Raw genomic sequence first — 227296 nt, 5'->3', positions numbered from 1 at the left:
CCATGCATAAAGTTCAAGTTCTATTTGTACAACTTTCAAAAAGCAATACATTTAAATAAAGTTATGGCTTAATAAGCTTTTAAAGTCTTAATTGGCAAGTTTCTTATTCAATAGAACTTTCTCTTTTTTTTAAATAAATCTAATAATATTGCTTGAAAAACAAGTATTACTACAACACTAGGTGTAATGTAACCTGTAACAGTTCTTTCTTTATATATTATAATGCATTTCCAACTGTTAAAAATAAATCTTAAACTTCACATTGTATCATAGCTGTTCATAAGGATACAAACTCTGCTATATTCTGTACTGCCTGTTCAATCTGCATGTTTATTAGTTTATCAAAGTTTTCTAACTTTGTTTGAAAAACGAAAGTTTCAAAAAATAATTGGTTATTGATGTGGTTGAAGAGTATTTAAGATGTAATACCTTTCACATTCAAGTATACAACTTTCATCTTTATGCTCGTATATTTTATTTTGAAGAATGAAAAAATATGTTTAGGGTTTCATAGGGTTTTTGCTTAAAATCAAAATTCTTCAGTTTTATGTGATTTTTCATTTTGTTGTTCTTGTTTAAATAAAATGTCTCATGCAACATGCATAATTTTGCTTATGTTTCTACTGTGTTTTCTGATAATCTTTATGTAGGAAAATCTATAACCTCTTTCTTTAAATCACTATTTTTTTAGAATTCTTTTTCAGATATTCAGCATGTGATGATCCATTCTCATTCTGAAATTGTGTTGTTATAATTTCCTGAAACTTGGAAGTAACAAGTTTTTCACAATTAATTATACTTTGTTTCTCAATTATTTTCATTACACACCTGGTAACTGTAAACCACTGTTTGACATGCCCTTGATGGTCCTTTTTTATACTTACCAAAACTTTTGCTCACATTTTCAACATAGGTTGTTTTTCCTGCTGTTTCCTATAGTTTTATGATTTATTTTGTAAGTTCACTCCCCATTCAAGACCTTTTATATCTTTGTTGAACTTTGATTCTCTTAAAATACCTTCACAGATCAGATTAAATTGCCATCAAAACTTCTTGCTTCCTTTGGACTTCACTTATTTTAATCTAGTTGCTTTTCAGGTTTTACTTCTGAGAAATGCTTTAGTTTCTGTGGCAATCATCACACGTCATGTTCACGTGTTTGTGAATTTTTCTTCTGATTTGGCTATCTCAATCTCATTATGAGAATGTTATCCCTCAGTTTTTTTTTAGTTTTTTTCTTCCTGGATATTATATTGTTTATATCCCATGTTTGGTGTGTTTTTCATGGCTTGCAACTTACTCTTTTGGTTGCTGAATTCAGTCAGAATCAGTCAAAATTATTTTTGTATGTTTGTTTCATCTTGCCTCCAATACTTTGGAAGTTATTTACTCACCTCTATGTGTATTATTTTATGATGGCCTTCTTATTGTGATTCTCTTCTACATTTATATGGTAATAGGCACTCACATCAGTTCTTCATCTCTCACCTTGATCTTCATGACTCTGTTTTCAGGTTCTGTGCTGTATGAATAGATATTTTTGTATGAGTAATTTACATTTCATCCTGACCCATTCTCCTTTGGTTTGTTGCTGGTTCATCACAGTCATGTTCAAACAAATTCTTTTTCTTTTTTTTACTTTTTTTTAATCCAATTCAGATTCATTAGAGACTTAACTAGTATATGGGCAACTCTTCCCCAAACAAAAAATTAAGTATTCATTGATTTATTATAAACCATCAGCATGTTATGTACACTTTATCAAAGGAAACTGAGTAATTAACTCGTAAACTGTGATAATGATTGAAGAGCTTGATCTCCTTCTTCCTTGCTGGAATGTTATAATGTGACAGTTAATTCCATTATTCATTGTTAAAGAGTTGGTGGTGGATGGTGATTGCTGGTTCCCTCTTCTCTAATCTAGTACTTCAAACTTAGGAATGAGCTAGATAACCCTTACATAGCTTTACACAAGGTATGACAAACAAGTGATTTTAATGAAACTAAGCTACATGTTGACTATCTTCTTCAAGTACGCTAGATATTTTCAATCAAGGCCATATATCAAACTGTTTGATTATAACATTACTTGACAGTTATATTGGTTTGCCCCAAACAATTAGTGTTACCAAAGTGACTGGTCATTCTCATCCAAATTAAAGAGAGAATGCAATCTTGAGACATCACCTGACATTACATTGGAGGATATACTTGTCTACATTCTTGTACAATTTGCACCATTGCAGTCAAAGCTTCATAGGCAGACCAGAGAATGACAAAGGCAGTGAGAACAAAATAAACTTTTTTGACCAAATGCTATGTGAAATATGCACTTACAGGGAATAACTGATAAATTTAAGAAGCTATTATTAATTTAAAATAAGGAGGTAGAGCATTGTGACAAATTAGATTAAGAAAATATGAACATTAACAAATTGATATCTGTGTTTTATATCATCTGTATTAAAACTTTTTCATGGCCACATTGCATATAAGTAAGAGTGTTTAATTAATACATCAAATTTTTTTTTTTTTTTTATTATACAGGGTATTTCAAAAGTCTGGATTCATAAGGGAAAATATGCAATATATATATTTATTTATTCAAATTACATGGCATTAACAACCATACATATATCAATTCTTGGTATTCTAGACCATCAGTGTATTTTCTTTTCTGAAATATGTATAACTGTATTAGAAATGTGTTTAACTTCAAGAATATTTTCCTTGGGAGTCCAAGACTTTTGAAACACCCTATATAAATGAAACTGATATGTGACTTGTATGCAAAAACGGCTCGTTTGGGTTGATAAAATATTTTGCGTAGAAGAGCAAACAACGTTTTGTCATGACCGAAGAAGGTCGAAACGTTGTTTGCTCTTCTACGCAAAATATTTTATCAACCCAAACAAGCCGTTTTTGCATATATATTTCTTTACAAGTGGGTTTTCTCGACATCACTGATTGATATGTGACTGCATGACTGGAATACATTTTTTGAAGTTGTAATTTGTGAATGACATAAATAGTTTGCTGTTTATTTAATGTATATAAAAAACTCAATTTTTTCAGTCATAGCTCCTAAGTGTGCCCACTAATTAATTAAGGGTGCAAAAATACATTATGCACTTCTATATGGGACAGTTATATCACAGTAGAGTATAAGTCAATTATGCAAGTTTTTTTTATGAGTTGGCAATTGTTGGGTAGTAAAATGCAAACCATTTAATGGAAGTGGGTATACTTGCAATGGACTTTTATCTATTTCAAGAAGATTTGATCACCATTTTCATCTGCTTGTGTATTTGATATAGATGTTAAGCACCAACTTATAGCTATAACATAATTTTGGCTCTAAGTTTGTAGTACTCAGCTTTCATAGGCAGAGATAACCATTTCTGGTTGTTATGCTTGTTCTATTCTATCCACCATCTTTCTGCACCTGTATGGCAGGTAGCTGTTCCTGTTCTTTAGGAATGTAATTCCAAATAATAGAGCTTTTGTACTTTATCATTCCCTGATTGCTTTCTTAACAGTTGTATACATTGTATCTTAAAATTCATCAAATCAAAAATACTGTGTACTGCTATGAATTTGTGGTGGATCTGGGCTGCCAGATAGTTGCACTGTAAAAGGCCAGATTGATCATGAGAAGAAGCCCAAATCATAGCATGTCAATTGACTTAAGTGTTATTGCCTTATTAAGTTGTTGATTTATATTATAAATAGTTATTCTTATGTGACATCATATGTAGTAAGCAAAAGAAAACTACTTATAAAATACATTTACTGCAGGCAACTCAATGCAATTACCATTTTTATTTTACTAATTATTACAATTAAACAAATTTAATGTAAACACTTTTCTGTACATGAAAATATAAATAAATTATCAGTCAATCTAAAAATTTTTAAAAATAAAAGCATCATTAGTAGACCTTGACTGGTAATGAATGACCTAAAATGTATGCAGTATTACAAAAACGTCCTTGCAGCACTGGTCACCAACATGCCATTTGGCATGAATTTTGACAATTGTTTTAAGAAATTGAGCTGCTTATGCAATTACAAAGTTTTGTTTTTGATAGAATTGATTTTAGAAAAGATGCATTCTACAACACCACAGGAATAACCAGAGAGGAAAGATCTTTGAATCTTTGCCTTAACATATTTTCATGACTTAGGTTACCTGACTAGAATTGTACAGAGTAATTACCTCAAAAGCAGTTTCTGACCAGTTCAGGTGGAGTAGGTGCTTGTTGCCTTGGGCTGAGAAACATTGTCTCTTCTTAAAAGAAATCCATTTATTCTGTAGTGAATTGTATTCTAAAATCAATTCTTGATAAAGAGAGCATTTTCAATAGCTCACACAATTCTCATATAAGTATAGTCCTTGAGTTAAATCAGTTCTTTCATAATATTTTTCTCAATCATCATTTGTTTACAGAAATAATGCATTTACATGCTTAAATTTTAAGACAATGGATGATGCAATCTCTAAGGCAACTTATCAAATATTCTTGTCTTTTTAGCCATAGGGGCATTATAATGTTATGAATCAATCTCACTATTCATTGATAGAAGTAGCTCAAGAGTTGGTGATGAATGATGTTGACTAACAGCCTTTGTCACTTCAAAATTAAGGATAACTAGTGCAGATAGCCCTTGGATATCTTTCAGTGATATTAAACAAACATTTGTAAAAGATTATTTGAGCATTTTACTGCAAGTCCAGAACACTGACTTACTCTTCACATATCGGGTTAGTCTTCAGTTCTTCTTAGTTAACACAGTGGTGTTGATGGCTTTGTTTCTCACCATTCAATGTACTGCAATAATTTTTTAAAATGGAAAAAGGTGCCATTATACTTAACATTGGAATACATGGTACAGAACAGTTATTTGAAACTCACATCTTATATTGCTTTCGGAGAACCATTTGGATGTTTAAGACAATAATAATCTAAGATGTAACAGCAAATACATGCTACTTGCACAAGACTAGTGAGTAACATACATTTCATTTGGATACAGTTTGGTGATTCAGTGAGAATGCATGATCACACATTGCTCTATTCACCCATCATTAAAGATGTGTCATTGTTGTCAAACCGTAAGTACATAATCTGACAATTTCAAATCTATACCATTGAGTCTGGTTCCTCAGCATATTCAAAAGAACCTTTCTGGTAGCATCTACCACAGACACAAGTTAAACAAATATTGTGACAATTTGTGTTCTTGCTATTGAATGAAGTACCACAAAAAATTGATTCATTGACCAACACAAATTTATTTCATATAATGTCACTGCCTAAGCTTTCCTAGAAACTAGCAAGTTATCAATTTACTGCATTTTGTTTGGTAATTTTGGGTTTTGTAAGATTTCTTCCATTTCTATGTTGGGAAATTTTTGAAGTGATGAATTCTGTTAATTAAATAGTTACTAGCAATTCCAACTGCTGATTAAAAGCCATTTTTCTTTAGTTTATCATTCAACTCTAACTCCCTTTTTTGTGTTTATCAACTTGTCATGAGACCGGAAAATAAATGCTTTTAGTTCTAACGTTGCATGGAACAATTTATTAAATGCACTTTTTGAGCTATCTGCTCTGAGCTTTTACCACTCACACATACCTTTCTTTTCCAGGCTTGTATGCTGCATATATTTTGTTTCCATTTCTAAAGATAATTGACTTTAGAGTGAACAACTTGTAAATAAGCCTCATATTTAACTACTTCTTGTCAATGTAAAAATTCAACAGAAACACGAAACCAATACTTTTCATATATTTATCAATGCTGCAGTACGAAATAGAAAACTCATATTGTTAATGCTAAGCAACAGCATATGCTAACAGTTCACAAGTGTGATGCTTTTATAATAATACAAAAGTGTTCGTTCAAAGATAATGTATTTTGCATTTAGCAAATAAATGCATAAACCCTGCCATTGATTGGAATCGGAAAGAAATCCAAATCTGTCTTTACCTTGTATTCTGCTATTGCACTACATAGGATGGATGAAGGGAAAAAAAGATCAAATAAGCAAAAACAAAAATATCTTTACCAAAAACTTCTGAAAGGGCCAAACCTGTATACCTGGGGAGTATGACAGTTCTACAAAAACGGTTAATTTTTATATGTGTGTGTAACAGTACACTTGGTATTTTCATTGATAGTAGCAAGAAAGTGTCTTGACTTTGATGCTGAAATGTTTGGCGTATAGTAAATTTTAATGGAAGATATAAAAATAACATTAAGACTCAAATAACACATGAGAGAAAAAATTATCTGATGTTTTTCAATAAATAATAGTGCAAAATATATATATATGTAGAAACGGCTCGTTTAGTTTGAGATTTTTTTATGTAGAGGAGAGAACAACGTTTCGACCTTCTTTGGTCATCGTCAGGTTCACAAAGAAAGAAAGATGTAACTCACCGATTGCTGACCACATGTTTGTAGGGGGCTGTTTAACTGAGCGTAAGAATGTAGAGGGCGTGCTTAGATGCTTGAAGAAGGTCGAAACGTTATTCGTTGTTCGCTCCTTTACATAAAAATTCTCAATCCAAACGAGCCGTTTTTACATATATATTTTTCTCTACAAGTGAGTTTTCAAGTGAAAAATACACTTCAATTGTTTCAATTTGAGTTGGTGAAATTATTAATAGCAAATGAAATTCATGGGCTAGCTTAGTTATCATAGTAACTACACATTTAGTGCCCCAGTATTTTATTCAGTTGTAATAAAAAATATTTTAATCATCTAGATTGAAATATTTTAAATAAACACACATTTTACAAAATATTTTTTCAACATTGTTTCATTACAAGAGGCAGCATTAAGCATGAAAGTGTAGGTTATAAATATACTAGGATGAGAGAAAGAATGCCTATGTGCTGAAAATTTTAATTGAGATAAATACTCTTTTTCTTTTTTTTTTAAGTAAAAAGAAGCTCCAAAGATGTTCAATTTATCCAGCAAGTACAAAGAAAGGATAACATGGCTATTGATAGTTAATTTTAGTTCTGCAAAAGTCTTGAGATTTGGAAATTCTTGAGGTCCTGAGAGTCGTTCTATGGGCGATGTAGTGGGTGAATATGTGTGAAGGCCATAGAAAAGTGATTTTTCTGCATGATATGACCATCATTAACCTACATATTCAATTAAACTTTTGATCAGTTGAAATTTGCCCAACCCTGAATTTGAATCTCGCTTACAGTATTTAAATGCAACTTTTAACCACAGGCAATCTTTTTTTTTTCATTTCGTAATTGTTTCTGCTGTAATGTTCCTGTGTTAAAATGTTACCAAAGTCTTTGGTGTTTGTACAACAGACCCCTCGTCATCTTATGATACTCCTGATTTCCTCCAGAATATTCAAGACCACATACACTGAGGACTCATTTAAGTCATTGAATTTTGGAATCCTATGACTAGTCTGATTTGTCATGACTGCGCTTATCAGAGATGAAGATGTGTTGAGCATGGGAAAACTCACACTCACTATATCTATTGTTAGATAGTCCCTGAGGTCTCCAGAAGCAGAACATCCTTCTTGGATGGCAAAGTTTTCTTTTCTTAACAATTTCGAGGATATTCTGGTTATAGAGGGCCCAACTTTAGGGACGTTGGAGAGAAGTACCGTGCAAGCAGGTCAACAGCTCTACAAATTGCTACTGTTTCTGTTGCTTTAGAAAAGAGGTTGGAGCAAAAAAGAAGAAATGGGACCTGCCAATTAGGTGTCAAATTGGAGGATGTATCAACTACTCAGTGATAGTCCCAGGTGTGTTTTTACTTCTAATGGGAGCATTATTTTTCTAAGCTGAAAAATTTTTTTTCCCAAAACTGGTCCTTTTGAGGATCGGCCAAGTTTTGAAAAGATAGAAGTGATACAGGTTACTGATCGACACCATCTATGAAGGATGTAATGACTGCCTGGCCCATTATTTCCACCATTGTTATGGCTACACAGATGAGTCAGTCTGTTCATTAATCATTCCTTCATCACCAAAACCTCGCCAGACACTGGGGGTAAATGAGGAAGTCTCCACCTTAGTGGCAGAACAGACTATTGTTTAGACCCAGAAAGGAACCTATTCTGAACTGACAGAGCGACATGGAAATAGGCCTAAAAGACCCTGAAAGTAAAACTCCTGACTAAGCCACTTAAATTGATCATTAACTGTAATCCGTGATTATATATATAATGATCATTAACTGGCTCACGTTAGAGCACATTTCAATGCTTAAAAGGTATTGTCAAGGTTTGGCCACCAAGTGAACCAAGGCTGGAGTTTTTGTAATTTACTTATCAATATTTCTCTTTTGTGCATTTTTTTTCATATTGATCCTTTTTTTTAATGTGCAGATATCTGCAAAGATGTAGATGAATATAAGTTGTGTTTTTATGCATTAAATGAAGGTTATTTTACCAAGATATGTTTTAATTAAAAAGTTTTATTTGCATATATTTAATTAGTTTTAAAGATTTATAATGTATTTTACGTTGCATATATTACTTGTTCAATCATAATTAGAAGGTTTATTCAGTTTTGTGTTTTTTTTCTTATCATAACATTAGTATATCAATTTTCATTGATTGTTTAAAAAATGCCTTGTTTTAATTATTCGTTAATTCTGGCATACCTATTTTGTATGTATTAAATCACTGTATGTAAAAATATTACTATATAGTATTTTTAACCGTAAGAGATTTTATCTTATTTATTAGTAGTATCGTATTTTTCAGCCGTAATTTTGAAGGTTTGATACCTACTGTGAGCAGAGTAAAGATGGTCCATTGTGTAGCTTTGTTTTTAAGAGCAACAAATCAGTATTAAGGGTTTCATACTATGATGAAGCCTGGTATGGCCAGGTGGTTAAGGCTCTTGCCTTGTAATCTGATGATCGCGGATTCGAATCCCCGTTACACCAAACATGCTTGTCTTTTCAGCTATAAGGACGTTATAATGTGATGGGTCAATCCAACTATTTTTTGGTAAAAGAGTATCCCAAGAGTTGGCGATGGGTGGTGATGACAAACTGTTTTCCATCTAGTCTTATTAGGGACAGCTAGCGCAGATAGCCCTCGTGTAGCTTTGCGCGAAATTCAACAAAACAAACATACTATGATATTATAATGAATAATCTATTGAATTGCCCCCTTACGAAGGGGGCAGGAATTCTCTATTTGAGGGGCTCGATTCATTAGTCCTTTTTAATATGCCCTTTTAGAAACTTTTTGGCAGACTTTGTTCGGTGGTAGTTGATCGTCTGTATTTGTTTTTGTTTCTGGCGTCATTAATATAATACAGTGGAACCCTTCTAAAGCAGCCACCTTCAGGACTGAGACAAACTGGCCTGATTAGAGGAGTTCCACTGTACATAATTAGGGATTATGTAAACAAAAAAAGGGACTGTGATTGAATGACCGCTTTCAAGGGGTGGCCGCTTAGAGGGGTTCCATTGAATTTGATTTCAGTGTTAATTAGTTCATTCTTAGCAAAATTAGCTTTGAGAAGGCTTCTTCTGGGAAATGTTTATAATCTGCTGTTATGGTATATTCATCAGAAACATGGCGTTTGAGTACGAAATTAAGCTGTTCACATAACACATTTTGTACATGATGTGTGGGTAGAATATCTTCAGGAATTGTCACAATGCACTGACCTTGGGTGGTTAATACATGACGTAAATCGAGTTTATTTAGTTTGACAGGTTTCGTAGAACATTGTTTTATCTTTATAATGATAGTTGTTTAATTGGTGTGTCTTTTAATGAATATCACACGGTCAAGTGTATATAGTTTATAACGGTGATCTTTCATTTTGTCGACCTGGATACCGCGTTCTTTATAAAACAATTGAGAGTTAATTTTGTTAAAAATACTCAGTTTGTTTTTTATAAGTATATCATGTCATTTCATAAGTAAGGTCCGAAAATTTAGTATAAAAAGTGCATCACCATATTTGTCTTTGTAGAAGGCTTTAATGACTAAAATATGTAGTGAAACATGTATACAAATGTTCAGACAAATAAAAGAAACTAACCCAACTCCACTTTTACAGATCATTAAACAAATAAACCCTTATGAAGATGGATGTGTCTGAGGAGCACATTAGGCATATAATTCTTTATGAGTTTTAAAAAGGCAATAGTGCAGCAAAAACTACACGAAGTAATCAAGGCATTTATTTCATTGAGAGACTCCGCACCATAAAATGTCGAAGGTGGTTTCAAAAGTTCAGATCAGGTGACTACAGCTTAAGTGATGCCTTGACTACGTTCAAGTCGTCCTGTTGAGTTTAATGATGACTTGCTGCTGGCTGCACTTGATGAAAATTTTGCTGTAGCAGTTGAAGAACTAGTACAGAAGCTTACTTCAACTCATTCAACAGTTCACCGTTATCTGCAACAGCTTGGAAAGGTATCAAAACTTGGAAAATGGGTCCTCCATGATTTGACTGAAGCCAATCTTAGATCAGGAATGAACATTTGCACTCTCGTGAACGTAACTCACCTTTTTTACTCCTTAGTAGCTGGAGATGAAAAATTGATGGATATCTTATAAAAATGTTAAGCGCCGCAGATAATGGCTCAGTGCAGGTAAACTGGCTAAAGCACAGCCAAAAATGGACCTCTACCCGAAGAAAGTCTTGTTAAGCGTTTGGTGGGATATTGTTGATGTGATCCACTTTGAGTAGCTGCTACTATTGTTTACTATTGTAAACAGTTAGAGCGCTTGAATGTTGCTGAAAAAAAAAAAAGAGGCTTGCTTTGATCAATCGTAAAGGTGTTGTGTTACACCAGGATAATGCACGGCCCCATACAGCAAGAATCACATCTGCAAAGATTGAAGAGCTAAACTGGGAAAAACTTCCATATCCTCCTTTTTCTACAGACCTTGCCCTATCTGATTATCATCTATTCTGAAGTTTGCAGAACTATCTTGATGGGAAAGAGCTTGGAACACATGAAGATGTCAAAACTACCCTCTGTACATTCTTTTCCTCCAAACCCCAAGAATTTTATAGAAGTGGCATTTAGAAGTTTGTGAATCATTGGCAGAAAGTAATCAATAATAATGGAACATACATTATTGATTAAATAATACTAAAAGCGTTTGAAATCCTTTCTCTCTTTCTGAACCTAAAACCGGATATTACTGAAGGGCTGATCTGATAGTTTTCATCATGAAGATGTGGGGAGTTAAAGTTAAGTGTGAAATCAATTTTAATCCCTTGTATAAATGATCTCAGCTGGTTTTCGATTTAACTCCACTGTACTAAATGTGGGTTTTCATGGTTTGAAAAGACGTTAAGAGGATTGGGTGATAAGTTTTACGAACATCCGTGTCTTGTTCGTGACAATAACGCAGACGACTCTGTCTCAAAAACTTTCCAACTCTAAAACCCACACCAGTGTTCAAGATATGGCAGTTTTAGCACTAACCCACATTTCACAATACAGATTACAAAACAAAAACCTAAAAAAACCGTTTTATTTTCAGTTTATATACCACACTTCCTCGCAATCTGAATGATTCTTTTTTCAAATGACTGACTACTTTGTTACTCCTTAATTGGCGCAACAGTTGTATATATAAGTAATCTTTGTGTTTTTCTAATGGTTTATAGTGTTAATTAGTCATAAAAGACAATATACATATTGTATATTAAAAACATATGTATGTATACAGAAGGTAAATGAATCATATTAAAATAACTTTGGAACCTTAGCATGTCGCCACATCAAATCATGTTCTATCTGATGAATGTACATCTCTACAGGAGCCTTATATCTTATTTTCCATTACAAAAGGCTACGTCGTAAAACTGACATATTCAAAGCATACCTCTCCTTTCTGTGTGTTTTCCATAATTCATACAATATATGAGGGCGACAGTTTCCCATGCCCTCTTCAAGTCCATTCACATAATAGTACATAAGAATTGGATCCGTCAATCGGACTGGTGTGTCTTCTTATTAATAATTCCTACAGAATAACATGAATATAAGTTTTATTCTCCAGCCACTTAGGATTTGCGACGGTTAATCTGAGTTTTCTAGAAATGATTTTTGTTGCTTTTTCAGTAGATATCCTTCAGGATCACGTTGTTGACTGTTGTCTGGATAAAACGGACTGCTTTCGCCACTGATCTTTGTGTTCATAGATTCTCTTTCTGAATGGTTCTGCTGCTATAATGCCATTAATTACAAGATATATCCTTGTAAATTCCCGACCTGAGCACATATTTATGATCTGAATGAATGTATATTTTGCACCGGAAGGGACTGTTATATACCATACTAAAAAGCGATCAGTTTTCAGTGGTATCACACTAACAACAAAAGGCCAAACAACGTCAAAATATGACTCTGGTGCATTACGTTCCACTGAAACTTTATATTGGCTGTATTTGTCATAAAATGTTTTGAATATGCATATGACCTTAGGATTTGCATACTCAAAATATTTTAATATTACTTATTTAATCCTATATGATGTGTGTCTGTGTGTGTTTGTATGGGTATTATCTTGCAGTATATCTTAATTGATTTAACTTTACTACATTGTTCATATTGGATCGTATGCCTTGGTTTTATTAGAAACAGAAACGTGTCCACTAGGGTTGCGGCATACCCCAACCTCGTTGGAGAGCTCTGCCCCACCAGCAGACTCCATCTGAAATCGTTTTTTAAGATTTTTTTTTCTGACTTCACTGACATGAAGGTATTAATTTGTTTATACTTCTAAACTAATTATTTTATGTCCCTCCCCAAATTAGAAACCCTTGACACAGCACTGAGTTGAAAGCAAACAAGATGAAACTCTTTCGAAATTAAAATATGTTTATTGACGAATTTAGAAAAGAAAACAAACGTTTCATTGAGTTTGTATTGAGAACAAAATAGCTTATAGTACAGAAATAGGGTGTAATAACCAGTTAAAATTATTAATAAAAAAGGGAACTAAAGTACAACAAATAAAGTTATTAAAAGTAACACGAAATATTTATTAAATGACAAATAATGTGTGACAAAAAATGTTATAAGAACAGTCAATTAGAGTACTGACATATTAAACTATGAGTCTGTTTTTCGTGGTTAAGCTACTAAGGCAGTCAGATGTTGCGCACTAATTCTCACCCACACTGAAAGATTAGATGTTATACTTATTACACACCCACAGTTTGTCGGGTATCTTAGAGATTCGAACCTCAGTCACCCGCTCCAAAATCTAGAACTTTACCTCAGCTAAATAACTGAGTAAAACATTAATAATGGTAACAAACTGGTTATACATAAAAACAATAAAAGATCAAACGAAAAAACGAAAGTGTGCATTGAATGATAACTGTAATACAAATCACAAATAAGGTGATTATAAAATTATTTAAAAAGCTAGTAAATATGAGAAGTGACTCATTAAGTAAGCAAACATAAAGATCTCAATTTGTTTATGCTTAACAATCACTTCTCACATAACATTACTCAAGTAAATAATGCCCTTCAGCTATAAAGTATGGAATAAATAAGTAGGAAAAGCAATAAATTGGAGATCAATAGAACAGAACATAGCCAGGCGCAATCCTACTACCCCTTAGCGCTTAGTTCAACTGAACATTCTTCAATACTATTTTTGTTTGTTTACACAGCAAGCGTTTCACTAGTGTTATTTTACGAATGGAAAAATAAAACAACCAACAACATAAACGAGCCATGAAATAACAGAATTTTGATTGGCAGGTAAACGTTTCGTCGCTTACAATAAAAACTTACTTTAAAAAATTATTTCCCACATGAATTTACAATTAGTTTAATTCTGATTAAAAGTTTGAACTGTATTGACAGTTCATAGTTTGGAATATTTCTTTACACTCTTAAGAAAAGCTGTTCGCAATTTCTGAATATATTATTTGTAGCGGAAGAGACAATGCGAAACGTCATAAGGTGCATAGGATCAAGGTTCTATGGAACACGCCCCGTTAACGTGGAGAAAAAAAAATTGCGCTCTGTACTTTGAGTGCATTATAAGAGAGGCAGTCGAATCCCACCGTTTGATTACATCTATCTTTGATGGTCTGTACTGTTGATGAGCTTTGTTCCATTTAGTCTATCGTTTTACAATTTGGATATATACTCCTAATTTTATCTTTTATAAAAATTTAATAAACAACATTTAGTGTAAATTAAGGTCTAGTGAGTCTGTTTTTAGTCTTATTCCTCTAAAAACAGAAATCTGATTATTGTTCTAGTAATTCGATAGAGTTTTCAAAAATATTTACACACCTTTTTAGCGAGGTATGCATGTTCAGCATATTAATGAGAAAATATTTTATACCCAAAAAGGATCTGCCAAATATTTCATTCATTGCTGATAAAAAGAACGTATAATAAAGGAAAATTTAATACTCTGTTGTTTTTCGCACAAAGCTACTTGAGGGCTATCTGTGCTAGCCGTCCATAATTTAGCAGTATAAGACTAGAGGGAAGGCAGCTAGTCATCACCACCCACCGCCAACTCTTGGGCTACTCTTTTACCAACTAATAGTGGGATTGACCGTCACATTATAACGCCCCCACGGCTGAAAGGGCGAGCATGTTTGGCGCGACGGGGATGCGAACCCGCGACCCTCAGATTACAAGTCGCACGCCTTAACGCGCTTGGCCATGCCGGGCCATATTTAATACTCACCTACCTTATACGTTTATATTTTAGCCTCATAGCGACTGAATCTGAAATTAATATTCATAAAGTAAAAATATTTTAACAAGTTCTCATTTATAAGTGTATCCAGCTGGTACAGCGGTAAGTCTACGGATTTACAACGCTCAAATCAGGGGTTCGATGTCTCTCGGTGGACTCAGCAGATAGCCCGATGTGGTTTTGCTACAAGAAAACACATACACACACACGCACATTTATAAGTTTATTAGTCGTCTGAATCTGTCTTATGCATTTCACCTATATGAATATACAAGAATTTAGCAGAATAAAACACAAGACACCTAGATTGTGAAGTTATAAGATCATTTAGCAATGTAAAGCTAGAGGGAAGGCAACTACTCATTACCACCTCCCGCCAACTCTTGAGCTACTCTTTTTACCAACGAATAGTGAGATTGATCGTTACATATAACACCATGATGGCTGAAAGGGCGAGCCTATTTGGTGTGACGGGGATTCGAACCCGCGATCCTCGCATTACGAGGCGAGTGCCTTAACCACCTGGCCATGCCGGGCCTCTATTAAAACGAATACAAATCTTGGTATCAGAAATCAGTATCTGCACATTAACTATACCACGATTATTTAGACTCACTGATATTCATTTTAAACACAAAAATACGATAATATTTTAACATATATTAATAAAGAGATGTGGAATTCGGAACTTTGCACTTTTTTTCCACACGTCGTTCATAAAATACATTATGTCAAAGGCATTATGTATCGTATTTGTCAGCCCTTTGAGAAAGTGTTTTACAAATGTTATAAGATGAAATTATGAAATTATATCAGTAAAGGAACTGATTAAAATTCAGGATATCTCAATCTCGAGAAAAACTATCAGCAACAAATAATAAGCTAGTGATAATAAATATTTTTTATATCTAATCTCCTTATCTATTTGTTGATTCAACTGTTACGTTTAACACTCTTACGAAAAGTGGGGCCTAATAGGCCCCAGAGCAAGTTGAAAGGTTATTAATATTAGGCTAATAATTTTGTATTTAAATGAAATTGCCATTTAAATCCATTAATGAATGGATTAACGAGATTCCCACTGTCCCTATCTACTATCTAGCGGGGAACGGGCTTGGAGAAATCAGGACTAGAAACGTCTTTTCGTAGGAGTGTTAAAATATGTTTATATCGAATTTAGAATTATACTTCCAGCAAATGGATAAATACATGAAATTCAAGCTAGAACACATTACATATATAATTTTTTTAATTGCAACTTTATAATACTGGTGGGTGCTGATATATATTTTATCCCACATAAATTTGACTAAGTTCTGATGGAAAATAAGTTGATGTGTTAACACAGAAAAAATAGATATATGAATAGCATGCGTTATGTTTTTTTGTATTATAATTTGGCACATTATACGACAATTTACAGTTTTACAGGTATGAAATTTGTTGTAATGAGGAAAGGATGCAAATGAAAGATTAACAGTTTTATAGGTTAAATAAAGTAAAACATGCTTCAATACAAATATCATTTTGGGTGTTAGGTTATATAATAAATTTATCAGTAACTCTGACGATAATTATGTCGATATCTTCCAGATACATCTCGAATCTATGTTCTTTACGTTTGCTTGTTTTTTTTAGTGGAGAATGGATAAATCATTTCCTATCAAAGAAGGGCACTGGCAGTTACTAAAATGTCCAAGAAATGAACTCAGTAAGAGTATCAGATTTTATTGACTAGTTTAAACACATTTGTTTCGGAATATTTTCAAGATTTCAAGTGAAACTCCACAAGTTTAGTTCATTGACGTAATTAAAACAACATTTTATATATTTCTAAGATAATAAAATGTTTTAGGTTTAAATCACAAAGTTGAAGGGTGTTGATGAAATGAAAATAAAAATGTTTGAGTTCTGTTAAACATGTAGATCTCCGTTTAATAGCATTTAAACTGTAATTTAAAATTAAAAGTCGCTAGTTCATAAATTACAAAAATAAGTACACAACGCTTAGCCTGGACTATTTAATTAAGTAGTACAACACATTACAAGCTTAAAGTGTAGTAGATTACATTCTAAATACTTTACATACGTTACTTAAGATGGTATATAATTTAACTAACTATAGACTCAATAAATAAATTAAAACGGCAAGTGTGAATATAATTGAAAGGAGTACAGCGTTTAAATAATTGCACAATAGTTTGAGTAAGTAACTAACGCTACAAATACATGTATGATATAAAAATAGTTCAAAAAGTGAAATTGTTAACTATAATTTCGAACAAAACTACTCATACGGGTTATTTAAATTCAAAATTAATAACTAGTGTTAGTTTTTTACTAAATAGTTCTATTGTAAAAAGTTATTTAAACGGCCGAGCCCCATATCTAGCTGTATCCATTGTTTGTTTGTTTTGGAATTTCGCACAAAGCTACTCGAGGGCTATCTGTGCTAGCCGTCCCTAATTTAGCAGTGTAAGACTAGAGGGAAGGCAGCTAGTCATCACCACCCACCGCCAACTCTTGGGCTGCTCTTTTACCAACGAATAGTGAGCTGTATCCATACGCTAGATCAGTGATTTTAAAACGTTTTTTTTTTTGGAACAGTTCATTTTTTATTTTTTTGTTTTTCATCCCACGATTAAAAATAAACATTATCCTGTTGTATCCTTTCAATAATTATAGAACCTTTCTGGAAGGGAATCCCGGGATCACCAGTGGACCCGAATCACAAATTGAGAACCGCTTGTTATATTCGTACAAAGGTATGATAGAAATTAGTTAGATGAACTGTTACATACAAACAAAATGTAGTGAACATTAAATGACAGGTGCAAGGTCAGAAAACTAAGTATTTTAAATATGTTGTTCTTGGTTATTCATACAATTTAAACATTGAGAATTTGTGTTTTGAAACTGATATTCAAAAGATAAATAAATTTGCGCATATACTTCATGGAATACATTTCTGTATCTACGTGTTTTCAAGAATTAAGGTAGGATATTCTTTCAAAATATTTCCACATTTAGATATACTATTTTGGAAATAAAAGGAACTTGCATGACGACTAAAGTGAGTTACATTGGGATGTACACGCACAATGGAAGAACAGATAGCTTAAAAATATTGAATGTTTGATTATATTTAAGCATGCATAAATAATTGATGTGTTTGAGTAAGGGTGGAGATAGAGTTAAAGGAACTGGATTCAGTGTTAGTTACGTTTCTTAATCCCAAGTTAAAATGCCAGGTGTTAAATTATATAGTATTAAAACAACGATAAAAAGAGTTAAAAGTTAATTGTGCTACATATTTGATTATGATTACACATTCAAGTAAAGTCAACCATTCCTTATATTGTGTGGAATTTAAGAATTAAATAACGTTTAGGTATGCAGTTTGAGATATTAGATAAGAGAGATATTTAACTAATTACGTTATACATGTTGAACAAACTCTGGATTAAGAAAGGAGAAGCCAAAAAATTCTGTCTGATCCAGATTCATCATAAATAGCTTATCAGTCGGTGTAAGATCTGTTTTGTCGGAAGTAAACTGCTTGTCAAAGTTGCTAACATCCTTGCGATGTCTCTGAAATCACAACGAAAAAATAACAATTACAAATAATATTTTGCCTGATCTAAGTTGATAACATTCACTATTTTGGGATCAGGAATTATTGCTTCTTAAATGACTCAGTTTCCAGTCTAAATTATTCGTCTAGAATTAGATCAAATACAAGTCTAGTAAAAAAGTTGAAGGTACTTGACAAAACATAAAACATTTTTATTTACACAAGGTTGGAACGTTTCGGAATACGCTTACCTCATCTTCACCGAAATCTGAAAATAATGTTACAATAGTATTTATTAACAGGTGCCAATCACTATTTTACTTAGAGATTCAGTAAAGTGATAAACGAAAATCTAACACACATTTTTTGCGAGTTTCTAAACAACAAATTTCAGTCACGTTTTACTGAAACACCATCCCCAAATTTCCCCTCATTAATCTGCCTTCTTTTTTATGCACTCGCAAACTTTGGTAATTAAAAACAACACTGCTCCTTGATAAACACTTCCTACCCTGTTTAGCTCAGGCTAATATATAGATCAAGCCTCCACATTAAACATTTATTTCTATAAATATTAAGCACCTACACTTCTACGTTTATGATTCGTGTATAAGTACACTTGTAGTGACTGTACGTTGGCAAAAATATACGCCACATATAGAGGTATTAAATAGAACCGGCCTTACTTAAAGTAGACTTAAACCCAACTTTTCATCTATTCAGTGACATATAAAAAAAAACACTTGTTACAATATTTCATAGAACGATTTTTCTATCATTATTACAGGATTATTAGACCCTGAACTCTACATTAAAGAAAGTTTATTCATAGCTAAGGACCGTCCTACTCTTAACAACTTACAAACCTCCTTAAATCTAACATTTTTCTAGATCACCACATGTAATACTCATCTGTTTATTAAGTGTAATTATAATTGTCTCATGCAACTTGTAATTCATGATGTATTCGTAAGTATTCTATAATCTGGTTTTCTTTCGCTTACCACTTTACTGAAACCTAAATTAGTGATTGATAATACTATGGCATTAGGTAATAAATATCATTGTGATGATCTTTTCTGATTTCGCTGAAGATGGAATAATTATATTCCGAAACGTTCGAACCTTCTGTAAATAAAATGGTTTTGTGTTTTATCAACCGTCATCTTTACTTTTAAATCAAAACCAACTAAAACAATATTCATATAAATTTAGACATTGTCTACAATACTAATTATCAAAATACTTTTTAAAAGTTTTCGTATGTTTCATTAGACACATACTTCTGTCTACCATGACATCATAGTTTTACAAAAGCATAAAATTATAGTAAAGAGTAGGATAGATGTCTAACTACGTAAGGAAGTTTATTCTTCGTAGTGTTACCAAAAAAGCCACTAAGGTACACTCAAATGACAAATTTCACACACTCTGTTCAAGATAAAACAAAACAAAAATAAACCGATATGAATAATTAAAGTGGTCATATTTTCAAATTAAAATTTTATTAACAACTAAAAACGTGTATATACATGTAAACAGTTGGTGGCAAAACCGTGGCAAAGAAACTATATAAATAATGAAATTACGAGATATGGAATATAACACTCGTTTGGAATTGTTAGATTTGCATAGCGACAAACCTATTCTTCTCCAAATTAATGACTGCGTCATCAGAATATTTACACTTGTGTGACACAACGTAATCCAAAACTTCAATCTTTAGGTGGTCATGATATAAAAACATTAACTATCTAGCGAGGTTTCTGATTTAAAGTTAAAAAATCGAACTAACTAGAACAATGTACAAATTAAATAATGAAACTTTCAAATGTAGGTGTAAAACAATGTGCTAGACACATTTGTAAGATATATTCAACTCTTTTAATGCTTTTCCTTAGTCTTTGAAAGAGAATTTTTAAAATTTCAAAATATAAGCGTTGTTCAGAACTTCTAAATACACAAAAATGTAAATTTTATCTGGTAAAAGTAACCAGACAATAGATATAAATTTTTTCTAAACATTCAGTAATAAGATAACTTATAACAGTCTTAAACTGTCAAAATAGACTAAACATATAGGTGCAAAACATGGAGACCATGGCGCCGTGATACACATTTAATTATAAGCCACCACATTAGCTCTGTATTTATGGCAGGAAGTTCAAACAAAATCATAGATGTCCAATGCCGTCATTGGTTAAAGATCGAAGTATACGTCGTTGGATATGTAAAAGTCCGAATGTTACATGTTAGCTTACAACTTAATTTCAAAATTAAGTTGATATTTTGGTTTATCTTGAAGTTTTATAATAAAATGAAAATGTGAATACTTCATTGAAAAATAAAGGCAATATACATATTTTTCGTTTAAAAAAAATTCGGAAGGATAGCTAAATGCTTAATCATTCTGAATTACTACATACTGGCATTTTATGTAAAACGCTTATTAAATCAGTGTTTTTTTATAATTTTGTTTGTTTTTGTTTTTTGAATTTCGCCCAAAGCTACACGAGGGCTATCTACGCTAGCCGTCCCTAATTCAACAGTGTAAGATTAGAGGGAAGGCAACTAGTCATCACCACCCACCGCTAACTCTTTTACCAACTAATAGTGGTATTGACAGTAACATTATAACGCCCCAACGGCTGAAAGGGGCGAGCATGTTTGGTGGGACGGAGGTTCGAATCCACGACCCCTTTTTTTTTTTTTATAATACTCAGTAGTTGCACACAGTATACAACAGAGTATGATTTTCGCTTTAAGAATTTTTTTTTTTTTAAATATGCTAACTTTTATGAAAGTTGTATTGAACAATCTTATTTTCAAAATTCGCATAAAAGTCTCCTGGAAATATTTTATATTTCTTATAAAAATTGGATACCGCCAAAATGTCTCTGAAGCAGCCACTAATTTTACATATAGGTCTTAAAAGTTTTGTGGGAGGAAGGCAGGCAGTCAATACCACCTACTACACACTTTCAGGCTACTCTTTAACAACGAATAGTGGAGTTGCCTGTCGCATTAGAATACTTCCATGGTTTAAGAGGCATGCTCAGTAACAAGTTTTGATCTTGCGAATTCAGTGCCCTAACCACCAGTCATATCGACTCTGTACGTAGCAATTAAGTCTTCGTTTTAACACATATAGAATTGTTCATTTAAAAGGTAAAATCAAAAGCAGACTGCTTTGCTTTGTAACAGGAAATAATACCTAACTGTACAACAGTTATTTAAAATTTTCAATATACAGATTCACAAAGCTCGAAAAATATATGTACAATCATTACCTATAAAAACACTACGCATAATACGAGAAATAACATTTATTTTCTTCACACATAATGTTGTAAAACTTACAGAATTTCTGAAACAGTGCTCATAGTGTATCGTACATGACTTGCACGTCTTTTAAGACAATTAATAGAACACATATTGAAACAAGTGTTATACTTAATCCCATTCTGCTAAAGCTAATACAAAAAAATTCGTAGTGCACATATACGATTGTGAATTCTTACTGAACTTATTGCAAATTGTGTTTAAAAGTTAAAGCATACTTATAAATTTAAGTATTGACGAAAAAAAATAATTTAAGGACATATAACTCCAGTTTGTTAGTAAATATTTTGGAAGCAGATTTAAGGCGTTTGTTCAGATCATATGTAAATAAATTACCAAACCTCAAGTAATGTTCAAGTTTCCTCTCTTCAGTGCTCTTAACAACGTACCATGACATCTTTAACATCAGTATCAATTATAACAATTTTAATGAAATATATAATAAATTATTGGTACATTAAATATAATGCTTAGCATTCACACTTTGGCATGACATTCAATATTCAAATTACAATGGTTTCCTTATACATGTACACCCCTGCCAGCTGCCTGTGTATAGACGATGTAAATACACAGAAAGGGGATAAAAAATATGTTAGAGAAAGGTTGTTCATACATACAGACATCACAGTAAATCATTCTGAAAATGTAACTATTATCAAGAACCACTTGTGTGAACAAAGTAAAATTTACATAATATACAAGTTTTAAAGTAAACGTTGAATATATATCAGATGTTCACAGATTTTATTATATATAATATATATATTATGAAATATTAAATAAATTCATCTTTGCATGAATGATGGAAGACAAATTACCCTGGTGTACCTTAACAGATTTTTAATACAAATAGTTAGGAGCAACTGTCTAAACAGATGCGAGATCTGTTAAAAATAAATGATACACTGCATTTAACATACTTTCCCACACTACATTATGAAACAAGCAATCAAACACATTTTTTCAAAATTTTAATGAAGTTCTTCATATAATTCACAAGAAAGAAAGGTTTTGAGGTTATATTTATTTTAATAAATATAATCTTATGGCCAAGCAATAGCATACTATGCTGTGGAATGGAAAGACCAAGATGAGAACTACATTATGTTACTGAATACATTTTGCTCTTTCAGTCTTGGGGGCACTATAATCAATACACTGTTGATTAGATGCCCTAAATCTAGAGAACTGTGTCTGAACTTACTTGTTAGCCCACATTTTGGATAAGGTGATGTTCACATTGTAATTGCCCAATAGACATAAAAATGTTTGTAACGTTTTTAAAACTCCATATCTCATTGCTTCCACATACACTGAATGTCAGAATATCATTACTTTTTTTTTTTTTGGAAAAGTATCATAACATTTAAACAATTTTTTTCAAATTTGATGTAGGCTCAGAGTTCACAAAATTCTATACTGGTCATGGGTAATACTAAAAACAGTGTGTAACCTATTACAAAGTTTACTTATATTAAGTTTTCAACTGTTTCCCCAACACTTACTCTTTATGATAAATAAAACTGTATTAAATAATTACTAATAAGATAAATGTTTGTGTCACAAACATCAAATTTGTTTTATTAATAACAATTCATCTTTCTTTTGTATATATTTCTTCACATAGTTTTGTAATATTACCACTAAAGAACTGAGCTTAAGGCTTCCAGTTCTTAATTTTTAAAATTTTACTTTCTTTGATCTTTACAGTGTGCAAATGATGTGTATGCAACTCCTCATCAAATTCTTAAGAGAGAAAATTTCTATGAAATACTAGAAATTCTCTTATTAAGTGAACAATTTTCTGAACCTTTTTAAATATTTGTGTCTTAGATAGTTATCACTAGCATACTGTAGCTGCTTTAGCATTGACTTCTAGTAGCTCCAATAATTTCAGAGTACTAGTGGGAGTTGGGGTTCACTATTTATTAACAACATGCTTATCAGTATGCAGATACTCATTATAGTAGTTAAAGTAGAGAGTTAATCTAACTAATTGTGTAAAGTAGCTGGCATAGTATTCTCTGTGTGGATGTGTGATTGTACTGCAAACTGTAAATATACATATAGAGACATTATAACAATCTCAATGGCTAGATGTATGATTGGAAGTTGAGCACTGGTCTTAAAAGATTAGTGTGAGCTCAGGATCTAGCTTTATTTAAAGCGGATTTATTAACATCATTACTTAGTGCAGTAAACACCATAGTATGAAAGATGTTTTCCTAACTAATTCCAAACAATAAAATGCATAAAATAAGATGTAAAAGCTCAGTTCAAGCACGTCAATACTTCTATAACTATATGTGTGTTTCATACAGAAAACTGTCATTATAACAATTAACTTGATGAAAGATCAATTTGTTCTTCCAATAACGTGCACGTAAGAAATCAAAATATTCTCCCTACAATGTTATATTTAATATAGTGAACAATTCTTTTGGTTATTTTAACAACACTGAGCTCACTTCACAACTAAGTTCCTTTTTTTTTTCTTCTATGAATAATGCTCACCACATGTTAAAAATTTCTAAGTAGTTCTAAATGGTGACACCAACTCATGACACTGATTTCAGTCACACTGAATGCCCTTTTAATACTAAATGTTAAAGATATCATAGCATTTCTTTATATTTTCTAACAATGTTGACATTTTTGAAACTATGGAATCCAGTTACAATCTTTCATTAATAGGTGAAAAAAGTAATTCAGTTTAACATCAATTTACTATATTTACTATGATTTTCATAGTAACAAGATTAACTTGTAACCAATATTTAGAAATAACACTCACTATCAACCATCCAGTTAACCTGGATACTCCATTGTGTATATATATACACACATTTTAAATTCACATAACATACATCTAATAAAAATTGTACAAAAGTGTTCAACAAAACAGTACAATAGTATTTTACAGAAAAAAATTTTGTGATAAAGGATATCCACTTTTTAGTCTGAGGCTTCCCCAAGACATTAAGACACCCTTTACTGAGTACCTCACCTAATTTAATAGAAAGTTTAAATAGTCATTCTGAGGTATTCTTACTTTCATTGTAATTTGTTCTTCAAAAAAAAAACAACAACATAATGTTGCATTTTTATATTTATTGCAATAAACAAACTTCTCACTCAAAACTGGCTTGTCAGGTACCAGGGAAGTTTTACACAATTTTTATACATGGGGTTATGGCTCCCCTGAATCTATCATGCATACTCCAGTTTGGGAACCACTGTACTAGAATATTCCAACCTAACTTTTCATTGAACTTATAATGAATTCATAAACAATAACCTCTACTGGAAAAAAAAACAAAAAAACATTTATTTACATGACTGGTTTTCTATATGAAAATCAGTACAAATGGATTCAATTCTAACACTCTGAAGCCATATATTCTCTAACAGCACACCAGGGGTCCACAGTATATTTTTTAAACACTCAGCATCTTGTTTACCTTAGCCTTCACAAGAATGGACATAACTCAAATAACATAATCAACCTTCAAGTGTGCTGTTGAAAGTAAACAACTCCCATGATTACTAAATTAAAACATTTATGCATGACAGATAAAATTTGACAGTCCAAAGATATTGCTATATATAAACAAAGAATATCAAAACTGGAATTTTTTGCAAAAAACAAATCAACAATTAATTGCAGTTTTTATTTTAAGAGATAAGAAACTTTCAGATCAGTTTTTTTGAGACTAGAATAAAACTACTTTTTAGTAACATGAAATGACAGACATTAAATAATCAACATCTCATAATAGCTTTTCAGAAATAAGAAAGTGTAAAGGTAATAAATTTACATATTGCATCTAAGAAACATTTAAATATGTATTAAAATGTAAATAATTTTATCAATCACAAATACATTACAGAACTCACATCAAGGAAGATAATTGTTTTCTCAATTATCAAAACATAACATAATTATCAATTATATTTGAGCAAGCTCAAAACTTTAGAGAATAAAGAATGAGATACGTACTAGATATAAAGTAGAAAAGTAAAATTTATTCATTTTTCACTTGCAGAGAAAAATGATTATCAAATGCAAATTATCTTAGTTTTGTGTAAACATTTTTACAACATTAAATATTTTAACAAGTGATTAATACACAAATATAATAAATACTCTGTAGTTAATAAAAATGGAGCTTCTGAAGTTGAAACAGATCAGAGCAACACTATATCTAAAAATAACTACACATTCATCACTGGTCACGTTACACAACATCAAACTTACTAAGTAAAGAACAAAATAAGAATTCATTTGAAAATAACAGTATTTTATCTAACTAGAAAAAAGACATGCATAATAAAACATTCATTTCAGGAAAATATAACAAGTTATATAAAACCTCAAACTAATAACTTTTCCAATGGTGCTGTGCTGTATCACATTTTCAATAAAGCAACATACAACAGGAGTTCCAAAAGTCATTTCCACTCTTCAGGCGACTACATTCAGATAATTAACAAATACAATGATGTGAAACTTTATGCAGAGACCAGTTTGACCATACAGAAGATAATGCATGTTACATCAAATTGTTCAAAACTGCTTGAATATAATTTTGGACTATGGCTTTATATCCTTAGGTAGCATGGAGTGCAACCTTAATGTCATTTTAAAACACACACAAGATAATCATGTGGATGTCTTCCATATGGAAAAAAGTTAGTGTACATACTGAGTTTTACAATGCTATCTCCATCTCTTTGTTGATGCAGTCACCTGAACAGTGAAAGCCATTTTTGAAATGCCATCTAATAGAATATGTTTATTCATATTTATTGTGCATAGTGGACTGTGTGGTTTGGCAATAAATAAATCCTATAATCAAGTTTAGTATAATATTATGTGTAATACAAGGCAAATGAGGAATGTTTTGAAAATTCTACTGATATTAAATTGTGGTCTTACAAGAAGAAATCAAGTTACACTTGTGCAATTTAATGAGGAATGTGTTTTAGTTTTTAATTCCAAAAAATCCTAAACTGTACCTGCACACCGTTTAATGTGAACTACATGTATTTATTACTTTTCACAGGTGTGTTTTCCATTTATATTTTGCTTGTTTTTGATGTATCATATCAAAAACATTTACAGAATATTATAATATTTAAAGTTTAAGCCAATCAACTTTAACATCACTCACTTAAGAATATTTCATAAAATTTCTCCAGTTACCTAGAATACGATGACTGAACAGTTAAAAAAAAAAATTGAATCAATACACATCAAAGCATAAGAAATTGAGCTTGGAACATTCTGCTATAATACACGTGTGCTCATTGATATGTTCTTCACTTGTTTGTTAGGTTTTAATCTTATATGACACCTGTTAAAACAGTATCAACAAAGTATTTCCTAATAATAAAATTTCTTTTTATAGACTTTAAATCTAAAATCTAAGTCTAAATTCATCTTAAAAGATTTTGATTAATGTGTCAATAAATTCCTTAGCATTTGAATCTGATGAAGCAATTTGTTAAGTCATTAATAGTGTATTAACTTGTTTGGTCTCTAAGTGAAAATAAATGACATTTTTAGACAGATATAATAGTATGAACAATGTGACAAAAAACACTATCACTGACTAAATAGCATAATTGCATAGATATCACACACAGTGAACTTTAAGATTAAGCATGTTACTATCGTTATTACAGTATACGAAAGTTAAAATTATTACAATTGATGGTTAGGTAATGCAGTAAGTGAACACTGAGATAAACAGTTAGGTACAAGACAGTTTTTTTACATTAACAGATATGTGTTACAATGTATGAGGACTAAGAAAAAGTATGATAACACCAACTTATTAGGTTTTAAACACTTAAATGACATGTTACAATTATCTAGGTAGATAATGTGTGAACATCAAGATAAAACACTAATACTGACCAGTCAGGTATGAGAGTGTGAACATCACAACAAAACACTAATATTTACTGGTTAGATATTAGAGTGGGAACATCACAACAAAACACTAATATTTACTGGTTAGATACCAAAGTGTGAACATCACAACCAAACACTACGTTTACTGGTTAGGTATTAGTGTGCAAACATCTACAAAAACCACACTCACTTGCTGGGTATTAGTGTTTAGAAACAAAAATAAAATATTAACACTGACTAGTTATGGATTAGTGTGTGAATATAATGATAAAACACATTGACTGATTACGAATTAGTGTTTCAGAACCATGATAAAACACTAAGCTGACTGGTTAGGCATTAGTGTGTGAAAAGCTATTATTTTACATTAAAAGTTTCCTTCAGTTGGTTAATATTAATGTTTTAGGCTCTATAGGAATAAACAGTTAGTGGGATTTTTTTCTGCTAAGTGATTGATTAGGTATTTATTAGACTGTGTGAACACTAAGATGAATCATGTTAATAATGATTTAGCTAAGATTGAAAGCAATGAACCTGTAACAATAAGATCACATTCAGAAAGAGCAAAAAATTCTGAAGAACAGTAGAAACTAGTGATACAAGAAACTTCATTCTGAAATCAGAAAAAAAATTCTTTAATATTTCTTCTGTGTAAAATCAAACTGAAACAACTGTGATTATCAAGTCTTAATATTACAGTGAAAAAGATGACACAGCAACACACTAATTATCATATACGTAAAAGTTGCACATAGTTTACGGAAGTCTAATAGAATTCTCTCCGCCATGGATGTTGTAGGACTATGATGTTATATTGGAAAATAACGTTTCATTCCACAGCATAACTAGCAAGCCACACCCAACCACCCACCTAAAAAAAATAAAATAAAAACAGCTTCTACTGCTTATCTTTTTTTCATGTTGAACAGGTACAGGGTATCTGATTTTTGTTATTAACATTTCCCAATTCCAATAATTCAACCTGGAGATCATTTGAAAATTTTCTATCTTTGTTTTTCATGTTTAATTACTGGCTGTATCATCATATGTAAGTTTGCTTTCATCTGCAGTTGTTCTCATTCAAGCTATTGATGTTATATCATTAAACAAATCCAAGGTACCTTATTTCTTTTGTAATAGTTGATATCATATTAAAGGCTGTAGCAGAGATTTTTTTAAAAAAGTATAACAAGTCACTGTAAAAGAAAATTAAACCCAATATATTAGTTTTATTTGTATGATAAGACTCTCAATGTAACTGATTGGACATAAAGTCATTAAATTAGACATAATAAGCCACTCAACTTTCATAGCTTCTCAAAACAATAATTAAACAAAAAAACAACAACAATGAATTTACTCCTTATTTATAAAGTGGAACTGTTTTGTACATAATGAATAACTTTAAATACTTATTTCATTACTTAGTTCCAAGGAAACATATATCTAAAGTCCACATGGAAAATAAATGTTAATTTCACATGCAAAGTACAGAAGTATGATGGGTAGAAAAACTGTTTCCATGGTTTCTGAAATGTAGCATTAGCCCAACAGCTAACACCTGATTTAGAGAACTTAGTACTGAAGTCAGACACTAGTGGGTTTAAGAAAAAATAAAAATTTAACATGAAGCTACATGCAGTAATACTAGGCATTTGTTGTTAGAAGACCAAAGCAAGGGTTGGCAAAAGTGAAACCTTCAAACTCGCTTCCTGTCAAGTTATTAATCACCACGCTATCAGCGGGTGTCAGGTTCAATATGGAGCTGGTGAAGATGGGGTCAAAATTTTCACCTGCCTTTGGATTTTTCTGTGCAGAAAAAAAAAGGAAAAGTAAACTTAAACAAAACATAGCAAACTCTACAATGAAGGTTGTTCCTGTTTAAAAACAACACAAAGAAATATAATGGCAACTATAAAAGAAAAATATAGCAATGACTCAAAACAAAAAAATGTCACTGAAGTTATTCTTCATTAAGAAGCAGCATGCAGCTACATAAAAGCAGAAGGCTCTAACATAACATTCAGTTACATGTTATTTCTGATATCTGTTTGTCTTTCATTCATTCAATTCTTGGAAGGTGACGTTGAATATAATTCATAACCATATTTGTTTATGTGCACCACTGTAAAAGATGACAGATAAATGGTGTGTTTGTGTCTTTATATATAGACACACACACACATTTATTTTAGTTTACATCACTTTTCTACTTTCTAAGCATGTCAATTTGAGCAAGTTTTCCACTTCCTGGGAGTGCAAGTTGTTAAAAAGTCAAATTTGGACAATGTAAGTCTGACAGATTTATGGCTGCTTTCAGTTATTAAACAACAGAAGCAACTACATGCATATTCTATTTTTATCAATCATTTGACTACAATGTTTCATAATGTGTTTAATATGTAGCAGTAACTTCAGCTTTCTGTAAACAGTATCATGAAAATAATTAATTATAAAAAGTTTGGAGGGCAATCTTAAAACCAAAAACTTTGTTCTCTGAAAAATCGTTTTTTTTGTAGTTTAATTGCTGTTTTTGCTATTCATTATGTAAGACTTCTCTTTTTATACATACACGTGTAAACTTATAGATCTATTCTTTATTTTTCCCGATAAGAAATGAAATCGAGTATTTAAAATAGCACTGAACTTGATTTTTGTTAAATTAGGTCATTTTATGGATATATCAGGATATAATACTTACAATTTTTGGTTTAAAAGGAGGCTGCACTTCTTTGTTTTCAATTTTGTCCCAATCAATTCTTCTAAAAAAAGGATGGCTTCTGACATCTTCTTCACCAGTACTGCCACAGCCAAGTCTTTTGGATGGGTTCTTCGTTAAAAACTGTGTACAAGAAACATGTGATAGCTAATACCAAATATTTACAGGATCATCAAGATAATTGTTTAGATAAAAAATTATCAATACAGATCAAATTATGTGAATAATAGACTTTCACCAGTCGATAAATACAAAAAGGTAAACTTACCGCTTTACATGCTTCCTTAGCTTCCTTTGAGAGAGATTTGGGGTACGAGACATTGTGGTCAGTGATGGAAGCAAACAGTTCCTCTTCATCTTCTCCATCAAATGGTGGCTGTAGCAGTAAATTAATATATGACATACAAGTAATTTTTATTGCAAAAGTCATGTAATATCCCATTACTACTGCCTTATATAAAAGCATACTTATACTGTCATTCACTGTTAATTCTCTGATCCTTGATTTTGTTAATCTAAACATTATTTAACAGATTGTAAAAAAAATCATAAATATGACATATAATAGATTTTGCTCACCACTTAAGTATGGTTAGTGATTGTGAACAATTCTGAAATGTCAAATTGTATACACTCCCAATATGCATGCACAAATGGTGACACAGACTCTGAAAGTGCATCACATCACAACAAAACACTAAACATTTAGCGTTTTCGGGTTGACTTTCATCAGAAAACTATAGATAACACCTGCATGTTTATTTCACCTAGAAAATTATATACAATAAAATGTCAGCTTTTTCTATAGCATTGCCCACTCTGTTGTCACAAAGGAGTGAAGGTGGTGGAACCTGTTACCAACTCTACTGGTTGTTCTTCAGCATGTGGACTAAAAAGCAAAACTTTAGTAATCAGTATACAATGTAAGAAAGTTAATTTGTTGATTATATATTGCTTTTCAAATTTTTGAGTACCCGTGTCCTGCTTATGTGCTTACATCTGATAGATTAAATATGTTAATGAAGAAAGTGTGTAAATGTTAGTGTGCATCCCCAAGTAGGTGAACAATAACACTATGTAACAAAATTTTTACTTTTTCTTGTTCCTAGGCAGAAACTGTTATATCCCAATTGCTTATGCCTAAAGTAAATGGGAAAAAAAAACTATTTTTCTCTTCAAGCTTACATTTTCTCCAAAAGAGAACAAAAATCAAATATTTATTTTTAATCATTTACATTCCATATAATAATATTCTTTATAATGACATTATACAAAAATGTTCTTTATTTAAAAAGGTTTGGTCATGCATATCATGCTAAATATTTCACTTGTTTTTATGTACACGTGTGTACAAAGATTTAGTTTTAATTTCACACACACATTTATTATCTGATAAAATCCTTAAATAATGAGCTTTTAATTCATAGGTTATTTCCAGTGTAGTTTGTTTGGCATGACACGATTACATTTTGGCAAGGCTGTTTCTTCCTGAACATGCTTCACTTCTCATTTATCAAACATCTATTCAGCAAATGTCTGAGCAACATTTGTTTCTCTCCTTTAAACTGTTGTAAGACAGACAAATCAAGGATTTATTTTGTTTATTAATATTTAATTGCATTTTAATGGATTTTTTTTTTTATTATGACTGCAGAAGGATCTGATACAAGTTAAATACAGAACTTTTGTTGTAAGAAAGAACTAACATATACAAATGAAACAAACTATTTGTAAGGTATGATACTTAAACATTATACAAATGAATTAGACCTTTCTTTGTAAGATATAAATTTTAAAGAAACTTACAGGAATTAATATGCTACAAATTACACAGAACTTTCCAACAGGCCACCCTTAAAAAAATATCAATACTATAGAAATATACCTAGCTTATATTATTATTACTCATCTAAAACCTCAACTTAGTGTAAATGTAACATTTTCTATATTAACCTATTTTAACTTTTTTGTTGCAAATATATGACAAGTTTTGTATTTTTATTGAACAACAAATATCTGATAAATCAATTTACACTTTAGTTTATCAGTTATAAAATGAAACAAATTCAATAATGCATACCTGCCCTACCAGCATTTCATACAAGAGAACGCCATAGGCCCACCAGTCCACAGACTTTCCATATGGCTGATAAAGGATAATCTATGAAAATATTTGTAGAGTTTCAGCTGTGAAGCAAATACAACATTAAAACTTAATGGATACTTTTATCTTCAACACTTTTTCTTGGAACACCTGGGCACAATGATTGCAGAAAGAAACACAAGCTAAAGTCAAAGGGATTGTGTTTTAATATTTACTAACACAAATATGTGGTTAGCCTCAACTAGCAATTTTTAGATTTTATATTTTAAATATTAAGACATTTCTAAATATGTATCATCCTTAAAAAATTTATTACAGTTAACAAAATAAATTGTATTAAACCAAATAATGTTTCTAGGACAATTTTCAAAGAGTGATCATAAAAGAAATATGATATAAATCATTTGATCTATGTACATATTTCTCAAAGTACTTGAAAAGTTATAATTTTTCTGCACTGTAAGATACATTTTCAATAAGTACTTACCTCCAGTTACAAGATTAGCTATTCTCGTTCACTATTGCCCTCTGAATGCAAACTTTTCTTTGTGAATGTTACAACTGACTCAACCTGTGAAACAGGATCATCTTACCAAGGACCAGAAAAAAGCCTGCAGAATGTGAAGTTTGGGATGTAAGACTTGTGGGGTCAAGGTTGATTAAGAAAGTAGAGAGAAGTGCATGAGAGATAAAAGCAGTTGTTATAACCTTGGAAACCAAAGATGATCTGGCCAAAAGGAAGCAATCAAAATGACCTGAGAGGTAGTGGAGTGAATAAGAGAAATCACCCTATGGATGGATGGGTACAAATAAAGATACTTGTATGACCAATACAGGCTGAAGGCATCAACTGCCAAAGCCTGTGGAAGAGATACAAGCAACCAAAAGAGAGGTAACTTGGCAATGAGACCCAAAGTAAGGTATTCACGAGGGTAGAGGCCTCACCAATAGCAAAGATTGCTGAAAACAACAGTATCTAATGCCCACTCCATTGGATACATCATGTCTGGGTGTGAAAGATGGTCCATGATGAGCTTGAAAGCACTCAGCACATGACGTGCAATAAGGTGAATGTAATGTAAATGGCCCCACAATAAGAGATCCAATATCCAAACACAAAGATCTCTGGACTTGTGGGTGATATATGCTACTACTATAGAATTATCCAAAGGAAACATCTCCAGGCAATGTCAGGCAAAAAGAAGGAAATTATGTAATGTCTGATGTGTGAACAGAAGTTCAATAACAGTGATAAGCAAAGTGCTTTCATCCATAGACCTCTGGCCTGAAGACTCCTGCTGAATGACCCATACTCCCCATCCCTGAAGGGAAGCATTGATGAAAAAAAAAAGTAGATCCAGATGCAGAAAAGAAAGAGAAACTCTTGCCAACATGAAAGTTTTGTTCAGCTACCAATGCTTATCATCTTAGAGCAGGAAGGGAATTGGAGGTAGAAAGGGGATCCTGATCAAAGTTCCATTGTTTGTAAAGTGCCCACTGAAGGAAACTCATATAGGCACAACAGAGAGGGGCCAGTGATATCATAGAAGACCACAAATCGAAAAGTAATAAAACTTATGAGCAGTAACTGATTAAACCTAGAGGGCATGGTGAACCAAAATTTCCATTTAACTAAGTTGTCAAAGAAAAGGCAGTGCTCAACAGACAGTCATATCAAAAAAAGGCTCCTAAATGGACAAGATATTGAGTGGGTCTGAAGAAGGATTTCTTCAATTTGACAAACCAGCCCATCTGAGCCACAACTGATGTAGCTGCTGAGTAATGGATACTTTTATCCATTTGGCCACTTGTTTGGAAGAAACCAGCTGCCCATGTAAAAATGAAATATCAGTCCCTGAGCATTGAAATGACATACAAAAACCTGGACAATTCAATAAAATGCATAACATGCTGAGGTAAATCTGAATGAAAGGGCCAAAAATTGTTAAACCATCATGAGATGGATAAACCAAAGATAAGAATGAAACTAAATTTATATCAGTACATGCAGGTAAGCTTCAGAGACATCCACTTAAGTCATCCACAACCCAAGAAAAAAATGCCCATTTCAGGGTTAAAAAAGACTATGCTGAACTTGGATAGTGATATGAAATGGTTGAGGTGAAATAAATCTATTATCACCTGTCACTCTCCAGATTTTTTAGAGAACCAACAAAAAGGTGAGAATAAAAATCCCTAAAAGTATGGGGGAACAGGTTCTATTGCCTGCTCCAATAGCAATTACCAAAATGCTTCTAATTAATGCTGGTTTATCACTTGATCCCAAGAAGAAGGAAAAGAAATGGGAAAAGGTGAAACCAGAGGTGAGGAAAGAAATGGAAATTGCAGACATATGAGGCTTCAATGGAAACAAATGGACTACAATATTTGTATGAATGGAATGTTGGTGGACCACTGTCACCCAAGGTTTGATAATATCCAGGACTGTATTAACTACATAATTTCTCAGAAATGGGGCTATACATAATTCATAAGAGAAGTTGAGAGTAAATGAACCACAGCCTATAAGGCATAACAAACTACAATGTCCCAAGAACAAAGAAACCATGTAATTAACACCAAGGCTAAAGACAACATGCAGACAAAAGTGAAGGAGAGAGGGACAGGTCCAGAAACCCCCACAGAATTTCTGTGGAGAGCCTGAGAAAAGAGGTATATGAAAAAAGGATACTACAAGAAGTTATTAAGGGTAAGAAGTAAGCAAGGATATTAGGCATGTGTTAAACAGGCATATGATTCAGGAGCTGGCATGACATACTAATCTCCTCAAGAAACTGTGAGACCAATAGATCAGTAATAACCTGAATATCAGAGGAAAAAACCCCAAATTTTGGGAAAATGGCTGATGTAACTAGGAAGGAAGGACAAGGTGAGTAAGAAATAGGTGACGGAGATAAAACACCACAAACATGAGACATAAAATCCATGAAGACTGAATTAGGCTAGGAGACTTCCCATTTTGGGAACAGGAATGATCAGAAACTCTGAAGGCAGAAAAAGATGATCAAAGTTCCCTTCAACCAGCAAAGGCTTGGCACTTTCTGTAGGAATCTTATTGATGTCTGGAGAAAGTTTGGATCATGTAATGTTCAATCTCCTGATAATTACTGATGTAACCCCTGGAAATGGTAAAGTTAACTTTGGAATTCATTGCACAGAAAAGTTTTACCAAACTCAGGTGCAGAAATAAAGTGACTTGAATTAACTGACAAATACAAATATAAGAATCAGGTTGAATAAATAAAATTACAGTGTAAAATAATCTGTTCGTTGTTGCATGTTTAACTTGTTTTTCATCACAAACTAAGAAAAGAGCACACCTGAATTCAAATGCTGTCAAACAAAAAGCAATAGTTTAATAGAAAAGTCTAAAGGTAACTACATGCATCACATAAGTTTGTCATGCTACTATTGGTTAGGAAGTGGCACATGATGATTTGCATAAGAAACAAGTTAGAATCTTCCAGTTCCAACAGGGGTGGGGTGCAGAAGGCTTGTGGCATGCATAAATAAAAAGTTCTCATATAGAGGGCAGCAATGAATGAGAATAGCTTAAACTTGCGAGGGAGGCAAGTATAATATCGGAATTATGAAACAAATACTTTCTCATCAAGAACTTTCTACCATTACTTACAATAGGAACACATAATTTAGATCAAACAAGAAGCTTGTTGATCCATCTAGTTTATTTTCATCCACTAAACTAAACTGAAAATAAAACACTAGTAAACAGTTCTTATCATACAAATATTTATCAATCCTTCCATTAACTTCCCTTAAATTTACTGCATGCACCATATATGAAGGTAACTCACTGTAATGACTAGAAGACTCCATACCTAAAGTATGTTTATTTGCAAAATTACATTTAAATAATTACTATTTAATGCTAACCTCAGGAGCAATATAGTCTGGTGTACCACAAAATGTCTTAGTCAGGCTGTCTCCTTTGATTCCTTCTTTACACATACCAAAATCTGCAATCTTAATGTGCCCATCCTGGTCCAGAAGCACATTATCTAACTTCAGGTCTCTGAAAAAGAAGGAAATAATATTGATTTACTCATCCTAGATGTTCAAGTGATGAATGTTAATACTGTCATATAACGATATGAAAAGAAAAAGAAAATAATACTGTACAATTTGGTCTAGTTGTTTTCCAGTAAAATGTCAACACTGAAATGTTGCAGTTTTAAGAAAGAAATTTAAAAATATTGAAAGGTTAATCCCAGTTGTTACGTGTCAAAGACAGATGTGAAAGTCTGAGTAAAGAACAATGATTCATTTTAAATGTTTATGTATCAAACTGTAGCATTACAATCAGGGAGGAAAAGAAAGAAATACGGAACAATTCATCCTAATTGTTTATGTATAAAATTATGACACTATGACATGACAAATGGAATTAAACATAACATCATAGTGTCATTGTTTGATGCATAAATGTGTATTTACTATCAAAGTAAAAATAAAAACTGAACAATTCATCCTCATTTTTGTAGTTATAAAACAGACAAACTGTAATATCCCATTTTTAACACACAACATTTAAGAGAACAACTTTAATACCAGTTTTGTTTAGAATCATTTTGATTAGTTACTGTGTAAGATTAGTCATACCTGTATATGATTCCTCGGCTATGAAGGAAGTACAACCCTATAGCAATTTCGGCTGCATAAAAGCTGAAAGGAACATGAATATTTATAATAAAATGTTCCTACAGGAAGGATATCAGGAAATGTATTGGGAATTTTTTAACTGCTTCTCTACGTCTGCTAAATAGAAAACAAATATCAACAGAGATCAGCTCTATACAAAACTTTTTGTTTTCTTAAATCATCCAAAGAAACAATCTGAAATCATGAACTTACAAGTGTAACATTCAACTGCTTTCAAAATTAACAGTAACAATGTGAATAAATTCAACACTTAATTTTCATTATTAACAGTTACCTACATTTGTTACCTCAAACTCAAAAAGGGTGAAAAAAATTTTTAAAACTGTACTTTGTAATTTGAATAAGATACAAACACTTAAAAATACAAGTCTCTGACTCTTGTTGTTCTAGTTATTAACATTTTTCTTTATAAACTAATAATATTTTATACTGCTGTTCTTGTTTTACATCTCTAAACATTGTTTAATTTTTTTAATGTTGCTTTGAAGCTGCCTTTTTAAACATTGGTTTGGATTTGAGATTTTCATTATTACTAGTTTTCTGCAATGAACTTGATATTTTTCTTATTCTATCTGTGCCACCTTTCTAAGTATTAAGTCATAAGGATAGACACTTACACTGCTACAGGTTCTTTAAATTTTCCACATTGTTGAATTTGAAACATGAGGTCACCCCCATTGACATACTCCATGACAAAATAAAGTCGGTCCTAGAAAGTAGGAAACTCTATTAGGACCAAATAAGTATTATGCAAACTAGTTATCTTGTCTAAGTGTCTGTTTTAAAAGCTAGATTGTCTTTGTTTCTGGAGTCTGTTTGCCAGAGCTGCTTCACAAGGACTATTGACAGAACACCACTCACTAATACCGGGTGCATTCTCTTTCGTTTTTTTTTTTTTATGGTTCAGCATTTGAAATAACTTTTCTGAAGCAGTTACTGTGTATGGCATTATAGTGCATAACATGATAATGGTGCATAGAATCTTGCTTTTATTTGCTTGTCAGATCTTGTGAAAAGCTACAAGAAGACAGTCTGTGCCAGCCATCCCTAATTTTGAAACAGACTAGAGGGAAAGCAACTAATCAACAACATACATCATAAACCCTTGGGTTACTCATGCTAGATGGAATATAATCCACCCACAGTCCAAAAGTGTGGAGCTCAAACTTTTTTGTGGTAACAGAATATGAAACAAAAAGGCTTGGCTGCACAGCCTGGCATGCTAATAAATAGGCTACACTCATCCTTTTTATTTGAAGATGGAATCTACTATCCAAATTATAATTATCCACAATCCATATTTAATCTATATTTTTTTATCATAAAAGTTGTTATTTCATATATGACAACTGTTTTCCTGAAGATTCATTATCGGGTGACAGTTTCTCACTCTTAATATGTCAGTGGAATATTAAACTAGTTAATAATCATATAATATTCATTACAGGACATACATAAGGTAGTTTTGCTCTTGACTATGACAAGTTTTATGATTTTGAACACAAGTCTCAGTTTAGATACACTAATTTGCATCTTGTTTTGAAATCATGGTAATAAAATACCATTTCAAGTATTAAGAACTGATAAGTGTGTTCTGTTTAATAATAATTCTTAGAAGTTTTTGAATATTAAGTTTGTCAATTGTCTTCAAGGTAACTACAGTATACTTTATAGAGGTATATATTATAATACTGTAAGTGGTTTAGTTAACCAATTATGAAGGTTGGATATTTCTTTTAACAGGTTCTATTCAACCAATAAAATTCAACAAGATTCAAAATTGAACTTAACAAGACCAAAATGTATTTTTCAGTTAAAAGTTATGACTGACTGATAACTTAAAGTTAAATGTTGTGTCGCCCATCATGTAACATAATGGTATATTAAATGAAATATTATCAGTCAGTGGAAATATAAATGAAAAAACATTTGCAATGTATACGATTCATAATACTGAAATTAATATGTATAATAATAAATCATAAATACTAGAAAATAAACTGAAGCTTTAGAACTACTGTTCCAAATTCCAAATATTTGATTTTTTTTTTTTAAACTCTTCTAGCCAACCCCCCACAGTAGTAAGCCTGCAGACTTATAATGCTATAAATCAGCTCTTGATACCCATTATTTGTTTGTTTGGTTTTGAATTTCATGCAAAGCTACTTGAGGGCTATCTGTGCTAGCCATCCCTAATTTAGCAGTGTAAGACTAGAGGCTACTCTTTTATCAACAAATAGTAGGATTGACCATCATATTTTAATGCCCCCAAGGCTAAAAGGGCAAGCTTGTTTGGTGTGACGGGGATTTAAACCCACAACCCTCAGATTACGAGTCAAACACCTTAACCCACCTGGCCATGCTGAGCCTTCTTGATACCCATCAAGAGGCAGAGCACAGATAGCCCATTATGTAGTTTTGTGCTTAAACTACTATAAAGCATATACATAAAATCTACTAGCCAATTCTATGAATTTGATGTACTTCAGATTTTTCTTTTAAGCAATTTTAATGCAATACTGAGCAAAAAAATATGCAATTTATGCTTTTAAGTAAAACTATTTAAATGCTGATGTGGCAGCTTTACTATCTTTTTATTGTTTATATATATGTTTGGCTAATATTTTTTTTCCCCTCAATGGTATGTAGCTATGGTAAGACCTTGAAAAAAATTATTATTTACTATTAGCTTAATTTATTTTTGTAGGGTTTATTCTCAGTAAGATGCACAAATTGCATCAAATTGGGAAATTTCATTATTTTTTTGTCTGTTACATAATAATCAGTGTAAAGAATTGACTAATAAAACTGGGTGAAATCACTCACTTTCTACGTGAAATACATAGGGGATTCCAGTAAGAATTAGTGGGATTAATGGTAATATTGATGGTATTTTTGTTTAATTGCTTTTTCTATGACTTGTATGTTATTAAGGACTCGCAAGTAATCTGAAACAAACTATTTAGAAAAAACAAACAAACAAAGAGCCAATAAGTTCCACATGGTACCTCCCCCTCTCCCATCAGTAATTCTAGTGTTAACTAAAAACAATAACTATTTTCACTCTCTTTTCTCCACACTTTAACACCTGCCACACTAGTCAATCCAGCATCTTGATGTGGACCCAAAAATTTAGTCATTCTGGTAAGGTTTAGGTTAGATGAGGGAAGAACTCATTTAAAAATATCCAAAATGATTTGACATACCAGCTGAACTAAAGATTCATCAACTAGTCATTACAGTGACAGCAAAACTTAAAAAACAAAAAACAGGCAAAATAGAATTATCTTCAAAAAGTGAAATGGAATCACATAAGGAAATATCAGTTTCAATATTTGTTAAAACTAATGTCACAGTGAAGCCCATAATGAAGTGTTGAAGTTAAATCAGTTGCATGATGCACTACAAGATGATTTCCTTTGAGATTCTCAAATTAAAAATGCCATTTCAGCAATTCAAAGAACTATAAGGAATGGTATAATGTCCAGTGCGGTATAATAATAATAATATAATCCATATAGATTTCTTCATGTCATATTTTCATTAATATCCAGTTTGTCTGTTTTTTCATTTCAGAAATTATACCAGAACAACTTTGTGTCAATTTTTAATGTCATTGAGTTATTTTATTTTACATTTAAGTTTCTTTTTAGAACAGCTTAAAGTGTGACTCACAGTGAACTGATGAGAAACATCTATTCAAAGTTTATCCACACCTTTCATACTAACTCAACACATCCACTATATACACTTGTTTTATCTTGTGTTTGTAACATTGATTCTTGTTTGCCAATAAAAATGGTTTTATTTTTTTTTCTGTAATGACTCTTTATCAATGATGAACTCATGCAAAGTTCACAGAGAAGTATAATTACATACTCCGTAGTGTGATATTCTCCAAAATTTCAGTTAGCAGGTCCTAATTAAATGATCTGCAAGAATTACATTTTACTTTCAGAATACACTGAGCATCATTAACTGCTTTATATTCTAATGATTACTTCTACTACTAGTAAAGATTAATATGAAACTAATGAATATTTCAGCACTCTTATATACATTCTTATTAACTTACCATAGTCTAGCAGCAAGAATGCAGCTTAACAAGAAAATATGGTTCATTGGTCAATGCAAGGATTCATTTCTCTACTAACTTACCATAGTCTGGAAGCAAGAATGCAGCTGAACAAGAAAAGATGGCTTGCCAGCCAATGCAAGGATTCGTTTCTCTACCATGGCACATTCAACATCATCATCTTGAATAATGATGTCTTTCTTGAGTATCTTAATGGCATACAGTTCATCTGTTCCCTTTCTCTCAGCAAGCATAACCTATTAATAAAGACTCATATCACCAACTAAGCATGGCCAGCTTAAGAATATGCAATTTAATAGAAAACTCCTGGAAAATAACTATTCAAATAAAATAAGTAAGTGTAACCAAGGTATTAATCTTACCTTCCCAAAGCTTCCTTTTCCAAGAACCATAATAAAGTTGAAGTCAGAAGCACGGATAACATCCTGTTTCCCCATGTTGTGTGGAATGTTTGTCATATCTGATAACCGATCTGATTTTTTGGTGGCTAAGGATAACCGGCTCTAATAGCATGAGTAAAATAACAGGAATATGTATATATGTATGTCACACTTAGCACAACAAAAACCTTATAAAGAATTAATATATCAAATCAAAGGAAGAGAGATCTTGAAAGTAAATCTAAAACAGTAACAAATGTCAGTACAAGTAGTCCACACACACTCAAAACTGAAAATATTAATATTTCAAACATTGTTCCAGAAACTACCTAACTATACAAATATTCATGCGTATACTTAGGAAAACAACAAAACAGTAAAAAGTTTAAAACAAACTTTGGTTTTACAAAAGTAAAAATAAATTTCAAAATATTATAGCAGCTCCTACAAAACTGTAGCAGAGACAGTAAGCTGTTATACACGACATGCTGAAAATAACAAGCAATAATGTTTTGTTTAAATTTTATTCAGGTTTTTATATTGATAAGTATCTAGGAAAATCCATAAGAAAAAAAAAAAAAAAAGACTTCACATTACAGTTATGGAGGGTTAGGATGATATGATATATATGCAGTATGGCTACATTAGCACACAAGTATTTGCTTTTTTTGTTAAATAATATGTAAAGTTAAGTTACATCAGTCAGTGTTTCCCAACTAGTGTGCTATCAGACATGAACAGGTGTGCTGCAGAATTTTGGTAATGTTGCACGTGCAAAAAATAAATGAACAAATGAAATTATTGTTTACACAAATTAATTTAGTGGATGAAATCAAAGTGTATGCTGTTTTGTTGCTTTCTTGGCATACAGGAGATTTTTCATTACATAACACTATGCACTGACGACTTTGTACTCCATGTGATAATAAGAATAATGTGTTCAACCACGCTTTCATAATGTAAGAGGGTCTACGTGTGTCATACAACACTTTTATTGAGTCAGTGTGCTTCTAGCAAGAAATTGTGGAAAAAAACACTGGGCTACATTATGCACATTGTAAAAAGAGTAAGAAAAATATACAACAAACTGCAAACCACATACTATTAATTTTTCTCATTTTACTCAAATAGTTTTAACAACATAGGTGAGAAGTTTCAACTGGTTAATATGGAAAAGATAAAAATAAGTATAAAAAATTTACATTAGATAGTAGGTTCGTATTTACTTACACTGATCAGTAGTTAACATCAGATGCATAGATACAGATGTAGGTTGGTACATAATTATGTTAATATTATACTGACCAGTAGTTAATATCAGATGCATAGATACAAATGTAGGTTGGTACATAATTATGTTAATATTATACTGACCAGTAGTTAACATCAGATGCGTAGATACAGATGTAGATTGGTACGTTATTATGTTAATATTACACTGACCAAGTAGTTAAAATCAGATGCATAGGTACAGATGTAAATTGGTACATTATTATGTTAATATTACACTGACCAGTAGTTAAAATCAGATGCATAGGTACAGATGTAAATTGGTACATTATTATGTTAATATTATACTGACCAGTAGTTAACATCAGATGCGTAGATACATATGAAGTTTGATATATAATGTACACAATGTACATAATATATAATGTATATAAGTAGTAAAGTAAATTCTAATAGGAATGTGTAGGTATGTGACTATATTTGTATTTCAAAGGTAATAGGTACGTAGTTAAGTATATATAAACTTTTGGTTTTTAGTTTAAGAAAGTATATAAATTAATGAAAACCATAGAAAATGGAGCAAACTGCATCAGGTTATACAAGAAGGTAGGTAAGAGTAGGAAGACAAGGAGTGTATAAATGTTTTAGTAAGCAAGTGTATAATAATTTAAATTAGGTTATGTAAGTAAGGTATATATATAAGTTAGGTTAAGAAGGCTTTTTAATTGAATGTGAAAAGACTAAAATGTTTAATATGTCTATAATTTAAAAACATTTTAAGCATAAAAATTGTCCTGAATTGTTAATTGATTATATGGATTATATGGATTTAGGACTAACCTAAACTTCCAGCTAAAAGTTTTTTTGAGATATTATTAAAATTAAAGACAAAAATATATAGTGCCAACGGCAAGAGTACCTAGCTAAAGATTGTAACAACAATATATTCAATTAGTTGTACTTAGTACTGGGTTTATGTTTGGTTTTGACTCATATAGGAGCTTGTTTTTATCAGAAGTTAATATTAATTATGTATGCACATATTTAAGTTAGATTATATAATTGGGTATTTCACTTTGGTAGATAATGTTAGGAAGGTTAGTACAAATGTACATATTAACAATTAAGTACGAACTACATATACATATGGATGAATTAAATCCACAATAAGATGATTATTTTAAACTTAAAAGTTCATGTGCTAGTTTGATTCACAGCTGGTTTTATTTGTATAAAACCAACCAATGGTAGGAAAATAGCTGTTTCATTGTGTAAAATGGTAGTCTTTTATCGATAAAAATCTAATAAAAAATTTTAGTTATCTTAAAACCATAATTTCCTCCTAAACATATTGTACCTTATGACATTTGATACTAATTCAGTAGTTGTGCTTAATATTTTTATTCTAGACTCCTGCTTGGATCAAAGACATTAAATATTGAAGTTTTAAGACAAAGTATTACAGTTTACAAAATACCCATTTTTACTAATTTCAATAATTAGGTTTAAATATTTATACAGAAACTTTGTACTTATATAAAACAAAAGTAAACTGTTCTATCAGTCATTTATTTAACAAATATCATATTAACACACTGCCTTATATATTCTGTTTCTTTTTCATAATTCATCTCCTCTGTTACAAAACTTTTAGCCCACTTATGAAACTTCATAGATTTTTGTGATAAATTCATATTCATGAAACAATTAGTAATTTACATCAGGTCAAAGTCAACATCTTTATCAGAATGACATTTCAATATCACCTGGAACAATAACTGTTCAATTTTGTGGCTATTAAGGACTATTTGTAAAATGTCAAACATCTTTGATGGTTCTAAACTTTCTTACTTTGTTAATACACCCTAAAGATACCATAGGGAGACGTGTGTACTTAAAAATAGGGAAGTAGAAAATAAAGAAAGACACGATAAAAAAAAGTTTGCAAAGAAACCACGTGGGAAAACACATATTGAAATAAGTTTTGTTATGTTACTAAAGAATAAGTATACAGTCAAGGTTTTTTGCTTCCATGCAATACTCCTATGAAAATGCAAACAAAAACAGACTTCTTTATTCCAGCTAGCACAGAAACAGAACTCCTGTCTATCTGATAATTTGTAAAGATTACATTTTCTTAAGGTTGAGCATTTGGTGTAGGTTTTGTTTTGACTGACCCTAATTTGTAGATGTCTATCTCCTTCTCCAGTGAAAGTTTCCACTATGGTTTTTCCTACACTGTATCCTTGGATTGTCCAAGACAGTTGGGTCACTGTCTTGTGTTTGAATCTGATTTAACATGAACCTGGTGGGGTAGCTAGTAATATTTTAAACATTTTCTTAACTCCTGTTACTGTTTAAGAAATTTAATTTAAAGTCATGTAACTGCACAAATACAACAGGAATTATTTGACCTCAATTTATTTATTTATTATTTTATGCTTGGGAAGTTTGGTGCTGACTCTCTTTCCTTCAATAATCTCCTTAAGATTATTCTAGTTATAATGTCGAGAACCATTTTTATTTAGATAGTACTTACCCATCTATATACCTCTCCATTTCCATACTTCCAAGTTACCAGCTAGGTGGTCCACTTTTCTCATTGAATATGTAAGTGTAGCTTTGAATGTAGATCATCATTAGACAAGCATTTAAGTATCCAATTTTGTAATGAGATTTAAGGAATCTGTCAGGTGTATGACTTTACTGTTAATAACCCAGCCAAGTGCTTCTTCATATACTTCATATTTTGTTTTGAAGAAACTGGATCACTCAGCATTTGCCACTAAACATTCAAACACTAGATGCCCATCAATCCACATGGCTTCTGTCTTGAGCCATCCACAGCAGGAATGTTAAAAGACACCAGTTTGGCTGCTGCATTTTGCAACTTTTGTAGCCTGGTCATTGCTAACTTTGTCCTTGATGTATTCAAGTGAATTCCACATGCCATCATTCTGATCGTGACTGTTGCTCTCAAACTGCTGAGGTTCTTTTGGTGCAATTTCTGTGCTGTAGGATATTTAAATAATACTCTTCATTGATTTCTCATGCAGTCACTGTCAATTTGTGATCCATAAGAAGAGACAGAGTTTTTATTTTTGAATTCTTCTGTGCTCATATATCAGCAAGAAAGACAGGTGTCTGTACAAGATTTGATAATCACATACAAAATGTTTCATGTGGTTGAATGGACATTATCTATAGGTCACTGACAGAGGCTTTTGCTGGCTTCATGCAAACTGTTCATTTCTTCCGTTAGTTTGTGATGTTTGCAACAGTTATGTAATCAACACATAAATATGATGTCATTCCAGCATGCTAATTAGGGCCAGTTTAAAAAAATTTATATTTCAATGTTTTACAAATTTCAATTCAATGCAGCCATTATCTATTGCATAAGAATATTAATACTTCTATAGCCTTTAACTCGATTGTCAAAATACCAATATCCACTGAATTAAGCTTCTTCAAGACTGAATTCAGCAGTGTAGGGCTTTGATGTCTGCATACAGTGTTTGAGGTTGTGGATAATTTTAGTATTGTTCCTCCAACCCATTGAAGCAGATAATCCATCTCCTTCGGGTCTTTTTGATGGCATCTTTCCACGAGTTTTACCCATACATTTTGCACTGTTATTAGTCCATATACCTACAGTGTGCAAGTATTTGAGAGGTTTAAACAACACTGCCATTGAACAGTCTCCTAGGTCTTTCTCTACTTTCCATCGTTAAGAAATTGATTATTTCAGCCAGTTTTGCTTTCTCTTCTGTAGAGAGAGTTCTGATCATAGAGTATCTCATACCATCTGGGCCTGATAGATAATCCCTTTTTTCCTCTCAGAGAAATCTCTCCAATTCATCCAGTGTCAAAGGCCTTTCTTACTTCCTGTGGCCCTACCACTCATCTACCTAATACTCTTCTCACAATTTTTGCTACTAGTTTCCAAAACAGGTTTTGTATACTTGGGTCTGCTGATCACACAACAGCCAGAAATTGTCCCATGCTGTTCTTCTCTGCTTGATCTTACTTTCTTCTTTCTCACACCTAGTCTCAAGCTTCATTTTCTTCTATCTTCCATCTAAGCTTATTCAATTACCACATTTACTTTTCTGATTCATTTGTTCTTTCATAATCACTCACCTACATTTACTCATGATGGTCTTGAATCCTGTTCTATATTGAAATCCTAAATGGTTTATAGAGATGGTTCTTTCCTGCCTACATCCATGAACAAAGGTTTGTTTATTAAATTATAAATGACTTCAAGTTAAAATTTAAAAAATACAGGCTATATAACAAGAGGCTGACCTATGGCTGAGTCAGTTTCCCTTTCTCTGCTATTCTTGTGGAGATATCACTTTTGGTCAGAATATAAATGATATTTTGCAGTGCTTTCTTCAACAATCTTCCATTCACACTGTGGTCAGTGTTCAGCCAGATAGGGTGCTAAGCACTGAAGTCATCTGTAACAATGAATATTCTGCCCTTATATACAAAAGGATTACATAACTAGTCCTCTCATTTTCCTCTGTTCTAATGTCACTAGTAATATGCAATTTCACTAGGGTGTATTCCTTTTCGGTGATCTTCATGCTGACTGCCCAAACCTCTGATCTAACCGTGTTTCTAGGAATGGGTGCACGGGAGCATTCAATTTGTGTTTGCAAGTGTGAGAAACACTCTTTATACAGAGGTACAGATGATAATTTGAAAACTACTATAATGTATTCTGCTACATTTCTCAATAAAAAAGTACAAAACAAAGGAACAAAAATTTAACACCTAGTTATTATACCTTCATCTGATTTTTCAAACCAGCAACATCATCATTTTCTGCTGGCACAGGCACATTATAGAACTCTCCTTCCTCTGCAGTCAGTAGCTTATACCACCCTTCAGTAGGGTTCTTGATAATCTCAGAGATGCCAAATGAGAGAGAGCCCATAAAGTCATTCCTTGAAGTCCTGTCCCAATCCCACACCTCTATCAAAAGGCGTCTGTCTTTATCATCAGCCTTGAGATCACTACAATTAAAGCAGTATTTTAGAAAAACGGATTTTTTTATTTATTTATTTTTTTTAAATCAGTGATGACAAGAAAACCCACTTGCAGAGAAAAATATATATGTATAAACGGCTGGTTTGGGTTGAGAAAACTTTTTATGCAGATAGTAGGTCTAAACTGTGCAAAAACTACACTGGCAAACACCACACCAACATTATTTATAAAATACAATGTGATAACTGTCACGACTTCTATATTGGAGAAACAAGAAGAAAAATGGAAACCAGATTTAAAGACCACAAAAAGTCACCTTCACATATTTTCAAACACTGCAAATCAAATAAACACAACATAACCATAGAAAACATCCAAATACTAAATAAAGAAACAAACATAAACAAATGCAAAATTAAAGAATCCTTACTTATAAAACAACTCAAGCCCAAAATAAACCAATACAAAGAAACACCTTTATACCTATATTAATAAATATAATCAAACATCTAAGCACGCCCTCTGCATTCCTACATTCAGTTACACAACCCCCTTCAAACATGTGGTCAGCTATCGGTCAGTTACCTCTTTCTTTCTTTGTGAACCTGACGATGACCGAAGAAGGTCGAAACGTTGTTCGCTCCTCTGCATAAAAATTTTTCTCAACCCAAACCAGCCGTTTTTAAATAATTTGTTTTACATAATCATTTTGAATATAAAATACAATAAAGAAAACCACATACATATTTCTTGACACAAGTTTAAAAGTACAGCATGCATGAATAATACATTTTTGAGCATCTTTCTACACATACGCTTCTCTAGCAAGAAAAACTATATCAGTTTACAGATATTTTACAATATTCTGTCACAGTATTAATACTAATTATTTTTTATGAAATAATTTCTATGCTAATTGAGTAAGTACAATTTATAATATTCCTTCATAATTAGGTCATCACTTGTTTACATATAAGTTAATAAGTATAAGTATAAATTATTTTCATCTCAGTTAGTTACTTTTCGGATTTTAAAAATAACAAGTATAGCAACTATTTAGTTCAGATGTTATACTGTTCTGCCATCTAGTGAAAATACTGGAAAATAGAGAGTCGCTACGACGTTCGCACACGTCAAATAACTCACTTTACAGATTCTTAGATACATGGTTTTAGTACTATAAAAATTAGTTCATGTGGATTACGTGGTTTGGTTAACGAAAGATGTAGCATTTTTACTTGAAAAATATATACACGGATTTATAATAAGTAGCATGTGCTATTATTCTCTGAACATCTAGACGGAATATGCCACACAGTTAACAAGAAACAAATTTATGTGTTCATTTAACTTAGAGTATTATATTTCATTAAATGAATACATATTTTGAATATCTAGAGTACTAGTTAGATTTAATAAAAATATTTAAATAGTTATAAATGTACTAACCAAATGTAATAAGCATGATACATATAGCTTTACATGTGACAATCCTGCTTCGGCACTTAGTAATCCGCTATGCAGGTGTTTTTGGGATAAGGACCGAAAACACCGCCAACAGCAAGACTATCTAAATGATAACCCAAGACAGAGTGGTCATACAAGCTTTAAATTACTTGCCTGTAACTCGTAATTAAGACCACTTATTATTAATCGTAATTGTTAATGAAAACATATAGCAACTCTTTTGATCGAAGCTATTAGGTGATTAGTACTTGTTTACTTACAAAGAGAGAGTTTCCATCCACTGAGGGTTAAGATTAGCCCGAATTGTTTTGGTTTTCCTCTTCATAGATTCTCCTGTATCAGGTATAAGCTTTAGCTTCACGTACGGATCTGATAAACCATTCGGATCCATGGGAATGAGATTTTTAGCTTGTCGGACTAAAAATAAAAACAACAAATTTGTATACAATTACCAAAAGTGTTATTGTTAAGTCAGATAATAATAATAAGCACATAATGTGGATAATAACAAAAACAACCAAGTAAACCACATGGTCAATGTTGAATTTGATGAAGATGTGGTACTTGTGTAGGATTAGCATGTTCGCCCGGTTTGTGCACAAAAATGTTACACAAACATCCAGAGTTTAAAATTACAGTTGTAAGTAACTTTCAGTTTTCTGCTGAGTTTCGAAACTAATAGACGCAAGAACGTTCCTATGATCTCGTGACACAACATACCCTCGCTTGTCTTAAAACATCTGCCTCTTTTACACTCTAGTTAACATCTTTAAGGGGTAATGTACAAGAAAGTATATTCTAGAACACTTGAATATTTTTGTTTTTTATTATCTTCTTGAATTTTCTTGCAATTGTTTTTTCGAACCCTAAAGCGCAGTTCGTTTTTGTAGTTTAACAGGTAAGACGTACGTTGTCGTACGTCTTGAACGTGCCAGAGTGAGAGGGTTATAAGACCAAATAAAAATATGATTACCGAGCTTGGCATATAAACCGGTTTTTAAAGCTTTAGAAGTAAGATAATGATAGAAAAAAATCACAAAGTGTTACAGTGAAAATCGTTCAAATATCAAAGTTTTCCTTTCAGAATTAAATTTGTCATCCATCCATCCAGAGAGACAGAGGCGGAGAAAAAAAAACCAAAAACACCTGGAAACTATTCAACAGATAACGACTATAGATACTAGGTATTAAGTCTGTTTTTCAATTATTTGCTACATTCCTCACGTCAGAACGTAATCGGTTACCATGGTTGCACTTGTATCAGTCTGTCACAGCGTCAGATGTACACAACAAAGCTAATGTCAACAGCCTGGAGCATACACCAGGAGGAAAGATGGGGTGGTCATTGTATAAGAGACACCTACCTGCAAATTATTGATTGGGCTGATTTTAGTAACCAAACACTAACCTTCCACTGTCAACTTGTTGTTATTGAAAGCTACCTTCAGCTCAATTCTTCCTCGTCTCTCTGTGTGATCACAACCACACAGGTTCGGGACACTTTCTTGGCAGCGTTTGTGGACGTTCATGTCACAAGCTGGAAAAAAACAACAACAAAAAGAAACAAGGCAATTTTTAAAAAGATCAGGTGTCTTCTATCACATTTTTCTCTCACTAACCAATAAATGGAAGTTTTATATGCACAGCTTTAGGGTGAGTTTTAAATTAACCGCGAAACTTTTATACAACCTTTACAGTGAACATTCAGAATACCAGATGAGTTAATAAAACTGTTGAGAAACACTAGTATTAAATTTTCTCAAAAATATCAGAACTTGTAAATACTCTGAACATCAATTGTGAGTTAATAAAACTGTTGAGAAACACTAATATGGTGTAATATTTTATATTCTCAAGTAGGTTCATGCTCTAATAAGTATTTAAATAATGCTGGTGTAGTCAGAATGTAAAGTCCTTCTTAACACTTATACACAAATTACCACAAAGTAGTCTGAGAACTCCCTACGTTATTCGGGTTTTAAAATATTACATATCGTATTTATTTATAATTTACCATATGTTTAAATACAACTGTCGAAAAATGTCTGTTAACAATGAGAGTAATCATGTTTTATCAGTTATAAAGCAACAATACAAGAGATTTCAGTGGGCTGAAGAAATCCTGAAAACTTGATAAAGTCTGAAGATAAAAATTGACTCAGGAAGGAACTTCTTTTTGTAACCAACATTCTTTCATGCTGTTCCAAGTTTTGTCGAGAAAATTAAGTTAATCGAACCTTACGCCAATTTTATACACTCTGTAAAACTATTATTTCAAGTAACTAAGTTAGAAAATAATTCATTTGAAAGACTCAACTGATGATCATCATATGTTGTGTATGAGTGCGCATGTGTGAAAAGTATAAAAATTGAAACAAAACCTTGAAGGCGTTTGACATCCACTACGTACTCAATATAATCATGACAATCTAATAAGGCACGTTACTGGAAGTATCATAGAAAACTGAAATAAGCTTTTTTTGGCTTTTCGTCGTCGAGATGTTTGGTTTGGTTTGTTTTGAATGTCGCGCAAAGCTACAAGAGGGCTCTCTGCGTTAACCGTCCCTAATTTAGCAATTTAAGACTACAGGGAAGGCAGCTAGTCATCACCACTCACCGCCAACTCTTGGGTTACTCTTTTACCAACTAACAGTGAGATTAACCGTTACATTATAACGCCCCCACGGCTAAAAGGGGCGAGCATGTTTCGTGTGACGGGGATTCCAACCCGCGACCCACGGATTACGAGATGTGAAATATCGAAATCAGAAATATGCTAATCACCTTACAGCAACGACCCATATATTAATACTGAATTATAAATAAATGCAAAAAAAACAACAACAACATCAAATAGAAAAATATACATATCTAATTTAGTATTTATTTTGTATTTGAATTAAATAAAAGTTCATTCAGCAACTGCTATTAATTCAGGAAGATATGATTCAAACTTCAACGTATTCAATTTTTCTACTCAAAAATATAAATATCCACGTGCACTTGCAGCCTGTAATAAAAATCTCCATCTAACACTTAACAAATTTTTAAACATATTTTAATTAAAATTTGTATTTTAATTTTTTTCTTCTTTTGGAAGTCATTAGATTAATAGTTACACTTTATTAAATTAATTTAGGACCAAAACCAAACTTTTCCTTCTTTGACTAGGCTTAGTGTGCCGGTGAAACTTCAAAACTTTTGGATTAATTTGTTAATTGTTTTTATTTCAAATTAATCAGAAGTTAATTGTTATTATGGAGATGTACGTATCTGATGTAGAGAAATATATATGCAAAAACGGCTCGTTTGGGTTGAGAAAATATTTTACATAGAAGAGCGAACAACGTTTCGACCTTCTTCGGTCTATGTAAAATATTTTCTCAACCCAAACGAGCCGTTTTTGCATATATATTTCTCTACAAGTGGATTTTCTCGACATCACTGATGTAGAGAAGCCTTGAAAAATTCAAAGGTCGTTAATTTTAGATGGTTTTCTGCTTTTCCATGTTACAAATTAATATATAGTGCAGCTGCGTCAGAAGTTGTAATAACTTTCAAGTTTAAATGCCTATTAAAATTAATTAAATAAATAGTTGGGTTCGTGTTAGTTCTGAATTTAAATAGATGTAAGAGAAGTTAGAGAAAGGTCTGGAATGTATGTTTAAAAAATCGCCACAACTGCATAAGTGAATGAACAGAAAGTTCTAACGTAAACAGATTAATTCGAATATTGTTTCGTAAAAATCCTATGTTACAAACCATCAGATCAATAAACATGTAAAGAGCTCCTAAAAAATGTAATAACCTCAGACCATCTTACGATTTAGGAAATTGAGAAATGAAATATATAATAACGTTATATATAATATATATGTTATACTTAAAACAATTTTTCAGTCACTCCGTATGTGTTATTAAATATTCATGAGATTATTAATATTAAATTTAACACTTCGTGCATTTGTACTTCCACCCATTACTTTGACGATGATAATGGTAATTACACTGCTTAGTTGTGCGTGAAGTTAAAAGCTGATTTCCTAAATTAATACACACATACGAAAAAAAAAAGCAAATACTAATCAACGTGGAAAAGGATTAATTTCCTGTTTTCATCCTCCAAACACGTAACGAGTTTGGTAATTTTCATTATTTCCGAAAGATCGGGTAGATATGGTGAGAAGAAAATTGCGTCTGGATTACCATATCAATATGTAGCAGAGCGTCTTTTAACAGGGAAACATCTTATAGAGACACGTGTGATAACTAGCGCTGCTTCCGAGTTTTGGCTGTAGGTTTCACACACCGAGTCCTGCGAATTGTTTCACTTTTAATATTCTTTTAGTGATGAGGTAAACTTACTCGTTCATGGTGGTCGATAAACCACCAGGTAGAAAGGTAAACCACGAAAGAACAACGGGTCTAGTTTCCGAATGATGTAAACTTTTTAAGGACCACGGTTACTAGAGCATACTAAAATTATCAATATTGCTGACATAAATACTTCTCGAGTTGAAAATTACCACCACCGCCTTTAACCACCTTTTGGTAAGTTTGAGAGTAAATTAAACAGCAAAACGTATATTTCCGAGAACGTGCGGCCCAGAATTTTCAGTTTTTTGGTTTTTACAAAACAAACCTGTTTGGTCTCTAGCCCCACTTGGAGTTTGACTGAGCACTTTAATCACTTTCCTATCTGTATACATAAGATTCTATGCTCTGAATCGTTAGCCTTAATTTACATTGAACCTTTTCTGTTTGAGAGAAAAGAGCCAGGAAAACAATATAAATGTCGAATTTCTGTGACAGAAAAAACACCTTAACCACCCGGCCATATCGGTACACAGAGCGTCTTATATGTTGAGTTTCGCGGTGAGTTAGTTCAATTCCCCGCAATGAATAGACCGCAGAGAGCTAATTGTATAGTTTTGCGCCAACAAAAAACAAAGCCTTATTTGTCGGAACAACTATAAATAACAGTATAAAATCATCAGTTATTCAGTGTAGTGAATCTTGGATGAATATCGTTACTACTAAAACATATTAAACAAACTGTTGCCGTGAATGTGCTTCCAAGTTTCGAAATACTAAGTTTACTTATCATACACACATATTAATCAGAAGATTTATACATCGCCATTGTCAAAATAATAAGCACATTTTATTAATTAATACACAATTCTAAAGTAAAATCAGACAGATCTGTAGACAGAAAATGTAAGCTTTTAATTCATTTTATTCACGTAAGGCCTAAATGTGCCACGGAATTTTAACTATTAAAACGCGTTACATATAACTTCAATCTGTGAAAAAAAAAAAAGTCTTAGCAATTTGCAAGTTTACTAATGTGTTTTTTTCCTTTCAAATCACCAACAGTACATGAGAAAAATGAAAAACACAACTGCTAACAGTTTCTTTTTTTAGTCAGCTTTACACCGTATTCCCTGTTTCCTATACCTCACTTACAGAACAGGCTTGTCGTTAATGGAAACTACATGGATTAAACTAGGTCCCACAATCTGTCACCGACACGTTTTTCAGTTTCAGGAAGCAAACAATATTACCAATTTATTATAATAATACTTAGTTTTTGTCTGTCCTGAAAACGTGCGTATGTAAACAAGAGGTGGGTTAAAATAGTTGATATCTGTACTACAAATCTTTTAAAAGGTTTAACATTAGGTTTTAGAACATTATTATAAGTTTATTTTTGACAGCCTTAAGTACAGTAAAGTTTAGATACAACTACAATAAAGCAATAAAGGCACACAAATTACGCTCTCATCTCTTTATCAAATATAGGATGTACGTAATATAGGCTTAAATAACGTTAGGACTAAGACAAGTGGTCTTGTATATTTCAGTGTTTGCGATTAGAATAATTTTGTATTATTCTAGAGATCTGTATTTAAAGGATTACTGTTGCAATAAAGATACTTATCTGATTATACTTACTATTGGTAATTACTATAAATCAGTTTTTTAATCCGTTCTACTGGACAGCCACTGTTAAAAAATCCAGTGGCTGAAGAAACGAATTACAAAAAACCACAAAACCTGTTTTGTTTTCTTCATGAGAGTTAAAGGTTTTTAAGTGCAAATCTACACAATGGGATATCTGCGTTCTGGGCCACGGCAAGGAATCAAACCTGAAGTTTAGCTTTGCAAGTTCGTAAGTTTACCTCTGACCCACAGGGGGGATACTTTTACATAAAACTTAAACTCACATGACACAGAAACGCTATTAAAGTACTATTGTTTTTTCGTCAACCGACATTGAGATAAACAAAACTATTAGACACGTTTTGTTCTGCATTACATACAAGAAAACTCAAACCTATTCTTTCTTTGACAAACTGTTCTCTATTTTACAAGTTTTATATTAAAGAGTAAGTAGCCTGTAATGTTATAAAACTTAACTAAAAAGGATTTGAGTTTTAGCTGCCATACATCACCACCTTGATGTGAAACTATCTTGAATTACAGTTACAACTGCGTTCTCGAGAGAAGAGTAGAAAAAGAGTGTTCAAACATAGTTCATAAATACTATAAACCCTTCAGAACTGCGGGCGGATTATCAGAAGATCAAACACAACAAACGTTCTTTTGCCCCTATCCTGCAGAAATCTAAAATCTGTCATACAGTTCTCAAATTCGACTTTATCTTAATTCAGAAATCAACGAACAATTTAGTTTTTAGAACCTTTAAGGAAGTAAACACCGAAACCGAATATATGCGTTACTTGTCGTGACTTTTATTTACACAAAGTATTTTGTAACTGGCTCCCAAAAACCATAAGCCGACGCAATCTTTCATCTCTGAATGAGTCTTTTTTTCTTTCTTTCTTTCTGGGAGTTCCATATTTAATAAGCGTCATTAGAAAGACTTCCGTAGGTCGAATCTATGATTAATCCAGACACGCGCGCACACACATACAAACTGAGTATTATTTTCTAGGTCTTTAAGCACTTTCCCGACTCATAATTCTCTGTATATTAAATTGAAATACACAACAGTAAAGAAACTATGAAACAATAATAATTTTTACTTTTTTCAGTCGTAGGGGGCATTATGAAGTACGGTCAATCCTACTTTTCACTAGTAGATGGTTACCCCAAAAGTTGCATTCTATCATTTCTAAATTAAAAAGGGTTAGCACCGATATCCCTCGAATACAGCTTTACGCGAAATTCAATAAAGTATTTTCTGTTTAAACGTTTCAACAAATTCCAAAATTGAAACAAGAACTAAAATCCTTTAAACTCTCGAGCAAAAGTTACATTTATGAAGTTAATTATCTTATACTACATGAAATTAATTCAAACAATATAGGATAATACATTACAGGAGATTCTAATCCACTCGAAGAAAGTGTACGTGTGCATTTTGTTATAAGAATGTCACATTTGGCTATGCGCTGTGTACACCGAGGTGAATCGAACCCCCTGATTTTAGCGTTGTAAATCGGAAGATTTGCCACTCTCCCATTGGAGGGCGAAGTAAATAAAGTAAGAAAGAAATGTGACTGAAGCAAGGGCCTGGCATGGCCTAGCGCGTTAAGGCGTGCGCTTCGTAATCTGAGGGTCGCGGGTTCGCGCCCGAGTCGCGCCAAACATGCTCGCCCTCCCAGCCGTGGGGGCGTTATAATGTGACGGTCAATCCCACTTTTCGTTGGTAAAAGAGTAGCCCAAGAGTTGGCGGTGGGTGGTGATGACTAGCTGCCTTCCCTCTAGTCTTACACTGCTAAATTAGGGACGGCTAGCACAGATAGCCCTCGAGTAGCTTTGTGCGAAATTCCAAAACAAACAAGACTGAAGCAACAAACACCCTTCTTCCCTTGTTATTGGTACGAATGTAAGGATATGAATTTGTAAACATATTTTTATATATAATTATGTAAGTGGTTTGAAAACTAAAACTAAAAAGTGTATATTTATATATTTGTAATTAAGCTTTCTTGTACGATGTGTGGCTTCTTTAAAATGTTAGTTTAAATTTTCATAATTCTGTTGTTTGTGTTAAACCACTTTTTCTGACGAAAGGTGCTTCGACTTTAACGAAACCCGGTCTCATATCTGTAAACACAGTGTAGCCATTTTTGCAGTTAAGACTTAGCACACTTTATAACCCAAAGCGTCTTAATATGTCTTTTAAGTAGATTTTAATGTTTGTATGGTTTGAATGTGTTAGCATTTTGTTCAATAGCCCCTTTTTTTTTCTCTAATAATTAATAATTTTACCTATTATTTTGATATTTTTTCAGGTAAATGCTCAATGATTATTACTCGCTCAAAATAAATCAGTAAATAATTAACGTATTAATTAAGTGAATCATATTTACAAACTCAATTTTGTAACAGTTCTTTAATAAATGTGATCAAGGATAAAATACTCGCAAAGCGCTCCTAACTTGGAGCTTCTTTCGTGTATCAATCTTAAGTATTAATTAATATACTGTGTATTTTAAAACTCCATTTACAGATTCAACTTCATTTATTATCAGCAAGTGTAGATTTTTTTTTTAATTTCCTGTAACATGTTAAATTTTTCTAGGCCTGGTTTTAAATGCTTTTTTTTAATTTTTTAACATCAAATTTGTCATCTAGCCATAAAAATCCCTATGTTTGGGGAATAAGACGAAGAAAATCGTTCTATTATTTTGATTACACCACACATTACATTCAGATTAAAGTTTAAATTATTTGAAGAAACATATTTAAAGTCTCTCGGTGGATTAGCAGCGAGAAAGTTTAATGAATTACAAAATTAAAGTCCGGATTCGACTCCCTGCAGTAGATAGAGTGCAAATAACTTATTGTGCAGCTTTGCGCTAAGAAAAAAAAATACACTATTTAAGCCGTTCTTTTAACTCCAAAAATAGAAAAAATTGCTGTTAGCACAAACGCGAGGAATTCATTGTTGACACAAAAAGGGACAAAAACAAATGAAAAATACTAGTGTTAACCACACGTTCATCTGTGAAAACATGTCTTTTTCTGTTCTTAATTAAGAACAAGTCATTGACTAGATATATGCTGGAAAATCAAGTCATCTGGAAGATAAAGCGCGCGTATTAATACTTTACTATATACATACGTATAGTAGCCCAGTACGTTATCTTCTATATTCCCTTTTATAGTGAAACAAGCAAATAAGCGATATTTTTTCTCTAATTTCAAACTTTCTACACAATGTTGGCTATTATACATCAAACCAGTGTTCTGCAAAACGTACAAAAAACATCAAAACCCAAGAACAAAATGTTATCCAGAACCCAGCCTTTTGGGTTTTCCATTGAGAAAGCTTCTGTTCTATGCTTTAAACTACAGAGCTCAAACTCGAGATAATGCATAACTAGATATGACAAAGAATCAGACTTGATAAGAAAGTTAAGCTTACCGTGCTATTGGAAGAATATCGTGAGAAAAAAAAATCGTTTGAAATATGTGTATTTACAAAGAAGAACATTACTTCAGGTTATCGTTATTATTTAAAAAGTTGTTATGAACTTTTTATTCAGTCTTTATTTTGGTATAGTGTCATGATAAGATGTCTTTGAGGCTTCATTAAAGGTAGTAAGCAAGCACAGACAAAGAAAAAAGCAACTAAAAATGAGTTTACTTTTTGTATGTTAAAAAAGGCTAATTCAACGTTTATTATTTGACTGAAAAAATATACATTATCAAGTTTCTATTCCATTTGTAAAACAAATATTTCACCAGTAGCCAATAAAAAGGTAAATATTTTGTTTACCTCTCATGAAACGAAACAACAAAAAACACTTACCTTTGCATTTCAGTCCCTGGTGAATTATTCCATATAGAAGTGAGCCACAGTGGTCACAAAAAGTAGGACTAGTATAAGTTTGGACAGCAAACTGGTGTTTGGTCCGAGCGTCCTGTAACAGAATCCTTACTACATACATATACCGCGACTTTCCCAGATTCTTAAGTTCAGCAGTTTGGACTCCACAAAGTAAACTTAAGTAATCCTTTAACAACTAAACACAACACTGGCATTACAGTTAGTATAGGAAAAGAATTACTCAATAACTAAACACACAATCTCGCATTATTGTTAGAAAACAATTACTCTACGACTAAACACAACTCGCATATTACACGTAAAGGTAATGAATTACTTGACAACTAAATAGAACCCTCACATTAAAATTAGTAAATGTAAGTAATTATTAAACGACTAAACACAACTCTCGTATTACAAGTAAACGTAAGGGATTACTCGACAACTAAATAGAACCCTCACATTAAAATTAGTATATGTAAGTAATTATTAAATGACTAAACACAATCCCCACATTATAATTAATAAATGTAAAAGATTACTTGAAATGAAACATAACCCCTGCATAACACGTAAACGTAAAGGATTACCCGACAGCTAAATATAACCATCACATTATAATTGGTAAACGTAAAAGATTACTTGACGACTAAACACAACTCTCGCATTACAATTAGTAAACATAAATAACTGCTCAGTAAAATGATACAATAAATTTAACTTAGTTTACATACATTTTCTCAGCATTCTATTAGAAGCGCATACTAAAGCTAAACATGTTATAAAATACAATGGCCACCAAGAAACAATATCAAAATGACTTAGGTCGAACGCCATAAAAGATCCAAAGATCCGTAAGACGTACGGTACTTTTTTACTGACAGGGAATATGACGTCAATGAAAAGATGTGGATAAGTCTACGTTCTGTTGGAAAGACGACTTAAAATGGTCTTATTTTAGGATCAAACGTAAAATTTGGTAATCAATATAAATTTACATTTATTTCGCAACGCTTTCTGCGAGATACTAAACATCACAGAAAAAGAGGTTCAAATAAAAAGATTTTTACACACAGTAAATGTAAGTAGATTCATTAAGCCATGTTCTAAAATAAGTTTTAAATACTTCACCAAAAAGTAACGAAGAATAAATAAAGATATGAATACATACATACAAATATGTTGTAACAGAATAAAGAAAGGCATCTTCTCTGACACGAATTCGATATTTAAAGAATCATTAACGGATCAGATGGTACGCAAGGGAGAGTACAGTTTATCAATACGCTCGAGGTAAGATTACACATACGAAATTTTTCTGACTCTTAAAACTTACATATACAGTCAGATCGAACGTTCTAGATCATATAGATGGATATATAAAGAGATTACACAGAAAGACGTGAAAGTTTTGATGTTCAGAGAATAATCCATCAGTTGCATGATAGCGTAACGTGTACGTCGCTGATGGAAAAGTCAACAGAAGCAAAATCAAGTGTAAACAGTCACACGAATATAAAAAAATATGAAACAATCTTCGTTCATAAAATAACAAAATGTTTTGTATAGAGTTCAGTAGATTTAGGCTTATAGAAGACTTGTTGTACTTACAGGCTTAACTACTATACAATCATACCACAAAATAGTCAAAGACGGATTTTTTTTTCGCAGTGTGTTTCAATTTTTAAGCAGCTCTTGATAAAATCTAACTTTAATGACCTATTTCTGTTACAAACAGTAGTTCAAAATAAAATTGGGTATTTAAATTACGTTTGCGCCTTTCTTAAACGCGTGGATAAAATAAAGAACTCTTACATTTTCGTGGTAAATTATTTTAATATATATATCTAATAGATGGTTGTTCCTTTTATCAGATCGCGCAAAGATATACAATTAACTATTTGTGCTAGTCGTCCCCAATTTTGAGATGACGTTCGTTGAGCCAGTAGGTGGCAAACACAAAAGGCTGACGTTTTCAGAGAGTCAAAACTTTGACAACGGTTTAAACACGCCAGTAATTTCAGTGTTAGTATGTGGTCTGTGTAATCACAATTTATTGCAGTTATCATTATATTTGACAGTTGGTGTCAAAAAGCAAAAAACTTTGGAGATTTTGCAGTCCTTAAATTATTTCTATCTAATGCAACTTTATGTCCTAACTTTCGGCAGTTTCACGTACAGCTCTTTGTAAACGCTGTGACCACTGATATAAAACTTCATGAAATTTCCAATTTAAGAGCCGGAACTTATTTTCACGCTTTAAGGTATCTATTATTGTGACAAAGTCAACAAAATAATTCAAGTCAAATATTCCCACAAGGGAAAATTCAACGTCTCCTGTTTACCAAACAGTCTGCACTTTCTCTTTTGGAAGAGACTGTATCCTTTGTGATGCCCTAATTGGCTTAGTTGAACAATTTGGTTGAACACCGAATGATGAAATTCAACGTGGGATTAGTTGTTGATATCTAATAATGATTCGAAATCAACAATAAAGGGTTCTCCATACGTGAACAAGTTAATATTAATATTCACAACTTTCAATACAAGATAAAACTGTATAGAGATTGATTAACCTAAGGAATTTTTCCCAAACTTTCTGCTCAAGAAAAGTAACAGAGAAAAAAAATATCTGATCAAAGTGGCATTGACTTTTATTAGTTTCATATAAAAACTGAAAAATGTCTAAAAATCTATCTACAGCGTATCGCAAGTTAAGATCTTGAAATTTTAGTATTAACACTCTAGAATTCTAGAATAAGGGTAACAGCATGCAACTAAGAAATACGTAAACACATAATACCGTATAATGTATAATAAAGACCCCCACTGGCGTAACGGTATGTATGAGGACATAAACGCTAGAAACTAGGTTTCGATACCCGTGGTGAGCATAGCACAGCTAGCTCACTGTGTACCTTTTTGTTTAATTACAAATAAGGATGTATAATAAATTTTAAATCCACACTTAACGGAAAATTTAACATGCAACTAGGCCTGGCATGGCTAGGTGGTTAAGGCACTCGACTCGTAATCCGAGGCTCACGGGTTCGAATTCTCGTCACACCAAACATGCTCACCCTTTCAGCCGTGGGGACGTTATAATGCGACGGTCAATTCCACTATTCCTTGGTAAAAAGAGTAGCCCAAGAGTTGGCGGTGGGTGGTGTTGACTAGCTGCCTTCCCTCTAGTCTTACATTGCTAAATTAAAAACGTCTTGCGCAGGTAGCCCTCACGTAGTTTTGCGCGAAATTCAAAATCAAAACAAACATGCAACTAATTTCATAATAAATTTTAATATTTATGTACACAAGTTCTGCCCGGCCTGGTCAAAAAAGTAGAAACCCTGTATCAATAAAGTGTTGTACCACTGCATGCTTTAATCGCAGCCTGAATGTGGCGTAAAAATTCCCTAGTTTAAGGTGTACATTATAGTTGTTTTTCACATCAAACAAATTGTCTCCAAATCCTTTAGAGCTGTAGGCAAAGGAGTACGGTACTGTGACACTGCATTCTGATCATCTCACAGATTCTCATTTGGTATCAGAGAAGTTGATTGAACTCCTCTTTTTAAAACCAACCATAAACAAAACCAGTATAATGGTTGGTGACATTGTCTTTAAAAAAATCTAATAATCTTTGAGACCAACAAAGGGAACATTAAAAGGTACACTAGATTCCCCAATATAGTCCTATTTTCGCGGAAATGTAATACGGCCACCCGCTGAGATCAACTGACCCAGTGTATACCATGTAAATACATTACCTCCAACGGATCGTACAGCGAGGAATCAGACTGTACAGCATAGCATGTATCAAGATTCAATTGACTTCAGATACGGTTCTGATAATAGTGTCTCTCTTTAAACCTCATACAACCTAAACCTTCCTCATCAGGCAGTGTACCAGTCCCAAGAACAAAACAGATAAGGATGTTGTTTGATTTTTTGTGGTCAAGCTGTGTACCAATCATATGCAGATTTATACATTTGGTGTGTGTGTTTTTTTTTGTTATAGCAAAGCCACATCGGACTATCTGTTGAGTCCACCAAGAGGAATCGAACCCTTGATTTTAGTGTTGTAAATCCGAAGACTTACCGCTGTCCCAGCGGGAGACTTTCCCATTAGGCTAACCAACCAGCTATAAGAGAATTAACTTAATAGAATCTACACAGCGTAAACCTGAACTAACAATGCATCTATAAAACAAACATCCTATTTTTATATTATGTTTATCACAACACCTAAAGTAATGAAACCAGTATAGTGGTTTACAGTTACGTCTAGTAACAAAAAAAACAACAAAAAGTGAACTTAAAATCCAATATACGTGATTTATCGCATACTTAACATTTTTATTTTACTTACAAAATATGTATAATACACATTGGTTTACCTGTTAAAATTAAAGCATCATATAGCTGATTATAAAACTGTTTTCTACACGTAATATCATGAAAAGTCTAATTACTTGAAACTGAAATCTTGTTTAGCACGTTTTCTAATACTCATGCCCTTTAATAATGATAGTATATACACATTATAAAAACATGATTCATCACCTATTAGTGTAGTTTCACAAATTTCTTGAAGTATAATAGATATTTTATAATGTTGTATAGAACATGTTACAAAGTCCTCTAGTTTCTACTCTAGAAAGAATCTACATTTACTAAGTAAGGGTGCTGTAAATGGTATTTTTAGGCAGGTAGTTTAGCGTGTACTAACTGTGATCGTATTGTGTTGTAGTTTCTGAATAATGCTCTGATGTTAATAAAATTCTACAGGTTTCACAGGGAATACGGCTATATATCTGTTACGTTCTTCATCCTTATTCTTGACGTTTATCTTCGTCATTTTCTTCTTTATCAAGTTTTCCTGGTCAAGGATGGTTGTGATGTGTTTTTTTCTTTCTTCTTCATAAAAGTTTGATACAAATCATGTCCATTCTGACTACTACGGTTTATGACACCCTCTTTACACTGTTGGGGTGATTTTGGTCTAGTGTCGAGCTATTTGCCAGTATTTGTGGGTTTCCTGTTAACTCTTGTAGCTTATGAGTACGTATCTTGGCGACCATTGTGAAGGAATGGAAGTTTACTTTATTGCTTCCCTTATAAATCGTATTGCACAATGGTCTGTTCGTGTTGTTCAAGAAGGCTAGATATTCGTCTGTAGAGTGTAGCAATATATAGAACGTATCGCCAATATATTCGAGCTAAATAATTTGACTTAAAGTGCCTGTTTGTAGAACGTATCTTCGAAATGTTCTATGTAGAGGTTACCAAGTAATGATGATATGGGTAAAAAAGTTCATGACTAGGCCATCTTGTTGTCAGGGGTGTGTATATTCGTTAGAAGTAGGTTGTGTTGATACAGATCGTTGTAAGTGTTATCGTGAAGATTGTGAGCTGGGTAGATTCCTTGAGAGTTACAAATTGTTGGCGGAATTATCTTAGTGTTACAAGAGTTGATATCGACAGAACTTACATTTACAAATACTCACTGTCATATATACATATAGAAATTGCTTGATAAGTAAATATATTTTCTAGTGGCTGAATTAAATAATACAAAGCTCATTCTTTGGTAAAACTTTCGTTAGACATCACTATTAACAATGACTTTAATTGTACATATTTTTAACGAAAACACACACACACACACACACACACGTCAGTTGATCATTAATTAATTACACATAACCTTTACAATCAACTACTTTCTCAAAAGTCATCTTTTTACAAAAGTGTGTCTTAACATATTTTGTTCATAAGAATTGACTAGCCAATTTTTTGTATGGTAATCAATCGGAAACTGTCCAACGCTGCACGTGGGCAATTTTGCTTTAAGATTTTGAACCGAGAAAAAGCTCCTGAAATACATACATTTATACTTTCCACTTGCATCACCTAAAGTTGTTTGGCCCTGGCATGGGCAGGTGGTTAAGGCACTCGACTCGTAGTCTGAGGGTCACGGGTTCGAATCCCCGTCGTACCAAACATGCTCGCCCTTTCAGCCGTGTGGTCGTTACAAAGTTACGGTCGATCCCACTAATCGTTGGTAATAAAAGAGTAGCTCAAGAGTTGATGGTGGGTGGCGATAACTAGCTACTCTAGTCTTACACTGCTAAATTAGGGACGGCTAGCGCAGATAGCCCTCGTATAGCTTTGCGCGAAATTCAAAACCAAACCAAACCAAACTAATCGTAATTTGTTTTATAACTGATAACTGTCCTATGGTGTACACAGCCTATTTTATGATTTTGTCCGTAAATTGAGTTTAAAGAATCCCCTTGAATATGCAAATTTCCACTTTTTATACAGAATTTTGGCTTTGAATTTAAAAACTCAAGTGCTTAATCAGTTAAATGGATCAATTATTAATTTCCGCAAATCAGGACATGTAATTAACATTTAATGAAGTCATTAGATATGTTAACAAAAGAAAATGTTAGATAATATACCCTTTCAGTCTTTTATGTAATATTTTCTTCCTAAACGGCACTTTCCGCTTCTATAACTAATATCTTACCGAATGCAACGATAAATACTAATATTCGTTACGTTTTCCAGATAAGTCTGAGACTAGCTTGTTTGTGAAACTTAATCGTATGTATGTCTTTACAAACACTTCACAAAGCAGTTACAATATAATCCTGATCTGTATTATAGCTAACATAAGACAAAACCATATTAGAAATAATGTCAAATCCTTCTGAGTTTACTGTTATGCAAATCGGACATCCGATGATTATTCATGCGATATATGTAAATAACTGCCCACTCAGCATATGCTTTACGTAGTAGTACTAAGCTTATAGTATATACTTAAGAATGAGAGGTACTAAAGTTCATTTTCCTCATTATGACACATCGATCAATGCGTATATTTCGTTTTTGGTTCGGTTTGTTTGGTGTTACAGGGATTAGAACCCGCAACCCTCAGATTACGAATCGAGTGCCTTAACCGATTACCTAGCCACGCAGTGCCTGTTAGGTGTGACATTGATCCAGACTGAACAAGTATATTCTGTAACTTGTCATATGTATTGTTTGTACATTTTTAACATGTTAGTTGTTCTTGTTCTGTATTACTTACTGGCAGACTTCTAATTTATCCTTTGCCAGATTTTGTTTCAAATTTCATTTATATGTTTTTGCCAGATTAATTCTGGGTCAAGGTAAGAAAAAAATTCCAATAACTTTTCCTGATGTAGCTGTATGGAGAAGTGTTCCATTAAGATTTAGTTTGGGGTTGATTTTGATTAGTTTCTTTAGTTTTGTCAGTACTAAAACTTGCATTTGTGTATATCAATTTTTATCCATTTCTTACAACAGTATTCAGACATATTATTTAATGAGGGTTGTAATTTGTGGCCGTTCGATGTCATTTGTGCGAGCTTAGTTTGGTTTAGTTTTATTTGTTCGAAATTCGCGCAAAACTACACGAGAACTATTTCCGGTAGTACACTAGAGATATACATAATGATCATGTTTAAAAATAAACAAGTGTAATATAATTCAACAATAACTACCTACCTCTATTTTGTTTGATATATTGAAACCATTTTCAAAGTACGAATTAAAAATTGACTTTCATAGATAATTTTTTTCGTGTAAGAAAACGAATATTTACGATTATTTGTTATTTCCTTTTACACCAAAGCCATATTAAGCTATCTACTGTGTCCACCGAGGAGAACTGAACCCCAGATTTTAGCTTTGTATGTCCATAAGTTTACTGCTGTCCAACCTGAGAATTAACGTTTACAACTTTAAATTTCACTATAACACAAACTACTTAGTAATGTGTAAAAGTTTTTTACTAAAAATACCATACAGAGACATTTGTTTTTACAACTACTCACAAAGAATCCTCAGGCGAGATAGCGGTAAACGGATTTACAACTCTAAAACCATTGGTTCCACTTCCAGAAGATAACCCGAAGTGACTTAGTTATAAAAAAACAAACAAAAAACACACACACCTTACAAACAGCCTTTTAAACATTTTATAATATCCCAAATCACAAAATACTTTAAAGATTTCATAATATCTCAAAATACAGCTAATTCTCACGGATGAAAAATCAGTTATTAGTCAAATTGTGAATTCATTAGCACAAAATCATTGGGATCGTGATTGCGTTATAACAGCGGTGGATGAATTCCACTGTTCGGTTAGAGTAGCCCAAGAGATGATGATTACAGCTCAAAATGAGAGCGGTTAGCACAAACAGCTCTTCTGTAGCTATGGGCAAATACCCAAAGCAAATAAATACTATCTCCACAATTTAACAGAAGCGAGTTTTACTATTTGCAGTAATGGTGTCATATAAGAATGATAATTATCTTAGAATACTTGTTTTTAAATGACTAAATCAATACCGTCTGGTAATAACTGAAACGGCACTAAGTAATTTCCTGTGACTTAAGTACTAGTAAATTTATACAGGATATACATCATGATGAAAGTATCGTTATTAAGTCTAGACAGAAGACTGATAGTTACTGATAAGACATAATAAAAACATACCTTGTGTAGGTATTTTATGATAGAAAATGAGATTTTACCCAACGTTTTTTCAATCAATTATTTGACTGTAGTTACAAACAAGCATAAAAGTACTCAGCATGATAGAGCTTAGTCCAGTGGTATTGAACTGTATAAAAACAAGTCTGTAATTTAACGATTAAAAGCTTAAATTCTGTATTTAGTTACGTATAAAAGAAGACAAAGTTTTTCGCCTTTTTTTTCAGAATAACTACAAAAAATGCAAGAATAAGTGAAAACCATGAAAATGTCGCGTGAAAAATATTTGAGCATAAGCGGTTTATATGTACAAACTTACAGCAGAGGCATAGCTTACGTTCAAGGAAAGGGGTGAAATGCCTCGAAAAAATAGACTAAAAATGTTTGTTTCAAGTTAAGCACACAGCTACAGAAGGGGCTATCTTATCTGTGCGCTACCAATCACGGGTATGGAAACCTGGTTTCTAGCGTTGTAAGTCCGTAGACATACCGCTGTGCCACTGAATTGTGGAGACTAAAAATGAAACCATAACAAAAGCTTTGGTACAGTATGTAAGCTTGGTAGGTTGATAACTACACCTTTTGCCCTTCCACAAGTGTATGCTTATTTTAATAGTGTAACAAAGTTTTTGAATAAAAGGATCAGGAAATATTTAAGTTACTCATATTATAGCCAACTGTATGAAGTAGAGCCAGGTGTTATAAACAGACGAATGTATACTTTAGCAACCTGTACAGCTTACATTTCAATTACCAGAATAATACCTGTTTACTATGATCGAAACTTCTCTGCAATACTTCATTACGTACTTATTTATTCACTGTTGCTTGCTACGTTGAATCTAGCGAAGTTAAAAACTAGAATAAACATGCCGCATCTATCTAATTTAAATAAACTAATTATATATATTATATAATAACATGTTGGATGCAGTCACCGCTCAAACAAAAAAACAATTTATACTACTAACATTTTATTTTAATCAAAGACTGACAAAAATCTAACAGTTTCAATGCATGATTCTTTAGATAGTCTGATACCAACCCAGTAAACCTGCTACTCATGATTGATTTGATTTATTCTAAGTCATTCAGCAATATTTTACAATTGTCATTTTTATACCTTATATCGCACACTTTAACGTTTCTTTAAATAATATGACATTGAATACTTAGCAGTTCGTTTTACAACATTGCATTGAGTACACAGAGCCATTCAATACATATTGCAGTATATATTACTTTGATGAAGTGAATTTAGGATTTGATTTTATTACCTCCTACATAAAGTACGCTTACACGCTACACACCCTGCTCAAAATTACAATGTAGAAAAGGAGAAAATAAAAGTTCACAAAAATATACAAATATACAAAATCTGAAGGAAAAAAGTATGATGGAATCATTAACAGAAATATGACGACATTCGTCCTCTGCTTCACACCTCTGAAAGTTTCCTTTCTCCTCTCACGAAAAACCAGGAGTTTAAATAGGGCAGAACAGTGTTTAACCTCCTGAGATAAAGTCATTAGTGTTCCTGGTCTTCTAATGGAAGTGTCAAAAGGGAGCAGTAAGAGGATTACCACCTTTTTCAAAATCCTAATTTAAACACTTCGCAGAAAAATTTGTAGAGAATAAAAAATTACATATAATTGTGTGTAAAATATGGGAAACTGTATAACAGATTATTAGTAGCTCCTTATGTATAGTGTAGCACTAAAGGAGTTAATAGTTTTCTTTCTACATTGCGAATTTAATAACACCTTCTTCTGCTGCAGTCTCTATAGTATTAATGTATCTTTTTGTCAGAATGTGATTTTAAAAAAACTTTACATCAGCTCCCATATGTTTCATGGTGTTCTCCGACTCTTTACAGCTTTCACCTTTGACATCTATGGTCACTATTTCCACAGCATATGTTATAGAAAACACGATTCCTCTTCTACAGCAGTTATGTTTCAGAAAATAGGTTCTGTAACAAATCACTGAATATCCTTAAATTATAAATTAGGTGCCCTTCCCTTATCCTTTCAACGGCCTTTCTACAACTAACAGCATGCGTCACAGAAAGCACTTCAACACTTAAAATATTATATTGCTAATATGAGATGTGGTAATTCTACTAGCAGAACAATAACTGTTGAAAAAGGCAGAATTAATCCTTGTAAAAACTTAAAAACATTTAACGCAACTATTAATTTTCTGATAGTCCACACAAAAAATAAGTTTCCCCCTTTTAAAACTATTTCACACAATAGGTGGTTTGTTTTGAATTTCGCGCAAAGCTTCACGAGGGCTATCTGCGTTAGCCGTCCATAATTTAGCAGTGTAAGATTATAGGGAAGGTAGCTAGTCATCACCACTCACCGCCAACTCTTGGGCTACTCTTTTAGTGAAAGTGATCGTGACATTATAACGCCCCCACGGGTGAAAGGGCGTATATGTATGGTGTGAGGGGAATTCGAATGGAAGTTAGTAACAAGAAAACAATAACAATACATCTCAAACACTAACATTTTCACAAGTTTATATATACATAACATTTATTCGCTCATACATTTTCTCTATTATCCTTAGTCTAGGCATAGGTATAATGATATAACTAATGTCCATGTGTTTAATCAAACAGTGAAACTTAGCGAAACTATTACCAAACAAGATGACAACGATTTGACGAACCTACTAAATTTCATAGTGCTCTTACAAATTAATAATATTATATATTACTGATAGATGTATTAACATGAAATTAAAATGTCAATATCTGTAATAATTCTAATTTAAAAGGTGCACAAGATTCATATTTGCATGGTTAGTTTAAGGATACCTAAATTAAGCTTAACTCTGAGCACTGGAACTAACGTTTTTGTATCATTTTTAAACCTTGCAAACTTACTACAAAATTATACTTGTATTAAGACTTGCAAACTGTTTCTTTACCCAAAACATTCGTATTTTTAGTTCATAAGCAACAGGTATATTATCTCACTTTTTAGTTAAAAAAAAGTTATGGAAGTCAGTAATATCCAACTTTTAAACTCAAATATTTTAATCATAAAACAATGGTTACGAGCTATTTACAATCACCTTAACACCTGAATATTTAAAAGCTACTACATTTATATTTAAAAGTACAAAATGGAAAAATTATTCTGATACTTACATCTGAGTCCACGCCTTTATCTGCACCTGGGCACTTGAAGGTGACAAATTCATGACATCTTTTGTGAACGACAAAACTGCAAACTGTGAATCAAATAATATTTGTTTTATCCTATATAAGATTAATTTAAGTCGTTACTTCGAAGAAATTAAACCTGTTAGACACAAACTAAAAATTTAAACTTCATATATCAACACTAAGTTTATAAGATGGATTCATGTTAAAAATGAATTAATACAAAAAACTCTGGACAGGTGTTACACAGTAGCGGTTCAACATTAAAGAGCACTTTATTATTATTATTATTATCTGCAATCATAATCCAGTAAAATAAAATGTAGGTGGTTCGGCTGACTATGCTAATTACTTGGTGTCATAATATCCTTAGATCATTTTGCATTAGTACTTCCATGTTGTTTATTGTAAATTTTGATATGTAAAATTCGTCACTGAACAAATAGACAAACATGAAATATTCAGATGATTATAATATCAGGAAATCAAGAGTTTTTGTAAACAAGATGAAATCCTCAATAGCTATTGTATTTGAAGTTATTTTAAGTAGGATTAAAGTACATTAATCTACGATACTTTTTTTCCTTTTAACTATATTTTTGCTCACGCTTGGTATTTATTTCTGGAAGCGCGATTATCCCCGATTCGATTTTATTACTCAACACGATCTATACCAGTCTACTCTGAAACAGAAATGCTGTTTCGCAAGATAAGAATAAATTAATCTATGACACCGTAGGCGTGGTCAAGTGCATCAGTCGAAAAGGTTTGACTTCCAGATTCCAAAACTGTAATTAGATCAAAGCGGTCAAGAAACGACGGAGCTGCGAGATAAATGTTTGTACTTGAAAAACTAAGAGCAATTCTATGAGCCATTATATCGCGGGTTAAAAAATTACAATAAGGTAACATTCGAAAAACCTGGCAACCTGCATCATAACTTCTAACATCTCAAACCTCTCACTGTACATTCAAACAATTGATCTGTGACTGAAAAGAAGAGTTCCTGCAACTTCAAAATTGTTCTATGAGGAATTGAACATAGCATCTTTCCCAGATAGCTGACGAAAAGCTAACACATTAAATATGTAAACATCGTAACATGATAACATGTTTAGACACAAGCAACAAACAACTTCGAAACACTGGCGTTCTTCTAAATTTTTCATAGGGCAGTGTTTTGTTTTTTTAATTACGCGCACAGCTACACGAGAAATATCTGCGCTAGCCATCCTAATGTAGCAATGTAAGACTACAGGGAAGGCAACTACTCATCACCACCCACCGGCAATTCTTGGGTTACTCTTACCAACGATCAGTGGGATTGATCGTCACATTATAACGCCTCTACGGCTAACAAGATGAGAATGTTTAGTGTGAAGGGGATTCGAACCTGCGACCCTAAGGTTACAAGTCGAACGCCATAACCATCTGGCCATGTCGGACAGTGTTTTCTGATAGTGTATAAAATGCAAAACAGTTTTAAGGAATACACCTTTCTAAACTTTCAGAGTATTTCTAAACCTAAACAATCTAACTGTAAAACATTAAATATTCTTTAGGAATTTTATATTTGAATTATGGTTAACTTAACGTCAATTTTAGACAAATGGGCACGAACTGGGATAATACAGTTTCGACAGAAAGTGTTCGTACCCCTGCGTCGCAAGTAGTTTTTTCTTCATAACTTAAAAAGTATCACGATTATGATAATGAAAGTAGAGTATAATAAATATTATACCAACACACATAAATTTTTATGAAAATTGAACGACAAATAAACTGTTTATAAACAAATAACTAAACATAAGAGGGGCAGAAAGTGTTCGTGCGTCTACTTTAATGGTCAGTTGTTTAGCCTTTCAGGTGAATTACTTGGCGCAATCTCTCCTCATAGCCCTTCATGATCGTTTGACAGTACTCAGCTGGTATTTTCTTCCACTCTTCTTTACAGAAGGCCTCCAACTCTTGCAAGTTTTTCGATTGGCGCTGATGAACCCTGGTCTTCATCTCATGCCAACTGGGTTGAGATCGGGTGACTGCGATGGCCAATTCAGAACGCTTATATGGTTCCTTTGCAACCAGGATTCCACATATTTCGATGTGTGCTTAGGGTCATTGTCGTGCTGGAAGATCCAACGACGCCAATGCCGCAAGTTCCGAGCATCATTCTTAATTTTAGTGACTAATATGTCAACGTACTCTTCTTTCTTCATGATTCCGTTGACGCGGTGAAGGCTGCCTACACCAGAAGAGCTGAAGGAACCCCATAGCATGATCAAGCCACCTCCGTGTTTAATTGTAGAGACGGTGTTCTTTGGAAGATTTCGTTCCCCCTTCTTACGGAAAATATAACGAACATCACTGTGGCCGTAAAGCTCGATTTTAGTCTTGTCTGACTAAAAAATACTCTTCCAATAGGTAAAGGGTTCATCAACATGCTTTCTTGCATACCTCAATCGTGCTTCTAAATGAACAGGCTTTAAATATGAAATTCTACGAGGACGGCATGCTTTGAACCCAGAAGAGCGTAACATGTTCGTAACTGTAGAGGTGCTTACTTCAACCCCAGTTTTCCTTACCAGTTTCTGTACGTCCTTACGTGTTAAAGGAGGGTTCCTACTAACTTCTCTGAGAACCTTCCTCTTGGTTCTCTCTGGAATTTTGGTGGGGCATCCGGAACGAGGGAGGTTAGCAGTTGATCCTGTAAGCTTAAACTTGGCAATTATGCTTTGAACAGTAGATTTCGGCCCATTAAGTTGTGTAGCAATACCGGAAAGAGACACACGAGACTTGTATTTTACAATAATTCGGTTTTTTTAAATCACTGGACAGTTGTTTCCTGTTCGCCATGATGACCAAGCATATAATGACGGGGACGGCGCTAAATTGCCGGAAGTACATTTTTTGCTGGCTAAATTCCAATAATTATGAACCCCGTGTCTAGTTATGGAATGGTATAATGTAGTTTATTCGCCAAACTAAACAAAATTTTTACAGGAATATCAGTGTTTTCACACGTTCTGAACTGTACGAACACTTTCTGCTCCTCCTATTTTTGGTTATTTGTTTATAAACAGTTTGTCTAATTTACACAAAACTTTATGTAGATGTGTGGTGGTATAATATAATATATTATACTTCTATTAGCCTAATCGTGATACTTTTTAAAGTTATGAGCAAAAAACCACTCGGGACACAGGGGTACAAACACTTTCTGTCGTAACTATACATTATCCAACAAGAGCCTATCATACAAAAACGCTAAATTAAAAACATTTGTACTCGTACGTGCCACGACACTAGGAGTACTCTTGACCTGGCCCTACCCTTCCTTGTAACTGAAATAGTACAGTTTTAAATAACCGACTTTTCCATATAGTATTTAATGCAGTACCTTTTATTTCCTGAAAAGAAGGGAGGCAGAGATAAACAGACATCTGTATTTGGAATAACGGTACTTTTGATGACATCCGATATAAATAACACTATATTCAGCTGAAGTGTTCCTCTGTTTTTAAGCGGTCCTTATATGAACCTTGTCCATTTAGTACAACATTTCACGTATTAAATTTGTGTAAAATACTTTTAGGGTAATAAATATGAAAGAAAAATTTGATTTGAGTCCTATTACGATAATATGAATACACCATATCTCAGACCAGGCTCATATTCCAAATAAAATATGGTTCTGAAAAAGTACGAGTCAAGATCAAAGTACAAGAACCAACATCGATAAATAGCTGATGTATAATAAATATTTAAAAAAAAAACGTATGTAACAAGTGGCAGTTTGAACGCCACAGGTTACAAAATTGTTTTTGGTTTTTTGAATTCCGCACACAGCTACTCGAGGGCTATCTGTGCTAACCGTCCCTAATTTAGTAGTGTAAGACTAGAGGGAAGGCAGCTAGTCATCACCACCCACCGCCAACGCTTGGGTTACTCTTTTACCAAAGAATAGTGGGATTGATCATCACATTATAACGCTCCCACGGCTGAAAGGGCGAGCATGTTTGGAGCGATGGGAATGCAAACCCGCGACCTTCAGATTACGAGTTGCACGCCTTAACACGCTTGGCCATCACGGGCCAACACAGGTTACAAAATATAACGTTCACAAACACTCTTGAAAACAGACGCAACTCGAAACGTCGGGTTGAATAAAAAAACAAAACGCATCTGACGTTTTCCTCGTCTTCATTGAAACGGTTTAAATCCTTCACTTAACACTGAATCTTTAAAGAACAGGTGACAATGTCATTACTTTGATGTTTCAGGCCGTATGGTGTTTAAGTTTTACTTATCAACTCTCTTATGACCTCAATTCTTTTAACAAATACACCTTACCCAACTTTATCTCTAATGTCCGTATACATTTAAGTACTTTTCAAACATTTGCATAGCCTGATAACATCTAGCTGAAATGTTTTATACCTTTCTAAACTTTTAACGTCGTATTTCTATAATTTACAACATAGCTATGTAATATATTTCAATGTAGATCTAGGGCTGGGTTATTCTTGGCTTTTAGGCGACTGTACACAATGCCTGAGTGAGATTTCCCGAGATAGTGTTTCGTTTTCGTATTTCTATTGCTATTTCAATAACAAAGGCGTGCATATGTTTATACATATTTAATATACTGATGTACAAGTAATAATAGAAATATTGCAAAAATCAAATATTATGTAGGGATGGCAGTGCCAAAAAACTACAGCAACAAGATAAGGATAAATACACAAAAACCATAAAAAAAAACACACCTAAGTAGCCAGTAAGTACTCAGTCAATCTTAGAAGCATATGGTTAATATCAACTGCAAAACTATTGTACTTTCTCAGTTTAAACACTTTTATTCACACTTGAATTTTAGCAAATGACAAAAAGTCAATATTTAATTGTAGCTTAAGTTATTATCAGAAAGAATTGGTTATTTACGATTTTTGTATAGTTTTGTGCATTTATCCCTACCTTTTTTCTGGAATTTTTGGCAATGCCATCTCTACATTATATTTACTGTTTGCATTTTTTTTTATTACTTGTTTTTCTCTTTTTTTAAACAATCTCATTAATAAGACGAACATTTGTTTTATTTTTATAATTCAATGGTTAATATCATATCAGCTTGGCTCGGCATGGCCACGTGGTTAAAACACTTAACGCGTAATCTGAGGGTCGTGGGCTCAATTCCCCATCACACCAAACATGCTCGCCCTTTCAGTCGTGGGTAGTTGTAATGTGCCGCTCAATCCCACTATTCGTTGGTAAAATACTAGCCCAAGAGTTGGCGGTGAGTGGTGATGACTAGCTGCCTTTCCTCCAGTCTTACACTGCTAAATTAGGGGCGGTTAGCGCAAACAGCCCTCGTGTAGTTTTGCACGAAATTCAAAAACTAACAAGAACAGTTGCCAGTTTATTCATTGCACTTTACCCCAGTTATTTATATTATACCATAGAATTGACTACAATAGATTAGTTATTACTGGTTATAATCTTGACTTCATGGGACATGATGTTGAAAAACCAACAGTACGGAAAGAACATGAAAATACTGTATATGTGTATCATCCCTACATTCATGCTTGTATTTTTCGTATTACCATCCATACTTCATTTTACATTTACAAAATGTTTTTATTACATGTTCTGTGACGTTTTCTTTCCCCCTTCTACTGAAAGTTAGTGTATTACACTGTGCTTAGTGATAACTTGTTCCCAAAGTGCTTAAAATGGTTTCTGTTGTACAAAATGCCAAAGTGGTAACTTCACGTATTTTTGGCTAGCACAGGAGAACAACAAAAGATGAATATCTGATACTATAGCTAGTTCCCAATTCTCCACTTCAACTACCCTTTTCAATGGTATTAGGAGTGTGACAAGCTATGAAATACTCAGTGATGGCAATTAGGTGCTCAAATAAGGTTGTCAATTTCCTCCAGCAGTTATTTGTAAGCATCACTGACTAATAAATTGAATGCGACAGACATTTTTTTCTCGGCCCATCTCCACATACAAACACTTGCGTAAAATGTAAGAATTCAAAACTATGTCGAAACACGTTATTACTGGAGTTCAAAACATAATATGAAAGATTAAAGATTAAAGGTCTGCAAGATGAAAACTTTGTCACACCCATAGCTTCTTTATTTATATTATATTCATCGTATCCCACAGATGTTGTAGACCACAAAAATCATTAGAAAATCGAGTTTAGTTGTGCTTTTAACTCACTCATAAAAAGAGCATATTTGTAAGTTATAAAATCTAAACTCCTGTTCCTTATTGATCACGTTACCTACGTTATATGTGCAGTGTAACTACTCTTTCTCCTACGAAACACAGGAAGTATCTCCAGGCAAGCACAGGTGGGTCTGCTCGACACCATCAACACTGCCAGGAGAGTGGAAATAGGTCACTCTGATAAATATTTTGAATTTTGTGTCAGTAAAAACATTGTCCTGCCAGATCTAGTTAAAAACAATCAGAAGAATAGAGATAGATGGCGCAGCATCTCGTAGCATATATCCTCCCCATTAAAGTCTCCCAGGATTATAAAGGGAGATGTTCAAGGAGAGCATCAAGGTCTGATTGATCATAGGTATCTTCAGGAGAAAGGTAGAGAGAACAGTGATGGTACGACTTCCAAGGATCCTGCCCTAGGGAGATTTGGCAGGTCTGTGTCATCAGAAGAGGATTCAAGCGACTGAGGACTCGAACGAATGAACTTTTTACATCTTAAAGTGGTAGAAGAAGATGTACCCGAGGAAATACCCGCACCCAGAAGCAAAGGAAGTGGATCTTGGGGTTTGCTGAAATGAATGTTAATGACAGATGGGTGTTGATGTTGATTCTTCAACTTTTTAACCATGGAGATCAAAAACTTTTCATATGGTTTGAGAACAATTCTTTTGGAGGCACAGATAAATCTGTCCGAGCTCAGAATGTTCATGACGTAGTCGTTTACCTATGAACTATTTTTCAAAGTTTTTATTCAGGGATTCCATAATAAAAAAGGAATGTTGCGACGCCCACTGATCCCACCCACCATGGAACCCTACGAGGGGACGCACTACAATGCCAAACAAGGACACTGTATCAATGCCAGGGTTTCGTGAACACTAAACCCAAACATCTGCATCAGATACAATTAAGAACATCCAATACTGATACTTGGTTGACCCTAGCCTAAGTGAACCAGCTTACTGACCCTAAGAGGGCCACCCCAAGGCCGCCCTTCTACATAAATTCAAGGCCATAGTGACGTGTTAGGGTTGGACCCTTCAACCACCAGGATCCTCTCCTCCTCTTCACGAGTCACCACGTATGGTAGACACGTGGGTGGATGTTTAGATCTCAGAGGAGGTAAACTGAAAGAACAGAACCTTCCCTGGGAGGTTCCTCAGTGTGGATTCCTGTAGGTGGTGAGGGTTGATTTGTTTATATACACTGCCGGCCAATGAACATAAAGAAAAAATATGCAGTTTGCGTTATTAGACTCAACCAGTTGTTTAAGTAGAGCTTCGAAAGACGAAAATAAGAAGAGATAATCTAAAAAAAACCTTTTAGCATTTAAAAAGGGAAAATGTGAACACTATGAAATTAGCATAAATACTAGCTGGTCAAAAGTTTAAGACCATACCAAAAAGTCCTAAACAGGGTCAGAAATGCCCAACAAGAGGTCTCAGTAGTGAGTTGCATGGCCATCATTGCAAATAACTACAAACATTCGCTTTGGCATGGTCGATATAAGCGTTCGCAGAAGGCTGACTTCCCTTGCCATCCACCCTCAAACATTTTTAATGGGGTTCAGTTTGGGCGAACACGCTGGACGGTCCAAAAGAATCACGTTATTTGCCATGAAAAAGTCCTTTGTCCTGCGGGCATTGTGGATTGCAGCGTTATACTGCTGAAAGATCCAATCATTTCTACACATGTGAGGGCCTTCAGTCAATAAGGATGCTCTCTCAAACATGCCAATGTAGCCAGCTGTTGGTTGACGCCCCTGTATAACCTGAAGCTTCATTGTTCCATGGAAGGAAAAAGCACCCCAGATCATGATGGAACCACTGTGTCATGTAGAAAACGTCTCCAGTGGGATATCCTTATTGTGCCAGTAACGTTGGAAGCCATCTGAACCATCCAGGTTAAATTTTTTCTTAGAGAACATTTTTCTACGTCCCATGTTTGGTGCTTCTCAGCAACGTTTAACCGAGCTGTTTCGTGGTGTGGAAGGAGACGTGGCCTTTGAAGACGTTTACGGTTTTTAAACCTCTCTCCTAGATGCCGTCTTACCGTTCTTGAGCTGCATTCTGCGTCCGTAAGGGCATTAATCTGGTTCAACGATCAGCTGGTGTCTTGCCGGACAATCCGTCGAATCCTCCTGGTCAACGCCGGCGAAATTTTCTTGGGCCAACCACTTAAATTTCTCGCTCCGTATCCCTCAGGGTCTTTTAAAAAATTTACAACAGCAGTTTTACTACGCCCAATTTCACTAGCGACGACACGTTGAGAGAGACCTTGGTTTTTCAGCTCGACAATTCTGCCACGTTCAAACTGTCAGCTTTTTAGCCTTTGCCATGTCTTTACCCAATGAAACACAGAAGATGTCAGTAAAATATGTTGACAACGCTAATGTTTGAACATAAATGACTAAATTTCGTTACTTGTTTACCGATTAACGCTTCATTTCAGTATGGTCTTAACTTTTGACCAGCTAGTATTTAGGCTAATTTCAGTGTTCATATTTTCCCTATTACATGCTAAAAAGTTTTTTTATTTTTATTTTCCATTTTCTTATTTTCATCTTTCAAAGCTCTACTCAAATAAGTGGTTGAGTCTAACAACGCAAACTGCATATTTTTTCTTTATGTTCATTGGCCTTAAGATTTTACCTAGCAGTATATATGCGTGTATATATTTGGATAACTGTAAAACAAATCAGCTTACACAACACAATGTCAACAACCGTTTAACACTATTTCTGACACTTCCACAATTAATAATCTCGTATACAATTACAAGAACCAAGGAAAGTGAAGAAAACAATTGGACGATACATTAGTTTTTTACATCATTATGAATTGATAATATTCCACTTAAATTCGTGTTTTAGCTTCATCTTGGACTAATCAGAGAAAGGAGGAAGGGAATATGTTCAAACTAAACAAAGTAGTTAAAAATCCTGAAATATCTCAGACATTCATTCCTGAACATTATTAATTATTGAAATACTATCAACTATTTCCTTTGTATTTTGGTGATTTTTGAAGTTAATTTTGGAGATTTTCTTAAAAATTACATTCTTTCCTACCCACTATTGGGTCTAATATCTATACAAAAGTTATGTGAAAGAGTAAGATGAAAACTATAAAAACTTAGTTTCAAACTTAAAACATCTACCCTTTTCTTATTCTTTAAAATAGTTCTGTGTAATTACTTCCAACACCAGGCTCGTCACTCACACTGAACTGATCTCTTTCAGTTATTACTCTACTAGCTCTAACAGGATTAACAGTTTTTAGTTCCTTTTCGACATTAGCCTCATTTTAAGAATTTTCAAGAACATCTTTAGTTTCTCATCGCTAACCTTGAACAACAATTTATTTTTGTATTTCATTATTAGTTCAATATGCTTTTAAATTTTAATTTCGATTCATGTTTTGGACAAAATTCAGTATTTCCATGTTTGCTTGATTACATCCGTGCAATAATTTAGCCCACCGTTTATCATCAAATGTATAATTCTGTATTAACTATATCTATCTACAATTTTTTTTCACCTGCATAATGAGCAAAGCTAGCTTAAATTTCGAGTACTGACTTTGATAACACTATGCAACAAAAATTTTACTTTTACTTGTTCCTGGGCAGAAAGTGTTATTTCCCAATTGCTTATGCCTAAAGTAAATGTGAAAAAGACCTATTTTTCTCTCCAAACTTTGCTTTTGTGACCTGGGTAATGAAATTTTCAAATTTACCCGTTTTCCAGAATATTTCAGGTGGATTCAGTGCTGAGTAGCTCAGAGAATTTTCTCGAACTTGCAAAAATTTTCAAGAACTTTCTAGAATATTGTACAAGCCTCAAAGCTGTGCTGCTCCATAACAGGAATAAGTATCCGACTTCTACCCTGGCTCATTAGGTGCACTTTAAAGGAATACAACAGCGTCAAGACCTTGCTAGAAGCCTTGAAGTATGATGAGTATGGCTGAAAAGTTATTGGAAACTTCATTCCTGATGGGTCTCCAAGAAGGCTTTACCACATTTCCCTGTTATCTCTGCCTTTGGGACAGCAGGGACACCGCAGAACACTACAACAGGAAGCACTGGCCACAACGAACCGAGTTCTCTATGGGAAGACACAATGTCAAGTGTGAGCCACTAGTGGACCTTCAGAAGGTGTTTCTCTCACCATTGCACATAAAATTGGGTTTTAAGAAACATTTTGTCACAGCTCTTGATAAGGAGTCTGCAGCCTTCAAGTACCTTTGAGACTTCTTCCCTCAGCTGAGGCAAAGGTCAAAGCTGGCATCTTCGTTGGACCACAAATAAAAATGATCCTGAAGTGCATAGAATTCCCCAATAAACTCAGTAGCAAGGTAAAAAGGGCTTGGTGCAGCTTTATCGCAGTGTTCGGAGCTTCTTGGACAATCACAAGGCCGAAAATTATGGGAAATTGGTTGAGGATCTGGTAAAGAACTGTGGCAAGTTGGGCTGCAGAATGTCCCTGAAATTCCATATCCTTGACACTCATCTCGATAACTTCAAAGAGAACATGGGAGCATACTCGGAGGAGAAAGGCGAGCGCTTCCACCAAGATATACTGGACTTTAAACGCCGCTACCAAAAAACGTATAACGAAAACGTGATGGGAGACTATTTGGGAGTTGATACGTGAAAGTGATTTACATTAAACACAAATCTAGAAAAACTGCTCACTTCTATCTAAACATGTTCATTCAATTTTGTTTAACTTTAGTATAAATGCATGTAAGTCTTGATTCATATGTCGTTTTATTCAGACCTTATGTAAATGAAAATTTGCAGATTTGCCTGTTTTTACATGGAAAATAGGTTAATTTCTAAATTTCATTATCCAGGTCACAAAAGCAAAGTTTGAATGGAATAACGGCCATTTTCTGTACTTTTACAACATAAGCAATTAAGAAATAACACATACTATCCAGGAACAAAATTTGTGTTACATAATGTAATAGGTTTGTTCTGCGTTAGCTTTACAATTTTCCGGTACAAACGTACTAGAAAATAGTTTTATTTATTCGTGAATGTTTCTTTTCATAGTAAAAATGTATTTACCTAGACTAAATGTATAATCAAACAGTAGAAACTTATTTCATTAGTTTATAATAAATAATCTTATACTTAAAAAATATTTAAAATTGGGTTTATTTTTCGGTCTTAGCTCTCTAAAGCATATATACAGTCATGTGTTTCGTGAAATTCAGAGCGTCGAAATTTCGAGAAAATGTCAACCACACATCTGCTGCACCTACGAGGCACGAACAAATCCAATGCTATTTACTTCCTATACAATACTGTACGCATACTATACCGTACTTCCTGCAAAACAGGTGTGTTTAGGTTTGTAATAAATGCAAGTAAAACTTTTAGTTTCGGAAATATAATTTTAACATTTCCCGTAAAAAGTAAGCTAAAAACTAATTTTATACCGCTATGAAAAATACATTTTGTAGATTAAGTGTAGACTTTTGCATGGGTGACGGATAAAAACTTTCAGCCACCTGTTCCTTAGACGTTCCCCATTTCTTGATCAACCAGCACCAACTCGACAGTGATACAGGATGATATGAGGAAGGTCATCAGGAGGTACAAGTTGAGCTCCCATCTTCTATATGAATAAATGTCAAAATGTGTGTATGTACCTGTTGTTAGAAGTTTCCTTTTTTTGTTTGTCTTGAATTTCGCGCAAAGCTATACCAGGGCTATCTGCGCCAGCCGTCCCTAATTTAGCAGCGTAAGACTAGAAAGAAAGCAGGTAATCATCACTACCCACCATCAACTCTTGGGCTACTCTTACCAACGAATACTGTGATTCATTGTCACATTATAACGTTTCCGTGGCTGAAACGGAAAGCATGTTTGGTGAGACAGGGATTCGAGCCCGCGACCAACAATTTGCGAGTCAGCGCCCTAACCACCTTAACACAGTAATACAGTAAGGGAGATGTACCTCCGATCTAATTTCGTACCTAGCTTCAGGGAAAAAAACCTACTAAACCAGCACAATTTGACATAGTGATACAGGATGGCACGAGGAAGGTCAGAAATGAGGTAGTGGTGAACCGCCATCTAATTTCATATTGAAAATAGTATGTCTTTCTTTTCAGTATCGTTTCCTTTATATTTTATTGCATTTTTAATGTTTGTTATATCAAGAAAAAAACGACAGAAGCACAATTCCCTATCCCAGTTGGTATTTCACCTTCCAACGTAAGGGTACTCCAGCTAGTATCTAATAAAACTTTCCACAATGGTTTCTGTATACAAGTATATAGTTTTATGCTGAGATTGTAAATGGTTATGTTCGCAGTACGACATTAAAAAATGCATCATTTCTCGGACTGCAAAAACGGGTTTATTTTGCGGTGGATAGAAGCATTTATATAAAGAGGCACTATAAAATTTATACAGTTTATTTTGTAATATCAGAAAAGTAGATATACCACCTAGTTATCATTTGATACATTTACTTTAAAATAAACGTTAAGAATTGTATATTGAATAATACCTTCAGATAGACAGCTTGCTTTGTTTGTAGTTAAGTTTAAAATTACAAAGTGGGCTATCCATATCGTGTCACTACGGGTATCGAAAACTGATTTTTAGGGTTTAAGTCCGCAGAAATACAGCTGAGCCACTTGGATAAGGGGTGGGTAACTGTAGGAAATGCAAATGAAATATTTAGTTCCTATATACAAGTAAAAATGCAATAATCATTCTAAAAAAAAAATGTTATTGAACACGAATAAGTGCGTTGTTCCCTGGGCCGGATGAGTATTTTGTGATAGCTCTGCGAATCACAAACTTAGAAATAATATGAAGTGCTGCACATACAATGGAAATAAAAAAACGGTTGTATAGGTTTCATAGCCAAGTACCAATCTGACTAGATCTTCCAAATAGTAGAAAATATTTAAATAGTGTACTGAAAATAAGTGTACAACCATGAAAACAAACACTAAAATCCTATATACACATTTGTCTAAAACAAATGCCAGGTCAAGTACACTGATTATGCTGACAATGTTAAAAATCAAACAAACCGTTTTCCTTATCGGTTCAACGCATCACACTTTGAAACTAAGAAATATTAAGAGATCATTTTTACTTGATGGATAAGTTATACAAATTTTCCCAAAACGTTAAGTATCCCTGTACCACCTTTGCGACTTCAACCTTATCGGACTGGAAGGGAAGGGAGGGGTACTAAGTGATGTCCTACTACTGCAAGAATAGCCACGTAATAATGCACATAATGTACAGAAAGTAAAAATGCACAGAGGCTTATGAGCTTTACTAATATTGTTCATTAAACGTAATTGTCAGATAATAACCATTACATTCAAATTTGAATATGTACCTGGAAATAAGCAAGTTCATGATTATCCAGTGAACTGCCTGCCTATGACCAGAGAAGTAGGACAGGGATTATCCGGCTCAATGTTGGTGGACTTATGACGACGATGCGACTCCAAGTCAAAACTCAGGGGCAAAACTTTCTTAAAGACGGTATCCCAGTTTATCTTCTGCCCTTTCCGGATACCACCCGAAACCCTTATGAGTACTACCGGTAATACATGCATCACATTTAAAAAAACTGCGCTAAACGATTGGTTCATAAAGATATTTTTAGTTGTCGGGAGCTCTTAAAGTATCTGGTCAAAATAAGTCAATGTAAAATCCCTACAATAAGTTGGTTTATTTCCTTGTTAACATTTCTACCAGCTTAAACATTTGTACACTGTCGTAAATTGTTGTAAGCTTACGTTACAAACAACGTTCAAACTGTACTACACTTTAGTAATCAACTTACTCGTACAAAGTAATTCAATATGCGCGATAGCTAAGAGATTCAAATACTTCGCTAAAACGTACACACACTATATAATTTAATTATTGTGTATTTTTAAAATAATTTACTACACTTTCTTACTATATCCTCGAAAATATTTCAAAACACTATTCTTGAAAGAGCTGCCCAACTTCCGAATGTACGAGAAAAACTCTTGATATCAATTAGGCGTTTAAGGCCTATCTTATTAAAATACATGTATTTAAAATGAGCGTTATCATTAAGATCTGCAGCTTCCTCTAACCAAAATTTAAATTACAATATTAAAAATACAGCTTCCAACACTACATTTAAATAAACAGAAAACTGGAACAACATATTACACGAGTTTTTACAGTAATAATCTATGTGAACGGTTTCGTGACACATACATCTGTGACGTTCAAATACAGGTTCAAATACTGTGAAGATATTTTTTTAGAAACTACAGATGACTCGCAGGTTTTATTAAAGCAATTCAAATATTCTACCAGGACCAAATCCTGAAAATAACTTGTTCGAGATCAAGTAGCTCCTGATATTACATACAAAACAGTCTTGACTAACTCAAAACAATCACATATCCGAACTTAATCTGTTTTCCCTTACTCAGTAAAACAAAGTCGAAAACTATTTTTGTTTCATAAAATGTGCTTTACCTTGCAACCTTGTATAATACAATCTAAGTAAAAAGTAATGAGTGTTTCTCCATATCTAGTTTGAAAATAAACTTGAAGGAAGTGCACGAAACGGAAAATGTTATTATAAGTATGATATAAATAATGTAAAAAGATTTGAAATATTCACGCGTTAGGTTTATATTCCATGTCCAACTTTTATTTTTACGTTTGCTCTTTTGCGTTTTACAAGTGATTTAAAGACAAAAAGTAAACAAAGTCAACACGTACTGCAAAGTGATAAAACAATCAAGCTTCAATTCTCTTGGAGCAGCTCGTACAGTGCAACATTGTCAGGAAAACTGCCTCAAAACAGACGCTTTTTAATCTCTTAATGATATTGATAAATAAAAGGAAGTATTTTAAACTCGCTCACAGTTCAAGAAACTAAAAAAAATAAAGTGTAAAAACATAAACTTACTTTGACACTGATATCCTTGTTTTCCAAAGCCCCTAGAACAAAACAAAATAAATTTGTAAAGAAAAATATTACTGTCACTATCACTTAAATACAAGAAATTGCACTGAAAAATCAATGCCTTAAAATCTTGATCGTACCTGTTATTTTATCGTGGTAATTCTTTAGTTTAGCACGTCACGATAGAAAGCCATTATTACTTAAAGTCAACTGTTCAAATATAATTTTGTATACAGTGCTGTTATGCAGCTTTGAAACGGGTAAATAAAATTTCAAAAGTTATTCTTTAATATTAATTTCTCGATATTTTTCTTTTCCTCTTTCAAACAAAACTACAACAGACGAATTCACAGAAGATTAATATTGTATTATAACACAATGCCTGTAACAGTGGAAGCAAACAATATCGTACCTACTATTGTTGAAGTTCGCCACGTCTTAGTAAATTAATTCCCAACTGTCTCTTATCTACACCATCAAGCTCCCAGGCATATATTTACACTCTACACAAAATCATTTGTTTAGTAATCTGGGGAAAGTGATTATTTTGATGAATACCACCTCAGTACGTGATTAAACCTATGCTAAGCTTTGTATTGAAGACGAGTTCACTAAACATCCTTGGGGATTTATATATTGTGACGATTTCCTTAAGAACTATCTGCGTTCTACATACATACTGTAAGCAGTACCGATAGTCTAAAATCAGGTGATAGTTAAATAGTGTTACTCAAATATATTCATAGTTTAATTAGCAAATTGAAATAAATACAAAAAAAAAGTTCTAATATTTACAAAGTAATATCAATGACACGTGGGCAAAGTACGATTTTACTTACGTCATACCAGTAAGGCAGGGCCACAATCAAATCTGTATTAGTAACACGAAACTGTCGCAATCAACAAAATGAGCTTATTATACGGCTGTTTTCTTCTAATTCAGACTTTATAACATGTATCTTGCCTTTGTACAAACTTACTGAACGAACACGTTAACAACTGCGCTTGAAAATTTGGAGAGGCTTGGGTTGTTAAAAGGAGGCTTACAAACTGGAACAACGAAGTTAACTCTACAGCTCGGCTGGTAAAACCACTGGCCCCGAGTTCGAATTCCATATGCAGGAGATACAAAACCTGAAATTACCATGTTAATAATAACAACAACGGATGCCCAACTAGTAATCTTCCCACGACCCTGAGGACGAACCTTATTTGTGAGAGGGAAATAATACGATAGTTTCACTTCTTAAAAACCAATAGGTCGTTAAGCTACTTAGAGAATAGGTACCTACACTTTCCCACTACTCACAAGAAACGGGCATGTGTTACATGCAGAGTGCACTGAGCTAGTTCTGCTGCACAAAATTATAGTTGAATCAATGATCTAACGACGACCTCTTTCTTATTAGCAAGAAAAATTCTCTGGTCGACGGCAACCAGATTAGTAGGGTCGTTCTATCAGACTAGAAGGGTTGCTATTACTCAACAATCCTATGACGATCACACGATGTGTTAGGTTTGTTTCTGTCGCACTTTCCCTTTCTATATCATCCTCCACGTGCGATCCAGTTTTCGATGTTTCGACAATGTTGTGCTTCACCACTCACATCATGATCTCCTTACTTAGTTTTACTTTTCTTACTTATTTTTGATAAGTCTTCCTGTTTCAACACGCGAGACAAAAGAACAAAAGTTAAAACTAGTAGATAGGATAACCCTACAGTAATGTGGGTAAAACTTCCTCAGTCATCTCCAAAACCCAGAGCACGTCTCATATCTCACATTACAGCCTGTGCTCTGGTAATCTTTCACTCACGTTTCAGACACTTCCGTGGTGGATTGGTTGGTTGGTTTGGTGTTTTATGGCGCAAAGCAACTAGGCTATCTGCGCCAAACATCCAGTAAAAAGTTAAAATTAAAATAAAATTATTAAAATTCATGAAAAGAAATTAAGGTAAAAGAAAGTTTAATTTGTGAATTAAAAATACAAATAGAATGAAACCAATGTTTATATCTAGTTTACAGCAGTAAGAGAAAAACTACAGTAATACAAGTTGTAAAGGACTTTCTATAGTATAATTGTAATTATCATAACTTGCCAGGATGACAAACGGATAGTTTAAATATCAGCGCGAGGACCTGAAGTTGGCATTTCCGGTCCTGGTTTCGAGTAATTTGACGTTACGGCCATTTTCTAATTTCAAATACAACTAAATGTACTTTACCTCTTAAGAGGGAATCACATTAAAAAAAAAAGTCTAATTTAGAAATTAAAAACTTGTATAGCATTAAAAAGATTAACGGACTTTAAGAAACTAAAACCATTTAAGGTAGACAGAGTCACAATCGCCAATAACACTGGCGAACGTTATGGATAAACCTTGGGACAGGACATGTTTAAAATGGTGCCGTCGTTGAGAGTCGTAACGACGACAAGAAAGTAAAACGTGGCTTATTGTGATCGGAGTATTACATAAACTACACACTGGTGCATCAGTTCCAGATAAAAGAAAACGAGGAGTTAAAAAAACTGTGACCAATACGTAGTCTAGTTAGAACAACATTCTCTTTCCGATTCTAACGGATGCAAGACGGCCAAAGTCCAATATAGGGTTTTATTTGAAAAAGCTTGTTTTAGCGTTGCTCACTCCATGTTGACTGCCAGCTGACACTGAGCCGAGCCTTGAATACAGGACCATAGTCCATGTATGAGACAGGCACAGCGGTGATAGTGCCTGAGCAGATAGAATTAGCTGCGGTGTCGACGATCTCGTTCCCGCGAATACCAACGTGGCCTGGTATCCAGAAAAAAAAAACTGGATAGAAGTAGATGTTAAAGAGAAATGGGCCAGTCGGTTTTGAATATCCGCAAAAACAGTGTGTGAACTAACGTGAAGCGATTCCAGGACCAGTAGAGAACTAAGCGAGTCAGTATAAATAATGCAGTTTGAATACTGCTTTGCTTCTATGTTATTCAGGGCAAAAGAAATGGCATACATTTCAGCAGTGAACACAGAAGCTGTAGAGGGGATTCTGTGTGCAATCACCGAACCACAACAAACCATGGCAAAATCTACACAGTCACCTGATCTCGAACAATCTGTATAAATAGGAATGGAAGGATGGTTCGAAAGATGTTCAACAAACAACAGACAGTATTTCAATCAGGAGTGTCTGCTATTCTCAGATGACTTGAAGATAGGTCACAATTGGGAACTGTAAGAAGCCATGGTGGGATGGGCTGACCAGTGGATACAGCAATGTTATCTAAGGACAAACCCAATTCATCCAACTGTGCCTAGATACAAAGGCCAAAAGGAGTATTGGCAGATCGTCTGGTCTGAAAAAGCATGGCCCACCAAAGAAGGAAAACAACTCTATGTGGGATGCTGTGGTAAGGATCAAAGTTTCGAAGCATACAGTTGCAAATGGCAGGTGTAGAGGAGGTTCATGAGACTGTGTATAAGCTCTGAACTGGGAAAGTGTGAAAAGCCCCACTGCAAAGTCGATGTCCCTGATGATGAATGGGGTCCAGCATCTTCAAGGCCGAGGTCCTAGCAGAGCCATAGTCCAGTGACCCATAGACTAGTTTCAATCGAATAACAGCATGATATATCTTTAGCACAGAATGTCGATCTGCTTCCCAAGTAATGGAAAAGAGGACACGGAGGGTGTTCAGTGCTCTTGTACATTCGACTCGTGGCTGCTTGATGTGTGGTATAAAGGTCAGCTTATGGTCAAAGATAAGCCCCAAGAGCTTTGTTTCAGGGACCACAGGTAGCAAAACTTTACCGATCAGGATCAGGATGAATACTCTGTTGGCAGACAAAAGTGCATGCAAACGGTTTTAGAGAGAGAGAGAAGTTAAAACCGTTTGCTGTGATCCACTTCAGTAAACAACTAAGGGCAGTCTGTAGCTGCTGCTCAATGGACCTCATGTTCAAAAACTGACATGAGATGTGAAAGTCGTCGACATAGAGCCTGTTTACAACAGTATTCAGTGTGGCATTAATCTTTATACTGAAACGTGTGACACTCAAAACAGTCCTGAGGGACTCAGTTCCTGTAGAAAAGAATGGGAAAGTGCCAAACCCACACGAGCTTGGAATCACCTTCCATTAAAAAATGTTAATAAAAATGGGCAAATGACCATGTAACTCATAAATGGAGGTCGTTTGAGAAAGGCTTCTCTGACTGACATTTCAAGTCGGAACCCACACTGGGTGGGCGAGAGGACGTTGTTTGATTCCAGGAACCACACAAGATGAATATTAATCACCCTCTCTAAGATCTTAAAAGACAGTTCGTAAAAGCAATTGGACGGTAGTTTGAAGGAATCATGGGATCCTTCCCAGATTTAGAGAAAGGTAGGACAGTACCAGGCATCAGGAAAAACATTTTCCTGCTAGATCTGGTTAAAAACAATCAAAAAATAGCAAGAAAAGCAGGACAGAAATGGCACAGCATCTCATAGTGTACATCATCAGGTCTGACCAATGTACTGCCAGACCGATTAAGAGTCAGTTTGAGTTCCACCAGTGTAAAGGGGCGATTATAGTCACAAAGACAATCAGCTCAAAAGGAAAGAGGTGATCACTTTGACCAAGTCTTAATGGCTAAGAAGGTGGAGGATGAAGTAGAAGTATCAGATACCCAGGAAAAGCTTTCACCCAGAGTATTGGCGATGCTTCCTGGCCATCAGAGGGCAAGATAGAGAAGGAAACAATTATATTGCCCACTGATCTTTCGAATCTTGTCCCATATGACTTTGAAACTGGTGACAAAAGATGTGCTGGTTGTGAACTTAATCCAATATTCCTTCTGGCTGTGACGTCTTACCCGTCGAGCATGTGCACGGGCCTGCTGAAAATTGATGTGGTTCGATAGTGTGAAATACCTACGACAAGTATTCCAAGCCTGTTTTTGAGCCTTCCGTGCCATGTGGTAGGCAGGATTCCACCATGGACGAAAATATCATGGAAACGTGAGATGGTTTTAGGAATACATTAAGCAATTGCATGTATAATATAGTCAGTTACTGCTACCATGCAGTCGTCTACTGATGGCTTACAGGTAATGGCAGAATCAAGTGAAAGAGGGCCAGTTGGCTTGATCCAGCTGCCATCGGGACACGAGGGTCGGGTGGCATCGACCACAGCCAGTCTCTCAGAATTACAGGAAAATGACCACTGCCTCATGGGTTATTGTCAGTCCTCCATAAAAAGTGGAAGAATATAAGGGGAGCAAATAGCAGTAAAGGATTGACTAGGTGCATGAAAATAAGTATAAGAACCAGTATTGAAAAGAAAAAGGTTGTGATCAGAGAGCATACACTATGCAGCAATCCCTCACATCAAAATCAGCAGTTCTTCTGAGAGGATTGTGTCTGTCAAAGTCCCCCAGGATTAAAAAGGGAGATTGCAACTATTCTATGAGAGCATCAAGGTCTGATTAATCATAGGTCTGTCCAGGCAACAAGTATAGAGAACAAACAGTGACGGTAAGACCCAAGAAAACATGGATGGATACGGCCCCAAGGGTGTGTTGAATGGCAAAGAGAGGGAGGGCACATGCTGTTCAGCCAACAGTACCACCCTTCCATGCACTCGTATGTCACATAACCTGTCATTTCTATACAAAGAAAACTGCCGAAAGGTGACTGTATCAACAGGTTTCAGAAATGTTTCCTGTCAGGAAAGACATACAGGATGGTAGCAAGCAATCAGTGTTTTGATGTCATCCAGATTAGAATATAAACCTCGACAGTTCCATCGTATCAAGATGCTTATTTTTATTTATGTGTAGACTAATTGGATGGAGAGCCCTTTCGTTTTCGACCACCTCTTTTTTTCGTATTTTCTTTTTTCGAAGGAGGTCTGTCGACCTCCATGAATCCTGCCCTGGGTCGATTGGGCAGATCTGTGTCGTTGGAAGAGGATTCCAGCAACTGAGGACGTAAACGAACGAGCTTTTTACATCTTGAGGTGGTAGAAGATGTACCCGAGGAAATACCCGCACCCAGAAGCAAAGGAAGTGGATCTTGGGGTTTGCTGGAATTAATGTTAGGGACAGAAATGGGTGTAGATGTTGATTCGTCAACTTTTAAACCATGGAGATAAAAAATTTTCATATGGTTTGAGAACAATTCTTTTGGAGGCACAGAAAATCCGTCTGCGCTTCCACTGTAGTAGTGGAAGAAGTGCAATAGCATATGTCCTAGATGAAGTGGTGGACAGAAACTTTCGAGCCTCAGGGTAAGTAATGTTATGAATCTTCTTCAAATGCTGCACTTCTTTTGTCTTCCGACCATTTAGGGCAAGAACGAAAGTAGGATGAGTGAGAGCTATTGCAACTGACGTAATGAGGGTCCCTTTCACACTCATAGACATCGTGGTCCTTGCCACCGATAACAAGCACACGTCAAGGAACTACGACATGATGTCTTCGAGTGACCGAACGGCTAACACTAAAACATCTGAGAGGGTTTGGAATGTACGGCCGTATCTTGCAATTAAGATAACCTGCCTTGATGGTGGCAGGTGGTCGCGGCGATGTAAATATCAAAATGTGGATGTTGGTAGACATCATAATTCCATTTTTGCGAACGGAGATACAGCTCACTACAGAAACTCCTTTGGCGGAGAAACTAGCGAATATCTCCGACTCGAGGATGTTCTTCAAATCCCTCTCAACAATAACTCCTCGTAACGATTTCAAAGTAGCATGGGGCGTAACCTCAATAGGTATATCGCCAATCGCCTTTGAATGCAAGAGGAGCTCACTGTGTTTAGATGTGCATATTTCCACTAATGTGTCACCAGAGCGAAGGTTTTTAAGTGACTCTGGAGAGCCAGCAAGTCCCTCTAGTCCCTTCTCCCTTTAGGGAGACATTTGCCCTAAACGTTTGCCTGAAAGAGAATGTAATATAAAAAACTGAGGTACAGGTGTTACAGATGTTAAAGATTGCTGCTCAGAATCTTCAAGACGTGGTCGTTTACCTATGGACTGTTTTATCATAATTTTATTTAAGTTGCATTTGGAGGATCCATAAAGAATTTTTCAGTACCCACTGCCCCTACCCACTATGAAGCCTTAAGGAACGCGCTACAATGCCAAACAAGGACACTTCAGCAACACCAGGGTTTCGTAAGCACTATACCCAAACACCAGCATCAAATACAATGTCCACAACACCTGTTGAGAGCATCCAACACTAGTATTTAGTTGACCCTAACCCAAGTAGACCAGCCGACAGACCAGCGGGTCACAACGCAAGGCAGACACGTGGGTGGATTTTTAAATCCCAGAAGAGGTAAAGTGAAAGAACAGAACGTTCCCTGGAAGATCTCCTCACCATGTACAGGAATCCACACCGAGTAGTTCATGATGGAACTGGTGGTTACGCTCTCTTGGGTCCTATCATCTTACAACAAGCTAAAGTTCAATTAACGAAGCTTTGTTTAACGAACGATAATTACATAGATAAACTAAGCTAAAATATTACGTCTGATATTTGTAGTTCTCTTTTACTGAACACATTTATATAACACTTGAATAATCTGTGGCATTAGTACTACTGATACTACTGATATAATTTTGCAGACAAGCTAAATCAAACACAACCTAAATACGAAGTCCAATCCATCCCTCAATTTACCAACTGATATTGAGTGACACCGGTTTCCGGGAATTCTTCACTTCGTCTATGTCTTTTACCGTTTAGTATGGCAAAGACGACGACGAAAAAGAAATAAGATGAAGATACACAGTGTAGTTATGTTGAAGAGTTTATGTAGTAAGTTATTTAGCGTCGGATGAAATCATTAATTTCCGTACATGACTCGTTACTGTCAAAAGAACAACTCAAAACACCGTGCACATAGTATACATTCTACCACTATATGAAGTCTAGTCCAATTCTTTCAATTTCTCTTTGTTCAGGGTTACTTGATCAGTGTAATTCCCTGAAACCAATACAACTCAGTGACAAGTAGTGAATAGAAAGACAGATTGGGTTTTATATTTATTCCTGGTATTGTAAATGAGCTAAAAAGATATTTTAGACGTGATATTACACTCGCCAAGCGAAACAATGCAGAAATAAAATTTGTAGTGAATGCTAATTGTGATTCAAGATAACCGTGCGATTAGCAATAAAAAAATAAAAAAAAACTTCGAAAAGGTCCTAAAAATCAAGTAGTCAAAATTTGTAACTTTTATACGTTTATCATTCACGGATCTTTAACTTTCCTCAGAACACTCAAGTTAATTAAGCGTGAAATCAGATAACCTGAGTCATGCACCATCAGAAGTCATCTGATACTACCTAACTTATTTCAGAGAATGTTTCTTTTGAATATTATATATCCTTTTTTGACATATTAATGTAGTTTGTCAACGAAAGACACGTGGCAATACTTACAAGTGTAATCTCTTTGGTTGGAATTAATTATAGGAACGTGCGGTTTCAACCACATAAGTACAATAAGCGAGTTTTCATTTGAATTAATTACAATTCTGTATCTAGATTTACATTTATTAATGTATTTACTACGTTATTATGCATTTTCTAAAAAAGTTGAAATTTTAACTAAATTATACCTAACTTGTACATTTCTTTTAATATCTACGTTTGTTTCAGTTTAACGTATGCAATTTAAATTGTTAAATGCGTACTTCACAGGTCCCGACCGTTCTCAAAATTTCTAGAAGATTCACACGTGTAGAAATCAGCAGTACGTGTTTTACGAAAGCACGATCGTATCTTCGAATACTGTTGCCAAGTGAATTTTTGTGTATCTCGCCTAATAAGTATAAAAGCTAAACCATCGAAAGACTAAAGAATATCGTTGGTCTAATACAGTCAGTATACTATAAGCCTCAGAAGCTGTAATTGTGATAAAAGCTTATTAATCTGAAAACTACAGAATTTGACTGGGAACATTTGTTTATAGATTTCGTACACTATAAACTGTTCAACTTCATAGAATAAACTTTGGACGTTAATATTTCTACGAAGACATCCGATATCTTCCTCAGTAAAAAATGAGCTTTATAAACCGCATAAGACCAGACAATAAAAGGACTAATTATGATAGCAATCCCGTCAAGAGAAATTTACATGTGAATCACCACATAATTAATTCGCCCTCCGTGAACCGTTGATAAAATATTCAGTTCCAGACCAGATAGAAGACTCTGTACTGTTTGTTAGTTTATAAAACTCTTGTATATAAATAATTATTGTTGTTTGTATATTAAAATACATTTGTGCTATGAAAGAAAATTATACGTATAAATCTTGTAAGCAAATATCAAATTTAATAAATATCAACATTTAATTAACTTCTATGTTAAAAATAAAAATATCCGGCTGTTAGAAATCTTTATACAAACATAATAAATCGGAAATTTGTGCAAGATAAATTGTAATACGTAATACAGCAAATAGATAAAGTAATTACGAAACCTGATGTGCGACTCTTATCTTGTCGCTTTATCATTGTTGGCAATGTTAGACAAGAAGCCTCTCAAAATATGCGTAGAAAGTACGAGTTTTAGCCAATGAATTGTTTGTATAGCCGTCATTTTTCCCACAGAATTATATTAAACACAAACCGAAATAGTAAAGTTCTGAAATTATGTTTATGATTTGGTTTGGTTTTTGAATGTCGCGCAAAGCTACAAAAGGGCTCTCTGCGTTAACCGTCCCTAATATAGCAATTTAAGACTACAGGGAAGGCAGCTAGTCATCACCACCCACCGCCAACTCTTGGGCTACTTTTTTACCAACAAATAATGGGATTGACCGTCACTTTATAACTCCCCCACGGCTGAAAGGGCAAGCATGGTTGGTGTGACGGGGATTCAAACCCGCGACCCTCAGATAACGAGTCGACAGCCCTAACCACCTGGCCATGCCAACTGACGATAACGTGATTATTTCAGAGCTTGGAATGACGACATTCTCTAAAAAGGAAGCACGTTTTTTTCTCACCAGCACTTCAGAACAGCTTAATTGACACTTATGTTTAAAGTACTATAAAATATAACAGAAAATGTTATACAACTCTACAAAGCCACGTTTTGAGCACACGTGCTGTTTATTGCATATACTAGATTAACCAAGTTGAAACACACTTAGTTTTTCATCAGATGCTATTCAGATAACAAATACCAGTACTCTAAAAGTGAGGAAACATCCTAAATCATTCCTAATGCATACCAGCTACGTGTAAAATCTGTAACTCACACAGACCGAGCTTAATAGAATAAGATTACCCTACAAATGCTTTGGTTCTTTATTCATAGTATTGTTACATGTTTAATAAAACTATGGATCAGAATAAATTTCGTTTATTTGTAATCTTGTATCTGCGTTTTACTTACACCTTCGACAAATGAAATAATTTAAATTGCGTCTAAAATAATTTTATTATTTCCAGTTAGTGTATAGCTGAAATAAAACGTTATTATAATAAAGTGCTTGTTTATTTTGTTATTAAGCGTAAAACTAAATCAAACCCAAAGTTTGAGATATAAACCCTCAGAGCCTCCAAAATATTTTTCTAAATTCAACTAATCACTGATTTGTTCAAAATTGCTACACGGCCGTCACAATTATGAAAACATTTTGCTACATGATAATCCACTCGTAAAAACCAGAAGTTAGGACGACAACAAAACTGTCATTCATGGAAAGCAATTATTTTAAGTGCCTCGCAAACAATCAAAACTACGTCACGTGATACGATATTTTACTCAACACTGCACGTGCTAACCTTGAAAGAAATTTACCAGTAATTACGACTGCGCATAAGAGTTACAAATTCATCCTTTATATAAAACAGCAGGATGAATGTTAAGTGAAGTTTAGTTGGTGGCAGTACGGTAGTTTTCTAGTATACTTTCGTGTTGATCTTAGCCATATATTTGGATTCGTTAATAAAAAAACAAAGCAACAACAACAATACTATCTCATGTTTTTTAAATACCGTATTTTCCGGTTAATAAGCCGAATCGCCGAGGCCAATTTTCAGCTCTGAAAATGAGGGTTTTTGCTTATTACCGCCCAATAAGCCGAAGCCATTTTTAAGAAGCGACAAGTTTCTTCAAAATGATTTCTTAGTCTCGTTTCAGCCTCAGCATGCATGTTGTGTGTGATCATTGGCGTTCTGTAGTAAAGCAGAACGTGTCGTATTGAGACAGAGATGGAATCAATATGTCATTCGTTATTGGCTCCACTCACTGTAATTAGGTAACCAATGAAATTCCAGAAACAACGTTTCACTGTAGTCTTAACGTGCTTTGCTGATGGGACAAAATTACCGCCTATGGTAATTTTCAAAAGAAAAACATTTCCTAAGAAGAAGAAATTTCCGAAAGGAGTGATCGGCCAATAAGCCGACCCCCAAAAATCAGGTCCAAAATTTAAGGCCAGAAATTCGGCTTATTAGGCGGAAAATACGGTATTCATTTAAATGAGGAAAAAGTGTTAAATACGAAAAATTATAGATAATATTTCTGATAGGCATCACTTAAGGGTTAAAGAGAAATGCTGAAAGTCCCCCTTCCCCTTAGATTTAGCGAAGATTATCTCGTGCATTATTCCACTTTTAATCCTTTAATTACCAATAACAGGTAAAGCACTTGAATAGTGAAAGGGGATAATTGTGATCACTAAAAGTTGAAGACGTAATTCGTTTTCTTACTGCTGTACATGAAATAAATTTTACTCAGTATTGTTTAAATTGATTCTTAGTCATTTCATCCATATTATTTTTAAAGTTTTAGTTATTTTAAAGATTTTTGGGTCTTGTAAACATACTTTAATCACTACTACAGCCTGTTTCTGGAGTAGCCTACGCGAACTTTGTGGTGTATAAAAACCAATACTTTTCCTCACTCTAGAAACAGGCAGTACTGCAGTTGTCTTTCAAGCGTCAAAACTATCAGTTTCTTGGTTAATTGGTATTCCTTTAGATCACTTATTTTCGTAGCACTGCAACGCTTCCTTTTTAAAAATAATTATTTTACGCTACACAAATTCATGTCATATAGCACAGGTTAAATATAATTTTACTACGATAAAATGTGAAGAAATAACAAAGCAGTTATATTACTAATAATACCAGAGTTTTTAATACAGTTATTTATAATATGATGCTTTCTATAACCAATGGAAATAGTGAAAAGATAATTAAAATTCAAGTTTATAAGCATTCTACTGACACGAAAGCCACGTCCCAAAAAGAAACGGTTGGAAATGCACTGCTTGGTTTGAAGTAACATCTTGAGAAAATTCCAGTGAATGCAAGAAAAACCGCCATCGGTAATAACTGTTTACCTATGTAGGATTCTTTTTTTTTTTTTTTTTTAAGCTAAGTATTATATACTTCAATGTGTTGAACACTACACAAAATTTATAATCAGCACAGTAACTAAGACTTGTTTATAGGCTTACTTGACTGACTAAATTTCACTAGTTTTTCTTTTTTTTTTTTTCTGAAAAGAATGAAGTTTCGTGTTCGAGTAATCTAAGTATGTTTTCTGTAAGCGCCGACAAAAGTCAACAAAATATTTTGAAAAACCAACGAAAATATTACAAAGCGATCTACTCACAATAAAAACTATTACAAGTATTTACAATTTCAAAATCATACATACCTTTTTTACGATATGTGCCGTTTTATCCTTAGCAAAAATGTTTTTTTTTGTTTTTTTCAGTTTAACCGAGTCCTTGATTAATGTACAAGTCTTCTGTCCTAATTTTTGAACAGGTAGAATGAAGGGAAGGAAGGTAGTCGATAGCATCCACCGTCAACTCTTGGGACACTTGTCGAAACGAGTAAATAAATATTCTTACTCCTATAACACAACTACGGCTCTAAAGAGCAATGTATTTTGTGTGTGTGTGTGTGTGTGTGTGTGTTTCTTATAGCAAAGCCACATCGGGCTATCTGCTTAGCCCACCGAGGAGAATCGAACCCCTGATTTTAGCGTTGTAAATCCGAAGACATACCACTGTACTAGCGGGGGGCTCAATGTATTTTGACAGCAACGAGACACAATCCATGAACGCTTAAATTAACAGTTCGTTGGAGCTCTGATGCTAATTTTCAATGTACCAATCGAGTTTGTTCACAAGTTCTGTTTTTTTTTTTTTTTATGTTTATACATTAAATATGTATTATACATCTTTAAAAAAGATTTGCGAAAAAGATGTGTATACGTGATAACTACGTTGCAATAACCGAATACAAAGAAGCTAATAACATTAGAATACAGCAAGTCGAAGCAATTTATTCTAACTTTTAGAATTAACCTTCAAGAGCGATTTCATATGGTTTCTAAATTAAAAGACATATCAATACATCGCTACTAAAGTAACATTAAAATTTTCTTTACCTAACCATAAAGACTGAATGTTATATTTTATATAGTCACCAAAGCATTCTTTTAACCATAACTACAAAAATTAACTTGCCAATTCGTTTAGAAAAGTATTCTTAAAACAAATCTATAAAAGCAATTACTCAAGCTGTAATTACTGCTGTCTAACAAGTGATTGATATTCTGTGAACCGTAATAATCCAATCTCGACTCTTCGAACGTACATCTAATACTGCGTACATGTATATATGGTATATACGCACACATAATTTACTCTTGGCACAATTTTGTAGATCACATAAACGTAAATTATAAAAAAATTATCTAAATTACAAGACGACTCCTGTTTGGCATAGGTTAGCAGAAAAAAGGTATATTTATTTATTTAAGAGTTGTTTTCAGTCGATTACTAAGAATTTCCTTTAATCCATAATGAGCTTTCAACATCTCCATTAATCATCTTAAAATAACAGGACTGTATTTATTTCTAATAGTCTTGTAATTCTTTATCTGGCTTTTCAAGCAAGGAGCTGAAATATTTTGAAAAGCGTGCTTCCTGAACTTATATTAGTCTATTTCGAGATCCACTTACGATTCAACCAATTCTGTAGTTAGAAACTAGGTCCTCTAATTTTAATGATCTTTTGTTTAATATTGTTGAGTTTCACATAAAACTACCCGAGGGTAGTATCTGTGCTAGCCGTCCCTCATTTTGAAGTGGACTAAATGGAAGCCAGCTGATACCCACCATCAACCTTTGGGCTACTTTCTACCAGCGAATAGTAGAATTGGCCGTTACATTATAAAGCTAAAAAAGCGAGCGTGTTTGGTGACAGATCGGAAGTAAAACGCTCTATCAACCAAATTATGTTCTTCCTATATAAAAAGATCATATTCTAGATAAACCACTAGAACTTCGTTCTGAATCACATCAACAGACAAAGCATGATCGCAGAAGACTGATTGATACCCTACGTCTTTCATGATCCAGGGATATCTACTAGAACCCTGAGACTCCAGACAAAGAGTACAACAGGACTAAAACGATCTCGTTGTAATTAAACATCTGAGACCATATAGCAACATTCCTCAATTCCGTTCATCTGAGCTCTACTGGTATTCCCATGATTTCTGTTGTATAATATTTTGCCAAATCTTTCCTATGTAAAACTATATTTTCGTATATTTTTATTTATTTTTGTAGATCAGAACGACTATGTAAGTTTTATTTTTAATTTTCGCTCGAGAATACACAAAGGTCAAATGTAACTCTTATTACAAATGTTTTGTGACCCATTCCTTCCTCTCATTTTATTGGAGATGGTTTGTGGCTTCGCGCCGATTAAAAAAAAACAAAAAGGAGAATTCATCTTAGAGCCCCACATATCATTCAAAAATACAGAAGCATACAGAAAACAACTGTTAAACATGCTCGGTAAATTACCCACACCAGTTTACAAATGAAAACTTACGTTTATCGAACTATTTCCACTTTAACCGCTCTTTTACAACAAAACTTTTGCTTTTAATTGAATAATTGTGTGTGTGTGTGTGTGTGTGTGTGTGTGTGTGTGTGTGTGTGTGTGTGTGTGTGTGTGTGTGTGTGTGTGTGTTTAGGCGTATATTTAGAAGAAAAATGCTACAGATCGATAACTTTTATCTCCACCAGTTTAGAAAATTGTTCACCTTTTTAAACCTTTGTTTAGTAAAGTGCAATTAATGTTTTCCAACTTTTTTCTTTCACAGTGTGTTGAATTTATTATATTTTAGAAAGAGAGGTGTTAATTTACGGAAATTCATTTTCGGAGATATTTTGCTATCCAGGTCTCACCTAGTGATAACCACAGAACCGGAAACAAGCTGAACTTTGTATTTTCCGAACAATAAATCAGCAACACTTAACACCAACGCAAAACTATGAATAACACGACTTCCCAGCGCAAATAAACTCTTGAACAAAGATATCTAAAAGTTTGTCAGGAAGTTAGATAAGGCTGTTCGTAATACCTGAAAGAATGAGACATCCATCAAGAACAAACATTTCAAATTAAAGTTTCGGGTTTAATGATCTCAAAGTTCATGAAATAATCTCTGTGCAACTTTTAAATCGTATAACTGGAAACCTTTTGTCGCAAATTTATTTTACTGATAACCAAATACACGAGGTAACGAAACTATTAGTTGCGAGTTCATGTAAATCACCAACAAAGAAAAACACATAATTGTATCTACTACACTATAGTAAAATTTATGAAGAATTAATAAAATAGAATACTCGTACATTTTCGTTAAAGTAGGACGCAAATCACATTAATAAGAGACGTATCTCTGTCGGCATCATGCTAAGAAATACTTTTCATTGAAGCACTACTGCAAACTAATCTTCATCGATTTGTTTATCTTCACTAGCCGTCCCTAATTTAACAGTATAAGGCTAGTGGGAAAGCAGCTAGTCATCACCATCCACTACCACCTGTTGTGCTACTCTTTTATCAACAAATACTGGGATTGACAATCACATTATAACTCCCCACAGCTGAAAGGGAACGCATGTTTGGTATGACGGGGAATCGAACCTCCGACCCTCAGATTACGAATTGAGCGCCTTAGCCTCCTGGCCATGCCAGGCCAATCTTAATCGAACTTCATAATATTTAAGTAGTTAATTCTTTAGTTTCCATTTCGAAAAAGTAGATTTTAGAAATTGGTTTAAAATAAAAATAAAGTGTTCATCAGATGTTTATCAGCGGATAGTTACATATGTTGGTGTTATAAATTTTAGTTTTTGCGTGAGTGAATATGAAAGGGTTGTATGTACCAACACACATACAATGATTTTTAATTGGAATTGAAGATATTTGATAAGCAAAAAAAACAGTAACATGCAAAACAAAACACCACAGGAAGAATATGCTTTATTTCTTCATATCAAATGTTGAGGTGTGTGCGTATGGTGACAAAATATAAATACCTAAAGTAAAAGGTATCAGTCTACAGTAGGAAGTTATCGATTCCAAAAGAAAACCTAATATAAATTAGCAAGATTGGAAAACAGACTACAGCGTTCTCTGCACGAAGTTAGTTATTCCATAACACCAGCAGTCTTGTACATTGATTACAAACTTCAGGTCGATATTTACGTTTTCTACCTTCTTCTGACTCCGATAGGTTACTTTTCAGTTATAACTTCAGTAACTAGTAACTTAATGAGGTTATTTTACTTAAGGTACACGGACTACAAACTAAGTTACCTTTTTAACATTTCATAAAAAGTTTGCTTTATCTCATGTTTTAGAAAATTGTATACAAAGGATTTTTCATAATTAGTAAGGTTCTTAAAAAAACTGTCAGCAAACAAGTAATGAATACTCTTCCACGTAATCAAATACAAATTTTACGAAAACGGTTTTCATAATCTTTTGATGTGAATGTATTCTAAAGATGGCTGGTATGGGTATTAAAAGTTTTATTAAAATAAAGTACAGAACAACGTTTAGACCTTCATAAGCCATCTTCAGGTTAACGAAGATGAGGTTCTTCGTTAACCTGAAGATGACTTTGTACTTTGCTGTGGTTATTAAAAGTTTAAATAAAATAGAGGTCTTGGGAAAACATTTTTACTTTAAGTGGGTTTCTTATCATCAAGGATTTTGATGTGAATGTCATCATTTACTCAATATTTTATTTTCAGTTTCACAAAAAATAAAAACTTAGATATTTTGAGTAAAAATTCACACTCAGGTAAGAGTACAAAAACTTCACCTTTAGTGATCACGGTGTTCGGCTGTTTGTTTGTTTTGAATTTCGCGCAAGGGCTATCTGCGCTAGCCGTCCCTAATTTACCAATGTAAGACTAGAAGGAAGGCAGCTAGTCATCACCACCCTCCGCCAACTCTTGGGCTACTCTTTTACCAAAAAATAATGGGATTGATCGTCATATTATAACTCCCCACGGTTGAAAGTGCGAGCATGTTTTATGTGACGGGGATTCGAACCCGCGACCCTCAGATTACGAGTCGAGTGCCTTAACGACCTGGTCATGCCGGGCCCATGGTGTTCGAACCCACAGTCAAGAGTGGAAATAAGAATTTATTTCATTCCAAAATATAATTTAAAAACCCATTACACAATTTTCACTACTCCAATAGAGATCGTAAAATGTAATCTCACCCAAGTTCTGAAAGTTTTTACATGGCATTCATCGACTTCTCTACATCTATACTGACTAAAACTTCATATCATAACTAAAAATACAAGCATGGTTAGTTAAGTATAATTTAAACGAACATCTAGGAGTCTCATCATATTTAGTGTAAATCAAACCTAAAAAAGAAAATCGGAAAATAAAAGGGCAAATAATAAGCACAAAATTCTTAAATCAACATAACCCACAATTTTACAAAACTAACAGCATGGATGTTAAGTCACATTGAACCTATATCAGAAAACAACTGTGGTGAACTCTACTTCGTACATCTTATCCATAATGACAGTGCAATTTTAAAAGCAGAACAGTAGCACAAACTATTGATATACAATGGAAAAATCTATTGAAAAATCTATTACACTCTTTCGACCAGTAGCGTCCTAAAAACCAACTCTTCGTAAATCATAAACACTCCTACTGCCTCTACCCAATACATGAAAACAGACCTGCTATAACAAACAGGTTAACCTATCACTCTGTAAATCAGCATCAATTAAACTATCTACTGGCACATTCAATTTGCTATAGAAGAACCTCCGGTTTCAGTTGGAAGATAGAATTGAACGGCTAACAAGCGTCTGGAAGACATCGCAGTTGACTTAGATTTCGTCCATATATACTGTGAATCTATCCACCCAGTACAATACGGACTGCTAACCACCACCAGACCACAAAAGCAAGAGAGAGAAAAGAAATGAGCTAAAACTCACCCCAGAAATACCATTATAGTTTAAGTCATGAAACATGCAAAACCACATCGGGCTATCTGCTGAGCCCACCGAGAGAAATCGAACCCCAAATTGTAAATCCGTATACTTACCGTTGTACTAGCGGGGGATCAGCCGTCTAGGAAAAACATGTTTGCTGTGAACAGACGTAACTACATTTCCTAACTGAATAAACGTCCAAACCTTAAAATATTTTACTGTATTGTTTGTAAATACTATTTTTGTGCAAAATAGTAAAACTTAAATTAAATGCACTTTATACACTTGTTCTTTTCCGATATATTCACATTAACAGTTACTGAAACGTATTCTTTATTAATATTTTATGTAATGAGGAAGACAATTGCGAATGTTTACAAGGATGATAATGTATTTAATTGTTGCCTTTCCTGAGGAGTAAATTTTCATATAAATTTGTAAACACGCCATTTTGTAAAAAATAAATTTTTGCATTAAATTTAATGGAATAAAAATTAAAATAATTTCTTCGCTACTTTCTTCAAATTGTTCGTTTTCTTTACTTACCAAAGGGAATGCCTAACTTATTAATACAAAATAACCAAAAGTTTCCTTCCTGATAAAAAAAATATCAGCGGTGACCAGGCTCAATCCAGTTTTATATTTCTGATTGCATAATTAGGAGTGAAGAATTCCGTAATTCGGTTTCTATCTATGCGATTAATATTGACTTTCATCTGACAAACGCCTAATGTAGAAAACAGTCGCAAAATTAAAACACTTCATTCTTAAGGTCCTTAAAGAATTACATAATTTTAAAATATAAAATTACATTTCGCATCTTTTATTCATTTCGATTTACCACTATATGATACTTTCGAAAGATATGATCAGAGGTTGGAATAAGAAAATAAATCGTACTTTTGAGTATGACACATTAACTTAGTAAGTGACTATAATACTTCCAGAAAGAAGCAAGGGTGTATATAATGCATATTATGAATTATCCACCATGAAAAGAATGTGATTCTACGCGAAGACCTGCATTCACCGACCTGATTGACATTACTACTAACTATCAACATGGTGCTAGGAGCGATGGGTGTGGCGAACATTTTACCTAGTTACGAAAAGTCATCCAAGGTCGTTCCATTGTAGCTTATCGTCAAGAGTGTTGGTGGCTTTTCTTCCCTAATATACGCTATATGATACAAGAACGTGTTCTTTTGAGCAAAAATAAATAAGAGAATATAACAACACTTTCCACCACACCTTATACAGCGTTGATGAGGCCTTTCAATTAATGTCAGACCAGTTGGGGTATGATAAGAACAAGTCATTGTGTATATTATAAAACTGTTTAAACAACAACTGTTCCAATATGAGCTAAGTTAGGTTTATGACGTGGTAATTTCATCAAATAAAGTGAACAAAAAACTAAGTGTTATAGATGCATCCAGATATAGATTCACACTGACGCTCGTAAATATTTCATGCCCTGACGTCAAAAATAAATTTAAAAGTCCAAGGTTATAGCATCAAGAATTCAAAGAAAACTAAATTACCCCTCGGGTGTTCGGCGGTAATTCAGAGGTATTATAATGCTAAACATGAGATTTAGGAATAGAACTAAATAATTGCTATATTTGATGCTATGACTAACTGAATAAATGAAAAAAATAAACATGTTAATGTCAAATTGACACACTATGTATAGTCTTCAGTAGTGAATGAAAAGAACCTTGTACGCATGGATATATATCAGTGTATGCGAACCTAATCATCTTCAATAATAAATCGTTTTTTATTGTAATTATAAAAACGTGTCGTTAAAATTATCATAGCAACAAGTATCAGATTTTGTATATGTTTGTTTGTTTGTTAAGCAAACAGATACAGAATGGGCCTATCAATAGTAAAGGTATCGAAGCCCAGGTTTGAGCGTTAGAAATTTTCAGACTTATCATTGAGCCACTGGAGGGGGGAGATGTGCAAGTTAATTATGACACTAAAAAAAAAAAAACTTACCAAAAATACACGATGTTTCACTGAAATTTACAAGTAAAACACCTGTAGTGGAAGTTCATTAAATATTTCCATCTAAACTTCTACGTGTAATGCGTCATTCGAAATGTTATTGCAAATATATTACTAGCATGTAAATGCCGGTTTATTTAACGCTTTTAATAGTTATATCCTTTAAAGTTTAAGCAACTGACAAATGATATGCCATATGAACTTATTAAACGTGGATTACAGATATGTAGATTCAAATTCCCTTCGATCTCTAGTCAAGAGGTTGACTAACATTACAAATTGACCACTTCAAGTCTGGAACATTTCGCTACGAACAGCCACTGACAAGGACGTTTTTGTTACGAAAAACATTTCATTATAACATCCCTCTTGCGTCATATCGTTACGAGAGGTTTCCTTACAAATGTTTTGTGTGCATGTGTTTGATAAATTTTGTTACTAGATTCTCCACTAAATTCAAGTACTGAAGGACGCCACCTCATAACTCTCTCGCAGAGAGATAAAAAGTTTGAGTTTTATCTAGACACCCTCTCACCCAATAGCGTTATGTAAATTTTTAATGGTCTTTAACTGACTGTACAATTTACGACGCATATTTTTTCATTATCACCAATCAATTTTTAAGTTAAAAACAACCTGTCACAAAATCCTATCCGTAACAAACTGTCATGTAACAAGAATGTACCACTACAAATTTTCCTAGTACAACTGTGATGGTAGCAAAATGTCCGGATCTCGCTAAATTATAAATGTTTTCATGAATAAGTGATCAAGTCAAGAATCGGAGAACAAGTTAGCCATTCATGAGTATGTTCTAGTAGCAGTTCATATTCAACATCTTTACCCTGTACAAGAACAGCTTCAACATTTTACACACGACCTTCCAAACTAATGAATGTGGGAGTCAGATGACTTGACAACTTGCCTACAGCTGAATTTCCGAAAATAATTTCTTTCGCCACAACATGAACGGGGGTTCTGAGGTGACTTATAAATTGCATCAGCCTCCGATATGCTTCATTGACGCATGGGCCTCTTTGTTCGCCACTTTCACGTCGATCAAATCTTACTGCTACACCAGTTATTACTATCGCTGTATTAAAGTTTTTAATAGCATCAATAATCAATAAAAGTTCAATTACGAGCCGTTTCTAAAGGTAAAACGAATCTTGGCATGTTTGATGCTAGTTATATATTGTACCCGGTATGAAAATTTCGTAATCATCGCCCCCCCCCCCTACACACACACCTTTAATGACACCCTCTAGTGAGCCAAAGGTAGGATTACAGACTTACCCTAAAATCTTGAATTCGATTCCCGTATAAACAGAACGCAGATACCCTGTAGTGCAGATTTGTGCTAAAACAAGCAGAAAAACTCTTACCTAGAATTATTTGCGATACTGAAATCGCCTTTCCTATCCACTCACTAGTTTAACAAATTTGTATGCTCTCCGAATATTAAATTTACTTTTTATGGATGTTATAACAGACGAACTAACTTAATAACAATCTAGTATATTCGTCCATACAAGAGCGGCAGTTTTCAAGCTAACCCTCACATAATCAAAGTTTAATACAAGGTGTTTCAGCATTGATTTTCTTAAAACAATTCCCTTAAAAAATCTTGTAATACTTGATTCATAAGGTGAAAAATTGTATTTTTGTAGCAAATAGTCTTTAACATGTACAAAAGTCACCTTGTCATTAACAAACATCTTTTGCTTTGACAGTTGTTTTTTTTTTTTTTTGCTAATCAACTCTTCAAATAAAATAATAAGGTTTTACAATTAACAAATGATAGAAAATAATATCCAATGAACAGTTCCAGTCTGATGGCCAGAATGACCAACAGAAGAAAGAAAAACAATGGTGAGTGTGCACTACTCTTTCTACCTCTGGAGTTAACAATACTAAAATAAACATAGCAAAGATAATGAGGAAAATGGTACAAAAGAACATTGATGAAAGACAAGTGGCACTCTTAGTAAGTACTGGAGCTACATACCAGAGATTGGTAATACAGCCATTACTACAGTTTGCAACAAACAAACTTTACCTTGCAAAGCAGAAACCTGGAAGTTGAAGAACACGTCATACTAAAACTTAGAATTGTAGAATCTAAAATAAAACTTATGACTGAAAACTTAGGAGCAGATACAAAAATACTGATTATACACGTACTATAAAGAACTACATATTAATAGATATTATAGAACAGAAAAAGGTACATGTAATAAGCAATAACTGTGAACCTACGCCAAATTCTGGAAAGGATGAGTATAACTAGTAGACAATATCTTAATACTGTCACATGCATACCATGGTTTCAAATACTTCAATAACCTAATTTCATACACAATGACTGAGAAACCCACTAATGCTTTGTTAATGTAAATCACCAATTTCAGCCACTGAATTGCCAGAAAAGAAGCAAGTATTACAAAGCAGTTGTATCCATGCAAATGAGGTAAGAAATTCACTGAAAATTCTTTACAAAATGTCAAAAAAACTAACACCACTGGTACTCATCTTGAAAAGTACATCTCAGCAAGGTTTTTAATAAGGATTTTCTAAATTTTCTAAACATTTTTCCAGAAGTAATAATTTAAGCATTATAAAGTATGTGGTAGTTATAAATCCTAATAAACTGTAATTAAGACAAAAGTCAAAATCGAGGTATCCCACCAATATTGGAAATACAAACAATAAGCTAAGTAAACCAGCTGAGAGCAGACAAATATATCTTAAAGTAGACTGTACATGCTGACTTAACTCGTATCTCATCTTGAACATTGGAAAGAAGAGCTAGATTTAGTATTAATTCAAAAACTGCCTTCAGCACTTAAAAGGCAACTATAAGTTTAAAGTAATACTACCATTTGGACTGTACAATGCACCCGTTATCTTTAAATGCCTAATACATTTTATACCCTGTGGATCTCAATGGTGGTAGTATTTTGGTATAAACAGCTCAAGAAAGTCTGTAGATTGTCTAAGAGAGATTGAAATCAGACTTAATGACCAAATGCAAAAAATCAGTGTTCATATTACTAATTTTCCTTCTAGTTGCTAAGAGCAGGAACTAACTTTACAGATGAAAACAATTTGAAGTAGTTAAAAACTAATCTGCTCAAATAAGGGAAAATTTAGAGCTTTATAGAATTAATTTGCATCAAATTATTGACTTTCTGTTTGTTATTGTGCCATTATCTGTAGCCTGTCCTGTAGGAATATAGAAAACTATTTTGTGTTCCATAACTGACATTTTTTGTCAATTGTTATAAGTTAGTAATTTTATAATGTTGCATAAGGCTACTAGAACTGTCCTGATTTTTCTCAGTTTTAATTGAGAAATATTGCATCGAATATCTAGTATAGCATGGGATGTTCTATATTTTTGTTGTCGTTTAAATACACATTCAAAGATTATTATTTAGATCTACACTACACAACTGTGAGTTTATTAATAAAGAGTGTACATTGGCAACTTTCAAAATTAAATCACAGAATGTATTGTAATAACAGAGCCACAACGAAAAATTTATTTTGTTAGTTGTGTTCTAAAATAATTGAATCAGTCTCTGTGGACTTTGACAAAAAAAAAGTATTATTTAAAGATCTGGATACAACTACGATAATCAGTGTAATGAACATTTGCATATATATTTGAATTGTTTCAACACCTTATTTTAAAACAACTGGATTGTGTTGTTGAAATTTATCACCAACAAGTCACAGACATCTACTCTAAAGAATTTAGCCTACAAATACTAACAGCAGCAATACGGTTTTGCACTTCCAATTTCAAATTGTCAACAGAAGCCATTGCATGCAAGTATTTCAAGATAAAAATGCTAACACTAGAACTGAGACTATGTAGAAAACATTAAATACAATAAGTAGCTACACTATACCTATACAAGCACAATTTTATTTTACATAATAACAATAATAGAGATTGCAACAGAACCCCTTCAAACTGCCCCTGCACATGTACATGAATGTAATGGACACAATCTCTCTCAATGCTAACTCTTACCTCGTACTATGTTCAGCATCAATATCACAAGTATTATTATTGTCAAATTACACTGTATCCACATCAGACACACACTAGGCATCACAAGAACATGTAAGCCTCCATAAAAAAAAAAAGAAAGAAAGAAAGAAAGAAGCAAGACATACAGCAACAAAACCTAGTGCTTCTAAAGTATACATCAAAACTGGTCACAAAAACAGAAGGAACCATAGTGTTGCTGCTAGAAAAGCATCTTAATTTGTAACCATTTCCAAATAAACCACTCAAACACCCCTTTTCCCAAATACCAATGATAAACTACCAAGAAAACTTTCAGAAAAGTGGCAGAAACCATGCCAAGGCCTAGATTATAATTATGAAACCAAAGTTGGTAAAAAAAAAAGCAAAAACTTAATGAGATACAATAAGTTGCACATTCCTAGCTACTCAGAAAGACAAACACCATGGAAGAAAGCAGTGTCTTGTGGTGAATAGAGAAATTCCTTTCAGTGATTCATTTAAAATTATCATAGGGGCTCTCCATGATCTGCAGACTCAGTACTGTGCGAGCACAGCTTGATAAGCAAATATAAAACAGATAATGTAGTGTCCTAAGTCAAGCTTTGCCCTTCTACCATAAGGCAATCACAACACATTAATTTTATACTTGTAGCATTGGTTCATTGCATTTCATTACTAAGAGGCATAGTCTCTTTCCTAATTGCCTTAAAATATAGAAATATTTTTTACCATCTACTGTAAAAGAGACAGTTTAAATAACAAATTATTTGTGCTCATTGGTTGAAAATGTTTTTGATGAAAAATAAAAAATTAACTTTGTTATAACTCTGAAACAAAATACATCATAAATAACCTGAAATAATCCACAACGATTTTAATTTCACAAATATGGTGGCATGTTATTAGAACCACCTGTGCAGCATACTCACCATTAATATAAATAATTTGGAAAAGCTGAGATACACAAACTTGATCCCAAAACTCACAATAATGCTTGTCAAAATGTCGATCAACCCCAGAAACTTGGAATATAATTGTAATATTGTGCTACAACAACTTCTCTGTTGGAGAATAAGATGTAATATGGACCAAAGCAAAACTCTTTGGCCAGTAGGCTAACAAAAAAACTTAAAACCCATATTTGATTTTAAAACAAATAAATTTCTGGAATGTTTATCTAAAACTCAATTTTAGCCATAAAGAACATCTGTAAAACCATTAAGAAGGATTACTTTAAAAGGTTAAATTAGTCTTCTTGGGTGAAAAGGGATAGTTGATCTCTGGCTGCCCAAAGAGCAACACTCTTGAATACTTGCCACAATCCACCTTATAAAATAAGATCCTATTTTTCAAAATAGAATGGTATTCAAGAAGGGGAAGAGGACAAAAGCTATATAATATGAATTATATATATATATTTCTTTAATCTACAGGGTTTGTTGAAAAGCATATTTTTGTAATGCCTCATCTAGGTTGGTTAAAATAGAGGAAAAACAGGTTAAACACCTCAATTCTATGAAATATTTTTACCTTTAATCCCTTTAAAAGTATGTCAAAGTATTAAAAACAAAGTCTTATTTTGATTGATGGAAATATTAGGTAACTCCATGCCAAAACAGATTTTTTATAATATCTGGCAATTGACCCACTAAAACCAAAACAAGAACCTACATCAAAACAACAAAAAAGGTTTCAAAGTATATTTCTTCAAAGTGTATGTCATCCAAGTTTCAGGATGAAATAAAAGAGTGGCTCATGCACAAATGTAATTATCTGAAAGAGAAAGGAAATGTAGGAAATACCATAAGCCCATTTCCCTCTGGAGAATAAAGTTATATTAAAATAATAAGAAGTATCTGGCTTACTTAGTTAAATGTGTACAGCTTTTGCTGTTAATCATAGGCTGTAGTTAAAACACATTATTAGGAAAACAAATATTCCAACTTGTGAAATTCTGATTACTTTTCCTGTGGCAAGCTTTGGCATTAACTAAATATTTTCAACTGGCTGACAATGCTATGTGAATACTTAACCTTTAACAACACCTAACTAGTGTTAGTGTGTCAAAAGCAAAAAGTAAATCATATTTGTGACAGATGACTTACCATTTAGCTTCTTTTAAACAATTTGTATCAACAAAAGAAAAACTTCAGGTTGGAAATAATATGAATTATATAGTACACAAAAAAAGGAAATGGACAACAATTTGTCACACTGTTTGAATCCAATAGGGAGCTCATGTCATGAAGTCCTGAATTTAGCTCTACATTAGATATTAAAATGATGAATATGTGAAAACCCATTACTTACATTATACTAACTGAATTTCCATAATATGGTTATATGTTATATTTTTCTTTGGTTATATTTTTTTTTACATAATCCAATATATCAGTCGTAAATTCGAGCCAAAAACGCTTACAAAATTTTAATTGATAATGCTACTTTCTGCACTCTGTAAAAAAACTTAAAATTGATGTCTTATATAAATGTTATTTTAGCTCTTAACGTGATTGTTTTAATCCACCAGATAGAAAGCTCGTTTTTGCAAAAGAACTATGCATCAGCTTCGTATATCTCAAAATTTGTATGAGTAACATGATCTCTCTAAACATACAGCTTTTTCTTTCGTTTCTTTTTTTGTTTTGTTAATAGGCACTGAAATAACAAAATTATTCGAATATAAAAACCATTCCAATGTTAATTAAAACCAGTTTTTAGACATCTATTTGATATTGGTAAAACTGATTACTGTACTGAAGTCATTAAAGAGAAAAATAAAGAAACAAGGATTGTTTTAAGGGGTTTTCAGTCCGTTTTACTTAACATATAGTAACCTAAAGTAATTTAAGTATGTGAATAATGTTATGACTTTTATAATAGCGCGAATATCACGTAAACGAAAACGTATGATAAAATATTTTAAGGAACGAGATTTTCTGTTAGGATAAAATATACTACAGCTAGTACGAAAACAATTTTTGGCTCGAATGGTATGGAAAATCAATTTCAAATTTACATATTAACGTACCATAAACAATACAATCACACGTAAAAAATAAGTATACACCATCGACGTATTGTAATTCGAATACGTTTAACCGAACTATTTTGTGTAAGAATACAGAAAAAACAAAAAACACACCATACTTTAGGTAGAAGTGTTTACTGTTAATGTCAATGTTTGAATAAACAAGTTTACAAAGTGCACGTACTTCTAGTGTAATCTATCCCTCGACAACTTTAACGTTCCCCAATTGCTAACCACTTGTACAACCTATTTTTATAGCTCTAGAGCTGGTGACAATCACCACCACTGAAGGCTGACGATCAGTATTAACGTACACGTTATCAGTGACACTGAGGCAAGTACGTACATCTTTCCCTGGAGTAATCTCGTCGCAACACACGCAACACAAAATATGACGTCCCACAGCCGGAACTATCAAGTTAAGTCGGGTACTTTGGGAAAGCTGTAAGGGTAAAACAAACAGTTCTTAACAGGAAAAACAACAACAGAGGGACAGACTGCTAAATGCAAGCAAGAGCATTGTAGCAAAACAAAAGAGCATGTTCTAACCTTCGAACGTTTCGGAATTTGTACATTCCACTGCCAGCGATCTACATTGTCTGCACACAAGCTCTAATATAGGTAGAAAAATAATTCATACAAAATATGTAGGGGAAGAAATACGTTTGTTTTTCAATTTCGCGCAAACGCTACACGAGGGCTATCTGCGCTAGTAGTCCCTAATTTAGCAGTATAAGACTAGAGAGAAGGCAGCTAGTCATCATCACCCACCGCCAACTCTTGGACTATTTTTTTTTACCACCGAGTAGATGGATTGATCGTAACATTATAACGCCCCCACAGCTGAAAGGGCGAACATGTTTGGTGTGACGGGGATTCGAACCTGCGATTCTCAAATTACCAGTCTAGTGCCTTAACTACCTGGCCATGCCGGGCCAAAGAAATACGTAAATTTTACAAAGGACAAAGGCACAACCTAGTAAAACTTAATTACAGAAATAAAGGATATCTGAAAGAAACAGGTTATTATTTAGGCTGAAATGTTTATCTAACGTATATAAATAAATAAGAAATATGCTGTTACATGTTAATATTTTTACATCGCTATTCGTGAAACTTTCAAAGATTGTTTTACCATAGTGCTCGTGTTTTTAATAGGGTGTTCTGCCTAATGAGTATTGCAGAAGTGACAAAGAATAAAGTGTAATCAAAACAGATTCCCGATTGGTAAATATAAGTCTAATAATAAATTACAAAAAACAATGAAGAGACAAAAAATATATTCAATGAATTTTTCTTGATGTATATTTATAGTCTACTTCAGCAAATTCTTATAGCAAAAAACTACAAATATCTAATGTTCATGTGGAATTTTCTGTACGACTATAAACACTTACAATGCAAGTGTTCACACTTCAGAATTTTACCTAAAAGACTAAACGTATTTATGATTAAAGATGCTCCTTTCATGAAATAAAATAATCATAGCTAACTAATAACTTGTGTTGAATTAAGCTTAATTCCTTCTTAGCTATATAGGTACATTTATTTAAAAAATTAGGTAAATTCCTTTTACTAGTTTTCATAAACATATACACACACACACCATGTTTCAACATTCTCCTTATACATGTTTATGGTTGTACAAAAAGAATTACATTACATTTACAATGTTACCTGTAATTATAATTTATTATTTACTGCATTAATTTGCTGAAGGTTGAATGATTTTGTTCTAAGAAATTTAATGTATGTTTCACCATCTGTCACTTCTGGATACATCAAATTTTTGATATTTAAAAGAATGACTTTCTCTTGCATTAACACAGTTTTTGTTACCCTACTGCATATACCTCAGCAGGTAGTATTTATATTAATATAAAATATATTCTAACCTTCACACTAATTGCCAGAGGTTCTAATCACACATGCACATCCATGCAATTTAATGGTTACAAACACACACACACACACACATGCTGACTCATGCAATTTAATGGTTACAAACAAAAACGACCGGCATGGCCAAGTGGATCAAGGCATTCAACTCGTAATCTAGGGTCGAGGGTTCGAATCCCCATCGCACCAATCATACTCGCCCTTTCAGCCATGTGGCCGTTATAATGTGAAGGTCAATCCCACTATTCCTTGGTAAAGAATAGTCCAAGAGTTGGCAGTGGGAGGTGATGACTAGCTGTTTTCCCCTGTAGTCTTACATTGCTAAATTTGGGATGGCTATAGCAGCTAGCCCTTGTTTAACTTTGCGTGAAATTAAAAACAAAACAAAACACACACACACACTGACTCATGCAATTTAATGGTTACACACAAATGCTCATCACACAGTATTATTCATAATAGCTAACACATTACCAGTCATTTTAAACAGTTTTTCACCTGTAATATACTTCTATATTTTAATAACATCTCTAATGGTAGTTTCTCAGAATTTTGAACAGTTGTATGTTATTCGCTGTTTTGTACATAAATGATATGTTTGAAAAGGTCAATTTTTTGCCTTTCTAAAAATGTATTTGTACAAGTTTTAGGTTAATCAAGTAGTTTGTTACATACGCTATGTACCTATGGAATTTTGTTCATACTACTCTAGTAAGTGGTTCTCAACTTATTAACATTCTATATTTATCAAATGTATAACAATAAGCATTTAACACATTTAAGAATAATCAATGAGAAAAACGCACTTTGTAGATTTCATTACATTCAGGCAATTTTGAAACTACTTGAATACTGCACAACAGAAACTTACTGTATATTTCCAAAGTTTACAACAAATAGAACTCACTTTTTATTGTTTGAAATTGATGTGGACATCAAAATACCTTTAAATAAATAAAGAACCTAGGATGTCTAGCCTGAGCCTTTTTACACATATTTTGATAAAGTTTTTCTCCCAGAAAGAACAATTTTTGAAACACATAAATGAAGCAATACATTATGGCTACAAGATTTTAGTAAATTTTATAAGTAAGAAAGATCTTAAACTATGCAAAATGTTTTGTACTTTCAAACATTAAAATTTAAAAAGAATGATTTTTTTTTCAAATTAATTTTGCTTAAATGTCTCTTAGTGATAACAACACAGCCATAAAAATTCACATTTTAAGAAAACAGTTGACATTTTTAATGCATTACAAACAAACATATCACTATTTCAATGTAATGTGATTTCATAATTCATAGTTCAATTAGTACTCTTATTAAAATATTTCTATGGCCATACTACACATTTGTTTATTCTTTGTTGTGTGTATATATATACAATGATTACAAACTCCAAAGTAATACCTTGAGATTGGATCTCTATTCTTAGCAATGAACTCCAATGAAGCTTAAAATATTTAGGCTTTAAATTACTTAATTAAATTATCACATGATCTTTAGTACAAATTATATAATCTCATATTAACAATGATTTGCATTAGCACCTACATTATTAAGAAAGTTCAATTTGCAGGCTTAAAATTACACATTTTTCTTAACCAGTCATTTAAAACAGTAAAACATCTTTTACATTAAAATCCTTTAGAACTGATGACATACTAATAGGCAGTTAAATAGTGCCCATAATCACATAATACAATATAAGAACCACTAATAAATGAACAAAGTCTTTAATGAGGTCTTCATATTGAATTATTATATGATAACGAAATCCAATTTGTACATCAAGTATAGTCTATTCCTTGTGGGTCTAAAATAACAGATTCAACATTCTAAATTATAACATTTAATGAGCCAATTTGTCTTCACATACATACTTTCAATATTAAAACAAAGTACACTCAAAGTCACAAAAAAAATAATCTGAACAGTTTGATTTAAATTGTTTAAAACTTGTACATATTTGTCTCGCACATCAGAATTTACAGATAACATTGTAAAACCGTGAAAACTGCAACATACCTGTTCAGCTTTCAGGCATTATTAAAGTATGAAATAGAAATAATAAAGTTTTCAGTATAATAGTATGATTCCCCCATAGCAAAATTATTTCATTCATTGGATCTGAAGTGAATTATGAAAAACTAACTTGTTAAATAATCTATCGAAAACAGATTATTCATATATAATATATATTTGTGTGTATTGTTTGGTTATTTTCCTACAGCTATACAAAGCTTGTTCATGTTATCGTTGATAAACAACACATTAATCAGTTTTGTACATGCTGAAAATACACATTACTTTATAAAAAAAAAAACTATAACACTAAAAAGTCCATAAACTATCTAATCTAAACTTTGTCAATCATTTGTTCTAACGAAGTTCGGAATTCACGCCCTTAGTACTTAAGTCTATTTACACACAGCTGAGTTACAACATTCAGAAAATGATTGAGTTTAGTTTACTCACCAAATAAAATCTTTACAATGACTACAGAAGGTTGGCTGCTTGAAGAACCTCGGAATGAATTTGTGATCTTTAACGCAGTATACATTCTTCTTTTTCAGAGCCCCTTTTCTCGCTCGTAGTCGCAATGGGGATTTTACAAACACGATATCAGATTCATCTAACCAATCGTCAGCCATATTTTCAACGTTATGTTATCGTTGAGTTTCAGCTTGCCGGCGAATTTATAGTGAATCGCGCAAGCGCCAAGCGTCAACGTAACGAACTATTATAATTTCATTTTAACATTCAAGTGAAAGACCACAGATTAATTACTATTATTAAAATTGCAAGTTATGTTATCAAATATATAGCTAGAATTATACATTGTATATGTTAAATACTTTATAAGCCAAAGAAAGTAACTAACCCAAATTATTTTTAGAAAATGGTTTTTAGAATTTGTAGTGCCTACTGAAGGACTCAGACATTATGGTTATAAAGTTAAAAATGATCACAGATTTGAATCTGGAAATCGATAAATTTTATCAAAACTCTAAGTGGGTTATCATAATTTGAATTATAAATATATTTGGATGGGAATAATCTTAACAATGTCATGAAAGAAAGGAATATTGGTATAATGGTTGATCAGTCTTTAAAGCTATCCAAGTAGTATGCTGTTGCTTATTATAGGTCAAATACGATTTCAGGTTGCATCTATAGAAACATTGAATACAGGTCTGAAGAGGTTAGGCCACATTTGACGTAATGTGTTCAGTTTGGACTCCTTATTTTAAAAAGAACATTGAATTGTTGGAAAGAGCTCAAATGAGAACTGCTAAAATGGTCCCTGGAGTGGAAAAAATTGTCATATGAAGAGAGGTTAAGATCTTTGAGGTGTTTAAGGTTGCAAAGAGTTTTTGTTTTTTTTATTAAGCACAAAATTACACAAAGGGCTATCTGTGCTCTGTTCACAACGTGCTTCGAAATCCCGTGTCTAGCAGAGTAAGTCCGCGGACATACCGCTGTGCCACTAAAAGACATTATAAATGGACTTGATAGTGTTGATGCTCATTTTTTTTTCATACTTAATGGTAAGAATAGTAGAACTAGGGGACACAAATATAAATTTTGGCAGGGTAGAATGCATTCTCAGCTAAAACAGTTCTATTCTTCTAGCAAGGGGTTAGCCTTTGGAATGGATTGCCTTCTGATGTTGTGAAGGTAGTAAATTTGAATACGTTTAAGAGAAAGTTTGATAAATATGCAAATAATAAGGGCTGGATTTTTAAGTTAATTTATTTAATTAATAAGTTTAGTTTAGAGCAGGGGTGTGCAACAGGCGGCCCGCGGGCCACAACCCGGCCCGCCAAGCCATTTAGTGTGGCCCTAGTTGTTGTAATCTAACCATGTGGCCTGATCTGTAATCCAACGCAAATGGAATATTTTTAAAAGCATCGATCCTACGGGATTCCCAGGCTTCGACTCGACAAACTTCTAAAATTATCTTTGCTAGAGAGGAGCAGGCCGAATTCGATTGGTCGGCCTCCTTAGGGCATGAATAGGTGACGTGCACTAGCACTATTGTCTACGACTCAACGTCATGTCCTGAACCTCGCCTTCGCCCGCTGGCGACAATTTTCCCTAACCTCTGCTGTCCGTCATTCATTATTGGTGAAAATTTTATTACCTTTTACAGTTACTACAAGAGATTGAAGGTAAATTGATTATTATTTAGCATATTGTTGTGACTTTACTGAATTTATTAAAATTTTTGCTTTCAGATGCATCTGATTCTATGTACAGTGTGACCTCGTTATTCGCGGGGTTACGTTCTTTACCCTCCGCGAATAGCGAAAACCGCGAATATTGGACGCAGTTTTAAAACGTATATGTATGCGATTATATACTATATGAAATGCTTCCCAAACACTAATGATACTTATACTCATTGATGCAGTAATAATGTAGCAATATTGCATACTGTTATGTATTTCACTAAATTGTACCGTGCGTTACCGGGCTGTGCTTTGCCGTTTGCGTTGTTGGGGAAGCTGAGGCAGTCAGCCAATAGCAGTCCAATCTTGTTTGGCGAAGACGACAATTGATAAAACGGCTTGATTGAGTAAATACAACAGAAATCTCCTCGAAAAGCCCTTTCAGTCTCTGTGACCTACAAAACGCAGTTCGCGCATAACCCGCGAATATGCGGGGCCGCGAATGGCGAACCGCGAATAGGCGAGGTCACACTGTATTTTGCTATTCTCAATTAATTTAAGTACCGGAAGGCTATGATCGGGATGCCAATTTAGAAACATGTGTTTCTGTCCATAAGAGGTTCCATGTGTAAATAAATTCTATGTTTTTTTCTACTTTGCTATTTTCGTGAGAATAATTTTTGTTTTGATTTCAGGGCTAGTAAAATGTCAGCAGTTAAGAAACGAAAAATTGATGATGAGGGAAGGTTATTCAACAGTGAATGGTGCACAAAATATCTTGTTGTCCCACATAATCAAGGTGTTGTCTGCCTCGTCTGTCAAACTACAATTGCAGTCATGAAAGAGTACAATATTAAGCGACATTACGCAACTAAGCACTCCTCCCAGTTTGATGAAATTGTTGGTCAGGCACGAAAGGACAAAATTGAACATTTAAAACATCCATTGAAAAGCAACAAGGTGTTTTACCACTTTCAAGAAAAATTCAGAACTGGTGACAAAACTGAGTTTTAAGCTTTGTGAATGTATGGCAGAAAAGGGAAAGCCTTTTAGTGATGGAGAATTTATTAAAAATTGTTTAACAATATTCACAGAATATGCATGCCCAGAGAAAATATATTTGGTGGAGCAAACTAGCCTTTCCCGCTTTACTGTCTCACGCAGGACAAAAGATCTTTCAGAGGACATCAAAGAAACTTTGAAAGAGAGATTGAATTCGTGTGAAGCTTTCAGTCTGGCTTTGGATGAAAGCACTGATATCAATGACACATCCCAACTTGTCATTTTATCAGAGCTGTTACTGCAGGCTTTGATGTTTTCGAAGAGTTTTAGATATGGCAAGCCTTTCCTCCACAACCACAGGACAGGATATTTGTGAACAAGTGCTTAAGGTTGTAGAAAAGTTTGAACTGAATCCTTATAAATTATGTGGTGTTACAACAGATGGTGCTCCTTCCATGACAGGTAGGACAAATGGATTCACCAAGAAATTTCTAACTGCAATTGGAGCACAAGACGTAGTTGTAAGCCACTGCATTATTCACCAAGAGAGCTTGTGCACCAAAGTTCTGGATTTTGCAGAAGTCATGAAAAATGTCGTCCAATGCGTAAATTATATTCGAACACGAGGATTAAATCATCGACAATTTAAAACTTTTTAGATGAGCTGGACAGTGAGTATTCAGATGTTTTGTACTTCTCTGCTGTACGTTGGCTTAGTAGAGCTGCTACTTTGAAGAGATTCTGGAATCTGCGAGAGGAGATTAAGTTCTTCATGGAGAGCAAACGTCAGAATGTGGACTTCTTGAGCAATGAGAACTGGCTGAATGACTTAGCATTCCTCACAGACATTACACAGCATCTGTCTGATTTAAGCTTAAAACTACAAGGGAAAAGTCAACTTGTGAATAAGTTGTTTGAGCATATTTGTGCTTTTGAGAAGAAATTGGAACTTTTCCAGGTTCAGTTGAGAAGAGCCATATTGACCCATTTTACATGTCTTGCAACCAGGAAACTGGAATTTCCTAATCTGGATTGCACCAAATATGGAACCAGTGTACAAAAGCTGCCTGATGAGTTTGCAAACAGATTTCCAGATTTCAGACAAACTGAAATTAGATTGAAATTGTTCGCTCAACCTTTTGATTTGGCAGTGGAAGACAGTCCTGATGATTGCCAAATGGAACTCATTAAACTGCAGGCTGACATGAACACTAAAAGGAAATTCTCTGAAAACAGTTTGCTAGACTTTTACAAACTCTGTGTACGTGAAAAGTTTCCCAATTTGTCCCGTCATGCACAAAGAATTGCCTCCCTTTTTGGTAGCACCTACTGCTGTGAGCAATTTTTCTCCAAAATGAAGCTCATCAAAACCAAATGTAGAAGTCAGCTGACTGATGAACATTTGACCAGTCAGTTAAGAGTGGCAACCACTTCTGTCAAAGCTGATATTGACAAGCTCTGCAAGGACTCTAAATTTCAAGTGTCGCACTAAAATGATCACTCATGCAAAAATATAAAATATTATTGCTTGCATTTTGAGAATTTTTTTTAATTTATTGTGCATGTACACGAATAAGCTTGTTTTTTAAGTGGCCCCGCTTGATTGATGAAGTTGGCTATATGGCCCACCGACGAAAAATGTTGCACACCCCTGGTTTAGAGGATGGAACAGCCGAAACGAGCCAATAGGTATTTTGTTGTCCTAAAACATTATGTTATATGTTATGCTAAAAAATAGTTCTTCCAGTACTATCTCTGATGACGTTGCGATGACAAAACGTTGATTGAAATAAAAACAGTTGGAGAGTTCTTGTTTGTTCTTAAGCGCAAAGCTACACAATAGTCTACCTGTGCTGTCCTCACTTCGGATATCGAAATCGCTAAGCCACTAAGAGCACACTGAAAGAGTAGAGGTCGTTTCTTATCTAACTTTATTGCCAAGATAACCGAAATCAAAATTATAAGATGACATGAAAAAAACGAGAATTTACACTACTATCAGATGTGCTTATACGATGCATGGTAAGAGGCTTATGAAAGTTGTTTGTTTGTTTGTTTATTTTTGTGTTGTTTTTTTCAGAATGAGATAGTGGAAATATATAACGAAAAGTGCACATCAATAGTTTCATTCATGTCTATTGGGCTTGATTATTTGAATAACATTTTACTTTATACTTTTGTTGTTTTTAATCAAAAAATAATAAGCAACTTGTAACTGAAAAACATCTCACCTGATATAAGTGTGTCTAGTTTGAGTGTATATATAAACAATGCGTGAAAAAAAATCCCTCAAATAACTTATGAGACTTGAAAACGAAATTTAATGGTATAATCAACGTTTTACAAATTAAGAATATAAACAATGTTTCTGGCTTTGTCCTAAGATGGCAGCATTGAATGAAAGTACTGAAAGTGCATAAACTGTATGCACACTTCATGTAGTGAAAGAGAAGATTGGAAAAAATTCCACTGGTACCGCTAGTAGCCACTTCCATTGACTGATCTACATTTAGCCGCCACTGGAGCTATGGTCCCTCAAGTAGTACAACAAGTTTGCATATTTATAATGCTAGAAACTGGGTTTCGATACTCATGGTGAGTACAGATAGCCCATTGTTTAGTTTTATGCTTAATCTTAAACAATCAAATTGGAACTGTGAAATTTATGTATTAAAAAAAAACTTTTCTTGAAACATCCCGAATCATTTTTAGTTAATTAAATTATATTCGACAGGCCTAAATGTAAATGCTTAGGACGAGCTAGAAGTGAAACAAACACACAAAGAAAGTTCTGTCAAATTATAGTAAGATAATGTAAGTTAAAATGTAACCAAAAGGGTATAAAAGGCTCATCAATGAAACAAAATCAAAGTAAAACATGATAACTACGTGATATTAAAATTGTCTCAAACAAATGTGTTTCATTTTCAACTAATTCTATTTCTGAGTTTGTTTTCCTGTTTTATCTTTTTTGTTGCTTATTGGAATTTAATTTTTGCATGTATTGACTCACGCTTAAACTTGTACTGTAACTTTTTGTACTCTTTTATATGTCAGAAGCTATGGCTGAAGTTAACCTCTAACATTTTGGATGTAAACTGTATTTATTTCACTATCACTGTAGCAAGGAAAGAAACAACTCTCTCACTCACCATTGGCGGTGTAACGGGAAATTTTAGATCTAATTTCACTAAAAATCTGGTTTTGATACCTGCGGTGGGCGGAACACAGGTAGCCTAGAGTGTAGCTATGCGCTTAATGACAAGCTAACAAACAAAAGATAATTACTATCAGAATAAAAGGATATTGCAAATACGCTTAAAAATATTTGGTTGGTGTAAAGTAGGATGAAGGTAACTAGCAGTATATAATAGTTAACTGTTCTATGGCACTATAACATACACTCCACGGCTTAACGAAACAGAATGTATGGTATTTCAGTAATTGTTAATTTGCGTCATACCAAGGTAATTCTTCTAATACAGGACCTGCAAGTAATATACTAAGTTTTCATTACCCTGGGCTGGGGAAAACCAGCTTTTACTGAAGCCTTAGCAACGTGAAAAACCTTAGTGTGAGTTTCCTAGTGACGAAGTCACATCGGGCTATCTTTTGTATCCGCCGGGAAAAATCGAAAACTTTTATTTTAGTATTGTAAATCCGAAACTTACCGCTCTCCCACAGAGAGACTACTCTGTGGATAACAGCACTTCATAAAAATGATATTCAAAATCCACACAAGTTTTTATCGATTGTACATTATAAAGCTTTTGTGTATTTTTTATTCACAACGTTTACCTGGTATAATCAGATGGGATACAAGAACGTTTTTTTTTTAATTTCGCGCAAAGCTACTCGAGGGCTATCTGCGCTAGCCGTCCCTAATTTAGCAGTGTAAGACTAGAGGAAAGACAGCTAGTCATCACCACCCACCGCCAACTCTTGGGCTACTCTTTTACCAACGAATGGTGGGATTCACCGTCACATTATAATGTCCCCACGGTTGAAAGGTCGAGCATATTTGGTGCGACCGGGATTCGAACCCCCCGACCCTCGGATTACGCCTTAACACACTTGACCATGTCGGGCCGTTACAAGAACGGAGGCTAACAGAATTTACTTTAAAAAAGAATCATGTGAGAATCTTAAACAATAGTAATATACAAGCATACAACTGCGCTATTGTAAACAATAACGGTACTCAACTTTAGGTAGAATAAATAAAACTTTTAGGCCCGAGTCTATGTATTTAAATGTGTTCTACATACATAATCGAAAAGAATCATTAAAATAGATATAAAATTAACACCCTTGTTTATATTAAAAGTAGGGTTATCTTTTTATTAATAGGACTTTTATTTTTTGTCTATTAATGTTGTCCTCTCTACTGAGAAGTTTTACCTTAGAAGAATCAAAATAATGATTGTTTCTAGACGTGTGTTGAAAGACGTAAGATGGAGAGTTTGAATGTTCCCACAAACTAATAGTAAGTTACCTACTTGTCTCACCAATATAACAGCTTTTGCAACACGTATATTTAGTTGCATAACCATTTCTTGAAGTGTCATTATCCACATACGTTTTGTATAGCAGTTGACCTTGCTTTTTCCTAGGTAAAAAATGTAAATGGTACTTTAGTGTCAAATTTATAGTCCATAACCGTTTTTAACCAGATTTTTAGATAACATGAGATAAGTTTTAGATGAATGGTAAATATAAGTAACGGAAACATGTTCGGGAGAATTATTTTATGTGTCAGTTTGTGGTTTATTTAACAGTGGTAGGTAAATTGTTTTGTGCACAAAATAGATCCCTAGGGTTGTTTTTTTTAAACAAGCGATGTTAGAACTTATTATTTTACTTGTACAAATATCAACTTCAATATACCTAGCTTTTGGCATTGGTTATAAAGGGAATTCCAAGGAACTTGAAGTTCATTGTGAAAGTTCTTACAAAATACAAGGTTTCGAAGCCTGTGTTTGTCTTTTTTAATGATAACATTTATAATTAAAATTTGTCATCAACTTCCTTTTACATCGTGAGTTTTATATTTGGGTGCATCCGGTTTAGATGAGATAAAAACTCTTGAATAACATAAAGGTTAGTGAAGGCTGAAAAATATTCGTCAACATATCTAAACTAAAAAATAAACAAAGTGGCTTATAAAATGAGTTTTAGATGGCAATGCCTTCAATTTTTATCACAAATACATTAGCAAGTACAGGAGCTACTGAATTTCTCATACTTAGGTCTTCAATGTGGATATAACTCACATCTTTAAACTGAAAAGTGGAAGATTTAGCCGCAAGAAGAAACAAGCTTCTTATTGTATTGATGTTTACGCTGAAACGAGGATTAGAATCATTTTGGTAACATTCCACAAGAGCATTCATTGCTTCTAGGATCAGTACTTGCCTAAACAGGATTTTTACGTCAAACGTGACTAATTGAAGAAAATGACTAAATTCTCGAAGTTTTTTTTACAAACTTTCCATAACTTTTTATGAAGGGAGAAGTGAAAGAAACATGATTAGAGAATATCCTAGTGAGGAATTTTCCGAGGCTGTAACTGTATCCTTTGTATTAGGAAAACATAAGAGGTAAGGAGAAATCACGTTTTTTATTTTGGGGAAATCCTAAGTTTAAGAAGTATGGGAATCTGAGATACGAAAAAAATTTATATTTACCAGAAGAAAGTTGAGAGGTTCTTCCTACTGTTAAGTAAATTGTTTTAGTAATGTTTTCTTTGGAAGGGGTTGAGCTAGTTTCTATTTTTTGGAAATGAAATAAATGATCGTGGAGTGTGGACATCATTTTCCAGCACCCTATGAGGTCCATGATAACAACAATATTATCTTTGTCAGATTTCAGCAAAAATCCTACTTTCATCACTTTTTTAAAAGTTTTGGTGAACGGTTTTATTTTAGCAGTCTAGGTTTGTCCAGAAGATGAGAGACATGTGAACGAGAAATATGAAGAACAGGTAAAATTTGACTGAATAGCTACATTTCTAGAGAAGCCTTCTAATTCTGTCTGTAATTCAAGTGTATAGATAATTTTGAGTGCAATAGCTAAGGTTAAACCTTTTTCTAATAATTAGTCATCACCACCCACCGCCAACTCTTGGGCTACTCTTTTATCAACGAATAGTGGGATTGACTGCACATAATAACGCCCCCACGGCTGAAAGGGAGAGTATGTCTGGTGTGACCCTCGGATTAGGCATGAGTTGTGTAAAAAACTAGTATAAAAAACAAAGTTAGCCCTATGAAGAATAGAGGTATCCCAGTGATGCTGTACATTTTCATGAGAAAGTTACACCGTAATTGTTATTTATACTTACTTCTAAACGGTTCTTCTTGTCAGGCCAGACCGTTTTTGTTAGGTTAAGGCCTAGGTAGTTGTAAAACCATAGATCAAAAATGGTCGAAAAATATCCACAATGTCGATGAAATTTTTAAGGATTCCTAAAAGAGATACAAATTATATATTATAAAGAACTATGTTTTTAAAATCCACAAAAGTTAAAAAAACAGCCGGTGATGTAAAATTGACATTAAAGTAAAACTTGCATTTTTACCTCGAAAAAGTTAAATCAATTGCTATGCATAAGGTATGCGAATAAAGACACTTCATGAAATGCATATGCAATTGAATGTAAATATTACAAATGTTATATAGATGAGATAGACAGAGAACTTTCTACTCGTTTGCGGGAACATTCAAAATCCCCATTTTATGTTTGTGAACACATTTCTAGAAACAATCATTCTTTTGATGCTTCTAAGGTAAAAATTCTCATCAGAGAGGACAACGTTAATAGACGAAAAATAAAGAAGTTCACTTAATTAAAAGTGTAACCCGATTCTTAACAAATACAAAGGTATTCATTTATATTTATTTTAACAATTCCCTTCTCTTATATATATGTACATAGAACGAAATTTCAGTACTTAAATTCAGGCGTAAACGTTTTCTTTATTACTACTTGGAGTACCAGTCCCATTGATAGAAGTTATGATAATTCATGATTAACAAAAGTCATTTTAGGACATGAAAAGGTGCTTCCTTTATTTGTAACTGTAAAAAAAGAACACTCATAACAAACTGCAAAACACAAAATGTGAAATTCTAAATTTGCATGTATCTCCACGTGGATGCAAGAAATCTTCATGCAATATTTGGTTAAGATCCATCAAGAGGAGGCGAAATAGTGGTAAAAAAACACAAGAAAACGCGAAGAAAACTATAAAAATCGCAAAATGAAAAACTGAAAACTTGCATTTATCTCTTCATGGAACCAATGAGCATTAATACCGAATTTAGTGAAGGTACATCCACAGAAGGTGAGGTTGTGGTAAAAACGAATTATTATAATGTGACGATCAATCCCACCTTTTGTTGATAATTTCTTTTGTTAACAGTACAAGGTAATATATCCGGATACATCGTAATTGTTTTCTGGTTCAGTGTGTTCTCTTTCACAGACGTAGCTTTCACTTTGCGGCTGAGACCTTTGCTACCGGATAAGGTGAAGTGTGGTTTCTAGAGCCCACACTATCCTAATTTCTCGACATAAGAGTGTTCCTGCTTCTATATACAACAGTGAAGACTTTTTTCTTCTTAATTTAGTGTTCTTTACCTCTATGCCTTTTAGTTATCTCTTTGTAGAATTTTTCTCTTCGAAAAACCATTTCTATATTTATCCAGTCATAAATCTCCCTTAGTGGCATTACAGTGTCGACTATTTGAGAATTTGCTGTTAGGCAGTTAACCTGTATTTATTCTAACGGATTTACTGTTATACATTTATATTTATACCTACGTTTGTTTATGTTTGGTGCACGTGACGTATATTGTTGGATGTATATTGCACAAGCTCTGTCTGTTCTCTAAATTTGTAGAAGATTTTCAAGAACAAGAATCAACAATATGTGGTTTATGAAAATAATAGCGTGTCTTCGAACATTGTTGAACGTTCAAGAATTTAGAGTTATTGGTATAAAAGCTAGTTATCTATGTTTTCTTATTAAAAGCAAGCTTTTAAACCGCGTTAGGCCAAAAAAGAATAGAGCTAGCTAGCATTCCTGTCAAATGAAATATATCTTTGTATCAACATAAAAGAAGTTTGCGCCTTGTGTAGCTGGGCCGTCGATAAAAATATTAAGTACTAGACAAGAAAGAAGACTGAATATTGTTAGTAAGTCTGTATATAAATAATTATTTGTATTAACTATTTATAATAACCGTTATTATAAATTGTATTGTTGTTTGTATATTAAAATATATTTGTGTTAAGAAAGAAAATTGTGTGTACCTTCTTGGCAAATATCATAAATTTGATACACATTAATAGTTAATTAACTTCTAAATTAAAATTAATATAAAAATTTCTGGCTATTTGAAATCGTAATACCTAACTCTGTAAAATAATAAATCGGAGACTCATCAGGAATAAATTATAATACGTAACATATTATATATATATATATAACTTTTTGAGTCAATTGAATTAAATTTGAATTCTGTCAGGTCTCAGTTTTCATTCCTACAAAAAGTTCTTAACTTCCACTTTCTTTCTATTATTAATTGAAAATATGTATTACATTATAAAAACAATTTACTATGATTCAAATTAAACTCACTTTTAAATGTCATATACTTTAATTGTATCAAAAGTTTAAACAAGTGTCAGATGATTTCAAAAAATAAATCTGGTCTATCTTAAGATGAAATATAAGCATATTCTGACTTTTTTACATTGTACATTGTTTCATAACACTTTTACACTTCTCCATTCAAATATTACCGAAGATTTCTCATTGCTTAGTGTTACGTATTACAATTTCAAATAGCCTTAAAATGAGTTAAATTGAAATTTAGGTTTAGAAGTAAAATAAATGTCAATATGTATCCAGTTTATGGAACTTGCCAATAAGATTGATACACACAGTGTCTCTTTTCTTAAATAGAAATATACTTTAATATACAAACAATAACACAATTTACAATGACGTTTATTACAAATAATAACCTATATACAAGAGTTCTACAAACAGTATTGAGTCTTCTATCTGAAACTTCCTTGATATTTTATCGATAGTTTACAATGAGCGAAATAATTTTGAGTTGATGTAGATACAATTCACTTAACTGAGAGCTAGACATCTATGTATTCTTCTTTTTTAATTAGTCATACATCGAGTTTTTCCACTGAAAAAATTATGTAATGTTTTCGTAAATATATTAATGTCCAATGTGAATCTACTGGAATTAAATGGCTTGTATTGTTCGAAATCTATAAACGTTCCTGGTCAAATATCTGAAGTTTTCGATTAATAAGCGTTTATCACAGTTATAGTTTCCGAGGTTTATAGCACCTCAACTATAGCAAACCAATAATATATATATATATACTACTTCTTGGCGCGGCGCGTTTGTTACACTTATAGGCGTGAGGAGAGTTTCTAAAAATATTAGCCTGCACAACAGTATAGACGATACACTACTGTATACATACACGCATATATTGTTTATTCTCACACTCAAGAATCTTCTAGAGCTTTAATGGATAGACGGGAATTTTGCAATACAGAATTAACAGTATAAGTTATGTATAATTCTAAAAAAAAAATTAACTTAAATAAACATCTATATTAAAATAGATACATAATGTAAATCCATCACAGTAGGTATATTAAAGCATTTCCTACCTCGTGTTGTTATGCGGAATTGTAATGAAGAGGACACCATTAGATGAGTTTTAGATTGCTCGACTGGTTCAACTGTTTATAATTTTCTTTAGTCATTTTGTACCTATCCGATTGCGGCCTAGCATGGCCAAGCGCGTAAGGCGTGCGACTCGTAATTCGAGGGACGCGCTAAACATGCTCGCCCTCCCAGCGGTGGGGGCGTATAAAGTGACGGTCAATCCCACTATTCGTTGGTAAAAGAGTAGCCCAAGAGTTGGCGGTGGGTAGTGATGACTAGCTGCCTTCCCTTTAGTCTTACACTGCTAAATTAGGGACGGCTAGCACAGATAGCCCTTCAGTAGCTTTGTGCGAAATTCCAAAACAAACCTATCCGATTACGGAGTGTTTACTGTCTGTCAGTTTCTTGGTCAATATTATTTCATTTTTTGTTGGATTATTAATTTAGCTTTAAAGGTTTCATTTTTATAAATCCACTTTTTATCTTAAATTACTTCCTTTATGCAGCATAACAAATATTACTTAGTTTCTGACCCCCTTCCCCTTTTTATGACTTAAATCTATACGAAGACACCAAGCCCGCTTAGATGCAAGTTAAATCATTAATTCATTTAGAACAGAGCACGTATGATTTCGATCTTATATAATACAATAACCAGAAATATTTAACCCTTTATCTTTATATCATTAAAGTGCACACAAGCACTAGCTGGGTATCCTGGTTATTAAAATATCTTCGGCTGTAATTCCAATATTACATCTTATGTTAGGTCAGCTTGAGGGATTAATGTTAGACTTTGTAAACATGCTTTCTGTATATCCACCTGTGAAAAGTTTATTAACAACACTTTGGAAATAGTAAATATTCAATCTCTTGTGTCTTTTGATTTGCCAAAGAAAAGAAAGGACACTTTCTGTAAACAGGCACATAATATAAGCAAATATTTCATTGAAACTGTCGACAGGTACAACTCAACTGAATCTTTAAAATAGAAAATTGGCGAAGAATCATGTTTCCCTTTGAGGACAAAGATTGGTGTTATATTGATTTTACTGCTAGTAGACTTTAGAAGAGATACATAGAATATTGGAGTTTAAAAATCTTGTCTCGGCAGTACCGCTAAACACATATTAGAGGGCAACGGTATTCAGTCATCTAAACTGCAGTTCAAAATTACTTTACAAGCTAACAATGAAATGATTTATGTATGTTAGAAACCATCACTATTTCATTTAGAAAACTAGTGCTCAAAAATAGAGAATAGGCTTTACCTCTGAAACTTAAATTCTTGTTCAAAGAAAGGACAATATGGTTTATTACCATTAGTGTGGGCGTGTAATCTTCCACAGCCATTTTGGAATGACAAAGAACGTGATGCGACAGCAGATTAAAATAGGAAGTACAAATAAGACGAAAGAAGAACCCTCAAAGAGCTTTCTGATAATGCTGAATAGATTACCTGGAAAAGAAAGAATCGTTAGAACAACACAGAGAAAACTCCTAAGTAATTTAAAAGGATTCTTTCAGCAAACGTAACCTTGGAAAATAAGATAAATATAAAATGAACTTGAACTGTGGAAGCACAAGACATTGTTCTAGGAATAGCACGCAATAGTGTTCCACTAGAGAAAACTAGGCATGTCGAAGACAGCCTACTGTAAGTTGTTAGTGTTGTGATTAACTAGAATGACACATTTGTGACCGCGATTACCAAAACAAATGGTTCGTTGCACGAAAAGAGAAATTTAGAAATCGCTGTAAAACGTTTTGGTGATTTCCAAGTAGGAATCATTGTTTAGCTGGGTTCAAGGAACGTTGTTCACTTGAGAAGAACACTACTGTCACAGTTTTAATAATCTGTTTAATAAGCACTCGCTTACAAAAACTACGTGACATATTGACAGACAATGTCACAGTATACTTAACGTCATTATTTTCTGTATAGTCACTACCTTTATCTGTTGTAAATTGCTTTTATATATGAAGCTGAAACTGATAAAAATAGTAAGTTATGATACATTTTCTGTTCGAAAAAATGAAAGTAAATTTTACCATCGACAATTTGTATTGTATTGTAGTTTATTGATAGACGTAACAGAGAAATTTTAGCCAAGAGTATATTACATTGAAAAATTTTACTATATTTTGAAAAAAAAAATCCAAATACAGTTTTTGTTTCAAAATATATGATATGTGATAGCAACTAGTGCACACTGTGAAACTTGAGGACGGATGTCAAGAACACCAAAAATAAGTAGAGACAACATAAAGATAGAGATAACGTGTAGTTGGTAGGGACAGCATAAAGATACCGTGGAATTCCATAAATGTTTTTTCAGATCAATGACTTTTTCATGAAACTGGCTGAAGAGTTTAAGTACGCTCAAGCTAACAACGTAAAAACAGCAGGGATAGAAAGTTAGAATGTGGTATCTAGGAAACAACAGAAAAGGCTGTGGGTGCTACTCAGATTGCACTAATAACAGAATGCGAAACATTTTATTTCATTAGATGTAGTATTTCTATGAACGCTGGTATTCATAGGCGACCAACACATATTCAACAATACTTGTATCTTTATATATGATTGTAATCATTTGAACATATGAGAAAACGAAATCAGCCGATGACAAAATGGTTGATTGCTTGTATTGAATTTTGCGCAAAGCTACACGAGGGCTATCTACGCTTGCCGTCCCTAATTTAGGAGGGTGGGCCTAGAAGGGAAGCAGCTAATCATCACCATCCACCTCCAACTCTTGGGACACTGTTTTACCACCTATATGCATATTGAGTGACATAATTATAACGCCCTCACGACTGAAAGGGCGAGCATATTTGGTGTGACGGGGATTGGAACCCTTGATCCTCAGATTACGAGTCGATCGTCCTAACCACCTGATCATGCCGGGCCATGACAAAATGTTGAAGTTCTGTCATATCGATGCTACTGTTTTTTGTGATTAATTACAATACAGACCCTGTAGTAGAAAATTTTCTCACCAAATTATTATTGCATAGTTTATGTTGATATTAATGTCGTCAGTAAGTAAAATATTTTCTTTTCTCATATTTAACACCGAGATAAAATAGGAAGAAGAAATGTTGAGTGCGTTTCCCATGGCAGCATCAATTTGAGACATTTCCTATTCTTTATAATACACCAGCAGGTGTATTTAACTTTAATTTGTTCTCTGTATGGACGAGATATTTTTTCTAAAAATAAGTTAAATTCGTTAAAACTCGTGAAAAGCAGAATGAGGCCACCTAAATGGCAGTGGTGAAGGAGTGGGGTTTATCAGTAAGGTTTCAGTTCTTCCATTCGTTTTTATCATCTCTATACTGGTATTAAATCGTACCTTTGACTCTAATAGAAAGGCCAAACATCAATCCGGTAAATTTTAGCGTTTTTTTGTTCTTTTTGTCAAGAATTTCATACTCCCCTCCCGATTTTGTTTTTCTAATTCAAAATATGGTTTACAATGTTAAACTCTTCATTTATAGATAGACAAACAAGTTTTCTAGCGCAAAATATCAAAGGATTTTGCTTGTTGGAACTTATAAGGAATAGTTTCACAAATGCCAAAAAAGTCTTTCATAACTTAGCTATGTTCATTCTTGTTCGCCAAAATAAAAGAAAATGACGTCATAGTTTTGATCAATTCAGTGAATATCTTGTATTTTTGTGCAAACTAAATGACAAGATTAGTTGAAAATACCGAGAATAGGTGATATTATGAGTTTATAAAAACTGTTTGCATTGCTGTAAGCTATAATTTATTTATTTGAATGTTTTTGTGTATTATAGAGTATATTTTTTATAAGAGTGATTATTAGTGAAGTTTTGGAATTTCATGAAAGATTTGTTTGTTTGAATTTCGCGCAAAGCTATTCGAGGGCTATCTGCACTAGCCGTCCCTAATTTTGCAGTAAGACTACAGGGAAAGCAGCTAGTCATCACCACCCACCGCCAACTCTTGGGCTACTCTTTTACCAACAAATAGTGGAATTGACCGTCACATTATAACACCCCCACAGCTGAAAGGGCGAGCATGTTCGGTGCAACCAGGATTCGAACCTGCGACCCTCAGATTACGAGTCCAACGCCTTAAACCACCTGGCCGTGCTGGGCTTCATGAAAGATTTAGCTTTTGTTTTTGAATTTCGCGCAAAGCTACACGAGGGCTATCTACGCTAGCCATCCCTAACTTAGCAACGTAAGACTAGAGGGAAATCAGCTAGTTATCATCACCCACCGCCAACTCTTGGGCTACTCTTTTACCAAAGAATAATAGGATTGACCTTAACATTATTACACACCCAGGCTGAAAGAGCGGGTATGGTTGATGTGACAGGAATTCGAACCTGCAACCCTCAGATTACAAGTCGAGTGCCTTAACCACCTGACCATGCTGGGCCTTTAGCTTCTAAAGAATCTCCAAGCTTCCTGAAGTACACATAAAACTGATAGAACATAAAAGTATCAGACTGAATAAGTTAATAATTTCAGTGTCAGAGTACGGCAATGAATATATTCACCTTGATTCAGTTAGCAGGCTAGTTACTGAATCGCTCGTTGTGTCTGCCGATCAATTAACGAGAAAATTTTACAAGCGAGGTGTTTTTTTTTTTGTGAGTTAGGCGCACCGTTAGCTGAATGAACGTTGCTTATAAAGTTAGGCTAACCAGATTGTCTGGAATGTTATTAATGAAATAAATTAATTCGTTTTTGTTTAGTGATCTAAATTCTTAATATTTTTATTAGAAGTAAACAACAATAAAAACTCTCAATGATAGTACACGTTACAACACTAGTGTCAGAAGCGGGATTATTTTGATGAAAATAAAATAAAAGTTTGACTGAACTTCAGGAACGAGAGCGAATTTCATAATTGGGTATATCGATTGTATTTGATGTTTTTATAAACATGATTTTCTTTTATTGTACGAATATAATTTATTTAAGACTTTTTGCCCTTTGAATCGATTTTTCAACTTCGTTTAAAAATATTTTCGATCATTTTCATTATGAAGTGTTTATAAATACAGACAAATATGAAGCAGGAGTATTTCTGATTAACAGTTTTACTTGTGTATTGAAATTATTTCAACTTGTTATTCGGTACTCCAGTCAATCTTGATATTAAAAAACTTTCCATGTTTACTTGTAAAATGCTAAACTAGACATAATGGAAGTAAAATGTATTTGGTTTCACACCCGAATTATCAACAATTGTTAATCAATTTGTATTAAGTCTAAGGAGATCCGTTTTTATATAAAGTTCTGAAATAGCGAGGTTGCAGCTTCAAACAATATTCTTATAAGTGAATTTTAACTCATTATTATGTTAATTGACGTTTTCTGTTCGCTACTGTTTCAAAAACGCAGCCACAAATTACAGTTGTTAAAAATTATAGACATCTGTTGTCTATTTTATGAGGCTCTCACTAATCTATATCAACTTCTTCCAGGTTTTAAATTATCATTTAAATAAATTTTGAAGTTTACTTTATTAGAAAAAAGTAAATACAATTATACTATTTTTACAACCAAATTAAAAACTGTACGTCATCTTTCCCAATTTACAAAAGAAAAAAGTAACCCAACAAATACTACATAAATAAGGCCTAGCATGGCCTAGCGCGTAAGGCGTGCGACTCGTAATCCGAGGGTCGCGGGTTCGCGCCAAACATGCTCGCCCTCCCAGTCGTGGGGGCGTTATAATGTGACAGTCAATCCCACTATTCGTTGGTAAAAGAGCAGCCCAAGAGTTGGCGGTGGGTGGTGATGACTAGCTGCCTTCCCTCTAGTCTTACACTGCTAAATTAGGGACGGCTAGCACAGATAGACCTCGAGTAGCTTTGTGCGAAATTCCAAAAAACAAACAAACAATACATAAATAAACAATTAATTTTATCTTTTATAAAGCATTCCCGACAGATATCCTAGCGCGTTTAATAACTACTAGATAAAAATATCAGTTAAAAGATAAGCGGGTCCGTATGGTACTTCTGCTGCTTTATTTGTTTGTTTGGGAACTTCGCACAAAGCTACTCGAGGGCTATCTGTGCTAGCCGTCCCTAAGTTAGCAGTGTAAGACTAGAGGGAAGGCAGCTAGTCATCACCACCCACCGCCAACTCTGGGATACTCTTTACCAACGAATAGTGGGATTGACCGTCACATTATACACCCCCACGGCTGGGAGGGCGAGCATGTTTAGCGCGACGCGGGCGCGAACCCGCGACCCTCGGATTACGAGTCGCACGCCTTGCGCGCTAGGCCATGCCGGGCCACTTCTGCTGCAAGAAACGTAATAATTCGGCAAGCGTTTCTTCAGTGCCGCCGTAAAACTGTTTTTCTAAACCAGGCCAGGCATGGCCAAGCGTGCTGAGGCGTTCGACTCGTAATCCGAGGGTCGCGGGTTCGAATCCTGGTCGCGCCAAACATGATCGCCCTTTCAGCCGTGGGGGCGTTATAATGTGACGGTCAATCAACTATTCGTTGGTAAAAGAGTAGACCAAGAGTTGGCGGTGGGTGGTGATGACTAGCTGCCTTCCTTCTAGTCTTACACTGCTAAATTAGGGACGGCGAACGGAGATAGCCCTCGAATAGCTTTGCGCGAAATTCAAAAAAAAAAAGTTGGAATGCCCTTCGTCAAAGGTAATTCAGAGATATGATTGAACACAGCACTGAGATACGTTCAGGAGGAAACCATTATATCACCTCGTACAGCTTCTTCTGTTGGAACAACACAAGCAAGTACTTCACGTGGTTTGAATTCTACTAAAACGATAATGAAGCCTCATCAGTTCATATCACGCTTGTAGTCCATCATTATGTGCATTTCACACCCTTAACTCCACATTCCTGTTTACATTTACAAGCGATTTTCAATTGGTTCCCACCAATTGTAAGTAGTAGTTTTTTTTATTATGTTCTTCACTTAGTACATTCAGAAATATTCAAACTCCAAGCACCATCGAAAAACCTATGATCATTTTTTCATCCTGTTCGATATTTTTCTCTTGATATGTTACAACTTCTCCAATTTCCTTTTGAATGTCGTTATTGATAGACGTTAATGATAGTGGTAGAAAAAAAGAGTTTAAAACTGCATTCCTCTGATCATCTGATGGGTATCAACTACCATGTCCCTTTGAAAGTCGTAGAGATCATTGTTTGTTTTTGAATTTCGCACAAAGCTACTCGAGGGCTATCTGTGCTAGCCGTCCCTAATTTAGCAGTGTAAGACTAGAGGGAAGGCAGCTAGTTACCCCCACCCACTGCAAACTCTTGGGCTACTCTTTCACCAAAGAATAGTGGGATTGACCGTCACATAATAACGCCCCCCCGGCTGAAAGGGCGAGCATGTTTGGTGCGACCGGGATTCGAACCCGCGTAGAGATCATTATTCCATCGTTGTCTTGCAGACAAATTACATTTTATTATTGGCATATCACATGATTGTTACTCTACTTTGTGTGTAATATTAAATGGAGGGTTCTACAAATAACCAACTCAATATTTGCAGTCTCCGATTAATTTTGCTTAATTCAGCCTTAAAATCATTATAAGGAAGAAGTTGGTTTTGTTAGTTGTGACAATGTACTGACCGAAATGTTACCACAAAATCTTATCGCATTGAAAAAAACTTGATATAGATATTTGTGAACGCTTTGCGTCTGCATTCAACAATAATACTGTTATTGCCATAATAATATAAAACAGCCAATATTACTTAAAGAATCAATTACCAAAGAATTTTCAAAATACGTGAATTTCTTTCTTCTTCTTTAAATTAGGTCGAACGAAACATTGCGATTATTAATACTTTTTTTTTTTAAAACACAAAGCTACACAAAAGGATAGCTGCGCTCTATTCGTGGGGAGGAATAAAACCCCGAATTCTTAATATTGTTAGTGTATCATTGAATAAGAATTTTATGATAAATGTCACTTAAAAGAAAACAATTACAATATTAAATTCTAAGTTTTGTCTATCTTATATAAAGTTTTCGTTTAAAATCATTGGTCACTGAAAGGTGAAAAAAAAAACGTTTCTCTAATAGAAAACGTTTATACAGTCATGTGAAAAAGTTAGGACACCCTATGAAAGCCTGTGTATTTTTGTAACATGTTTGGATATATAGATATTTAATCTCAATTTCAACAATACTGAGAGACTATAGGAACTAAACAATTACAACTCAAGAAAAGACTTTTCAAGATCTTCTGTAAATGTAATTCTACAAAAATGCATATTCTAACTGAGGAAAAAGTTAGGACACCATACCCCCTCATAGCTAGTGTTATCCCCTTTGGCTGAAATAACTGCAGTGAGACGCTTCTTGTAGCCGTCTACCACTCTCTGACATTGGTCTGAAGAAAGTTTTCCCCACTCCTCAATGCAGAATTCTTTCAGCTGTGAGATGTTTGACGGGTTTCTTGCATGTACAGCCCATTTCAAGTCACTCCCACAGCATCTCAATGGGATTAAGATCAGGGCTTTGACTCGGCCATTCCAGGACTCTCCATTTTTTAGTTTTCAGCCAGTCCTTGGTGGATTTGCTGGTATATTTTGCGTCATTGTCGTGTTGCAGGGTCCAGTTCTGCTTCAGCTTTACTTTTCTTACAGATAGCCTCACATGATCCTCAAGCACCCTCTGATACACAGTAGAATTCATGGTGGATTCTATGATTGTGAGCTGTCCAAGTCCTGATGCAGCAAAGCAGCTCCAAACCATGACACTTCCATCTCCATGTTTCACAGTTGGTATGAGGTTCTTTTCCTGGAATGCTGTATTTGGTTTACGCCAAAAATGTCCTCTGTTCTGATGTCCAAATAATTCAATTTTGGACTCATCTGTCCAGAGAACATTATTCCAGTCTTTGTCTACATTCTCTCTGGCAAACTTCAGTCTGGCCTTGATGTTTCTCTTAGAGAGCAAAGGTTTCCTCCTTGCACACATCCCGTGCAAGTTAAACTTGTGCAGTCTCTTTCTGATTGTAGAGGCATGCACTTTCACATCCACAGTAGCCAGAGCCTGCTGTAGGTCCCGTGATGACATGTTAGGGTGTTTGGAGACCTCTTCTAGCATCTTGAGGTCTGCTCTCGGGGTGAACTTGCTTGGACGACCAGACCTAGACATGTTGGCAGTTGTTTTGAAAGCCCTCCACTTGTTGACTATTTTCCGGACAGTGGAATGGCTGATTTCAAAATCTTTTGGGATCTTTTTAAATCCCTTACCAGGCTCATAAGCTGCTACAATTTTCATTCTGAAGGCCTAAGACAGCTCTTGCTCTCACCATGGTGCTCACTCTCACTTCAACAGTGAGGAGTGCACCAAACTAAATGTCTGATGTTTAAATAGAGCATGCCTCATACAAAATGCTGAGTAACGATCTTCTAATCATGTGCACCTGGTGTGATACACCTGTGTGTGAGTTGAGCCATTTTAAGTGGGAATAAATGTGGGGGTGTCCTAACGTTTTCCTCAGTTAGAATATGCATGTGTAGAATTACATTTACAGAAGATCTTGAAAATCTTTTCTTCAGGTTTAATTGTTTAGTTATATTCCTATAATCTCTCAGTATTGTTAAAATTGAGATTAAATATCCATATATCCAAAACTGTTACAAAAATACACAGGCTTTCATTAGGTGTCCTAACTTTTTCACATGACTGTACATTAAAATGTAGTGTGTGCAAACTATAGATAATGAATGAATATGGATAAAAAATATCACATCATGTTACCTTTTAAATTTCCTCAAAGTTAAACATATTTTAACACATACATATTAAACTCTGACCTAACGATTAACCATTTTAATCATGCTTAGTTCACAAAACAATAATTTATATATCATACATAATACACACACACACACACACATACACACACACATACACACATATTCAGTTTCTTAACATGTTAATATTTGTACTAATAACTTCTTGAAAAATGCAGTTTTGCCACGTTTCAAATAAGATCGTATTGGTTTTACCAAGTTCCATTCCAAAAACTGACAAAACGTACTCATTTTAATGCCAAATTTTAAGCTAATGGTGAAGTTAAGCTTTACTGTGACGACATTCAATTTTGAATTAGTTATTGAAAATGTTATTAAAAACTAAATAAAAAATAAGAATGTACGAGCTTATCTTTACATCTCTGCCAAATTCAGTATTTGGCTTCACTGTAGGTTATTGCCAAAATAAAATATGTCTTATCACAATGTCTGAAAACACAAGTTTCATGGACTGCTGCTAAATAATGAAGTTAATATTTTTAACTACTGTTACATATGACCATATAAGCTTGGAAAATACAATATAAAACAGTGAACTGGTACTGTAAGAAAAATATATGAATTAGCAAAAACACAAACATCTCACAAGTGTCTTTTAAACTTTTCATACAAGTTCTTGAAACCAATATTTAAAAAAAAATCATAATGAAAACATATGGATATGAATTTCCAATAAATCAACTGCAGAGACAAGATTCTAATAATAGTATTCTGTGAATAATCTTAAATACAGCAAACTTATAATTTAACAACATATTTATAAGTGAAGTTAAAATTTCCACGTAAATTTTTCCTCTACTGATTGGCTCAGAATAGAAATATTAATTAAAATCTTTAACCAGCATTTCTTTGTAATGTACTAAAAATATTCTTTATTTAAACCTAGGTTTTTATCGTATGATAGACAGTGTTCACACTTAAAAATACCTTTTAAGTATTGAAACCAATTCATTTATCTATTTAAAATCTAAACATAATTTAAGTATTCTTGATTCTCAGCCATTAGAATAACAAAGTAACAAATAGGAGTATAAAATGTATTATACAATTTTGAAGATTTAAAAAAAAAAACCTTAAAAAGGATCCCAACGTTTCAGTAACTTAACCGATTTGTTGCTGTGCCATTTCTGTTTTTTTAATAAAAATAAATCATACTAGGTTATATTTTTTTGACTGTTTTGACTAGAAGTCTGAGTTGTTTTCTCAAAGTCATTAGTATTTACTGCAGACGTATTCCACATTACTTCTCTTATCTCAATGGGAGAAGTACTGCTAGCTTCAAGCAGTCTTCTCATTTCATGCTTAATAAGGCCTAAACTAGCAACATTTTGCATATTAGAGTTTAAAACCCCTTGAATGTCCATTTTATTAACTTGTGATGGAGGGTTTTCAAGACGACTCTCTTTAACTGGATCTGGAACACTGTTATTGACATAGATGGGCATCTTCAGCTGACCTGAATTCACTTCACGTTTGTGTCTTTCACTTATAGGTTCTTTCCTTATTAACTGCCCAAGTTGATTTTTTTGAACTAATAAAGGTTCAGATGCAAGATGCACTGATCCATCTTTTTGGTCACCATCAACAACTCTTTCTTCTTCAATACTGTTTACATTGTTATCAGGATAATTGAGATTTTTCATTTCTCGCTTGGGCAGTCCTCTTGCATTCTCAATATACTCTATCTTCTCTTTTGTCTTTTGAGGTTTATTTTTCTGTGAAAATTCTTCTCCAGCAGCATCTGCAGAAAGTTTTTTATTAAATCTATCAATTTCTGAGTCTATTTTATGCTGTTTGTTCTCAACTTTTCCACCAACTTCAATTTTACTTCCCTTTTCATTCTTAAAATATTCTTGTAAAACTTGAGTTACATGAAATTTGGGTTGAATGTGTATGTTATCTTGAAAATCACCTTTGTTAAGTGAATTGGATTCCTTTATGGATACGCTGTACTGATTCTTTAGAACTGGTTGTTGAACTATACCAGTATTATCCTGTTGATTTTGTTGAATCAACATGTGCTGTTTGTTCTCTGGATTAATTACATTCTGGAAATCTAGTGGTTTCTTCTGTCTGATCCCATCCAGCTGTTTGTGTGGTTCTGGTTGAAGAGGCAAAAAATTCTTATTATCTTCAAAAGGTTGACCAATAATATTTTCCTGCATATGCTGATTTTGTTGATTGAGTGACATTTGGTTAGGAGATACCTTTTGCTGTGGTTTATACTTAACTGGTGGATTATCTCTTAGCTGTGGCTTATCTTTGTTATTTTTTGCTTGATTATTGGATACACCAATATTTTGGCTTTGTTCTACACTTTTGATATTAAGCTGATGACTTTTCTCATATAATTGTTGGTTATTTTTCTTATCTTTGTCATCTTCTATTTTGTATCCAGCATCATTTTGCTTTTTGTCTTCTTTTCCTTGGGCACTGTCTTGATTTCTTTTCAGTTCCTGGATGATCTTATTCTGTTCTTGGAGAAGTTTATTCTGTTCTTCTTGTTTTTCTACTAATTGCTGTAACAACTTCTCATGGGTTTCAGGTCTTTTTTGTTCTTCCTTTAGCTCCATTTCTTCCTTCTGAATGGCTGCTGGATCCAAACTTTCCTTACCCTTGCTAATGTCCTGTCCTATTACAGATTCTTCTTGGTTGACTATTACACTATCTTTGGCCTTGCTGCCACTCTTATCCTCAATTAATTCTTTTTTTAGACTGTTTGCTACATCGAGGTTTTCCTTGCGTTTGTTTGCTATATTTAGGTTTTCCTTGCCTTTGTTATTTTCATTGATCACTTTATATTTTTTCTGATCATCTGATGGATTCACATGTTCTTTGTCATGTATATTCTGCTCTTTGATAACATGATTTTCTTTCTGGTCATCTGCTCCATCTTCCTTGACTTTGTTCTTATTTTCTTCTGCTTTATGTTCCTCCTTATTTAAAAAGTAAGGAAAACAATTAATACTACAAGTTATAATTCATAAGTTGATAAACTTGTTAATTATTTGATATTCATTAAACTAAAATAACATCTTTAATACTGTAGGGTGCAGCTACATTGTTTATATGCAAGAACACCTGGTGTTAATCATGGTTTTCATACAATTATCTATTTTGTTTGTTGAAAATAATTTCATACCATGTCCTGAAACACTACAAAATAACTGAATAAAATATTTTCTTAAATGTTTCTGTACAACAACAAGCAACTTGTGTATTATAGGTAGGCAAATGATAAACATTTCCTATTACTGTGACCTTTGGTTCAAATTTGTACGAAAGTGACAAGAGGTTTGGCAGAGCAAATTTTCATTTGATAGTTGAAAGATTATTTTTTGTATTTATATGACTATTCTTGTTTCATAGTTACAAGGCTTAATAATTTGCCTTTCTATGAAGCCATGTCTTTGTTTATTACATTTTTTATGAAGTTATATATTCATGTATCTATTATTGTTTCAAAGGTCATTCATCCTTCTGGGATAACTTCACTGTTTGTTGTTTTATTTTTAGGGTTCTTGGTATATTCATTTATAGAGCCAAGAACTTTAATCAATACAATTGAGTGCCTACCTATGAGCAGAAATTACATAATTTAGTGTCATGAAAATATCACAAAAATAAAGAGCTAATTAAAAGCAGTTTCCCATTATTATCATTTTTAATTATTCCAAAAACTGCTTAATCAAAATTACAATTAAGTCAAATGTCACAAAAATAATCAACTGATCAAAATTAGGATTTTCAATTATTTCAACTATACAAGTAATCAAAATATTGTCATTGTATTTGTTGTTATTCACAAAGTTACTCAAAGGGAAAGGGAGTTTGCCTTGTGACTTAAGGATTTCTTGTTTGATCCTCATTCCAATTAAATTTGTCTTTTTTACTGTAAAACAATGAATGTTAGGTATTATTGTCACTAACTTTGAACTGCTGACTAGAGGGAAGGCAACTGGTTGGCAACACCCACTGATGACTCTTTGGTTACTTAAGTGCTAAATGAAATGCAAATTAACTGCTTTTTTGTTATATTTCTAATTACTAATTATTTGAGGGTATTTTTAACTGTTGTGTAAGCAAGAATAGATCTAAGGGAGGAGCCCTGGGCAATGTTTCCTCTAATTTTGTCAATCCTTATGCAGAATAAAATTCTTCATGTGCACTACCAATTTCTTCGTTTTTGTGGGGAGGAGAAGATTTTAAAACCATCAATCCTATTGTAACATTAGGCTGTTTTGCTACTGGGGCTTTAGGACTATCAGCTACCAGAATCATTATGGTCATCAATATGTTGAAATCCTCATCTTGTCTGGTTGTTGCATGGCTGTGCAGCTTACAGGGGAACACTGATCCCAGGGTTCCAAACTATCCACTCCATCCTTCCTTTTTCCAAAACTAATAACTGTATGCATAACAAGCAAGTACATAAAGTAAAAACTATTATTTAATTTTGTGTTAGCAGGAACAAATCCAGAAGAGTGGAGCTGCTCTCTAAACCATTTTTTTTTTCATAAAATTAATAGTTATTATTAATAATAATTAAAATTTATTGTATACTGATGTATAAATAAATATAGAACTAAGGGATTTGACTTCTTCCATTTTATTCAGAAATTAATAGGAATAGCAATGAATCCTTACACTACCATACTGTGCCAAAAGGAAACATTAGATGTCAGTGTTTTTATTTGATTGGACTGTTAACTGCCTTAAAAGCATTTTTTTTTTAACTCATCATAGTCTGATTCTCATATAGTCCAGTTAAAGCATTAGCCAACAACTAATTACTTTTAAGCTGATACAATAACACAAATGTCAATTAAATGTTGCCATGGTAAATTATTTTTCTACCTTGCCTTTTTCTAGAAACTAATTTGCCTATACTTTAAAGATTTGTCTTTCATCAAAGTTAATATTGTTTAACATACCTGCATCTCTTATGACACAGACTTGCTATAGAATCAATTTGTCATTTTTAGAAGTTGAAATTCTTGTAAAAATGATGTTTTTCACATTATTGATATCTCAAGTAAGTGAAAATGCAAGTGGAACATGGAAGTAAAGATTTTTTAAAAAAGATATTTGAAAACAGACATCCTGTTTACCAATGCAAATATTTTATTTTTAACTTAAAATGTTTATTATTAAGTGTTTTTATTTTAATATCAACAATATTACTAGAAATAAAGATATAAACTCTGAAATTGCTAGACTATAACCTGACTGAGCTAATAATTGACAATACATGTTAACATTATTTTAACTTTAACTTAAGTAGGTTACCTTAGGACTAACATAAGATCAATACTGATTAATCAAAAGTATTAGGTTGTCTAGAAATAAATATCGTTTTTGAACTGCAAAATTTGGAAAAGTATAAATCAGTGTTGTAAAACATGCTCTATTCAAAGTAAATACCATTTGCTTTAACACACTTTTGCCAACATGTAACAATGCTGTTTATGCTCCCTGCTGTAGAAATCAGTTTCTATGGTTAATGAACTCCTTGAAAGCTTCTTCTGCAGCTGCCTGGTTTTGAAAGTGTTTATTGTTCAAAAAGTTGTCAAAGTGCTTGAAAAAAATGAAAATCTGTAGGGGAAAGGTCTGGGGAATAAGATTGAAGAGGCAGAACCTTGATTCTCAATTTTATCAGTTTTTAGAGCATCAACCTTGACAGGTCTCATAATGCTGATTTTATTGAGCTTCAGTCAGTTCATGCAGAACCCAGTTATCCAACATTTTCTTTCGTCATTCCAATTAAACTCAGGTGTTTGGCAATGCTTGATTTGCTTGTGCCTAACTTTTCTGCAAGCTCATGTACTGTTGTGTGAGGGTCTGTCTCAACTGCTTCCCTTAACATATTTTCATTTAAGGATGGCTTCCTTTCACAACCTTTGTGGTCTTCAAGATTTTCATCTCCATGTGGAAACCTTTGGCACGAAAATTGAACTATACATTCAGTAACAGATCCATGTCCGAATGCCTGGTTGATGTTCTGTGTAATTTTGGTAGCTTTTTGACCAAGTTTTAAGTCATAGAGGAAAAAATCAGATGAAAGTTCTTGTCTATGCTGCCTTGGGGGCTGCAAAATTTAAGTAGAGTTGAAACAGCAAAAAATTAAGACACCTTGTAGGCGACAAATGTTGGATTAAAGCAAGCAACCAACCAATGATAAGTTGCTCAACATTCAGCTTCTAAATGTCATTGTGAGAATTTCAACAATTATTTCTGGACAACCTAATACCATATTGTTATAGTGGAAGTCTCTTCCTTCATTTAAAAAAAATAATGAAAATGTGATTACATCATTAAACAAGTAACTTTAAAAAAGTTAACTGGCATCACACTATTACTGTAAAAATGAAACATTATTGCTCCTAATGTGAAGTTAAACATTGTTGTTACTTGTTACCATGATAATATTAATGATTTGAATAAGATCTGTTTTCAAGTGCTGTACATTACAGCTGAGGCTATTCTAACTTCTATGTTATTTGACTTTGAAAACCAAAAACACTAGGTTTTTGCACTTACCCAATAAATAAAATGTATTGTGATTATTCCTTTCATTGACTACACAGCATTATAAATGCAAAGTATCAAATGTATTATACTAATTAAAAAAAAAAATTGGAGATATTATTTCTTTTCTTTTATACCAGTTACTTTTTACATTTGTATAAAATATCAATACTTCTGTAAGTTCTATAAACATATATAGGTCAAAACTGAAAATTTAATATCTAAATATTTACCACCAAATTAGCATCCTTTACTTCTGGTTCTTGTGGAATAGGAGGTTCTTGTCTTTTGTCACCATCTAAAAAATAATGATTTAGAACATTTTACATCAACAACTTTACTAATTACTCCAGTAACTGGTTGCAAAAATATACTTTTAATAAATAATAGCTCTTAATTTCATTCATTATTGTTACAGCTAATCAGTTTTTTTTTGTCTATCTTCTCTGATCTCTGACAAAATCTTTTACTAGAAATTATGTGGAGTGTATTAAAAGTAATTTTTTGATTTTACTTTCTCTCTTAATTTTAAAGACCTTGATTTAAAACAATCTTGAAGAATTAACATTATAGAGTGGCACAGTACACCATAGGTATAAACTGACATTACACGAGTTTTAATTTTTGATCTATTAAGATGTTTTAAAAGCATAATTCCGACAGAGTTTTCATTTCAGTGATGTCGAGAAACCCACTTGTTGAGAAATTTATATGCAAAAACGGCTCATTTGGGTTGATAAAATATTTTACATAGAAGAGCGAACAACGTTTCGACCTTCTTCGGTCATCGTCAGGTTCACAAAGAAAGAGGTAACTGACCTGAAGCTGACCACATGTTTGAAAGGGGTTGTGTAACTGTGTGTCGAAATGTAGAGGGCGGTATTAGATGTTTGAATATATAATTTTATTATATTAATATAGGTATAACGGCGTTCCTTTATATTGGTTTATTTTGGGTTTAAGTTGTTGTATAAGTAAGGCTTCTTTAATTTTGCGTTTGTTTATGTTTGTTTCTTCATTTAGTATTTGAGTGTTTTCTATGGTTATGTTGTGTTTATTTGACTTGCAGTGTTCGAAAACGTGTGAAGGTGACTTTTTATGTTCTTTGAATCTGGTTTCCATTTTTCTACTTGTTTCTCCAATATAGAAGTCGTGGCAGTTATTACATTGTATTTTATAAATAATGTTGGTGTGGTGTTTGTCAGTGTAGTTTTTACCTAGTATAGACCTCAGTTTTGTGCCTGGTTTTTGAATAAATTTGGTATTAACTGGAATGTCATATTTTGTTACTAATTTTTGCCAAATGTTGGTTATTTGTTTGCTGATGTCAGGAATATATGGTATAGTGGTGGATGTAATGCTGTGTTAATTGCTTGTGTTTCAACTTGTGTCATAAAAATATTGGCTAGAACTGGTGATACTGGGTTGCCCATGCTTAGGCCATTTGTTTGTATATAGTTTTGGTTGTTGAACATGAAGTTTGTCTTTATCGTGGTGAATTCTATGAGGGTTGCTAACTGGTTACTGGGAATTTCTATAGTTGGGTTAGGGTCTCGGATATAGAGTTCTAAGGCTATCTTGCAGGCTTCAGTGGTTGGAACTTCTGTAAAGAGGGATATAACATCGAAACTGGCCATTAAGGCTTTATGATTAAGTTGATTTAGATTAGACTTGAAATTAAAAGAGTCTTTGATGAATGAGCTGGCTGATGTTACATATTTAGAGAATGCTCATGCTATGTATTTACAACACAATTTCACAAACACTTTATTCCTACCTATGTAAAACCGACTCATGCACACCGCAAATATACGGCATCCCCAAACCTCATAAACCAGATTGTCCATTACGACCAATAATGTCCACATATGAATCGTTTAATTACAATCTTGGTAAATACATAGCATGGGCATTCTCTAAATATGTAACATCAGCCAGCTCATTCATCAAAGACTCTTTTAATTTCAAGTCTAATCTAAATCAACTTAATCATAAAGCCTTAATGGCCAGTTTCGATGTTATATCCCTCTTTACAGAAGTTCCAACCACTGAAGCCTGCAAGATAGCCTTAGAACTCTATATCCGAGACCCTAACCCAACTATAGAAATTCCCAGTAACCAGTTAGCAACCCTCATAGAATTCACCACGATAAAGACAAACTTCATGTTCAACAACCAAAACTATATACAAACAAATGGCCTAAGCATGGGCAACCCAGTATCACCAGTTCTAGCCAATATTTTATGACACAAGTTGAAACACAAGCAATTAACACACCATTACATCCACCACTATACTGGTACAGATATGTAGATGACACGGGTTATGGATTCAAATCTACAGAACACATACTTAATTTTTTCAATCACATTAACTCTATACATCCCAACATTAACTTCACATGTGAACAGGAAGAAAGCAATCAAATATCATTTCTTAACCTCAAAATTACAAGAACTGACACACAATTCAAAACAGAAATCCACCGAAAAATCACCCATACTGGACTATACATTCCTTGGGACTCAGCACATGAAACAAAACAAAACTCAACATACTAAGAAACCAAATAAACACAGCCATAAAACTATGCTCACCAGATAAAATTAATGATGAATTAGACAAAATAAAACAATACTTCATCAACATCAATAAGTTTCCTCCACAAACCGTAGAAAACATTATACGCGCACACACCTAGACAAAAGCAAAATCAACCACCAACTAAAGTAAATACAGCTCGCAGAATCAAAAAACCACGAAACCATATACTGCTGTATACCATATATTCCTGACATCAGCAAACAAATAACCAACATTTGGCAAAAATTAGTAACAAAATATGACATTCCAGTTAATACCAAATTTATTCAAAAACCAGGCACAAAACTGAGGTCTATACTAGGTAAAAACTACACTGACAAACACCACACCAACATTATTTATAAAATACAATGTGATAACTGCCACGACTTCTATATTGGAGAAACAAGTAGAAAAATGGAAACCAGATTCAAAGAACATAAAAAGTCACCTTCACACGTTTTCGAACACTGCAAGTCAAATAAACACAACATAACCATAGAAAACACTCAAATACTAAATAAAGAAACAAACATAAACAAACGCAAAATTAGCCTTACTTATACAACAACTTAAACCCAAAATAAACCAATATAAAGGAACGCCTTTATACCTATATTAATATAATAAAATAAATAAAATTATATATTCAAACATCTAATACCGCCCTCTACATTTCGACACACAGTTACACAACCCCTTTCAAACATGTGGTCAGCTTCCGGTCAGTTACCTCTTTCTTTGTGAACCTGACAATGACCGAAGAAGGTCAAAACGTTGTTCGCTCTTCTATGTAAAATATTTTCTCAACCCAAACGAGCCGTTTTTGCATATAAAGAGTTTATTTATATAAGTCATTAACATTCCACTTGAATGATAATTTATTCAAGAGCTTTTAACTGAATTTTTCAGAGATACTGTCTCTAGAAAGCATAAACCATCCTTATTAAAATTAATCAAGTGCTTTTACATATTTCTGAGAAAAACAATCCACAAACAATGCTGTTGGGCAGAAGTAATCTTAAATGCTTAAAAACTAAAGACAAATTTATTAAGTTGGAATAGGCAAATTGCTTACTAAATGTCTGCAAAATCTTTCATGGAAATGTACCATTATTCAATTCATGTTTTGTTTTTTTTAAATTGATAGCATGCAAAAATGTTATGTTTTCTTCAATGTATATGATATACATAATTCATACCTTGTCCTTTTTTGTTCAATTCTTGCAGTACTTCTTGATTGACTACTTTCTGACCTGTGTCAAGTTTGGGGCTTGGGGTTACTAGGACAGTGCCAGTAAGTTTAAAAACGAAGAAATTACAGTTAGGAATATCATTGAATATTTTCCTAAAAATATCAAGTGTCAATAATACATCACACATGCTTCATAGTAAAACTTTGAAAGAGATATTTGACTAATTAACAAAAGATCCATAATGCACTTGGAAGGTTTTTATTTTGGTTTAGATCTTGTTTAATGTTACATTCTTCTTGGTCAAATGTTTTGTGGACCATGAGTCTTGGAAGTGAAAAGGAATAGAAAATGGAAACTTTGTCAGGTGTAATCTCAACTGGGTGCAAATTAAAAACTAACCATTCATTATATTTGGAAACTAAAAAAAAACAACACTGTAAAGATACATCATTTAGTTAGTTCAGGTAAGGGTGGATTTTCAATGTCTGTATTTTGGCATCATGACTGTAAGTATATAACAGGTTATTGATTGAGATTAAGAAAGTTTAATTGTATATTTATCATGACTGGTGATGATTGTAGTCATTGTATGTTAATGACTACGTAAGAATTTGGGTATCAAAACTGGTAGTAATTTTTTATATTAAATTATTGTTAGTATGAGTTGAGTGCCTGTACATCATGTGGTGTCATACTGAATGTTGTTTATGGTATGACACTGAGAAAAAAAACAGGATTTTGAAATAAACAAATGTACTTGGTACTTGGCATTAGCTTTTGATATTGAGGGAAATAAAAAAGTAATGATTGTTTGTTGTGTAATTTAAATGGATAAAGAACAAGAGGAATGAACATTTTCTACTTAAAATTTTAGATGAATGAAATAAATAAACAATGCTTCATCCATCTGGTTTTATAACTGATATTTGTACAAACAGCTTTAGTGTACTGAATAAAGTAGAACAAAGAGAGATATGCTGATAAAACAGAATTCTCATCATGAACCACAGTAAGCAAGTATGGCCAACAGAAAACCTCTTATAAAACATAATTAACCTTATGAACAACAGTAAGCAACTATGGCCACAGAAAACCTTTTATAGAACAGAATTCATCTTATAAATCACAGCAAGTAAATATGGTCAGCAGAAAGCATCTTATAGAATAGAATTTACTTTATGAATCACAGTAACCAAGTGACATCATGGGAAAATATCAGATGAAACAGAATTTGCTTTAACAACCAAAGTAATTCAGTACCACTAATACAAAACCTCCAGCACAATAGACGTCACATTATAAACCATAGTAGCTAAGTACCTCCAAAAGTAAATCTTTTATAGAAAATAATTCACTTTATGAAACATAACAACCAAATATGTGCATGTAGACCACAGGACAGTTACTTGTAAAACATTTTATATAATCTATAGTAAGATTAATAAAAAGTAATGAAGAGAGAAATTAAAGAAATCTGTTTCTAAACTAGCACGTCTCATGCTTAAACTACAAATGTAGATCTTGTCATAACTGAGATTCAAACATGCTTTACAAAAATATAACATTTTAAACTTACGTGACAACTTTTCTCACCTCAGTTTATAAGAATAACATATCCATAAATCTTAAACTTAAATGTTCGAAACCTAAACTTAGAAAAGATTTTAGAAAAATTTAATATAAAAAATCTGAATTTTAATAATATGTGCACAATTTAAATACGTGTATATAACCTAATAACCATGAAAGTACTATTTAACGGAACTCTTTCTTGAATACAGGTTTCACTATCTGATTTTAAAAACAGCACAATCTTGTATAAATTTGCAATTCTCTACTTGTTAATGCCCTTAACATGTCTTTGTGAAAACTTGGATGGTTTATCAAATTTGTAATTCTTGTTACATAGAAACACATACCTGTTTAACTTAACTCTTTCAATCAAACAGTTGGCAACAATGTATAAAGTTCAACTTGTATTCTCATTAGTATTTGTTATTTGCAGATTAACTTTTCCTGTTCAAGTGGTAGAAAATGCTGTCCCAAGTTCTAATAAGTGACTTAATATTCTAGTTATTAGTTGTTTAATTCAGAATAACTTTTTGAGCTCAAAACATTAACTGTGTGCAATTCTCAATAAACTGTAATGTTTTCTATATAAAATATAGATTAAATTCTTCCTGCTCATAAGGCTGACAACATTGTATATGTTCAGTCAGGTGTTAAAATATTCTATACTTTATTTATTACATAATTTTCAAATTAATATTTTTAATCCAAAATAAAGATAATTAAGTCTCTCTTTTTCAGTATAGAAAAACAGTTAAAGTTTAGTCTCACATAAAATTATTTTCTGAATCTTTTAACCACAAGCTCCTACAGAAGTGATACTTAATTAGTGATAAATAAATACACTACACAGCCCTTTAAACAATAACAGTACAAAATTTACTGATGAGGTTCATCAGACAATTCATACACAAGCTACTTAAGGTACATATATACAGTTAATTTTAATTTACCAAGTATTGTTATTAAAACAATGTTTTATTTAAGTTGAAATACAGTTCTGTTGAGAACCACATCAGTACATATTTTAAAAAAAGTATCTTATCCAACTACACACACTATCTCTTTAACATAAGTACCACATACACTAGGATAAGCACAGTAGTTTTATTCACTACTGTAGCGATATCATGAAGCAAAAATATAGGAATCTCCATCTAAAACAACTTTTAGTTCAAATACCTCTGAAACACATAAATCACTGTTGAGAGTCACTTATATATTTTACATATAAACTGAGTAAATTCATCCCTCTATTTTAGTAAATTCTTTACATTTTGTGATATAAAGGTAAAGAGATAAAATCAATCAGGTAGAGAATGGTATGAAAACAAGTTGGTAACTTAAGAATATAAATAAAAGATTACTTTTAGATGATTAAATTAACATATTAAATTCTTGAAGTTTCTCAATTGCAATTTATATAGCAAAATGAAAAAAAAATCAGGTATATCATATAACTAAATATTAGTCCACAATAACTGTTAACTGTCCATGTTTCAAATCATAATACCATTCATTTGTAATAAAGATCACACCAACTAAAGATTTAGAAAGTTACCATTTGATATTAGCTCTGCAACTTTTTCTGGTGCAAGTGGTGAAGGTTTAATGACATTAAGGAGATCCTTTGGTTGTTGAAGTTCTACAGGTAACTCACGTGGGTTAGTAGTTGTATCTAGTAGAGTAGTGTATGTACATACAACCATGATGAAGAACCCCACACATAAGGTAGTCTGATAGAAGATTTTCACTTTTAGTAAAAAGTTTGTAATAAAGCAATTTAACATAGAATATGATATACAACATAAATAGACAATTGTAGTTACAAATTTTTAAAATATTCAACATTTATTTAACTGTTACAAAATTTCACACACACACACACAGTTATAGTAGTTTAAACAGAAAAATTCCTGACACACATACAGACAACATGGTGCTCTTGGGTTGTTAACTTATGACCTTACACCTATCTCCTGTCTAGTAAACCTGTAATTTATCCTTTATTTAGACATACTCATCTAATAACTAACATTTAGATTTCATGTAATGGTGATTACATTAACCTGCAGTCTAACACAATGTAATTTGGACATTGTGAAATATTATTATAAAGTGTAATTTTCAAATTGGTTTTAAGGGTATTTGGTGATATCTTTGCTAAAGGAGAATTGTAGTTACACCCTTCTTTTTTTTTATTAGTTTTCCTTGGAAATTTAATTGATATCCCATTCCATAAGGGGCAGAAACTTAGTATTAGGATTGACAATAAGACTTGAAAAAAAATAAATAAAAGTGGATTACTGTGTTTTAAGAGTTTAACTATGGCCTAATGCAGTTCAGGTATGAAAACAAGTTCAGTGTGTTCTAGATTGGAACTAAATAGCTGAAAAGCTTTTATTTGTAGGAATTTATACAGTAAATACATTCAATAAAATTAAAATAAGAACAAAAGGTTCTGAAATATACAAATAAAGCTGCTCAACAATCAACAAAACTAGTGGGGTTCATAGGCAAACTGCTTTTATATTTCTGTTATAATTCAGTCTCAAAACATTTTAATTCTTACTACTTAAAGTTAGATTTTAAAGATCATTTCAAGTTGTGAAGTCCAACTAACTTGGTGGTCTATGTTTTGAAACTGCATTAATATAAAACTTGTGTTAAATATACAATTTCCTATTGCTCAATCTGTGTGATTGTTGTTTGTACCATTTCCTTACCATTGTGTATCCATTTGCATCAGTATACCAAACCTCCACTGATTTATTGAATTTTCTGAATTCACTACAAATATCTGAACAGATTTATACACGATTTGAAATAGTTTACCATGAAAATTTTGAAAACAAACAGTTTCCATGTGTAAGGTTTTAAAAGAATGAATTATGAGAACTTCATTTCATGCTTTTTGTAAAAATCTACAATATAGATATATCCATGACAGTAGCAAAATAAAGTGAAAATGGTATTAACAAATGGGACTCAACTGCCCTAAAATACAATGCCTCAAAAAACTTCCTATTTAGCATATTTAACTGATACACCATGCTAAAGTGTAAATGGCACAGATATGATCCTAACCTGAGTTAAATGACATTAATGCTATGTTACTCTAAGGTGACAATTTTCATTTTTAATCACCTTGACCCTGGATATCAGTAGAACCCTTAACCAAATTAAAATCCTTGATACTCTTGATGCAAATTAGATGAAGTGTAGCGACTTACAAATTCAGATGATGTCTAAAATTAACTAATTTTGCAAACATTATATTTTAGAGTTCTCTGATATGAACTTCTTTTCTGAGATTACAAAAGCATGCAAGGTATGAAATTTTAGCACTGTGAAGAAAATATATCTGTAGTGTTAAAAAGATCTAATTTGAGCAAAGGAAAGTGTGTTTCCAGAAATGAAAAAAAATAACATGTTACTTCATGACTAGTTATCTGTCATACAGCAGAGATAAAGAAACTTAGTTTGTTGTCAAAATTTACACAGCATTTCATTGCAGCTCAAGTAGAAATCTTGTTTAGAGATAACACTATGTAACAAAATTTTTACTTTTTCTTGTTCCTGCGCAGAAAGTGTTATTTTCCAATTGCTTATGCCCAAAGTAAACGGAAAAGGCCTATTTTTCTATTCAACTTTATATATTTTCTATTCAAGTTTATAATGAAAAAATGATGACAGACTATATTTGGAGACTGATACATGAAAGTGATATAACTTCAAATCTCAAAAAATTACTCATTTCTAAACATTTCTGTATAACTTTAGTATAAATATACATACATCTTGATTCATATGTTGTTTTATTCAGACCTTATGTAAATGAAAATGTGCAAATTTCCCCATTTTTTACATAGAAAATAGGTTAATTTCTAAATTTCATTACCCAGGTTACAAAAGCAAAGTTTGAAGGGAATAATGGCCATTTTCTGTACTTTTACAACATAAGCAATTAACACACTATCCAGGAACAAAATATGTGTTATATAGTGTAATTCACATAAATTTTAGTCTACAAAAGTAATAAGAAATATGCTTCCACAAGCTTTATCCAAAGTGCACTATCAAGGGAATGGCCAACTACCAAAAAGTTTATCTACCATGCTACAGATTGAAAGTATATGTTATCATAGTGGACAGAGCATGTTTATTTGAGTCCAGACAATTTATTTTCATCCTACCAATTATATCCATTTTAACAAATGGTAGACAGAAAAGTTACTTATGATGGTTGCAAATTATAGTACAGTGTACAATGATACATCAAACACACAATGGATAGTGAAAAATGTCAAGGTGAATTCTAGGTATTATCATGATAAAATACTGATACTACTATACTGCAAGGAAATACCAATTTTTTATGGACTGAATTCCAATAGAGTATCCAGTTATACATTCAAATAAACATAGCAATTACTTTTCAAAATACAAGTACAAATAGGAATTCGTATTATAATATTTGCATACACATCCTACAGAATTCTGTGGCTCTGAGACCTTGAAATGAGACTTCAGAAATAATCATCCATCCACACAATCATTTTATGCTGTGTGTAAAAATCTACAAAATAAAGATAACCATGAAAGTAGGAAAATAAAGTGATGAAAAGGATGTACAGAGGAGGAAGAAAACAGTGAATTCAGTGTTCTGCACAAAATATTTCTGTATTGAAAGTTGCACTGCATTACATCAGTCCACATTGAGTACTATCAGTGCTAGAAGAAGGAGCTAAAGGACCTAAAAATATCTTTATATCATAGTAAAATGCTCTAAATATCCCTGTATGAACTCATCACTAATCCTGTACTCTTAAAAAAAAATAATTTTTTGTTTCTAATCTTTTTTGTTAAATATACTTTGTTTGCTACTAAATTTTTAGTACCTCACAAGCAATGGTTATATTTCTGTTGAATACAAAACCATTTTCCACCTTGTAATATATAAACCTCTCTAGGTGTTTTCTTTGAATATATTACATTTTTATGACATACTTTCACATTTAGATTATTGTTTTTATAATGTTTTCAATTCTTTATTTTATTTTTTCTTTGTTTCTTAAAACCCTATTTTGTTTCCACATTTAGTTCAAGAACTTATGAAGATTCTTTACCTTCCTATCTTTATTAAAAATATTCATAGAATCTTTTTTTTTATTATTCAAACCTGACCTGGGCCAAAAGTCGTTCATTTGTGTTCTTGGAGGTAACCTTGATGAAGATCATGGATGGCAAAATTACACAGATAATAATTCCAATGGTTGATCCAACAATTCCTAAAACAACTTCAATATTAGGAAGAACAACAGCTATTCCTACAGTGATCATAACCAGGAGTATTGTTAGGCCACGAAAATGATGGTCTGGAATGTAGTTTGCTGGAGCATCGTGGTGAACAAAACCCTAAAAAAATTATATAAAAGTAAAACTCAAGATGTAGAATTTCATTATAGCAACCTAAAAAAGACTCTGCTTCATTAGGGATTACCAGAAGTCACTTTATAGAATGGTAAATAACTGTGTAATTGACTATTCTTATAAATATATACAATCATTTGAAAGACCACTTAAAAGGTGTTGAAATAGCTAGCAATTCATTCATGTTACACACAAATGCTAGTCAATAAGCAGTCAAGGAAAGATACTCTTCCTTAGATGAATCATTTTAACAAGTATTGTTTCTGTTATCTCTAAATTCTATCTTAACACACAATTCTATCTACCACACAAGGCAACCCAGTAGCTTAATGTGGATCAAAAAATACTAAGACGTTATGGAAAGTTTTGGACTGTTTTGGTTAAACAAAAAGAAGACATTTGGTATTATTTTTAAAGTCCAGACCAAACCTGTGACCTGAACAGAGACCAGGAGAGCCAACATAGAGAAGTTAACTCGTAAATGTAAAATAAAACAATGTAACAATGAAACATGCTTGAAATGTTTTATATGTGGTTGTAAATGTGATACGTTAAGTGTAATGATTAAACTAAGCCATAGGTCCAATTAATATGGGATGAACTTATTTGAAGATTAAGACACCCCACCTGATTTGACATTCCAGCTGAACTGATGATTCATCAATTTATTGGATTGACAGTGAAACATAAAATAACAAACACTACAGTCAACTTCAAAAAAAAAGATTCGAAGTAAGAAATCATTAGTTTCAATATCTTGTGAAACTAATGGCACAGTATAACCCAAAGACAGTGCTGAAGTTGAAGCAGTTGCACGATACATTATAAGATAACTTCCCTAGCAATTCTCAAATTAAAAATGTCATTTCTGCAGTGACAAGTAAATATAAAAAGAATGGTATAAAGCCCACTACAGTAATACCATAGTAAAATCCATATGGGTTTCATTATGTCACATTTTCATTAATATTTAGTTTTGTGTTCTTTTTCGAAGTTGTTTGAAACTTCTTTCCTTCAGATCTACTGAAGTAACACTGAATCACTGGTTTCCGGAATGATTCCCCTGTTAAACCTTTAAAGTTCAGTACAAGAGATGTTGGGCTGACTCATGTGAATAAAAAAAGATTAAGATATATGTTATTTTACAATTTTACGACTTTTATTTATTTCCTAATATTCTGATTAAAGATCAATTTCAATAGATTTGTTTTAATATTTCATGACAGCATGTTTCTTCAATTCTTTGTTGAATTTTGTGCAAAGATATACTGGGGTTATCTGTGATATTTGCCACTAAGTTTGAAGTGAGAGACAGCATTTATCATCAAGTAGCAGAATTGTCCCATCACTCTTACAATGAGCCCACAGCCAAGATCTTATCAGGTTGGCCTACACTCTATATCAAAATGTAGAGGACAAGTTGTTGTTTTTTTGGCCAGTAACAGACCAATCGTCACTTTACAAACCACATAAAACTAAATTCAATATGTAAATTATAAGTTGTCACATGACTAATGACTTTTATATATACATTTTATACTGTTTTGGATTTTACATTTGTGAGAAAAAAAAGTAATAACACTCAAGATTTTTATGTACATAATTAAAAAAAATTATGATGATGCCATAAGTGGTCTCAAAACATATTTTGATATACAATCTCGCATTCTCAGGAGAAAACATACATTGAAACATCTTGTGTTTGATTTGAAACCACTGACAGTCTCATAATATTTTCTTAAGTTGTGTATTACTGACCGTCCAAATATTCAAATTATTTATATTTACACAAATACCTTGAATTTTAACCTGTCAATAATTCTGAATAGTTTGTTTATTAAATAAATAATTTAACAATCCATTTTTTATATACCATCAGTAAATTCCATACTTTTATTTTTTGGTACTGTTAAAAAAGCACTCTTATGTTAGTTTCTGAAAATACTGAATTTAATGGAGTCAAGATCAAGATTTCTCTAATTTAAATCATAAGACATCTGCAGCATGACTATAAGGTATCTCTTTGAAACAGAATAATAACCAAGATTAATCTAACAAATTCCTACATAAGTAAATACATTAACACTTTTAAAAAAGTGTGTAAAAGGAACAAAATCATTGCTATTGAACAGAACTCTACATTCACATTTATAGTTTTTAAAAACAAAATAAACCCTCAGTACCAGATTGTTTGTTAAAAAAAATTGAAATGTAATATATAATACTCATTTTGTTTTGTTAGTGATTAGTTTCTGAACTACATATATAAAAATCTAACCTGTTTGAAGATCAATGAATGAAGACTTGTCCTACATGGAAACAAACACAATGGAAAACTGATAACCACTGTGATGACAAAACCAAATTTTATAATCTGAGAGATGAGGGTTGGGCTTAGCTTTACAAGAATATTTCCTGTCATTGGCTCATCAAAAAATGCCACATATCCAAAAAATCCCACCTGTACAAAAATAAAAATTAAATACTGGCTTAAAACATTTTTCTCACAGAAATCTCACAAAATATTAAAATTATTGTTATATACTTGCTAAACTGTTTCTTTTCCTACTGTAAATGTTTCTGCAACTTTCTGATGTAATGCTTCAGAATTTCCTCACAAATCTACCAAAACCCATCCAAAATTTTGAACTAATAAATCAGACAAGATGTAGCTAGTCAACAACACTTACCAACTGGACCCAAACCACAAACTCTTTATACCAGGATCAAATTAACAGTTTTGTCACATCCACACCAAACTAATGGTGACTTGCTTACATGGGTCAAACATATTTAAAAACATCCTGTCTAACCTGATTCATAACACTAAATGTGATTTAGAAATAAAAATAATAGTTACTTTGGCACTACATGTAATCAGATCTGTGTTCTATGCCAGTATAATAATGTTTACAAAATTTACACTACACTTACAACACTACAGAATTTTCAAGCATAAAAAACAACAACTACTAAACAGAGAATTCCAGAAAAATTATAAATACTTGTTATCCTTCAATATCTTATGAATTGAAGCTAAAAGTCTACAAAGAGATATTTAAACATTGGTTCTTTTTCTTGGGGGTATCTCATGAAATTAGAAGCTAGCTTGTTATTTAATTTCCTTAATACAAGGCATTGTCTTTCATAATGATAATTTGGCCACCAAGAGGCATGGAAAATTGCCAATAATATTCAACTGTTATGTAGTTAATAATAACAATATTTTAACTTTTTTCTTAAATCAGAAATGTATTTCCATTAAAGCTTACCTCTTCTCACACTGCAGCTATTACTCAACTTACAGGGCTTCTTTCTTTGTCCATCTAAGCATTGGTCTGATTTTTTCCTCATTTTCTCCAGTCTTTTACACCTCACTTAATTGCTCTTTGCAACTTTTATCTTATGAAACTCTCCACTTAACTCAATGCACTCTTTATCCAGATACTGTATATAAGCACCTCATTCAGGTAAAGTTATTACTTTTTCTATACTGACTCAATCCACAGTCTCTAACATCAGCTCTTAGTGAGTAGGAAGTGCAGAAGAGTGTGACATGGGATACATATTATTGGAAATACATTTTCAAGTCAATTTTAACTTCCAAACCATACCTCCATTCACACTACAGCTATAATCTTATACTGATAAGATGGAGGGGTCAATGAAGGCATTATTCATACAAAAACTAACTGCATAGATTATGGATGTATCAACAGAAGACTGGCACCATAGTGAGAAAACCCAGAACAGTTAAGCTTTTTACCAAGAACTTAATTCACGTACTGTGCATGGAGTTTTACATGATTTATCATTACTATTGGCCAGGCCCCAACCAGATAGCTGAGGTTCCTGATGGAACGTATCCATTGCCAAAGCATGAAGGTGGGGTACCTGGGACCAATTTGCAAGCAATAGGTGTGCCAATGAATGGTCAACCCACCAATCAAAGTTGCAAAATAAGAACCAATGAAACAGAATCTTGCAATGCAGCATCTAACCTGTTGGAAGAATCTAGTTTGGTCAAGACAACTGATCTACAACCACTGTCATCATCAGTGTAACATGAAAAGCTAGTAGGATAATATGATAGGAGTGGTCTCAAGAAAGGAAGTCCAAGGTTCAAAAACAAGGATCCCTGGACCAGGTGCCTCCTCAAAAGGAAACACAATACACCACAACATAATTTTCAGAGTGAAGCCTTATTATTTTCTGATTAACAAGTCCTCACTGTTTGAGGAGCAAGATGAATATAAAAATTGTGTAGAAAAGCCTCATCATCTCTGTGTACACTCTGGGATTCAAGGATATATGCACTCCTTCCCTGGAGCAAGGCATAAAAAAAATTATATCCTTGAAATTGAAGAATAATCCCAAGGAAACCGGGGAATCCAGTGAATTGATGTTATGATCCCTTGCCATTCTGAAGGTAAAAGCCCTGAACTGCAGTACCTGACCCTTGTGCACAAAACATTGACAACAGTGGTGAGGTTCCACCACTATAACAATGTATAAGTGGGTGTCAATTACAACAAACTTGAATATCTACATCCCAGTATAAAATTCTAAATCAGATTGAGGAATCATTTACTTGTAAACCTTGAATAATCTAGGAATGAGTATAGATGAGAATGATTGAACACAAATTCTTAAGCCAATAACAGACTAGAATAAAATCCAAAAAAAACTAGCTCACTATCCCCAAATGAACCAAACTCTGACAGCCCTGAAACTAAGTTCCAAACTCCATGTTGCCACATCCAATAATACCCTATTTGATGATCATGCATCTCTACAGTTGCCCCATAGCATAGTTTCCTTTGCAAAAGATTGCAAGTCCAAAACATGTCATAAGTGAAGAGATTTGTCATAAAAACAATTTGTGTAAATGTAAGTTTTATTGCTTATCCAGATAAAGTCCTTAATTATATTGCACATTGTTACCTAGGGTTAATGTATGGCTTTTGCCACTGAAATTTATACTCATGGATCCTCAGCCATTAAAAGATGCCACACTTTGCTTTCCATGGCTGGAACTATCTGCTGTGTCCAGTAACCAGAATCCAACCTCTGATTTTAGCATTGTAAATCTAGACTTACTGCTGTCCCATCACCAAGAAATTAGAGACTTTGGGAAAATCAAGTACAAAAACACAATAGCTTCTATAGGGAGTCAATAAAGCCAACCTGTTTGATAATTATTTTTCTGACACTTTCATATCAACTAACAACACCAATCACAATCACAACCAATGTTTAAAAATCAATACCTTTATAAAATACAACCAAAACTTCTTTTCTTTCACCTTTCCCATTAACATTCCTAATTGTTACTATAAACATACTGGCACACAACATTTCAACAACAGTTACCATACCAGAAATTAAAACACATTTATGAATATTAAAATACAGTGTCCCCAGTGAAGATAAAATACCAGATACAGTCCTCAAACATGTCTCTCCTAACCTACTATGGCATTTCAAAATTCTATTTAACATATTTCTCTTCTCAGGAGATCTTCATGCATGTAAAGTAATAATTACTCTTATACCTAAAAACAGACAGAACTCCTAAACCTTTTCAATTCTAATTCAATAAGCTTGTTAAATTGTATAGGTAAGTTTATTGAACAAATAATCACCATTAGGTTATTATTATTATTATTATTAGAGAGCAACAACTTACTGTCAGAAGTACAAAATTCTGGAAGAAAATCAGACAAGCAGCAGATCACTTAGTTAGGTTAACTAAATTTACCTTTTAACAGACTTAATAAACAATAAGCAACAACAGCAGCTTTCCTAGACATTCAAAAAACATTTGATACCATATGGCACAACAGCCTTAAATATAAACTACTAATTAAGTATAAAATAACCATAATCTATGCTAAATGAATAGCTAGTTACCTTGAAAATTGTACAGCCAAAGTAAAAATTAATAACACTAATTCTCAACCATTCACTTCTAATGCTGAAGTACCAAAGGGCTCAGTCCATAGCTCTCTCTTACACACCTTATTCGTTAATAACCACCCCTCATGTTTGCATCACAATATGCTGATGATACTGTGATTTTGATCACTTTTATAGACTCAGAATTTACAACTAAGAAATTATAAAGATTTCTAAACAAAATTATTGCATAGTGCAACAAATGGCTTATAATACTTAACCTGATAAAAATACAAGCTCATATATATCACACAAGCTTAAATGAAATATTCAAATTTGTAAAAAATGTAAACCTCACTATTAATGGATCTACCATCCCCCTCTCACAAACAGTTAAGCTTCTAGACTTGGCCCTTAAACAACATCACCTGGCACATCCACTAGCAAGAACAGTGCACCTCAGAAAAACAAGTTATTATATTCACAGATACAAGACATCTACAATTCTCTACATTTATAAACTGTTTGTCAGGCCTATTATAGAATACAGATCCGTGTTAACATGTAACATGAAAAATCACTAGCTAACAGCACAACAAAATATACAAAACAGGGCTTCCCACTTAGTACATCACCTCCCCCTTTTAAACACCAGCATGTTATGTGGAAAAAATTCATGAAACTCTACCCCAATTAAAAACATGATTATAAAAATTGCTACTAGTTAATATAAAAAAATCAAATAATAGAAATTCACTCACCTCTCTTTTTCTCACTCTAGTCACCTCCCCATATTCATGGAGGAAACATTTGTCTCCCCCTATAACCTTGATCATGATAATAGAATAGCAATAACCTTTAAATAGAACAGTTATATATATGCATAACTATTCTGTTTTAAGCTTTATTTCAGACACTCGACCATCTATCAAACAGCTCTTGCTGCCTTCCTTTTCTCCACATACCTGGACACTGGGTGGGTTATTCATTTCCACTCAGTGAAAGTGGGTTTTCTGCAAGAACTCCCATTACCTTCTCACAACAAAATTCTAAGCATCAGATTTATTGATCCCAGCCAGGTTTAAAAATGCTTGTCTGTTAATAGTTTGTCAATGGTGTACTGCTTCTTCAATTGATAAATACTGGAATAACCACATCCAAAACTTTGCCTCCTTCATCTCATACCACACACATCTTGTATGTCATTTGTTTTCAACTTTAACACTCATTAAGTCACAATTACTTCTTTTCAGTAGAAAAACTACTTTAGTCTTGAGTAGTAAACTTCTCATTCAGGATGAAGGGAGTTAATCTATCTTTGCACACCCCAGATGTACACTTTTCAATAGCTGGCATTGTAATGCTGTCAAATTCTTTTCAGAAAGGTTTTGTCAGAATTTTGTTAATACATGGCTGTAATACTACTTGTTACAAGTCTCTTCTTAGATGGACCTGATGCCCTAAGTTCATCAATATTCTTTATTTCCAATACCAAGGTTCAACAGATATCCCTGTCTTGGGAATTTTACAACATCAATCTGAACACATTTCAATACACTGAGTATATGAAAAATTTAGTTGTAAAGAGATGTAACAAATCCTTCCTAAAAAATTGAATTTCCAGTGGCATTAAAATACCTGTGAAACATCAAACAATATCAAATGGTATTTCAGATATATGTCGTTCCATCACATCTTTATGTCAGTTATGGTTGTAATGTAACTGTTTTATTTGCACTTTCAAAATATTTCAATATAATGTACTCAACTCTCTGTACTTTAAAAAGAAAATATTAGAAGGTAAACACAGTCTTCTTTATCAGGAACTTTAATGCAGATATATCATACAGAAAGTAATTGTAAGAGTTTGTATTGATCTACTTCTCCAATATAGAGTTCTTACTTTTGCTGATACTTACAAAATTATAAAAAAGTTAATGTAAATATTAAGCCCATAATGTACATGATTATGTGCAGGAAATTTTTTTCTTCTCATAGCAATAATAACTACACTGCACAAAAGCAAGGATAATTGGAATCTTGAATATTACAACCATGACAATGTAGAAAAATATAGTAATACTAACCTGTATTAAAATAATGTCAATAACCCACTTTAGTTCAGTGTGAAACAAGACATGCATATTGTTATCAATTACGAGATCAGAAATGAAACTACTGGTCATTCAGTTTATGAGATATATATATACATATATTATTTTCACTTGTCATTTGCAAGTGAATCACAGACCTTTTAAGTTCACTATATTCTACATGAACCTTGTCTAGAACTTAAAACAAAACAACTAAAAAAGAGAAGAAGGTGTAGAGCCAATGGATTAGAAAAAGTTGACAAATCACAGCAATGACTTGAGCTGTACTATATATTTTCTCAAAGAACATCTACAATGCAAACAGGTTACCAATATATGTCAGTTCTGACTTACTGTAACTGGAGAATGACTACATTGAAATTACTGGATGTTTTAAGTCAAATTTGAATGCCGTATCAACGTAGGTTCAAGTAGACGTATACTTCAGAAGATCAATCTACACGCCAGACACCTAACAAGATACATTCCACTCACAGCAAGGCAAACAAATAACTCACCTCCAATTGTGCCTACAACATGTTTAATGAACTGACAAAAGTAGTACAATTCTTTTTTAAAAATAGAGCATGTTTCACCTTGTATTCATATAAGAGATGCATGTTCATATAAAGAAAATCTTAAATCTTTTTATACAGAAATACAATGCACATTGCAGTGATGAAAGTATTATGTGAAAATGAATAATGGAGAACATGACATCTACATCCAGTAAAATGGCACCATTAGTTGTACATTTTACAGGGATACCATTATATGATCCTTTGTACTTTTATACATTAGTATAATCAGCTTCCACTTCAACCTTGTAGATGATAATGTCCACTCACTGTTTACAATACCAGTGGAAGAGGAGATTAATCAAATGGACTAGTAAGCATGCACTCAATTCCATCAACAATAAAAATACTCTTGGGAGATGATGAGTGTCATCCTGTCAAGTATAATAAACAAAAAAACAACAACACTTAAAACATTTCCTTCAGATAAGTAAGGTAGTTATGATACCTGAGAACCTTATCAGCTAGTTGATTTTAAGAATGTAACATCCACTTTAGTTTACCCTCACTGTTTAGGGTAACTATACTCCTTACTGATGTTAAATGGCAGGAAATGTAATGATTTAAAGCCTGCTTCACTAAATGTTCATTTATGAGAAAGAACAATGACATTAGTTTCCATTTCAGGACATATGATGGACCATCAGATGCCTAAATTACATGAAATGGAAAGTTGGAGAGTAAATAAGATTGTTTTTAATAGTGGTTTTGCCTTGCTGTGGTGAAAATGTGGTCCATTCTAATTATTTCTTGTGATATCTATAATAAAGAAAGTTAATACACATTTTATATTCATGCAATGTTACAGCACATTACTGTCAATACTCAGTAACTATGTATTTACTTCATTAAATTTCTCATCATTTCATTGCATTAATGTCAAGGGTTGTTGTATGGTTGGAGAACATATATATATATACATAGAACCTTCTTTCTTACAGCAAAATGTTTAAAAATAACAACTTCATATAACACAACACTTTGAAGAAGGAACCATTTAGTATTCCTCATGGAAGCAACAAACCTTACATAATAGTGCATTTAGAACAGCAATGCCAATCCAGAGAAACTGTCTCCCCTACAAAGTGAAAGCCATGATTACAATGAGAATCTGACAGCCCAAAAAGCAATCATAATGAATCTGGGCATTTCCTTTAGTACCATGAATAAAATAATTCTGAAATCTGAAATTGTAGAAGAGTCCACATACTAAACATTTCACAGACTTCCAAACATACTTCAAAATGCAGACAGAAAAATTATAACCATAAAAATTTCATTTCATCATGTAACTACTGAGTTCCCTTGTCTATTTTTAACCAAAGGACATTTGTGCCTTTCATCCACTTACATTTGTCCTTGGAAGCCAATTTCCATTTCTGTGGAAAGTTTGTCAAGTTAAATGATCAAAGATAAACATTACTGTCCTTTACAAAAAGCTATTACAGTGAAAAGTGGTGGTGAGCAACAATGTATAATTACAAACAGAGTAGTGAGTGAGCAAAACTGATAATGAAAAATATACTTATAAAACAGTACAGATAATTTAACTTTATCTTTATAAAATGTAATTAATATTCAATACACAGTATTTGAGCTACAAGTACACAAATACTTCACAAACTTTACTTAAAAAGTAGTTTTAGTAAGAGATCAACAGTCATTTGATTTATGATATGCAGTGGAACACAGATAACAAACACTTAACTATAAAAAAATTCAAATTATTCCACAAGAAACTAAAATTATATTGACCAATAATGCATTTCATACAAGCTATTTTTTTCCCATTACATATTATCTCGCACTTACCAGATACGTGTGTGTGTATTTATTGATAAAAATTAACCAGTTTTTGGTTTATAAGCTTTTCATTGTTTAAAGAAATAATGGATTCTTGGTAAACAGTGTGCATATTCCAAATGATTCTGTAAAAATATTTATTTAAAAAAATGTGCTTAATTTTTAAAACAATCATTAACTAAGAGCTAAATTTTACACACACATATTGATACATCATACATACAAATCTTCTAGCTGTTTTTTAAAGTTTGCTTCATTTGCTGCCGCTGTTTTTTATATGTATTGGCTTTATACCAGGTTTTATATCTATAACTATGAATTGTAAAGAAAATTAAAGGATTCTTAGATTTTTGAAATTTTATATATTTATACACACACATATATCCATATGAACGGGTACATCTACCAAAATCCACAGTATAATCCAAATTATAACACAGGTGAACAAAATAGGTTTATTCATGAATGAAAGTAAAGTTAAAGAATAATAACTATATTTAAACACAGAGTACCTCGAAATAGGTGGCAGTACATTTTCTTAAAGGAAACTAGTGTATTTTCTTGTATAACTGGTGAGGTGATGTTTCTTTGTGACAGTTAATCTCTTTTAAATTTTTATTTTATACATATTGTTTCATCAAAAATATTATTTTTTTTTTCCATTTTTTTCAATAAAACTTTTTCCACAAATGCATCATGTTTTTCCAGCTATATTGATCTGGTTATTCGCAAACAGTGCATCTATCTCAGTTTATCACAGAATTTGGAATGAAGATTAAATGAACACTCATCATTAGCATAGTGATATAAAAGCTAAATCATCCAATTTACATCTGCTTATTCACACCTACATTTAATACCAATGAGCATTATATATGAATAATAGCAGATTACTCACCAGTACATATACAGTAGAACACATATTGACAGCACCACTAACAACTGTATTCATCCTCTTGAGAGAAGGCTCATTCAGTGTATCGAAAATCTCAAACAACTGACTGTGGTGTGAAAGAAGTAACTTCATTACAGCAAAGTTAGTAGTTGGCTTTTTGAAATAAAAACATGGCAACAGTGTTATCTTTATCATATGTGTAAAAACAGAACCACTGTATTTGAATTTTGAAGATTAATTATAAAAAGCTATGTTTTAAGGACTCTACTGCAAATATATATATATACACACACTGCTGGCCAAAATCATAAGGCCAATGAACATAAAGAAAAAATATGCATTTTGCATTGTTAGACTCAACCACTTATTTGAGTAGAGCTTCGAAAGATGAAAATAAGAAAAGAGAAAATAAAAATAAACTTTTTTAGCATTTAATAGGGAAAATGTGAACACTATACAAGTTTTATATATACACACACACACACACACACTATATTTTATAAAAGCAAATGAACTTCAGAAATTAAATCAGCCTGTTTTTTTTAAGTTTGTAACATGAAACTGAAACTTACGTTTGGCAAGACAGAGCCATCGAAAAGATAGGTAGACATGGTAATACTCCTGAAGGTTCCCATAAAACCACCTCATTCCACATAATTTCAGAAAACAGTTTTGGAGTAGCTTCTGCTATAATCTAAAAATATAAAGAGATTAGGTAAATACCAGAATTGGATACAATCTTTATCTTTTATATTATTTTTCTGTGATTTTTTTATATGCTAAGCCATCCAACACAATTGCTAGATTATTCAACTTACAAGAGTGAATTAGTTTCTAAGGACAAGTGTAAAAGTAATAGTGTTTATTGGCTTTAATATTAATGTTCTATCACAAATGTTATTTAAATACAAAATAATTAATAAAAGTGTAATATTGATTCAGCTATTTTATATTTACTCTCTTATCACAACCTCCAAAGTGACTCTTTTTGTGATCATGTTAATAAACATTAGAACATTATGTTACTTTATGTCTATGGATCAAAATACTTCAGTAATAATGAGAAAGGAAATAATCAACAATTTTGTTTTAAACAATAGTGCACAAAGTCCTCCACTGGACTTGTAATCTGAGGGTTGAAGGCTTGAATCTTTGTCACACCAAACATGCTTGCCCTTTCAGCTGTGGGGGCATTATATGTGGCAGTCAATCTCACTATCTGTCAGTAAAAGAGAAGCCCAAGAGATGGCATTTGGTGGTGATGACTAGCTGCCTTCCCCCTACTCTTACACTACTAAATTATGGATTGGTAGCAGAGGTAGCCCTCATGTAGCTTTGTGCAAAATTCAAACCAAACCAAACCTCTATTGGACCAGCACTGTACTGGAAAATGAATGTAGACTATAATTCCAAGTTTACTATATATATCTACATAAAATGTGGCACACTTTTAATCATATAAAATCACAAAAAATAATTAGATGTGTTCAAATGTATTTGTATTCAAGATATATTTATAAATGGCAGACATCACACTAACACAAACCCTGAAAAGTAAGAGTGCAAGGTGATGTTTGTGTGAATAATAAGAATATTTTGTCAACTGTAAAGTTTGCATACTATACTTATATAACTTCTATAATCTACATATCTAAGTTGTTTTTTTAAATCTCTCTCTATATCTGGTATTTACTCTCCTCTGTCATGAAATGTCACTGAATCAGCAATGTACAGTAAAATGAACAGTCAATAAATGAGGTATGTATAAAATACCATGTTAAATGGCACTTTGTACAAAATTGAAGCAAGCAAATTTGAACCCCACCTATGCAAATACGGTCAACAAATCTAGAGTGATGTCACTCACCATTTTTATACCTTGAGGTTTTTTTGCAGAATTTATGAAACTAATGACATATTTAGCCCTACTGCCATGAGCTCATGTATTTTATACAGCCTTGCAACCACTATATAACTATGATGGTATACATACTATGACTCTGGAAGTACTTATTTTATCTTCATAAAATTGGGCAAGCTTTCAGTAAACTTTAAAAGTCCTTTGTAGATAAAAAAATAAATAAGAATTTGTAATTAAATATTTTTACAGAAACCTTATCCATAATTAGAAGATGTCAGAGGGTTGCTCTGAATGCAAATGATTTTCATGTTAACATCAAAATTACTTCTCTTTCTGAAAATTTTAAAATTTCATTTGTGCAATCCTTAAAAACTTCTTCAGTATATTTCAAGTGATTTTTTTGGAAAATATTTTTTTTTTATCTTTTATTCTGATATTTTCCATAATATAACTTCATATAGTGTAATTTGATTTGAATAACTTCATAATCACCATAAAAAATCAGCTATCCCTTTTTCTATCTAGAATGAATGCAAATTATAATGGGAAATTACAATTGTTGATCCTATATAACTTAAAGCTTGTAACATTAAACATATATTAATACTTAATTTTACTGTTTTATTGCCTTTTGAGCTGTTTCTAACTGATAACCCTGCTATAGAAATTGTAAATCACCTGGTGAATACTTAACTTGCATTACCCTATCAAATTACCTTATGCACAAGCTGCTTCCATATATAGTATGAGAAAATTTTATTATTATTACCTAATCTAAGTTTACCTAATTCAATGTTTCAAATGTTTACATTTTTGTTAGATTTATAATTAAAAATAAAAAATGCACAAGAAAAGCAAAAAATATAGTACTTATTTTGCTCTCAAATATCAAATTTCCTCTGATAATATTACTACTACAATAAATAATTTATTAAGTCATGTGTTAAGAGCATAGAATAATATGTAAGAAACAGACAATGTTCTACAGGCATCAAAATTTTTCTGGCTTTCCAACTACGTGATAAAAGCTGTTAAAAATTCAGCTATGCTCACTGATGCATTTCTCTTGGGAATAAAATTTGAATTGGAAACAAATTAGACAGTTCTCTGTACATAAAACAATGTAATTCAATGTATGTCATTTGACAGATTAAAACTGACTTTCAACTGGTTATAAATAATACAGAATAAAATATCAGAGAAAACTACTGACAATTTATGAAAGATGGGAATGGCAAGTAGATCTGAGTTTCTAGTTTATGGTTTTGTAATCAAGTAAGATTGAAGAGTATCAACATAATGATTTGTCTGAGTAATGTCTATATTACAAAGTAACTAACATTAAATCTCATACTTCTTGGAAGAGTGGTAAATAAATTAGAGAAGAGGGGCAATCTAGAAAGCAAATATCACAGTTCTCTTACTAGTCAAGATTGAAGACTTAAAAACAAATTTCCTTATGAAATTAAGAACTTTTGCCTTGAATGATATTGAAGTTAACATTATCTTAAATTGAAAATCTATTTCCAATTATAATTACCTTGCTGACACTTATAGCTATTACTCCACTCCTACAATTATTCTTTGCCCATCTAAGCACTAGTCTGGTTTTTATCACTTGCTCCAGTCTTTTATATCCCACTCAGTTGCCCTTGGCAACAATTGTCTTCTGATACTCCCACCTTCATCAATGCACCCTCTATCCTGATATTGTATATAAGCACCTCATTCAGATAATTTTATAACTTATTCAAGACTAATACCATCCAAGTCTCTAATATTGGCTTTTAGTGAAGATGAAGGTAAGTATTATTGGAAATACATTTTTAATTTAGGAAAATGTTAACTTCCAAAACATACCTCTGCTGCTGCTTATAGTTTGAATCCTACACTCCAATAAGAGTGGTATCTGAACAAGGGATCTGTACTACATCAGAACAGATATGCTCTACTTCCTGAACTTAGTTTCTGTATCAGGAATGGAATTGTACATCACTAATCATCACTACAGGCCAGTACCAACCAGATAGCCAAGGACCCAGGATGGGAACACTCTGTGTTTGGAGTTGTGAAAAGGTTGTGGACCTCCTACCATAAACTGGAGAAAAAAATTTTTTCTGTGTGACAGAGCATTAGGTAAGAATAACTATTCTGAGGACATAGAAAGTATGAGAAAGTGGTCTAAGGGCAAACAATGCAAATTACACAGGCAGGTGATGTCTGTAGGTTAGCAGCCCAAAAAAATATACCTGCAAGTAAAGGGGATACATGACATATGAAAATAAGGTCCCAAAAAGGTGTAGAGAGAGAACACACAACCTGAATCTACTTGTTAGGTAACTGAAATGGTCATTTGGAATGGAAATTGTGGATGAAGCAAGAACCTCTGTCAAAGAAATAGCTCAAAAAATGAGTTATGATTCCCACCATCCCTGACGATGACCGAAGAAGGTCGAAACGTTGTTCGCTCTTCTATGTAAAATATTTTCTCAACCCAAACGAACCGTTTTTGCATATAAAAAGATTCCCACCACTGGTTGAAAATGATTCAGCCTTCTCTTAATACAACATTGTCAATATACATGTCACTACCTTTGAGAAAAGTGATTATCAGACAAAGCAGAAACTGAGCCAAATGCATTTCAACCTTAGAAATTAAACCATAATGCCATGTGAAAGACAGCATAACTACTATGCTAGAAGCTTGAGTTTGTGGATAGCTGGCTGCATCATATCCAGTCATTGCTGCCTTCACCTAGAAAGCCTAAAAAGATGTGGAAAAGCTGGACACACTAGAGAGGGCTACAGAAACAGAAACCCAGGTGTAGCCACCAATCTGTTGTAATTGATGCAATCTGACAATGGGTTGGAGCAAATCATATTCTGTACTGTGAGTAACACATGAAGCAAAGAGAAGGTTGAGAGTAGTAATACAGTTTTGTCCAAATGTAAAGCATCTGTTGTCAAGGCCCAAAGATGAGGTACTGGACATCAAATTACCAGTAGTTGAGTGATCCAATGTGAGGCAAACCCATCAATTAGAATTGCAAAATGAGAGGCAGTCTTACAGAACCTCGTGAACAATAAACTTACTACAACAGGCATCACCCTTGGAACCTGGCAAGCTATAAAAAGGTGACAAGTCCTGAGAAAAGAGGTCCAAAATTCAAAAATAAGGAGTTCTAGACCACATACCTCCTTAAAGCCTGATGACTTACCTCATTTCTTAGAAGCCCAGATCTTGCATGTTGAAGAATAAAGAAAAAAGAACATTGTGTAGGGAATCATTATCAATCGTGCATAACCTCTAGAATTCCTAATTGTAGTTATAATCCTAAATAAGGAAACTGGAAAAACAAAGAAATAGATGTATACCATCCTGGTTACTTGAAGACCAATAAAAGGTTTGCTTGTGTTCTCATCCCAAAGGCATGAAGAATTGAAGTAATGTTCACATTCCCAGAAGAGAAAGAGCCATCCGTGCAGTGGCAAAAAGAGAGATGAGCATTGAGGAGAATGGGAGACAGCAGAGTACAATTGATAAATGAGATTAAAAATAGAAAAATAACCAGACTGATGACACTTTGACTTAGGGCAAGAACAATGTAGCAGTCCCAAACGAGAAGCCTGTCTGGAGTGTACCTGCAGGTAGAATCAGAATGTAATAGTCTAATAATTGACAAGATGTTGCCAGCAGTAACCCATCATCCATGGCTTTTGGTGTGTGCACACAAAAATGGGATGAGAAAACTTGTACAATACAGCAAAACCCATATTAAGCCAATGTGAAATTGAATGGAAAAAAAACCCAAAACTACCATATCTGACCCTTGTGCACCATAAACACTGATAGTGGTGGGATTCCTTTGCTAGGGCAAATTGCAAATAGGAGCCAACTACAACTACAATGGACATCTACAATCCCAGTAAAAAAATTAACTTGTGAAACTTGGAGAATCTAGGCCTTGATACAGACAAGAAAAATCAATAACTGTACACCAAACTTCTGTCTTCACAGTCCCAACAACAAAAAACTCTGAAGAACCATCCCAACTCTCTCACTATCCCTAGACCAACCAGACTCAGAAAACCCTAAAACCAAGTTTCAAATTTCGATGAATAGCAGGAGACAGAAATCCCACAAGCCGGGTTGATAATAGTGGGGGTGGGGGATGTGAACTGAACAGCAAATTGTGACCCAAGGATCTGCAGAACTTCAGGGCAAATGGAAAAGATTACTACATATCCACAAATCCTTGGAACTGAGCCCCCCAGAACTCCTGAAAGTATACATTATTTACAGATGCTGCTGGCAATCCATCTAAGCAGTGGAAACCTTAGATACAGACAAAATCTATTCTGAGTTCCAATGTACTGAGGAGCTGAAGTCAGGAATCAGTGCTTATGAATAAGGGTGGAACTATGACCCATATAGAAACCAATGAAAGTTAAGACTCCAACAAGTAGCGAGAGAAATGTAGATACCAAAACTTGAACCAATATGCACATCAACAATGAATCTAATTCATTGTGAATAAACTGGCAATCTTGAGAGTCTTCTAACAAATTCAAGTGAAAGAAAACAAAATACTGAAGTTGAATTTTAAGTCCCTAGACCTACTTTGACCCATTAGGGTACACAGACTCTGCTTTAGAATCCCCAAATTCAAGGAGCAATATTATTTGAGAATAAGGAAAATGCCTCATGGTAGTAGGTGAAATAATGAAGTTCTAACAATGTATTGGATAAGGCTTATCTGTTCTTTCACATAGGTAAGAAGTGAGCCCTCCAGCATGAACTAGTTTTTGTATATGAAAAAAAAAGAAATTGATCCTAGACCTATCAACTCAAAAGCAACTGTGAAAAAGGCCAAAACATCACAATCTTGAAGAAAACCAAAAGAAGTCCATAAACTTACCATTGACCCACCGGTGGAGCTGAAAATCCAACAGATTAAAAAAAGGCACAGAGAAAAAAAAAAGGTCAACCTAAAGTCTCTCCAAAATGTTGAGGAATGCCTTCAAATGCAGCCTTTGAACCCCTAAAGGATCATCACAGATTTTTATATATGTCTACATATTAAAAGTGAGATAGGAGAGACCTAACTGACTCTGAGCAGGAAATAATAATCCAGGATTTAAATCATAAGTGGTTTTTCAACTGGATGAAAGAAAAATAAAAAATGTTACAAAATCAACTAGATAACAATAATGTTCAAAGCATCTCCGAATGGCCGTAATGCCAGAAAACCTGTTAGTGACACTTTATTGAGAAAATGTGATAACATTATCTGAATAAGGTGATTATATACTGTACTAGGATAGTGGGCACATTGAAGTAGGCAGAGAGTACCACAAGACAATTATCACCATGGGTAACTGAGAGGGGTATAAAAGAGTGGAACAAGAAAGAAAAATCAGACTAATGCTTAGATGGGCAAAGATAAAACCTAAGCAGTCAAGTAATAGTTATAAGTAGCAGCATATGTCAACTAATGCATATTATTACAGTTTAAATGTTCCAGCTTACTGTGCATCTTTCCAATTACACTATCTACAATGCAAACACCACATGAATAGGTGAAAATATGGTTCAACAAGGTTTTCACTTGAATTCAAAACATTTTGTATAACACATTTTCATGGAAAAGTGTTTTATTAAACCAAGAAACAAAAAATAAAGCAAGGACTCTATTAAAATATGCCTTAAATACAACTGTCATATACTGAAAACATGAAAGCCTCAAAAGGAAGTAAGATTTAAAAAAAACAACTCAGATACCAGGATTTATTTTCATAGTAATATACATCATGCAATTCATGATAGGAATACATCTAATACACATAAAATTAATTTTAACCTGAATATTATATTCTGAAATTATTTCACATCAAGTCAAACAAAAAAAATGTCAGTCTACGTCAACTAAAAATGCATTCGTAGTCCGTAAAGACTTCAAACAACAATGAACACAATATAGTTATTTGAAAACATTTCACAATTATGAAAAACACCAGATTAACACCGAAATTATGTATCAAAATGCACTGGTACATAAGAACTGTATTCTAAGATATTAGTTATTGAAAAATTAGACATTACTTTTGTTTCACAGTAATTAGAGAACAACCCTGAAGCTTTGGAAAAACACTAAATATTCTATTAATGGACTTGCATAGTATTAAAAATGCATTACAGTACAAAAATACAAACCATCCTTACTTCTATCACTCTAAGCATAATAACAGAAACAAAAAATTACCTTGACAATAAGAAAACCATAGAATATCAAAGACAGGAGGCTAAAACTAGTCAGACTGTCAACTTTTCTCAGAAGCCCCAGTGGAAGGGCAACAAAAACACCAAGGAAAGCCAGAAAAATCACTCTAAGTTGAGGAGTTAACTGTAAAATACAACTGTTATTACATATAATAAAAACTTGTAAGTTAGCATTTTAGTATTTTTTGTAATGATATATGTATATACAGATATTTTAAGTCTTAATACTCTGGGCCTTTGAATTCATAAAAAAACCATATTTATGGATATTAAACATAAAAGGGTAAAAATAATCTTATGCTAGCTTGTAAAATTTGTTATTAGTAAAAGGAATGATATAAAAAAAATAAAATCAGGTAATTAATGATCAACAAAACTGTGAAATAAAGTTTATTTTCAAAGATTATTTAAAATAAATTGTAATATATCATAAAAGCACAGAAATCTTAATTTCAAACCATTAAAGCTGAACATAAATATCTTGGCCTAAACTTATAATTGTATTTCTTAAAATAAATGTTTCTTTTCTTTACACTGGCATTATTACCTATGTATATAAATTTATGAAGTACACCCGTAAATATTAATTATTTAACAGATATTCATAACTGCACCAAAGTATCACTAAAATACCTTAACATAACAAATTCACTAACATATAAACACACAGACAAAATATTAAAAAAAATTGGTTTTCAAGTTTTTCACTGAAATATTTTAACTTCCATAACTTTATTTAAAGTATGTATTTATTTATATATTTTGAGATAATAAGGAAATTAGTGATCAACTAAAATATATAGTGGTATATAGGTATCAAACTAAAAACTTAACCAAAATTTATATAATGACTGTATTCACAACAGATATAATTTAGTGCCTTCTGTAATTAAGTGCTGTTTTATATGATGACATAGTAATGTTACAAATATTCTTAACTTGCTACAAAAATTGAGGACTAAAATTATATTTTAAGGAGTGTGGAAAGTAACTAAGCATCCTGTTACTCACCACAAGGAAACTGGAACATACTTGTTACAGTACACGCTGAAAGATTCACACTAAGAACATGTACAATCATGGGCCTTTATAAACTGCCAAGAGAATGTGCTATTGGCACTGATAGGTAGATTTAATGTTGGAATCTCAGTGAAAAACCAAGGGGAAAATCATTACTGGAACAATATGCTAGTCAACACATTTAACAATCCACCAAACATGAGAATTGCCTTTTATTTTGTATTTAACACAAACATAATATCATAAAAGCCTCCTAAAGAAATAGCTTTTAAGAAAGGGAAAGTTGGAACATATAAAAAGAATAGTAGAAATAGTTTTAAGCAATTAACAACCATAAAGTAAAAACTTCAAAGATCCAACAAGCAGCTTCAAAACTGACCTAACAGAAGCACATTTGTAGGAAACAGCTCTCTAGATTAAATTACTCAGAAAAAAGTGGAAGCTACAGTAAAGACAGTAAGAATCATTCAAACAAAAAAACAAAATGAAATAGTAAAAAGTGCATAATGCTAACTAAAACAATTCAAAACAATAAATTTATTACAGGATAAACCAGAATTAAGGTGATAATAAATATAAGACAAGTCCTTAAATTACAAGAACAATAATAAAAAATATGAAAAAGTTATGATTTTTAAAAAAAATTTCTAAATACACCTATAAATACTGAAAAAAAAAAAATTATTTTAGGTAACACAACTTTCAATTTACTGTTTTCATAGACAATCTTTAAATGGTTTGTTTACAACCAAGTTTAAGACTTGCAATTGTAAAGTCACCCCTTTTCATATTAGCAGGCCTGGATTGGCCAGGTGGTTAATATGCTTGACTTGTAATCTGAGGGTTGCAGGTTTGAATCCCCATCACACCAAACATGCTTGCCCTTTTAGCAATGGAGGTGTTATGTTACGGTCAATCCCACTATTCATTGGTAAAAGAGTAGCCCAAGAGTTGGCAGTTGGTGGTAATGACTAGCTGCCTTTCCTCTAGTCTTACACTGCTAAATTAGAAATGACTACCGAAGATAGCCCACGTGTAGCTTTGTGTGAAATTCAAAAACAAATAAACAAACATACTAGCAGTTGCTTTTTTTTTAGTTATTTGATAGTTATTGAAAAACAAAACAAAAAACAAGCATCCCCTCTTCAAAACTATTACTTAATCTGTTTTCACTTTTTGTGTCACTTTTCCACATGACCTCTACATCCTCGGGTTTATTAATTTCAACAATCATATAAATGGAGCGAGACTTTTACAGCAACATATGCAGGTTTTTGGGTGAAAAATGATGTGAACAATCTCATATTAACTCTTCCCACACTGAATGAGTACCACTGATTTCTCTCTGTTCTTTTTCATTCTTGAAATGGAAATACTTAAAAAAATTGCATGAAGCTTGATACAAACTTCATGAATAATGTCTAATTTCTGATTTACTATTAAGGTTTTAGGTTGTGAAATGTCTTCAATTTTTATGAAGCATTCTTTAAAAAAATAACACTTTTGCCCTAAAGTTTCTTTAATTATTGATCAGAAAAAATTAATTTATTCTTTTATATTCAATCAGTTTAATTTTTTTGACACCCATCAGTATATTTTATTACTACAATCAACTTCTTGTTGTAAGTCATATAAACCCAGTATGATTTCCAAAGTTTGTGCATATATTTTTTTTTTACATTTTTGCTTAAAGTTACAAAAGGACTATTTTCCCACAGCTGTTCCTAATTTTGAACTTGAATAGACTAGAAGGAAGACTGCTTGACAAAGAAGCCATTGATAATTCTTGGACAATGCTTGTATGATGAGATATTTGATCATCACTCCAAAGTAAGACATGCATAGAATACTAACCCTCAGACTCACAGTTTGGATATGCTGATCACTATGCCAAGTTCAGTCCTGATTGACAAAGATTAACTGGTGAACAATGACTTACCTTTCATTATAGCAACATTATTGCCATCTTTGTTAACAAAATTGCTGGTCATAATCTAATCATTATAGTTTATTTCTACTAAATAAGAAGTTCTTGTATTTGTGTTATTTGACACACAGACTTAACAATATTTGCAACAAAAAAACTTGTAGCTTTCAAACAGATGTAATACATAAAACATTATAATGTAAAAAAAACAACAACATTAAGAACTATACAAAGGAATCTCCAGCTTCCATTTAATTATAAAGTATTTCAAAAGTTTATCTAACAGTTGCTTCAATACCCATGACTATACTTAACCTTGCTATTTTCATAGGTGTAATGAATCGGCACATAACTCATTTGGAATTTAGCCTGCTAGTGTTAGAGCATAATACTTCTTCCTTATGCCAATTACTGGCTGAATGTCTCTTTTTAGCCAAGAATCAGAATTCTCAAGACCTCTCCAAGAAGTTCAACCAATAAACCCATATTTGAGAAATAAAATATGCAGAAATTAAATGTAAAGCTAACCCAAAATATTGAAGTCTGATAGAAAAATAAAACAAAGCAAAAGGTAATCTGGAATTGTGGTATTTACCTTTCACATGGCTATCTACACTAGAAAAATTAAAATTTAAACACTTTTCAATTAAAAATAAATTTAATATGCATTACTTAATGTTCAGATCTCAACCATTTATTTTTAAAAGTTTTGCACTTTGAGTGACCTGAATATCCACTGGTTGGGAAATGGCAAATAACTCCATTCACCCTTTAAGACTGATGGTGAGAAGAATCAACAGAATAAATTGTTTCCATGCCTCAAAATATTTTTGTTGAATAGTCCTTAAATAATTTAAGCAATTGACAAACTTGGGCATAAAACATCTCTTCTATCTTGAAAGCACTTTTCTCAGTTCTGTGACTATTTTTACACCCAGCTTCTTATTTCACACAACTGTTTTTATCTAAGATTGAAGTTTAATATCATTCTGTCTGTGATACTATAACAATTTGTTTTGTAAGTTTTCATTCACAATGACTTATTTGGGTCAGATGAACTACTAGGTCTATCCAAACTATGGATGTTGTAGCCATGATTCCTACTGTTTTTTTTTTTATTTGGAAGGAAAGGAGAAGATATGTTTGACTTCTCTCAATTTTAGCATTAATAGATAATAAATGCACTGACAGATAAAATAACCTTGGTTTTACAGTGTGATGCCCTTGTCTTTTCATATAATTGCATGAAATCCTATGACTTTTCTAAACATTTTCACAGTTTTGGCAAAAGTTTCTAGAACCAGATAAGTGGAACTCAAAGGTAATATGGAACAAAAACAAAATGAAAAATAAAAACTGTGCATTAAAACAAAGATTACAAGTCTGTCTTCTTTTTGGGTTTTATTGTTTTAAAAAATTACACAACATCATGTAAAGTACAAGAACAGCACACACTGTCTCATTCACCAAAAATCAAACAAAAAACATACTCAAAGCCAGCCCTTATCATTCAGATATTCATCAAGCATTCCATTAAATGTACTTCATCCACCACCATCTAAAGAAAAGACATTTTAAAGGCTAACTACCCTGTTAGAAAAATAAAACTGTTTTCACTGAAAATGATTCCTATCCCCACTAAAATTTATATTTGTGTCTGCTAATTTAAAATTTTTCATCATTAACTACGAGAAAAAACAAAACGCACTAACAGTATTGATTTCATTGATAATCTTAAACATCTAATCAAATGCCTTCTAATTTTCTCAAGAGAAAATTTCAGAGATCTCAGACTATCCTCTTATGACAACAAATCTATCCCAGGTATCACATTAGTAGCTTTCCTCTCAAAGCTTTCTGACAATTCAGTATAGAGTCCAAAACTAAACTCAGTACTTCATATACAGCCTATCCAGTGAGCTATACAGAAAGATTCTAACTTCTTTTATTGAACTTAAAATCATATTTGCCCTACCAGTTGCAACATAATTCTGACTTAAGAGACTGATCAACCATTACACCAAGATCATTTTCTTCCACAACACTTAACATTATTTCCCATCAAAATTATCTTGTTATGATAGAGATTGCAGTGGATACATTCAAAACTAAGATCATGGAAACTACCACACCAAGCATCAACAATTATAACTGGGTATTATTTTATATACCAGGCAATATTTATATAGCTTAGAAAGAAATAAAACAACTGAAATTTCCACAAAAATTATATGTTTTTTAGATTTAACTAATTAAATTAAAAAAACAGGAGCAAGTTTCAAATATAAAACAAAAAACTTTAAAAAAATATTTGTTTTTCTTTAGTGAAAATTTCGAGTGTTATAACAGAAAAGCAAGGCACTTTCAACAATAACTGCATCTACATCGAAATACTCCTATAAAATCTACTCTGTGATGAAATACTGTGATGATAGCTCATCTTTAAACTAAAATTTCAATAAAACTCTTCTTCTCATGGATGGTGAACATTTCTGAATTTCAAGCATGAGTACATTGTTGTAGAACTGTCAGACAATTCCAAATAAGGTCAATGGTCCAATAGTCTTCTGCAGGAACTAGCAGTTATACCTGATCTATTTCTGCAAGTACTTATATTGCATACCCATTATTTTGTATTTATAATTAAAATCTATCTGCCATTATTTGCCCAACTTATCAAATAATACAAGTCATTTTGTAATGTAACATCCTCTTCTTCAGATCTAGAAAAGCGTAAGACCTTAATATCATCAGCAAGTTCAAGTAATTTATTGACCATTCCTTTACCCATTTTACTGATGAAATCAAAGTGCAGAGGTTCTAACACTATGCTTTGAGTTACAACACTTGTGTACAGTATGCCAAATTCAGTTCTCAATTTGTCTTCTTCAATCATAAGATAGACTTTAACTGCAAGTGGAAGTTCATTATTATGGAAATTCCTCACATACACTAAAAAGTTATATATAAGTAAATTACTTGCTTTCAGGTGATTAATAAAGCTTAATCTTTTTCTACACTGCAGCAAAATTACATAACAGACTTCATTCATGGCAGTTGATTTGTCTGTACAACATTTTCTTCTTTGTTGTTCTAGAAGCATTCCTTGACTGGATCAAATTCATCTCTCATTTTCTGAACTGTATAATTAAACACATTCAAAGAAGTACTGACTTTAGCTGCATCAATATTTCTTAAGTGAATCTGAGAAATATCAATATGAAGCATTACTTTGTAGAAAAAATCTTGCCCAAATTCAAAGTCAGAATCATTTAATGTTCTTTTAATCCCAGCTGCTGCTTAGCAATTGTTTCTTGAGTGGAATTTTTCCAAAGCACTGTAACATTCAATTAATGCATCTTTCATTTACGTACGATATTGACCGTTCTGCTTTTGAAATCCCAACATGTTGCAGATGGATTTGGGATTCAATGGCTAGCAATATTCTCCAATGTAGCCATTCTTTGTGGAGACATTGAAAACAAATGCAGGTATTCTCAATAGGTTATTAAGAAAAAACCATAATGCTATTCTGTGATGTTGCCTTTTCCATAATCAAATTAACTTGGTGTGCATAACAATAGATAAAATGTGAAATGTTGTACACTTCTTTTAAGTTTGTTTGCACATTTCTCTTAGCTCCACTACACTATCATAGATATGTGCAATAAACATGTCTGAACAATTATTAATCAAAGTATGGAGTTCATTAAGTAACAAACAGGCTAAGACTTCTGCTGCCTGATTGAATGGACTGAAAAATCCCAAGAATCTTTCACTAGGTTTCCCTTGTAGCTCATATCATGGAACAATAACCAAAAATATCAGTGGTTACACTACACATTACTACCAATTCTGCATTATTTACTTTTTCCTTGACTTTATCTTGACAGACGACCAAGATAGATTGTAAAATTTTATTCTTTATTGTTTTGTATATTCCCTTCAAAAATGTTGCTGTATTTATATGGATGTATAGAATAGAATCCAGTTCACAGACAAAATCAAATAAGCCATGAAATATACCTGGAATATTGGAGATCATGGTTTCATCATGCTCTCTCAGTGGGAGCTCAAATTTTCCACAAAATTTCAGATTGTTTATGGCTTTGGACAACACATCTGTTTTTCCTTAGCAGCTTATTATGCTTTACAACCAAAAATTTATATCTTGTGTCCATTTGAGCTGCAATATTGACTTTACCCAACAATGATAAATAACTCATGTTATTCATATGTTTAGATGTTTGTTCATGTTTCTTAATTTTCTGTGGTAAATGCCTCAAGCCATTCACTCCACTCTTTGTCCAAGATAATTCTCCACCAAAAAACGTTAAGCATGAAAAGTAAAGCATTTGCTTCATCACAAAAACACAACTACTCATTTTTTTTTCATAAACATTACTGTTAAACTGATGTGATAAATTCTTACTCTTGATTTTGCTACTTTGTTGAACAGATAACTTTGGTGTTGGTCTTCCTCTGGCTTCGAGTTCAGTTTTTTCAAGTAATTTGAGCTGAGAGAAGTTAAGATTTTGTAAATATTTAACATTATTTTCCATGATTCATAGTAGAATAAATCTGAACAAACTGACAGGCCTACACTTCGATTATGCACTAAATTCACTAGTCACAACTTCACAAGATAATCACAGCTTCATCACTGTAGCTGCATGTACTGCAGCTCCAAAAATCAAATTCACTGTAGTGTACAAATATGATAATGCTGCTGTCAGATAGAAAGAAAACTTACATGTACTATGAATGTCACTTGATTTTTGGTCTATTTCCAGTGAAAATATGATTATTAATATGTAAGAAAAAAAAACATTCCACTTAGAAATAAACCAAATGTCTGGTAGTGAGTGGCTGGGGAGACTGCAGCTCATATAGATGAGCCACCACTAAACAGAGGTACATCAGGCACAAAGGCCACATGAAAGACTCCATCATTCACCACATAAAAGCTGTCATTTCTACAAATGGATAAAGACAAAACTGATGTCAATGTAATTGTTAGGCTAGTGTGAACAACAATGTTGTCTCATATCTAGCAAAGTGGTAGTTACTGACATTTATGAAGTAATAATGTGGAAATAAAAAGCCACAAAATCTGCAGGTGTAGAAAATGTTGAAAAGTAAATCTTCAGCAATATGTACTTCCACAACAGGTAATGGAAATGTGAGTTTAAGTGGGAAACTCATGGACATTGGTGAGCAAAAACATAACATGTATTTAAAAGAAAACTAGCTAATATATAAGAGGAGGTAAATTGTTGAATCAAAATTATGTTTATAGTATTTAACTGAAGTGCAATGAATTGGGAAACTTGTAAATGTACTTAGATAAGTTGACTGGCTATGAAATTTAGTTAAATTCTAAAAATAAAATAATACATATGTTTCATTGTATATATAATTAATTGAATGTCTATAAAATCTGTTATCCACACCATCAGCTGTAACTGTGCTATCCTTTGAAACAGTCATTTAGTTTCATACACAATCCAAATTTCTAGACTTCATACTTTTTATTTTATTTTCATGTAATTTTTTATAATATTTAAGTATAAAATGCAAAAATACTTACCTTAAGTAGCAGCATATCAGCCACAAGAGGAGGACCCAGATCACCAATCACAACAAAAAATGCAATACATGCTCCAATCAAAAACCCAGTGATGCTGAAAAACATTAAGAAATGACAAATAAGTAATTTGTTACTGTAGAATTGTCCTTCTACACTATTCTAGTTGTTTAATTCACATTTATCACAATCCTGCTGAAAAAATTATAAGTGCAAAGTGAGACAGAAACCAAATATAGTTCTTCAAGAAATTGATAACTAAAAATCATAAAAAATCATATGACAAACTAGTTGTAAACAGGAAAAAATATACTACATTTTTGTTCTAATTCAAAGCATACAACATAAGTTCAGCTGACTAGAAATGGCATATTAGTTATATTTCAATAATGCAATTAAAAATAAAAATAAGGCTTTCAGAAGTTAAGTATTTTTTTAGAGTAAAGACTATAAAAGCCATAAATAAATGTTACTGTGATAAAGTTTATATTGTGTACTATAAATGTAGGTGGATACAAACATTTTAATTTTAATATATTTATGACTTGTATGGAAACAATCAGTTTCCAGGAATAAAATACAATAATTAAAAGTAACTTGAGTTATCAAAGGTGACTTTCAATGAGAAAAGTTTCAGAAAGTCTATTTTAACATTGAAAAAGTTTTATTGGTGTATGATGTATAGTTTACATCACATTATTATCAAAATAAACACTATTCAACAGCATGTCCCTTCACATAAAAGCATGTGATTTTTCTTTACACATACATTTTAACATTCGAGTTAACTTAGCTAATAAGTTGAAAATAGTTTCAGTCTTTACCATGGATTTATCAACACTGACTGGAGTATTCAGACATGCTTGATGAAGTATTAAAACAAAGACTGTTCCATGAAAACAAAAATTTACTTCCTCACTGTTTAATTTTTATAAAGTTTTCAGAAATGACCTTACACCTAGTCAAGTAAACTAAGAATAAAACAAAAGCATAAAACTTGTTTCATGCAAAACATAAAGGTGTTTTGTTGAATAATATAAACAAAACATATATTAAAAAATATAAAACACTTTCAAAAACTATAACAGATATTAAAAGTAATAGTTTGGTGTTGTAATAGTGTTATCTAAGCAGTGATAAACATTTGAACTGAGCCCTTTGGTCTAAATGCAAATATTAGATATCAACAAGTCTCACTTAAGAATTATTTTGGGTTTGTGTATAATCCTGACAGGTATATTCAGCTGCTCTCTTAATTGTTTAAAAGTATGGACATCTTCCAATTGCTTAAAAGTAATCATTATGTCATTCATTTACATGTAGGATTATTCAATCCACATCATTATTAAAATGTTTTACTCTTACTGTAAGCATTTTTCTTGAGATTTTAAATAAGATCTCAAATTCAAGCACTTGTGTATCCATTTGTTCAAAAGTGTGCTACAAACTAGTAAAGTTTTAAACTTATTTTATTTATGATGTGAATATGATTTGTCTTTAAAACCTGTCGAGTAACTGCTGATGTTAACATCAATAACAAATGTTGTTAATAACAACAAAGATAAGTATTCTACAGTGAACCTCTAATACAAATGGTATTCTGACACCCTTGAAAAACTACAGTTTCTTTAGAATAGAGGATAAAACTTAGCATGTTTTCAACTAACATTAATGATAAAAAACTGGTTTTTCATTTTATAACTTATTCATAAATACTATGATGACTTTGTTAAGATTGCTACATGTTTAATTTGTCAGTATAGGTCTTCATTTAACTTTTACTGTTTTCAATACATTGTTTATATATTTTAGAAGAATAATAAAAACATTCCTACAAAGTTCAATATTACTATTTCATCTTAATTATTTCCAAGACTTTATATAATACTAATAACAAATGAGAGAAAATTATTTCAAGTGAGACCAAAAGTTGGCTTAGAACATGCAAACATTTTTCAAAATACTTTGTGCAACCTAAATAAGCTAGAAAGTGACTGAACATGGGATAAATAACTTTTGATAAGCCAATAAATATAATTTACCCTAAAAAACTTATTAAATAGAAATGTTTGTGTGGACTAAGTGACAACTCCTACAACTTTAAAATTTCAAGCTGAAAATATCCTGAAACAATTGTGCTTAATTTTTTTTCTTTCTATTTGTTTGTGTACTCATTTATTTATTTATATAAGTCCATTTTGGATTAGTTATATATTTGTTGATTTTACATTTTTTGCTTCATTTTATGAACAAATACAAGGTTTATCAACTTTATCTAACAATACATAATATTTAATATTTTTGTTGAGAGAAAATCCAGCTCTTGCATTGCTTAACCTTACTTGATAGATAGATATCGTGATGCCACAAAACAATAAAAATCAAGTTAGAAATTATTAGGTATATTATTTTTCTATTATTACTTCAACTATAAATATTTTTTGTCTTAAATATATATTGCAGATTACTCATCAATCAGTGCACCGATGTCTAATTGGCATTAACAGACTAAAAAAAAAGAAAAAAAGGTTTAAATAACCATTCTACAAACCTAAGTATCAAATTCATTTGTGTTAACTTTATAATAAAATTGTTTTGGTGTAATATACTCACCCAACTTCAACAACTAACTTTCCTGCTGAGCCATAGGTGTGGAAAGCTGAAATGAATTAGAGAAACTTTCACAGAAACTTGTTAATTTATTTTATTACAAAACAAAATATAAAGGGTAAGAATTTGTAAGAGGATGAAAAAGTTAACATTTCTGGGTATAATATATTTCAATTTTTGCTTGAAAAAAATCACTTTTTAAGAACAATATTCCAGATCTCATATTGTCCTCAGAGCCACTTCCTTCACCACTGATTATGTTCAATCCAATGCCATGATTACATATTACTGTCTGATACTACAATATATTTTATAACAAGCTCCTAAAAAAGATGAAGAAATAACTCACAAACATCTTGACAAAACCAAGACCAATCTTAAGCACAATAAGAAACAATAGTTGGTGAATTCATGGGCAGGTATGTTCAAAAAGTAATGATTTCATACTCTTGTGATTATGCTAAACCTTTGTGAATTATCTTGGACAAATTTAAGTAGGATACTTGTAATCATTTTATTGGTGGCAGAGAGTTGTAATTCTAATGACACTATGAAAATTTTGGCAATGACACCATCAGTTTTGTATGTGGCAAAATAAGATGGCTATATATTTTTAGGTAAGCATGCTGACTATTCAATGCTGATGTTATTTTACTATAGAAATATAATCATGTGAAAAATATTGTAATGCAATCTTTCAGCCATAAGTCATACATCTTCCATAGAAACATTACTTAATGGTAAGAAATTGAATGAGAATAAAATATACACGTGCTAGACATGTTACTCATAACACTATGATTTTCACCATTGCATTAGCACATGTAAATCATTCTTGTATATTATTATTAACCTTCATCACAACAACAGTGTAAATAATTATATATTTCAGCAGTCAGTATTTCAACTCCTCAGTCCTGTTGGGTTAGGGTCAACTGAGTACCAGTATTAGACATTCTCAATGGTTGTTGTGGACATTATCCCTGATGCTGGTGTTTGGGTTATAGTTTTCATAAAACCCGAGCATTGCTGCAGTGTTCTTGTTTGGCATTGTAGTACATCTTCTCAAAGGTCTCCATGGTAGATAAAGGCAGCAGACACTGAATCATTCTTCTTCTATTTTGGATCGCCCAAATAAAAATAAAATAATAAAAAACAGATAATCAGTAAACAACCATATCCTGAAGACTCTGAACAGCAGTTTCCACCTCATTCTACACCTATACCTTGCTTTCCCATTCTACATTTTTTATCAAACAAACCTTTTCTATTCAGAAGGAATTAGAGGGGCTTGCTGGCTCTCCTAAGTCCATGAAGAAGCTACATTCTGGGGGTATCTTGGTGAAAATATCTACCATAAAACACAGTGAACTCACCTTGAATTCAAAGGTTATTGGGTATATACCCACTAAGTTTACTCCCTATGCTACTTTGAATTCCTCACAAGTTGTTGTTGTTGAGAGATTTGGAGAGCATCTGTAAATCAGAGATTCTTGCTGGTTTATGCATCAGAGAAGTATCTGCAGTGAGGCATATCTCCACTCACAAGGACAGAACTATGTTACCTGCCAATGTTCTAATTTCAACATTTACATCATGTTCACCTGCTACTGTCAAGGTGGGTTATCCAAACTGTAAGATACAGCCATGTATCCCTAACCCTCTTGGATGTTTCTAGTGTCAGCAGTTTGGTCACTTTGATTATGGTTTGATGATGTGTCTTTTTGCAGTGGCAAAGACCATGACACCTACAGGTGTGAACTGGACTCTCCATGTGTTAACTGTAGTGGCTCTGACCCCTTTTAGTTTCATTCTTGCCCAAGGTGGGTGGAGGAAAAAGAGATACAGACAACATTATTAATTCTGAGAATCAGAAATTGTCTCCATCTCAGACATATGCTGCTGCACTACGTACCAATGGGAGTGTAGACAGATATTTTTGTGCCTCTAATAGAGTTGTTCTAAAACCATGTGAAGAATCTTTTACTCTCTTTGGATAAGCGAGTTTAAAAGTCAAAGTATACTCCTGTCTCTGTTTTCACCATTCCTTCCAGTGATTGCCTGGATCCACTTTCTTTGGCTCTGGTTTCTGGCATCTGCTTGAGTCCACCTTCTTCAGCCCTGAGATGCAGAATGATTATTCATTCACATCCTCAGTCACAGGAATCTACATGTACTAACAGAAAATTGCCCAGTTGACCCAGGGCAGAATCTATGGGAACCGACATACCTTCTAATAAAGAAAAACAACACAGTTGTAAACTGAAGGGTTCTCCACCCAATTCTCCTTTACCTAAATAAAAATGGCCACTTTAATACAGTGGAACTGTCAAGGTTTCCATTCTAATCTGGATGGCATTAAGACCTTGATTGATTCCTATCATCCAGTGTGTCTTTTCTGAAGCCTGCTAATACACTCACCTTTCAGCAGCTTTCATTATACTGAAATAACAGGTTGTGTGATGGACAAGTGCATGGAGGAAGAACACTGCTGGTCAACCATCATGTCCACACCTGTATTTGCCACTCAATACACCCCTGGAGACCATCACCACCCATGTTTCCTTGGGTCATACCATCACTGTTATTCTCTCAACCTGTCTTCTGGAAGGACTCATGATCAATCAGACCTTGATGTCCTCATTTAAAAGTCGTAACCTCCCTTTTTAATCTTGGGAGACTTTAATGGACACAATCCCCTCTGAGTTTATGCTAATATTGATAAGAGGGGTTGTTCCATTGAGCATATACTTTTGGATCACAAACTTTCTCTCTTCAGTACTGGTTCTTATACTTATTTTCATACACCAATTCAGTCTTTTACTGCCATTGAACTTTCTATCTGTCCCCCTTCACTTTTCCTAGGGGGTTGACAGTGATAATTTTCTTATCATTTTGAGAGAAATTCAGAGATGCCAACTATTTCAAATGACTGAGCGTAATGATTGTAGACAGAGCCCTTTATCATTTGCAGCTACTAGGCCTGACCAAGCCTCTAAGCTGTTTATTATTATAACTATTATTATATAATACTGCTATAGATTGCTCATTTCTGACTGTGTTTTGTGTATTTAATAAATAAATTTAAAAAAAAGTTCTTTTGAAATTACGTCTTTTATTTAGTTCAGAGTAACAAACATACTGGTAAAACAACATTGAACATGCACAAACAGTAAGCATAAAAAGCCTTTGTGTTAGGACTAGTTTATATCATGTTTATGACACTTATTGTAATAGTTTTGCAGCTGTTGCAGACTTTGCTTTCATGAGAATGTCTCTAGATGGTTGGGAGTTATAACAACATTGTCCATTTGACTGCATACACAGCCATATTTTTTTGCTATATCAGAGTCTGGGAACATTTTTCTGAATAGATGTCCTGCATGATCGGCTACAGCTAGGGGTAAATTATGAGCAATGACGAATTGCGTGAACGTCACTTCTGCATTTACGGTTTCATATTCTGAATTCTTACTCATAAATGTTGTTATCTGCATCGTTTTTGTTTTCGCCTCAGCCTTTTGTTGGTGAGATGCTGATTTTTAATGTCTGGAACAATCGTTTATCCCATCATGCGCCACAGAAAAATCAATGTGGCAAACTGTACAAAACGCGTGACTGTCACTGACGTTTGATGCAATGACCAGATATTTTGCACTATACTCTTTCCTAAATTTTTGATTCACAGTGTTAGTCCTTTTAGATTTGTCAGAAACAAGACAATCTTGTGAACAAGGCCTCTTTTTTCCATCTTGTGAACGATCGGATTGGTGTTTCTAAGCCACTTAGAAAATGAGGAATACCCATCTACGAGAGCGCTGATTGGCTGAGAAGCACTGATGACTTAACTATGGATTCCCCCACGTTCCCGCATTCGAAGCACCGCACTCAAACTATTGGTAGATTTCAAAGATACAAATATTTTTTTATTATTTCAAGCACAAACATGATTATCGCAAGTAGCCATTTGGGTTATGTCTTTTATTTATTATCAAAATATATTTGTATCTCACTAGAAATTTTCTTTTCACCCCTTTCAAGCCCTGGGGGAACAATTTATCACTTTATTGTAGAAGCCTATATAATATATAATAATTTGGGAGTTGCAACTAGTTGTAATATTTGCCTGTATGAGCATATAGTCGTAATGTATATAGCAAAATTGTAATGATTATGCTCAAATTGTAATGGTTGGCATCTTTGGAAATTGGTCCTCTTTCACCGCTTTCTCGGAAATTGATCCTGCATTGTGACAGTGACAGACTGTATTATCCAGACAGCTGTTCAATCTACTCCTAAGACCTTGACACATTTCCATGGTATCCTCATCCATGGTGGAGAGTTCTGCCTGCCAAGAGTCCTGGTAGTTTTTAACCAGATCTGGCAGGAGGATGCACCAAGCTATCGTCCTCCCTTTCTCAAAGCCTGGGAAGGATTCCAAGATTCCTTCTCACTGTCGTCCAATTTCTTTGATTATCTGTCTCTATAAGGTCTTGGAGAGGATGGTTAATGTTTGTCTTGTTTGATTTCTCGAATCAAACAACTTTCTCTCACAAACCCATGATGGGTTCCACTGTGGCCCATATGACTGAAACATCAATCAGGAAAACCTTCCTCAAGAAGGAACCTCTTGTTTCATGTTCTTTGACCTTGAGAAAGCTAATAATACTATATGGAATTACAGAATTTTGCAAGATCTCAACTCCTATGGGTTATATGGCCATTTATACATTTTCATCCAGAATTTTTTATTGGGCAGGTGATTCCAAGACCATGCATGTTCGAAAATTTCTCATTCTTTTCCCTAGGAACTTTGATCCCTTCAGGGATGTGTCTTGAGTGTCACACTTTTCAGTATCAAAATTAATGCTATCTCTAAATAACTTCCTCCTACTGGCTCTATGTTGACGGCTTCCACATCACGTGCCAGTTGTCGAACAAGAGGTCTATTGAATGGCAGCTTCAGACTGCCCATAACTGCTTGTTTGAAGTGAACCACAGTAAGTGGTTTTACCTTTGATTTCTCCAAAACCATTTGTATGCACTTTTGCCACCAACGGGGTATTCACCCTGATCCCACCATCTCAGTGATATTGTTCTTCCTATGATCTCTGAGGCAAAGTTGTTGGACCGTAAGCTGACTTTCATTCTTCACAACAAGCAGCTACATTTAAGTGCGAGGGCACTAAACATGTGCTGAGTCCAAGGGACATGAAACAAAACAAAAACTCAACATATTAAGAAACCAAATAAACACAGACACAAAACTATGCTTACCAGATAAAATTAATGATGAAATCAACAAAATAAAACACTTCATGAGCATCAACAAACTTTCTCTAAAAACCATTGAAAAAATTATACACACACACACCTAGATCAACAACACAAAGAATAGAAACAATCTACTTGAAGGAAAAGGGGTGATCACTCTGCCCGAGTCTTGATGGCTAAGAAGGTGGAGGAAGAAGCAGAAGTACTAGAGACCTGGCAAAAGCTTTCACCTAGAGTATCATCTTCTTCCTGTCCATCAGAGAACAAGATCAAGAGGGAAACAGAATTATATTGCTCAATGGCCTTTCGAATCTTGTTCCATATGACTTTGGAACTGGTGGTAGAAAATATGCTAGTTGTGAACTTAATCCAAGATTTCTTCTGGTTTTGATGTCTTGCCCACCGAGCATGTGCGTGGGCATGCTGGAAAACATGTCGAGGTTTTTAGGAATACACTGAGCAGCTGCTTGTATAATACATTCAGTTACTGCTGCTACACAGTTGTCTATGGATGGCTTACAGATGATGGCAGGATCAAGTTCTCCGAGAGCAGTGAAAGAGGGCCAGTTTGCATGTTCCAGCTTCCACTGGGACATGCAGGTTGGGTGACATTGCCCATGGCCAGTCTCTCTCAAAATAAAAGGAAAATGATCACTGCCTCCTGGATTATTGTCAACCCTCCATGAAGTATGGGAGAATAGTGAAGGGGAGCAAATTGAGAGATCAACAGTAGTAAAGGACTAACTAGGTGCATGAAAATAAGTAGAAGAACCAATATTGAAAAGACAAAGGTGGTGATCAGAGAGCATATGCTCCACAGAGCAACTCCTCCTATCAATATCAGCACCTTCCCAGAGGGGACATAAGGATTGGAAGGAGGAAGTTGTCCTAACCAGGCAATGTATTAGTCACAGTTTCTTTAATTCATCATTTTCTTTTGACTGTGCCTGATCCACCACAATGTGTGGTCTCTGCAACACCGAAAACACAATAACCCACATTTTACTATCATACCATCATTAGGATCATGTGCAACAACACCATTTTCAACATGTCTTTTCTGTGGGTTTATGCCTGACATTGATCAGTGTCATTGCATCAGTGACACTGTCCAACTTTCCTGTGTTTGTAACTTTTTATGGACCATTAGACTTTTTAATTCCATTTTGATATTTTCTCTGAATTTTGAACACTGTTTTGTTTCAACTTGTTTATTCTTTTTACCTTTTATAATAATTTTCCTTTTATCCTTTTCACCAGTTGTTTGGCACAGATAGCTTAGCTGCTTTGTACCAATAAATACCAACTATCCAACCAGTATTTCACGTTTACCGAAAACACTCTCAATTATTTTCAGTGTTAGCCAATATAAATAGAGCATCATTTCAAGTTATACATACTTACCCTCATGCAAATAAACAAAAAAGCTGTTTATTAACATTATTATCAGGCCTTGTTAAATGTAGAATTCTACAAAATTAATATTGTTATTCAATAATTAAAAAGAAATCATGCAATAAAAATTCAAAAATCAAACTTAAAAGTCATTATAAAGTTTAAAACGTTACAACTGACACTTCAGGGCTCATTATTCTCAGTTTGGCTAACATCAAGCAGATTGTTTATAATGAGAAAAATTTGTATTAAGTTAAATTTACTATTTTACTAAGTTATAATTAAGCACAAACAAATAAACTTTTCAAAAATTTGGATCTATTCTCACAATGTCAAATTAAGGTTACAAAAAATGGAGAATGGAAAAGGATTATGAGGTAGCACATAGTCAATCAAGTCATCCATTCTTTCAGTGATGTCAAGAAACCCACTTGTTGAGAAATTTATATGCAAAAACGGCTCGTTTGGGTTGAGAAAATATTTTACATAGAAAAGCGAACAACGTTTCGACCTTCTTCAGTGAACCTGACGATGACCGAAGAAGGTCGAAACGTTGTTCGCTCTTCTATGTAAAATATTTTCTCAACCCAAACGAGCCGTTTTTGCATATAAAATTCATCCATTCTTTCTTTTCTTATTCAGTTCAATGATCTTTTATCACAGGCCTAGCTAACATGTATGACAAATATACCATACTTTTTACCCCAGCTGCATTGCAGCAAGTCTCAATTTATCATGTAATTAAATCTTATTAAAGAATCCCCAAGTATTTTCCATTTCAAGAATTTCAAAAAATTTTACAAGTTACATTACTAACTAACAATTATTTCGACAAAAAAAAATTTTCATATATAATTAAAAAGAATATGAATGACAACCTGGAAAAAATGTCTGCATTTTTAATCTGTCATAGAAGTAGATAAAATCACTATAAAAAAATCTTTAATGTATTTTAAAAGCCCAGAGCACTCCAAGCTGTTTTGATCTTGTTATGATAGTTAAAGGTCATTGTTACAACCTGAGTACACAAAATGTTTGTTAAAAACAATATGAATTTCTTTTAAAATATGATAACTTAAAGCTGCTTGCATAACAACATTAGTGGAATGTAATTAAAAACGTTTTTCATCAGCTTCCACATCAAACAATTACCTTTCTCCTAATTAAAAAAAAAAAAAATAGTGCTCCCATTATATACTTATTATATCATAACAATGACTGAAAGTTTAATGTTAAAATTTCTGGAAATAAAGCTTAAATGGGACTAACAGCATGATTTCTAACAAGTGCTTCCCAAACCTGAAATTTGTGTCATTTTAAAGTTTAATCTAACCTACATCACCATCATTCCCTATTCTACCATTCTACAATGCATTAAGTTTATTTATTGTTCCACTGTAGAATGGCAGAATAGGGAATGACAATGATATAGGTAAACGTCCGAATGCAGAACATAAATCCAACCATGACAGTTAAAAACAAACAAACATGCTCATTAGGAAATTTCAGAATAGAAGTTATGACTACTTTTTTAGTCTACTTTATTTAAATGGTATTCTTCTTATAAGATTACTGAAACACTAAGTTATGATCACTGAAAGCATTTTTATCCCACTATAGTATTATATCAACAAAACTGAAATTATTAAAACAGATATACATTGATATTATTTTGTTTCAAAGATGCAGCTCCTGTTCAGACAGTCAAATAATTCATATGGCTACAAGTGTTAAACGGTGAAGTCTACTTTCAAGTCATTCTGTATTTTTCTTTGAATCATTAAATGATTATTTAAAAAACTGTCAAGGGCTCAAAAGAAATTGCTTTACAGATCTCCTGTAATCTGCTAACAAAAAGAAAAGCATAGTATTTGGCCAGAATATTGCAGCTATCTTTGTGGGAGTATACAACATAGTTTTAAGTGTATAAATATCCAAATCCAATAACAGCATAAAAAAGGAAATGTTATTTTAGGATGTCTGTAAATAAGAAATCTTGAGATTGTTGGAAACAAGCCTTTCAAGAATGGAATATGGATGACCAAGCTGAGTTTTCTTAGTTGTTAACAGTTAAATCTACAAGTCATTACAGGAAACAAAGAATCAATCCACAAGATATCACAAAAAACAAAGTATCAAGTAACTAGTACATAAAATATAGTACATGATATAATTGAGTATTGTTCACATAAGATCACAAAGGTGTTTTATTTTTACAACTCACAATAATTCAGTGGAGTCATGGACTAAAATTTGCCACACACACATAAAAGACAGAACTGCACAGTGACATAATTTCAATGGTTCAGCCACAGAAAATCAAGAGTACATGTATACCAAATTGAGTGGAAGAGCCTTAGAATGTGATTTTCCAAATTCATAACCACAGAAAGTACAAATCAAAGAATGCATAAAATTAATTATGCTTAATTTATTGTTATATGGTATTTTGAAAAAAATTGAAATACATAAGTTCATACTGTGTTACTCAATTAAAATTTACAACTGTGTAATGACCAATAAACAACTAGTGTCTTCTATTTCACGAAACATTTAATACTATTTTTGAGTTTAATGAAAATTAGTGGTTAAATCAACTTGAATGTGTGTGTATATATATATATTATTATTATTATTATTACTATTTATTTATTTTCTAACTAGATTCGAGATGCAGTGGAAAATTAATACAACTTCCCACTTCAGTGCAAACTGAGAACCAAGTGGCCTAATTAATAACCATTAATTTTCCAATTGAGAATTCATTGGAAATAAAATGGTAAATATTTTCAAAATCAAAATCTAATTGATCAAGTAGAAACTATTTCATTTCCAACTGGGAATCCAGTAGATTTACAAGTATAAATTCAATTTAAATTTGGAATGATATTTTTGTTGTTGTAATTAAGCACAAAGTTACCCAATCTATTCTCTGCCCATCACAGGTATCAAAACCCAGTTTCTAGCACCATAAGTCTGCAGACGTACCACTGTACTTCTGAGGGGCCAAAATTGAAATGAAATGGAATTTAAATAGGTTGATACCTATTACATGAAATATATCTATTTATGAGCAATTAATACTTCCCTAAAAATAACATCACACAAAATGAAAGCATTATATGAATCAGTTACTCTTCATATTGATAGAATTACAAGACAAAAACAATGATAATTAGCTTTATAAACTAAATCAGAATTAAAAATATATATAATTTATGTTGACAAATATTAGGTTCATAACTTGAACCACTTAATAATAAAAGCATTTGATGAATGTTTTGTTTCCTGAAGCACAAAGCGAAGCATATAAAAACAAATAATTGTCAATGATCAAGTTATTACCTATCAAAATATTTATATCTAATAGTTCTCAAAATATCCATTTCACATTTAGTTTGAAGTATCTATTTTTTGTAGCTTTGGAACATTTTGTAAATTTACATAAAAGACAGCAAAGGAATAAAAAAGAGCTATAAAATATTATAAAAAACATTTAAGTTCTCTTGTTTTTTTTCACTTAAACTTTAAACCACTTTGATTTCTAAGGATACTACTACATGATAACATTAAAAAACCATGATAAACAATACAGTATATTTATTTGGAACTGGAATTACATTTGTGATTTTTAAAAACAAACTGTTTCTATAAACAAAGTCCTATGACATGTAACATATCAAAATTAAGGAAACCACAGTGATCTTGAGGTCACAAAAGTGTCAAAAGAAAATAATTACATTTGCAAATGGTTCATTAACAATAATATAGCTGGCACTAAAGTTAAGTTGTAAATTGTTCCTGTCAATTACTCCCTTCCAATCTTTTATTCAAGCAGCCACTATGTTAAAACTTACGAAATCATTGTGAATAAATATTTCATCTGTACACTTGTGTCTATTTTCCTTTTCTGTTAAAGGTTGAAATAATTCTCCATCATTATGTTTCCAGAATATTTTTCTTATAGATACTTTTACATTTATCTACAAGGTATTAGTGTACCTGAATACCACAACAATGAAAACCTTCATGAGGGTAATGTGACAGAACTTACTCAAACACAGAAACAGTGTATACAAGTACATTCTACATATTGTTACACTGTATTTATTAATCCTTTTATACATATAATTATTTTTGTAATTACTACTTATGATATAACAATAATATTCTAATCATAATGTAATATTTCATGTTGTAAAGCAATGATCTCACTCACCAAGATATTCAAAATTCCTCCGTCGAGTAATAATTGCTCCTTTGAGGAGTAGATGACAAGTAGCACGAGAAAGGATTCCACTTAACACAACCAGTAGCAAACTCAAAACTATTCCACACTAAAAGATTTAAAGAAAGCTTATAAGCTAGAAAACTAAAATTTTCTGTAACAAACTCAAATCTCTATGTCCTGCAACCTGCTGACACCATCTCTGTGACAATCCCTGTCTTTTATCTTTGTAGCAATATATAACCCTTTTACAAATTATTAAATGTAGCATTTTTCACCATCAATAAAGTTTTTCCTTATGATTATACATCATTGTTTGTCTATCGATTATTTGTTTTTATACGTACTGCTACATGCATCCATATGCATCTATACCTGTTTATATGTTATACTAAACAGAAACACTCCCATTTATACATCTTATAAATTCATATTTTTTTAAAGGTGTCAAAAACCTTGTTAAATTAACATGTAATAATATGGTGTAATTTTACAATTACTAAGATTGAATTTATCTTTGTGCAAACATTAAAAGCTAAATGTAAATTTATTTCTTCTGACATGTTTGATATTTAATAAAAAAAATATTACAAATAATCAGTCCCCAACATTTTTATCCTTTTCTTGGAGAAGATATTTAATTCATTAATATAAATCAAATAAAAATCTATTTTTGTAAAACAACTTTTTTTTTTTACAAGTCCTTTTCTAATAATTATATGTTAACTAAGCCTGAAACTCTTTAAATACTAAAATTCATGTTATTATTTTTTTTTTTAATCCAATTTCTCTGACCTATCTCGATAATACAAGTTTTGGGTATTTTTTTTCCAGAGGTGATAATTCTGCCCCAAAACATTCAAAGAATTACATAAAATTTAATTTTTCTAAATGTTACTAAGCACTTTAAAATACAAAAAACAAACCAACAGAAATAAAGTTATACGACTTTGAGATACAAAATTAAATGTAGAAAAAAACAAAAACCATAATGACAAATAATGCACACCAAGTAAAATGATATTGTGCATACAATGTTATCTCTATGCAGAATAAAATTATCACTGTAGAGATTGAACTTGCCTGATAAGCAATTAAATAATAAGTTTCCAATAAGCTTAACAAAAGATTTATGTTAAAAACCACCTTTTGTATTGAACAGAATGTACAGAAAGCATAACTGATGCCTTTAGAGGCAATAAATGTCCACTCTTTCATAAAATTAAAAATAACTTATGAAAGATTGGGTTCAATCTAGAGTTCCATCTATATATATATATTATGAAACCATTCCTTTTTCCAGCAGTAAAATGTTATGCTCCATTACAAGTAAAAATACAATGGAATTTGTTCATTATCTTACCTACAGTGCATCACTGTTTGTTGAAAGCTGTTATTGTTATTGACTTGATGAAAATTATTATAAATCAACAAAAGTATTCCTTATTCTAGAATTAAGTAGCAGCCTTAGGCCAGTATAACTGTATAGAGTACTTACTATCACATGTGGATATTTCACATAACTGACTATATATATAGTGCCTAAGTCAGATCAATAACTAAAAAGCTCAAGAAGATTTAATAATTTTACCTCTGCTTCAATACAATATGATGCACTATAACATGATTCTCATAAAATTGTAAGGTCATGGGCCCTTTTCTTGATGAAAATCTCTCTTTTTGAAATGTAACCAAGAAATAACACAAGATTTTGTTTCACATTCACTTGATATTCAATGACTTTTTAATTTTTGTTGCTCTGATCATGTTTATTAATTCCATAAATGTATTTTATCAACTATCAGCATAGAACTGATTAACCTTTGTGGAGTGCATGCTGACTTTTCACATTTACATCAAGATGCAATGCAATGCATTTTGTTAATGTCTGATTCAAATTTTTGTTGAATGCATGAAGTTTCACTTAATTGTTTTTGCTATTTAAATTTGTTAAGTTATTAATACTAATTTCAATAAAAATATGAAAACATTTAACATAAAAATTTAACCACATTTAAATTCAAAACTCAATTAATTTTGTATAATTTAAAAAGTTGTATAGCAATTCTCACAATGCATAAATTTCATGTAAACACCACATATTAGGGATTAGTGTGTGTGTATAACCACCACATATTAGAGATCAGAATGTAGAAGTATAATAACTTTTAACTAGTAGTTAATATAGTAAAACTAGTAGTATAAATTATAATTAAGTCACTTAAGTTATAGAAATTTTAAGTATAAATCAAAGCAACATCATCAATCCAAAAGGTAGACATATCACACAACTACTCAAAACATGTTCTTCATATTGAGTAGTATGCAAAATAGATGGATAGGGTAATTTTTCAATGGTCAAATCATTTATAAAATGACCTCATTCTTTTCATGATCTTAAGTCATGGACTCCAATGATCATATTGTATTATGTCAAGAGAAGAAATTGTACCCCCTCCTTCCCCCAACTGAAAAGAGAGCAATCCATCAACAGGGTGCAAAATTGTTATACTGCTATACTTAAATATAATATATTAAAATAGATAAAAAAATAGTAGCCAATTTTTATAAGAAAGGATCAATCCTTATTGAGATACACATCACATGGTTAGGACTAAATGAGCATTCCATCACTGGTTCAATTTGGTAAAAATATTCAGTTTAATTTCAATAAAATGGGAAAAGATCAGTCATTGAATAGACTCCTATTGAGAAAATGTTTATGATGTTTTAATAACAATATGCAAGATTCATTATGCAAAATAGACATACCACTTAAGGTAAGGATCACTCATACTCAATATGTGCAAATACATACATCATTAGTAAAGTCCACACAAAATCTAGGAAACTGTGTTAAAAGAGCAGTGCAAATAAAACTGCAGCCAATTACACAGTGAACATCATATTAGCAACAACATACTAAAAATACAATAATCAGTCTTAAAGAGACAATGTTACTGTAATCTACACCTAAATTATTAGATCTAATTAGAAGATCAACATGTAAGTATGCCCAATTCTTACAATCAGTGCTCAAACTCCAATATCAAAGTCTTGGATTTTTAAAAATACATACCTTGCTAAAACAATATGGCATTGCAAGAATGCTAACTCCAATTATACTGTTCCCTAAATTGATAACATTTCCTAATGCACCAACTGAAGTCATACTCAAGGTTTCCTGAAAGACATGACAAACATTTCACTGAAACCACTCTAATTGATAACCATACACATTTAAACAGCCCTGCCATAATAATAATAATAATGTAAATGTCCCAAAGGAAATTGGAATTGCCAAATATACAGAGATGAGAATTATGCTTAGTGACAAACACCTTCCTTTTTAACAATCAATGATCCATCAGTTCATCTAAAATGGATGAAAATACTCCAGAGGACCTTGATCCATATTATTTATAACCAACAATTAAATATGAAGAAGTTTATGTGATATGAAGGTGGACAATCAGTTTGTTTTCACGAAGGGCTATCTAAATGTTATTGATTATTCAACTACACTTTCTAACAGCATCTATTGCTACTTAAACTGGACAACTTAATTACCTATGAGCACCATTACATCAGTTAGTCTCACTAAACTAAATAATTAATGAAAATTATGACTAAATTAATTAATATCACAAAAATAATTAATAGAAATTAGTTTCCATTTATTCCAACAAATGATTTATCAATTGTCATGAATACTACAAGCTAACCAAAATTACAGGCAGGTGGTTGCATACAATATGCTCTATGGACAGCCAGTAAGCTGAAAATGAAGTTAAAAAAAGTAGATTGACTCATATACATACCAAATACTAAGTTGCTAATGAATCAAGCCTAAAACTTTTAAGGTAAAACATGAGATGAAATTGTAACACAATAAGCCAAAGTGTATTTGTTACCGTATTTTTGTTTTTAATGAAATTAAAGGTTTTTATGTGGGACTTTACAATTTCTCTCTATGATATGGTTTGTTTTTCTAAGGCCCTAAAACATCATTTTTACAATATGAAATGGTGCCTGAACATTACACAAAAATACACAAAGTATTTTACAAAGTTTGATACAACTGTTATAAAGCTAGACTAACCTAAAAAATTGTAGTTAATGTTTAATATACCCTAAACCTGTTAACTCCAAACACAGATACCAGTTAAACATTTCTACAGTGTAGAAAAAGCATTATTTAAAAACCAAAATGAAGTCAACTTCTTGGAAAATCAGCCTTGTTTTTAATATCACTGAAATACTTTTTGTAAAAAAAATGTTATATATACAGGTTGTAGCTTATCAGATGCCTCAAAGTATATATGTATATATGTTTAATATATAAATTTAAGAATAATTCAATTACAAAATTACTATTGCAAACAGAATTCATTTAAATACTCTGAAATATGGTTAATTTAACAGGAACAAAAATTCCTTTTATTAATATATACAGAGTTATTTACCAAACATAAATATTCATTATACATACACCATTTTTGTAGAAAAATTCTATACAATACACTGAAACTGTGGCCTTGAACATACACATGCTATATACATACAAGGAAGAACATGATTAAACGAGACTACAAACACATTTCACATATTAAATCATACATTAAAATGATCATAAGTTTGATCTTCTTCATCTCCAATTTTTCCCTCAAGTTTCATTGTATCTAAACTTCCCTTCCAATAAATGCTAAATGTATGACTACCCAAGAGCACATTTCTACAAGCCTCATGAAAAGACAGTTCTACATCTATCATAACAGCTGTTTTAACAGACGATATTTTCAGCCAACTGTAAACTGCCACTGCATCACCATACTTCTTGAGTCAACATCCAATTCACGACAAATGTCAAATTACTTTGCAAGCCTGTAATACTAAGCTATAGCTCCCAGTCATATATGAAGGTACTAATATATTAAGTATGATTATATGTTTATACATATACATGTGTAGAGGCACAACAACTGGTAAGTTTTACATTGGTAGACTCTAGTCTCTATATTCATATATTTTTAAACCATGTATATCTAACTGACAAACACTTTACTTATTTTTAACTCTTTCTAGCAGGATAACCTCTTTTTAGTTTACTAACAGCTTCTATATTCTTTTAAATATAAAACACAAACTTTAATTATTTTAATACCAAATGAAATTAAACTATATGCATCTGTTCATGACATGTATAATACACCTAACCATTTTCTGGTAAGGTAAATTTCCTCCTACAAGACACAAACAAACTAGATCTATCTATAATATTGAATTCAATTACTAAAATGGAGAGAGACATGAATGGGTTAAATTTACTGTCAGCAGCACAGAAAATGCAGAGATTTTGTAACATTCACATCCATACATCCTAACCAATACAAATCTTCCATAAATTGATACATGAAACTTTAATCAAAAATATGTTCTGACAGAATACAAGTCCAGAAATGTGTTACTGAAAACAGTAGATTGCAGACAAGGTAGTATGCCTATCATTTTTATTTGTCAACTCTATCAAATGCATATTTCCATGAGTAGGCCTATACTTTACTAAACTAGTCTATCTGGTAAACATTTTAAAGTTATAAACATAACTACATTCATTTCATTTTTGACCAATTAGAGGACTACTAGTATGGAATTCAACAAGATCCAAAATGAGCTACATATTTGTCAACTGCATCAACAAGCCTCATCATTATGTTTTGTAGTTCATTATTGTAATTTATGCATAAAAGAAAATATATAAAAGATAAAAAAAATTGCAGTATAATTTATGTTAATGGCAAGAAACAGAAATAAGACAAAATTACTGTTCATCCACAACATTATGGGTTAAGAAAACTTAACTCATATATCTAATATGTCACATTCATGGAGACTACTTGAAATTACATTTTGGAAGCATGAAAGGTAGACAAATCACCCATTCCCTATCTAAACAAAAGAAAGTTATAGATAATATGCAAAAACTTGAGACAAAGAATATAAAATAAGAGTACTAAGTTAAATATCCTTCAAAATCAGTGTTTTGCTCAACACACAAGGAGTTATATGTAGTCTGTGAACAGACAAAAGACAAACTATCACTGAAGGAAATTAACATACCTTTCTGTTCTGTTTTTATTTACAATGTATGCAAGTTTTATGTTTCACTTATATCACGTATGGTTCATTTGTTTACATTTATCACACAACCTTAGTGTATCTTACTATAGATGCTACATGGTTCCTAAACATTTGTTAGAAAGAAATTTTCAACTTTTCATTGACCATTTCAACTTTTTTTTATAATGTATCATTAAACTATGACCTATAATAAATACGATTAATTAAAATTAATTAATTAATTAATTAATTAAATATTAATTGCAAATTAATATTCATGTATTGTTTAATAAAGATAGGTTGTGTTTTAAGAATAAGTTTACTTAAATGCCATGTTGCAAAGTTTTGATATAATCAGACCACCTTTCTTAAATTATTTATACATATTAGAACATACACAACAAAGGCAGTTCACCTATTTGTTTCATGATTGTGCACATCAATCACATTTTTAAATTTAAGTCGCAAAAAAATTATTACAACATAAAAAACATTATAGATTTTAACACTTGTGATTACTACATTTTGACTTTAATAAATGGAAGGAACTTGTTTAATGTTGTAAAATGAAACATTTCTAATATGTGATATTTTATAGTATTTCCACATGTTCCAAAAGGTACAGAACTTTGATAACTATATGGTTGAGTACACTTATACTTTCAGTATCTATAACTGTATACACTAACAAAATCATTCACTAATCCAGAGTACATTGTACTAATCTCACATATGCTTTGAAATCGTGTGTATCCAGTACACCCATATCAAAAGTATTGAAATCTTAACAATTAAAGAGACTATATACCATCCTCAATTGATCACATTACTAAAAATACTTGTAGGTTTATACAAGTTTTGTTGTCCACAAGACTGCCAGATTACACTTACAAGTAATTAAGTTGTAAATTCTAATTATACATTCAGGACACTTCATTCAAGGATTCAGACCTGCTGTTAAAACATTAACAGCATTTATAGTTGCACTATAATCTTAAGTCATGATAATTTACAATCGTACTCATCAAGGCTAAGGTAACTGGCACAAACATGAATATGAATGTCACTCAAATTGATATTCCGTTATGGTATTACACCTCTTATGTATCAAATTTTTCATTTTGGTATTGCAGAATGGTGCTTATTTATTTAGATACAAGTTTCTACATTACTTCTTATTCTGGTGCAGTCACTATAATTTATTTAACTGAACCATATTTCTAAATAGTAACTGGTTATAAGATTTTAAGATGCAGTAAAATGATCTTTCATGAGGACAATGAAAAAAAAAAAAAGTTGTTCAGAGCTCTTTACCCTCCACTAAGGCAGCAGTCTAGCTACTGTTTATGTAATTATTATAATCTGCCTCCATTTTCTATAACAATTAAGCAGAGCTCTTTACTCTCCACTAAGGCAGCAGTCTAGCTACTGTTTATGTAATCTATTATAATCTGCCTTCATTATCTATAACAATTAATCAGAGCTCTTTACCCTCCACTAAGGCAGCAGTCTAGCTACTGTTTATGTAATCTATTATAATCTGCCTTCATTATCTATAACAATTAACAGTAAAAACAAATCAGTCATGGTTAAACAATGTTTATGTATAAAAATGCATATATCAATGTGCTAAGTGTACCAGAATACATTCATGCAAGTTTTCAGTACTAATGGTAATCTATTTTTCCATCTTTTGTACCTCAGAAGCATCATTGAATAACATGAAATTCACCAACTTTCCCTGTTTTTGTATGTATAGCAAAATGGCTGATATAGGTATGAACACTTTTACCAAAATAAAGTAGAGAATGTTTTGACCTTCCTCTAACCTAAAGATGACCTAAGAAGGTCAAAACGTTGTTTTCTGCTGTATTTTGATAAAAATGTTAATACCCATACCAGCCGTCCTGAGATACATTTTTACTTCAAGTGGGTTTCTTATCATCACAAACTTTCCTATTTTGTCTGTAAATGAAATTCCTTGATGTTTCCAGGGCTGAAAACAACAAATATAAAATTTTACTGATATTTCCCAGCTTCCCTGAACCATAACATTAGAACTTGTAAGACCCAAATATTAAAGTTATGTGATAACTGTCACAGTACTCTTAATTTTTAATATATTTTTTTTCAAATAAATATACATACATACTCTAAAAAGAAAGAGACAGAAAATTATCAAAATTAAGGGAAGAAGAAACCATGGTCATGATATTTGTGTGGAAACCATGATAATTCTACATTTCTCCCATTTAATTAAGTAAATATTTACCTTTGCTTTATTTTTAAGTCACAATGGTGTTTACTGTATATCCTGATATTTTACTGTCTTACTGAAATGAAAAAAAAAGACATACGTACAAGTATTTGAAACTTATATCTATAAAAGTTCTACAGTTCCTTTTCTCTATTCATCAAAGGTCATCCTGGTACAGATTTGTTTCTCTTATGTTTTATCTAACATTTCATAAAGTGTGGTTTCAATTACAAAAAACAACAACAAATAACATTTCCTTTGAAAACAATAAGTAGAAAAAATTTTCCTATACAAGTTATATTCAACTTTACACATAATTCAAACTGTTTTTATTAACTAGTATTTTTATTGATTAAAAAACAATTATTCTTAACTGTGAAACAGTAAAATGGAAATGATGCTCATAACTAATTAGGCTTTTATTCATGTGTTAACAATTATGGTAATACCTAAGGATTTAGGGGCTGTTATTTTTCAGAAGATATATACACCATTCCCATAACAACCATTTAAGCCTTATTTTGAAAAATGCTAGTTTGACTGAAGTTAATGTTAAGTCATAAAGGTCATTCAAATGCATTAAGAAAAACAATTTCTGCCAAAATCAGACATTATCCACTCTTAACAATTACAAGAAAAAAATGTCTCTCAGAATTATTTCAAACATTTTAATATTTCATGCATCTTTACACAGTGAATAACATCAGTAATGACTAGATGTATTTTATAACTGGTGTTTTGACCATGTGAATGATCAGCCATAATCAAGCAAAACACATATCACTCAAAGCAATAACATTCCATTAAGAGCAAATATATGTGAATAATTGTTTAGTCACAAGTATTTTTATTAAAAAATTAAAACACATTAATACCTTTCAAAATTGGTTGCTTTATTAGTTTATACAAGATATACAGCCTAGATTTTTTACGGCATAACTTCTTTCACCAACATTCCTCCAGCTGACAGTATATTAACTTGTAGTGGATAGCCACGAAAAACTGAATCTACATTTGTTCTTATCTTCTTTCATTAGGATTAAAAATTCAAAAGTGGTATGGCCATCAGTATAATCATACAAGCTGTCTTTCTTGCTAATCCTATAGTAATCTTAATTAAAAACATTCATACTTTTTCTCACAGACAAAAAAAAATCCTTTTATAATTATATCCCTTACTTTCTCCCCTAATTTCCATTAGCAGTTTCAGGTTATTAGTGAAGGTAGTACAAAGATACAGGACCCTGTAACCTGCTTTTCAAAAGCAGCATGCCCCTGAAGAAGAAATGTCCACCTTTTGAGAGCAAGTAATAGTTTCATATCCTTATGTTACACTGACTTCTTGGAAGTTGGATAAGTTTTCTTAACATAGTGAAAGTAGTTCTAGCTTATAAGATTACAGAAATATTAAAACTTGAAGTAATATTTTAAACTTTTAAAGCTGAAACATGATTCTCATACAAAGTCTTGAACTAGTACTTTCAACGTTACATTTACGGTAACATAAAATTTTCACTATTACTGTTGGTATTACAAGTTACACTGTAATGAACAGAACGGTGAGAGAACTTGAGCCATTGAATTAATTCTTATTAAACTGAAAGCTAACTACTACTCATAAATTATAACTTATAACAGTAGAAAATGTGTTAATATGAAAAATATAGTTACTAATTCTATAATATAAATAATGTTACACCCGTTTACTTACACTGCTTGTTTGAAACTTCGTGATATTTATAATTTATGCACGCAGGATGCAGTAAATACTTGTTATAAATTTCAATTAAGTAAAATTCAATCACTTTTTTTTTACAATTTTGCATAAGTATATAAATATATATATATTTATGTCTAACAAAATAAACAGAAGTAAAAAGCAATCAAGTGATTGACTGGAATCAATATAACATGCAATACATTTCCCTGATAATAGTTCATTCTCTCCAAAACGAGTAAACATTAACAGAGCCCTCTATTTAAGGATACAAAAACGTGTAATTTATTATTATTAATTTAAAAATATCCCTCAGTGGGATTGGATCATAAATTTTTAAAATATTAATAATTCATTAAGACTTCCTGTTGTTATTATGCTGATTTTGAATATTTCAGCAGAAAGAGTAATGCCTGTTGTCCAAATCCCTTTCAAAATGTCCCCTGCTGGGACAGTGGTAAGTCTTCAGATTTACAATGCTAAAATCAGGGGTTCGATTTCCCTCGCATCCCAGTCGCACCACACATGCTCGCCCTTTTAGCCGTGGGGGCGTTATAATGTGACGATCAATCCCTCGTGTAGCTTTGCGCGAAATTCAAAAAGTAAACAAACAAACCATCGATGGACACAGCAGATAGCTCAATGTAACTTTGCTATAAGAAAAGACGCACCCTTTCAAAATTGTTAATATGTTTACCAAAGATACGAGCTTATGATATTTTGTTATTATATCATATAAGTTCGTAGACATATAAAGATGGGCCCGGCATGGCTAGGTAGTTAAGGCGCTCGACTCGTAATCCAAGAATTGCGGGTTCAAATCCCGTCACACCAACCAGGTTCGCCCTTTCAGCCGTATGGGCATTATAAACTTTTGGTCAATCCAACTCTCGTTGGTAAAAGAGAAGCCTAAGAGTTGGCAGCGAGTGGTGATGATTAGCTGCCTTCCCTTTAGTCTTATACTGCTAAATTAGGGACTGATTTAGCTTTGCGCAAAATTCAAAAACAAACATGTAAAGATCTCATAGTTTTTTAAGCGAACAAACAAAATTCATGGAAACGCTTTAAGGAAAGGTTTAAGAAACAAAAAAATATATGATAATACAAAGAAAATGGATGATTTAACTGAAAAAAGAATTTAAAAATGATAATATATGTAATATTTTTAAGCCAATAGGTGTTGAAAAGAACGTTCATGGCCACTGTAAAATATAGAATCCCTGCTTATAATAGTTGTAATATGTTATACAGAAATCCTTCATTCCTCAGACTGTTTATTCATAATATGAGTGGGTACAATTAATCAGCTGTTTATCATATAGTTAGGTTGAAATGATAAAGAAATCTATCTGGTCTCGAACAATGAAAAAATTTCATTTAGTAAAATAATCGGTAACTCGAAACTGAGATTCATGGATGTATTTAAGTGGATGGCAAGTAGTGTATGAAAACTTTCAAATAATCTAGAGAAAGAACGATTTAAAAATACAGTGCAATATTTTACAGATATTGTGATAAGAAAAAAGTTTATCCTTATGATTATATGAATTCGTTTGACAAATGTAATAAAACACAATTACCACCAAAAGAAACGTTTTATAGCATACTGAACGAATATAATATTTTATATAACGACTACAAACATGCACAAAACATTTGGAATAAATTTAATGTACAAAACAGTGGAGAATATACTGATCTTTATGTAAAGACTGATGTTTTGATATTAGCAAATACTTTCAAGAACTTTAGAGGTGTGTGTTTGAAAACATATGAATTAAACCCTTTTGGTACTATACAATGATTGGTTTATCATGTGATACTATGTTAAAAATAACTGATGTTGAATTAAAATTATTGTCTAATTATCATATGATCTCAATGCATGAAAAAGGTACTCATCGAAGTATATCATAATGTTGTAAAATATATAGAAAAGGAAATAATAAATTCAATAATTAATATTATCGTAATAAAGAATATATTTATTCAGCTTATCTGGGATATAATGACCTATACAGATAGGCAGAGAATTAATATTTACCCTGTGAATGATTTAACTGTACTAATAAAAATTCTGACGCAATAAAAGTAATTCATGATTTTGAAATAAGTTATATTTTAAAAAGTATATTTATAATATAAAAAAGAACTACTTGACTATCATTCAGATATACCAATAGCACTAAAAAACAGAATAGTGGCATAAGGAATAAAATTAATGAAACCTTTAAATGATTAAAAATAATTACATGTTACACTATAGAAAACTCAAACAATATTTTTCATTAGGAATGAACTTTTAAAAAAATTCATAGAGTGTTAAAACTCAAACAATCTAATTGGTTTGAAAATTATATTGATCTAAATACACAAATAAGAACTAGAACTACTAGTGATTTTGAAAAAGATTTTCATAAGTTGTTATATATTTCCGTATTTGAAAAGATTGCAGAAAATATTATAAAAAGGTTGATATAAAATTTTGTTCTGATATAAACAAAGTTGAAAAACTAATGGCTAAATCAAACTTCAAGAAAAGAGCAGTGTTTACAGAAACGTTATCCGCTTTCATACACATGTAAATAAAATAAAAATAATATTCAATTAACCAGTTTATGTTGGTATGAGCATTCTAGATATTTTGAAAACATTGGTTTATGATTTCTACTGTAAATTCATGAAAACAAACTATGGTGATGACTTAAAATTATTATACTAGGAGTCTGATTCCTATATTTAAGAAATAAAACAAACGACTTCTATAAGAATGTAGAAGAAAACATTAATTTATTTGACACTTCAGATTATCCAAACGATAATTATTATAGCATTCTGTTAGGAAACAAAGAGTTTTGGATAAAATGAAATATAAGAATAATGGAAAATAATTATTGGATTTTTAAGGCTTAGATCTAAAAAGTTAACTTTAAAATGTGTAAAAACGTCTAAAGTTGCAAAGATATTTGTTGTTAAAAATATAATTGCATTCATTGAATATAATGAATGTTTATGCTGAAAGAAATATATAAAAGCTATGAATCTCATAGGAAGTAAAAAGCATGAAATATATTCTATTCAAATTAGTAAAAAAACATAAACCTCGAATGATGATAAAAGTTATATGTTATATGGTACATATAGTTTAGCGTGGGATCACTGTCGAAATTAAAGATAATTAAACCTCGTAAAAGTACACACTAAGATAAATTCGGATATGTTTTGATATTTTTTTCCTCAATAAATAGAATCAGTAAAAAAAAGTCAACGATATTAGTACACTTCAGCTGATTGAGCTAGATGATGGTGCTAAAGATTTTATTTCTGAATTTAAAGCAATTAAAACTCAGTTTGGTAATACAATTGTAGCGGTGCTAATGAATGACAACTGGAGTCGATTTCAATTTTTTGTATCTGCTCGATTTAATAAAATATCAAATGAAAAAGACATTAGGGTTCTAAATAAAACAGAAAATATTTCTCTTGTAAGCAAAAGAAAAGGAAAGAAAGATTGTAGAAATTATAAGAGTCATATCATTGAATTTAACTTTTCAGTATAAACAACCTGTTTCTATTGTTTAATATTCCTTGCATAAAATATTGCATACTATGTCTAATTTTGCAAGTAGTATTTATATAACATTTTGCATTTTTTGGAGTGGATCAACTTTTTCGAAGATGCTTTCTACGCCATTGGAAGGATTTATAGGAATAAAAATAACTGGTTTCCTCAGGTGACATAGAAACATTATATATACTATTTACCTTTGTTTCCAGATTTTTATTGTTGCTATGTACTTTAATGTAGGTTATTTGACAACGTAATAATTATTAATTACTTTTAAAGTAATCGTATTACAAACTAGTCTAATAAAAGTGAATTGATGTGGGTCACTTTGCTTGTTTTGAATTTTGTGCAAAGCTATGCGAGGACTATTTGCGATAACCTTCTATCATTTAGTAGTGAAAGACTAGAAGGAAGGCAGCTAGTTCTCACCATCCACCGCCAACTCTTAGAATAGCCTTTTACCAACGAATAGCCGGATTAACCATAAGTTTATAACATCCCCACGGCTAAAAGGGCGAGCTTATTTAGAATTAAGGGGATTTGAACCCGCGACCTTCATATTACAAGAAGTAAAACGCCCCAACCACGAGAAGCAGGGTCGTGTGGATCTGTGTGTGTATAGTTTAATTGGTCAATGTTGTTAATCTGACAGTTTTAATGTATGCATTTTATTACTTTTTTCCCTAGAAAACGTTTTATATAAAGCGTTATTTTGCATATATTATATCTAACCGTTCAATACATAATAAAAAGTTCAGATGAGTACAGACTTTACAATTTCTTAGTCATTTGTTTATCATTATAGGATTGGTAGTGCCTTAACACTGATTTTGCGACATTAGTGATAAAACTGTAGTTTTAAGAAACAAACTGGGTAAATTAAACTTATGGGGTTTAGGGTTAAGGATGAGTTAAGAAATATCAGAAAATAAGGGTTAAAAATCAGCCAAGTTCTAAGCCTCACCACTGTAAATACATTTAAATTTTCAAATCTCTTGTTTCCAAAAAATACTAAAACTATGAATAACTTCCACCTAATCACTAGCGCTAGATGAAGAATATTTTCTTTAAATAATTTATGTTAAATAGATAAATTATAATATATCATTACTTCTTACAATACATTCTGATCTGTAAATAATTTATGTCAAAATTGATAAAATTGTACTTTACCAACGCAATATATCTCACATCATAATAGTTGATGTTAATGTTGTTTGTTAGTAAAAATGGCGTGTTAATTATAACTACGCCTGTTGTATCCCATTCAAGCTGATGAACTCTGATCCTGGGCGAAAAGCAGGATGCAGCGAATATCGTGTGACGGAGATGTATTTATACATTTTTCTCCACTTTGATTGGAAAGTTTTAAAATTCTTCCAATTCAAAGGGTTGCAGATGCATTTTTGTTTACTACAGAGTGGCATATTAGACATTGTTTATTGTAAAATATTTTTCCTGATTTATTTCATTCATCTAAATTATGTCCAGAATAACGAATTAAAATGGAACTCATTGAATACTTATTTTGGTACATTCCTTTCTCCAAGCCCTCTCAAAGTAACGGAGCGATACGTCAATAAGTCTAATGAAAGAGATATGACATGGTGTTGATTTCAAAGTAACATTTAAAAACTGAACACGCCATTTTCAGAAGATAATACATTGAGGAACATGAATGCTTACTGGAGTAGCACGACAACTGCAGAGTTTTAGAAACTGTATAAAATTAGCAGAAGTGATGTAAATGAATTTTATTTAAACTACGAACGAGAAGTGAGGGTAGCTACACTCGCAGATGAATTAAAACGAAACGGAGTGTTCCACGTTCGCAGGTATGTGAAAACAATGACATGATTTCCATAGCACTTTCAAGTTTGAGACGAATTTGATTTCAAAGCACCATTCACATTACACATTCTCTCTGTAATTCAACGGTCGGAAAAAGGGTACCAGACAGCAGAATTATCTCTTTTTACGTGAAAGTTGCAAAGATGTATTTCATACATTAGGTAGAGTAGCACAAAATACAACGTTAGTAGGTACGCTCCTTGATTTGGTAGAAATCAAAAGGCAGCTCATTACTGTGAATTCAGCACATGATTCCAAAAGCATTTGGGATATTACAGATTAGGCATAGAAAGTTTAAACGTTTTGTAGAAGTGAAATATACACTATCTGTTTTCTGTAGATTCTTTATTTCTTTATTTTTTTTGTTATATTACATTTCCGTAAACAGTTTTTGGCTGTACTTTCGGTCATGCCTTGCTACTTCACTCTACACCTAAACATCAACGTGTGCTTTCAGTAATTAATCTCAGATGTCAGAATCCTCTAACGTTAGGGTCAAACTGTTTAAAATGTGCTTTACTTAGTCACAAGACATTCTTTTGAAAGATTGTGTAAGGTTTTGCTTACAGGCGGTTACACTGATATTACATCGTTCGACCAACATTAAATTTAAATTAGCAACTGTACTTAAAGCCAACAGCTAGTGTTCATGTGTCCCGTAAGTAAGGTTTCGTTTGTTTTGAATTTCGTGCAAAGCTATACGAGGGCTGTCTGTGTTAGCCGTCCCTAATTTAGCAGTGTAAGACTAAAGTGAAGGCAGCTAGTCATCACCACCCACCGCCAACTCTTGGACTACTATTTCACCAACGAATAGTGGGATTGACCGTGACATCATAACGCCACCACGGCTGAAAGGGCGAGCATGTTTGATAACCCTAAAATTCGAAGTGTAGTATTTCTTTACAGCAGAACGTGGCCTTCGGATCAACATTATTTCAAGCTTACCACAAGGTCATATTACAATGAAAATAGAAAGGTTAGACTGTGTTTTGGGTGTCACTAATAATTTCTCTAGCAAAGTTAAGGAATGACTAACATGAGAAGACTTTTTTGTTAACAGCAGAATTTCACAATTTCACAATCCGTGCTGCGTTCACTGCGAGCAATGAACCCCGAGTCTTTGTGTTATTACACAAAAAGATACGACAACTAATCAACGTAAAGCGTTAGAAACAACGTTTAACAAGTTGTTAAAAAAAAGTAAAAGTGAGAACTCGATTAATTGAATAATGTTTAGAGATTGTTTTGGTCGGTTGTAATAGTTTCTGGAAACTACTAAAATTCTTCAAAATATAGCGGTCAAATTAACAAATACATTTAATTTTCACATTACTGGTCTCTTAAACTGAGCCACTCACAAAAGTTTGTCCTCCGTTAGTACAACGGTAAGTCTACGGATTTACAACGCTAAATTCGGGGGTTCGATTCCCCCTCGGTGGACTAAGCAGATAGCCCAATGTGACTTTGCTATAAAAAAACAACAACACAAACACACAAAAGTTGTGTGGACTAAACAACTACTTACAATTACAATCCAACTGCAAACAGCAATTTTTGGAAAGACAGGTGGAAACTTTCCCATAGTTAACTATCTGTTTGCCTACTAACTGTAGATGTACGCCTTCAGAATCGAAGAGCGAAAAGTATCGACTTTGTCTTCAGTCACAGATTGTTCAGTAATGAGCCTGATGATTTATAACGCTAAAAACCGGTTTCCATACCCACAATTTGTGTTCAGTAGAAATACAAATAAATCACGTTCGCATACAAGTTGTTTATTTGAACTCATTTTCGAATAGTTTCCAAGTAAATTAAGTAAATGATCAATTTGACTAATTTTTGGAGCGGTAAATTACGGACGTAATAATTTAGCACGTCTGTGTATTAGCTTTTGAGATATGTACACGGAAACACAGATATACCCACAAACCAATAAGTTACACAAGGATTTTGGATACACACGTTTATTAACCGCCTCAGGGGAAGGGTGATAGGTGATAATGTAAAAAGAAAATGAAGATGTATGTCATTAGAGGGCATTACATGTATGTGCCATTAACGATAACGAAGTCATAGTTCCAAAAGCTTCCACCAAAGGGCGTGTCATTAGAGGCGCGTTGCTATGTCGCCATTGGTTTGTTTTTTTTTATTTCGCGCAGTGTAAGACTAGAGGGAAAGCAGCTAGTCATCACTACCCCCCGCCAACTCTTGGGCTACTCTTTTACCAAAGAATAGTAGGATTGACTATCACATTATAACGCCCCCACAGCTGAAAGGGCGAACATGTTTGGTGTGACGGGGATTTGAACCCGCGACTCTCTGATTGCGAGTTGAATGCTTTAACCACCTGCCTATGCCTGGCCACTATGTCGTCATATTGACATAAATTGTTAAAACACGTCTAAACAAAAATGTATGATTTATATCGTTCTGAAAAGGTGTTCAATCTCAACTTGTTAGTTAGTTTATCGTCTTTTTGTTATACCTCTGTTGTTACTTAGAATAAAATGAAATTTGAATTCTGCTTAAACGTGTAACACTATTATACGTAGTTGGTGAAATACTTTTGAAACATTATTATTATATATTCAAACATAATTCTACATACAATAGCTCATTACTACGCATGATAAAGTTCACCAGTGTTGTCAATGTCTATTTCGCAATATCCAGCCAACCATATAGCACGACCATATACACTGCTGGCCAAAATCTTAAGGCTAATAAACATAAAGAAAAAATATGTATTTTGCATTGTTAGACTCAACCACTTATTTGTGTAGAGCTTCGAAAGATGAAAATAAGAAAAGGGGAAATAAAAAAAAACTTTTTTAGCATTTAATAGGGAAAATGTGAAGACTATAAAATTAGCCTAAATACTAGCTGGTCAAAAGTTTGAGACAATACCAAAAAGAAGTCCTAAACAGGGTAAGAAATGCCCAACAAAAGGTCTCAGTAGTGAGTTGCACGGCCGCCATTGCGAATAACTGCAAACATTCGCTTTGGCATGGTCGATATAAGCGTTTGCAGATGGCTGGATGGAGTGTTATTCCAAGTGGTGAAGATGGCTTCACGAAGATCATGCACTGTTTGAAATTGACGTCCATTTCTATAGACTTCCCTTGCCATCCACCCCCAAAAATTTTCAATGGGGTTCAGTTCGGGCGAACACGCTGGATGATCCGAAAGAATCACGTTATTCGCCATGAAAAAGTCCTTTGTCCAGCAGACATTGTGGATTGCAACGTTGTCCTGCTGAAAGATCCAGTCATTTCCACACAAGCGAGGGCCTTCAGTCAATAAGGATGCTCTCTCCAACATGCCAATGTAGCCAGCCGCTGTTTGACGCCCCTGTATAACCTGAAGTTCCATTGTTCCATGGAAGGAGAAAGCACCCCAGATCATAATGGAACCTCCTCCACTATATCGTGTAGAACATGTCTCCAGTGGGATATCCTTATCGTGCCAGTAACGTTGGAAGCCATCTGGATCATCCAGGTTAAATTGTTTCTCATCAGAGAACAAAACCTTCGTCTACTTTTCTGGTTTGGTGCTTCTCAACAAAGTTTAACCGATCTGCTTCGTGGTGTGGAAGGAGGCGTAGCCTTTGAAGACGTTTACTGTTTTTCAAGCATTTTTCTCGTAGATGCCGTCTTATCGTTCTTGAGCTGCATTCTGCGACCGTAAGGGCATTAATCTGGTTTGACGATTGGCTGGTGTCTTGCTGGACAACCCGTCGAATCCTCCTGCTCAACGCCGGCGAAATTTTCTTGGGCCGACCACTTGAAATTCTCGCTCCGTATCTCTCAGGGTCTTTTAAGAAATTTTCAACAGCAGTTTTACTTCGCCCAATCTCACCAGCAATGGCTCGTTGAGAGAGACATTGCTTTTGCAGCTCGACAATTCTGCCACGTTCAAACTCTGTCAACTTTTTAGCCTATGCCATGTTTTTACCCAATGTAACACAGGAGATGTTAGTGGAAGATGTTGACAACGCTAGTGCTTGAACACAAATGACTAAATTTCGTTACGTGTTTACCGATTAACGCTTCATTTTAGTATGGTCTTAAACTTTTGACCAGCTAGTATTTAGGCTAATTTCATAGTGTTCACATTTTCCCTATTAAATGCTAAAAAGTTTTTTCCTTTTCTTTTCTTATTTTCATCTTTTGAAACTCTACTCAAATCAGTGGTCGAGTCTAACAACTCAAAATGCTTATTTTTTCTTTATGTTAATTGGCCTCAAGATTTTGGCCAGCAGTGTATAAACAGCTGTCAATCAGTCTACATTCAGTTTGAATTCATACGAATACTACATCTTACAACTCTAGTAGCGATCATCAAGGACAGCTCAACTAATGTAAGTATGGTTTTTAATATATTTATTAACTAAATAAAAGTAATACTGTTACAGATCTATTTTAAATATATATTTGAATTAATGAAATGCCTTCTGTTTAACTAAATAAATACAGTCACAGATAACTTATATTTTTGTTAGAAATTGTCTCACTGTTGATCGGCAGTGAAGATCTTGACCAATTATAGAGACATACGTGCCAACAATTCGGCGACACTTCTTTCTTTGGCCTCTATCTCTTGAAAAGACTGAAGCTCTGACTACTGTAATTTGTTTTTACATCATTCATATTGATTAAAAGGAATTTCTATTAACAAAAATATCTCATTTACTGTTTTATATTTACATACACACGGATGAGGATAAACAAATTTCACAAAATGTCATGAGATCGTCTAGCGTGGAAGGAGGGGTAAGTTTATCGTCATTTTGTTATACCTCTGTTGTTACTTAGAATAAAATGAAATTACTTAAGGTTTACTTGTACATAATTCACACATATGAAATTATTTTCATTTACAAATTACATTTAGTGACATTTTCTGTGTTTACAGGTATATATTAAACGTTCTTACAAGGCAGACAGAGAATGTATCGTAAAAATGTATCGTTAGAAAGTCTGTGAGTAGAAGAGTTAAAAAGTATTACACAACTCCTACTACTTACGTTATTTTTTTTAAATTCTTAAACACATGGACTCATAACTACTTCGGACACTCTAAATACTAACATCCAAAACACACTGGATAATACAGGGTGTCCATAAATTATTAACCCTATTATAGGCCTTTATAAATTATTTATTATAGGAGCTATCTTAAAACAGTTAGTTGTAATTAATAACACAACTCAAGCAATTGTTTTCTTTATTTCGCAGAACATCCACGCAAGACATGCTTCTTAATGTTTGGAACGAAATCATTTACCACCTTGACATTCTGCATGCTACCGATGGGGCTCTCGTGGAAGTTTACTTAATTATTGACTGAACTGTGATAATTTACTTAACTGGAACAAAAAATATTGAGTTGTGTTATTAATTGATGCAAACCGTTTTAAGATAGCTCATATAATAGAGAACTTATAAAGGCTTATAATGGGGTGAATAATTTATGGACACCCTGTACGACCAAACATCTGAACGGTAGAGACAAAGTAAGAATGTGTTTATTCAAACAATCTCGATAAACCGATACACATATGCTTACAAAATAAGGACCTTTTCATCTCTGGAATACTTTTAACTATAGTAGAAAAATTAAATCAGAGTAGAAAAGATATATCACTAAATGGCTTATTCAAAACTGAAGTTATAATGTTAGAAGTACCAGTAGGTGGTACTAGATACAAATTAACAAGTATCAGTTTTGATTGACTTACGAAATAATCAGTTATTACTATTAATAGCAATAACAAGCTTTGCTGCGTTAAGGCAGTAGTAATAGCCTTAACATATATCATAAAATATCCCAAAACATAATAGAAATAAAAAAAACAACCACTACTAAAGACTTGCATACTTTGGATAATGTTCCAGAAAGACCATGCGGCATACAAAATATTAGTAACTTTGAAAGTAATCTAAATCATCAAATATCTTTAGTATCGTCTGAAAGTTTAAATTGTGTTATATACAGGGTGAGCCAAAAGTAGGTGGACAGCATTTGGAATAGGTTTATGTATCGGTTATATTAATGCAATTGTATATTATAACTATGTTGCAACTATATTATTTGTGTTATATAATTACAATTGTATAATTACATTTGTTTTAATTTAATCTGTTTTCTTTTTTTTAGATTGTTAATAGAACCCATAATGTCAAATACTTTAAATACAGATAAAAGAATATGGGTGTTAAAAGAGTATTGGAAATCGCAAAATACTGAAACCGTAAGGAGAAAGTGGGTTGAAACATTTGATACTCCAGCTCCAAAAAGACAAACCATTTACCGTATCCGTGACAAATTCGACGCCACTGGCTCAATCCTTAATGCTGCTAAAACTGGTCGACCCAAAACAGTCTGTACAGAGAATAATAAGCAACGTGTTGCCGATGCATTTGTTCAAAGTCCAAAAAAAATCCACCAGAAGAGCTTCTATGGAATTGAACATACCACAAACCTCTATTAGGCGAATTATAACGCAAATTGGGTTGAAACCTTATCAACCACAACTAATTCATGGCTTATTGGAGGATGATCCAGACAGGCGACTGCAATTTAGTGAAATTATGCTGAACAAGATTGAAGAAAACCCAGAAATTTTAGATAACATTGTGTGGAGTGATGAAGCTTCTTTTAAATTATCCGGTCATGTCAATGGACATAATTGTGTTTACTGGTATAGTGAGAACATGCATTTAACATTAGAACAACAGCTAAATCAGCCTGGTGTCAATGTTTGGGGTGGTATTTCAAGTTCTGGTGTTTATGGACCATTTTTTTTGGACGGAACAATTACAGGAGATAAGTATCTCGAAATTCTAAGGAATCAAGTTGTTCCCCAGTTACAGCAACAACCTAATTTACATGACTTTTATTTTCAACAAGATGGGGCCCCTCCACATTATTCCAAAGGAGTTCGTGAGTATCTTGATGAAACATTTCCATTGAAATGGATTGGTCGAAGAGGCCCAATCGATTGGCCGGCACGTTCACCGTACTTGACCCCTATGGATTTTTTCTTTTGGGGAGTACTCAAGGAAAAAGTTTATAGTCAAAAACCAAGAAGTGTCGGTGATTTAAAAAATTACATAAGAGATGCATTTCAAGAAATTAATGCCCAGAGTGACTTGTGCAAAAATGTTTGTCGAAACGTAAGAGGTAGACTTCAAAGCTGTGTAAATCAAGAAGGAAATCAATTTGAGCATTTGCGTTAATAAATAACATTTTATTTTCATTAATATAATTGTCTTATTACATATAGTTGTACGTATACGTGATCTCTAAATAAATGTTTTTTTACTGTCCACCTACTTTTGGCTCACCCTGTATAAAGGTAGTTCACCTGCGGAGAAAATATATCTGTAGTATCACGATCGCCATTTAGGTGTTACAGAGTTAATGAAAGGTTCCTTCAGTGTGAACTGTTATTGTTCAGAATGTGATAAATCATTTCAGTTTAAGAAGGGATATATGTGCGTGGATGGACTGAAGAAGTATTTACGATTTACCAGATAACAGAGAGAAATCCACCCGTTTATAAGCTGCAAGACGTTCTCAGAGAAAAAAATTAATGGGATATTTTACGAATCTAAATTACAACGAGTTTTAAAGTCGTTCGATGAGTCTATGCTGTTCAACAACTATTACGTGAACTTGGAATGGTAAAAACAAACAATGTTTTGTAAAATGGGAAGGATATCGTGATACTTTTAATGGTTGGATCCCTCAACCAGATTTGGATCACCTGCTGTCACAAAATGTTATCTGTAACTCTATTCCTCATTATTGAACATGGATCAGTTGTATGTGATGTTATCTGAATTAATTTGCTAGTAACACTGTGACAAACTATATAACTCAACACTTCGAGATCTATCAACCTTGAAGAATTATGGAAAGTTACCTCGGCTGAACGACAGTATTCACATAGCTGGCATAATGTACCTGATGGTACATACTGGATCATTTTATAACCTACCTTTTGATGGTCACGATAAAATATTTTGTATTAGACCTGTTCATTACAAAGACCCTGTAGATTTTATTAGAATATTAAACAGATTAGGCGAGTTAGCTTATGAATCCGACACACATCCTGTATTTGATTATGATTCATTCGCTAGAAAAGGTAAGTGTCAATATAAAAGAAGGATACTCTATTATTTGATCCTGTGCTATCTATAATCCTCGGATTTGAGATTAATCGTATAACATCAGAACCCATTGTAGATCCATACACTGTTACTATGCATGGAGGATTTTTTCGCTCTATGTTTACTTAGATACTATGGATCCTTGTGTTGTCGATGACGCACATGTGTCACTGTAATGAATGGTTCAAGTTAAAGGTTAGGATGGGAACATGATTACTGAAACTTTTATAAGACATCATTACAGACCTGTATCTAAGCAAAATTTTCTCACTATTTAGATCGATATAAATGATACCACTTGAACACAGGAGAGTCATCAATACGCTTCACTTCCGTCGTCGTCATGAGAGTACCTTACAATAATGAGTCTCTCGGTGGGACAACGGTAAGTCTTCGGATTTATAACGCTACAAATCAGAGGTTCGATTCCCTTCGGTTGACACAGCAGATAGACCGATGTGTCTTTGCTCTAAGAAAAACACATACATACAATAACGATCAGTCGATTTGTAACACACATTACGATTAACAAGTGGGAAATTGATTATCACATTTTGCAGCGAGATCATGGTTTGGGAGATGTTCCAAGCAACCTATTTCGTTCAGCCATACCTTTTATGATAAGGTGGTGTTAATGTCAGGAAAATCGGCAGTCAAATCAGGTATACAATTAGCATCTGATGTCATACAAGGAAAACCTTTTGCCAATGCTGTAAAACCACGAGCAATACAGGAGCTCAGAATCTAGTTATAGAAGTTCTATATGGTAAAAAGAAGAAACATAAAGGTCCCATGTTCTAAACATCTAAAGCTAAGAAACAAAGAACACAAACTTCAGACACTTTCGACAAGAAGTCATGACTCTTCTACCACATGGAAAGTTCTGTCAGTGTAAAAACTCTGAGCTAGATTTATTTACTCTTCCTCCCACACAAATAGTGATTGAGGAAGATCAATGGGCTGAATATTATCATTTGCCTTCAGAGACCAACAGAGGACGTTTAGAAATTTCTATATTTGGATCAGGAGATGAATATTTAGATCAAGCCCAATCGTATCTTCATGTAAAGTCGAAGATTCTCAAGCCTGATGGTACTGATATAACAACGGATGTTACTTAATTCCATTTCTTCTCAAATAGATGTGTATCTTAATGATAAACTCAATTATTCGTCTCACAACCTTTATACATATAAGGCCTACATAGTAACATTACTAAGTTATAATGGTAAAGCTAAGAGACATCATTTGACATCGTCCATGTGGATAAAAGATACAGCGGCTAATTTTGATGATCTCGATTTTAACGATGACAAAAACGATGGAATCAAAGATCGACACATAGATACACATGTCAGTCAAACACAGTTAGCATGATCGGAGGTTTACATTCGGATATATTTTAAGAGAACAATCTCTTGCCGAATGGTATAAGTTTAAATCTCCGACTTGTAACAAGTAAAGAATCGTTTTGTATTATGTCAAATGATGAACCAGGATTCAATATTGTACTACAACACATTTCTGTCTACGCTAGAAAAGTCAAGATTAGCCTGTCAATCATTCTGCCACATGTTAACTCATTTCACAAAGGAAGAGCAAAATATCCTTTGAAATGTATAATGTGCAACTCGTTTTCAAGTTCCCAGAAAAACTTACAAGCATCTATTGATAATGCTTTATTAGGTCAAGAACCTAAACATCTTGTTATAGGATATGTTTATAACGATGCATTTAAATGAATTTCGGAAAAAGTCCATACAATTTCAAAAAGTACGATATCAATTTCGTGGCAATCAACGTGTATACAAAACAAATACTTATTCGACCTTTAGAGTAAGATTTTGAAGCTGTACGAACGAGTACGAAACGCTATTTAGTGGAACAGGAAAATAATTTTGAAATCAAGGATTTGATGGATACTCAGGAGGATATCTCTCTTTACCTTTCATCTTGCATCAGATCTATCTGTTGGAGATTCTCACTTTAACTTGGTGGAACAACGAAACTTTTGAATTGAAATACATTTTAGTTGTGCCTTACCTAACACTAAAATTTCCTAATATATGCAAAGTTTCAGTCAATTTTATAAATCAATCAGTGTTGAAACATCATAACAGATATCTAAGAAGATATGAATATGTTAGAAAGTTATTCGATACTCTCGCAGGATTTGTTTAAGAGAAAAAAATTTGGAGGTGTTTTTGTCAGTGATCAACTACCTGTCCATGCAGAAAACAATTATTCGTTATCAGCCTGAATCCCAGTCATAAATTTGGTAGCCACTAGGTCTGTATTTATTTTGGTTGAAATAAAAGAGGAGAACATATTGGTTCATTAGTACTACCTCCACGTAATTAATCTAAACATTAGAAAATTCATCAAAAAGAATTGTCAAACGTGGACTTACAACCAGAAAGTACTTCAAGGACCTCATTCATCTGTGTGTGGGCAATATTGTATATATATATTATGTTAACTATCGTTTCTGACTTGTGTCAAAACGAAAACTTTTATTTAGATTTGGAACTCACGTAGTGATATCTTTGCTTATGATTTTGTTATAAAATGTTTTCGTGTAAATATGTCCTTCGCAGATGTGCCTTTGTATGTAGATGAGATTGCAATATCTTTATTGTGAGAAAATATATTTATTAAAAAGAATTATTGTGTCCAGATTTTTTATTATAATAATATTACTAAATCTTTAATTACTTGAGTAAGTTTTAAATGAGATATGTCCCCCGTTATGACAGCGGTAAGTCTTCCGATTTGAAATGCTAAAATCAGGGGTTGGATTCTCCTTGATGGACACAGAAAATAGCTCGGTGTGGCTTTGCTATAAGAAAACATACATACATAATTAAGCTATATTCTAGGACGATTTAATTACTAAATTCGTATTGAGACATGTTTTGAACTCTACATTGCGATACTATTAAGCAATCATTTGATATAGTGGTTTAGTAACATCTCCCTGATGGTACATTTTGGAACTATGACATGTTCTCTAATTTGTGGAACTATTATATAATATTTCGTCATGGTTTCCTGTCGTGGCAGTCCAGTAACGCATTCTCTGGTGACAAAATATGATACTGTGACATCATGACCACTTGATGACGAGAAACCGACTTGAAATAAAAATGTATCTCAGAACGGCTGGTATGGGTTTAACACATTCATTAATAACGCAGGAAACAACGTTTCGACCTTCCTAGGTTATCTTCAGGTTGACAAAGAGAGAGTTTGCAACTCCGGGTACGTGTCTGAGGGACGAGAGAAAAAAAGGGTACGGAATTGTAGAGGGCGTTGCAGTTGGATTTTAGGTTATTAATTATTATAGGTATAAAGGTGTTCCTTAAAATTGGTTTAATTTTAGTTTCAGTTGTTGAAAAAAGTAGGGCTTTTTTTATTTTGCGTTTGTTTTGCATAATTGCTTAGCAAAATCATGCTCACCCAATGAAATCAACAAAATAAAACAACACTTCATCATCATCAACAAATTTCCTCCAAAAACCGTTGAAAACATTATACGCACACACCTATACGAACAACAAACAAACAATAATACATCCCAAGATGCTACAAACTACAAAACGTCACACTGCTGCATACCATATGTTCCCAACATTTGGAAAAAAAAAAAACTTATAACAAAACACAACATTCCAGTAAACACCAAATGTATTCAAAAACCAGGCACAAAACTAAAGTCCATACTATGTAAAAAACACACTGACAAACACAACACCAACATCATTTATAAAATACAATGCAACAACTGCCACAACTTCTATATTGGATAAACAAGCAGAAAAATATAAACTAAATTCAGAGAACACACAAAAAACTACTTCACACGTTTTTGAACACTGCAAATCAAATAAACACAACATAACCACAGAATATACCCAGATACTAAATAGGGAAACAAATATAAACAAATGCAAAATCACAGAAGCCCTACGTGACATTCTACTTTGTTTATTTCCATTGTATTTAGGCCTAAGAAATTGATACAATTTGTTTGTTTGTTTATTTTGAATTTCGTGCAAAGCTACACAAGGGCTCTCTGTGCTAGTCGTCCTTAATTTTGTAGCGTAAGGTTAGAGGAAAGGCAACTAGTCATTATCACCCACCGCCAACTCTTGAGCTACTCTTTTACCAACGAATAATGTGATTGACCGTAACATTATAACGACCCATGGCCGAAAGGACGAGCATGTTTGATGTGACGGGGATTCGAACCATCGACCCTTGGATTACGAGTCGAGGGCCTAAACCATCTAGCCATGCCGGGCCGTTATTATACAATTCGTCAAAAGTTTACTGAATTAAATATATTTCATTTAATTACAAGCACAACGAGAAATATCAGCTGTAATCTACAACACAAATCTTTGTAAATTTCGTCTTATGTCAAACAACGACGCATACAATAATACTACATGTTTAATAACTGAAACTTCTCAAATTGACAAATATTAGTCATTACTGGATTTTAACTCCATTAAATGATTTTTTCGTTTCCTTTCTTTAAACTTTCACAATATTATAATAAACTTAAGACCAATGATGGTGAACATGTTTTATAAATATACTCTTCAAAACAAGAAACACAAAAGGGATATTTCTTTTTTATTTTAAAGAGAAATATATGTAATAACGTTACAAGCTCAGAGTATGTGATGTTACACGTGTTAAGGCACTGATTGTCAGACCAAAATGACAATAAAAGTTGTGCACTTTGAAAACGGAATTCGTGTCCAATAAATTTGTTTGAGAGATCTGCATGTTCTGCAAGTGCAACATGTGCAAAATCCCTATAAAAGTGACGGGTTCTCGGTTTCTATAGCTCAGTGTTAAGCCACCGACA

At 32.9% G+C, this 227296-nt stretch overlaps 3 protein-coding genes across 15 annotated transcripts; 1 reads left to right on the top strand and 2 right to left on the bottom strand.

Annotated features, from left to right (window-relative positions):
- Positions 1-17309: 17309 nt before the first annotated feature.
- Positions 17310-117946, bottom strand: LOC143232771 (protein kinase C, brain isozyme-like). Of its 6 annotated transcripts, none has more exons than XM_076468607.1 (16): positions 117740-117946; positions 85971-86002; positions 70765-70847; positions 59048-59261; positions 50666-50794; positions 49518-49674; positions 47588-47816; positions 41542-41682; positions 41242-41415; positions 37701-37792; positions 37024-37086; positions 36298-36436; positions 32359-32439; positions 30547-30654; positions 30261-30401; positions 17310-18311 (listed from the first exon to the last, which is right to left on the bottom strand). In XM_076468607.1, the coding sequence occupies exons 1-16, from the start codon at positions 117913-117915 to the stop codon at positions 18159-18161; spliced, it is 2112 nt and encodes a 703-aa protein (XP_076324722.1). In that variant the 5' UTR covers positions 117916-117946; the 3' UTR covers positions 17310-18158. The 6 variants fall into 6 exon arrangements, with proteins under 6 accessions (XP_076324722.1, XP_076324724.1, XP_076324721.1 ...); XM_076468609.1 differs by having other exon boundaries at positions 59048-59159; positions 117740-117945; XM_076468606.1 differs by lacking the exon at positions 17310-18311 and adding an exon at positions 28914-29368 and having other exon boundaries at positions 117740-117945.
- A 916-nt stretch (positions 117947-118862) lies between these two features.
- Positions 118863-153548, top strand: LOC143231394 (general transcription factor II-I repeat domain-containing protein 2B-like). Its single transcript, XM_076465939.1, has 6 exons — positions 118863-118903; positions 121447-122460; positions 122823-123033; positions 125688-126038; positions 150308-150368; positions 153400-153548. Exons 1-2 carry the CDS (start codon positions 118863-118865, stop codon positions 121928-121930), a joined length of 525 nt encoding a protein of 174 aa, XP_076322054.1. The 3' UTR covers positions 121931-122460; positions 122823-123033; positions 125688-126038; positions 150308-150368; positions 153400-153548.
- Positions 139966-209075, bottom strand: LOC143232770 (uncharacterized). 8 transcript variants are annotated; one of them, XM_076468600.1, is made up of 15 exons: positions 208813-209060; positions 208281-208376; positions 201804-201908; positions 198716-198833; positions 187831-187876; positions 185221-185314; positions 176667-176807; positions 169115-169236; positions 168546-168648; positions 159554-159736; positions 157030-157260; positions 153400-153578; positions 150280-150368; positions 146727-146791; positions 139966-142901 (listed from the first exon to the last, which is right to left on the bottom strand). In XM_076468600.1, exons 3-15 carry the CDS (start codon positions 201894-201896, stop codon positions 141120-141122), a joined length of 3246 nt encoding a protein of 1081 aa, XP_076324715.1. In that variant the 5' UTR covers positions 201897-201908; positions 208281-208376; positions 208813-209060; the 3' UTR covers positions 139966-141119. The 8 variants fall into 8 exon arrangements, with proteins under 8 accessions (XP_076324715.1, XP_076324713.1, XP_076324717.1 ...); XM_076468598.1 differs by lacking the exon at positions 208281-208376 and adding an exon at positions 207117-207177; XM_076468602.1 differs by lacking the exon at positions 208281-208376 and adding an exon at positions 207117-207177 and having other exon boundaries at positions 150280-150360; positions 153404-153578.
- Between the last annotated feature and the right edge of the window lie 18221 nt (positions 209076-227296).

This window comes from Tachypleus tridentatus, chromosome 11, assembly GCF_004210375.1.
Source record: "Tachypleus tridentatus isolate NWPU-2018 chromosome 11, ASM421037v1, whole genome shotgun sequence".
Taxonomy (NCBI): Eukaryota; Metazoa; Arthropoda; class Merostomata; order Xiphosura; family Limulidae; genus Tachypleus; species Tachypleus tridentatus.
The sequence above is the reverse complement of the archived record's forward strand: the minus strand, read 5'-3'. Positions and strand labels throughout refer to the sequence as shown.

What these genes read in the sequence shown, in the direction of transcription:
- LOC143231394 (XM_076465939.1), top strand. Translation starts at nt 118,863, where the DNA reads ATGCATTCTCAGCTAAAACAGTTCTATTCTTCTAGCAAGGG. An exon ending in TTCTATTCTTCTAGCAAGGG is followed by an intron (nt 118,904 to 121,446) that starts GTTAGCCTTTGG and finishes TCTTGCAACCAG; the next exon opens with GAAACTGGAATTTCCTAATC.
- LOC143232771 (XM_076468606.1), bottom strand. Translation starts at nt 117,915, where the DNA reads ATGGCTGACGATTGGTTAGATGAATCTGATATCGTGTTTGTAAAATCC. An exon ending in TTTAAAGAACCTGTAGCAGT is followed by an intron (nt 37,087 to 37,700) that starts GTAAGTGTCTAT and finishes TGTTCCTTTCAG; the next exon opens with CTTTTATGCAGCCGAAATTG. An exon ending in CTAAGGAAGCATGTAAAGCG is followed by an intron (nt 30,402 to 30,546) that starts GTAAGTTTACCT and finishes TCTTGTACACAG; the next exon opens with TTTTTAACGAAGAACCCATC.
- LOC143232770 (XM_076468599.1), bottom strand. Translation starts at nt 201,896, where the DNA reads ATGACTTCAGTTGGTGCATTAGGAAATGTTATCAATTTAGGGAACAGT. An exon ending in ATGGTTTTCTTATTGTCAAG is followed by an intron (nt 169,237 to 176,666) that starts GTAATTTTTTGT and finishes TTATATTTTTAG; the next exon opens with ATTATAGCAGAAGCTACTCC. An exon ending in TAAAGGATGCTAATTTGGTG is followed by an intron (nt 142,902 to 146,726) that starts GTAAATATTTAG and finishes TTTTTAAATAAG; the next exon opens with GAGGAACATAAAGCAGAAGA.